This window comes from Taudactylus pleione, unplaced genomic scaffold (assembly GCF_031769625.1).
Source record: "Taudactylus pleione unplaced genomic scaffold, aTauple2 ptg000472l, whole genome shotgun sequence".
NCBI classification, from domain to species: Eukaryota; Metazoa; Chordata; class Amphibia; order Anura; family Myobatrachidae; genus Taudactylus; species Taudactylus pleione.
In genome coordinates, this window is record NW_028284874.1 from 2,491,276 (window position 1) to 2,779,633 (window position 288,358).

The following is a 288,358-nucleotide window of genomic DNA, read 5'->3' on the forward strand; positions in this document are numbered from 1 at the left end:
GTCACCGATGTAATCCTCCACCATTCTGTCAATGGTGACAGTATCATATGCAGTGACAGTAGACATGTCAGAAATTGTTGCCAGGTCCTTCAGTCCGGACCAGATGTCCAAACTTGGTCCTGCCTGCCCTGCATCACCGCCAGCGGGTTGCTTAGGATACCTAAGTTTTTTCCTGGCAGCCCCAGTTGCAGGAGAAAATGAAGAAGGAGCCGTTGACGTGTCACGTTCCGCTTCAGCTGACAGTGTGTTCACCAGCAGGTCTTTGCACCTCTGCAGGCTTGTGTCGGCCGGAAAGAGAGACACCACATAGGCTTTAAACCTAGGATCGAGCACGGTGGCCAAAACGTAGTGGTCTGATTTCAACAGATTGACCACCCTGGAATCCTGGCAAAGCGAATGAAGGGCTTCATCCACAAGTCCCACATGCCGAGCGGAATCGCTCCGTCTTAGCTCCTCCTTCACTTTCTCCAGCTGCTTCTGCAAAAGCCTGATGAGGGGAATGACCTGACTCAAGCTGGCAGTGTCTGAACTGACTTCACGTGTGGCAAGTTCGAAGGGCTGGAGAACCTTGCACAACACGGAAATCATTCTCCACTGCGCTTGAGTCAGGTGCATACCCCCTCCTTTGCCTATGTCATAGGTGGATGTATAGGCTTGTATGGCCTTTTGCTGCTCCTCCATCCTCTGAAGCATATAGAGGGTTGAGTTCCACCGCGTCACAACCTCTTGCTTCAGGTGATGGCGGGGCAGGTTCAAGAGTGTTTGCTGGCGCTCCAGTCTTCGGCACGCAGTCGCTGAATGGCGAAAGTGGCCAGAAATTTTTCGGGCCACCCAAAGCGTCTCCTGCACGCCCCTGTCGCTTTTCAGAAAATTCTGCACCACCAAGTTATTGTGTGAGCAAAACATGGGACGTGCTGGAATTTGCCCAGATGTAATGCCCGCACAATATTGGTGGCGTTGTCAGATATCACAAATCCCCAGGAGAGTCTAAGTGGGGTAAGCCACTGGGCGATGATTTCCCTCAGTTTCTCTAAGAGGTTGTCGGCGGTGTGCCTCTTACTGAAACCGGTGATACACAGCGTAGCCTGCCTTGTAACGAGCTGGCATTTCTGAGATGCTGCTACTGGTGACGCTGCTGCTGTTGCTGCGTAAGGTGATACATCTACCCAGTGGGCTGTCACAGTCATATAGTCCTTAGTCTGCCCTGTTCCACTTGTCCACATGTCCGTGGTTAAGTGGACATTGTGTACAACGGCATTTTTCAGGACACTGAGGACACTTTTTCTGACGTTTCTGTACAGTCTCGGTATCGCCTGCCTAGTGAAGTGGAATCTAGACGGGATTTGGAACCGGGGACACACTACCTCCATCAATTGTCTAAATCCCACTGCACTAATGGCGGATACCGGACGCACGTCTAACACCAACATAGCAGTCAAGGCCTCAGTTATACGTTTTGCTTCAGGATGACTGCTGTCGTACTTCATCCTCCTCGCTAAGGACTGTTGGAGGGTCAATTGTTTAGTAAAAGTAGTGGTGTTCCTACTTCCTCTCTGGGATGATGAACGACTCCCAGCAGCAGCAACAGCAGCAGCGGCAGCAGTAGGCGTAGCAATGCAGGATCCTCCAGAGGAATCCCGGATAGGAGAGTCAGTCATGCCAGTGACATGGCCTGCAGGACTACTTCCGATCCTGACTAAGGAGGAAATTGACGAGGAGGGAGTTGACGGTGTGGTTTGCAGGCGCTTGGATACAACAGGACAACGGGATTTAGGTGTCCCTGGACTGCTTACGGTCTTAGCCAAAGTTTCTGAACTTGACAGTAACTTTTTATGAACGCGCTGCAGGTGCCGTATAAGGGAGGATGTTCCTAGGTGGTTGACGTCCCTACCCCTACTTATTTCACCTTTACATATGGTACATATGGCAAGACAGTTGTTGTCCGGATTTGGATAGAAATATTGCCAGACCAAAGAGGTGGAATGTTTGGTCTTCTGCCCAGGCATGACCGTGATGGGCTTTTTCATCCCACGGACAACAACTGTCTCCCCCGGAGCCTGATTTAAACAAACCACATCACCATCAGAATCCTCCTCGCCAACTTCCTCCTCAGCGCCAGCTACACCAGTATCCTCATCCTGTTGTACTTCAACAGTGACATCTTCAATTTGCATATCAGCAAGTGGACTGTGGGTGCTCCTTTCAGCACTTGCAGGGGGCGTGCAAATGGTGGAAAGAGCCACCTCTTCCCGTCCAGTGCTGGGAAGGTCAGGCATCGCAGCCACCACCACACTTGGACTCTCCTTGGGGATTTGTGATATCTTCTTAGAAAGCACAGTTCTTCGCTGTGCTTTTGCCAGCTTAACTCTTTTGATTTTTTTAGTGGGAGGAGGGCTTCCATCGTCATGTGAAGCTGAACCACTAGTCATGAACATACTAGGGATCAACCTTAGCCGTTCCTTGCCACTCCGTGTCGTAAATGGCATATTGGCAAGTTTACGTTTCTCTTCAGCTGATTTAAATGTCTTTTTCAAGGTCATTTTCCTGAACTTTGCCATTTGGGATTGTATGTGCCCTCTACTATGACATTGGGCATCGGCCTTGGCAGACGACGTTGATGGCATGTTATCGTCTATGTCATGACTAGTGGCAGCAGCTTCAGCACTAGGAGGAAGTGGTTCTTGATCTTTCTCTATTTTATTTTTATCAGAGAAAGTTTGGTCCTCCATTTATGTTATATATCGATTTGATATATACGTGCGGCTAAACACAGAAAATAATTTTTTTTTTGGTTTGGACTGGAGTGTACTTTGTGGGTTACAGCACCCTTTAACGGTCAAGCCAGCCGGCCCTTTACTTATGACACAGGCGCACGCTTGGCACTACTTTGTTGATGCACGTGCGGCTACTGCGCACACAATTCACAAACACAGAAAATAATTTTTTTTTGGTTTGGACTGGAGTGTACTTTCGGGGGTTACAGCACCCTTTAATGGTCAAGCCAGCCGGCCCTTTACTTATGACACAGGCGCACGCTTGGCACTACTTTGTTGATGCACGTGCGGCTACTGCGCACACAATTCACAAACACAGAAAATAATTTTTTTTTTGGTTTGGACTGGAGTGTACTTTCGGGGGTTACAGCACCCTTAACGGTCAAGCCAGCCGGCCCTTTACTTATGACACAGGCGCACGCTTGGCACTACTTTGTTGATGCACGTGCGGCTACTGCGCACACAATTCACAAACACAGAAAATAATTTTTTTTTGGTTTGGACTGGAGTGTACTTTCGGGGGTTACAGCACCCTTTAACGGTCAAGCCAGCCGGCCCTTTACTTATGACACAGGCGCACGCTTGGCACTACTTTGTTGATGCACGTGCGGCTACTGCGCACACAATTCACAAACACAGAAAATAATTTTTTTTTGGTTTGGACTGGAGTGTACTTTCGGGGGTTACAGCACCCTTTAATGGTCAAGCCAGCCGGCCCTTTACTTATGACACAGGCGCACGCTTGGCACTACTTTGTTGATGCACGTGCGGCTACTGCGCACACAATTCACAAACACAGAAAATAATTTTTTTTTGGTTTGGACTGGAGTGTACTTTCGGGGGTTACAGCACCCTTTAACGGTCAAGCCAGCCGGCCCTTTACTTATGACACAGGCGCACGCTTGGCACTACTTTGTTGATGCACGTGCGGCTACTGCGCACACAATTCACAAACACAGAAAATAATTTTTTTTTTGGTTTGGACTGGAGTGTACTTTGGGGGTTACAGCACCCTTTAACGGTCAAGCCAGCCGGCCCTTTACTTATGACACAGGCGCACGCTTGGCACTACTTTGTTGATGCACGTGCGGCTACTGCGCACACAATTTACAAACACAGAAAATAATTTTTTTTTTGGTTTGGACTGGAGTGTACTTTCGGGGGTTACAGCACCCTTAACGGTCAAGCCAGCCGGCCCTTTACTTATGACACAGGTGCACGCTTGGCACTACTTTGTTGATGCACGTGCGGCTACTGCGCACACAATTCACAAACACAGAAAATAATTTTTTTTTGGTTTGGACTGGAGTGTACTTTCGGGGGTTACAGCACCCTTTAACGGTCAAGCCAGCCGGCCCTTTACTTATGACACAGGCGCACGCTTGGCACTACTTTGTTGATGCACGTGCGGCTACTGCGCACACAATTCACAAACACAGAAAATAATTTTTTTTTTGGTTTGGACTGGAGTGTACTTTCGGGGGTTACAGCACCCTTAACGGTCAAGCCAGCCGGCCCTTTACTTATGACACAGGCGCACGCTTGGCACTACTTTGTTGATGCACGTGCGGCTACTGCGCACACAATTCACAAACACAGAAAATAATTTTTTTTTTGGTTTGGACTGGAGTGTACTTTCGGGGGTTACAGCACCCTTAACGGTCAAGCCAGCCGGCCCTTTACTTATGACACAGGCGCACGCTTGGCACTACTTTGTTGATGCACGTGCGGCTACTGCGCACACAATTCACAAACACAGAAAATATTTTTTTATTTGGTTTGGAGTGTACTTTGGGGGTTACAGCACCCTTTAATGGTCATGCCAGCCGACCCTTTACTTAAGACACAGGCGCACGCTTGGCACTACTTTGTTGATGCACGTGCGGCTACTGCGCACACAGTTCACAAACACAGAAAATATTTTTTTATTTTGTTTGGAGTGTACTTTGGGGGTTACAGCACCCTTTAACGGTCAAGCCAGCCGGCCCTTTACTTATGACACAGGCGCACGCTTGGCACTACTTTGTTGATGCACGTGCGGCTACTGCGCACACAATTCACAAACACAGAAAATATTTTTTTATTTGGTTTGGACTGGAGTGTACTTTGGGGGTTACAGCACCCTTTAAAGGTCAAGCCAGCCGGCCCTTTACTTATGACACAGGTGCACGCTTGGCACTACTTTGTTGATGCACGTGCGGCCACTGCGCACACAATTCACAAACACAGAAAATATTTTTTTATTTGGTTTGGACTGGAGTGTACTTTCGGGGGTTACAGCACCCTTTAACGGTCAAGCCAGCCGGCCCTTTACTTATGACACAGGCGCACGCTTGGCACTACTTTGTTGATGCACGTGCGGCTACTGCGCACACAATTCACAAACACAGAAAATAATTTTTTTTTGGTTTGGACTGGAGTGTACTTTCGGGTGGGGGTTACAGCACCCTTTAACGGTCAAGCCAGCCGGCCCTTTACTTATGACACAGGCGCACGCTTGGCACTACTTTGTTGATGCACGTGCGGCTACTGCGCACACAATTCACAAACACAGAAAATAATTTTTTTTTTGGTTTGGACTGGAGTGTACTTTCGGGGGTTACAGCACCCTTTAACGGTCAAGCCAGCCGGCCCTTTACTTATGACACAGGCGCACGCTTGGCACTACTTTGTTGATGCACGTGCGGCTACTGCGCACACAATTCACAAACACAGAAAATAATTTTTTTTTTGGTTTGGACTGGAGTGTACTTTCGGGGGTTACAGCACCCTTAACGGTCAAGCCAGCCGGCCCTTTACTTATGACACAGGCGCACGCTTGGCACTACTTTGTTGATGCACGTGCTGCTACTGCGCACACAATTCACAAACACAGAAAATAATTTTTTTTTGGTTTGGACTGGAGTGTACTTTCGGGGGTTACAGCACCCTTAACGGTCAAGCCAGCCGGCCCTTTACTTATGACACAGGCGCACGCTTGGCACTACTTTGTTGATGCACGTGCGGCTACTGCGCACACAATTCACAAACACAGAAAATAATTTTTTTTTGGTTTGGACTGGAGTGTACTTTCGGGGGTTACAGCACCCTTAACGGTCAAGCCAGCCGGCCCTTTACTTATGACACAGGCGCACGCTTGGCACTACTTTGTTGATGCACGTGCGGCTACTGCGCACACAATTCACAAACACAGAAAATAATTTTTTTTTTGGTTTGGACTGGAGTGTACTTTCGGGGGTTACAGCACCCTTAACGGTCAAGCCAGCCGGCCCTTTACTTATGACACAGGCGCACGCTTGGCACTACTTTGTTGATGCACGTGCGGCTACTGCGCACACAATTCACAAACACAGAAAATAATTTTTATTTTGGTTTGACTGGAGTGTACTTTCGGGGGTTACAGCACCCTTAACGGTCAAGCCAGCCGGCCCTTTACTTATGACACAGGCGCACGCTTGGCACTACTTTGTTGATGCACGTGCGGCTACTGCGCACACAATTCACAAACACAGAAAATAATTTTTTTGGGGGTTTTGACTGGAGTGTACTTTCGGGGGTTACAGCACCCTTAACGGTCAAGCCAGCCGGCCCTTTACTTATGACACAGGCGCACGCTTGGCACTACTTTGTTGATGCACGTGCGGCTACTGCGCACACAATTCACAAACACAGAAAATATTTTTTTTTGGGTTTGGACTGGAGTGTACTTTCGGGGGTTACAGCACCCTTAACGGTCAAGCCAGCCGGCCCTTTACTTATGACACAGGCGCACGCTTGGCACTACTTTGTTGATGCACGTGCGGCTACTGCGCACACAATTCACAAACACAGAAAATTTTTTTTTTTTTGGTTTGGACTGGAGTGTACTTTCGGGGGTTACAGCACCCTTAACGGTCAAGCCAGCCGGCCCTTTACTTATGACACAGGCGCACGCTTGGCACTACTTTGTTGATGCACGTGCGGCTACTGCGCACACAATTCACAAACACAGAAAATTATTTTTTTTTTGGTTTGGACTGGAGTGTACTTTCGGGGGTTACAGCACCCTTAACGGTCAAGCCAGCCGGCCCTTTACTTATGACACAGGCGCACGCTTGGCACTACTTTGTTGATGCACGTGCGGCTACTGCGCACACAATTCACAAACACAGAAAATAATTTTTTTTTGGTTTGGACTGGAGTGTACTTTCGGGGGTTACAGCACCCTTAACGGTCAAGCCAGCCGGCCCTTTACTTATGACACAGGCGCACGCTTGGCACTACTTTGTTGATGCACGTGCGGCTACTGCGCACACAATTCACAAACACAGAAAATATATTATTTTTTTAGCACTTGGGGGAGCACCCCTGATGGACAGAGCACCCCCTGGACAACACTGCAGCACTCCTTTAGGACTGGGACACTGCACAGGACTTTGGAGTGGACACAGCCCCTATGGAGAACTGACTGCACAACACAGTCCAGCCAGCCCCTATGGACTTTGAAGTAGTGGACACAGCCCCTATTAACAACAGCAGCACAGCACAACACAGCCAGCCCCTATGGACTTTGAAGTAGTGGACAACAGCAGCACTACACTACACTACACTACACAGCCCTAACTCCCACCCTCCCTCTTCACTGTCCACAGCCGAGTGAGAAAATGGCGCCGACGTGGGTACCTTATATAGGATCCAAAACCCGCGAGACTCGGAAGGCGGGATGATGACGTTTTGCCTCGATTTCAGATCCGAGTCAGGCGGGAAAAGTCGAGCCTGATTCGGATCGGACTCGGATCGGGGGGGCTCGGGGGGGTTCGGATTTCAGAAATCCGAACCCACTCACCCCTAATATATATATATACAGTCAGGTGCATAAATATTGGGACATTGACAGAATTTTCATATTTTGGCCTCTATTCACCACCACAATGGCTTTGAAATGAAACAATACAAGATATGCTTTAACTGCAGACTTTCAGATTTCATTTGAGGGTAATTACATCCAAATCAGGTGAACGGTGTAGGAATTACAACGGTTTCTATATGTGACTTCCACTTTTTAAGGGGCCAAAAGTAATGGGACTATCAACTCAAAAGCTGTTTCATGGACAGGTGTGGGCTATTCCCTCATTATTTCATTATCAATTAAGCAGGTAAAAGGTCTGGAGTTGATTATAGGTGTGACATTTGCATTTGGAATCAGTTGCTGTCGACTCTCAATATGAGATCCAAAGAGCTGTCACTATCAGTGAAGCAAGCCATCATTAGGCTGAAAAATCAAAACAAACCCATCAGAGAGAAAGCAAAAACATTAGGTGTGGCCAAATCAACTGTTTGGAACATACTTAAAAAGAAAGAACGCACCGAAGAGCTCAGCAACACCAAAAGACCCGGAAGACAACGGAAAATAACTGTGGTGGATGACAGAAGAATTATTTCCCTGGTGAAGGAAAACCCCTTCACTACAGTTGGCCAAATCAAGAACACTATCCAGGAGGTAGGTGTATATGTGTCAAAGTCAACAATCAAGAGAAGACTTCACAACAGTGAATATAGAGGGTTCACCACAAGATGTAAACCATTGGTGAGCCTCAAAAACAGGAAGACCAGATTAGAGTTTGCCACACAACATCTAAAAAAGCCATTACAGTGGAACAACATCCTATGGACAGATGAGACAAAGATCAACTTGTACCAGAGTGATGGGAAGAGAAGAGTATGGAGAAGAAAAGGAACTGCTCATGATCCAAAACATACCACCTCATCATTGAAGCATGGTGGTGGTAGTATCATGGCGTGGTCATGTATGGCTGCGAAAGGAACTGGTTCCCTTGTATTTATTGATGATGTGACTGCTGACAAAAGCAGTAGAATGATTTCTGAAGTGTTTCTGGAAATATATGCTCATATTCAGTCAAATGCTTCAGAACTCATTGGATGGTGCTTCACAGTGCAGAGGGACAATGACCTGAAGCATACTGCAAAAGCAACCAAAGAGTTTTTTAAGACTAAAAGGTGGAATATGCAAAGGCCAAGTCAATCCCCTGACCTGAATCCGATTGAGCATGCATTTCACTTGATGAAGACAAAACTGAAGGGAAAATGCCCCAAGAACAAGCAGGAACTGAAGACATTTGCAGTAGAGGCCTGGCAGAGCATCACCAGGGATGAAACCCAGCATCTGGTGATGTCTATGCGTTCCAGACTTCAGGCTGTAATTGCCTGCAAAGGATTGGCAACAAAGTATTAAAAAGTGAAAGTTAGATTTAGGATTGTTTAGTTTGTCCCATTACTTTTGGCCCCTTAAAAAGTGGGAGGAACATATAGAAACCATTGTAATTCCTACACCGTTCACCTGATTTGGATGTAATTACCCTTAAATTAAGTCTGAAAGTCTGCAGTTAAAGCACAACTTGTTTGTTTCATTTCAAAGCCATTGTGGTGGTGAATAGAGGCCAAAATATGAAAATTCTGACATTGTCCCAATATTTATGCACCTGACTGTATATTTATATAAATTGTTCATGCAAACTGAATTATTTAATAATGTTAATTCTGCCCAATGAATGAATTTCCTGCATATCTTTTGGCAAAACCATAATTATTGGGTCATTACATGGTATGCACTCCAACTGAAAATGATAATGGAAATTATGATTGATTGATTGATTGATTGACTGATAAATTGATTGGTTGTCATATAGGTCACCTATGACTGTACCTGGCATACATCATTGTGCTTTATATGATCATGGTACTCCTTTGTGACTTATGCTATTCTTGTAATGTACGGTAGGTAACGATACATTCCATATATCATTTCTTATCAGGAATGCTAGGAAAACTGCACAGTACAACTTCTAGTGTTCTCTATACTGGATGTCTCTCTAATTTTCACATTTTCATACCTATGCCTGATTTAATGAAGTAAATATTTTCAAGAATATAATTATCTGGTGATCATAATAAAATTGTCCATTTTCAATGTTTATTTTTAACAGTTTTTATACAGTTCTAACATATTACACAGCACATTACAGTGAATCTGCAATCAATCAATCACTCATATCAGTCCCTGCCCCAGACTTACAGTCGGTAGAGTCAATTTATGGGTTTGTAGTTATGAGACCGGCGGATGCATGGCCGCTGGTCTCAATACCGACAGTGTAATCCTAGCAAGGGTTCTAACATAGGCGTCGAAATACCGACGCCTATGTTAATCCCGACACTGGAACTCCGACAAGACGCCAGACCGATCGTCCAATGCCGGGGGTAAGTATCCACGTAGCCAGGGATAGGGGGGTCAGGTTTAGGGACCCCCCAGAGGAACTTAGGTTTAGGCACCCCCCCTGGGAGGGTTAAGGTTAGGCTAGGGGAAGGGGGGTTAGGTTTAAGCACTAAGGGGGGAGATTAGCGCTTGACACCCCCCCCCAGGAGGGTTAGCTTTAGAGTGCGGTGAGCGGGGGTTAGGTTTAGGCACTAAGGGAGGAGGTTAGGGTTAGGCACCCCTAAAGGTGGGTTAGGGTTAGGGGGAGAAAGGGTTAGAAATAGTAAACTTACCTCCGCTGTCGGGTTCTCCTCCATCGTGCTGCTGGCGTCGGGGTTTGAATTGCCGAGCTCACATCCGGCCGTCAAACATACTGATTCCCTATTTATGAATTGTCAAAAATTCCTAAATCCTGGGAAAATGGGATGAAAGCAACATTTGAGGGGTGGAGTTGTTCATGTCTACATGTATTTCCTAGAGATGTGCTGGTCCATATTTCTGATATCCAAACACACAAATTTTTGGGTTCCGAGTAGAAAGGGATCAAGTTTCGGATTAACTTTTGTGACCTGGTTCCAACCGAGTGCTGGTGTGGATCTGTTGCCGGTTCGGAACTCGGATTTAAAAACTGAACTCGGATTTTTATTGGTTTTGTATGAAACCAAAACACTTGAGGGTTATTTTACAAAACCAAAACACGAAGATGAATCCAGATCTAAAACCAAAACATGGTGGTCCGTGTATGGCTCTAGCATTTAGTATGGGCATACTGTACTTTGTTTAGTATTATTGTAATACTTATAAATATGCCACTGGTATTTATTTACCATTACTTACCTGTCCGGCAACGTCTAGCAATCTCCCCCTCCTCTGTAGTGCCCAGTGACGGACTACTGGCTAATCTGCATGTGCATTGACCGTCTGCTCATGCACACCAGCAACGGGGACTGGACCACTTATGCCATCTATACTGTACATGGCATAAGTGGTACAGTCATAAACAGCAGTAAAATGAGATTACCCCTGTTTGCTAAAAACTAAATTAATTTCTTAACCCCTTTTAACGTCAATAACGAGTGCTTAAGACGTTAAGGATTAAATGGAGCCCTATGTAGTTTGCATACTAATTTTGGAGAAAATACATTTACAAGATCATACAAGTCTGTGTCTTTACTTCTGTTTACCATCTTAAAATATTAATAATTATTAGCCTTTTTTATCCTATGTTTATGAGAAAACTATAATAAAATGGGATTTACCTTCTTTACTTTCTGCTTCATGTCATTATTATTATTATTATTATTATTATTATTATTATAAACCCCTCAATGAACAACACTACACAATATAGTATGTTGGCACTTTATAAAAAAAAAAGACAATAAATAATAAATATTAATAATCATAATAATCAATACTAATTATTATTATTATTATTATTATTATTATTATTATTATTATTATTATTATTATTATTATGATGATATGATGATGATGTAGGTTGTTCAACAATTCAATTTTCCACAAGAGAGATATATTAATTAAAATTTTCATATTTGTATTTTAACCAAATACATTTCCCATCATAGAATATTATTATATTAAAAGTTGATAACATCTCTAATTTGTTCCACCTCACTAGGTTTACATACATGGGGGATCCAGGGCATATATTTAAATTCTCTTCCTACTAAACAATCTGAAATAATAAATAAAATAATGATGTTCCCTCAAGGACATTCTTGCATTTGGCTGATTAGATCAACACAATAAAGGCAGTGCTGATTTTAGCACATCCCTGCAAATATGAAATTAATTCCGGATATGGCATTTAGCTGGCCCAGAGGGGGCATTCTCAAAGTCTAGTCCCTTTAGTCTTTTATTCTTTTTACATAAAATATGGTAATAGTAATCTAATCTCTGCTCCCCTCTCATTACACGCAGTGCAAATCAGTCTCACCATGATAAAAGGCAGAGGCTCACAATTCACAATGTTTTTAAGTTGTAAAAATAGATTACATAGATGTAAGTAAAATAATGACAAATAAAGGCAGACATAAAATAAAAGAGGGAAGATAGTAACCACTTTTACACATGTTTTAATTTAAATATATTTTTTTACATCATCCACTTTGTTTATATTGAAAAGGCATAGGCAAACGCAGGGGGGGGTTCCGGTTGCCTGGAAACCCCCCATCCAAGCCCACACCATGACCACAATAGAAATAGTAATATAGTAGAATATTACTAATGCTGCATGATCTTCTAAGTATCACAAATGAAATAATTAACACAACCTGTGGATCTTTTAACATGTGTTAGCCAGTAACAAATACACCTGTGCATCAACTAGGAGTTCTCGAAAACATGTACTGTTAGGGGTGCATTGCTATAGACCATCAACAGGCTTAATTATTAATAACATATAATAATACACTATCCAGTGCATAACGAGACCAATATGTACATACAGTATATGTCCAGGGCAGTGCTAGGTTCTTCTGTTGCTTCTCCCCCAGACTCCAGGATTTGCTCCCATACTCTGGAATGGAGCCCACATCTGAATCAAAAACATTCAGCTCAGGCAGGATGGTCCAACTGCTGCATTTATTGGCTTAGTGTGATCACTGATCCTGTATATGCTGGAGTTATGACACTCAAAAGTTCAAAACACTTTGTATGATGCATATTAAAGCTGGATAAGTGCTAATTATATCCTCTTCATGGACTGGCCACACTCGTAAAATTAAGCATTTGGAAACCCCCCTTTAGAAATCCTGCGTTTGCCACTGAAAGGGTTGGCAGATCCCCATCCCTTACACACACTCACTCCTCTATGTCCCCCTCTCTCTTTTCCCCTTTCTAGACCCCTATCTGCCTCCCCCCCCTCTCTCCTCCTAAATTTTGCACATTTCAAATCAGGACAAAAGAGCCCTGCCCCCAATCCATCCAAAATGTACCCCGCAATCCACCCTGACATGAAAATTTATTAATAAAACCCTGTCCCATCTACGGCCCACAGAATCAGGTCTGTCTCATAAAGAATATGACAAATGAAGGGTATTCTTTCTCTCTTCCTCTCTTTCCGCCTCTCTCTCTCTATTTATTTCTCCTTCTCTCTCTCTTTCTCACTATGGGGCTTATTCATCATAATGCCCCCGGTGATGAAGTATTCACCTCCCCACGAGGGATACTTACTGTATTTGACACTGCAGCAATTCATCATTGCTCCTGTGCGGGGACAGTTGCTCCAGAAATCAGCTGTCCTCGCGATTAGAAACATAGAATTTGACGGCAGATAAGAACCACTTGGCCCATCTAGTCTGCCCCATTTTTAAACATATTATTACCTCAACCCTTATTGATCCTTACTATTGATCCCATGCATGTTTAATTTGCTCTACTGTCTTAGCCTCTACCACCTCTGATGGGAGGATATTCCACTTGTCCACTATCTTTTCTGTGAAGTAATTTTTCTTCAAATTTCCCCTGAACCTACCACCCTCCAGTTTTAGAACATGTCCTCTTGTTCTAATACTTCTCTTTACCTTGTTAAAACCCTTTATATATTTGAACGTTTCTATCATGTTCCCCCTTTCCCTTCTCTACTCCAAACTATACATATTAAGATCTTTTAGTCTTTCCTGGTACGTTTTGTGGTGTAGACCTTGCAACATTTTAGTTGCCCTTCTTTGTACAGTCCCTAATGTATTAATATCCTTCTGGAGATATGGCCTCCAGAATTGAACACAGTATTCGAGATGAGGACGTACCAATGACCTATACAGTGGTATTATCACTTATTTCTCTCTGCTACTGATCCCTCTCCCTATGCAACCAAGCATCTGACCTCCCTTCTCATTGCTTTGTTACAATGTTTGCTTGCCTTTAAGTCACCTGAAATAGTGATTCCTAGATCCCTTTACTCTTCAGTAGTTTCCAGTATAGTGTCATTAATACTATATTTAGCCTTTGGATTTTTGAGACCCAAGTACATGACCTTGCATTTTTTGGCGTTAAACTGTAGTTGCCACGTTCTTGACCATTCCTCTAGTCTACCTAAACCATCAATCATTTGTTTTACCCCTCCTGGTGTGTCTACCCTGTTGCATACCTTTGTGTCATCTGCAAAAAGGCATAGTTTCCCTTCAATATATGACAAATAAAGTTACAGAAGCAGCTGCATTACTTACTTGTCCCCGTGGCCTGCTTCCGAGCATGCATGACCTTGTATTGTATTGTATTTATTGTTGTCATCAGCAAAACAAGTCTGGCAGACGAAATTACATTGCACTTATTAAAAAAAAACAGTGAATAGCCATCCATGGTAAAGGTTATCACAAACAATTTCACGAAAATAATAAAATTAAATTAACTAAAGAGATACATTCATAGCATTCAGCATGCGCACAGCAGATGGAAGAAAACTAACCCTCAAGCGACTCGTACGTGCCCGAAGTACTCTGAACCGTTTTAAAGATGGGAGCTTATCAAAAAATTCATGAAATGAATGGCTTGGATCCGATATGATACCTTTGGTTCTCTTTAGAACCCTAAGCCCATAAACATCATGAATAGTTGGCAACTGCACGCCAATGATTTTGCTGGCGGTCCTAACAACCCGTTCCAGTGCACTTCTTTCACTCGCTGTGCAGTTGCCATACCAGATAATGATACCAAACGTCAGAATGCTCTCAATTGAGCATCTGTAAAAGTTTAGCATAGTTACTTTGCTAACTCCCGAGGCCCTCAAACGTCTTAGGAAAAACAAACGCTGTTGCGCCTTTTTAATTAGGGACAGTGTATTTAAAGACCATGTCAAATCTGCCGCAACCTGGATACCCAGAAATTTAAAAGACTCGACTGTATCAACATCCTGGTTGTTAATAGACACTGGCAATTTCTGCTCTAAACATCTCCTGCGAAAATCAATTACCAGTTCTTTTGTCTTGTCGCCATTTAGGAGCAAGTGATTATCACCACTCCAAGAAACCAAATTTTTGATCTCTTTCCTATAATGGGACTCATCGTTCCCGCTAATTAACCCAACGACTGCAATATCATCAGCAAATTTGATGATTTTCACAGAATCAGAAGTCGACACGCAGTCGTGGGTAAATAGCGAGTATAATAGGGGGCTGAGAACACAACCCTGGGGAACACCAGTCTTAATCAACACTTCCCCCGACACAGCACCTCCAATTCTAACTACTTGTGGTCTATCAGTTAAAAAGTTTAAAACCCAGTTACAAATAGACCCACTTAACCCCAAGTCAAACAACTTAGATGTTAGTGAGACGGGAATGACCGTATTAAAAGCAGAACTAAAATCAACAAAGAGTATCCGAACATAAGAATCCCTCACTTCCAAATGAGCTAAAATAAAGTGAAGTGCTGCAAGTACCGCATCATCAGTGCAACGACTTTTCCTATATGCAAACTGAAAAGGATCAAAATCTGCTGGGAAAAAAGATTGAATATGTCCTAATACCAGCCTTTCAAAGCATTTCATTATCAATGAAGTTAGTGCAATTGGGCGATAATCATTAAGGCATTTTACTACCCCCTTTTTTGGAACTGGAACAATGGCCCTCATTCAGAGCCACTCGCAAACAGCAGTACGCTCGTTGCGTTCCGATGTTGACTAACCACGCATGCGTCGGTGTTACACTGCGCATGTGCGTACGGCAGATTGCGAGCTTTTTATCTGTCGTTCCTAAAATAGCGTACAGGAAGTGACATGTCAAATGTGATTGACAGAACAGGGCGTTTTTGGGTGTTGACGGGGGTGGAGATGGAAAAACGCAGGCGTGGCGAGGCGTTTTTGGGGCGTACATACATTAGCAGATGCGAACGTCAAATGTGTTCGGACCGTCACATACGTCACTGGAACATCCTCTTTCCCTTCAAAATGCTCGCACAGTTTCGGGTCTGGATTACTCGACCACATTGGCGATGGCCTTCTCCTCCGTCCCGGGACTCCACGATGTTGCAGCGATTAATCGCGGGTGGTCACAAAAGCAATTAGTGTTGTATTGAAAACCGGCTTGGTATGTGTTTGGAAAGCAGTTTATTGGGATAGCACAAAACCGTACGCAGGTGGAAATCATACCTGCTAATGTCAGGATTACACAATCAATTGGCGTACATTTTTTGGGGTTTTTTTTGGCCTCAATTTGTTGTTTATGGCCTATTGTGACAATAATGTCATCATGTTTTAATTAGCTCCCCTTTTTTTTTTTAATGTGCAATTTGCATCGTTATGTGTTTTTTTAAACGTTCCTTCAAGAGGCCTTTTTTTTATACAAATAAAATGGTTTTTGGTGTCCTTTTTTGCCTTTAGGGCCAGGATTAAATGTAACCCATTTGTACAATAATGTCACAATACAATGTCATATTTTTTTCATAAATTTATTGTTTAAACACAAACCAATTGGCCTAATATTTTTTTTTAGTTTTTCTGCCAAAGATACTTTTTTTCAAAAATAAATAATCAATAACTGATAACATAAACGTACAAAAATAACTTAAAAACATTTCACAAGAAAGGAGAGGGAAGTTTTGACCAGAAAGGAATATGAGCCAAGCACAGAAGGAGTGTGGGAAAAGTCGCCATTGCTGTCACCGTTTTTTCGCCCGTTTGGATGGGGGAGGGTGGGCACCAGACTGGGTCCGGGATGCCATCGGGCTGGCCTGTCCAGAGGCAGATGTTGTGGCCTCTGGACTAGGCACAGGGCTAGGCACATTTGGAGGATTGGCTGATGTTGTGCCAGAGGTGGAGGATCCTGATGTTCCGGCAGGAAGGGAGGTCGGCTCCACCATGTGCTGGCGAACGAGCTGCTCCAGGGCATCGGCGATGCGGATGTTGGCCCTGGTATTTTCCGCCAGGGCCTGACCAATGGTCACGTTGGCCGCAGCATTTTGCTCCAGGGCCTCAGCCACCCGTAGCAGACTGGCGTCCATCCTCTGCAGAATCTCCGTATGGAAATCCGATTTGAAATTGAGTTCTGTGAGGAGGCCCACTGCCTGCGAGGGGGCACGCCCTGGACTGGCTTCTGCAGGGTCCTCAGCCGGATGTACTGGTTCCTCCCCTGCAGAGCCAGCAGAAATTCTGTGGCCAAGGCTTCCCTCTGGAGCAGACTCATCCGCCTGTGTCTCTGTTGGAAAAATGAGAAAAGACTCACATTAGAATCTACATATTGGCACAATAGCATTTCAGAGTTGGTGACATCACAATACTTACCTGGGCCAACATGAGGAGCCGAAAAGTCTGGCATGTCCGTATCCATGTTGGACACGCCAAACACCTCCACAGGCTGCACACACCCCTGTGCCAGCTCTTCTAAATCCGTCAACTCCAATGACACAGGGGTGGGACCCCCACCTGTCCCCCTTGCATGCCTAGCCCTGTCCGCGAGTTTTTGCTTTAGGCGATATTTGAAGTCGCCCCATCTGTGGGGAAAAATGGAAGCCATTATCCTTTGGTTTAAAATGGTGTTTGTTTTTAGGGGGGGCAAGGGTTTACTTACCGCCGTTTGACATCCCGGGCTAGACGGACATAATCACCCACCGTATTGACAGCAACGGCTACCTCTTCCCACATTCTCCACTTCTGGCTTAGACTCATATTCCTGTCTGCCTGTGGCAGGATGTCCACACACTTCTGGATCAAAACCTCCATCTCCTTTCTTGTGAAATGTGGCTGCCTTTTTTTTTTGGCCGCTTTGGCTGGAATATTGGGCCCAGCAGCCTCTTCCATGTCATCCTCCTCACCTATTTGTGTAAATTTACAGAATTCACAAAATCACAACTTGCCTCATCTTATGTTTCAAATTAATCGTTGATAGAAAATGCATGAAAGACTTACCGCCTGACTCTTGGGCATTTTTTCCCTGGTCTGTCGCCATGTCTGCGGTCCAAACAAGAAATACACCAGAATTTGAATGTGTTTTCGTGACGTATTTATACATGCGTCCTTATTTTGCGGCCGCATCATTGATTGTGCGGCCCTATGATCCCTCCTTAATTTGTGCGGGAAACGAAACACTATTTATGGCTTGGTGTGTCTCGAGTCGAGGTGGCGTTTTTGGATTGTTGGAGGTTATCTTGGCTGGAGTTTATTGATTGTGTAGAAAGGAGTTGGAGGTTGGAGAATCGTTTGTTGTTTAGATTTGCGTTTTTTTTTCCGTTATCTTTGTTGGTTTATATTTTTGGGACCTCGTTTGTTGATTTGGTAAGTTTTGTGAAGTCTAACTTTTGTTCAATTGTTGTTTCATTATGTTTTGTATATTTTGTAATTTTTGGATACCTAATTTATTCTATTTTAGATTTTGTTTATTTTCGACCCCAAAGACCTTTTGATTTTGCATCTTAGATATTTGCTCTTGGTAAGTCCATTTTTTATCTTGTATTAGCGAACTAATTAGCGCATTTTTAGTAGTTACTCTTGTGACTTGTATTAGCAAACTAATTAGTGCATTTTTAGTAGTTACTCTTGTGACTTGTATTAGCGAACTAATTAGCGCATTTTTAGTAGTTACTCTTGTGACTTGTATTAGCGAACTAATTAGCGCATTTTTAGTAGTTACTCTTGTGACTTGTATTAGCGAACTAATTAGCGCATTTTTAGTAGTTACTCTTGTGACTTGTATTAGCGAACTAATTAGCGCATTTTTAGTAGTTACTCTTGTGACTTGTATTAGCGAACTAATTAGCGCATTTTTAGTAGTTACTCTTGTGACTTGTATTAGCGAACTAATTAGCGCATTTTAAACAGCTTAATAATCATTCTAACTTTTTGATGGTTTAGCTTTCGCTTTTTGAGCCAACATTTCGACCCGTTTTGATGTACTGTGTTAAATGTCGCTTTGCGGTTTTGCTAAATGGGTGTTTGGCATATTTGAACTTTGGTCTAGCACAAAATGTATCCACAAAAATGCACAGAGTGAAATGTGTCAAGTAATTTTGTTGTTTATTTTCAGTTTGGACGTATCATGACAATACCCCGGCATGTAAGCAGCAATGGATGGTATCATCAAGCTAAGTTGTTTTAATATAGTTTGGGGGTGGGTCAAAAGCCTTACTTTTAAATTTTGGAATTTCAGGTTGATCTGGGGAGGATTGTTCTGGCCATGCTCCCGGAGGCCGACCAACCTCAATCTCATCCCAGGCGTAGGCATCGTAGGCATGCAAGGCCCCAGATATTTCGAACACGTGTCACCCTTTTTGGAATGCCCGATGATGAGGTTTTAAGACGCTACCGTCTACCTCCCAAAATCATCATAGACACTCTCTCATTAATAGAAAGTGATCTTGAGCGGCAAATTAACAGTCCAACAGCAATACCACCACTGACGCAATTTATGGCGGTGTTACATTTCTGTGCCTCAGGATCGTTTCAAACAACGGTGGGAATAGTGGTGGGCATCTCCCAATCCTCCTTTTCCCGGATCCTGAGGGCAGTGATGGAGGCACTTTTCAAGCACCTCCATCATTTTATTCAAATGCCTTTGGATATGGGTGCCCTTAGTGTGGCCAAGGCCAATTTTTACCAAATAGCTGGCTTCCCACACATCATAGGGGTTGTGGATGGTACTCACATACCACTTCAGCCTCCAGCACGGCTGGAGGCAATATTTCGAAATAGGAAACACTATCACTCCCTGAATGTAATGGTGGTATGTGATGCCTCCCTCCAGATCCTGTCCCTGAATGCTAAGTTACCAGGAAGTGCACATGACTCCTTCGTCATCCGGCAATCAGGGTTATGGCAGAAATTAACCAACCTACAAGCTGGTGATGCGTGGCTTCTGGGTAAGTGGAGACCTTTAGTACATAACAATGTTAAGCTTGATACACAGTGTTCCTGATGTTGTCTCTTATTTTTCACAGGAGACAGTGGATACCCTTGCATGTCCTGGCTGCTCACTGCTTATTTGGCTCCCACACCAGGCCCACAAAGTGAGTATAATTCCGCACTTACAGCCACCAGGCAAGTGGTGGAGTGCTGTATCGGCCTTTTAAAAGGCCGATTCAGATGCCTCCACCGCTCTGGTGGCGAGCTCATGTATTTGCCGGATATGGTGTCGAAAATTGTGGTCCTGTGTGGGATATTTCACAACATCGCCATAAGGAGTGGTGTCCCAATGCAGCCAGAGGATGCCTTACCTGAGGATGGCCCCCCCGAGGTTGGTCGGAGGTCAGTATGTGGGGGGGCCATACGCGATGATGTGGTGGCCAGATTTTTTAGGTAAGTTTGACCCAAACTACAGTGTTTATACCTAATGTGTTTGTGTTTGTTTGCGAACATCTAATTTATTTTTATTTTTTCACCATCTTCTGTTTGTTCACATAATCTTTGCCACTCCAACGCTCACTACTTCCTGCTACCCTTACCAAACCTGGATCTGGTGATTTTGGCCATATATTCTGGAACCCATATCGCAACGCCATGTTTGTGGAATCATGTTGGCATGGTCCTTCGTCAACCAGTTCTTGATTGTTTTTTTTAATTAAATATTTTATTTGTATGTGTTGTATTTGAGATTATCACTGTTTTTTTGTTTTGGGACTGACCACTTTGATTTCTCATTTATGTTGTGAATAAATGTTTGGAGAGTGAAATGGTCTTCCTTTTTTTGGACGTTAACAGCAAGTGGAACCAGGTTAACACACCTTACAATTGACTAAGGGGTAATCCAGTACTGACACCAGTTGATGTAAACTGAAATATGTTTGCAGGTTCCCAACCCACACCAAAAGGAAGCCTGTCCAAACCTTTGGATTTTGAAGATTGGCCTAAGCAGCTTGCACACCAACTAGGAACCTGTAAAATGGCGAAATATCTAATTGACACTACACCCAAAAAGGGAAATGACATTGTTACTGTTATGTGTTTCTTGTGGCTGTTTAACATACAAATACAAAATACAATCTAACTTTTAAAAAATGGAAATCCGTGCAGGAACAGTCTACTTATGTCAGGGAAAACTATTTGTGTTTTAGAAAAAAAGAATGAGCCAGAACGTATATTAGAACTACAAAATTTATTTACAAAACGAAAAAAAAAAAAAAAAACTACTGGCGAAGGATGCCAGACAGCCGGTCAAGGGCCACAAGAAGGTCAATTACATGTTGGCGCATCTGGCCAACACAATCCTCCACCTCTTGACGACGCCTCTGTTCCTCTGTGGGTGAGAAAAGTGTGTGGATTAATAAAACAATAGGGAATCCACAATAAAAAAACAAAAACACAACGAAATCACTCCTAAACCGAAAAAAAAAAAAAAAAAAAAAAAAAGGGGGTGCTGGCAAAAATACAAGGCCTATGTACAAATTCACACAGGTGTGATATGTGTATGTTGAAATCAGCAGGAAGAGGTAAAGGCAAACTGCTAAATCACCAAAAGTAAACCAAACAAGCACGAATAAAGGCACGACACATGATTACATACAAACAGTTTGTGGTTAAAAAAAATTAGAAATAAAAACATACCGGGAGCCAAAACGGGAGCTCCGGAAGTCCCTCCATGTTCCTCCTCGGAGGAGCCTTCATTCCCCAAAGAACGGGGAGGGGTAATGATGGACTCCGGGGAGGGGGTAATTGGAAGAGGGGTGGGTGGAGGAGAGGGGGAAGTGGGACGGAGGGGAAGGAGGCCCGACAGTTCCGGGAGAGGGTCTGGGAAGGCTGGGGAGGAGTGGGGTATAGGGGAAATATTTGGGGTGGAGTGTTGGCTGGGGGTTGGGGATAGTGGCCGGGAACGCCGTCTGGCCGGACGGTGATGGCGTAGTCTTGGCTGTCCTCCTAAAATATGTCAAACAAATTGAGGTTAGTTTCTGGGCAAATCCGGGGCCCAAATTAAAAAAAAAAAACCAGCAACAAAAAACATGCAAAAAGGAGTAGAATGAAAAAAACAGAAATAGAGGGAAAACAAGCACACGCTGATATGAGGACAAATAATTAATAGGACAGACAGGAAAACATGCACACGCAGATATGAGGACAAATAATTAATAGGACAGACAGGAAAACAAGCACACGCTGATATGAGGACAAATAATTAATAGGACAGACAGGAAAACATGCACATGCAGATATGAGGACAAATAATTAATAGGACAGACAGGAAAACATGCACACGCAGATATGAGGACAAATAATTAATAGGACAGACAGGAAAACATGCACACGCAGATATGAGGACAAATAATTAATAGGACAGACAGGAAAACATGCACACGCAGTTTGCCCCACAAACACAAACATGAAAACCACAATACATAACACTTACTTTCAACGATCTGCATGCGAAAGCATGCCAGCAAGCGGGGCGTTCGCCGTTGCAGGTCTGACCACCTGCGCTCAAGTTGCCCGATGTTGCGGCGTGAACCCATCGACCGCAGGCGGGACCGTGCCTCCGCATACGCGGAGCGCTTCTGCCGGTTGGTGATGGGTGGAGGCTGGCTGGTGATCCGCCTATCCATCACCTCCGTAAGCACCAGCAGCTCGCGCCTGGTGAATGTGGAGGCTCTCATGATGGCAATGGAGTTTTTCATACAAAACAGTTTTGATAAAGTGTGGCCAAAATTTCTGATTGGCTAATGTATTTTGGAAATTAACAGGAGCAATTTTATTGGTTAGTGTATGAGTCATGTGTTCAACAGGGCCAGAAATCTCTGGAGAGTTATGATAGGCTTGATGCAGTGACATGCGTTTGCAAATTTAAATAAAGAAATGAACCCCAGAAAATATGCGGGGATCCACAGCAATAGAACAATTGTTTAATTGTGGTTCACATGTTTTTTGAACAATAAAAGCGAATGTTCCATCCGTACGTATTCTGCGGGTAAACACAAACACGGACAAGAGTAAAGTTTCTTGCATTGTGTTGAAAAAAAAAAACCAATTAAGCTAATTGATACATTGATTGGCATGATACGATTGAGGGAGGTAGGCAGAATAAAGGAGCAGGTAATCGACATCTGACAAGGCCACTTCCGGTTTCACTTGTGCGTGCGTTCCCTTCAAGCCATTTCGGGGATGTACGCTCGCTATTTCGCACGCTCGTTAGTTAGAGGAGGGGTCGCCTGAGTTTAGGGAGGAATTTTAGATGCGAACGAAAATACGAGCGAGCCATTGAATTTAAATATTTTTGTACGTACGCCTAACGTACGTGCGCCCGCTTGCGAGTGGGTCTGAATGAGGGCCAATATTTGCCTTCTTAAAACATCTTGGCACTACACAATTAAAAAGGGACAAATTAAATAAGACCGTTAATATCCAACTTAACTGGTCTACACACCCCTTGAGGACTTTACCGCTAATCCCATCCGGGCCGGCTGATTTACACAAATCAACCCGACGTAGACATTTAATCACATCATACTCCTCCAACATAAGAGGAGACTCCCCCACCCGGGGAATTTGGGGCGTAACAGAAAAACTATTCTCTTGATCAAACCTAGAGTAGAACAGGTTCAAATCTTCAGCTAATAGATTATTGTCATTGCTAATCACATCCTTTTTTATTTTACAACCAGTAATATCCTGGATCATCTGCCACAGGCTTCTCGGATTCCTGTTTTCATAACTTCTAGCTTCAATCTTTGCGGAGTAACTAATTTTAGCCCTCCTAATACCTTTCCGCAATTCACACCTGGAAGATTTCAACATTTCTAAATCACCAGATTTAAACGCTCTATCACGAGCCTTGAGTAGAGATCGAACTTCCCCGTTCAACCAAGGCTTCACGTTGGGAAATATTTTAATACTCTTTGTTACTGTAACACTATCCGTACAGCAACCGATGTAACCTAATACCAATGATGCTAGAGAGTCAATATCTATATCGCCATTTACCCTACTCTCATCAATAAACAAATCCCAGTTTGTGAATTCCAACATATCCTGTAATCTAATCAGTGCATCCTCCGGCCATATAGTTACCAGACGTCTGACAGGTCGCACTCTCCTAACTAATGACCTGTAAACAGGTATGAGAAACAGGGACATATGATCGGATCTGCCAATATGGGGGCAAACAACAGTTTCATAGGCTGACTTGAGATTTGTATACACCTGGTCCAAGGTACGCATGCCCCTAGTTGGAGCCGATACATTTTTATATAACTTAGGCAATACTTTCCTCAGGTCAGCTTGGTTGAAATCACCTGCTATAATAAAAACTGCCTCAACATACACAGATTGTAATTTCGCAATTTCCTCATAAAGAATTCCCAGGGCAATTGTCACATTAGCCTGAGGGGGAATATAAACGGCAATGATAATTGCCACCGAAACTTCTCTGGGCAAATAAAAGGGTCTACATTTGACAGACAGATATTCAATATCCACTGAGCAATGATTACCAATACAGATAGCATCAATACACCAGGTACACAGCCCCCCACCCCTACTTTTCCCTGATGAAGAAGTTCTGTCTGCTCTAAACAGAATCCTGTTTCCAAAAGAGACCGCAGTATCCAGTACTAAGTCATTTAGCCAAGTCTCGGTAAAAATTAATACAGAGCAGGACTCCAGATGCTTCATGTATGAAAGAACTACATGTAATTCGTCCAGTTTACTAGTCAGGGACTGAACATTTGCTAGAAATAAGCTAGGCAAAGGGGGTTTGATAAAACATAAATTGAGCCTGGCTCTAGTACCAGCTCGTTTACCCCTTTTTTGCCTCCTCTCCCTCCTCCGATGCCTCTTCCAACCCTGCCTGCGTCTCCAGGGATAACCGAGTCTCCAGAAATGCCCCCCTCCAGAGCGCTGCCCACCCCCATAATCTCTACTTCCATTGCCGTGCACATAGCTCTTCTCACAACTCCAGTCTCCAGACCAGCCACCACTCACCACCCCAGCTGCGACAGACCCATCCAGGGCCGCTACGCTTGCAGGCACAGTAACTCCAGGGGCAGCAGACACACAGGCTCCAGAAGCGGCAGCAATCCCAGCCACCCCCGCTCCACCCACAATGCCTGTGGCTGAGGGGTTACTCGGGGCTGTCCCTCCCTCAGAAACCTGCACAGCCTCTGCGCCGGACCCAACAGCTCCCGCAAGCGGCTCCACTCCACCAGCTCCGGAACCTGCCACTCCGCTCCAAATTCCAGTCAGGCGGAGACCAAGAAGCACCTCGCGGGGGTATGTGATCCCACACCGGCCGCCGTCACCACACAGGACTCCGACAAGCAGGAACAGGAACAACCACACCACATCCAGAGCGCGCAACACACGGATACCCGGACCATAGGAATCGCCATCACCGGCACCAACGGTAAGTGCAGCCGCAGCGTATACACGCGCCGCCATGTTGGAGATGAGGTCATGTTGACATGTTGACCTGAGGTCACGCATGTGCAAAGGTGCCGGGGAGTCAGTGAGGAGGCGGCGGAGGGATCCACTCGGATCCCTCTTCACATCCCCGGGGCTACGAGAAGAAGCGCCATCTGAAGATCGGATGCAGTGACCACGCAGACCCATCGCAGAGTGATTCACAGGAAGTGCCGTTTGTGGGAGGTGACGGGGGGGAGTTGGTCGGCAAAACGCAAGTGTGCCAGGGTGTTTGAACGCCGTTGCAGGGGCGTGCATAAATTATCTATTGCGATGCCTTATGCAGCTTAAGTACTCATAGCGTGCGATGAGGTTAGCAATTTCTGAGTAAGGTCAGAGCTTGTGCAAGTGGGCGTGAGGCTGCCATGGTACTTGATGTTACCCATGGTATCGCAGTCTTGCTAAGGATTACGGATGTGTGTAAAATAAAGTGGGCGTCCTTATGTAGTGCTGTGATGGCATAGCTATGGCAATGGATTAGCATACTATAGCAGTGGTCCTGCGTGAGTAATCGCTGTTGCAATCGCAGTTGAGATCCGTAATGAATCAGGCGCACTATAAGGAAGAGCAGTGTGAATTTGATGCTTTTCAGTTTACAAGGAACTGTTCATGACAATTTTCAATTCATTATTATGTATTATTTGGTGATCGAGCACTTTGCCTTCAGGATAACATTTTATTACATTTTTGATTGCATGTTTTTTTTAATATCATCCTTAGAACAAAGATTTGAGGACTATCACATCCACTTCTGACGCCTATAAAGTCGAGCATTTTACCTTCCCTTCTGATGTTAAATTTGCATTTCATCTGGTAAGGAGCATTATTGAATTGGAAAGACTGTAATATTTATTATTAAATAGGTGTAAGGTGATAATTACAAAACTAATTTTAACCTGCAATTTCCAATTATTACCTTGGGATTTCTATCTTCTGAACTGGTCATCATCTGTGGTCTAAGGTCCTGGTTTAGATGTGAACGATATTGCACAGACGTGAGAGAGCGGCCGTGCAATACAGTCCAGCAAATATTTAATACTGCAGGAGGCGTCTACAGGAAGCAGAAACCTATGGGAAGCTCCTTCTCAGATATGCTCCAACTTCACAAATATACATTGCACCTATAGTAATGTGAGTACTACTAATCATGTCATGTTCTGTCTACATCATTATTATTATTTCAGGTCTCCTAACACAGTATTTTTTAAAAGACCTTTCAAATAACACTGTGTGGTCATGCCTGGGAACACCTCCATTACTTTACATAGCAAAGCAGTGACTCTTTTTAAACTCATACTTGCCAATAAGAAAAGGAGAGGGGTGGTGACAGAAGCCAATAAGAAAGGAGAGGGGAGGGGCAAAGAGTCTATCAGAGAGGGGTGGTGACAGAAGCCAATAAGAAAGGAGAGGGGAGGGGCAAAGAGCCAATCATAGGGTAGAGAGGGGAGGGAATTAACGAGGTGAGAAGTGAATGTAATCACTGTGACAGGAAAGGGGAGGTGACAGAAGATGATGACAGAGTAGGGAGGGCCGGAGGGGAGACAATCTTGGCAGCTTGAGGGAGCATGAAATGTAGAAACGGATCTCAGATTCGTAACTTATTTAGGATATAGAGCAAACACACCGAGATAAAACTAACAGGCGGCAGTCATATTGTGCAACACCCCAGGAATTCCGGAAACCTAAATGGCGCCCTCTGTCCATTTTGGTGTCCGGAGCTCATGCTCCACTGGAACCACCCTCACTACTCCCCTGCATAGAGCTGATTTGGTTCCCCAACTCAGAGCAAAGCAGGAGCTGGGGAACCCGAGCAATAGACTCAGGATCTAGATTTCACCAACAAATCCTCAATATTTTTGTCCCAAGCACTATCAAAACTTGAAATGAACTATGCTGGTGTTCAGAAAAAGAAAAGAATTTAGGAAAAAATAGGAAAGCAAACTGGATAACTTTACATTTTCCTAAATGAATGCCCCTTTTTTGATGTTAAAAATAAGTAAACAACAATGCACACTAAAAATATCATAAATTCTAATACATAAATTTATACATATTAGGGGTCAATCCAATTAGGTGCGAGGTGCAAGAGGCTATTTTCTCTTTTCGAATTCGCATAGCAAATAAATTTTGCAATCCAATTAGTAACTTGCACTGAATCAGTCAGACTGGATTCGCATTCGATTGTAGTGTGATATTACCGAGTGAATTCGCATTGCGAATTCAGGCAATATCACAGGGATTTACTATAAATCCCTTGCAGGGACAGAGCTTGCGATAAAGCTCTGTCCCTGCGGATCCCATCCGCACTCTAGTCGCGGTATTTTCGGAAAAAATACCGCGACTAAGAGCCCGCAAATGCGCCGACCCACCGTCGCTGCTACCCCCACCGACGCTAAGCCCCGCCCCCTGGCGCTAAGCCCCACGATCGCGGCCCCCCGCGACCCCCACCTCCCTTCATTACACTTACCTGCATCCTCCTGGCCTCCGGTGATCTTCTCCGGGCTTCCCGATCTGGTGATCTCCCATACTGCACTGGGGCCCGATCACCTGATGACCGGGCAGCAGTGCACTGTGGGAGACCAGCTGACCGGAGAGGAGCCATCACCGGAGGCCCGATCACCGGTCCCTGGATTCAGGTAAGTAAAAAAAAAATGTTTCATCTTTTTTTTACTTTTTATTACAGCAATCAGCTTGCGGTCTGTTTAGACCACATAGCTGATTACTGGTACCGGCTCCCGCCTCTGCAGTCCCCGTTAGAACAGAGTGGGAGCCCGGTAACTGGGGGAGACCCTGGATAACACCACCTCCAGGTGGTGTTATTATCACAGGGCTTCCCCCGGTATTTTTTTACAATTTATTTTTAGTAACTATGGTCGGATCACATTTCCCATTACAATTATGGGAAGTGCGATCTGCTTTACTAAAAATAAGTGATAATTAGGGGTTGGAGTAGAATTTTACTAATTCTACTCCAATTGCCCTATAGTAACTACAGGTGAAACTAAAATAATGTGAAAAGGGTGTGAAAACACCCTTTTTTCGCTTTATTTTAGTAAAAATAATGTTAATAAATAGAGCCCTGAGAGTGAGAGATGGAAAGGGAAATCTTTATCTTAAGGTTAAAATGTCGGGACACTGTGATGAACCCCTTGGACACCCTCCGTCTAATGTCTAATTAGACATTTGGAAGTTTCCAATTAGCTTAATTAGTCCAATAATTACATGTCATTTTTTGGGGTAAAAAAAATTACCCCAAAATCAACTTTTTTGTTAGTTTAGTCACCTCAAATTTAATGACAATATTTTTTAGTTTGAAAAATAATTCGTTTTTATAAAAAAAAATTCAAGGTGCCCTTAAAGTACCCCAAACTCATTTTTTTCCTACTTTTTTTCGTTTAAATAGTTTGAGATTAAATGAAAAAAGTAAGTTTTTTATAATTTTCTTGCATTCTTAAAAAAAAGCACTAATCAGCCATTTGGCACCATTTAAAAACCTACAGTACCTTCCTAATGCCCACAAACAGCCTTCTATATGGTCCTGCTAACGAAATTATTCATTTTGGGGGATCCAGGATGGTCTCCCCACCAGGGGCGTATCTATAATGGGTGTGCAGGGTGCGCAGGGCACACGGACCCCCGGGTCCAGGCGGGCCCATACCGCACACCCTGCACCCATAAGTAATTATACTTACCTCTCCACCGATTCCTGAAGTGCTGCCCCGCAGCGCCGGACCAGCGCTGTAGAGCAGCAAACACTCACTGGGAAAATGGCGGCGGCCATTTTCCCAGTAATCTGCGCATGCGCAGAAAGGATGTCCCCGGGAAAGTAGGCAGAGGCGCCATTTTCCCGGAGACCCGCACATGTGCTGTAGATTCTGGCATGAAGCCAGAATCTACAGAGCTCAGTGCCACTGAGCCGCCATCAGAGAGGAGGGGCCCAAACGGAGGCTGCAGAAGGGCCCCCTCATCTCTTAAAACGCCCCTGCTCCCCACTTTTTCATGCACTTCTCTCAAATCTCACTTGCCAGTCAATTTCGCACCCCTACGTTGCGAGAAGTGCGAATAGGCATTTTTAATTGGATTGGAGAATTCTCGGGAGCGCGCATCAATGTGCATTCTGCGAGTTTTAAGAAACTAACTCGCAATTTGCACCTAATTGGATTGACCCCTTAATGTATGTTTATGTATAAATATTATTATTATTATTATTATTATTATTATTATTATTATTATGTTGTTGTTGTTGTTGTAAGCCAAGAGTCACAGTGCTCTGCAGCGCCAACCAGTGGTGAAAAGAGGAAATACATTATTTCATAGAATCATTTACCTTAAGGGTTATCTGAGCTGTATTAAAAATGTATAAAATACAATTAGACTTCAAATTGTTTTGAATACTTGAAGGAGTTTCCACTGGCATTGACATTATGTAGTTGAATATCAACACATAAAGCACATTTATACATTTACCCCTCAAGGCACTGCGTTCATAAATATGCCATAGCAAGATTACCTGCAAATAACCATTATTCATAGATTTGTGAATATTTAGATATTAAAGTTTATTCTATCAGTTAAGGAGCTTCGGGACATGTACAAAAGCAGCATTGGTGCTAATGAAGTGTCTGCCATCTATATCTAGTTATCATTAGTAACAACGTCAGCTCACATGCATTCATCACGTGTGCTCTCAGACCATGCTAGTACAGACAGTTGTGTTACATACATGATAATATGATGTTGCCTGTATTTGGTAGGGGATGCACAGATGATAATGTTTCTATGTGTTGTCATGTCACCAGGGCCAGCTCGAGGCCCATTCCATCAAAGTGGCCGCACAAGGGTTCCACCAACCCATAGTGGGCACAGTGCGGCCGCTGCCGCCTGAACACGCTGTCCTGCATCTGATGTCTCGCTGCCTTGTCCTAACCTGGCCCGGGCAGCGCTGGCCTGTTCCAGATCACTCAGAGAGACGGCCAGGGTCAGGAGTGACTTTACAGATGGCGTGGCATCATTGGTCACGTAGCCACGCATGCCATCCTTGCCCACACACAGTGCCAGTGATTCAGTGCGTAAGTGACTGTTACTGACACGATGGCAAGGGAGGTCAGGGAGTGATGCTGACTCTGGCGTTTGGCTGTGGTGAGCCTGAAGAGACAAGACGGCTTTGCAAACGATGCAATATCATCAGACAAAACGATCTAGTGCACACACACTGTGCAATCTAACAATCTAACAAACTATATGTCTTGCATCATTTGGTGGTTAGATCGTTAACTATATAATGTAACCATTTTGTCCGGTCGTTCGGTAGTGCGTACACACTGCGCAATCTCAGGAGAAACGTTAACGAGATTGACAGATCTTCCTGCATGTAGAGAAGATCTGAAGATGTGACGGAGTGAGCACATGGACATCTTAGCAGATCCTAGGTATAATCCTCAGCGCGTCACTCGCCGCTGCACCTGGTGTCTGACTGCTCTAGAGATCAGGGGAAGCCAGCGCTGAGGGGAGTAACGGCCGATCCTAGGCCGCAACCTGACACAGCCAAATCTTTCAAAATATCGTCTAGTGTGTTCCTAGCTTAAGGTGAACACTTGGTCTGGCTGCAGTGGTGCTCCGGGGCTCAGGTGAGCAGGTGATAATGACTCGGGCTGGGGTATGGAGGAGTGCTGAGGAGTGATCAGGTGCTGATGGGGGCAGGTGAGAGCACTTCTGGGGAGGGCAATGAAAATTAATTCATGTGTGTTTTAATTTTTGCATGTGGGGGCCAAAGTTTCTGTTTCTGTCATTGGATTGGTGTGGGGGGGGGTGGGCACACCAAAATCTCTCGCCCAGGGTGCTAGTAAACCTTGGGCCTGCCCTGCACATCACCCATCTTGTTTTGTGTATTGATATTCTGACCTAAATAAATGACTTTGACCTATTAAAGGGAACGATTGCACTGTGAGTGGATGGTTGCATTATCTGCTCAGATTGCCCTCAGGGTGGGCAGCAGATTAGGGTCAGTTAGTATATTACAATTGTGGGAATCTGGTGGGTTTTCTGATCTTTCTCTTCACTAGTCCTTGCACTAATAACTCATTTACTGGATCTTTCATCCCATCTCCCCTGAATACAGTCAAGCGCTCCACCGTCTAGATTTTGCTATGCACAGCAATGATATAAGGGTTAATGAATGGTCTTTTGTCCCCAGAGATTAAATATAGACAAAACAGTGACAACTCTTTGAATAGATAACAACAATTATCATCCAAAATTGTAGAAATATAGGGGGAAGTTTATCAAAGCTTGGAGAGAGATAAAGGAGATGTAGTAAGCTCTGAAAATTGATAAATTAGACAGTTATAAACGGAATGCAATCGGGAGGCCGGCTGACATTATACTGACAGCCGGCTTCCCGACTGTCATAACCCGGCGAGGGTGAAATGCCCGGTGTCTGGATGTAGACGCCGCTCATTTCACCGACGCCGGGCGCTGCGATCAGACAGCCGCGTGGGGGGGGAGGATTAGGTTTAGCGCACTCGGGGGGGACTTAGGGTTAGGCACCCCCGGGAGGTTAGGCTAGGGGGAGGGAGGGTTAGGGTTAGGTACCCCCCAGTGGACTTAGCGTTATGCACCCCCCAGGGTACTTAGGTTTAGGCAGCGGGGAAGGGGGGTTAAGGGTTAGGCACTTACAGGGGGGGATTAGGGTTAGGCACTTGGGGGGGAGGTTAGGGTTAAGCACCCCTAAGGAGGGTTAGGGTCAGGAGGGTTAGGCTAGTCATTACTTACCTTACGACGATCGGGATTTCCAGCACTGTCAGGCTGCTGCTGCCGGGATCTGTTCCAGTGTCGGGCTGCTGCTGCCGGGAATCGAACCATGCAGCCAGCGGTATTTCATACTGATTCCGTGATAAACTACCAGCCACTCAACTCCTAACTGTCATTCTACAGGCTGTATTTGAAAAATGACAGTTAGGAGCTGATTGGTTCTGTGATTTTTCAAGCACAGTCTGTACAATGAGAGGAGCTGACTGGTTGGTTTTTTTCTCTATGTCCAAGCTTTGATAAATCTCCCCCATAAACTCTGAAAAGCACACAATTACTTGAAATGGCATAGGAACAATAATAGAAATCAAAATATATTATCAGCAGTAAACAAGATATACTGGAATAGAATAGGATAGACAAATAGTAAAACATGAATAGATCGGTAAGGGTCGATGTGTAATACTAATAATATAGGAAACCACTATCAGTGGGAATTGTTGATAAGGAATGCATAATATGAACTTTTGGCATGAATCTTCACAAAATAGCATTGATGACAGCAATAGAAGACACTTAATGACTATAATAGTAGATATAGAGGGTATAATAGAGACAAAAAAAAATACAAGAGTGAAGAAATAATACTGATCAAAGGAAACGCCACAGTAATCAATACACACTCCACTCTAATTTACTCCTTTCACTTTGGGAACTGTAATGCAACCTCTATAGAACCAGACTACTAGGAGATGGTAATTACTTTACTAATAGCTCTCTATACACCAATAATCAGCCAAAACATCCATATCTAATAATACCTAATTACATATACATACAAAAAACACAACCATGAACTCTCTTGTACTCTCACACATGCAGCGTAAAGAATGAAACTCAGAGGGGTCTATTTACTAAGCCTTGGAAGGAGATAAAGTGCATGGAGAGGGTGCTATCCAATTAGCCAAGATTGGTGAAAAACAGGGATTTTTTGCCGTTTTTCGACAATGTTTTATTCCCCTTATCCTATTATTTCAGATGAAATAATAATATATTTCTCCCGAAAACATATAGGATCCGTGATAAGCTCACGGACCTATGTGTTTTCGCCATTTCAGCAGTGAAAAAACTCACATCAGGTCCCGATAAATATCCATGATAAGTGCCGGCGTCGGGCAGCACTTCGGGGCTAATTGGATAACCCCGTCGCGATCCATTGGCAGCGCCTGTAAAAATTTGTTTGATGAAGGGCAGTGTACAACCCCTGTAAAATTTACTTTGATGAAGGGCAGTGTATAACCCACAGGTCAGCCCCTGTAAAAATTAGTTTGATGAAGGGCAGCGTACAAACCCTGTATAAAATTATTTTGATGAAGGGCAGTGTACAACACATAGGACAGCCCCTGTAAAAATTAGTTTGATGATGAAGGGCAGCGTACAACACACAGGACAGCCCCTGTAAAAATTACTTTGATGAAGGGCAGCGTACAACCCACAGGACAGCCCCTGTAAAAAATATTTTGAAGAAGGTCAGCGTACACCACACAGGAGAGCCCCTGTAAAAATTATTTTGATGAAGGGCGGCTTTTCATACTGGGGGTGGGTGAAGAGAGCATCCCTGTAGGACAGAGCACCCTTGGAACAACACAACACTGCAGCCAGCCAGCCAGCCCCTATGGACAGGACATCAGCCAGCCCCTATATGGACAAGGACAACATTAGCCAGCTAGCCCCTATGTAATTGTATATGGACAACAGTAGCCAGCCAGCCCCTATGGACAGGACAACAGCCAGCTCCTATGGACAGGACAACAGCCAGCCCCTATATGGACAAGGACAACAGTAGCCAGCCAGCCCCTATGTAATTGTATATGGACAACAGTAGCCAGCCAGCCCCTATGGACAGGACAACAGCCAGCTCCTATGAACAGGACAACAGCCAGCTCCAATGGACAGGACAACAGCCAGCCCCTATATGGACAAGGACAACAGTAGCCAGCCAGCCCCTATGTAATTGTATATGGACAACAGTAGCCAGTCAGCCCCTATGGACAGGACAACAGCCAGCTCCTATGGACAGGACAACAGCCAGCACCTATATGGACAAGGACAACAGTAGCCAACCAGCCCTATGTAATTGTATATGGACAACAGTAGCCAGCCAGCCCCTATGGACTGGACAACAGCCAGCTCCTATGGACAGGGCAACAGCAAGCCCCTATATGGACAAGGACAACAGTAGCCAGCCAGCCCTATGTAATTGTATATGGACAACAGTAGTCAGCCAGCCAGCCCCTATGGACAGGACAACAGCCATCCCCTATATGGATAAGGACAACAGTAGCCAGCCAGCCCCTATGGTCAGCATCAGCAACAGCTCCCAGCTCCATCTCTCTTCACAGTAGCCAGCCAGCAGTACTTTATTATTTAACTAGTAACACACAACACTGAGTGACAACCAACAGCTCCCAGCTCCATAACTCTGCACACTCCACAGTCAGAATGAAAAATGGTGGCGATCATGGGACCTCCAAGAATCCGACAGCGGGATGATGACGTTTTGCCTCGTTACAGGAACCAAGTCTGGCGGGAAAACCCGAGTCGGACTCGGTTCCTAGCTCAGAACGGGGGGGCTCGGGGGGGGTTCGGATTTCGCAAATTTTTAATTTACACCCCATGATCCATTTGCGATCCCTGCACTGCGACCAAGGTCACAGGCTGGGATAATCATCGTAACCATCGGTCGCAATGGTGGACGGCGCCGAACCACCAGCCAACTGAGTAAGCCTCAGCTTATTCAGGATGGCCAGCTTGCGAGGCCAGGAAACTACATCTGTGGACACGACCCATGGCCTTGCCACTCCCGGAAATCAGGGTGGACACGCCCTCTTTTCCAGGAACGCTGGCCACACCGCCCCCTAAATGTCTCTGCCTTTCAATCAGGCAGAGGCATAGCAGGGGCTGCGTGCGATCACACAGGACTCATTCTGCCCATTCGCAGAGCGGGTCCTGCCCACGCGCAGATTCCCGATAATCTGTGTTCAGCATTGCACGCAAGCTCCTTAATCTGCTGCTTTTGCACCCTGAATGCACTTTATCTGGATAATTGGCTTTTCTACACTATATAATACAATAAATCTGTAACTTTTGTCTCCAAAGAAACAGTTGACTACAGGTTGAGTCTCCCATATCCAAAATGCTTGGAACCAGGGGTATTTTGGATATCGGAATATTTGCATACCATAATGACATATCTTGGGAATGAGACCCAAATCTAAACACAGAATGCATTTATGTTTCATATACACCTTATACACACAGCCTGCAGATCATTTTATACAATATATTCAATAATTTGTGCCTTAAACAAGGTTTGTGTACATTGAACCATCAAAAAGCAATATTGTAAAGTCACTTATTTACAAAGAACTCAAGATACAGGGCCTGATTCAGCAAGGATCGCAATTTCGCTATGGTGGACGGCGCCGGGCCAGCGGCCGGCTGAGTAAGCCTCAGCATACTCAGGCTGGCTGGCTTTCGAGCCCAGGACACTGCGTTGATCAACGCAGATCCTAAACTGGCCACTCACGGAAAAAGGGGTGGACCCGCCCCATGTCCAGGAATGCTGGCCGCCCCCGCCTCGCCACTTCCCGTTAAATGCATCTGCCTGTCAATCAGGCAGAGGCATTCAAGGGTCTGCGTACGACTACGTAGGACCCATCTGCACACTCACAGAATGGGTCCTGCGCACGCGCAGATTTTCGATTCAAGGGCTGTTTTGAAGGCAAAGGGTGGACACACCAAATATTGATTTGATTTAGATTTCTCTTCTGTTCATTCACTTTGCATTTTGCCAATTCATAAAAATAAACTATTAACACTTCTATTTTTGAAAGCATTCTTACAGTACTTTGCAGCATTTTTTCCACACCTGCCTAAAACCTTTGCACAGTACTGTAGGTAATAGTCACCCCTTTCTTGCTTGAAGAAACCTGCTACAGTATGTCATTCCCCCATTCAGGGACTAGCTTGAAAATGCCTAGCTATGTAAGTACTGGCCTGGCACTCCCAAGGGGTCAGAGTCAGCTGCAAACTGCTCTTTGCACCTCTAGTGCCCAGTCTGCTCCTTACTCCAGCCAGTTCTCTAGCTGCACAGGGACGATCTGCCCTGTCTCTTAGCTCCTCAGCAGTACAGTAGTGCTCCAGCAGCCATGCGCCCAGAAAGGTGTGACTGCAACTGACCAGTCAGCCTCCTGGTTCCACGCTCTCTCTGTGGACTCTCGGAAAAGCCATTTAGCACCAAACCAGCCCCTGTTATGGGCTCTGCTTCCCCATTTCCAGCCAGGTCTATACTGCACACTCTCCGCCCCTGATTGCATCACTCAGCTGCAGGTATCTCCCTGATGGAGCTGAATGTCCTCTAGTAGCTTAGTGGCGGCCATCTTGGTGTAGTCCACACAGTGAGCCGCTATTTTGGGTGGGTCTTAGCGTATATAGACCCTGCGGTCACTAAGGGCCAGGAGGGGCTACAAAATCTAATATCTAAAATACACATTGTGACCTCCTTCAGAAGACTTCATTCCAATGAATGAGGTCACCTTGTTTTTGCAGATGGGCATAACAGATTGATCAAAATAAAAGCCTCATGTTTATTCCAGATATTGTATAGCAAGCAATATTACAGAGTCTAACGAACAAATGTTTCTGATTGTGATTAGTATGTCTTTAATATCCAGCGTGTGCGCGCATTCTTTTCCTGCATCATCGCCAAGAGATAACTTACAGCAGGACGCCTACGTTAAATCTACACGTCAGTCATAAACACACATCAGAAACAATTACGTCTTAGCATGATATTTGCTGTGCAAACTGGCTCTTTGCTGCAATCCACACGCGGCTTGCACCTTTTAAATCTGATACGCAGTACCGCGGATTGATAAATCATGTGGTTGTGTATGTTGGAAAACCGTGTCTGATGGTGTTTATAAAACCGTATAATAAACCGCACTTTGATGCCTCTGCCTCTCAGCTCCGCTGGCTGGTAGACCACGACGCCTCCAGCTGACTTCCTGCTCAGTTCTGTATTACGATTTAGATGTTTTTTATTTCTGCTGCATTAAGAGCAACAAGTTCACTAGGCTTGTGCCTGCAGTGAGAATAACGCGCAACATATGGTATCCTTTAAAATTAGTATATGTACTGTGATAAGTCACGCCCACTGATTTGCATAGCCACTCCCTTCTATAATTCTGTGACGTGCTTTGCCCACTGTTCCAAGTCAATCTCACTGCTACTTGGCTGCTCTCCAAACCTTGCGTCCTTCATCGCTTTACCATCTTATAGATTTGTCCTCTGCATCGACAAATCTCCGAACGCAATGCATTTCCTCAGCTATGCATATTAATCTTAATTTCCAATATTTATAGCTTTTTATTTTCACACACGTACCGTGCAGACTTTATTGAGTTCTTCCTCAAAAGAAGAAAAAAAACTAAAGTACATAAAAGATCCCCCGTAGAATGTAAAAGGCTTCCCCATAAACAAAAAACCCTCATACATGACATATGTAAACAAACATGACCTTCTATACTTAAGTACTGCTCACGAGAGGTCAAAAACACGGATGTGGCCTTCAGTTGTACAATATGCTATAGCGTGAGAAATATGTTGAAACTAGATAAAGACTTTTTAGACCTAGAGACTTGCAAATATTTGCATTCTGTGCGACTGACCAAAAGAATTTCATACAGGGTTTAATATCCACGAGCTCGGACAGACGCAGTTAACCCATTGGTGTTTATCCCACGGTTATATTAGAATAAAAATATATATAATAAGGAATTGGCTAACTTTCAAACTTCAGACTGTGTATACAAAGCTGTAAGGAGACATTTACCAGCGCTCATTGGATTTGCGCCTTGAAGGAAATGTTTTTCTACAGTAAATATGTCAGCGTTTCAGCAGTGACAGATTTAAAAAGTGTTATTTATACAAATACCGTACATTTTTGTTTGATATTTCAATGTCTTAAGCCGTAGAAATGTAAGAGGCATTTTGCCAAATAACTTGGCATATTTCCACTTTGTACGGTAATAAGGTTCTGTAATATAAAATATACACTCAGTGGCCACACCTTTCTAGTCCTGGGTACCATCTACCATTGCCTCTTGAATTCTTCATGGCATGAATTACAAAAGATACTGGAAACATTCCTTAGAGACTTTGGTCCATGGTGACATAGAGTTCCTGCAGATATGTTGGCTGCAGGGCCGTTGAGAGCTAAATGGGGCCTGGATACTGGAGGGCGTGGCTAAATCAGGGAGGCGTGACCACTCCCCCTCCTGTTTCTGAGTTGCACGCAAAGCGTCTGTATTTGCGGGCAGCTGCATTAGTCTGATTTACCACCTTATACTGATGCAAGAATCCGTTCCACTAATGCGGAGGATCGTGCATGTGCTAGCGTAATCCTGTGCATCAATCCCATGCTAGGTGCAAGAAACACGTCAGATACACGCTCCCTTCCCTGTACGCACCATTCAGAATCACACTGAACTTTTGGTCCACTCCTATGACACTCTCACAAGTCAGGGTGGTGACATGCAATTGCAATGTCACCTCCCAGCTTACGCCCCACAATGCCCTATTTCACGGGAAGACCGATCTGGCCCAGTTGCGTCTGACTCAGAATAGGATGGACATATTCACATCTATACAGACGCTGTATGCAAAAACTCACCAAATGCCTCCATTAAGGGAGATCCTGAGACTCAGAATTACCCTTCAGTCTGTGAATCTCCCGTTCCACCACATCGCAAACGTGCTCTATTGTACTGAGAGCTGGTAACTGTGGAGACCATTGGAGTTGCTGTCATGGAACCAACTTGAAATGATCTGTGCGTATCCTGGTGGAAGTAGCTATTAGGAGATGGGTAGAGTGTTGCTGTGCAGGGAAGCATGGACAGTAACAGACTCAGATTGGCACAGGTATTAAAATGGTGCTCAGTTGCCATAATACCACTACCCTCAGCCTGAACCATTAACACAAAGCAGGATGGATCCATGACACCAAATTCTGCCCCTACCATCTGCGTATCACAGCAGAAATCCAGACTTGCCAGATCAGGCAAATTTTGTCACGTCTTCAACTACCCAATTTTGGTGTGCCTGTGCCCATAGTAGCCTCAGTTCTGGTCCTTAGCTGACAAGAGCGGAAAAGAGTGTGATCTCCTTGTAGCTTATGCATTGCAAGTTCAACGTGCTGTACGATCAGAGATGCCTTTCTGCATATCGCAGTAGTATAACGAATGGTTGTTTGAGAAGTGCTCTTCATTGGATGTTTCCTTTTTTCCTGCATCATTCCTGGACTGTAGAGCAAGAGATCAGCAGTTTCGTAGCTGCTCAAACCACTCAGTCTGGCTCCAACAAGCTTACCACTGTCAAAGTCGTTTAAGACACCTTTCTTCCCCATTCTGGTGTTCAGTCTGATAAATAACTGAACCTCTTGACCATGTGTGCATGATTTTATGAATGGAGTAGCTGTCACATGATTGGCTGAATAGATATTCAGGTGTACAGTGATACCTAAAAAAGTGGGCACTGAGTATTATGCTTCCTAGTGAAGTTGGCAGAATGCGGAGAATTTCCACGTCGATCACGGGTCCCTGTGTAGGGGGCGGGGCTTAATGACGCGACCCGTCAGGCCCCACCCCATCACAGCCCACCTGCTTCTCCTCTCAAGGCTTCTCCCGGGGAGGAGAAGCCAAAGGTAGGCAACTATGAAATGAAGTAGAGATGAGCAAAATAACAGCAAAATTTGGTGCAAACTGAGTTTAGTAAGAACATTTAGTTTTGCCAAAGTTCCATCAATATAATTTTAGTCCTTGTTTTGCTTCACATAAATATGGTGTAATTAATTACCTCCGTATGCATAGCTAAATTGATGCATATGTCACTGGATAGGAGTGGTATGTGCCATGTTTACAGCAGGCATAGTTACACTAAAACCAGGGCCAGCTCGAGGAATGTTCGACCAGTGCGGTCGAACAGGAGTGCCACTCCATAGGGGGCGCACCCCTCCCAGCCATTCCAGATTTCAGCGGGATAGTCCTGTTTTTCGGGCACTGTCCCGCTGAAGTGTTCCACAGGCAGTCGGGAGGTTGGGCACTGTGTGGCGGTGCCAGCCCTGGAGAAGAGGAATAGATGCGCGCAGCATTCTTTCAGTGCAGGAAGAGGGCTGGGGACAGCCCAGCTACTGACGTAGTGCTGGACTCGCCCCCAGCATGATGTTAACGGGAGGCGTGCCATATGGGCATGCCCCCAAATAATGTAATTTAGGGGGCGTGATCTATGGTAACTAGGCCGCGCCCCCAGCGACGTGCTGCCGTCCTGCACAGTGCGCGGCTCCCCTTGGAGCCGCCCCTGACTAAAACCAACACAGAATGCAAACAAACGTATATCTTAATTGAAGCGCAAAATCTAATAAACCCTCCTTGCAATTACCAATTAATCCTTGTTTTACGAATTCGGCATTTTTATATTGTACACTCACATCTCCATAACTTTAATTATGTGCTTCAATGATTTCAGATGTACTTACTTATTGAGAACAGATTTATTAATGTTTTCATGCATCAACATTGACTACAGCATATGTTACTACACCAGCATCTATTTACTTGGATCCTCATTAACCACTAATATGTAATCCTGTACAGCGAGGAGCACTACAATTATAATGGTGTGACTGGTTATTAAATTACAAGCCTAACAAATTATGATGCAAATGTATTACATACAAAACATGAGCAGTGTGTAGTGCATGAGGTCTGCAGTTCAGATACGCTGCCTTAGGGCGATTCAAGGTTATTGGGAATCTGCGCGTGCGCAGGACTCATTCCGTGAGTGTGCAGAATCGGTCCTGCATAGTCGCACGCAAACCATTGAATGCCTCTGCCTGACTGACAGGCAGATACATTTACGGGGCAGTGTTGGCCGCCGTTTTCCGGGAGTGGCCAGACCAGGATCTGTGTTGTTCAACGCAGTGTCCTGGACTTGCAAGCCAGCCAGCCTGAGTAAGCTGAGGCTTACTCAGCTGGCCGGAGACACGGCGCCATCCACCATCATGACCAGCGATGGTCGCGATGGTGAGCCCAGCCTGTGACTTCTGTCACAGTGCTGGGATCGCAAATGCAGCAGGGGGTGCTGCATTTGCATTATTGCAAGGTTCGCAATTTCAGAGCTACCTGCGTGCATACATCATATATCTATAGCCTGTGTGCATACATCATATCTATAGCCTGCGTGCATACATCATATCTATAGCCTGTGTGCATACATCATATCTATAGCCTGCGTGCATACATCATATCTATAGCCTGCGTGCAGCTTTGCAATTGCAATCCTTGCTGAATCAGGCCTGTAATCCACAGTTATATACACTGCTAATTAGTTACAAAGCAACACACAAATGTAGGGAGTCAATATATCTTTTTCTTCTTTTTTAAAATCTTTACATCTATCCTTAAAGGGAACCAGATAGCACAGTTTGGCGTGGCACAGACTTTGCAACATAGCTGCCCCATGCAAAACATACAGTATGCATCTTAATCTGTGACTGTATAACACTTCCTTTACAACAAAAATACTAAGGGCTCTATTTACTACAATCCGCATATTGAATGCAGATTGTAGTGTGATATTATCGACTGAATTCACATTGCGAATTCAGGCAATATCACAGGGATGTACTACAAATCCCTTGCAGGGACAGAGCTTGCGAAAAAGCTCGGTCCCTGCGAATCCCCTCCGCACACTAGTCACGGTATTTTCGCAAAAAATACTGTGACAAAGTGCCTGCGCATGAGCCGACCGTCCGCAGCTGCTACCCCCCGGCGCTAAGCTCCACCCCCTGGTGCTAAGCCCCGCCCCCCACAATCGCGGACCCCCGCGACCCCCCCTCTCCCTTAATTACACTTACCTGCATGATCCGGGCCTCCGGTGATGTCCTCCATGCCTCCGATCAGGTGATCTCCCATACTGCACTGGAACCCAATCACCTGATGACCGGGCCGCAGTGCACTATGGGAGACCAGCTGACCGGAGGGGAGACATCACCGGAGGCCCGATCACTGGTCCCTGGAGTCAGGTAAGTAAAAAAAAATTTTTACAATTTTTTTTTTTTTAACACTAATCAGCTTGCGGTCTGCTTAGACCACACAGCTGATTACTGGGACCGACTCCCGGCTCTGCTCTCCCCGTTAGAGCAGAGTAGGAGGCCGGTAACGGGGGGAGACCCTGTATAATGCCACCTCCAGGTGACGTTATTATCACAGGACTTTCCGCTGTATTTTTTTACAATTTATTTTTAGTAACTTTGGTCGGATCACATTTCCCATTACAGTTATGGGAAATGCGATCTGATTACTAAAAATAAGTGATACTTGGGGGTTGGAATAGAATTTTACGAATTCTACTCCAATTGCCCTGTAATAACTATAGGTGATACTAAAATAATGTGAAAAGGGTGTGAAAACACCCTTTTTCACTTTATTTTAGTAAAAATAATGTTAATAAATAGAGCCCATAGGCTCTATTCATCATCAAGGGCTGTTGATTAAGTATCCATCTTGCCGCTAGGGTACTTATCACTGGAGCAATTCAGCACTGCTCTGGTGCAGGGACAGCTGTTCCAAAAAGTACCAGTCCCTGCAATCAGCAACACGGCTACTTCTGTGGCAGCATTACTTACCTGTCCCGTTTCCGGCTTCTGCGTATGTGTGACCTGAGCCTAGGTCACGACTGTGCAAAGCTGCTGGGGAGGCATCGAGGAGGCAGCGAGAAGGCAGCGGAAGGGATCCGCATGGATCCCTCTTCACATCCCCGGAACTCCTTCCCACTGCACACCCTGCACCCATTATAGATACGCCCCTGCCTAGGACACTATGGGGGCGATTAAATTGTTAGCAGCTACAGGTGCTGGGCGCCCGACTGAGCAATTCAATTGTTGCTCTCTACGGGAGCGTATAGCCGCGGGAGCAGACATTTCAGCTCGCAGCCCACGAGGCTGCGAGCAAAAATGTGCGATAAGTAGGCACTTTGGGCACCCAAAGCAGGACTTTAGATGGGTTTAGCCGCTTTGCGCAGCTAAACCCTGTCTGTTTGGGCGCAACATGCATGGGCGTGCGAACTCAATTGAATATCGCACCCTGATCTCCCGTCACTTTAGACAGGAGATAGGGTGTGATAAAACAATTGAATCACCCCCCTATAAGCAATATGTATGCTCAAAATTCAGGAGAAAGTAAGCAAGCATGGGAATCGCTAACCCGGTCTGAGCATCAAAGTCGCGCCAGGCAGCGTGCGCCATATGGCCCAGAAAGGACAGGTGTATAAGGACACATTTGTAATTCATCCTCAGCAGAAGCTCGGGAAGAGGCTTAAGTTACGATCAAACATAACATCATATACACTACATACAACAATCTTCTAATTGGTGGTTTGTTGTTTATTTATCGGCTACTCTTTGGTATTTTACAAACAACAATTACAGGATTGTGCAGTACACAAATATTACATAGAGCCAACTGACCTAACTGTCATTTTTCAAACACAGCCTGTAACATGACAGTTAGGAGGCGAGTGGCTGGTACTTATCACTTTCCAATTGATCACTCTCCAGAGCTTAGTACATCTCCCCCACAGTGCAGACTTACACCGACCCCCCCGCCCCCCCAACACACACACACAGACAAAAAAAACATGGTTGGCAAACAAGAGAAAGTTTCTACCCTTAGACAAAACAGCAAATCCTTCTTTGGGACCTCCAGCTTCCACTCCACCTACAGAAGCATCTCCAACTGCCAGGTGCACCCTGCTGCCTCTCCTAATTCTATCCAACAGAACTGGGCCAGCTACAACAAGGTAACTTGCTGCACCCAATCAAGTGCCTCTTTCTTAACCAACTCTAAAACACTCTTCCAGGCTTTCCACTGCTCCAAAGACTTATCTCTGGACCCAGGAGAAGGAACCACTTTTGATATCGGCTGAAAGCATTGATTAGTTGTCCTAGTCTAGGAAGATGCTCAGATGGAGTTCCCTGTGAATCAGCTTGTGGCAGGGAAGCCTCATCCATGTTCATCTCCTGGAGAGGCTCTTCAGAATAGACGACTCATTTTCTTGTATTGATGTAATACAAGGATTCTGGGAACTGCTTCCTGGGATATGGAATCTCAGCATGGTCAGGCAGTTACCACCATTCTGTGAACAGCAGGCACAGCAGGATTCTGCCATCTTTATAGGAGATGTGACACTTCCCTTTACTATGGTACCTGCTAATGTCAGTGGAGCTAGCACTCACTCCGATTATTACTAGAGATGAGCGGTTCGGATTCTGTGGAATCCGAACCGCTCCGAACATTGGGGATCCGAGTCCACCCGAACCCTGTTTGGGTGTTCACCGCCTGACTCGGATCCCCGTTCGGGGCCGAACGGCGGCCGCCTGATGTCGGATTCTCACTAGAGAATCCGACATCAGGTCTCCTCGCGTGTAGGGCAGAGCGCAGTGATAGCGCTCTGCCCTACACAGACACAGACACACAGCCGCCAGCGGCAGCTGTGTGTTTGTTACAGCAGCCAATGAGAGTCACACAGACTCTCATTGGCTGCTGCACGGAGGGAGCCGGCTGGAGCTCACACATGAGCTCCGTCTTCCGGCTCCCTCCTCAGCGTGTGACAGAGCGGACGGCGCGGGAGCGGGGATACAGGTAAGTTTTATTTTTTTTATTTTTTTACTTGTCAAAGGTCCGGGGGCGCTACTGGGGGGGGGGGTCTGCACTACTGGGGGGGTCTGCTACTGGGGGGGGGCTATACTACTGGGGGGGCCATACTACAGAGGGGCCTGCTACTGGGGGGGCTATACTACTGGGGGGGGGTCTGCACTACTGGGGGGGGTCTGCTACTGGGGGAGGCAATACTACTGGGGGGGCCATACTACAGAGGGGCCTGCTACTGGGGGGGCTATACTACTGGGGGGGTCTGCTACTGGGGGGGCCATACTACTGGGGGGGATCTGCACTATTGGGGGGCCATACTACAGAGGGGCCTGCTACTGGGGGGGGGCTATACTACTGGGGGGGTCTGCACTACTGGGGGGGGTCTGCTACTGGGCAGGGCTATACTACTGGGGGGCCATACTACAGAGGGGCCTGCTACTGGGGGGGGCTATACTACTGGGGGGGGTCTGCTACTGGGGGGGCCATACTACTGAGGGGCCTGCTACTGGGGGGGGCCATACTACTGGGGGGGCCTACTACAGGGGGGGCCATACTACAGGGGGGGCCCATACTACAGGGGGGGCTACTACTGGAGCAGCCTACTACTGGGGGGGCCTGCTACTGGGGGAGCCATACTACTGGGGGAGCCATACTACTGGGGGGGCATACTACTGGGTGGCATGCTAATGGGGGGCATACTACTGGGGGGGCCTGCTAATGGGGGACATACTACTGGGGGGGCCTGCTAATGGGGGGCATACTACTGGGGAGCATTCAACTGGGGGCACTGCATAGTGGACCGTACTACTAAGGGGACTGCATAGGGGGCACCACTGCTGGGGGACATTGTGTAAGGGACACCGCTACTGTGGGCATTGTGTAAAAGGGTCACTACTGTGGGCATTGTGTAAAAGGGGCACTACTGTGTGTCGTAACATAAATAAGAGACACTACTTTATGGTGTAATGTGAATCAGGCCCTATGTGCGGTGTAATGCTAATAAGATTGTGCACTGTGACTCCTAGGGCCGTAGCCCACTTTGTAAACAAGTACTGTGACTCTGCTGGCCGTACCCCACTGGGTGGGTGCACTACTTTTCATTTCTGCCACTGCTGTGTGGCAATGTGTCATAGATGTGCTTTATACTGTGGTGTCTGTGTCGTTGTGCCGCTGCTTTGTCGCTTAGTAACCAGTCAGCTCACTGCAACCTTTGGCCAATAATGTTGAAAACAATATTATAAGCTGTGATATGGTCTAAATTGACTGGAAATTAATGTTATTGAGGTTAATAATACTCTAGGAAGAAAAAAAAGACCAATTTATGTGATTTTAGCTTTTTTTGTCAATTTTTGTAAAAAAATCCAAATCCAAATCCAAATCCAAAGCCAGTCACCGCAGTTTGGCAAATCCAAATCCAAATCCAAAGCCGGACGACGAATTAGAACCAAATCCAAATCCAAATCCGGCAAAAATGGTCCGGCGCACATCCCTAATTATTACCCACTATTGATTTTCTATGAGGTTGGGATCCATTACTTTCTCTCTGTTTCCGGGGTGCTCTGTCCTTTGGCGAGGCATCACCCACTTGACTTATCAGGACTTATCAAGATCACCATACCGAAGTCATCCACTGTTAGGATACTGCTCAAAATTCTGCACCAATGGAAGCAGTAACTCAGACTTCACCAAGCAAGTTCCGAGGTGGATCTTACCTCCATTCAGGGTCTCCGCATAGGTATCACCTTGGATTCCAATTCACTTCTCGGATTGTGGACACACAGGCTCCCACCACCCAACACTTTTAGGCACTGTAGCCCTAGTCTAATGCCAATATCCTTGCTAGGACCCTCTGCAATCACTGTGGAGCTGTGATCCACCATTGATACTTCCCCTCATTTAATCACAGTAATTCTAGCACTTACACAAAGTCGGTGCATGTGCTAAGCTCGCGATACTATTTAACTTAAGAATTAGATATGTCTGTATTAAGACTTAAGATGCACCTAAGCATAATTCAGATGTATTTGACTTGGTCCATGCATATTTGAGAGGGTCAGGAATGACAAGAAGCAGCAAAGCAGCAAAGACGTTTTGGAATAAAAAACCAATATAAAAATATGTGAAACAGATGGACAGATCTCGGTCAGGAAAAAAGGTGCATTTTTGTGGATACAAAGCCAGTGATGAGAAAATCCCAGACTAGTTATGAGAGTTGTGGAGACAGGAAGTGGTGGTGGTGGTGGGACAGGGGAGGATTACTGTATGTGGATGAGAGAGTCTATTCCCACTGCCCCTTGAGCCATTTGAACATGTTGAGCAGATGCATTTGTGGCTCACAAAATGATTTGTCCGTCAAACATCTAAAATAATTACTTTTCATATATCATTAAGAAAATATTATCGCTAAACATTTTTTAAATAACTTAAATTCTGTATTAATACATCAGGCAGTGCTGCGATGAAAATATTTTCACCATGGATCGTTTCACTAAAATAATTAATGTACGCTACCAGTTATCACTGTTCACTGGTCTGGTATGTAACACATTGCTGTAAAATTCATGTTACTTACCTGCCCTTTCCTGACCACTCTTCTCTGTCATCCTTGTCTCCGGGCTAAAGCTCAACATGTCTACAACTGAGGTCATGGTCTTCCTTCTTCCCAGTGTCACTACCCTCTCCATTTTGTCTTCCTCATGGTTCACGTTTCAATCCCCCATTCCATTGGTGTCATCTTCAACTATACTCTGTATAACCAGTCCCTTGCACTGTCCATTGAAACATTGGGGAAGAAGTGGACAAGTAGAGAAGTTACCCATAGCAACCAATCAGCCTATAGCTAGCATTTATCATGCATGTACTACCAGCTGCATTCCCAAATCCCAATATGAGCCCTGCAAGTTCTGCTATATCAATATTGTCCTCATCCTTTAGTAAACTAACAGGAGAAATGCTCTATCTACCCTCTGTCTCGCGTGTGGACCTCTTCACCAACCTTCTGATTACTGGTTCTGCTTATGTGTGATTTGCATTTTACATGGTTTATTATACCGACTGCCCAGCTCTGCAGCGTTTTATACCAGATTATATGTATATAAATTAGGGGTGTGCACCGGCCACTTTTCGTGTTTTGTGTTTTGGTTTTGGATCTGGATCTTTCTTCGTGTTTTGGATCTGGATTGGTTTTGCCAAAACCACCCTTCCGTGTTTTGGGTTCTGGGTTTTGTGTTTTGGATCTGTATTTTTTTTTTAAAAAGCATAAAAACAGCTAAAATCACAGAATTTGTTGGTTTCTCTGCTCCTATGCTATTATTAACCTCAATAACCTTAATTTCCACTCATTTCCAGTCTATTCTGAACACCTCACACCTCACAATAGTGTTTTCATGTCCAAAAGGTTGCACCGAGGTAGCTGGATGACTATGCTAAGCGACACGAGTGGGCGGCACAAACACGTGACCCATCTAGGAGTGACACTGCAGTGGCAGACAGGATGGCAGTTAGAAAAACTAGGCCCCAAACTGTACATAATGCAAAGAAAAAAAAGAAGTGCAAGATGGAATTGTCCTTGGGCCCTCCCACCCACCCTTATGTTGTATAAACAGGACATGCACACTTTAACAAATCAATCATTTCAGCGCCAGGGTCTGCCACACAACTGTGGCTGAAATGATTGGTTCGTTTGGGCCCCCACAAAACAAGCTGGCAATTAATGTGTCCCTGCACAAACTGGCTCTACGGAGGCAAGATGTCATCCTCATCCTCCTCATCCACCGATTCCTCACCCTCTTCAGTGTGTACATCCTCATCCTCACAAAGTATTAACTCGTCCCCACTTGAATCCACCACCACAGGTCCCTCTGTACCTTCTGGAGGCTGGTCTCCCTGGAAGAGCTGATAATTCATTTTGATGAACATCATCTTCTCCACATTCTGTGGAAGCAACCTCCTACGCCTTTCGCTGACAAGGTTCCCGGCTGCACTAAACACTCTTTCGGAGTACACACTGGAGGGGGGGCAACTCAGGTAAAATAGAGCCAGCTTGTACAGGGGCCTCCAAATTGCCTCTTTTTCCTGCCAGTACAGGTATGGACTGTCTGACATGCCTACTTGGATGCTGTCACCGATGTAATCCTCCACCATTCTGTCAATGGTGACAGTATCATATGCAGTGACATTAGACATGTCAGAAATTGTTGCCAGGTCCTTCAGTCCGGACCAGATGTCCAAACTTGGTCCTGCCTGCCCTGCATCACCGCCAGCGGGTTGCTTAGGATACCTAAGTTTTTTCCTGGCAGCCCCAGTTGCGGGAGAAAATGAAGAAGGAGCCGTTGACGTGTCACGTTCCGCTTCAGCTGACAGTGTGTTCACCAGCAGGTCTTTGCACCTCTGCAGGCTTGTGTCGGCCGGAAAGAGAGACACCACATAGGCTTTAAACCTAGGATCAAGCACGGTGGCCAAAATGTAGTGGTCTGATTTCAACAGATTGACCACCCTGGAATCCTGGCAAAGCGAATGAAGGGCTTCATCCACAAGTCCCACATGCTGAGCGGAATCGCTCCGTCTTAGCTCCTCCTTCACTTTCTCCAGCTGCTTCTGCAAAAGCCTGATGAGGGGAATGACCTGACTCAAGCTGGCTGTGTCTGAACTGACTTCACGTGTGGCAAGTTCGAAGGGCTGGAGAACCTTGCACAACACGGAAATCATTCTCCACTGCGCTTGAGTCAGGTGCATACCCCCTCCTTTGCCTATGTCATAGGTGGATGTATAGGCTTGTATGGCCTTTTGCTGCTTCTCCATCCTCTGAAGCATATAGAGGGTTGAGTTCCACCGCGTCACAACCTCTTGCTTCAGGTGATGGCGGGGCAGGTTCAAGAGTGTTTGCTGGCGCTCCAGTCTTCGGCACGCAGTCGCTGAATGGCGAAAGTGGCCAGAAATTTTTCGGGCCACCCAAAGCGTCTCCTGCACGCCCCTGTCGCTTTTCAGAAAATTCTGCACCACCAAGTTTATTGTGTGAGCAAAACATGGGACGTGCTGGAATTTGCCCAGATGTAATGCCCGCACAATATTGGTGGCGTTGTCAGATATCACAAATCCCCAGGAGAGTCTAAGTGGGGTAAGCCACTGGGCGATGATTTCCCTCAGTTTCTCTAAGAGGTTGTCGGCGGTGTGCCTCTTACTGAAACCGGTGATACACAGCGTAGCCTGCCTTGTAACGAGCTGGCGTTTCTGAGATGCTGCTACTGGTGACGCTGCTGCTGTTGCTGCGTAAGGTGATACATCTACCCAGTGGGCTGTCACAGTCATATAGTCCTTAGTCTGCCCTGTTCCACTTGTCCACATGTCCGTGGTTAAGTGGACATTGTGTACAACGGCATTTTTCAGGACACTGAGGACACTTTTTCTGACGTTTCTGTACAGTCTCGGTATTGCCTGCCTAGTGAAGTGGAATCTAGACGGGATTTGGAACCGGGGACACACTACCTCCATCAATTGTCTAAATCCCACTGCACTAATGGCGGATACCGGACGCACGTCTAACACCAACATAGCAGTCAAGGCCTCAGTTATACGTTTTGCTTCAGGATGACTGCTGTCGTACTTCATCCTCCTCGCTAAGGACTGTTGGAGGGTCAATTGTTTAGTAAAAGTAGTGGTGTTCCTACTTCCTCTCTGGGATGATGAACGACTCCCAGCAGCAGCAACAGCAGCAGCGGCAGCAGTAGGCGTAGCAATGCAGGATCCTCCAGAGGAATCCCGGATAGGAGAGTCAGTCATGCCAGTGACATGGCCTGCAGGACTACTTCCGATCCTGACTAAGGAGGAAATTGATGAGGAGGGAGTTGACGGTGTGGTTTGCAGGCGCTTGGATACAACAGGACAACGGGATTTAGGTGTCCCTGGACTGCTTACGGTCTTAGCCAAAGTTTCTGAACTTGACAGTAACTTTTTATGAACGCACTGCAGGTGCCGTATAAGGGAGGATGTTCCTAGGTGGTTGACGTCCCTACCCCTACTTATTTCACCTTTACATATGGTACATATGGCAAGACAGTTGTTGTCCGGATTTGGATAGAAATATTGCCAGACCAAAGAGGTGGAATGTTTGGTCTTCTGCCCAGGCATGACCGTGATGGGCTTTTTCATCCCACGGACAACAACTGTCTCCCCCGGAGCCTGATTTAAACAAACCACATCACCATCAGAATCCTCCTCGCCAACTTCCTCCTCAGCGCCAGCTACACCAGTATCCTTATCCTGTTGTACTTCAACAGTGACATCTTCAATTTGCATATCAGCAAGTGGACTGTGGGTGCTACTTTCAGCACTTGCAGGGGGCGTGCAAATGGTGGAAAGAGCCACCTCTTCCCGTCCAGTGCTGGGAAGGTCAGGCATCGCAACCACCACCACACTTGGACTCTCCTTGGGGATTTGTGATATCTTCTTAGAAAGCACAGTTCTTCGCTGTGCTTTTGCCAGCTTAACTCTTTTGATTTTTTTAGTGGGAGGAGGGCTTCCATCGTCATGTGAAGCTGAACCACTAGTCATGAACATACTAGGGATCGACCATAGCCGTTCCTTGCCACTCCGTGTCGTAAATGGCATATTGGCAAGTTTACGTTTCTCTTCAGCTGATTTAAATGTCTTTTTCAAGGTCATTTTCCTGAACTTTGCCATTTGGGATTGTATGTGCCCTCTACTATGACATTGGGCATCGGCCTTGGCAGACGACGTTGATGGCATGTTATCGTCTATGTCATGACTAGTGGCAGCAGCTTCAGCACTAGGAGGAAGTGGTTCTTGATCTTTCTCTATTTTATTTTTATCGGAGAAAGTTTGGTCCTCCATTTATGTTATATCGATTTGATATATACGTGCGGCTAAACACAGAAAATAATTTTTTTTTTGGTTTGGACTGGAGTGTACTTTGTGGGTTACAGCACCCTTTAACGGTCAAGCCAGCCGGCCCTTTACTTATGACACAGGCGCACTCTTGGCACTACTTTGTTGATGCACGTGCGGCTACTGCGCACACAATTCACAAACACAGAAAATATTTTTTTTTTGGTTTGGACTGGAGTGTACTTTCGGGGGTTACAGCACCCTTAACGGTCAAGCCAGCCGGCCTTTTACTTATGACACAGGCGCACGCTTGGCACTACTTTGTTGATGCACGTGCGGCTACTGCGCACACAATTCACAAACACAGAAAATAATTTTTTTTTGGTTTGGACTGGAGTGTACTTTCGGGGGTTACAGCACCCTTTAACGGTCAAGCCAGCCGGCCCTTTACTTATGACACAGGCGCACGCTTGGCACTACTTTGTTGATGCACGTGCGGCTACTGCGCACACAATTCACAAACACAGAAAATAATTTTTTTTTGGTTTGGACTGGAGTGTACTTTCGGGGGTTACAGCACCCTTTAACGGTCAAGCCAGCCGGCCCTTTACTTATGACACAGGCGCACGCTTGGCACTACTTTGTTGATGCACGTGCAGCTACTGCGCACACAATTCACAAACACAGAAAATATATATTTTTTTGGTTTGGACTGGAGTGTACTTTGGGGGTTACAGCACCCTTTAATGGTCAAGCCAGCCGGCCCTTTACTTATGACACAGGCGCACGCTTGGCACTACTTTGTTGATGCACGTGCGGCTACTGCGCACACAATTCACAAACACAGAAAATAATTTTTTTTTGGTTTGGACTGGAGTGTACTTTCGGGGGTTACAGCACCCTTTAACGGTCAAGCCAGCCAGCCCTTTACTTATGACACAGGCGCACGCTTGGCACTACTTTGTTGATGCACGTGCGGCTACTGCGCACACAATTCACAAACACAGAAAATAATTTTTTTTGGTTTGGACTGGAGTGTACTTTCGGGGGTTACAGCACCCTTTAACGGTCAAGCCAGCCGGCCCTTTACTTATGACACAGGCGCACGCTTGGCACTACTTTGTTGATGCACGTGCGGCTACTGCGCACACAATTCACAAACACAGAAAATAATTTTTTTTTTGGTTTGGACTGGAGTGTACTTTGGGGGTTACAGCACCCTTTAACGGTCAAGCCAGCTGGCCCTTTACTTATGACACAGGCGCACGCTTGGCACTACTTTGTTGATGCACGTGCAGCTACTGCGCACACAATTCACAAACACAAAAAATAATTTTTTTTTTGGTTTAGACTGGAGTGTACTTTCGGGGGTTACAGCACCCTTAATGGTCAAGCCAGCCGGCCCTTTACTTATGACACAGGTGCACGCTTGGCACTACTTTGTTGATGCACGTGCGGCTACTGCGCACACAATTCACAAACACAGAAAATAATTTTTTTTTTGGTTTGGACTGGAGTGTACTTTTGGGGGTTACAGCACCCTTAACGGTCAAGCCAGCCGGCCCTTTACTTATGACACAGGCGCACGCTTGGCACTACTTTGTTGATGCACGTGCGGCTACTGCGCACACAATTCACAAACACAGAAAATAATTTTTTTTTTGGTTTGGACTGGAGTGTACTTTCGGGGGTTACAGCACCCTTAACGGTCAAGCCAGCCGGCCCTTTACTTATGACACAGGCGCACGCTTGGCACTACTTTGTTGATGCACGTGCGGCTACTGCGCACACAATTCACAAACACAGAAAATAATTTTTTTTTGGTTTGGACTGGAGTGTACTTTCGGGGGTTACAGCACCCTTTAACGGTCAAGCCAGCCGGCCCTTTACTTATGACACAGGCGCACGCTTGGCACTACTTTGTTGATGCACGTGCGGCTACTGCGCATACAATTCACAAACACAGAAAATATATTATTTTTTTAGCACTTGGGGGGAGCACCCCTGATGGACAGAGCACCCCCTGGACAACACTACAGCACTCCTTTAGGACTGGGACACTGCACAGGACTTTGGAGTGGACACAGCCCCTATGGAGAACTGACTGCACAACACAGTCCAGCCAGCCCCTATGGACTTTGAAGTAGTGGACACAGCCCCTATTAACAACAGCAGCACAGCACAACACAGCCAGCCCCTATGGACTTTGAAGTAGTGGACAACAGCAGCACTACACTACACTACACTACACAGCCCTAACTCCCACCCTCCCTCTTCACTGTCCACAGCCGAGTGAGAAAATGGCGCCGACGCGGGTACCTTATATAGGATCCAAAACCCGCGAGACTCGGAAGGCGGGATGATGACGTTTTGCCTCGATTTCAGATCCGAGTCAGGCGGGAAAAGTCGAGCCTGACTCGGATCGGACTCGGATCGGGGGGGCTCGGGGGGGTTCGGATTTCAGAAATCCGAACCCGCTCACCCCTAATATAAATAAATGATGACATTGTTTGAATAAAAATATTATTGATACAGTAGTTGGTTGCTTCTTGCACTCAGAAAGACGGCAAACTTGCACCCAGTACACGCGTGTGGCTATGATCAGAGACACGGCATGCACTTTTCTCATATGCTCTGTCTACAGTACTGTGAGCGTGTATTGGCTTCTTTATTTGGTCTTTAGTCCTTCATAGGGGAAGAATCATTTATCGGCGATGTGCCACCATGATCTTTTACCGCACACACCGCACCTCTTTTTATGGTCATCAAATATCACAAATTTTCCTGTACACCTCTCTATGGGGCGTGAGGAAACACTAGAGATGTTGTTGGGTGCAAAGTGCCTTTGCCCAGGAGACACTTTGTGGCCACCACAGAGAATTGTGTCTGCCCCACTGGAGATGGTGACATTTATTTTTAAACTGCTCCATGGAATACTCACCTCGTCCCGCCTTTGGCCATAAAAGTTTGTCCTGTGTTGCAAGTACGACCCAGAACTGCACAATATAGCAGAAAGATTTGCCCACTATTGGACCTGTTTCAGAGTTGCACGCAAACCCGATGGTTTACCTACATTTCCGATGATTGGAGATCTCCGTATGCATACCTCCCAACTGTCCCGCATTCAGCAGTACAGTGCCATTTTTCTGGGACTGTCTCGCTGTCCCACCTGTGGGCTGCAGTGTCCCGTGGTGGGGAGGAAGTTGGGGGAAGCATACAAGCATATACCGCTGCTCTGCATAGTGCTATAAACTGGGGGGTGCCACAAGGCTCCGTCCCATTTCCTCGATGCTCCGCCCCTTTTGCAGTAACCTGTTCCTCCTTGCAAAACGAGAATGTTGGGAGGTATGTCGCATGTGCAGGTCTCTTCCTGCGACTACAGTAGCAGCGCCCATAAGCCACAGCTTGATTGACCTGCTGCTGCCATGTGGGGGCACATAATGGGTGGTGTCGGTCAGTGTTTATGTAAAAGGGGGCATGTCGACCCGGTTTTTGGGAGTGGAGAAGCCAGTGTCTATGTCTTCCGACACAGATTTACTCTCCGCGGTTATGGCACTGAAATGACCATTCTGAGTATTCATGGGCTCGCTCAGATGGCCGATACTGCAACCGATGGTCATGATGGATGCAGCATCGGCATATGAATAAATTTGCATTGCGCAGCAGCGATGCAAATGGCATCCATCTCTGAATCAGGCCCATTGTCCACACACGCACAAATGGCGTAGCAGGGCATTATGGGATAGGCAGCCTTGGAGGGTGCTTACGGGTTAAAGCGTGGCTGAGGAAACTGATGTTAAGATATTAGGTGATGGGAAAAGCAGATAAAACGGAAGAGTAACATCTGCAGATAGATGAAGATGTTTGAGAGTTCCCGGAGGAGCCTTTAAATTCTTCTGTGCTGATATTCCTAATAGGCTAATGGCTGATCATAAGTTACAGTCAGCAGGAAAACAGGCGTCTCTGAAATTCGTTAAGCCATATGCTCTTTAAAGTGTATAAATGAATATAACGTTTATACATGAATATAAAAGTGCTACGCTACATGTACTACAGTATTTCAGCGTTAGCTCAGCACAACTTAAACCAGTAAAACATTTACCAGTTTGTGAAGGAATAATGGCCCTGATTCAGAGCCGGACGCAAGTGGCTGCTCGTTTGCTCCGAGCGATGTTTGCCCAACTGCGCATGCATACGGATCGTTATACGCATGCGCGAACCACTCAGTGCGGCCGAAATTCATGTGCTCGCAAAATAGCGAATGCCTGATAATTTGAGTGACAGAAAGAGGCGTATGTGGGTGGTAACAGGGGAAGGTGCTTGAAAACGGGGAGTGGAGATCCGATCGCAGGCGTGCTTAAAGATCAAAACGGGCGTTTTATGGGTGTGCATAGTTAAAACAGCAGCGTCATTGACCACGTCACTGGGTTATTTTATAGCCAGAACTGCTCGCAAAATTGTGGTAGCAAAAACCAACCACAAGAATAGCGAGCAGTTCATACCCTGGTCGATGTACTCGATTAATCTAATAAATAGCGGACATGACGTAGGATGCGAGCGGCCAGGGGGCGTATTTTTCCAAAAAACGAACGCAAGTTTTGTTCGCTCGTTCAGACCTAGAGGCGGGAACAGACCGCAAACAGCGAACGGTTCATTTGAATAGCCACCCCTTGTTTTAGAACGAACGACCGCAAATAGCGAGTGGCTCTGAATGAGGGCCAATGTCTGAGATTCTTTAACTAAAAACAAGTCCACCATAAAAATCTATCAATAATACTTATATGCCCATGTCTAGCTGTAACATTGCCCCGTTCTAAAAATACAATACAAATTTTGTATGTGAAATTCTTAAAATTCTAATTAGATTTCAAATTTCCTTATTTGATCACAAATAACTGCTTTCAGTTTGAGCCAGGGATTAAAGATTTCATAAGCAAAAGAGTGTGCCTTATCTTTAGTAACCAAATTCTGGTGATCTACACGTTTATACAGGGATTTCTGTGTTCCCCAGAGCCTGGAGAGGAACTTCTAACACAGGACCTCATTCAGAGCCGGACGCTATCAGTCATTCGCTCGTACGCATTCGATTGTTTTAAACCACGCATGCGTCCGGTTCTCATTGTGCATGTGCGGCCGGATCATTGCGGTCATTTCTCGTTCGCTCGTATACACAGCGAACAGAAAGTGGCCTATGTCATTTGATTGACAGAATGTTCCGTTTATGGGTGGTAACGGGGGTGGAGATGAGAAAACGCAGGCGTGGCAAGGCGTTTTTTGGGCGTACATGTATTATCTTGTGCGAACATCCAATGTGGACGCTATTTTGTACACGTCACTGTGTGATCCAATTTCCATTAAGACTGCTCGCTCAGCTTGGGGTCTGGTATAGTCTACCGCAATGACGATGGTCTCCTCGTACTTCCCCGGACTCATCGATGGTGTTGCGATTAATCAAGTGAGGCAACAAAAACAATTAACTTTTAATTGCTAAACAGCTTCTAAGGTGTTTCGCAAATAGACCTTTTTTAGTAGCTAAAAACCGAACGCAGGTGAACTACTCAGCTGCTAATTTCTGGGGCATACAATCAATTAGCTAACAAATGTTTGGGTTTTTTGAGTGCTTTTTACATATTTGTAAAGCTGCATACACACACAATGATTTTTTTAATGATTATCGTTAAACGATATCGTTTAACGATAATTGATGGCAAAAATCGTTCACTTTCTGAGTCAAACGATGAACGATTATCGTTCATGCGCGTTCACGTTTGTAGTTTGTCGTTTGTAGTTTGTCGTTCAGTCAGACTTGTCAACTCAACGATTTTCATTAAGGGAATATGCAAAAATCGTTTGTAGTTCATAAAAATCGTTCATGACATTTAGTAAATGAACAACTTTAGTAAACGATTTTAGTAAATTTTTTCAAGGGAAAAAATCGTTTACTCAAATCGTTCATTAAAAAAATCGTTGTGTGTGTATGCAGCTTAAGTGTTTATTTTGTAGACAAACAATATTGTACGCATGTTTATTTTTTTTTTTTGGACTAAGAAACCAATCGTCGTTTTTTTTTGTATAATTGTTAATTAAAACTCATAAATTGATTTTAACCCTTATTTTTTAGGCAAAATATGAAATGTTTCTATTTCTGTTGTACTGTTTGTAAGTATGTTAACCAGTTTGTGAATAAATCAAGAATAGATTTTTGCAATTTTTTTCCAAAGTGTAATAAAAAATTTTTTTTTGTTTCAAGTTCTAATTAAAGTAAACATATTTTTTTTCATGGAACAAAATCGAGAAATCATTTTGCCCACACACCCACAAAATAAGTGGCATTTGTACTGAAATAAAACAAATAAAAAGAATTCACAAGAAAGGAGAGGGAGGTTTTTGCCATGCAGGAATATGGGCAAACACAGAGATGGATTGTGTGGAAATTAGCCAGTGCTGTCATCGCCTTTTAGGCCGTTTGGCCGGGGATTGGAGGGAGCCTGAACGGGTCCGGGAAGTCCTTCGGCTGGCCTGGCCAGAGGCAGATGTTGTGGCCTCTGGACTAGGCATAGGGCTAGGCACATTTGGAGGGATGGCTGTTGTTGTGCCAGAGGTGGAGGGTCCTGATGTCCTGGCAGGAAAGGAAGCCGGCTCCACCATGTGCTGGCGAACGAGCTGCTCTAGGGCATTTGCTATTCGCACGTTGGCCCCAGTATATTCCGCAAGGGCCTTAGCAATGGTCACGTTGGCCGCAGCACTTTGCTCCAGGGCGTCCGCCACCCGTAGCAGATTGGCGTCCATCCTCTGCAGAATCTCGGTGTGCTGATCCGTTTTAACATTGACATCAGTGAGGAGGGCCACTGCCTGCGAGGGGGAATGCCCTGGACTGTCTGCCACAGGGTCCCCAGACGGATCTACTGCTTCCTCCCCTGCAGAGCTAGAAGAAATTCTGCGGTCAAAGCTCACCTCTGGAGCAGACTCATCCGCCTGTGTCTCTGTAAGAAAAAAGAGAAAAGAGTAAAATTATAATCTAGACATTGTCAAAAACACATATCTGATTTGGTAACATTACAACATTTACCTGGGACAACATGAGGAGCCGCAAAGTCTGACATGTCGGTATCCATGTTCGACACGCCAAACACCTCCTCATCCTGCACACAGCCCTGGACCAGCTCCTCCAAATCTGTGAGCTCAAGTGACACAGGGGTGGGACCCCCACCTGTCCCCCCTGCATGCCTAGCCCTATCAGCCAGTTTTTGTTGAAGCCGATATTTGAAGTCGCTCCATCTGTTGGTTTAAAATTTGGCATTATTCCTGCAGTATTTTGACCTGTAAACACTTTTTAATTAAATGTAGTTTTACGTACCGGCGTTTGACCTCCCGGGTTGAACTTTCAAACTCACCCACACCATTGACACCACTGGCTATGTCGTCCCACAGTTTCCATCTCTGGGTTGCACCCATATTCCTTGGTGCCTGTGCCAGGTTGTCTTTGCACATTTGCACCAAAACCTCCATCTCCTTCCTTGTGAATTGTGGCTGCCTTTTTTTTTTGGCCCTAGTTTGCCTACTAGGTCCAGCAGCCTCTTCCATGGCATCCTCCACACCTTTTTTTTTAAATGTTAAAAAAGATTTTTAGTAAAATGTTTTAAAATGTAATGTTAAACATACGCATTTTCCCCTCAAAAAAATAAACACTTACATGGTGCCTGTTGGCTAGTACTTTGCTGCTCTGTACTCATTGTTTTTTGGCAATGTAGCAGACCGATTTTGGCCTTCAGTGATGTTTTTATACATGCGTCAGCATTATTCGGCCGCATCATTCCTTGTGCGCTCCTACTGTCCGTCCTTAATTTGAGTGGGAAAATAAAGCCTATTTATGGCTTGGTGTGACTCGAGTCGAGGTGGCATGTTATGATTGTTGGAGGTTTTGCGTTGGAGTGGTTTGTTGGCTGATTGTTCAGTAGAAGGAGGACTAGTTTTTTGGGATCTTTTGTTTTTTTTCTTACTTCTTTCTTTTTCATTCGCATTTTTTTTATTGTTTGGCTATTTTTATTTGAATTTTAAAAAACCACCGTAAAAAATAATAGTAAATAGTTTACAATTTTTTTTAATATATTTTTTTTTTTTACAGTTATTTTGGCAGTGACCCAGTGACGTTTTTGAACTTTGGGATATTTGTCTGTTTTTGGTAAGTGTTTTTGGTTTCATGAATTTGTAAATTCGATGTGTTGGTCTTAGCATATGTTTTGCTAAGTAATGTTGTTTATTTTCTGGGAACAGTCATGTCTTACCACTAAATGTAGCGTACTATTTAGCGAACTAATGTGCCCTTATTTAACTGTAAAAGTAGCGTACTATTTAGCGAACTAATGTGCCCTTATTTAACTGTAAAAGTAGCGTACTATTTAGCGAACTAATGTGCCCTTATTTAACTGTAAAAGTAGCATACTATTTAGCTAACTAATGTTTTTTTTTATTTTAAATGTAAAATTAACGTACTATTTTGCGTAATAATGTGTTTTCAATTTTTCTGTGTAAAATAATTTCTTACCACTAAATGTAGAGTACTATTTTGAGAACTAATGTGTGCTCCCTTCTCTATTTTTTAGAAAACTAAATTTGTTTTCAATCATAGTTTTTTCAATTAATATCTTAAAAATTTTCTACATTTGAAATGTAGGTTGATTAGCACATGACACGTCCCAGGCCTGTAAGCATCTTTGGTTTTCTTGGAAAAGATAAGTATATTTTTCTTAACACATTTGTCTAAACCAATAACTACCTAGCTTAACATTTCAGGTTGATGTTGGTCGTATTATATTGGCCATGGTTCCAGAACCCGACCAACCTCAACTTCGTCCCAGGCATAGGCCTCGTAGGCATGCAAGGCCCCAGATATATAGAACACGTGTCACCCTTTTTGGAATGCCAGATGATGAGGTGTTAAGGCGCTACCGTCTTCCGCCACAACTCATCATAGACACTCTCTCACTAATAGAGAGTGATCTTGAACGGCAAATTGACAGTCCTACAGCAATACCACCACTTACGCAATTAATGTCGGTGTTACATTTTTGTTCCTCAGGATCCTTTCAAACCACTGTGGGAATAGTCGCTGGAATGTCCCAATCCTCCTTTTCAAGGATCCTGAGGGCAGTGATGGAGGCCCTTTTTAAACACTTCCATCATTTTATTAAAATGCCATTGGACATGGGTTCCCTTAATGTGGCAAAGGCTAATTTTTACCAAATAGCTGGCTTCCCACACATCATAGGGGTTGTGGATGGCACTCACATACCACTTCAGCCTCCAGCAATGCTGGAGGCTATATTTAGGAACCGAAAGCACTTTCACTCGATGAATGTAATGGTGGTATGTGATGCCTCCCTCCAGATCTTGTCCCTGAATGCAAAATTCCCCGGCAGTGCACATGATTCCTTCGTCATCCGGCAATCAGGGATTTGGCACAAATTAAACAACCTACAAGCTGGTGATGCGTGGCTTCTGGGTAAGTTGATACCTTCTGTTGAAACCAATGCAAAGCTTGTTACACAATGGTCCTGATGTTTTTTTTTTTTTTTTCACAGGAGACAGTGGTTACCCTTGCACGCCCTGGCTGCTCACTCCTTATTTGGCTCCCACACCAGGGCCACAAAGTCAGTAGAATTCCACACTTACAGCCACCAGGCAGGTGGTGCAGCGCTGTATCGGCCTTTCAAAAGGCCGATTCAGATGCCTCCACCGCTCTGGTGGCGACCTCATGTATTTGCCGGCTATGGTTTCGAAAATAGTGGTCCTGTGTGGGATATTTCACAACATCGCCATAAGGAGTGGTGTCCCAATGCAGCCAGAGGATGCCTTGCCTGAGGACGGTCCCCCCGAGGTTGGTTGGAGGTCAGTATGTGGGGGGGCCATACACGATGAAGTTGTGGCCAGATTTTTTAGGTAATTATTTCCTCATAATGTTTACAATGGTAGACATGTAATATTTTAATGTACACTTTTAACTGTTTTTTTTTTGTTTTGTTTTTAATCCCTAAAATTACCATAAAAATCCATGCCTAATACCTGATCAACACAAATGACTTTATGTGGACACATTGGATATAACTTCGGGAACAATGATTTCTTCTCCTCATTTGTGGATTCATGTTGGCATACTACTTCTTCAAACAGTTCCTGATTGTGTTTTTTGGGGGGTTTTGGTGTGTTTTTCACTTGGTGTTTATTATTTGTGTGCATTAAAATTTAATTTTATGTTCACCAACCATTTCCATCGTAAATTACTACCAAGTGTAACCTGTTTCTAAAAATGCAAAGTTGCTTAATGCCTAATACTGTAATTTCTTATTTGGAAAAGTTTAGTACCCTGCTTTGTTGCTAAAAACAAACACCAAAGGTATTATGGTGAATCAGTATGCTTGCAATTGTAGGCCTAAGCAGGTAGCTTTAAATTTAACATTACCCACACCAAAAAAAATATCACATTTTGAGGTTACTTCTCCAAACCTATTGGTATTGTTATGTGTTTAATGTGCAAGCTTGCCCACTTACTTGAGCTTTCGAAAAACATTTTCATTTCTTTAAAAATCATGGACAAATAGTAGAATTATATAAGGTTCAACAATCTAAGATTTACACACAAGGAATGAGACTTAAATAAATCAAAATAAATGTTATTTTTAACAACATTTTTTGAGCAAAAAAAAAAAAAAATTAGTGGCGCAGGCGCGCCAAAATCTGGTCCAAGGCCACAAGCATGGCAACGACATGGCCCCTCAAGATCTGTAAGCAAGCATAAATTTCAGCGTTACGCCTCTGGTCCTCTGTGTGTAAAAAAAATGTGCGGATTACTAAAATGACACCTTAATTTATATTTTACAAAACAAGTAAAAAATCAGACTATACAAAAAAAGGTGAAAAAAAACATCTCCAAAACAAAAGGAATGCCAAACGAAAAGATTGTTTAAAAAAAGACAAAAAATATTCTTAAAAAGAAACACAAAAGAGAGTTACAACTACGCAAAAATACAACATTTGTTGGTACCGTAAACAAGAAAGACACAAGTATGAGTGTTTGGACATGTGTCATATGTGTAAGGGGAAAACATTCTAGACATTGTTTCACAAAGATATATATCAAAAACATTAGAAATACTTTACAATTTTGAACTGCACAGTCAAAAGGACAACATCAACCAAAAACAAAATAATGAAAAAACAACCATTGTTTAAAAGGGAAACATACCGGTCACAATGCTGACTGGGCCTGGAGCCCCAAAATCATCCTCATCAGAGGTGGGCCAGTGCAGCACATATGGAGGAGGGGTTATTTGGGAGGAAGTTGAGGGTGAGGAAAAGAGAGGGGAGGTGGAGGGGAGTGTGAATTTGGAGGGATGGGAATGTGAGGAGAGGGAGGGGCCTCACGGTCGGCCAGGTCTGGGTTGGAGGGGGAATTTGGGGAAGAGTGGGGCGAGGATGTTTGGGTTGGAGTGGGGGATAGGGGACGTCGTTGGCGTTGGAGTCTGCGTTTCAGCCCCTAAATGATGTAGAAAAATTTATATTATTACATATTTCATTTTTTGGGGAAAAAATGTACACACCAAAAAAAAACTAACAAAAAACCAGGGCTATACGGTAAACATGCACACGCAGGTATGGCCAAAATAAAGAAACAGGGCTATACGGTAAACATGCACACGCAGGTATGTCCAAAATAAAGAAACAGGGCTATACGGTAAACATGCACACGCAGGTATGTACAAAATAAAGAAACAGGGCTATACGGTAAACATGCACATGCAGGTATGTACAAAATAAAGAAACAGGGCTATACGGTAAACATGCACACGCAGGTATGTACAAAATAAAGAAACAGGGCTATACGGTAAACATGCACATGCAGGTATGCCCAAAATAAAGAAACAGGGTTATACGGGAAACATGCACACACAGGTATGTCCAAAATAAAGAAACAGGGCTATATGGTAAACATGCACACGCAGGTATGTCCAAAATAAAGAAACAGGGCTATACGGTAAACATGCACACGCAGGTATGTACAAAATAAAGAAACAGGGCTATACGGTAAACATGCACATGCAGGTATGTCCAAAATAAAGAAACAGGGCTATACGGTAAACATGCACACGCAGGTATGTCCAAAATAAAGAAACAGGGCTATACGGTAAACATGGACACGCAGGTATGCCCAAAATAAAGAAACAGGGCTATACGGTAAACATGCACACGCAGGTATGTCCAAAATAAAGAAACGGGGCTATACGGTAAACATGCACACGCAGGTATGTACAAAATAAAGAAACAGGGCTATACGGTAAACATGCACATGCAGGTATGTCCAAAATAAAGAAACAGGGCTATACGGTAAACATGCACACGCAGGTATGTACAAAATAAAGAAACAGGGCTATACGGTAAACATGCACATGCAGGTATGTCCAAAATAAAGAAACAGGGCTATACGGTAAACATGCACACGCAGGTATGTCCAAAATAAAGAAACAGGGCTATACGGTAAACATGGACACGCAGGTATGCCCAAAATAAAGAAACAGGGCTATACGGTAAACATGCACACGCAGGTATGTCCAAAATAAAGAAACGGGGCTATACGGTAAACATGCACACGCAGGTATGTACAAAATAAAGAAACAGGGCTATACGGTAAACATGCACACGCAGGTATGCTTACATTTTAAATAAAATAAAAAAAAACACTTTCCTGGATCTGCTGCCGCAAATTGGCCAACAGGCGAGGGGATCTGCGCCTCAGATTGGACCACCTTCTTTCAAGTTGGCCGATATTTCTGCGGTAGCCGATCGCACGCAGGCGGCGCCGCACCTCTGCGTAGGCCAGCCGCTTGCGGAGGTTAGTGATGGGGCGCGTGTAATTGGTGATTCTCTGGTCCATCACTTCAGTGAGGACCAGGAGTTCACGGCGACAAAAAGCGTCGGCTCTCATGATGGCAATGATTTTTTTTACACAAAACAGTTTTAATAAAGGTCCTAGAAAAAATTTGATTGGCTAATGTACTTTGTAAATTAACAGAAACAATTCTATTGGTTATTGTATGAGTCATGTGACCTACACCCTCACAAATATAATGTGAGTTATGATAGGCTTGATGCAGTGACATGCGTAAGCTAATTTAAATATTAAAAAAACAGTTGATAAATCGGCCTATAAAAAAAACTCAAAACAATAGTAGCATTCAAACCAACTTTTAATTTTGAAGAACCATCCCCTTGGTACAACCGTACGTATTCTGCGGAAGCAATGACACACACTAACGATAATAAAGTTTATTGACATTGAAAAAAAAAAGGATTGCAAACATGTGATTAACAATTAAGCTAATTAATATAGTGATTGCCATTAATCGATTCAAGTATGTTTGCTGAATGAAATAGCAGGCAATCAAAAACTGACAGGGCCACTTCTGGAATTGACTTGTGCGAGCGCTCCCTGCAACCAAAGAAGAGACGGGCGGTCGCTATTTAGAACGTTCGCTAGCTAGAGGAGGGGTTGGGAGACTATGGGGCGGAAAATTAGCTGCGAACGAACATACGAGCGAGCGCTGGAATTTTATTATGTCCGCTCGTACCCCGCTAGAAAGTCACTGAGCTCTTCAGAACGATACATTTTGTATCACAAATGTTTGCAAATGGAGACTGCACGGCTGTGTGCTTGATTTTATACACCTGTGACAACGGGTCTGATTGGAACACCTCAATTTAATAATTAACAGGTGTGGCCAAATACCTTTGGCCATTTCGGGCCATATTCGGTTACAGGTGAAAAGTCTGAGGTTGGACTTTTCGCCATCATCACGGTTTTTGCAGGGGATAAAGTATTGCGCGTTGCCACTTATCCCCGTATTCAATTAGGAATCACGAAAACAGGACCCGGCGGAAAGGTAAGTATCGTAAAGTCCTGTCACTTTTGGGGGAAATCAGCCTATCACCCCCCAAAATATGATCTGACATGGGGAATCACTATGGGTACGCTCGATTGGCCTGCTAAAGGTAAGTGGGGTTTTTAAATAGCAACGGCAGGTGCATTAATGCGTCTTCGAAGAAGTGGTGAAGAATAGCATTTAGCTTTATTTATTTATTTATTTTATTTGGGGTACATGAAAATGGGTGCAAGCATATTTTTTAAGTACCTAAAATGATTTTTAAAAATTCTTCAAAAATCCACCTGCTGCAACCACCCGCATTCTAGAAAACACCTGCCGCATACTTGGGAACTCCCCCCCCCCCCCCCGAGACAATTTGGCTAGTTTTTAAGTTTGTCCCCCATTTTTTTCTTTACCCCAAAACGAAACCACTTTTTTTGACACAGATTGCATTAAGGGGACATTCTAAAGGCTGCAGGGTACTTTTATTAACTCTACAGCCCAATACCCCAATTCTGCCCTTTTTTTCGCCACCTAAGCAGTGGTGAAAACTTATCCCCATTTTTTTACAAAGACTTTTCGCACCTGTGAAAAGTATTTGAAATTGAAGATGGGGATAAGTGAAAATGGCGATAACGGACTTTACGCTCCAAATTGAACATGGCCCATAGTGTATATGTGTTACCACTAGGTATTTTGTATCTGTTTTTGTTCATTGTGAAATGCACCCTGCTCATTTTGTAATTGATGATTTGCGCCCCGCCTTTTCCACAGCAGACATACACACTGTGGGACAAGTGGAACAAAGGGAGCTGCTCAACCCAGGGCTTCCACTACATGTCTCCAGCAGCCCAATTCGCACAAGCTGGAGAGGGACACCCAAACGTACAGCTTCCCCTGTGACTGCAAGACACCAGAGTCAGGACAGCACATGACTTTACCTGAAGGATATGGAGCAGGCTGAATGCTTTGGGCTAGTATCCGGCAGGACAGACATTACTAGATGCTACATGCACAAGCTGCTGGTCATTTTGTAATTGTTAGTGAGAGGATTGAGCAGAGGCGAGGCGGACCAGCGGATAGACACAGGGGGACGGTAGTGGCCTCAGCTGGATAACACCTCACCATGAAAAGGCCCCTATCTCAACTGTGACCCTAGTGCAAACTAAGCTTTTTTTTTTTTTTAAATCTGCCCACTATAATAAACAGCCAGGGGTTAAAGTGGACCAGAATGGGGCTATTTGTCGACAGAACCAGTTCCGCCTCCTTCGGGCCAGCCCAGCGCCACAGGGAGGCTTCATTTGCCGGCGCCAACAGAGATTTTGTTACCAGTTGGAGTCCGAGTCCTTCCTCACAGCGCCAGTGGTAGCAGGAGGCTGGAGCTCACTCCTGAGCTTCGGCTTCTGGCTCCCGCAGTGTGCACTATGGGAGAGACTTCACAAGTGGGCACCACTACTGTGGGCTCTGCATAAGGGGCACTACCACTGTGGGCACTGCATAAGAGGCACTACTACTGGGGGCACTGTATAAGGAGCACCACTCCTGGAGGCACTGCATAAGGGACACCTCCACTGTGGGCACTGCATAAGGATTGCTGCCACTACTGGGGGCACTGCATAAGGGGCACAACTACTAGGGGCATTGCATAAGGGGCATCACTACAGTGGGAATTGCAGAAGATGGAAGGTGCACTACTGCTGTGGGCATTGTATATGGGGCATCACTACTATCGGCATTAACTGTATTAGGGGCATTACTACTGTTGGCATTGTGTATAAGGGGCACTACTGTGTGTCATAACATGAATAAGGGACACTACTACTGTATGTGGAATAATGTGAATCAGGGGCAGTATGTTGCGGCGTATTGAGGATAAGATTGTGCTACTGTGTGGCGTCAAGTGAACTGGGAATACTATTGTGTGACCACGCCCCTTTCTTTTCAGGGTACAACATCCCTCTATTGAAAAAGCGCTGAGGGGGGGCAGGGGCATTTTAAGAGAGGGCCTGTGTGCAGCCTTCACTTGGGCCCCCTCCTCTCTTTTGGCGCAATGAGCGCGGGAGATTCTGGCTTCATAAACAAATAAAAAGAAGGAAGCAGAGGACTCTGGCCCTGATTCAGAGACGGACGCTCGCTCGCTCTGAATCTGGGCGTTTTTTTTTTTCTTTGTGTGGCCTCCTGGCCGCTCGCATAGCTGTGGGTGACCACCCACAGCTATAGCGAGCGGCCAGGATGATGGTCGCGATGGTCAAGACCATCGCGACCATCAGGCTTGTGACGAGACCCTTGTGGTAGGGTCTCGTGGCCACAAGCCCCAGATAGCTTTCGGCTCTAACAGAGCCGGAAGCTCTCCCACTGACATCACTGGTGATGTCAGTGGGGTCACCCACAAACGGCATGCGTTCGCTTGGGAACGCCTCCGTTTGTGAAGCCACCCCCCTGCCACGCCTACAAAAGGGGTCGAGCTGTCGATCAACATCGACAGCCACCCCTTTTGTAGTGAGTCCTGGAGCGAGTGCTTTTTGTGCTCGCTCCAGGGCTCGCGTGCGCACTGGCCCACCATGACCCAGTTGCAAGCGCACAGCGCTTGCGACCGGGTCTGAATCAGGCCCTGAGTACACATGCTGCGTATGGCATCGCAGTGGCTAATTTATGCACGCCCCTGTAACGGTGTTCAAACACACTGGCACGCCTGCGTTTCTCCGACCACCCCCAAACGGTCACTTACTGTCAATCACTCTGCAATGGGTCTCCGTAGTCACTGCAATCGCAGTGGAGTCTTCACGAACTACGATGCATACGCAAGCGCAGGATGCAACAATTGTCCGATTGCGTGCGTAATTGTAGTTTTGGTAATGAATCAGGACCATAGTACACATTTAAACTACTTACAACAGCCAATAACAAATTTACCTATGCAATGTAATGCTGCTATGCTATAATGTAATACTGCTATGCTATAATGTAATGCTGCTATGCTATAATGTAATGTTGCTATGCTATAATGTAATGCTGCTATGCTATAAAAACATAGGCCCTCATTCAGAGCCGTTCGCTATTTGCGGTCGTTCGTTCAAAAACAAGGGGTGGCTATTCAAATGATCCGTTCGCAAATTGCAGTCTGTTCACACCTCTAAGTCTGAACAAGCGAGCAAAACATACGCTCGTTTATTTGTTAAAAACGCCCCCTGGCCGCTCGCACCATACGTCATGTCCGCTATTTATTAGATTAATCGAGTACATCGACCAGCGTATGAACTGCTCGCTATTCTTGTGGTTGGTGTTTGCTACCACAAATTTGCGAGCAGTTCTGGCTATAAAATAACCCAGTGACGTGGTCAATGACGCTGCTGTATTAATTATGCACACCCATAATACGCCCGTTTTGACCTTTAAGCACGCCTGCGTTCGGATCTCCACTCCCCATTTTCAAGCACCTTCCCCTGTTACCACCCACATACGCCTCATTCTGTCACTCAAAATAGCAGGCACTCGCTATATAGCGTACAAACGATTTTTGGCCGCACTGACTGGTTCGCGCATGCGTACTAAAAACCGTACGCATGCGCAGATGTGCAAACATCGCTCGGAACGAGCGTACTGCCGCTAACGAGCGGCTCTGAATGAGGGCCATAGATCAGTAGAATCTGATGGGATTAGTCACTGATCAATTAATCAATTTCTATATCAATATCGGGCTTGCGATGAGACCCTTGTGGTAGGGTCTCGTGGCCGCAAGCCCCAGAGAGCTTCTGGCTCTAATAGAGCCAGAAGCTCTCCCACTGACTTCACTGGTGATGTCAGTGGGGCCGCCCCCTTCGGGAACGCCTCCGTTTGGCCAGCCACCCCCCCTGCCCGCCTACCAAACGGTGCGCATATGCCTAGTGGGTAAACATCGACCCGGTTTGCGAGCTCTCAGTGCTTGCGACCGAGTCTGAATCAGGCCCTCTGTGTGGGGGCACTCTTGTAGGCTTACAGTAATTGGATGGTTTAGTGTACCATAAAACTTAACTTTTTATGTTTTCTAACAAAAATATGAGCAAAGTTAAACATACAGTATAGCATCTACATATTTGTCTCAAAAATATCTTCTCCAATGAGACAGAAAAAGTTAAAATCTAGGCGAAATATTTTCAATCAATTGAGGATAATGCGGTGTATATCTACCATCTGTCATAACAGTCACCGACTCACTGGCAGGCTTAGGAACATATGTTTACCAGAAAAGCAAATAGCCATACATATGAATTAGGGGTGAGCGGGTTCGGATTTCTGAAATCCGAACCCCCCCGAGCCCCCCCGATCCGAGTCCGATCCGAGTCAGGCTCGACTTTTCCCGCCTGACTCGGATCTGAAATCGAGGCAAAACGTCATCATCCCGCCTTCCGAGTCTCGCGGGTTTTGGATCCTATATAAGGTACCCGCGTCGGCGCCATTTTCTCACTCGGCTGTGGACAGTGAAGAGGGAGGGTGGGAGTTAGGGCTGTGTAGTGTAGTGTAGTGTAGTGCTGCTGTTGTCCACTACTTCAAAGTCCATAGGGGCTGGCTGTGTTGTGCTGTGCTGCTGTTGTTAATAGGGGCTGTGTCCACTACTTCAAAGTGCATAGGGGCTGGCTGGACTGTGTTGTGCAGTCAGTTCTCCATAGGGGCTGTGTCCACTCCAAAGTCCTGTGCAGTGTCCCAGTCCTAAAGGAGTGCTGTAGTGTTGTCCAGGGGGTGCTCTGTCCATCAGGGGTGCTCCCCCCAAGTGCTAAAAAAATAATATATTTTCTGTGTTTGTGAATTGTGTGCTCAGTAGCCGCACGTGCATCAACAAAGTAGTGCCAAGCGTGCGCCTGTGTCATAAGTAAAGGGCCGGCTGGCTTGACCGTTAAGGGTGCTGTAACCCCCGAAAGTACACTCCAGTCCAAACCAAAAAAAAAATTATTTTCTGTGTTTGTGAATTGTGTGCGCAGTAGCTGCACGTGCATCAACAAAGTAGTGCCAAGCGTGCGCCTGTGTCATAAGTAAAGGGCCGGCTGGCTTGACCGTTAAAGGGTGCTGTAACCCCCAAAGTACACTCCAGTCCAAACCAAAAAAAAAATTATTTTCTGTGTTTGTGAATTGTGTGCGCAGTAGCCGCACGTGCATCAACAAAGTAGTGCCAAGCGTGCGCCTGTGTCATGAGTAAAGGGCCGGCTGGCTTGACCGTTAAGGGTGCTGTAACCCCCGAAAGTACACTCCAGTCCAAACCTAAAAAAAAATTATTTTCTGTGTTTGTGAATTGTGTGCGCAGTAGCCGCACGTGCATCAACAAAGTAGTGCCAAGCGTGCGCCTGTGTCATAAGTAAAGGGCCGGCTGGCTTGACCGTTAAAGGGTGCTGTAACCCCCGAAAGTACACTCCAGTCCAAACCAAAAAAAAAATTATTTTCTGTGTTTGTGAATTGTGTGCGCAGTAGCCGCACGTGCATCAACAAAGTAGTGCCAAACGTGCGCCTGTGTCATAAGTAAAGGGCCGGCTGGCTTGACCGTTAAGGGTGCTGTAACCCCCGAAAGTACACTCCAGTCCAAACCAAAAAAAAAATTATTTTCTGTGTTTGTGAATTGTGTGCGCAGTAGCCGCACGTGCATCAACAAAGTAGTGCCAAGCGTGCGCCTGTGTCATAAGTAAAGGGCCGGCTGGCTTGACCGTTAAGGGTGCTGTAACCCCCGAAAGTACACTCCAGTCCAAACCAAAAAAAAATTATTTTCTGTGTTTGTGAATTGTGTGCGCAGTAGCCGCACGTGCATCAACAAAGTAGTGCCAAGCGTGCGCCTGTGTCATAAGTAAAGGGCCGGCTGGCTTGACTGTTAAGGGTGCTGTAACCCCCGAAAGTACACTCCAGTCCAAACCTAAAAAAAAATTATTTTCTGTGTTTGTGAATTGTGTGCGCAGTAGCCGCACGTGCATCAACAAAGTAGTGCCAAGCGTGCGCCTGTGTCATAAGTAAAGGGCCGGCTGGCTTGACCGTTAAGGGTGCTGTAACCCCCGAAAGTACACTCCAGTCCAAACCAAAAAAAAAAATATTTTCTGTGTTTGTGAATTGTGTGCACTGTGGCTGCACGTGCATCAACAAAGGAGCAGCGCCAAGCGTGCGCCTGTGTCCCATAAGTAAAGAGCCAGCTGGCTCATTTCTTAAAGGGTGGTGTAACCCACAAAGTGCACTACTCTCCAGCAAAAATAAAATAATATTTTCTGTGTTTGTGTGCGCTTTAGCCGCACGTATATATATCAATATAACATAAATGGAGGACCAAACTTTCTCCGATAAAAATAAAATAGGGAAAGATCAAGAACCTCTTCCTCCTAGTGCTGTTGCTGCTGCTGGGAGTTGTTCATCATCCCAGAGAGGAAGTAGGAACATCACTACTTTTACTAAACAATTGACCCTCCAACAGTCCCTAGCGATGAGGATGAAGTACGACAGCAGTCATCCTGAAGCAAAATGTATAACTGAGGCCTTGACTGCTATGTTGGTGTTAGACGTGCGTCCGGTATCCGACATTAGTGCAGTGGGATTTAGACAATTGATGGAGGTAGTGTGTCCTCGGTTCCAAATCCCGTCTAGATTCCACCTGCATCCTCAAAGCAGCAGCGACAAGCGTGCGTCTGTCTGTTAAAGGGTGGTGACACCCTCAAAGTGTGCTACACAAACAAATAAAATATTGTTCTTTTTTTTTCTGTCTTTGTGAATTGTGTGGGCTGTAGCCGCACCTGCATCCTTAAAGCAGCAGCGACAAGCGTGCTTCTGTCTGTTAAAGGGTGGTGACACCCTCAAAGTGTGCTACACAAACAATTAAAATATTGTTCTTTTTTCTGTCTTTGTGAATTGTGTGGGCTGTAGCCGCACCTGCATCCTTAAAGTAGCAGCGACAAGCGTGCGTCTGTCTGTTAAAGGGTGGTGACACCCTCAAAGTGTGCTACACAAACAATTAAAATATTGTTCTTTTTTCTGTCTTTGTGAATTGTGTGGGCTGTAGCCGCACCTGCATCCTTAAAGCAGCAGCGACAAGCGTGCGTCTGTCTGTTAAAGGGTGGTGACACCCTCAAAGTGTGCTACACAAACAATTAAAATATTGTTCTTTTTTTTTTGGTCTTTGTGAAATGTGTGGGCTGTAGCCGCACCTGCATCCTTAAAGCAGCAGCGACAAGCGTGCGTCTGTCTGTTAAAGGGTGGTGACACCCTCAAAGTGTTCTACACAAACAATTAAAATATTGTTCTTTTTTTTTCGGTCTTTGTGAAATGTGTGGGCTGTAGCCGCACCTGCATCCTTAAAGCAGCAGCGACAAGCGTGCGTCTGTCTGTTAAAGGGTGGTGTAACTCTCAAAGTGTTCCAAAAAATAAAAAACTATTTTTTTAATGTGTTTGTGACTTGTGTGCGATGTAGCCACACTTGCATCCTCAAAGCAGCAGCGACAAGCGTGCGTCTGTCTGTTAAAGGGTGGTGACACCCTCAAAGTGTGCTACACAAACAATTAAAATATTGTTCTTTTTTTTTTTGGTCTTTGTGAAATGTGTGGGCTGTAGCCGCACCTGCATCCTTAAAGCAGCAGCGACAAGCGTGCGTCTGTCTGTTAAAGGGTGGTGTAACTCTCAAAGTGCTCCAAAAAATAAAAAACTATTTTTTTAATGTGTTTGTGACTTGTGTGCGATGTAGCCGCACCTGCATCCTTAAAGCAGCAGCGACAAGCGTGCGTCTGTCTGTTAAAGGGTGGTGACACCCTCAAAGTGTGCTACACAAACAATAAAAATATTCTTCTTCTTTTTTCTGTCTATGTGAAATGTGTGGGCTGTAGCCGCACCTGCATCCTTAAAGCAGCAGCGACAAGCGTGCGTCTGTCTGTTAAAGGGTGGTGACACCCTCAAAGTGTTCTACACAAACAATTAAAATATTGTTCTTTTTTTTTCGGTCTTTGTGAAATGTGTGGGCTGTAGCCGCACCTGCATCCTTAAAGCAGCAGCGACAAGCGTGCGTCTGTCTGTTAAAGGGTGGTGTAACTCTCAAAGTGTTCCAAAAAATAAAAAACGATTTTTTTAATGTGTTTGTGACTTGTGTGCGATGTAGCCACACTTGCATCCTCAAAGCAGCAGTGACAAGCGTGCGTCTGTCTGTTAAAGGGTGGTGACACCCTCAAAGTGTGCTACAGAAACAATTAAAATATTGTTCTTTTTTTTCTGTCTATGTGAATTGTGTGGGCTGTAGCCGCACCTGCATCCTTAAAGCAGCAGCGACAAGCATGCGTCTGTCTGTTAAAGGGTGGTGACACCTCAAAGTGTTCTACACAAACAATTAAAATATTCTTCTTTTTTCTGTCTTTGTGAATTGTGTGGGCTGTAGCCGCACTTGCATCCTCAAAGCAGCAGCGACAAGCGTGCGTCTGTCTGTTAAAGGGTGGTGTAACCCTCAAAGTGTGCTCCACAAACAATAAAAATATTCTTTTTTTTTTCTGTCTTTGTGAATTGTGTGGGCTGTAGCCGCACTTGAATCCTCAAAGCAGCAGCGACAAGCGTGCGTCTGTCTGTTAAAGGATTACATCGGTGACAGCATCCAAGTAGGCATGTCAGACAGTCCGTACCTGTACTGGCAGGAAAAAGAAGCAATTTGGAGGTCCCTGTACAAACTGGCTCTATTTTACCTGAGTTGCCCCCCCTCCAGTGTGTACTCCGAAAGAGTGTTTAGTGCAGCCGGGAACCTTGTCAGCGAAAGGCGTAGGAGGTTGCTTCCACAAAATGTGGAGAAGATGATGTTCATAAAATGAATTATCAACTCTTCCAGGGAGACCAGCCTCCAGAACGTACAGAGGGACCTGTGGTTCCAGCAGGGACTAATTAATACTCTGTGAGGATGAGGATGTACACACTGAAGAGGGTGAGGAATCGGTGGATGAGGAGGATGAGGATGACATCTTGCCTCCGTAGAGCCAGTTTGTGCAGGGACACATTAATTGCCAGCTTGTTTTGTGGGGGCCCAAACGAACCAATCATTTCAGCCACAGTTGTGTGGCAGACCCTGGCGCTGAAATGATTGATTTGTTAAAGTGTGCATGTCCTGTTTATACAACATAAGGGTGGGTGGGAGGGCCCAAGGACAATTCCATCTTGCACTTCTTTTTTTTCTTTGCATTATGTACAGTTTGGGGCCTAGTTTTTCTAACTGCCATCCTGTCTGCCACTGCAGTGTCACTCCTAGATGGGTCACGTGTTTGTGCCGCCCACTCGTGTCGCTTAGCATAGTCATCCAGCTACCTCGGTGCAACCTTTTGGACATGAAAACACTATTGTGAGGTGTGAGGTGTTCAGAATAGACTGGAAATGAGTGGAAATTAAGGTTATTGAGGTTAATAATAGCATAGGAGCAGAGAAACCAACAAATTCTGTGATTTTAGCTGTTTTTATGCTTTTTTAAAAAAAATACAGATCCAAAACACAAAACCCAGAACCCAAAACACGGAAGGGTGGTTTTGGCAAAACCAATCCAGATCCAAAACACGAAGAAAGATCCAGATCCAAAACCAAAACACAAAACACGAAAAGTGGCCGGTGCACACCCCTAATATGAATATAATTGTATTCATCTTACATGAACATGCAAATAAAGCAATTTCATTAAATCAATTTACATAGGGATATAACTGAAATTATCTAAAAAATGAACAAGCAAGTGAAAAAACCCATAAAAATACATATATGCACAATAAATTCAAAGCCAGTCAGCACAAATGTTATTAGGATTTTCCAATATAGAGGTTCACTTGTTTGAAGAAATAGCAATCATCCCAAATGCATTAAAGGTAAATTGCGATGCGAAAAACATATGTACTGTAGTCAATCTTTATCAGTTAATTGACTCAGGGCCTGATTCAGACCCGCTCGCGAGCACACAGTGCTCGCAAGCGGGTCGATGGTCCCCCACTGCGCATGCGCACGCCGGAGCCGGCTACAGCGTGCGTATGCGCTCTCCCCGGCCAGCGACGGGCGCTCCTTCGCTACGGGTCTCGCACCAAAGCGGGGCAGCTGTCGATTGTGATTGACAGCTTGCCCCGTTTTGAGGCGGGCAGGGGGGGTGGCTGGCCAAACGGAGGCGTTTCCGAAGGAACGCCTGCCACTTGGGGGCGGCCCCACTGACATCATGAGTGATGTCAGTGGGTGAGCTTCCGGCTCTATTAGAGCCGAAAGATCACTGGAGCTTGCGGGAACGAGACCCTACCACAAGGGTCTTGTTGCAAGCCCTGATGGTCGCGATGGTCGTGACCATCGCGACCATCACCTGGCCACTCGCTAAAGCTGTGGGTGGTCACCCACAGCTATGCGAGCGGCCAGGAGGCCGTCTTTAAAAAAAAACAGGGACGCCCTGATTCAGAGCGAGCGCTCTCAAAGAGTGTCCGGCTCTGAATCAGGCCCTCGGTTCATAAGTATATAAGCTTGAATTGCTTTCATCATCTTAATATACAACTGGTAAGATACATACATTCTGCCATGTGTGCACCCTTAACATTAAATTGTACAAATACAAATTGACCACACTTTTAGCAATAATTACATGTATTGTCACATTTCCCAGTTATTAATAATTGATAATGAGAAGAGAAGTTCAACAATTGTCTCATGTGCTGAGTGTGTTTCTCTGCTGGTGTTATCAGTTAGACCCAGCGTTTGTGGGATAGAGATTCTAGCAAGAAGCCAGCAGGTGAATGAGAAAACTAGGAGAGAAATACATCAAGCTGTGTGGGTGAGTGGCCGTCTGCACTGATGCGCTGGGCACTGCAGTGGGTATCCGCCACCTACCTGTTCCAGCAATACAGCTCCGGATGTTGGAGAAAGTGTGTGGCAGTCAAGGTAATGGATGCAGGATTCTGCGTGAGATCGGTAAGCCTGGATCCCCTGTGCGCATCAACAAAAAGGGGGTGTGACCTTGCGGGCAGGGGGTATGGCCTCACGGACCGGGGGCGTGGCCTTGTGGCCTGGTGAAGGGGACTGCCAGAGGTGCGGACTGCCCTGTGTGCAGTGCCGGCTCCCTCACTGTGTCAGGAGCCGAGTGCTGCACATGGCTCCTGTCATTGAGGTGGAGTCTGCACCTTGGTGTCACCCCTCAGCAGGTGACACCCGAGTGCAGCCTGCACCCTCCGCAACCCCCTTGTGATGGCACTGACTGTAAGGGGGTTCTGCTGGTCTCCCGTACACATAGCCAGACTTGCCGATATATCTGTAAGATATATTGGCATCAGCTGTGGTGCGGGGCAGATGCGATATGTCTGTGAATGACATAATTCATAAACAAATCATTTGTACACACTAACCGATTATGCACTACAAATATATCACTACAGTATATATCTATCAGTGTGTACCAGGCATTAGTCAGATGGGGCTGGTATGTGATATATGTATTTATAGCTCTTTGTTATAACAATTTTTCATATTTCATTTGCTATTTAAAATTTTAAACCATACCCACATTACACAAACCACACCCCCAACATTATTGCCACGCCCATTTTTAAAATTGCATTCGCTGATAGAAAAGCTGGGCCACTTGCTTGTGTTTGCACCCCAGGCTGAAAGTTGCCAGCCAGCCCTTGCACACCATTGTGTCTTCGTCTGGTGAAATCTAACATATGCATTAAGGGCCTGATTCAGCAAGGAATGAAGTTGCTTATATGCGCACAATTGGCCGATTGTTAAGTTCTGCGCATGCAAATGCATTGCAGTGCGCATGCGGAAACTAGCCACTGCGATCGGTACTGCGAATGCAGACGATACGCAGACCCATGGCAAAGTGATTGACAGGAAGTGCCGTTTATGAATATTGATGGGGGGGGGTGGCCGGGAGAACGCAGGCGTTGCAGGGGCGTGCATAAATTATCCACTGCAATACCATACGCAGCATGAAGCCTCATAACGTGCGCTGAAGTCAGCAATTCCTGAGTAAGGTCTGACCTGCCTTACCGGGCGTATGGGTCCGATGTTACTCAATGTTACCGATTGTTTCGCTATGTTGGCCAAGTGTACGGATGTAAGGGGAAGTGGGCGTCCTTATGTCAGGCTGCGATCGCATTGTGAATGCAAACATTTACATATGAACGCTGATATTAGCAACTGCGTTGCGTGCGTATAAGCAGAATAGCGATCCGTAGTGAATCAGGCCCTAAGCCTCATCCCAGAACTAGTACTGGCAGAAATACTTCATCTACTAGTAAAGGTCAGACTGGGCCCTCCAAAAATGTTCGATGAACCTTGCCAAAACAATAGACAATTAATGGTAAGAATAATGCAGCCACAGAACCCAGAGATATTGAACAGAATTGGCTGCAACCAAGCCCAGAACTAGTGTTATAACGATCAATTAAATGTAGGTTCTCCACCAAGACGGCTTCTTTTTCGAGTCACTGTTCCTGCAGTTTATTGTTAAATTGGTAACAGCGGTCATCTCTTATCGCTGTAAATAATGTCAGAGATGACACTCGTCTGAATGTCCGATTCTTGATATATGGGCTACTGCAAGTGTAATATAGGGCCTGATTCACTAAGTATCGCAATTCTAACCTACGCACGCAACGCAGTTGCTAATATCAGCGGTGATATGTAAATGTTTGCATTCGCATTGCGATCGCAGCCTAACATAAGGACGCCCACTTCCCCTTACATCCGTATACTTGGGCAACATAGCGAAACAATCGGTAACATCCAGTAACATCGGACCCATACGTCTGGTAAGGCAGGTCAGACCTCACTCAGGAATTGCTGACTTCAGTGCACGCTATGAGGCCTCAGGCTGGGTATGGCATTGCAGTGGATAATTTATGCATGCCCCGCAACAGCGTCCCAACGCACTGGCACACTTGCGTTCACCATACCACCCCCCCATCACCACCCACAAACGGCACTTCCTGTCAGTCACTCTGCCATGTGTCTGCGTACACACTACGTTCTCATTCCCGAAAGCAGTGGCTAGTCTGCGCACACGCACTGATGCACAGTCCGCAACAATCGGCCTATTGCGTGAGTCTTAGCACTTGAGATCCTTGCTGAATCAGGCCCGCAGTTGTCACATTCCTGTAGCTACACCATTGCTCTATACTGCAATCAACAGAACTCAAAATAGATCAAGTATTAAATTATCGCAATGTCATTAGTTAGCAGTTGAAACAAAATACTGTAACAGCTTCCGGCAGCCAATTCTTTGTCACCATTCAAATATGATTTTACACTAATGGCCAGAATCATTCAAACAGCTTCGTATCGGGTGACCCATAATTAAATTGGAAAACAAAGAGTAAGTATTTTGCATAAAAACACAGACGTGTCAGCTGTTGTGTAGTATGAAACTGATGTGTCACACAGCTGCAGAGATTGGCGGGTGCTTAATGGGTCCAATGCTCTCCTCATGCTCCTGCTCTCTCCAGTCTATGTGCCTGCTGACCACCTTCTTGCTCTTTCTGATAGGGATGGACACATGGCTCCTGCAGGGCTTTTCCTCATGCTCTCATGAGACCACTGACATCACCACAGCACCAACTGAATATCAAGGCAGCGTATCTGAACTCCACACCGAGGGCCTGATTCAGAGCCGCTCGTAAGCGGCCGCTCGCTCCGAGCGATGTTCGCACATCTGCGCATGCGTATGGGTCGTAATGCGCATGCGCCAACCAGTCATTGCGGTCGGAAATCGTGCGCTCGTAAAACAGCGAGGGGCTGCTAATTTGATTGACAGAATGAGGCGTTTGTGGGTGGTAACAGGGGAAGGTGCTTGAAAACGGGGAGTGGTGATCCGAACGCAGGCGTGCCTAAAGGTCAAAACGGGCGTTTAATGGGAGTGCATAATTAGTAAAGGAGCGTCATCGACCACGTCACTTGGTTGTCTTTTAGCGTGAACTGCTCGCAGTGATAGCGGTAAGAAAAACCTACCACAAGCACTGCGAGCAGTTCAGACTCCTTTCGATGTTCCCGATTAATCTAATAAATAGCGGAGATGACGTACGATGCGAACGGCCAGGGGGCGTCTTTACAAAATCTTGAGCGCATGTTTCGTTCACTCGCTCAGACATAGAGGCGTCAACAGACCGCTCAATTTAAATAGCCGGCCCCTTTTTCTGAACGACCGTTCGCAAATAGCGTCCGGCTCTGAATCAGGCCCCGAATCCTGTTAGCGACCAGAGTATTAGGCAAGTTGCAAATTCCTGAATGTAATAGATAAAAGAATGGAGCTTTGACCGTGACAAACGCCTGATGTTTGTGTCAAGTCACAACTTGCTGAGTGTTTCTGTACAGCGCCATTTTGTGCTAGGTGAATCGCAGCGTAGTGTGCTTGCTGTCAATGTAATGCTTGTGCGAAAATGTGAACGTTACATCATTGCGCAATCTCCTAATCCCTTCTAAAATCATGCTAAATGCTAGTTTACAATGACAAATAGAAAAACCAAACTTGAAGTTTGCACTGAAGGTAATTCCTCTGTCAGACGGACTCTCTTACTGTGGGGTCTATTTACTAAGCAGTGTTAGGAGAAGTGAAGAGTGAAAAGTGATAAGGTGCCAGCCAATCAGCTCCCAACTGTCATTTTTCAAACACAGCCTGTGAGATGACAGTTGGGAGCTGATTGGCTGGCACCTTATCACTTTCACTCTTCACTTTTCACCTCTCCTAACACTGCTTAGTAAATAGACCCCCTAATTCATCCACAATTTCACTGCGCGTTTGCGTCTTTTCCCCCAGATCCAGAAACAGTGGTCCTGGTTCAGATGTGAACTCTATGCCGATATTTATGCAGACGGAGCGATTGTTTGCCATTGCACATGTGTGTAAGGCGCGCTGCGCACACTCAGCGATTGAATTGTGATTACATTGACACAGAGGAATCACTCGCAAAGTGAGTGACAGGTAGTCAGCATTTGAGGGAAGTAACGGGGGTGGTTAGAGAAACGCGGGACTGTCGGACCATTTGAACACTTTTCTGGGCGTCCATAAAATAGCCACTGCGTCCTTGCTGGCAGCAGGAGAGCCCTCTGCGTGTCTGGAGACCCCGCTGTGTCTGCGGCATGTTAGACTCACTCAGAAGGCTGATGGCCGCCTGATCTGCGTTCAATGTTTTCGATGTTTCCGGTTTTGTGCGTGATCGGCGGATGTGAGATGCTGTCATTGGGCGTCTGTAAGCACTAGGCGGCGAGTGAGTCATCAGTGTATTTTCGCAATCACAAATCTGGGAGAGAACTCAGCTGCGATGGCATTTGCGTCCGCCACTGCTCAGTATTGCAGTTGATACTTACTATTTCTATATCGCATTACATTTCTGTTAGCCATTAAAAAAGTATTTTACGGATGCAATTTTTGTTGCTAAATTTATCCAGTTGTTTCTTTTGTGTGTGTGTAAATGGTAAAATAAATAAATAAAAAAAACTCACAACCTGCTCCAGATCTAGGATTATGGGGCCTATTCATTAAACCTAAAAATTCTCTAGAGATAATTAGCTTTAGAACTCTCATGGAGTTCTACCTAATTATAGGTGGAATTCATCATTCCTCCTCTCCATAAGTATCTATTCCGAAAAGCTGTCATTTTTGCAATGACAGCTTTTCGGGAAATAGATACTTTTCCCTGTCTACACTACCTTATCGCATCTGGAAACAGTGCTGCGCATGCGCTGTTACATCTGTAAAACCAGCGCATGCGCAGCACTGCCTACAGATGCGTTAAGTTTGTGTACCCTCCCCACTCCCCTCCCCCCTCCGCTCACCTCCCCCCCCCCGACTTACCTGTCCGCGCAGCAGCCTCCGGCTCCGTCCTGCTGGTCTGTCATGTGGTTTCCCAGCAGACCACATGACAGATTAGAAAAAAAAAAAACTTTTTTTTTTTTCAAAACTTTCTTGTGCTCTGCTGGGGAGCACACATGTCCGACCAGCCTCCGGAGCCTGAGGACGGAGCAGAGCGCCGGAGGGACTCGTCGAGGGACCTGCACACATGGATACAGGTAAGTCGATTCTGCTATTCGCCACCTCACAGTGGCGAATAGTAACTGCATCAAATTCCGAAAATTCATAATTCACAATTTCCACATCCCCATACTAATGTACTAATGTACTAATGTATGGGGAGTGTGGAAATTAACGCAGGGGAACTTAGCAAGGAGATATCTGTGATATCTCCTGTGCTAAGTCTGTTCATGAATACCAAAATAACGTTATTTAAGGAAAATGTCCTTAAAAACGTTATTTTAGTGTTGATGAATAGGCCCCTATGACAGATTTTTATCAAGTTTCAAAAACAAAATAATTTTGTATATTTTCTATACTTGTGAAATGCATGAGCAATTGGAGGACTTTTAGCACCTATTTACATTTTAGTGCCAATTACTTTACTATATTTAATACAAATGTAATGATATAATGATGAAAATAACATATCTGCAATATTCTGCTGGGTCACATAATGAGATGAGTGACAGTTGCTTGTAGCTCTTTAAGTACTGTAGTTATCTGTGTAGTAACAATTGTTTTTAATAGATAATAATAAAAAATAATAATGTAAAAGAGAAAAGATGGAAAACAGGCACTGGGAATTGTATAATATTCATTTTAAAGCCTACATAACATAGTACATGGCAATCATAATAACTATTACAAATTGTAATACGAAAGAAACAGCATGATAACAATTCATAGGAATTCATCTTAACATGAAAATGTATTGAAATAGGCACCATAAAATCTGGATTCCTAGCTAGGCCATAGGCTAAATCGGTGCTGTGGGATTGCTATCATGTCTGTTACAATTAACTTCTCCATCCTGTAGAGTTCCTCTGTTCTTTATTTCATGCAGACAGCATGTATACTGTAGTTGAGTATTTTAAAATACCAGGCCAAATTAAAAGCAAACCTCTAACCTGAACAGTATTATTTACTAAAGCACGCAGCCTGATTGCACATCGTTAGACTGACTCTACTGAGTCTTGGCAAAGGATGTAGTCTGGAGGCCGACGGTCTAAATGCCGACCGCTCACTTCCAGACTCTCTAATCCCGGCGTGGTACTAAAGACAGGCGTGGAAAACTCAACGCCTGTCATCAACCATACGCTGGAAGACCGAACAAAGGTAAGCCGGGTGCCGGGCGCGGACAGCCGCGGGGGTGGGGGAGGGTTAGGTTTAGGGCTCCCGGGGGGGACTTAGGGTTAGGCACCACCTCAGGAGGGTTAGGTTTAGGCTAGAGGAAGGGGGGGTTAGGGTTAGGCTCCCCCGGGGGGAGGTTAGGGTTAGGCACCCCCCCGGGGGACAGGTTTAGGCAGCGGGGAAGGGGGGTTAGGTTTAGGCACTTAGAGGGGGAATTAGGGTTAGGCACTTGGGGGGGTGGGGAGGGTTAGGCACCTCTAAGGGGGAGTTAGAGTTATGGGGTAGAATTAGGTTAGCGATACTTACCTTAGGGACGATTGGGATCTTCACCCTTGCCGGGATGCCGCTGTCGGGGTTTGAATACCTACTACACCCCTTGGCAACTATAATATGAAAAAATCTCCTACTGCTGTACAAACCACTTTCTTCAAAAAATAAACTAGTCTCTATTTTTTTTTTTATACTGCTCATGCCTAATTCAATCAGTACTCCTGTGCCAAATACCATGTTATCATTGTGTCTGATTGGTAAGAGGAGGGGCTTACACAGAGCTAGGGTCAAATACAAGAAAACCTGTAAATAGCAATTTGCGCCAGCAACAAACCATGGATTGCACCTCGTTCTCTAGGGAGTCTATCTATGAGCCCAATTTCAGGTCAATCATGTTTACCTCAACCTCTGGGTTTGGTAGCGCAGTCCTTCTATCCAGTTCTAAAGTTTCAATAAACTCTAATTCGACTGATGAGGAGGAGCTGAAGACATCCACAATCTAAGTGTTTTTTTTTTGCTGTGTTGGCTATCACTGCCAGTATATGGGATATAAAGAAGTGCGGAAAATTAAGGTAAGAGTGCCTCTGCAGTTTCAGACGGGATGCGGTCAGGATACCGGCGGACGCTATTCCGCCCGCCGATATCCCAACACTTACAACCCGACATGGGACTAAAGATAGGTGTCGAAATACTCACGCCTATCATTAGCCCCACTGCTAAATCCTGACACCCGGCATAACGAACGAAGGTAAGCTGGGTGTCTTAGCATCCAGCCGCGGGGGGGAGGGTTAGCTTAGTCCCTGGGGGGACTTAGGGCGAGGCACCCCCCCCGGGAGGGTTAAAGTAGGGAAAGGGAGGATTACGGTTGGGCACCACTAGGGGGGGTTAGGCTTAGGCACAACCCCCGGAGGGTTAGGTTTAGGGTGCGAGGAAGGGGGGTTAGGGTTAGGCACTAACAGGGGGAGGTTAGGGTTAGGTACCACTAAAGGAGGGTTAGGGTAGGGAGAGGGTTAGAGTACTTACCGGCTGTAGTCGGGATTTCAACCCATCGGGCTGCCGCTGTTGGTATCACATACCGATTCCGTTTCAGTCTCTTGTTAATGAAATCTACAAGTTTGCACCAGATTTTGGGAATTTCTCTATAGTTCCATAGATTGCGGACGCAAGCAGCATTGCAATTCCGTCCATGCAATAATGGTAATGCAGCAAGAGGCATCACGCCTCCTGTGCATTACTTATCCGAGCTGCGTTGTACAACACAGCATCGTTTAATCTGTGAGAACATCGGCCAGCTAAGTGACCCATGCATCACTTAGCGGCGACACGACTCTGTTTCGGGAAACGGCGCCATCGCCTCCCCCGCCCCGCCCACAAATGGCAGCAGACTGTCAATTACTGACAGTCTGCTGCCAGTCTGCATGCGATCACGCAGGACCCATACTGTACATGCGTAGAGCAGATCCGGTGCCTGCGCAGATTCCCGACCATCAGGAATCTGCGTTCAGCAGTGCACATTTGTGCACTGCTGAATAAGGCCCTAAGTGGGTTTGGTGAGCCGGCATTTCGGATGTGTCCCCCTCCCCATCTCATCCTCAGGTATGTTTACAATGAAATTGGCAGATATACGCCCTACCTCCAGCATTGCGCCAAAATCAGATAATATTGTCTCGATAGCAATAAGAGTCGGATTATCTGTTTGCTAAGCTGTCACTTTTTTGCCAAGCTGACCACACACACACAGACTTATGCTGGTAATGGATATGGTCATCATTTAGATATCTGATTCTAAATGTATTTGTATGTTACAAATGAAACTGGGAGTCAAAGAGGTCTGGATCCTGTTTAGAAATAAACAGGATGTGAAAGCCCTCTACAGGCGGATGTACTAAGCTCTGGGAAGTGATAAATTGGACAGTGACAAACTACCAATCAATTAACTCCTAACTGTCATTTTTGACAGTTAGGACCTGATTGGTTGGTAGTTTATCACTTTCCACAGCTTAGAGCATCTCCTCTATCCCACTGTCTCTCTATATTGTGACCTGGATATTTCCCAAACTAATATAGTTTGGCTTCCCCCATTGAGGAATATAGATAGGGAAGATGAAAGCCTTGGAAAGAGGTAAAGTGGAATAGTTGCCCAAAGCAACCAATCAGCTTGTAACTGCCATTTCAAAACCTGTGCTAGATAAATGACAGATAGAAGCTGATTGGTTGCTCCACTTTCTCTCTCTCTGAGGCTTGATATGTCTGTATGTCTGGCAAGTTGAAAGTTTCTTTTATATAATTTTGTTGATGTTGCTCTAAGCCTGGTATGTATTATGGAAAAGTATGTTATGCAAATGCTGTTTTGGTATTAAGGACTGGATGTTTGAGTGAAGCCAGCATAGAGAGAAAAGTTTCCATTTTAAGGGGTCTAGTTACTAAGCAGTGTTAGGAGACAGAGTGAAAAGTGATAAGGTGCCAGCCAATCAGCTCCCAACTGTCATTTTTCAAACACAGCCTGTGAGATGACAGTTGGGAGCTGATTGGCTGACACCTTATCACTTTCTTATCACTTTTCACTCTGTCTCCTAACACTGCTTAGTAAATAGACCCCTTAATGTATACACTTACAATTCATGAACCAACCTCTCTTTGACTGTTCTTGGAAGTGTGTAAACAGTTGTGCGCATGGGATGTAGTTTCAATCAGTGGTGGGGGTAGGTTAAGCACTAAGGAGAGGTTAGGTTTAGGCCCTGGGGGGGATAAGTTTAGTTTAAGTTGTGGGAGGGAGGGTTAGGGTTAGAGGTTGGGTTAGAATAGTTACCGACAGATGTTCGGTATCCTAACCATGTCGGGATGTCGGCGTCGGGATTCTCACCACCGGTAACCATGCACACAGGTGCACATCTACGTACAGTAGTTTAGTCCATCAGAGTGGTAGCATTTGGATTAGGGACAGCCATCACAAAGTGATCACTTGCAACCATGTTTCCCATCCAATGGAGATGGTTTTCCCATTGAATGGCGGGAATGCAATGCTTCTCGCCAATGGCTGCTCCGTACACCAGGAAAGAGAATGCTCATACTATAGCTGTCCATGGCACGTGCACACTAGCATATCATGGATGGGTAAACCATGGAAGGTTTAACATGAGGAGTACATGTTGCAATGGCAGCAAGCCGTAACAATTCAATGGCGCTCTTGTGATGGCCATCCCTAATTTAGATGGGTCATAAGTTTAGGAAATACCACACTATGTAGAATTGCATTTGTCCCCAACAGCAAAAAGGTTCAAATGTTTCCAGTCTTTCAAAAATGTTTCAATATTTGTTTTATTAATGTATTAACTGTATAAATTGTATCTGGACAGGAATATATACTCCCAAGAATAACAAAAGAGATATCTTGATCTGAGAGAGAAAATTTCAAGATATGCGATTGCAATCTTCCTAGTTAGGGGTATTAATATAGATTTGCCAATATTCCATTATTAATTTCAGAAATAAATGCTACTGATGGTAGGCCTGACGCCAGTTGAACTCCAAGGCTGTAAGAGTTTTATGGTTGTCTCATTTTATAATTATTGGTTAGATGCAGTTGTTTTTTAACCCTTTGTGCGTAGGGGTGGGGTTTACAGCTATTAGGGATTGCTGGATAGCAGCACTTCCTCTTATTTTCTTGAATTTCCCTCCTGTCCACCCATTTATTCTTAATTTTGTATTATTATTTTTATTATTATTATTATAATAATAATAATATTTCTTAATAATAATAATAATAATAATATTAATAATAATAAAAATAATAATAATAAATTATTATTATTTATTATTATTATTTTTTTTTATTCTTGAAATAATGATTACCTAGTTTTATACTGTTTATATTAGTTATGGGTGTGTTTTCCTCATCATTTAATGTTAGGCCTATTGTCCTTGCTGGGGAATTGTGACACCACCCATCTGGGGGTGTTATGTATATATTTAGGTCATTAGGGAGGGTTGAATACCAATGTTTAATTTACTGGACACATATTAGTCTTGTCTGTTGTCGGTGCTTTAGTACACCACCGTAGTAACAGCAATAATTATTCTGATGTCAATAAAAGTTGAACTAATAGGAAATGCCAACTCTTCTTGACGTGTTTTATTTGATAGTTAAGATATAGCTGTGTTTGAGGCACAATGAGACTTCAACCTGTTTGTTTGAAAGCCCTGATTAAAAAAAAAATAATAATGTTCTACAGGTTACGGTGTTCAAAAGGTAGTGTTGCCAATGTCAGCCAATCAGATTATTGCTTTCACTTTCTAAGCTGTGCTAGAAAAGAATGACAATGACTGATTGGCTGATTTTGACACCACCTGTTCTACCACTTCCACGACCACAGCAGTTTAGAAGTGACCGTAGAGATGGATGATTTGTCACACAATGGGAATCCACTAAGCGTGTTGCAGTCAAGGGAGTTTTTCTTTTTAGGACACTGTATTTTCAAGTACCCACAGGAGTTATTAATATTATCCTTAGTCATAGCTTGTTTTGCTGTTAACAAAAGTTTGTCGGCAAACTTCAATACTGCACTAATTACAGTGTCTGATGAATTGCTTCAAGATGATCTAGACATGATTTCATGAGGTAAACAAGATAGACTAATTTTTGCTACATAAGAGAATGCTATTTGATCCTCTTAAATATTTAATCTCTTGCATATGCACTTTCTGCACACATACACACGACAGCTTTGAAGTGTTTTAGTTTATTTTAATTCACAGTAGCACTGCATAGGATGTTGGTTGTTGATCATATTCAATAAAATATATTATTAAGGGGACAGAGGGGGGAATTCAATTCAATACGATGATGAATACCCGCGGGAGGGAGCTCCCGCAGCTATTCAATACACCACGCTGTTGCCTGTTCAGGAATTGGCTAAGTCAGATAATGACGGTTCTCACGACTTAACCTGGATGTTTAGTCGCGAGAACCGGTATTCTCTGACTAAAGTGCTGGCCGCGCAGCAGTTAGCGCCACGCTACGCCGGCAAACAGCCACGCGGCCGGCACTTTTGTTGGATCCTTTAGCCGTCCAAACAGCGCGTTGAATTGAATAGTTTCGGGAGATTCCTCCCGCAGCTATTCATCATTGCATTGAATTGAATTCCCCCCTATTTACTAAGCCTTGGAGAGAGATGAAGTTGACTGAGATAAAGGGGTCTATTTACTAAGCAGTGTTAGGAGACAGAGTGAAAAGTGATAAGGTGCCAGCCAATCAGTTCCTAACTGTCATTTTTCAAACACAGCCTGTGAGATGACAGTTGGGAGCTGATTACCTGGCACCTTATCACTTTCTTATCACTTTTCAGACCCCAAAGTATCAATCAATCAAATCCTAACTGCCATGTTACAGGCTGTTTGAAAAATGACAGTTAGGAGCTGAGTGGTTGGTACTTGGGCACAATCTGGTCCTGAAACTTGAACCAAGACATACATTGCAGCCACGTGGAACCATAGTATTTATGCTTTTCATGCACAGCATCTATTGGCTGCAAGGAAGGAAGAAGTTTGCCCGAATGTGGCTTCTAAAATCCCTATATCTCTATCCCTGTTGTCTACATACTGGCTGAGTCAGCTTGATGCAAACTCCTTCCAATTATTCACCATAACCTATATAATAATCTTCTAAAGTATTACTCATCTCTAGCATGCATGCGCAGCAGGAACCAAAAGCGCTCACCCCCCAATGGCTCATACTGCTACAGCGACGCAACAAACCCTAACCTAGCCAGAGAGGAGGAAGAAGCACCGGGAATGGGAAAATATGCAGCTGCTGGAGGAAGGAGGCGGGATGGAACATCAGGCCTTCCAATTGAACAGAGCTGGACAGAGCTGCTGCCTGAGAGGAATATATATCAAGCAGTGAAAATCTTATAGAAGTGGACCAGTGGAGAGGTTGCCCATGACAACCAATCAGCTTTGAAGTAACATTTATCAAGTACAGTCTATAAAATAATAAGTAGGAGCGAATTGGTTGCTATGGGCAACTTCTCCACTGGTTCACGTCTCCACACTTTCACTGCTTGATAAATAAACCTCCGAGAGCAGGCATGGAGGCAGTGTGGGCGGAGCAGCGGACAGACAGGGCAGTGTGGGGGTCGGGAGCTGGCGGAGCAGTGGGCCAAGTGATGTCACCTGGCCATGTGAAGAGTTATGATAAAGAAGGCCACACCGCCCATTTATCCAAATTCAATTGGGAAGATCCTGAAATGATACCTACTTTGTATAGAGTAAAGGAAAGACAGAAGGAAATGGAAATTACAGAGAGGATGGAGATATGTTAGGATCTAAAAACAATCTAGTCAGAACTGTCAGAAGATAATAGGGATGCCCCGGAGCAAGGAACTATTTTCTTTTTCCTTACAATCGAATACTCAAAAGACATATCTGGATATTTACAGCGTACAAAAGTATCCAGCTGCAACACATTAGCTTACTGCAGCTGGATTGTAATTCTACCCCATGGGGAGCCTTCCAAAAATAGCCAGTCTGTGACTTTACTCTAATAAGAACCATTCCCTTGAAGGAAGCTAAAGCTGCAATAAGCTGTATATAAAGATTAGCGAAAGCGCTGAAAAATTCACTGAGAATCAAGAGTGGTGGGGGAAACGAGCCAAGGTGTGAAATGCCAGCACAATAATCCACAACTTCAGCATAGGCTCGGTCACTCCACAGAATACCAGATTGCACGCCATTTGCAAATTCACATTTTGCAGAATATAGTAACTAGTATTAGAGCTGGGATAGCCCAGGGCGCTAGGCCGAGGTGGCGGTAACAGAGCTGCCCCAGTGGCATCCATCTTGAGTTTATGGGATGTCTTGAATGGCAACATTAGGACACGCCTGTGATCCATCTACCTGTCTGCTCCCGACCCAGCCCCCTTTTTGTGATATCATGATGTCACATGTTCTGGGGAGGAGGTCCGGAGCTAAACAGGGCGCAGAAGTGCCTTGCTTCATCCCTGGCTACATATGCATTTTTGTTAACACATTAAATACACAGTAAAAGATTGTAGGAGAAGCTTTATTGTGAACAGCACATGTACAGCTTCATAACATAACATGGAAGATACACAGGAAGCAATAATAATAGAGAATAGTATCATACGCAGAGAAACTACACAGTAATAACCTATAACACAGCGCCATCTACCGCCTCCCCAGTATATCCTCCAAAGCAATACTCAGCCTTCGCTTGGTGCTTTATTCCACCAGAAAGATAAAAAGTCCAAAAGGAGAATTTTAGGATCTGAGTTTGTTGTGGACCCAGGGTGGAAATAGGAGCAGACATCTGAACAGATTTAAATTGAAAAGTGGGTCTTTTAATGGGAGACTATTAAGAAGAGGGCGATGATTAGAAACTGTAGTGAAGTATGTATAGGTAATGTCCAGGTAGTGGCAGAACAAATAAAAGTCTTTGTAATCCAAATGGTCACTGCAAGGCCGCAGATAGGATAACAGTACTGATTGAAACTGGTGAGGTGAAAGCCGGAGAGGTAATGGAGTAATTAGAATAGCAGCAGCTGGTTAATTAAGTGGAAAGTTTGTACTGAGATGGCTCAGTGTGGAAAACAGAGAGCTAGGTAAATGGAGGCAGTGTAGGTTCAGGGTTAACTGTACACACAGGTCCTTTGGCAGGGAAAGGGTAAATAGAAGGTTCAGGATAGCTCCAGCAGGAGACTGGGAGCAGGCAGAGCGGTGCAGGCTACTTGGAACCTGGGATCCAGCAGGAGCACAGACGAGCACTCAAAAAGGCAGGTATACAGGAGCACAGGAACTCTCTCACAGCATACACTGTGAACACATTGCACTGGCAACCATGGGAAGCTCTGAACTCCCTTAAGTACCCAGTGCAGAATCGTGATAGGTCAGCGAGAGCATATGACACACTAGGACTGGAGCAGCTAAGTCAGATGATCAGAGGCATGATGGCGGTGTCCATACCAGAGCGGAATGGAAACACCACCAGGCCTACCCCAGCCAGAATGACACAGTGCCTGCGGAACACTTCGCATAGCCAATGCCCGCCGCCAGACACCAGCTCCTCCACCCTCACAGATAATACCCGTCGTCCCCTATGCTGAGAAACCCTGGTCGTGACAGAGAATATTTTGCAGCACACATTTGAAAACTGTTCTCATGTCTAACTATAAACAACAATGAGAATTGTCTCTTGGATCAGTTTCCGAAGTATCCTGTCAAATTCTGTGTAAACATTCTAAGTGCTTGAACAAAAAATATGTTTTATATAGAGAGGAAAAACAATTTTAAAAATCCAAAGTTTGCAGTTTTACAAGACATAGAAACTCATTCATGAATTAACAGTACAGCAAGCCCGTGATGTTACCATAGTGTATTTATAAGTCATGTGCTGATTTCTATTGCACATGATTTGTGTAGGAAATTTTTAAAAAACTTTTGTAATGAATTCATTTTATTTATTATTTATATATATTTGTTATATTATTTATATAGCACCAACATATTTTGCTTACAATTGGGGAAAAAACAGAGATAAAATGATAATGGGTAATAACTAGAGATGTACGGTTCAGTTCTCCAGAGATCCGAAATCCACCCGAATTTAGTGAATCCGGGTAAATCCGAGTTGCGGTTCTGATGTGATTTTAAATCTGAATTTCATGTTTTGGATTGTATAAATTACATGATTTTAGCTGTTTTTAAAAACTTTTTATCTATTTTTTTTTTAATTCCAGATCCAAAACCAAACCATGTGAGGGTGGTTTTGCAAATCCAAAACACGAAGATGAATCCAGATCCAAAACCAAAACACGGGGGTCAGCGCACGTCTCTAGTAATAACAGACAGACAGAGAGGTAAGAGGGTCCTGCTCGCAAGCTTGCAGTCTGTAGAGAAATAAAATGTTGATAGAGGAGGATAAGTGTTACATATTGCTAATGTCTTGGTGGACTGTATGATCCAGTCACACAGCAATGTTGGTCTGGGGTCAGTGGGTTGTGTGAGTGTAGGGAGAGGGGATAAGTAAAGTTATGTGTGGACTGTATAGAGGGGATATAATTGGGTAGCATAATCTACAGTATGGAGCTTATGTGAGTGCACATCTTTAGGCACCATGGCAGACCACGTCAGACCCGCAACACGCCCGCGAATGTTACCACCCAGAAACGGTCACACAGAAAATGTAATCTCTCTGTGTGCAATATTGTATTGATTTGCACCTCGGGGCCTGAATCAGCAAGGAACGCAGTTGCTTATATGCACGCAATCGGCCGATTGTTGCGTACTGCGCATGCATTGCAGTGGGATGGGATGCTACGCAGACCCATCCAAGAGTGATTGACAGGAAGTGCCGTTTGTGGGTGGTGACGGGGAGGGGGTGGTTGGGGCGAACGCAGGCATGCCAGTGCGTTGGGATGGTGTTGCGGGGGCGTGCATAAATTATCCACTGCGATACCATACACAGCCTGAGGCCTCATAGCGTGCGCTGAAGAAAGCAATTTCTTAGTGAGGTCTGACCTGCCTTACCTGTGCGTATGGGTCCGATGTTACTCGATGTTACCGATTGTTTCGCTATGTTGCCAAAGTATACGGATGTGAGTAAGGGGAAGTGGGTGTCCTTATGTCAGGCTGCGATCACAATGCGAATGCAAACATTTACATATCACCGCCGATATTAACAACTATGTTGTGTGCATATACAGTAAGCAGAATCGCGATCCTTGCTGAATCAGGCCCTCAGAGCGGTAACCATCGGGATGCAGGTGGAGACTGAAGACATTGTTCGCTTGCGTGCAGCATCGACACTACATGCACTTCTGAACCAGGCCCACAGTCCTTATTTAATCACTTAATATAAAATTTGTTTTAATGAAAGTTATCTCAAAATTCATAAAGTCCTTTGAAGACACTACATGCGTGAATGTGAGTTTTTGCTCATTAAAGGATTCTACAAAGGTTTCTCTGTACATAATTATAACCTGGAGACCTTTGCGTGCCTTAGAGCTGATCATTTATCGGAGCTTCTCTTAATTACTTATTTGAAGGGAAAAAGAAAAAAGTACTTTGTCTCATTCTCTATGGAAGGGCTGTTCAATAAATGCTAAAAGCTTATATTGTGGCTCCCAGCTTTCTTTGAAAGTTGCATAAACTCCATTTGGTAACAAATTAAAAAAAATAAATAAATTCATTTGGCTCGTCAACACTTTCTTATAACAGAGATGTGGCCTTTTCATGTGAATACAACCCGGCTTCAGGGGACTCACTTAGCCTGCCATGTGAAACGCACGTGAAATAAAAAAGATACATTGTAATCACGTTATTTAAAATGGTGTGTATACGAATATAGACGCTGAGAAAAAACAAATTTTATATTTTATTTAAATGGAATCATTTTTTTTTTTTTAAATTGAAGTGACATTGATTTTCTATCCAGTTAGAGGAGACTTTTTCAACTTTCTCAAAACGCATCTAATTCTGTAGCAGTGGCGTATTCTCCGGGTCGACGTCAGACATATACTGTATAACACTGATATACCTACACACAACCAGGTCAAAACACACACAAAATGTTTTTTATTTTTATTTGTTTTGATAGCGAAAAATTCATTTGCTATTAGATATAAAGATATAAAGCTGCCAGCACCAATGGAGATAAAGGACCTTATTCAGACCCGCTCGCAAGCGCTGAGAGCTCGCAAGCGGGTCGATGTTTAGGTCCTGCACACACGCAGCGGCCGCACTGTGCGTGCGCAAGCCCTGGAGCGAGAGAGGATTTTTTTCGCTCCAGGGCTCGCTACCAACGGGGCAGCTGTCGATGTTGATCGACAGCTCGCCCCGTATAGTAGGCGGGGAGTAGGGGTGGTTTCACAAACGGAGGCGTTCCTTAAGGAACGCATGCCGTTTTGTGGGCGGCCGCACTGACATCAGCAGTGATGTCAGCGGGGAGCTTCCTGCTCGATCAGAGCAGGAAGCTCCCTGGGGCTTGCAGTTACCGAGACCCAACCTTAGGGTCTCGTCGCAAGCCCCGATGATGACGATGGTCTTGACCATCGCGACCATCAACCTGGTCGGTCGCTAAAGCTGTGGGTGGTAACCCACAGCTTAGCTAGCGACCAGGAGGCCGCACTTCAAAACACAAGCGGCCGCCCACATTCAGAGCAACCGCTCGCATTTTGCGAGCGCCTCTGAATGAGGGTCAAAGAGCTTTTTCTACACACAGCAATATCGCGGCTTGGCTGTGAGTCGCTACAAACCTTTGGAGCCCTGCATATAGAGGGGCCGTTATATTTAACCCGCTTATGACAGGACTGGGTGAGACTCTAAAATGTGGAGAGTATATTTGTACAGTAACTTTGTCCTATTAAGGGTTTGGACGTGGACCTTAATCGTCATATATGTTCATCCAAGCATATTTTATATGTATTTGTTGATTCTAATAATTGCTGCTATATTAATGTTACTGTATCATTTTTATATTACATTATAAATAATATTGTAACATAATTTGGCGTTTTGATCCATTCTATTCTGCCATATCCAATATATTTGGTTAAATTCACATTTTACAAACTAGCGCTGGACTTTTTCTTTGTTTGGGCTTATTACTATAGGAAAGAGAATCATCGCCATCAAAACCACAATAACTATATAAAATATAATATAGAGGACTCAAGGTAGGATGATAATGGAAATAATGTAGTATACTGTACAAAAGCTGAAATGTCAAAGTTTGTTACGTTACAAAAGTGCAATAGTACATAAATACTGTGTCACTTTTACACGCTGCGTCATAGAACAGAGAGTATTCCTTTCTCAAAGAATCTATACACCTTCTCAAATCCATTTTCCTTTACGTTATCTTTTTCTAGACTAACCCATGTTAAGATTGTACCAATGATTCATACAGGTCACAAAAAATCAGAGGTGTCTTCAGATATCTGAAATAATTAGAAAAGGGGACAGTTTTTGTTTTCTAAATAGCGACTAAACTGAAGGACTAGAAGTGGTGACATCAGAACTCACTGCTCATGCAGGAATTGTTTACAGGCATATATACAGTATCTATATTAGCATCATTTAGAATAATATTGTTATTTTAATACATGTGTTTACATTAGAGATGTGCGCCGACCCCCGTGTTTTTGTTTCAGGTCCGGATTCATCTTCGTGTTTTGATTTTGGATCTGTATTTAAAAAAAAAAACCCATAATAATAATAATAATAATAAAAACAGCTAAAATTACTTAATTCTTACCTGTTAGCATATAACCCATAACTTGAGTTCAGTTTTTAAATCGAGATCTGATTTGCGTGAAGATCAGAAATGGGACTCTGTTCGACTCAGTGCCCCAAAGTGATTCTGAACTCGGACTCATATTGGAACTCCTAAACTTGATTGTTGTCAGTTCTCTGAGAACTGGACCCGCACATCTCTAGTTTACATCTATATAATAATTAATAGAACGTCTCCTCAATGTGTGTGCAGTGGAAGCCTGTACACACTTCCCAAACAGCAGAGGAGTACCAGCCGCTTGGGAAAGTATGGGAGCGGGAAGAATGAAGCAACAGGGGAGAGCCGCTATGAAGCCGGAGGGGGGCGGGGGAGCCAGAGAGAGGGCATGGGCGGGTGAGGATGTTAAGTGAGGTGACCTGTCTTATGCCGGGTCCTTTATACTAGTGGTGTAATATAGGCTTCATTGTTATTTCACAGCATTTCATTAAACGCCCTACTGACTAATGGCAGCTTCTTCTCCAATTGCATAATGAATAACCATTAGATCTAAACATTATATAAATACAATATATTAATGCAAATAAAATAATGAGATGAGACACAAGTGGCGTGAAGTTGGTGTCAGCTTTGTTGTCTAAATAAAACAGCATGGTAGCGGAAGAAAGAATGACCAGCTGATCAATGGAGCCACTTTACTTAATGCAAACTCACTTTGGACAACATCTGCAGGGGCCAATTGCCCTATCAACAATGGCAGAGTAGTGAGAGGTTTCTAACTCCCATTCCAATAATACATACAAGGCCAACCTAACCAGGCGGGGCTGCTGACCCTAGTAGGGGGAAATCAGCCTGCCCAGTGTACTGAAGGGGATTGCACCTCACCAGAGCAGCAAGATGGCTACTGGACTGCCCTTCTTTCACGCCAACCACTCACAAAACAGACAAGGTGACTTATCAAAATGGGGAGAGAGGGAAATTCAGGTAACAAAGAGGCAGATCACAAGCTAACTACCCACTATAACACTAAACACACCCAGACTCTGCCCCCACACAGCCATAGGCTAATCAATCTGACATCACACCACAATAATCAAAATGGAGACCACAAAGTAAATGACATTTTATACAAAACCTGTCCCAGCCTAGGGGTTTATATAGGCCATCATGCTTACTTCAACACTATTTAAATGCTCTTACACCTGTGTAGAATAGATTTTAAAACTTCATGGAAATCAAGGCAAAAGTGTGGGGCTCATCCTTTGTTACAAGAGCACTTATGTCAGCAGCAGTAATTATGTGATACTTAATAAATATTTTATTATGTTTATTTAATTTCAATATTATTTAATCTAAATTACACTAATCAAAGGCATCAATGGGGTGAATAGCCACAGTTAACACATGATGCAAGAGCATGTATGTGCACAGACATATTAAATACATATAAGCAGCTGGATATGCAAGCAGATGAAGAAACACACATTAAATGTGCCCATGTAAGTAGATTACAGTACATTCGGTGGCAGAATCACTTCATAGAGCAGCTTTTGTTCTTATAAAATTGTCGCAGATACGATCAGTGTAAGTCCGAGTCTCAGAAAATTTACAATCTCTATTGCCAAGTGGTGTTCTTGTAAAGACCTTTTGACCATCATTTAAATGGTCCATTCATTTAAATTGGGATGTGCACTACATGCAGAAACCCCAATGACATTAACAGGCCACTGAAATGACTGGGTCATTGACACGAAGGCGACACACTACTGTCAATTGCTTTTTTTCACATCATTAGAGATATAGAGATATACTATATTCCACAGAATCCGAACCGCTCATCTCTAGTTTATATCAGCCAGTGTCTATCTATGACACAGTCACAGTCTGCACAGTTGGTGTCTCGGCCTAACATTATATTTGATTTTGGTTATATTCTTGTTTTTATCTTGATTTGTATTTATTTTTTGTAAAGTTTTTTAAGCATGTTAAACACTCTTCATGTGTTTATGCTAAACAGGCTAATCTATATTAGCTAAGAAACCTTCATTAAAGCACAAATCCAGTAATGACAGAAACATTACAAGAAAACTGGATCAATTTATTGAGTTCTCTTTTCTTTCTTAAGAACATGTAACTAATTAAAATTGAGGACGTAAGCCCGTGAGACAGCTGCAGATGGCTGAAGAGTGAGTAACGGGATGCTTGGCTGCACTTCTCTTGGTGAAGCCTGAAGAAAAGACAGACTATCCCAGAGAAGATACATCTCTAGAGATCCCAATGGTAATCTCCATATGAGCATCCGGTCTCTGGAATACTAATTCTCTGTCCTGAGACAGAACAGCGCCTGTCCCTCCATCCGATGCATCTGTCTGTACAACAAATTGCATTTTAAAGTCAGGTGTCATTAAGGGGTCTATTTACTAAGCAGTGTTAGGAGACAGAGTGAAAAGTGATAAGAAAGTGATAAGGTGCCAGCCAATCAGCCCCCAACTGTCATTTTTCAAACACAGCCTGTGAGAGGACAGTTGGGAGCTGATTGGCTGGCACCTTATCACTTTCTTATCACTTTTCACTCTGTCTCCTAACACTGCTTAGTAAATAGACCCCTAAAACTGGTAAATCTGCCTTTAATGCATGAAAAGCCTTTTCTGCCTCAGGATTCCACTTAATCATTGCTGAGTGTTTACCTTTGGTAAGGTCAGTCAATGAGACAGCAATGGTGGCAAAATTGGGCAGAAACCTTCTGTGATTCCTAAGAAAACTCTCACCTGCTTCTTCTTTAGGGGTTGTGGACAATTTTGATATTGCCGCAATTTTATTAAGTTGGAGCTTTATCAAACATCTGCCTATGGTGTATCCAAGGTACAGTACTTCACCTCTTGCATCCCCAAGGAACACTTTTTTGGGTTGAATGCAGGGTCGGCACTGCCATTAGGCAGCTGCCTAGGGTGCCAGGCCCTGGAGGGCGCTGTTTGGTCTGTTTAACACTAAAATGAATTTTTGTAAATCCTTTATTTACATGATGCTGGTGCCGCGATGGCCGTGGATGCTATAATGAGCAGCTACCACTATTCCCCTGGTCTCTCGGCTGGCCACAGCAGCGGGACTGTCTGACGTGTCCTGTGTTATCACTGTGCAGCCAGCCTGGCTCTGAGTCCTGACTCTGCTATCTCCTTCCCTCCTTACCGGCCAGGCTCAGAGAGCGGCTCCACCTTCCAGATTAGACGAGGAGCTGGCCAGGGCAGGGACTGGGAACAACATGCTGTGAGTGGGAGACAGCCTGGGCTCCTATTACTGGTGAGTGCTGTGCCTGTCAGATGCTAGCTAAAACATACAGTGCCCCTGACTGCTCCCTACTCCTCCCTGTTGAGCCCTGTGGTCCCTAACAGACACATGGGGGTAGGTAGGGATGAAGACAGTGGAGAGAATGGAGCACATATAGGTTCCAGCACCAGTTGCATAACTAGGGCAGGGCGAGCGGGGTGCGAGCCCTGGGCGCCGTGGGACCGGCGGTGCGGGGGGCGCCACCGGCCATGGTACCGGCCCACCCGCCCTAGTTAGCCAGTGTAGCGCCGACCGCAATGAGTGCAGTCAGCGCTACACATTTACACAGGACCGGTGCTAGGCTTCCAGCGCCGGTCCTGTGCTGCACAGCTGAGCTCGTTCCCTCCCCCTGAGCGCTTGCCCAATAGCGCTAGGAGGCGGGCTCAGGCTGTGCATAACATTTGCATCGCCGCCAGCGCTGGCGGTGATGCGTGTGTTAAACAGCAGCCAATGAGAGTCAGATAGACTCTCATTGACTGCTGCAACACCCACTGCAAGAGCCGGACTTCCGTCCGGCTCCTGCAGTGGGTAATGGGACAGATGTCATGACATCATGACGTTTCTCCCATAATGCTGAGCACGCCAGCCTGGGAGGACTGGCGGGTGGCGGCGGCGGGAGCGGTGTCGCGGACTGGAGCAGCAGCAGCAGCAGCAGCGTGGATTCAGGTAAGTATATTTTTATTAGGGGTGTGCACCGGCCACTTTTCGTGTTTTGTGTTTTGGTTTTGGATCTGGATCTTTCTTCGTGTTTTGGATCTGGATTGGTTTTGCCAAAACCACCCTTCCGTGTTTTGGGTTCTGGGTTTTGTGTTTTGGATCTGTATTTTTTTTTAAAAAAGCATAAAAACAGCTAAAATCACAGAATTTGTAGGTTTTTCTGCTCCTATGCTATTACTAACCTCAATAACCTTAATTTCCACTCATTTCCAGTCTATTCTGAACACCTCACACCTCACAATAGTGTTTTTATGTCCAAAAGGTTGCACCGAGGTAGCTGGATGACTATGCTAAGCGACACGAGTGGGCGGCACATACACGTGACCCATCTAGGAGTGACACTGCAGTGGCAGACAGGATGGCAGTTAGAAAAACTAGGCCCCAAACTGTACATAATGCAAAGAAAAAAAAGAGGTGCAAGATGGAATTGTCCTTGGGCCCTCCCACCCACCCTTATGTTGTATAAACAGGACATGCACACTTTAACAAACCAATCATTTCAGCGCCAGGGTCTGCCACACAACTGTGGCTGAAATGATTGGTTCGTTTGGGCCCCAACAAAACAAGCTGGCAATTAATGTGTCCCTGCACAAACTGGCTCTACGGAGGCAAGATGTCATCCTCATCCTCCTCATCCACCGATTCCTCACCCTCTTCAGTGTGTACATCCTCATCCTCACAAAGTATTAACTCGTCCCCACTTGAATCCACCACCACAGGTCCCTCTGTACCTTCTGGAGGCTGGTCTCCCTGGAAGAGCTGATAATTCATCTTCTCCACATTCTGTGGAAGCAACCTCCTACGCCTTTCGCTGACAAGGTTCCCGGCTGCACTAAACACTCTTTCGGAGTACACACTGGAGGGGGGGCAACTCAGGTAAAATAGAGCCAGTTTGTACAGGGGCCTCCAAATTGCCTCTTTTTCCTGCCAGTACAGGTATGGACTGTCTGACATGCCTACTTGGATGCTGTCACCGATGTAATCCTCCACCATTCTGTCAATGGTGACAGTATCATATGCAGTGACAGTAGACATGTCAGAAATTGTTGCCAGGTCCTTCAGTCCGGACCAGATGTCCAAACTTGGTCCTGCCTGCCCTGCATCACCGCCAGCGGGTTGCTTAGGATACCTAAGTTTTTTCCTGGCAGCCCCAGTTGCGGGAGAAAATGAAGAAGGAGCCGTTGACGTGTCACGTTCTGCTTCAGCTGACAGTGTGTTCACCAGCAGGTCTTTGCACCTCTGCAGGCTTGTGTCGGCCGGAAAGAGAGACACCACATAGGCTTTAAACCTAGGATCGAGCACGGTGGCCAAAATGTAGTGGTCTGATTTCAACAGATTGACCACCCTGGAATCCTCGCAAAGCGAATGAAGGGCTTCATCCACAAGTCCCACATGCCGAGTGGAATCGCTCCGTCTTAGCTCCTCCTTCACTTTCTCCAGCTGCTTCTGCAAAAGCCTGATGAGGGGAATGACCTGACTCAAGCTGGCAGTGTCTGAACTGACTTCACGTGTGGCAAGTTCGAAGGGCTGGAGAACCTTGCACAACACGGAAATCATTCTCCACTGCGCTTGAGTCAGGTGCATACCCCCTCCTTTGCCTATGTCATAGGTGGATGTATAGGCTTGTATGGCCTTTTGCTGCTCCTCCATCCTCTGAAGCATATAGAGGGTTGAGTTCCACCGCGTCACAACCTCTTGCTTCAGGTGATGGCGGGGCAGGTTCAAGAGTGTTTGCTGGTGCTCCAGTCTTCGGCACGCAGTCGCTGAATGGCGAAAGTGGGCAGAAATTTTTCGGGCCACCCAAAGCGTCTCCTGCACGCTCCTGTCGCTTTTCAGAAAATTCTGCACCACCAAGTTTATTGTGTGAGCAAAACATGGGACGTGCTGGAATTTGCCCAGATGTAATGCCCGCACAATATTGGTGGCGTTGTCAGATATCACAAATCCCCAGGAGAGTCTAAGTGGGGTAAGCCACTGGGCGATGATTTCCCTCAGTTTCTCTAAGAGGTTTGTCGGCGGTGTGCGTCTTACTGAAACCGGTGATACACAGCTTAGCCTGCCTTGTAACGAGCTGGCGTTTCTGAGATGCTGCTACTGGTGACGCTGCTGCTGTTGCTGCGTAAGGTGATACATCTACCCAGTGGGCTGTCACAGTCATATAGTCCTTAGTCTGCCCTGTTCCACTTGTCCACATGTCCGTGGTTAAGTGGACATTGTGTACAACGGCATTTTTCAGGACACTGAGGACACTTTTTCTGACGTTTCTGTACAGTCTCGGTATCGCCTGCCTAGTGAAGTGGAATCTAGACGGGATTTGGAACCGGGGACACACTACCTCCATCAATGGTCTAAATCCCACTGCACTAATGGCGGATACCGGACGCACGTCTAACACCAACATAGCAGTCAAGGCCTCAGTTATACGTTTTGCTTCAGGATGACTGCTGCCATACTTTATCCTCCTCGCTAAGGACTGTTGGAGGGTCAATTGTTTAGTAAAAGTAGTGGTGTTCCTACTTCCTCTCTGGGATGATGAACGACTCCCAGCAGCAGCAACAGCAGCAGCGGCAGCAGTAGGCGTAGCAATGCAGGATCCTCCGGAGGAATCCCGGATAGGAGAGTCAGTCATGCCAGTGCCATGGCCTGCAGGACTACTTCCGATCCTGACTAAGGAGGAAATTGACGATGAGGGAGTTGACGGTGTGGTTTGCAGGCGCTTGGATACAACAGGACAACGGGATTTAGGTGTCCCTGGACTGCTTACGGTCTTAGCCAAAGTTTCTGAACTTGACAGTAACTTTTTATGAACGCGCTGCAGGTGCCATATAAGGGAGGATGTTCCTAGGTGGTTGACGTCCCTACCCCTACTTATTTCACCTTTACATATGGTACATATGGCAAGACAGTTGTTGTCAGGATTTGGATAGAAATATTGCCAGATCAAAGAGGTGGAATGTTTGGTCTTCTGCCCAGGCATGACCGTGATGGGCTTTTTCATCCCACGGACAACAACTGTCTCCCCCGGAGCCTGATTTAAACAACCACATCACCATCAGAATCCTCCTCGCCACCTTCCTCCTCAGCGCCAGCTACACCAGTATCCTCATCCTGTTGTACTTCAACAGTGACATCTTCAATTTGCATATCAGCAAGTGGACTGTGGGTGCTCCTTTCAGCACTTGCAGGGGGCGTGCAAATGGTGGAAAGAGCCACCTCTTCCCGTCCAGTGCTGGGAAGGTCAGGCATCGCAACCACCACCACACTTGGACTCTCCTTGGGGATTTGTGATATCTTCTTAGAAAGCACAGTTCTTCGCTGTGCTTTTGCCAGCTTAACTCTTTTGATTTTTTTAGTGGGAGGAGGGCTTCCATCGTCATGTGAAGCTGAACCACTAGTCATGAACATACTAGGGATCGTCCTTAGCCGTTCCTTGCCACTCCGTGTCGTAAATGGCATATTGGCAAGTTTACGTTTCTCTTCAGCTGATTTAAATGTTTTTTTCAAGGTCATTTTCCTGAACTTTGTCATTTGGGATTGTATGTGCCCTCTAATATGACATTGGGCATCGGCCTTGGCAGACGACGTTGATGGCATGTTATCGTCTATGTCATGACTAGTGGCAACAGCTTCAGCACTAGGAGGAAGTGGTTCTTGATCTTTCTCTATTTTATTTTTATCGGAGAAAGTTTGGTTCTCCATTTATGTTATATCGATTTGATATATACGTGCGGCTAAACACAGAAAATAATTTTTTTTTTGGTTTGGACTGGAGTGTACTTTGGGGGTTACAGCACCCTTTAACGGTCAAGCCAGCTGGCCCTTTACTTATGACACAGGCGCACGCTTGGCACTACTTTGTTGATGCACGTGCGGCTACTGCGCACACAATTCACAAACACAGAAAATAATTATTTTTTTTGGTTTGGACTGGAGTGTATTTTCGGGGGTTACAGCACCCTTAACGGTCAAGCCAGCCGGCCCTTTACTTATGACACAGGCGCACGCTTGGCACTACTTTGTTGATGCACGTGCGGCTACTGCGCACACAATTCACAAACACAGAAAATAATTTTTTTTTTGGTTTGGACTGGAGTGTACTTTGGGGGTTACAGCACCCTTTAACGGTCAAGCCAGCCGGCCCTTTACTTATGACACAGGCGCACGCTTGGCACTACTTTGTTGATGCACGTGCGGCTACTGCGCACACAATTCACAAACACAGAAAATATTTTTTTTTTTGGTTTGGACTGGAGTGTACTTTCGGGGGTTACAGCACCCTTTAACGGTCAAGCCAGCCGGCCCTTTACTTATGACACAGGCGCACGCTTGGCACTACTTTGTTGATGCACGTGCGGCTACTGCGCACACAATTCACAAACACAGAAAATAATTTTTTTTTTGGTTTGAACTGGAGTGTACTTTGGGGGTTACAGCACCCTTTAACGGTCAAGCCAGCCTGCCCTTTACTTATGACACAGGCGCACGCTTGGCACTACTTTGTTGATGCACGTGCGGCTACTGCGCACACAATTCACAAACACAGAAAATAATTTTTTTTTTGGTTTGGACTGGAGTGTACTTTCGGGGGATACAGCACCCTTAACGGTCAAGCCAGCCGGCCCTTTACTTATGACACAGGCGCACGCTTGGCACTACTTTGTTGATGTACGTGCTGCTACTGCGCACACAATTCACAAACACAGAAAATATTTTTTTTTTGGTTTGGACTGGAGTCTACTTTCGGGGGTTACAGCACCCTTTAACGGTCAAGCCAGCCGGCCCTTTACTTATGACACAGGCGCACGCTTGGCACTACTTTGTTGATGCACGTGCGGCTACTGCGCACACAATTCACAAACACAGAAAATAATTTTTTTTTTGGTTTGGACTGGAGTGTACTTTGGGGGTTACAGCACCCTTTAACGGTCAAGCCAGCCGGCCCTTTACTTATGACACAGACGCACGCTTGGCACTACTTTGTTGATGCACGTGCGGCTACTGCGCACACAATTCACAAACACAGAAAATAATTTTTTTTTTGGTTTGGACTGGAGTGTACTTCGGGGGTTACAGCACCCTTTAACGGTCAAGCCAGCCGGCCCTTTACTTATGACACAGGCGCACGCTTGGCACTACTTTGTTGATGCACGTGCGGCTTCTGCGCACACAATTCACAAACACAGAAAATAATTTTTTTTTGGTTTGGACTGGAGTGTACTTTCGGGGGTTACAGCACCCTTTAACGGTCAAGCCAGCTGGCCCTTTACTTATGACACAGGCGCACGCTTGGCACTACTTTGTTGATGCACGTGCTGCTACTGCGCACACAATTCACAAACACAGAAAATAATTTTTTTTTTGGTTTGGACTGGATTGTACTTTGGGGGTTACAGCACCCTTTAACGGTCAAGCCAGCCGGCCCTTTACTTATGACACAGGCGCACGCTTGGCACTACTTTGTTGATGCACGTGCGGCTACTGCGCACACAATTCACAAACACAGAAAATAATTTTTTTTTTGGTTTGGACTGGAGTGTACTTTCGGTGGTTACAGCACCCTTAACGGTCAAGCCAGCCGACCCTTTACTTATGACACAGGCGCACGCTTGGCACTACTTTGTTGATGCACGTGCGGCTACTGCGCACACAATTCACAAACATAGAAAATAATTTTTTTTTTGGTTTGGACTGGAGTGTACTTTCGGGGGTTACAGCACCCTTTAACGGTCAAGCCAGCCGGCCCTTTACTTATGACACAGGCGCACGCTTGGCACTACTTTGTTGATGCACGTGCGGCTACTGCGCACACAATTCACAAACACAGAAAATAATTTTTTTTTTGGTTTGGACTGGAGTGTACTTTGGGGGTTACAGCACCCTTTAACTGTCAAGCCAGCCGGCCCTTTACTTATGACACAGGCGCACGCTTGGCACTACTTTGTTGATGCACGTGCGGCTACTGCGCACACAATTCACAAACACAGAAAATAATTATTTTTTTGGTTTGGACTGGAGTGTACTTTCGGGGGTTACAGCACCCTTTAACGGTCAAGCCAGCCGGCCCTTTACTTATGACACAGGCGCACGCTTGGCACTACTTTGTTGATGCACGTGCGGCTTCTGCGCACACAATTCACAAACACAGAAAATAATTTTTTTTGGGTTTGGACTGGAGTGTACTTTCGGGGGTTACAGCACCCTTTAACGGTCAAGCCAGCCGGCCCTTTACTTATGACACAGGCGCACGCTTGGCACTACTTTGTTGATGCACGTGCGGCTACTGCGCACACAATTCACAAACACAGAAAATAATTTTTTTTTTGGTTTGGACTGGAGTGTACTTTCGGGGGTTACAGCACCCTTTAACGGTCAAGCCAGCCGGCCCTTTACTTATGACACAGGCGCACGCTTGGCACTACTTTGTTGATGCACGTGCGGCTACTGCGCACACAATTCACAAACACAGAAAATATTTAATTTTTTTAGCACTTGGGGGGAGCACCCCTGATGGACAGAGCACCCCCTGGACAACACTACAGCACCCCTTTAGGACTGGGACACTGCACAGGACTTAGGAGTGGACACAGCCCCTATGGAGAACTGACTGCACAACACAGTCCAGCCAGCCCCTATGGACTTTGAAGTAGTGGACACATCCCCTATTAACAACAGCAGCACAGCACAACACAGCCAGCCCCTATGGACTTTGAAGTAGTGGACAACAGCAGCACTACACTACACTACACTACACTACACAGCCCTAACTCCCACCCTCCCTCTTCACTGTCCACAGCCGAGTGAGAAAATGGCGCCGACGCGGGTACCTTATATAGGATCCAAAACCCGCGAGACTCGGAAGGCGGGATGATGACGTTTTGCCTCGATTTCAGATCCGAGTCAGGCGGGAAAAGTCGAGCCTGACTCGGATCGGACTCGGATCGGGGGGGCTCGGGGGGGTTCGGATTTCAGAAATCCGAACCCGCTCACCCCTAATTTTTATATATATATTTTTTAAACCTATCTGCACTACTGGGGGCACAACGGGGGAGGGGGATGGCTACTATTGGGGGGACCTCTACTGGTGGTGGGGGCACAATGGGGGAGGGGTGGCTACTACTGGGGCACCATTATTGGGAGGACCTCTACTGGGGGGGGGCTACTACTGGCGGCACTTAATTGGGAGGGGGAACTTCTACTGGGGACTACTACTTGGGGGGGGACTACCAGTGGGGGCATTATAAAAGGGGCCTACTACTAGAGGCACTGCACTGGGGGGACCACTACTGGGGGCAATAATAGGAAGGGCCACTACAAGGGGCACTGGATAGGGGGGAATCACTACTGGGTGCCTGCATAAGGGGGACCACTACTGGGAAAACTGCATGGGGGGGACTACTGCTGGAGGCACTATATAAAGGGCACTGCATTAGGGGGGGACTACTACTGGGGGCACTATATAAAGGGCACTGCATAGGGAAGGGGAGGGACTACTACTGGGGGCACTATATAAAGGGCACTGCATAAGGGGATACCGCTACTGGGCACACTGCATTGTGGGGATGGCTACTGTGGGCACTGCATAAGGGGGAACATTACATGGGGCACTGCATTTGGGCGGCCACTACTGGGGGTACTGAGTAAGGGGAACTAATTGGGGGCTGTATAAGGGGGACCACTACTGGGGATACTGTATAAGGGGCACTACTATGGCCCTTCATAAGAGGGACAACAACTGCATACTGGGGGTACTGTATAAGGGGTACTACTGGGTTAAGGTGCATATGGTTAGGAATGTTCAGTGTGAAAATAAAGGGGTGTATCATGTTGACACGCCCCATTTTTAAGTGACCACGCCCATTTTTTTGCCGCGCGTGCCGAAGGGGGGGGGTGCTCCCTTTTCAAATTTGCCGTGGGCTCCAAATACCCTAGTTACGCCACTGCCCAGCACTGTCTCCGAATCTTTCCTGTTAGCCTAGACCTGTGTATCTTCATCCTATAGCCATAGAAAGTGTTATTTGTGGGATGTAATCAATATACCAGAGAGGGAGGGTTAGGGTTAGGCACTAAGCAGGGAGGTTTAGGCATTAGGGGGGGATGCAATCGGGAAACCGGCTGTCCTAATCCCGACAGCCGGCTTCCCGACTGCTTTATCCCGGCGAGGGTTAAATGACAGGCGCCTATATCTAGACGCCTGTCATTTTCCCGACACTGGGAGACCGGCGCCCGGCATCCCAATCGAAGGGATGCCGGGCGCCGTGAGTGGACAGCCGTGGGGGGTAGGGTTAGGTTTAGGGCACCTGAGGGGGGCTTAGGGTTAGGCACCCCCCCGGGAGGGTTACGGTTAGTCTAGGGGGAGGGAGGGTTAGGGTTAGGCACCTCCGGGGGGGACTTAGGGTTAGGCACCCCCCCGGGGGACTTAGGTTTAGGAAGCGGGGAAGGGGGAGGTTAGGGTTAGGCACTTAGAGGGGGGACTTAGGGTTAGGCACCCCCGGGGGGACTTAGGGTTAGGCACCCCCCCAGGGGACTTAGGTTTAGGAAGCGGGGAAGGGGGAGGTTAGGGTTAGGCACTTAGAGGGGGGATTAGGGTTAGGCACTTGGGGGGGAGGTTAGGGTTAGGAACCCCTGAGGAGGGTTAGGGTTAGGGGGTTAGGTTAGGTTAGTTTTTACTTACCTTTAGGACAATCAGGATTTCCAGCACTGTCGGGGATCCCTGCGTCTGTCGGCCTGCCGCTCCCAGTATTCGAACTGCCGGCCAGAGGGCCGGCGGTATTTCATACCGATCCCATTAGGGGGAGGTAAGGATTAGAGTGCAGGGACAGAGGATTAGGGGTAGGGTTAGCGGTTAGGGTAGGCTCATTTACCTCTAGGTATCAGGATTATAACCTAGTCGGGATGCTGGGGTCGGGATTTTGATCGCTGGGGTCCCGAGACTGGCATCCCGTACCCTGCCCCCGGCTCAAGGGATACTGCGCTCTCCCCTTTATGTATATACCTGACAATCAGGTGTGTATGATATTTGTGACTGCAACAAAGACACTTTACCAGTAATCATTAAATTGCAATACCTCTTTGGAGCGGAGACACCCATTGGATGGACTGTTCTATCATTTATATGAAAAAGTTTATTACCTATTATACATGAAAGTGAGGCTTTTATCTTGTATTGTGTTTATTGATGTGCTATATTTATATGTATAACTGAATATATATTTATATAATAAATATATAAATTAGCAGATTGATCTTTGTGCACCCTTTGGTGATAATTTGTTATCATCTAGAATATAACGGCATCAATTTTGGCAGTGCAGACTTGCTAGCCGGGGTGCTACAATTCAATTATTCAATCTTGTCTGTTCCCTGATTATTGGTGACAGTAAATGTGCCTGGTTATATATGTCTCTTTACTATACTTCCTGTTCTTACAGTGGCGTCAGGAGGAGGGTGTGGAGGGTGAGGGCTGCACCCGACTGTCACCCCCCACGTTCTCTTGCTGCACCTGGCTCCTGTCATAGAAGAGGATATGACAGTGCTGACAGCCCAGTCTCTGGGGGCAGCGGAGCATCTCAGGTGATGCTGGGCTGCCCCCAGGGCGATGTTATCGGGATCTCTGGGAGGCCACGATCCTTTATTTAGGCCACACCCATTTTCATCCAGCCATGCCTACGGCGCGCAGGGGGCTATCCAGAGTGCATACCGTGTGCCACCAGACCCGGTGACACCTCTGCGTTCCCAGGGCTGTCTTAACAGCAGTGTGGGCCCTTGGCAAACCAATGCACTGGGGCCCTACCCCCCATTGTGCCCCCAGTAGTAAGCCCCTTATATAGTGCCCCCAGTAGTAGCCCCCCCAATTCAGTTTCCCCAGTAATGGTACCCCCTATGCAATGCCCCATACAGTATATAGTGCCCCCAGCAGTAGACCCCCCATGCAGTGTCCCCTATAGTGGTACCCCTTATGCAGTGCCCTTTAAATAGTGGCCCCAGTTGTAGTCCCCCAAATGCAGCACCCACAGTATTGCCCTTTATATAGAGCCCCTAGTAGTGGTCCCCCCTATGCAGTGCCCTTAGTACTAGTCCCCTACCCTTGTATTGCCCCCAGTAGTAGTCCCCCCCTTGTATTGCCCCAGTAGTAGTCCCCCCCTTGTATTGCCCCAGTAGTAGTCCCCCCCTTGTATTGCCCCCAGTAGTAGTCCCCCCTTGTATTGCCCCCAGTAGTAGTCCCCACCTTGTATTGCCCCCAGTAGTAGTCCCCCCCTTGTATTGCCCCCAGTAGTAGTCCCCCCTTGTATTGCCCCCAGTAGTAGTCCCCCCTTGTATTGCCCCCAGTAGTAGTTCCCCATTGTATTGCCCCCAGTAGTAGTCCCCCCTTGTATTGCCCCCAGTAGTAGTCCCCCCCTTGTATTGCCCCCAGTAGTAGTTCCCCCCTTGTATTGCCCCCAGTAGTAGGCCCCCCCTTGCATTGCCCCCAGTAGTAGTCCCCCCCTTGCATTGCCCCCAGTAGTAGTCCCCCCCTTGCATTGCCCCCAGTAGTAGTCCCCCCCTTGCATTGCCCCCAGCAGTCCCCCCCTTGCATTGCCCCCAGTAGTAGTCCCCCATATGCATTGCCCCCAGTAGTAGTTCCCCCCTTGCATTGCCCCCAGTAGTTGTTCCCCCCTTGTATTGCCCCCAGTAGTAGTCCCCCCCTTGTATTGCCCCCAGTAGTAGTTCCCCCCTTGTATTGCCCCCAGTAGTAGTCCCCCCCTTGTATTGCCCCCAGTAGTCCCCCCTTCTATTGCCCCCAGTAGTTGTTCCCCCCTTGTATTGCCCCCAGTAGTAGTCCCCCCCTTGCATTGCCCCCAGTGGTCCCCCCTTCTATTGCCCCCAGTAGTAGTCCCCCCCTTGCATTGCCCCCAGTAGTTGTTCCCCCCTTGCATTGCCCCCAGTAGTTGTTCCCCCCTTGTATTGCCCCCAGTAGTTGTTTCCCCCTTGCATTGCCCCCAGTAGACACACACATAATACAAATAAAAAATAAACACTTACCTGAATCCCCGCCGCCGCCATCTGCTCCTCCGTCCATCCTCCCGGGCCGGGCCGCTCTGCATTAAGGGAGAGACGTCATGACATCTCTCCCATTACCCACTGTGGGAGCCGGAAGATGCCCAGCTCCGGCAGTGGGAGCAGCAGCCAATGAGAGTCTGTGTGACCCGCATCAGCTGCTAAAATAAACACACAGCTGCCGGCGCCGGCGGCTGCGTGTTTGTCACTGTGTAGCGCTGACCGAACTCCATCCGGTCAGTGCTACATACGCGGTGCAGCTGTGTCACAAAGACACAGACAGCCTGCGGCTGCGTACCGGAGGGGGGGGGGGTCGCTCGTCACGGGGGGACGGGGGGGAGGAAAGGTGACAAACTAGTGCTTAGAAAGAAAAAAATTATTACTAACAAGCAGCGGCTGCAGGGGGCTGGAGGGCCCCTTGAAGCTTTGGGCCCTTGGGCAACTGCCCTATAAGCCCAATGGAAGAGATGGCCCTGCATATCCCCCCTGGAGGGGTCACTGGTGAAGACCACCAGTGAGTTAGACCCCGGTCAGGTCTCGCCAATACCCAGAATTAAAAGATGAGGAAGTCTTATATCCTTCCTCCTCATTTCCTGCTGTCTACTCCCATAGTTACCTTGACTCTCAGTTCTCCGAATGAAGTTCTCAAGGGCCAGGTTGTGACAATACCACCTTTGCAATAAGACGATTCGTGAAATTTTATCCCTGCTGGCAGGGCCGTTTCTAGGGGCGGGCGACCCGTGCAATCGCACGGGGCGCTCCGCCTGACCCCTTTAACATAGGCAAAACTGCCTCTGCTGCAATTTCGCATTATCTATAAATTATAGAATAATGCATTTAATGGCCGGCATCAGGGCGGCTGTAACGCCACTCAGACTGGCCGGGAGGACCTTCCCCTGTCTAAGCTCCGCCTCCCCTAGGTAAGCACCAATCGGAATCAACCATTTGGTTGCACGAGCGCACGGTAACGACATGACGTCGGACCGTGCGCGCTAGCGTGTCAGTGAGGAGCGGAGCTCTGAAAAGGCTGGCCTCGAGTCTGCAGTGTGCCGCAGCTGACTGCCCGCCCTTCCATCCTGCATGTGCCGGGAGCTGTCTCCTTACAGAAGGACTCTGCAGCATCAAAGCTGCATAGTCCAGCCTTGTGGCTCGGCACCCCCGCCCACTCGCATGTGCCGAAAGTCCGCCTGCCGCTCGGTGTCAGGTGAGAGAGGGGTCTGGAGGTGTCTGGTTAGGGAGGGGCCTGGAATTGTCTGGTGAGGGAGGAGGCCAGGGGTGTCTGGTGAGGGAGGGGGCCAGGGGTGTCTGGTGAAGGAGGGGTCCGGGGGTGTCTGGTGTAGACCCGTGACCATGCCCATTTTCTGGAGTGCGCCTTCGGCGCGTGCGCACATTAATTCTCTATGCCCCCACTTGAAATATCCACTTCCACCAATATATATATATATATATATATATATATATATATATATACAAATACACACATTATATTTAAACAATTTTCACAAAATCAAATCACACAGAAATTTTTGTGAAAATATTATAACGGGGGGGGGGGGGGGGCGCATTTTGAATGCACGCACTGGGAGCCAGATTGTCTAGAAACTGCCCTGCCTGCTGGATATTCCACGGTCAATTGTAAGTGATATTATTAGAAAGTGGAAATGTTTAGGAAAGATCCCTTATCTCCAGTGAATGGCAATCTTAATGCTTCAGCATACCAAGACATTTTGGACAATGTTATGCTTCCAACTATGGGGGGTATTCAATTAGGTGCGAAAAGTCAGTTTCTGTGGAAAAGTTTTGCCGGTGACGTCATTTCGCCAGGCGAAAACTTTTCCCTGTATTCCATTCCCAAGACTTTTCGCAGGTGTGGAAAGTCAATGCATTGGAATAGGCGAAAAAGATTCGCCTATGAAACCTGTCGAAAAAAGTGCAGAATTGGGGTTTTGGGGTGCAAACTTGCGGGAACCACCCAGTACCCTTGGGACAGTCCCCTAAAAGTAAACTGTGTCAAAAAAAGTTAAACCCCCCCTTAAGAACACCCCAAAAGATGATTTTGAAAAAGTACAAAGTTGGGGGACAAACTTAAAAACTAGCGAAATAGACACCAGGGGGGTCCCCAATATGCCCCAGGTGTTTTTAAGATTGCAGGTGTTTGTGGCAGGTGGATTTTTAAAATTTTTTAAAACTTCACTTTAGCAACTTCAAAATATGCTAACATCCATTTTCATATACCTCAAATTTGCTGGTACAACTTATTTTCTACCAAAAAACTGCTTAATGCTATTCTTCACCACTTCTGCAAAGACGTTAATTAGCAGATATTGAAATCATTTGAGTACCCCAAATACCTTCAGCAGGCCTATTCGGGGGTATCTATAGTTATCCCCAATGTCAGTGCATTTTTTGGGGGGGTGTCAGGCTGATTTCCCCAAATATGACAGGAGTTTTCGCCAGGTTTGAATTCACTGGGTTTCATTTTCGCCGTTTTCAAATTGAATATGGGGATAAGTGGGGACGAGCACGCTACTTTTCTGCATGCAAAACCAGCGATGACGGCGGAAACTCCGGCATGCAAAAAGTCCGGGACATTTCACACCTAATTGAATATGCCCCTTAGTGGCAACAGTTTGGGGAAGGCCCTCTTCTATTCCAACATGACTGTGCCCCAGTGCCCAAAGCAAGGACTATAAAAACATGGTTTGATGAGTTCATTGCCAAAGAACCGCACAGAGGGCCTGATTCAGACCTGCTCGCGAGTGCTATGCGCTCGCAAGCGGGTCGATGGGGGCCCAGTGCGCATATGCGTACGACGGAGCCAGTTCCATCGTGCGCATGCGCAAGACCCAGATAGCAATGGGCAATCCATCGCTCCGGGTCTCGTACCAAAGGGGGCGTGCTGTTGATGTTGAGTGACAGCACGCCCCCTTGGGTGGGCGGTCCAGGGGAGTTCACAAGTGATGTCAGTGGGAGTGCTTTTGGCTCTGTTAGAGCCGAAAGCACTCTAGGGCTTGCGGCAATGAGACCCTACCACAAGCGACCATCATCATGGCCGCTCGCTATAGCTGTGGCTCGTCACCCACAGCTATGCGAGCGGCCAGGAGGCCGCTCTAAAAAACCAGAGGATCGGCCCTGATTCAGAGCGAGCGCTCTGTCAGAGCGTCCGGCTCTGAATCAGGGCCCGAGCCCTGACCTCAACCCCATCGAGCACCTTTGGGATGAACTGGAATGGACATTGCAAGCCAGGCCTTCTTGTCCAACATCAGTGCCTGACCTCATAAATGGTCTACAGAATGAATGGGCAAAATTACCACAGAAACACTCCAAAATCTTTTGGAAATCATTCCAAGAAGAGTGGAAGCCGTTATAGCTGCAAAAGGGGGACCAACTCCATATTAAAGTATAATATATGCAATTGAATACAATGTCATTACAGTCCCAGTTGGTATAATGGTCAGATGTCCAAATGCTTTTGTCCATATAGTGTATATATGGAGTGGAGAAGACAGGAAGCAGGCTCTCCTCCACTCTGAGGAACCCCTCACCTCTGCTCTCTCTGACTCTCTCCTCCATGGGTGCCATAAAAAAATATTTTCAGCACCTCCTCTTCCCACTCCCCAGATAAGCCACGCTCCCTTTTTGCCATTCTCCAGCCTCTTGGGTTTCTGGGTAGGGAAACCTGGCTTCACAATGGTTGACAGCGGCCATCTTTTTATAGACTGATATGGGGCAGCCATATTCTTTTAGCCTCTGCTATTTGAGTCGCATCTCTCTCTATCTGGGCAGCGGTAAGGGAGCAGGAGCACCATTTGGTGCATCTGTTGACGTTACCATAACTCACATCATGAAAACTTGCACCAGCCCCACTCTGTGAGAGTATGGCTCCAATGTGGACGATAATACTGAGTTCACAATGCACTTGCAACACTCTCATAAAACACAACATCTTCGTGCTGCGCTTAGCTGTCATCTCCCAGTCTTCTGCCCTGGAATGCCCAATATATATTCAAGACCTTTCTTAAGCCGTTCCTCTCAGTCGCAACTGCGAATCTGGACAGGCGCAAGCTCAGTAGAAAAAATTTGTTCAAGTGTGTGCGACATCAACATTCCGTCCTACTCATTATCAGACCCCATGTGCTACTCTCCTACCCACCTTTGGCCATTTGATGCACGGTTACATCTACATGATTTGAAATCAGCCATAACTGTCTCCAACAATCTCATTTTGATTTGTCGCTGATACACTCACAATATTGTTTAATATCATGATTGATCTTCAACTTTATAATGTAATAATTAAAAATAATAGTTTAACTAATTGTCTTATTAATTGAAAATCTTTTTTTGGATCACTATTTTTGTTTGTTTTTTCAGTATGCACGCTTACTTTATACAGTGTTTTGAGCTTGTACTCTCTTTTTGTATGTTGTTCTCCTGCTGACAGATCAGTGTGATGTCTTACCTGGCATCTGATTTTTCTTTGCCCTGGCAGTCTATTTGTAGGAAACCGGGATATTGCTCTTCCTCTTCTGGGAATTCACATCTCTGCAGTAATTTCAGCACTCAGGGGGCTTGCTCTGAAGGAGTTTTCTGATTGGTCAGTAGCTGATTAAACAGCATGGTGTGCAGAGGCTCTATGCTGCTGATGGTATCCTTGCTATCTCGCTCACTACAAGCATTGCATTGCATCTGCTGCACCTGCTCCGTCAGCTACATTACTGGAACTGCCTGTTTTCTACCTGACCAGACCTACTGTAAGCTATCTTTCTGCTTCCTGTCCTATCCTCAGCTCACTGGTACTGGTATCCACTGTATCCACTGTCTATGACCTGCCATGACCTCTGTTTTACATTATTAGTATCCTCTGTCTGCTGCCTGTCCTTATCCTCTGTCTGCTGCCTGTCCTTATCTTGGCAATGTTACTGGATAATCACTGCTGCCTGCCCTGTCCTTGGTTATATTACTGTATATCCGCTGTCTGCTGCCTGTCTTGATGCCTGGCTATGTTTTAATGAGATATGTTTATTTCCCAACTGCTTAACCTCCTGCTAGTGCCCATATTCTAAATTTCCACTTAGCAGTAAATTTACTAAAGTGAGAGTTTTTAGAAGTTCGTTTTAAAAATTATATTGCCCATAGCAACCAATCAGATTCTACTGAGCATTTAACTAGCGCCTTCTAGACGATAATAGCTAGAATATGATTGGTTGCTATTGGCAACATAACTTTTAAAACTCACTTCTGAAAACTCTCACTTTAGTACATTTACCACTTAGAATAGTCCCTAGTAATATGATACTGAAGTCCTGGGGTATTTGAGGCCTGTGAACATAACAATTTCTATGGGATATGTGATTTACTTAACCTCAAATAATTAACTTCTAGGGATTAATAGTGTTCAGTGTAAGCTAGCTCACCAACTTTCTGACACTTCTGTATCACAATATTGATTTGTGCAATTTCACACTTTGCCAATGAATAGAGGCCCTCATTCAGAGCCGCTCGTTAGCAGCAGTACGCTCGTTGCGTTCCGATGTTGAGAAACCGCGCATGCGTCGGTGTAACACTGCGCATGTGCGTACGGCAGTTTGCGAGCTTTTTTTCACTCGTTCAGCAAATTGCGAGTAGGAAGTGACATGTCAAATGTGATTGACAGAACAGGCCGTTTTTCGGCGTTGACGGGGGTGGAGATGGGATAACGCAGGCGTGGCGAGGCGTTTTTTGGGCGTACATAAATTAGCTCATGCGAATGTCAAATGTGTTCGTACCAAGTCATATGTCACTGGCTGATCCTCTTTCCGTTCAAACTGCTCGCACAGCTTGGGGTCTGGATTACTCGACCACAATGGCGATGGCCTTGTCCTCTGGTCCGGGCCTCCTCGATGTTTCATCGATTTATCACGGCTTCTCAGAAAAACAATCAACTTTGGATTGCAAACCAGCTTGTAATGTGTTTTTTTTTTTTTTCTTTGGGATAGCACAAAACCATACGCAGCTGAAAATCTCAGCTGCTAATTTCAGGATTACACAATCAATCAGCGTTTTTTTGAAGGAATGTTTTTTACAATTTTGTTAGTGTTTTGTGATATTGTAAAAATATTGTCATCATGTTTGTGTGTATTGTAACCTTTTGCATTGGGCTGGAGATTTTTTTTTTTTTTTTCTTAGCAAAGTGTTCCTTAAAGAAACATTTTTTTTTAACCCTTTTTTGGGGGGGGGGTTTTTAAAGCTAAGATTTAGTTTTTGCCTTGTGGTACAGGATTAACTATAAACCATTTTTCAAATAATGTCACAATACAGTTGAGAACATTTTTTTTATTTTTATTTTCTCAACACATTTTTGAACAAATGTGCATTTTGCCTTAAAAGTTTGGGGTCATTGTTACCCACTAATATTTTGTACATTTGTCTTTTAAAAAAAAACAATTTTGGACCAAAAATAAAACAAAAAAAAAAACAATTCACAAGAAAGGAGAAGGAAGTTTTGGCCCTTAAGGAATATGGGGCAAGCACAGAAGGAGTGTGGGAAAAGTAGCCAGTGCTGTCATCGTTTCTTTCCCCGTTTGGCTGGGGTAGGGTGGGCGCCAGACCGGGTCTGGGATGTCCTCTGGCTGGCCTGTCCAGAGGCAGATGTTGTGGCCTCTGGACTAGGCACAGGGCTAGGCACATTTGGAGGAATGGCTGTTGTTGTGCCAGAGGTGGAGGATCCAGATGTTCCATCAGGAAGGGAGGTCGGCTCCACCATGTGCTGGCGAACAAGCTGCTCCAGGGCATTGGCGATTCGGATGTTGGCCCTGGTATTTTCAGCCAGGGCCTGACCAATGGTAACGTTGGCCGCAGCATTTTGCTCCAGGGCCTCAGCCACCCATGGCAGACTGGCGTCCATCCTCTGCAGATTCTCCATATGGGAATCCGATTTAAAATTGAGTTCTGTGAGGAGTGCCACTGCCTGCGAGGGCGATTGCCCCGGACTGGCTTCTGCAGGGTCCTCAGCCGGATGTACTGGTTCCTCCCCTGCAGAGCCAGCAGAAACTCTGCGGCCAAGGCTCCCCTCTGGAGCAGACTCATCCGCCTGTGTCTCTGTGAGAAAAAAGAGAAAAGAGAAACATTACAATCTACATATTGTCACAATAACATTTCAGAGTTGGTTACATCACAACATTTACAAATATATAGGTGCACCCTGCGCAGAAAACTCAATAGGGAATGAATTTAAAAAACAAATGTTGTTCAATTGATGATACAAAATTAATTGTTGATATCCCCACCAGATGCAAAATTCTTGAATCGGTTTTTTAGAGTGAAATAAATGAATAAATAGAGAAAAAAATAAAATAAATGTATAAGTCCAATGTCACCATAAATTAATAAATCCAATTAAAAAAGTTTCTTCATAATAATATGGTAAAACGACTTTCTTCTTCTAGTACACTGGTCTGCCCAAAGTCACATAAGCCACTCAATTTCCTCTTCAAACACTATGGTACCTCTTGTTCCTCAAATATAAAAACAAGGGAAAATCGCAATAGTGTGATACAGTAATTTTATTTAGAGTGACAATTTAAAAGTGATTAAGAGGCTGCGTACCAGACACAAGGGTGTATAAAAACACCATCAAGCATTCGTAGAAACCATAGGGTACCTCCTGGGATCAAGAATCCACCCACTGTGCTTTTTGGTCTGGATCAGCTCCTCCTCTACCATCCACCAACGCGTTTAAGCTTCAAAGAAAGCCTTTATCAAGGCTTTCATTTATTTCACTCTAAAAAACCGATTCAAGAATTTTGCATCTGGTGGGGATATCAACAATTAATTTTGTATCATCAATTGAACAACATTTGTTTTTTAAATTCATTCCCTATTGAATTTTCTGCGCAGGGTGCACCTATATATTTGTCTGTGTCTATTTGGAGTGTCTTTGTGGGTGAACACTCAGCACCTTTGCAGCATTATTCTCATATTCGTGAAGCGCTTGGAGTATTAACATTTGTTTTGTGTACATCACAACATTTACCTGTGCCAACATGAGGAGCCGCAAAGTCTGGCATGTCCGTATCCATGTTGGACACGCCAAACACCTCCACATCCTGCACACACCCCTGTGCCAGCTCTTCCAAATCATTAAACTCCAATGACACAGGGGTGGGACCCCCACCTGTCCCTCTTGCATGCCTAGCCCTGTCAGCCATTTTTTGCTTCAGGCGATATTTGAAGTCTTGCCATCTGTGGGTGAAAAAGTAGGAATTATTCCTGCATTATTTGACCCTTTTTATTTGTGTTGGTCAAGTTTTTACTTACCGGCGTTTGACATCCCGGGCTAGACGGACATAATCACCCACCCTATTGACAGCACTGGCTATCTCCTCCCACATTCTCCACTTCTGGCTTACACCCATATTCCTGTCTGCCTGTGGCAGGATGTCCACACACTTCTGAACCAAAACATCCATCTCCTTTCTTGTGAATTGTGGCTGCCTTTTCTTTTTGCCAGCTTTGGCCGGAGTACTGGGCCCAGCAGCCTCTTCCATGTCATCCTCAACACCTATTTACATTAAATTATTGTTAAGTTAGATGTCAATCTTTCACTATATTCTGCTTCTAAATAAGCCTTGATTTGAAATGTGAGAAATACTTACCAGCCGCCTCTTGGCCATTGTTTGGCTGGTCTGTAGCCATTTTTCAAGCCAAAACAAGAACTACACCAGACCGTTTGTTTTTTGTCGTGACGTATTTATACATGCGTCCTTATTATTCGGCCGCATCATTGATTGTGCGTTCCTATGATCCATCCTTAATTTGAGCGGGAAAAGAAACACTATTTATGGCTTTTGGCGACTCGAGTCGAGGTGGCGGGTGTTGTTTGTTGGAGGTTACGTTGGTCGGAGTGGATTGTTGGCAGGAGTTGTATTTGGAGGTGTTTTGGAATTTGTTAGAGGCGTTTTTTTTGGGTTTAACTTTCCGTTCACATTTTTTGGTGTGGTTCTTTTAGTTGTGGTGTATTTTTTGGGTAAGTTTTTTCCCGTCATCCTTTTGTAAAATATGGCTCTCCTTTTTGTTTGGTTTTGGTCCAAAAATTATTTTTTTCTTTTTTTTCTTTTGTAGTTTTATTTTGGCTCTGCCCCAACGACCTTTTTGTTCTGTGACTTCTATATCGTGTATTGGTAAGTTTGGATTTTAACTTGTTTGTTAAATGTTCATGACTTGTTTTTCGCATCTTTTGGGGACATTACAGATTTCTTCTGGGTTTTTGGGGATGTGAAAACTGCAAACTATTTAGCGCACTTTTGTAGACTTGATTTCTCTTGTTAAAATGCGAACTATTTAGCGCACTTTTGAAGGCTTGATTTCTCTTGTAAAAATGCGAACTATTTAGCGCACTTTTGTAGGCTTGATTTCTCTTGTTAAAATGCGAACTATTTAGCGTTCACAATCTGGGTTGTTTTTTGGGGGCCAAATTGGGGAAGTCGTCGCAATGTCGGTTTGCTCTTTGTAGAAATGTGTGTTTACCCCCTTTATTTTTGTGCCTTTTCAAAAATCAAGCTTACAAAATGGACACCCCAAAATCTGTCCTTTTTATGGTCTGTTGAAATGTAGGTTTTGGAAATCATGACAATACCCCGGCATGTAAGCATCTTTGGATTGTATCGTAAAAATAAGTATTTTTCAGTCTTTTTTTGGGGCAACATACCTTAACTTCAATTCTTACCATTTCAGGTTGATGTTGGTCGTATTATTCTGGCCATGCTACCGGAAGCCGACCAACCTCAATCTCGTCCCAGGCATAGGCATCGTAGGCATGCAAGGCCCCAGATATATAGAACACGTGTCACCCTTTTTGGAATGCCCGATGATGAGGTGTTAAGGCGATACCGTCTTCCGCCCCAAATCATCATAGACACTCTCTCATTAATAGAGAGTGATCTGGAGTGGCAAATTGACAGTCCTACAGCAATACCACCACTTACGCAATTTATGGCGGTGTTACATTTCTGTGCCTCAGGATCCTTTCAAACCACGGTGGGAATAGTTGCGGGAATCTCCCAATCCTCTTTTTCAAGGATCCTGAGGGCAGTGATGGAGGCCCTTTTCAAGCACCTCCATCATTTTATTAAAATGCCTTTGGATATGGGTTCCCTTAGTGTGGCCAAGGCCAATTTTTACCAAATAGCTGGCTTCCCACACATCATAGGGGTTGTGGATGGTACTCACATACCACTTCAGCCTCCAGCACGGCTGGAGGCCATTTTTAGGAACCAAAAACACTATCACTCACTGAATGTAATGGTGGTATGTGATGCCTCCCTCCAGATCCTGTCCCTGAATGCAAAATTACCCGGGAGTGCACATGACTCATTCGTCATCCGGCAATCAGGGATTTGGCAAAAATTAAACAACCTACAAGCTGGTGATGCGTGGCTTCTGGGTAAGTGGAGACCTTTAGTAGATACCAATGCAAAGCTTGATACACAGTGATCCTGATGTTGTCACTTCTTTTTCACAGGAGACAGTGGCTACCCTTGCACGCCCTGGCTGCTCACTCCATATTTGGCTCCCACACCAGGCCCACAAAGTGATTTTAATTCCGTACTTACAGCCACCAGGCAAGTGGTGGAGTGCTGTATCAGCCTTTTAAAAGGCCGATTCAGATGCCTCCACCGCTCTGGTGGCGAGCTCATGTATTTGCCAGATATGGTTTCGAAAATTGTGGTCCTGTGTGGGATATTTCACAACATCGCCATAAGGAGTGGTGTCCCAATGCAGCCAGAGGATGCCTTGCCTGAGGATGGCCCCCCCGAGGTTGGTCAGAGGTCAGTATGTGGGGGGGCCATATGCGATGATGTGGTGGCCAGATTCTTTAGGTAATTATTGACACAAATTAAGTTATTTGACACAATGTAGAAGGTTATTATTTTGAAATCAAATTAATCGGTTTTTAATTTCCCATCTTGTTTTTTTTTTTTAAATATTTTGGAATGAAACGATGACTACTTCCTGTTCCCAAAAAATGACTTCATGTGGCCACATTGGATATATCTTCTGGACCCAATTTTGCAACACCACATTTGTGGAATCATGTTGGCATGCTTATTCGTCAACCAGTTCTTGATTGTTTTTTTTCTTTTTTATTATGGTGTAGGCTGGATTTTTGAGTTTGTTATCACTGTGTGTATTGATTGTGACCCAACACTTTGTGTTTATTATTTATATTTAATAAATTGTTGGTTATTTTAAAAACATCATTTCTTTTCGACATTACAAGCAAGTGTAAGCTGGTTCACCCAAGGAAAAGTTGCTTAATGGCTAATCCTGTAATGTGTCAAATTGCTCATTATTTTACTATGCTTTGTGGGTTAAAACCAACACCAAAGGTATTATGTAGAATCAGTATGTTTTAGAATCGCGGCCTCAGCAGGTTTAAAAAAATATTTACAAAACCAAAAAAAAAAAAAAAACCCAAATGCTGGTAACTCTACAAACCTATTGTTAGTGTTAGGTGTTTCACGTGCCTGCTTAAAAAAATCAGCTTTACACAATCTTAGTTACATTAGTTTCAAATACTTGCTGCAATAGTCTACTTATGTAAGTTTAAACAATCTAAGATTTTCAGACAAGGAATGAGACTGTATGCAAAATTTTAATGTTTATTGTTAAAAATATTTTGAAAAAAAAAAATAATAAAAAAAATTAGTGGCGCAGGATCCCCGTCATTCTATCCAGGACCACCAGCAGGCCGATCACATGCCCCCTCAACATTTGGACACACCCGGCTAGCTCCGCCAAACGCCTCTGGTCCTCTGTGGGTTATAAAATTGTGGTGCTTACTAAAATTAATCCTTAATTTATGATTCTAAAAAACTTCAAAAGCAAAATCGACTTAGCAAAAAGTGACAATTGTTTTACAAAATCCAAAAAAACCCCAATTCATTTTTCAAACCAAAAACTAAAAAAAAAAACCCCAAAAATAATAATAAAAAAAAAACATTCTTTTGACATGTGTGATATGTGTATGGGGAAATCATCTGAGAAATTTACAAACAAAGAGATATATAACCAACTTTTTAAAATACTAAAAAAAGGAAAAGGCACAGACAAAGGATTACATCAACACATTAAAAAAAAAAAAAAAAAAAAAAAAGGATAAAAGGGAAACATACCGTTCAGAATGACGCCTGGACCAGGAACCACACCATCGTCCTCCTCGGAGGTGGGACAACTTCCTAAGGAGGTCGGCGGGGTGATTTCTGACTGTGGTGATGGGGTGGTCAAGAGAGGGGTGGGTTGAGGGGAGGGGGAATTTGGATGGATGGAAAATCTCCAAGAGGGAGGGGCGTCAGGGTCTGGGCAGGCTGGGGTGGAGGGGGAATTTTGGGAATTTTGGGGAGAGGAGGTTTTGCTCGGAGTTGGGGAGAGGGGACGAGGGCGACGTCTTCGCAGGCGATGACGCCATAGTCTTCGCTCGGCCCCTAAATGATGGATAACAAATTGAGGTTAGTTTTGAACATCACCTTTCTAAACGCTAATTGGTTAACAAACAAAAAGGAAAACATGCACACGCAGATATGTGTGAAAAAAAGAAACAGGCCAAACAAGAAAACATGCACACGCAGATAGGGCCGCAAATAAAAACATGAAAACCAAACAAAACATAACTTACTTTCCGCTATACGCTGGCGAAAACATGCCAGCAAGCGAGGGGGTCCGCCGTTGAAGGTCAGACCACCAGTGCTCCAGCTGGCCGATCTGTCGGCGTGAGCCGAAGGAATGCAGGTGGCGGCGAACCTCCGCATAGGCGGCATGCTTTTCCCGATTGCTGATGGGGGGAGGCTGGCTGGTGATATGCCGGTCCATCACCTCTGTCAGGACAATAAGCTCCCGCTTGGTGAATGCAGAGGCTCTCATGATGGCAATGGTGTATTTTTAATAAAACAGTTTTAATAAAGACCAGAAAAAACTTTTGATTGGCTAATGTAGTTGGGAAATTAACAGGAAACATTCTATTGGTTAGTGTATGAGTCATGTGTTCTACAGGCCAAAAAATCTATTGTGAGTTATGATAGGCTTGATGCAGTGACATGCGTAAGCTAATTTAAATAAAGAAATTAAACCAGTAAAATATGCATGGGTAAAAACACGGAAAACAATTTGATAATTGGATCAAACATGTATTTTGGAAAAAGAAAACCATTGTTTAAACCGTACGTATTCTGCGGGTAAACAAAAACACGGACAAGAGTAAAGTTTATTGAAAAAGAAAAAAAAAACGTTTGGAAAACATGTGAAGAGCAATTAACCTAATTGATATATTGATTGGCATGATACGATTGAAGTAGGTAGGCAGAATGAACGAGCAGGTAATCGAAATCTAAAAAGGCCCACTTCCGGTTTGTACTTTTTTTCCCCTGTATTTCCAGGACCAGGACCGGTTCAGAGCCCAGTGCTGGTTGCGCTAAATACAGGGGACCTCTACGTCTTCTGTATTTTGGCAACCAGGACTGGCTTTGATTAGTCTGGTGTTGGTTGTGCTTAATGCAGGGGGCCCCTACATCATTTGTCCACTGTATTTTGCACAACCAGCACTGGGTCTCCAAAGCCAGGTGCTGATTGTTCTTTTTTTGGGGGGGAAGAGGGGCACGTTATTTTTTTTAAATGATACACAGGTTTTCATTTTTTTAATCACAGCAGCACAGATCCCCTCTGTGCATCTGTGTTTATTTTGTTTACAATCAGATGCATGTATCACGGATCTCCCAAATCTCTAATGAATATGTAAATCATTAGATCGTGAACGAAAGATCTGGTGTACACCGTGCAGCTTTTGCTGCACATCGTTCACTGGAGCTGCCGAGGATCATTCAAGGGAGATCGCAAACGAGATTGGATCGTTTACAAATCGTACCGTCTCTAGGCCCCTTCAAATAGTCACTAATGACATCCTAAAATCTGATTATTCTTACTAACGCTATGTACCTTCAGTATTATTATTATCGTTTGTTTATATGGCGCCACAAGTGTTCCGCAGCGCCTTACAAAGTACATAAACAAATAGGTTGACCAGTGACTTACAGTACAATACAGAACATGAATAATATACAATGCTACATTCTCGACCATAACACCCAGATAAGCAACAGAGCAAAGCAACAAAGTGTTAGGTGCCCTAATGCGAAGTAAGAAGTAGGTGAAAGTAGAGAATGGAGAAGCACAAGAGGGTAGAGGGCCCTGCTCGCATGAGCTTACATTCTAAAGGGAAGGGGCAGACAAACAGGTGTGACACATACAGGGGCATAGAGAGCCCTGCCGGACCCAGGTAAAGATGGGGGCGTGGCCTAATCATGGGAGGCGTGGCCATGCCCCCTTAAGCAAAAAAACCCAAAACATATTCAGCGCCTCAAAGCGGCGCTGCGTGCTGGGGAGGGGGGCGCTGTGCCTCCCTCAGCCCGGTGCAAAGCCAGGGGGGGGGCACGTTCAGTGTGATCGCTCCCCCTCACAGGCATTGGAACTGCTGTGGCTGCTGCTCAGCAGCCACGAGCAGTCTCCCACTGCAGCTCAGCACATGCTGTGTGCTGGGCTGCTGAAGGAGGGGGGGCAGCACCGGACCCGTGCCCCCGCCGGGCCCCTCAGGAAGCCTGGGCCCGGGTAAATAGTACCCACTCGCCCCCCCTCTCGGTGCCCCTGGACACAGATGGGGTAGACAGGGAGGAAGGAGCATGTAGCAGCAAGTTAGGATGAGAGCCAGAAGGCTTTGATGAAGTAGTGGGTGTTGAGAGCCTGTTTGAAGGATTGTAGAGAGGCGGAGAGTCTGATGTGGAGAGGGAGAGAGTTCCAAAGGTGGGGCCTGAATCTTGGAGGCGGGAGTGGGAGGAAGTAATCAATTGGCATGAGGGGCGGCGTGCATTTGTTGAACGAAGAGGGCGGGCTGGAGAGTGAAGGGAGACGAGGTCCGAGTTGTAAGTGGGAGAGGAATGGGTGAGGGCTTTGTAAGTGAGTGTGAGAACATTAAATTGGGTCCTGAAAGGGAAGGGGAGCCAGTGGAGGGCTTGTAGGAGAGGGGAAGCAGATGCAGAGCATTTTGAGAGGAAGTATGCAGTAGACCATTCCCTTGTTCAGCCCAGACAGTACAGTCTTCTTCTGTACCCTGCAAGGCAGAAAGAGGGGCTGATCTGCAACTTCGTGCTTCCAGTCTATAGGGCTGAGAATCAAATTAATTTAATTAATATTTCATAATATTAGTAATATTCCTATTATTACTTTATTTTTTTAATAAAGACCACAATTATTGATTTAGTGATAATTGTAAGTGTAAATAAAAAAAAAAATCCTCGCATGGTACACGTTGTAACCATTGCCTTTTTGCTACAGACGTGTCCTTATGCACCTATCCTTGGTGAGCCTTTATCATTATTTATTATTACTATCATTTATTTATATGGCGCCACAAGTGTTCCGCAGCGCCTTACAAGGTACATAACCAAAAACTGACTTACAGTAAAATACAATACAATGAAGGACAAGGACATGGATAATATACATTGATACATAGGTGGCCATAACACCCACATAAGCCTTACGGCGTGAGATGCCTGACTTGACTTAGCTCTCCGACGTGGGTAGCGATTCCTATACTTTAGGTACCTTTTCCGGAATTTAGCATCATATTCACATTGTAGCCACGCACAAATTTGCTTATGGGACCTGATTCTGAACTGCACTGGGATGTGGCTGGAAATGCACGAAAAAATGGTCCTGGGCGTGTTATGGGCATGTCAGTGAAACTGTGCACACAGGCGCTCAAACTCTCATAGGAGGCCATACACAGAAGTAGAACCTGCACCTGTCATAGGGTTTGGTGCAAGTTTCAGTGATGCGACCGATGGTGGCACTGGCCTCTAAGGATGCACCAATCAGTATTACTGTGTGAAAGGACGCTGGCAGTGGGGGCATCTCAGTCCTTGCACATCCGGCCGCATGGATGTCCACAAGGGGAGGAGTTTATATCGGCATTTGCATAAAGACGCAGATGGGCCAATAGTCACTGCTGCATGCACACTGCTTCCTTCTCTGAATGAGGCCCATAGTGTCCAAGGTACTTAGGATCAGTATTTTGGCTCAAAGGAATTGGTATAAAGTTGCAGATTAAGCGCAATACGTAGCGCGAACCACCCATATGGGACCTCCATGTTTTCACTTTTTACCCAGGTTAGTGTCTGAGCTGCACATAGAAGGTGTATAAAATGGATGTAGTTATGAGACCAGCGGCCGCATGACTGCCGGTCTCAATCCCAACAGCGTAAAACCAGCAAGGGATTTAACATAGGTGTCGAAATACTGACGCCTATGTTATTCCCGACGCTGGAACGCCAAGGACGCTGGACCGATTGTCCTCTCTGCCGGGTAAGTATACACTTAGCCCAGAGATGGGGGGGTTAGGTTTAGGGACCCCCGGGGGGACTTTGAGTTAGGCACCCACCGGGGAAGGTTAGGTTTAGGCTAGGGCAAGGGAGGGTTAGGGTTAGGCACTAGCGGGGGAGTTTAGGGTTAGGCACCCCCACGGGAAGTTTAGGGTGTGGGGAGGGGGTGTTAGCTTTAGGGTACGGGGAGGGGGTGTTAGGTTTAGGCACCCATGAGGGGGAGGTTAGGGTTAGGCACTAGGGGGGGAGTTTAGGGTTAGGCACCCCCTGGGAGGTTTAGGGTGCAGGGAGGGGGTGTTAAGTTTAGGAACCTATGGGGGGAGGTTAGGGTTAGGCACTGAGGGGGGAGGTTAGGGTTAGGCACTAGGGGGGGAGGTTTGGGATAGGCAACCCTAAGGGAGTGTTAGGGGGGGAGAGGGGAGAGTTAGTATACTTACCACCGGCCATAGGGATCTTCACCTGTCGGCCTGTCACTGTTGGGATCTTGAGCCGCCGGTATTTCAATCCCAATCCGTATGAAATTCCAGTGTCAGTACCCAGGGCACCCGTGCATTGTATTTTTGTTGCATTAGTGATGCAGATAAGAGTGAAAAAGTCTCTGGCGGGACAAACAAGGCTATTGGGTTATTAGAGAGACGATTGTGGTAGTGCCTAGAGCCAAACAAAGTGCAGGAGGAATTTCTCCGGAGGGGCTAAGGGTGGGGGTTACTAGCCGTTTCTCATAGATGTATAGCAATGGCCGCACTATCTTCCAGTCCCTGCCTGTTGTGCTATTTATAGTCTATAAATACAATTATTATGACAATGTCAGTTGCTTATGATCTGTGGTATAAGGCGAAATTCTGCTAAATAAACATACAGAACTCTGCGGTCAAATGCGGAATGGGGCAACCGGTCTTGAAGATATATCTTTCTTTATTCATAATACAGCTTTAATTATTATAAGTACTGTATGACTTACTCAAGATTGTTGAAGTCATGAAAGGGAACATCTAAAATGATGTTTTAATAAAGGAATTTGAATTTAATTTAATCCATGTAGCTATTGGGACTTGGCATGCACGCATTAATCATATAATACGCATTTACTACTCAATGTCAGTATTGCGGCTTTGATATGACAGAATGTCTCTTTAGTTTAGCCAGGGGTGCACTGAGAGAAGTACAGTATGTCCATTATGATTTAATGCAGACTTTAACATTGCTACTAGACTACAAAGTAAGAGATGTTATTCCAAAGTCATTATCGGTCATTTCTGTTAGCAGAATATCTAGAAATCAGCCATTGACAGACATAAGAAAGTCAGAGCAACGTGTTACCTAATCCATATATTAATGGATTCATTACTTGGTGGTTTAATGAGAGCAAAAGGCAATCGATGACTGCTGCTATATTTCACAATTACTAAATAATTAACAATAATTGTTTTTAAAATCAGCAACTGGCATCAGTATTCACCTTTGAGTCCTTTGTTGTCAGTGTTTCTAAAGTCACGCAAAAGCCATTCTTAGAATATTCAGCATATTAGTGTAATTACAATAACATATATGTAAAGAAGCCAATTAGCAAGCACCAAGAAATATGACAATGCACGAGCTAATATAAGGAGCTAAGAGTCGGTCTGCATTCATCCGCGCAGAATTATTCTGCTGCTTTTTGTGTTCTCATTGGGGGCTTGTGATGCAGGCTGGGACTTACCAGTGACCGGGCACCTTGCTATTCTAAGCTGTATCTTTACTTCTGTTCTGTGGACCTGATTCAGAGCCGCTCGCAAAAAGCGAGCGCTCATTCTGAATCAGGGCGGCCGCATGTTTTTTTTTGTTCGGCCTCCTGGCCGCTCGCTAAACTGTGGGTGACCACCCACAGCTTTAGCGAGCGGCCAGATGATGGTCGCGATGGTCGCGACCATTACGACCATTGGGCTTGCGACGAGACCCTTGTGATAGGGTCTAATCCGTTGCAAGCCCCAGTGAGCTTCCGGCTCTAATAGAGTCAGAAGCTCACCACTGACATCACTCGTGATGTTAGTGGGGCCTTCCCCAAATGGCAGGCGTTCCTCCGTTTGGCCAGCCACCCCCCTCGCCACGCCTACCAAACGGGTCGAGCTGTCGATCAACATCGACAGCCGCCCCTTTTGGATGCAAACGCCGGAGCGAGTGATTTCTCGCTCGCTCCGGGGCTCACGCATGCGCAGTGCGCACGCCACACATGCACACTGCCCTGCCATCGACCCGCTTGCGAGCGGATCTGAATCAAGCCCTGTGCACTTTTGGTACATAGTAGTGTTACCGAATTTGCCTGCTGAGTCCATATCTTCACAACCTCCATTTTGTTTATATCAGTACTATAATAAATCCAAAATTCATTGTTCCTATACTGGTACTGCGGAACACTTGTGGCGCAATATAAATAAAGGATAATAATAATAATAAAACCCATATAGGAGTTCTGTTGCCCATGCAATAGATGGCTTTTTATTTCATCTGGCGTATCTGCTGTATTTTCTTCCGTACTTGCCATTTTTGCTATTAGTTACTAAGGACATGATGCAGCGGTAAGCCTGTGTGCAGAGCCTATACTTGCGCGTTTCGCACTGGGCATGCTCCGAAACTGAGCGTGTGCAAATATGGGTGACGCATTTCAGGCGCCTCTCCGTCTGTGACTGAAGGACTGTAACTATGCTGTAATGGGGTGTTATCACATAGGGGCCCATTTATCTAAGGGAATTTGAGGTAAATTCCCCTGTTTTCAGGGGTTTACCTCAAATACTAAGTATCCCCAGGATGTATCCCCAGGATGTATGAAGGAGGGACCGGAGCAGGTACGATACCTGCTGCGATCCCTCCATTGCCGCTGGCAGCCACCTCCCCCATAGGTTTCTATGGGGGATGCGATGCTGCCAAATGTACCAATATCGGCCCCAGCAGCTAACGCCATCTGAAGAATGCGCTAGCCGCTGTAGCCTATGGGGACTTACCACATAGCCGGCGGAGGGATCTCCAAGATCCCTCCGCCGGCAATTGGCGCCGCTCATGTGCAGTCCGCGGGACAGAGCATGCGCAGCAGCCTCCGGCTTCATCGCAGGAACGGGCTCCTTTCAGAGCCCATCACCCTGCAGGTGCCGGATAATACATTTGGCCGATATGATCGCATTTTGCAATGCGATCATGGGCGGTACTGCATGCCCTGATCGCATTGCAAAATGCGATCATTAATAAATGGGCCCCTTAGTTATTTGTATAGCGAGGACGTGTTTGTGGAATTGCGGTAAGCAGAGTTGTGTGTATGGGTAATTGTGCCTATTTGCAGATGTATCTGTGCACCCATAGAGGGTGGGAGAAGTGCGCACTGGTGATGAAGGCAAATATCAAGCTAAGCATGGGGATAGCAGCGGTCAACTCACAAAGTTGCGTACAATTATGCATATGCGCAAATATACCCAATAAGTTCCATGTACGCTATGCGTACCACTGTGCCACCGGGTCACAATCCTCAGAAACTTGAATGCTGTAGACACTGAGCAACAGATTTGTTTTGAAGACAGAGCATACATGTATATGATGCAAAGAACTAAATATTATTGACCTAATTATAAATCAGGTAATCTAGTACACAGACAGTCGCTATGGAGTTGCAGTACAGTACAGTATGTCATGTTACTGTATATCAGGAAATATCTCATCACCAATAGTATTATTTACTGTACGTTTCTCACACCCATGTTTCAATTAATTCATTTCAAACTGAAGTGGAGGACCCAGCTGAAACTGCTCTAGACAACAATGCATCATGTTCAGAGTTCTACTAACAAGCACCATTTCACATGTTCCTCCTTTGGGCGCATGAAACAAACATGCAAAGTTAATTGATACAGTAGCACCACTATTCTCCATGTAGTGTCACAATTATGCAGCAAACTGTTACTGTATGCAGCTCAGGGGCTCTGCAGAGATTCATAAAGTGCACTATGGAAAAATAAGAGCTATTCATCAAAATACAGTGACGGGTTCCTGTGCTTAAAAACAGTAATTTTTCACATTTAAATACTTTATTTGTTCATCATTCACATGTGATATCAAAGCAGCAAGGGATTATGGGCCTGATTCAGAGGCAGTTGCAAGAAGTGATCGCTCTCTCTGAATGAGGACGGCCGCTTCTTTTTTTTTAGTGCGGCCTCCTGGTCGCTAGCTAAGCTTAGCGACCGACCAGGGTGATGGTCGCGATAGTCAAGACCATCGTGACCATCGGGGCTTGCGACGAGACCCTAAGGTTGGGTCTCGGTAAGCGCAAGCCCCAGGGAGCTTCCTGCTCTGATAGAGCCGGAAGCTCCCCACTGACATCATTGCTGACGTCGCTAGCCCGGTCTCGCACATGCGCACACTGCACCTACGATATGGCCTATCCCTAACCCTCACCCTAATATTTAACCCTAACCCTCCACTCCCTCAACCTAACCCTAACCTTCCACTCCCGCAGCCTAACCTTAATCCTAACCCTCCACTGCTGCAGCGTAACCCTCCCCTCCCACAGCCTAACCCTTACCCTCCCCCTAATGTCTAACCATAACCCTCCGCTCCCACAGCCTAACCCTCCGCCTAATGTCTAATCCTAATCCTCCGCTCCTGCAGCCTATCCCTAATCTCCCCTCCCACAGTCTAACCCTAACCATCTGCTCCCACAGCCTAACCCTAACCCTCCGCTCACTCAACCTAACCTTCCACTCCCGAAGCCTAACCCTAACCTTCCACTGCTACAGCCTAACCCTCCCCTATCACAGCCTAACCCTCCCCTTAATGTCTAACCCTCCCCTCCCACAGTCTAACCCTAACCCTCCGCTCCCACAGCCTAACCCTCCACTGCTGCAGCCTAACCATAACCATCTGCTCCCACAGCCTAACCCTAATCCTCCGCTGCTGCAGCATAACCCTAACCCTCCCCTCCCACAGCCTAACCCTAACGTCCCCTCCCACAGCCTAACCCTAACCCTCTCCTCCCACAGCCTAACCCTAACCCTCCGCTCTGTACAGAGGGTCGACATTTCACATGTCGACATTGTAAACATATTGACATTCTGCAGATGTCGATGCTTAACTTTCGATATTATGGTGTCGTCATTATGGTTGCCAACATATTGAATCTCGACCTAGTGACTGCATGCCATTTAAACTGGTAGTCCTACAGTACCACTCACATTATATTATGTAATCCATTTTTTCTCCCTGATTGACATGGTTCTTACCTTATTATAAAGTACTATCTGCACAATATGTTGGAAAACCATGGTTCTAGCTGTCTATGGGAGTCTTACTAGTCCCTCCCTGGTCTAGTACTAAAATACAAATTAAATGGTATGAGGATCCCGGCCCCCTCACCATGTAACTTACCCCATTATATAACCAGCATTCTTTAACTAGTAAAAGAGATAAGACCGCAAGCAGATGTAGTTATGAGACTGGAGGCTGCAGTTCCATCGGGGCAAGTCCGACAAGGGACTTAAGCTAGGCATCGAAATACTGACGCCTATTTTAATACCGACACTGGAATACATAAGGAGCAGGGTAAGGTTTTTGGGGGGGTTAGGGTTAGGCACCCCTAGGGGGGAGGGTTTGGGATAGGCACCACTGGGGGGGTGTTAGGGTTAGGCACTAAAGGGAGGAGAGTTAGGGTGAGGCACGAAGGGGGGAGACTTAGGTTTAGGCACTTACGGGGAGGGTTAGGATTAGGGTGCGGGGTGGGGAGGGTTAGGATACAAAAAGGGAGGGTTAGGGGGAAAAGGGGGAGGGTAATTATACTTACCCGACCCCTGTTGGGATACCAACCACCGGGATGCTGCTATTGTGACAGGAGGCATCCCGACAGCCAGCATTACATACCGATTCTGACAGCGAGCCTCGGGGAAATGCCTGTATGGTCCCTTACCCCAGACTGGTATTCAAATAATTTCATGTTCTAAGTTTTCATGTGAAATCTTCACACATAGGAGCTGGGCAGTATGTGCTGCTGAATATTAATGATTATACGTGTAAGACTTAGCTGCACTGTACATCTGCTCTGCTAATCTACATTCTGTAGAACTGAAGATAACCGATGTTTACCCTGGATAGACCCTGAATACTCTCACAGGAATAGATTTACTTTAGCTTACTAGTTTATGTATGAGCACAACATATCAAAGTTTTACTGTCAGTATGTCTCAGCATAGGCTAAAAATAAATCTAAACTAAGCTTAAATGCACTCTGACCTCAAACAACTAACTTTGATTAAATGTGCTTAGTGCAGGGGAAATTAGTTGTTAGAGGTACAGGACCTCATTTAGCATTTGACATAAGACCAATGCTATGTTGCAAAACGTTCTGCAGCTTAAAAGTAGTAAAAAAAACAAGGAAATTAAATTTTCATGTGAGCCCTTACCCTGGAGAGGTGAAACAGGGGTGTGCACAATGCAATTCACATACAGAAGCGCTTTGCAGTTTGCACAAATAAGTTTGACATAGCCCCTGAGAAAGCCGAATTTCCATTTACACCTGCTGCCGGGGGCGCCGAGAGGGGGGGGAGCGGGTACAGATTACCGGGGCCCGGTCTTCCTGAGGGGCTCGGCGGGGGCCCGGGTCCGGCGCCGCTCCCCCTCCCTCACAGCAGCGTGTGCTGAGCTGCAGTGGAGACTGCTCGTGGCTGCTGAGCAGCAGCCACAGCAATCTCCTATGCCTGTGGGGGGGAGCGATCACACTGATCGCGCCCCCCCTGGCTTTGAGCAGGGCTGAGGGGGCACAGAGCGCCCCCCTCCCCAACGCGCAGCGACGCTTCGCGGCGCTGCAAATCTTTATTTCTTTATTTTTTTCCCGGGAAAGGGGCGTGGCCACGCCTCCCGCGATTAGGCCACGCCCCCTATTACCCGGGTCTGCCTGGTGCAAAGATACATGGTGATGATAATGCATCTTTGCAGCAATAAAAATGTTAAATAAAAAAAACCCTCGTTGCCTGATATGATTATAGCTTATAAACTAAATCTGGGTTAATAATCTTCCCACTGGTCCACAAAGGTTGATTGCATAAATGGGCCTATCCATTAGATGACTGTCTGAGCGTTCAGAAAGTCGTCTAATGGATAGCCGACAAGGACCATCGATGAGCGTGCACCCTGGGTCCTTGCCGACCCCGACTATCTACGGAACACGATCGTCAGGTTCCCCATGTTCCGAGATAGGAGGTCGGTCTCCTGCACTGAATGACGTTCAATAAACGCCGTTCAGTGCGGGCACCACAGCCGGCGACCTGAAGGCCTGAGCGCTAGACGATCAGTTTTTCAGGTCACCTAACGGATAGGACCCCTTAACAGCTCAATTTTTCACCCGCAATCTCAGATGATGAGATCAGCGTATCGCAAGAACTGTAGCGCTCAGAATAAGAAAATGGATCTCAGACTGCACACTCTGGACATATATATATATAATTGGAGGTACAACCTGTGGAGACCATTGATATATACACAAAGAAGAAGTACAGCTAAACCTGCACTTGTGGATTTGAGCCCTAGTATGTTAGGGACCTAACATACTAATTTGGCGCTCAGAATAAGCCCAGCTTTTATCCCAATATCTCGCACATCAGCTGCAACCCCATGAGGACAGATCAGCGCAACAGTACTGCAGAGCGCTTCCCCTGCACACTGCCACGCAAGCGAAATACTCATCAGGAAATCCAAGGCCACGAAATAGATATAGAAACAAAAAATGCACAAAGATGTATTTAATTGCAATGCTTAAATGCAAAAAGTTTAACTTTGCACTTAAAAACAAGTTCCCAGGTACTATATGTCATACTATTTGTGATTACTTATATTGTTTCAGCACAATTGCAATTTTTTAAGTATTACCAACAGATATTCCACTTGTCAGAATTACATTTTAGCTGTTTTTATTTAAGTTGCTTTCCAGGTCTTGTACTTGTCATGACTTTAACAAATCTATTTCATCCTGATGTACGGAAAGTACATGCTATAATTAGCAGAAATGCTTCCAGGCTTGCAGTACTGAATGGATTTGAACTTAAACTCAAGAAAACTTTGAATAAGAAAAATATACTGTATACATATTTTATGTTGTTACCCAAAGTTTATGCTATATGGAAAGAGTAAATTAGTCTTTTCTATGTTTAGCCCGGTATTATGAAGATATATGCAATACATGAGGTGTAAGGCTCCCTGGATAGGCATAATACCAAATTTAGACACTTTTTCAACAGAAAATGAGATCCCTGGGGAACGAAGATATTATAGCTAACAGCCAGTTATATATTGCGTGCATTAAACATGTATACGGTTAATTTTGCATGCACATTTATAGGAAACCATTTACGAAGTCTAGGCTATTATGTGGGGGAGATGCCTTGGCCAAGGTGCAACATCACCCTCGTAGTTCAGTGTCAAGAGAGTCGCCCAGATGCTCCCTCTCCAGCCAACGCACAGTGTTAGGTCAGTTCCCAACATATTTTCTGTTAACCAGACCTATATCATGTTTTATTGCAACAGGAAAACAGAGATTTTAAAAAGTATTTTGTTAGAAATGAAAAACTTTGTTTTTTTTATTTAAAACATTTTTGAGAAAAACTGATGACAAAACATTTCCCTAAGCCGCATGAGTGAGATCGCTTCCGAACACAAATAGGTTGCGTTCTGATCCACAGAGGATGTGTCTCCCAATGGCTTCTAGACAATGGAGGACATCTGCTTTGTGTACACTTTAAAAGGCAAAAATGTTGTACGCTTGATGTAAAATTAGATCTACAGTACCAGTGGCTGTGGTATATGAGGTCGACATTCAGAATGACTACATTTTGAACATGTGAACATTTTGGGCAAAATTTACTAAGCGGCGGTTTGACTGCGGTTTCTATTCTATTCTAAACCCCGGCAGTTTGCTGGCGGTTTCTATTCTATTCTAAACCCCGGGGTTTGGTGGCGGTTTTGCAGTGGTTTCTAAATGACAGCCCTGTTCTATTCTATTCTAAAATGTGTTTTGACTGTGGTTTGGCGGCGGTTTTACTTTCTGCAGATTTACTAAGTCCAAAACCGCTGCAAAACTGCCATCAAAACACATTTTTAGAATAGAATAGAACAGGGCTGTCATTTAGAAACCGCTGCAAAACCGCCACCAAACCCCCTGGGTTTAGAATAGAATAGAAACCACCACCAAACCGCCGGGGTTTAGAAATGAATAGAAACCACCGTCAAAACGCCGCTTAGTAAATTTTGGCCTTTGTCAAGGTCGACGTTGCTTGTCGATATCATCAACATGTTGACATTCTGGACAAAATGAACACTGCAGTTTGACATGGAGATGAAGTACCAGCCAATCAGCTCCTAACTGCCATGAAAACTGACAGTTAATCTTATTATTATCGTTTATTTATATGGCACCACAAGTGATCCGCAGCGCCTTACAAAGTACATATACAAAACAGTGACTAACAGTACAATACAATACAGGACCAGGACATGGATAATATAAATTGCTACATTAGCGACCATAACACCCAGATAAGCAACAGAACATAAGCAACCAAGTGTTAGGTGCCCTAGTGGGGAGTAAAAGGTGGATGAAAATAAAGTAAGGAGAAACACAAGAGGGTAGAGGGCCCTGCTCGTTAGACCTTACATTCTAAGGTGGTTGGCTGGTACTTTATCTCTACCCACTTTATCTACATCCAAGGCTTAGTAATTAGACCCCAATGTGCCTACATACCTTATATGTGAAAAATAATGAATTAAGGGACTGATTCAGACCTGCTCACTAGCAAGCGATCGCTCGGAGCGATCGATGTTTTGCAATGTGCATCGCATTGCGCGTGTGCAAACTAGTACGAGCGATGGGGAAGCACTTGCTCACCCAGCAGAGACAGCTCAGCTGAATGAGTGACAGGAGAGGCCGTTTGTGGGTGGTGACAGGGACAGGCTACTGGAAACGGGGGAGTGGAGGTGCAAACGCAGGCGTGCCTGAGAATCTTAACGCCGTTTCAGAGGCATGCATAATTAACAGCCAGTGTCATAGGACACATCACTTGGTTGAACTATACACTGAAGTGATCGCAGTGTTTGCGGCAGGGTATAGTCAACCTCAAGTGCTGCGATCGCATCCGATGGTGCTTGATGATCTAATGGTTTCATGCACTTCCGGGAGATGACGTACACAAGTGGGCGTCTTATAAATGGCTGGTGGGCATCTGCATACACAAAGTGATCGCACGCCAAGACATAGTGGGCGTGTTTATGCCTTGCCGTGCAATCGCCTCACTGGACGTCACTTAGCCAAATTTGCATACGCTGGGAGCGGTGTGTCCGCATCTTGTGAACGGGTCTGAATCAGGCCCTAAGTGTGTCTGTGTTAATTTCCACACTTCCCATACATTAGTACATTAGTATGGGGATGTAGAAATTAGGCTATTCGTCAAATTCCGAAAATTATGTGTTACTTACTATACGCTAGGGTCGGCTCTAGGGGTGTTCGACCAGTGCGGATGCACAGGGGTGCCACCCGTTGAAGGCGCACCCCTCCCCAGCATCCCAATTTCAGCGGGACAGTACCGCTCTTCCACCCGTGAGCCAAAGTGGCCTGCGGGTGGTCAGATCGGGACCCCTGGAGTGTGAATGGATGCCGCACGTGGCATCCATTCACTGACAGGAGAGGGCTGGGGGAAACCCAGCCAGTGATGGAGGTCTGGGCTTTAACCCCAGCCTGATGTTATTTGGAGATGTGCCATGCGGGCACGCCTCCAAATATCGTCAACTAGGGGGCGTGGCCTATGGTAATTAGGCCACTCCCCCAATTTCGGTTGCGCGCGATGTAAGGGCGCCTTACATCGCGCATGAGCAGGTTCTCCTCGGCTCCCTCCGTAACTCCCTGGTCCCTCCTCTGGCTCCGGCTGCTGCTTTGGCACAGTAAAGTTTAAAAAACAAAATAAACAATAAAGTTTTAAAAAGAAAAAATCTTCAGATGGGAGGTCAGGGGTCCGCGGCTGCAGCCCGTGTACCAGGTGGCCAGGTAGGTTGGAGAGGAGACGGGAGTGGAGGGGGGTTGGGGGTGTAGGACGGACACAGAATTACCGCAGCTATAATCAGTGCTGCACATGCACCGCTTTTGTAAACGTAACGGCGCATGCGCAGCACTGATTCCAGCTGCAGTAAGTTAGAGCAGGCAGGGAAAAGTATCTATTTGTGCAAAAACTGTCATCGCAAAAATGACGGCTTTTCGGAATAGATAGTTATGGAGAGGAGGAATGATGAACTCCTCCGGTAATTAGGTAAAACTCCATGCGAGTTCTAAACTTAATTACCTCTATTGATTTTTTAGTTATGATGAATAGGCCCCATTGAGATAGAGAGAAGGGGGAAGAGGGGTCACGCAGCCGGTCGCCGCAGATGTGAGGAAGAAGCCAGAAAATCTCTGTCAGCCAACGGAGAACCTGGCTTCTTCCCTTCCCCCCAACGGCGACGACACCCCTCCATTTCAGGAAACGGAGGCCATCGCCGCCCCCTCCCCGCCCACAAACGTCAGCAGACTCTCAATCACTGACAGTCTGCTGCCAGTCCACGTGCGGGATTGCAGCCTCGCTCTGCACATGCGCAGAATGGGTCATGCGCCTGCGCAGATTCTCGATCATCAGAAATCTGCGTTCAGCGGTGCACTGCTGAATGAGGCCCATAGACTCCATTAACACTCATCTCTGGTTGCAGCTTTAACTCTCGGGTCTGATGAAGTTTCTGTCCCTGGGAGAAACGTGCCCCAGTTCTACCCAGACACACTTTTTTCACTTTTTCTCACACTCCCTGAAAATGCGGGTTTGACCTCATTTCTCATATGCACTAATTCCCGGAATGCACTCCGGGTCTTGGTTGACGTGGGTACCGCCATCTTCCTGATGGTGTTACCCTATAGAAGCCTAAGGGGCTTCTATCGGGAGAGTGAATAGGTGAGAAGGAGACCCAGAAGTCCCTCCATGGCAAAGGGCCGCTCTTACAGAGAGAGCGGACCTCTGCGGTGCTCATCATGCATCCCGCCCACTGATTGTACATGATTTCTGAGAATTCTTTACCCCAGAGGTCTCCTCCTGACCCCTCAGTGATCTGCTCTAACCATCTGCAGAGGCCTCATGCATCTCTCCAGCGCATACATCCAGCTTCATCCGATGTCTCCGCTTTAATAAAGGCAGGCAATGTCCATTCCTTTAGTCACAGAAGATGTAGATGGATAAAGATTTACCTTAAAAAAGCATAAACTACCATAATATATACTGCAAAATACTAAATAACATTGAAAGGTAAATTTTTGTAAATAACACAACAAACAACATATCAAGACCGGTGACTGAATGACTTGGTAAATTAAATATCTCAAGGGCAAAATTAATTGAATGTTTAGTTTAGTTCAGAAATACTCTGTATTCTCTAACAAATGTAACTTTCCCACATTTGTAGTTCAGACCTCCGTGACGGTGATATTATTCCCACTAATACAAAAATAGAAATTGACTGTGATTAGTTACCAAACTGTGTTACAGTGGCTTTAGTTTCACACTGTCCCATTTGTAGCTTTTGGAAAGGTCTGAGTTAGGAACTTGTGGCTTCCACAGCCCAGAGGCCCTAACTTCCGTGTGACAGCACACACACATGGATCTCAGGGTCAGCGGAAGTCACACAATCAAAACCCCCTGTGGGTAAATTGAATATTAATATCTCCCATTGGTCTCTATATTCTCAGCCATCCACTTCAATGGAGCATGATCCGTAATCAATCTAAATCTCCCCACCCCCTAAAGGTATTACCTTAGTGTTTCTAATTTCCACTTAATTTCCAATGCTTTTTTTTTTTCAAGAGTGGCATCATTTCTCTTATGTATATTTCATTTCCTACTTAAATAATTAAGAGGATGCTCTTCACCATCTTTGATTTGAAACAGCACTGGACCTATCACTACATCTGTCTGCATGGACAAATTCAATTTTAACGTCGGGTGTCATCAAAACTAGTTGGGCGCTACCTTCAACGCCTGAAAAGCCTTTTCTGCCTTATGATTTCACTTAACCAACCTGACTGTTTACCCTTGGTAAGGGCAGTCAAAGGGACAGCAATGGTGGCAAAATTGGGTATAAATCTTCTATAACACCCTGTGATTCCTAAGAAAGCTCTCACCTGCTTTTTATTTAGGGGTCGTGGGAAATTTTGCATTGCCTCAATTGTATTAAGTTGGACCTTTATCAAACCTTTGTCTAAATTTTACCTCCTCTCTTCCTAAGCAACACTGTTTTGGGTTGGCTGTAAATCCTACCTCACGGATGGAGTCCACTTGCACTCTGGGTAAATGACACTGCCAATTTGGACTATAGATGGCTACATCATTAAGAAATATAAGCAGCAGCATACTGTCTGTAGGGTCTTAGAATTTATCCATCATCCTCTGAAAGGTGGTAGTGCCCCATGTAACCCAAATGGCAACAATTTATATTGGAACAGACCCTCTGCTACACAAAAAGCTGTCTTTTATTTGACATTATCTGTCAACGGCATTTGCCCGTAACCTTCGGTTAAACCTACAGTACCGTGCTCTTCCTAGCTTTCAATAAGTTTATCCACACAAGGCTTTGGGTAGGCATCAAACTTAGACACTATTCAATATACTGAAATCATTGCAGAAGTGTTATCTCCCATCCAGTTTCGGAATGAGCACAATGGGACTTTAGTATTCATTAAGTTACTCTTCAATTATATCGAATTCCAACATTTTTCATTTCTTTAGACACCGATTCCTGTTGGCCTTTTGGTATTCGATAAGGCTTTAGGTTAACCTTAACCCCTGGTTCAGTGATTATGTCATGTTTTACCAGGTATGTCAGTAAAAAAATCTCTATTTCGTACGAAAAATAGTTTAACCCATGGTGTTAAATAGATGAGAGGATTTTGGCTAATGTTACTTCAGAAAGCAATGGTAGTGTGGTTACTGTAGGGACCAGGGTGGCCGACAGAGCTACTCTATCCTAGGGTTTTATAAGATTTACATAGTAGATCTATTCTGGCTTTATTTTACCAGGCTGGCACACCTTTCTACTGTGGGTCCCTAAATAATCACTTTGTCCCCAGTAGCAAAGGTGCGTAATTGGGCATTATGATTGAACACCCTTTGTTGGGCCTGTTCCAAGTGCTCTCTAACTATTGGCTCCAGGACAGCTATTCTTTCCTGCATCTGAGAAACATACCCTCCTATGTCTCTTTTGTAATGTCCAGCAATCTTTTTGGTTGTCTCCCATACAGCAAACCAAAAGGTGAAAACCCTGTGAAAGACTCTGAGACCTCTCTAATGGCGAGCAATAAATAATGTAACAAATCTTTACCATCTTTAGCCACCACTTTCTTTAGCATATTCTTTAACATTTTATTAAACTTCTCAACTAAACCATCATAGAGGTCTCTCCAATCAAGTGTAGCTCATGAAGCAGCTATTGCATTGTGGTTGGACCCTTAAGGCCGTAGTGGGCAGGTACTTTCCGCATTAAATAATATTTACTTGAAAACCTCAAGTGCTGGCAAGTGCAATTTTATTACAATGAAACATAAAATAACTTGCAGGTCTTGTATATATTATATGCTAAAATACCGTGTAATAGTTGTTTATTACAGTAATACCACTGGCCAAAGTCATGATTGCATTGAACTTAAGACCTGAGACTTTGTGCAAATAGGAAAAGAATACTTACATTAACATTATATTTTTGTGCTATGTATTTAAAGGTCACAAACTGAAGCTGATAGACACAAACAAGATCACTTTAGCGCATATATACAGGCGCTCTTACCTTACTGAATAAGAAGTACTGTAGACGCAACACATTTCCAACGTGGAAAACAATTACAATTAAGTAAGAAATAATGTAACCATTTCATTATGGAAACTAGGGAACTAAACAAAACTAAATAAAATACTGCAACATTGGGGTATAATTTTATTTTATCCCAGAGTAAGCTCTAACTGTGGGCCTGATTCAGCAAGGAACGCACAGGAGAAAACGCACGCACTTGGCCGATGTTTCAGCTCTGCGCATGCATATGCATCGCAGGGCACGTTCGCGAACTAGCTATTGCGATGAGTACTGCGTATGCAGAGGTAATGCAGAACCAGAGAAAAGTGATTGACAGGAAGTGCCGTTTTGTGGGGGTGGACGGGCAGACGCAGGCGTGTCTGTGCGTTTGGACAGCATTTTAGGGGTATGCATATTGAAGCCCTTACGGCGACGTCCGTAACCTGAGGTCTAGTTGCACGCAGGAAGGGGCACATATCCTGCGTGGAGTCAGGTCAACCACTAATATTCTAATGTGTTCGATGGTTCTCGATGCTACCGATGTTTCCGATGTCTTGCATGGTATAACAGGACGCACATTAAGGGAAGTGGGAGGTATCGTGTTTTGCTAGGCGTCTGCTTCTTCTGCGTGCGTGTGCATTTATTAGCATATGCTCGCAGCGGACGGGTAAGTGCGTCTGCATCCGTGTGTTCCTTGCTGAATCAGGTCCTGTGTACGCTGGTTCAGGTTAACGTATGAAGAAAATAGGGGAGAAATAAGTTACCAATGATCTATTCTCTATCTTTTCTTCAAGCCATTGTTTTAGTTGTTGTGATCATAATATCATATGGTACAAGTAGTAAAGAATTGGTTGGTTAAGTCAAATATTAATTGTAATCAATATAGAGCATTTTAAGCTGGGTACACACTTGTCATATCATTAGTTTGATCGACGAGCGATATATATCGCGAGTGCATCGCGACTGTGTACAACAGATATGTCTGTAAATTACGTTGTTCACAGACATATCAGGTCAGCCCTGCAGCACAGTCGATAAAGATATATCTTGCAGATATATCGGTATGCAGGGCTGCCAACAGAAATTGTGGGGCCCGAAGCTGACAAAATAGGAAGGCCCCCCCTCTGGGGGCGGAGCTGTGGATAATGTGGGTGGAGCTACAATGGGGGTGGGGCATCAATTGGTGCGTAAACCAGTTTAGAAAAAAAAATTCAACAATTTGGCTGTCGGGGTGGGTGTTATTATAACCTGTCAGTCTATAATATAGCATATGATACCCTAGACCTAGCCCTGCCTCAGCCACCCTACCCTCATGGCAGCTCCCACACACATGCCTGCCTGCCTCCGCCACCCTACCCTCATGGCAACTCCCACACACATATACTCCAACCACCTCCCTCTCACACACATATACCCAGCCGTGCCCCAGCCACCTACCCATACATGCTTACTCTCCCGGGATGATCGGGAGCCTCCCAAAAATCGTGTGGTGCTTCCGTCCCCTCGGAAGAGTGGGCAAGTCTCCCAGCCTGCGTCAACCACCCGGCCCCCCCCCGTCGTTCGGTCCCCCTTGTATTTGGCTGATCCGGGGGAGCCGATGACGCGATTTGCGCTAAATTGCGTCATTGTGGCTGGCTGTACAATGCCTGTAATCTCGGCACTGTGTAGCGGGGGCATGACCGCGATGATGTGATTTTACTGCCAACTGTATAACCCTGATATATATTTTAATTTTGCTTAAAAGTTTTGCTCATCTGTAGCCAGGGGCATTTTAAGAGATCAGGGAGCCCTGTATGCAGCCTCTCTCCTCTCCGGCTGCTCAGTAGACTCTACTGCAGGTCTCCGGGAAAATGGTGAGCGTGCTGTGTTCCTGAGACATCTCTAGTGGGCAAATCACCCAAAAAATGTCCGCCGCACCATTTTCCCAGTGATTATAGTCTGCAGAACTGACCGATGCAGGACTCCGGAGAGGTAAGTATACTAATTGTATGGGTGCAGGGTGTGCGGTGGGCCACCCTGGACTCAGGGGCCCTGTGTGCACTGCACACCCTGCAGCCATTATAGACACACCAGTGTCTGTAGCTCTTTCTAACACCAGGAGAACAACTGGAGAAGGAATATGATGAGTATCTTGCTGAAAAATATAATGACAGTATTTTCGGAAATATGTTTAAATGAAATGGAAATTTTTACCTGAAGTAGCGATTATTGTAGCTAATTGGTATTATTTCATATATTATAGATAACGGGAATATAACATGCACAGGGATAAGTTATTTTCCTGGAAATTAATGAGCACTGTTCCAGCTACATTTTGCCTGCAAACCATTTACTTATTTTTAGATAAATTACCCAATTATCTGTGCGGATGGTTAACCCTATGCTGCAAAATGCTTAGAATGAAAAGACTTTGTAAACCTTTTAGTCTAAGTCCCTACTTCTAGTCAAGTGTCCATTTCCGATATCAGCAATTACCTTTATGTGCAACAGTCACATCGTACCTCCTGACATTCTGAAATAGAAGCTGGGACACGGACACGTGGCCTTGGCTTACAGGGGGTGGTGGCTGTGTCACAGTGGGCGTGGCCATGGCATGCAGGGGATGATGGACGTGGCCACACCACTCTGCGCATTATCACATCATCGATGGGATTGTGCAGGACTTCTATAGTTCTATACCGTCCTCAACTTCCCTCCACTCCTCCTAGACAGTTTTAGAACATACCCATTTGCCCATGTACCTGTACTTGCACACATGGCCGTTTATTTGAGTGGCAATATGGCATCTTTAGCATGGATTTTCTTAGCTGAGTCTGATGAATGGAACTGTGTATCATGAAGGCTGCTTATAATTGCAGTCTTGTTGCCTCATTAAAAAAGCCAGAATCAGAAATTCCGGTCTATAGCTTGTCGAAGCTGGATGATTGGCTGAGATCAGATCTTTGAAAATATCTGAAGACGCCATGTTTGCGTTGTCTGCACGATGCAATCTAGTGTAGTCAGTATAATATCATTGTGTACGGCGCTATTTTAGCGTTGTGTACATCTGCCGTGTTACTGCACACTGTTAAAGTCTTTACATAATAAATGTGCACGGGTACACATAGATATTTAAAGACTTTATATATATTTAAGAATGCAAGGGTTGGTCAGTGCTGGGAGACAAGTCTTGTGGACATGTCTGTGACTAGTAATTGAAAAACACACACATACTGTGAGGTGCAGATGAGTGTTTTGAATGAACCATTGTCTTTAAGTCTGACTATCATTGTATGCCTAAAGGAACTAGCATTTACATTCCAAATAGGCTGGAGAGGCCTTTGATTACATTATGATTCCATCAAGTATCTGCTGGCCATCTCTGATCAGAACAACTCCATTGTCTGTCATTTTTGAACTTAGGGTCTAATTCAGACCTGCTCGCAAGCAGGTGAGCGCTCGCAAACGGGTCGATTTTGGGCTTTGCACATGCGCAGCAGCTGCACTGCGTGTGCGCAAGCCCCGGCGCGAGAGAGAAGTTCTCTCGCGCCGGAGCTCACTACAAAAGGGGCGGCTGTCGATGTTGATCGACAGCTTGCCCCATTTTGTAATCGTGGCGGGGGGGTGGCTTCACAAACGGAGGCTCTATTAGAGCCAGAAGCTCTCTGGGGTTTGCGGCAGATGAGACCCTACCACTTGGGTCTTGTCGCAAGCCCCGCTGGTCGCGATGGTCTTGACCATCACTACCATCACCCTGCCCGCTCGTTAAATCTGTGGGTGGTATCCCACAGCCTAGCAAGTGGCCAGGAGGCCGGATCATTTTTTAGATTGCGGCCGCCCTCATTCAGAGCAAGCGCTTGCATTTTACGAGTGGCTCTGAATGAGGTCCTTAGTTCAGACAGAAGTAATATCAATAATACCAGTTACTGGATAAAGCTATATATATATATATAAATCCATGACACTGATGCACATTTGCACACATATATACAGTAGCTATATATATATATTTATATATATATATATACATACACTTAAACGATCGCATATGTATCCACAATGCGTGCACACATATACACAGTTGCTATTGTAAATATAAACAAACACAAAGCGCATGTTTGCGCTGTACACAACCCCTGCACACAGCGCACCTTTTACGCTGCATGTAGACGCACAACGCATACTTACATATAATCATAAATATACACTCACTCATAAAAGGTTCCTTCACATTAAACGTAATATTGGAGGTTTTAGTAGCATATAATTATGTTGTGAAATGTATGTATATGATATTTAAGGTATACATCATGGTAGACTTGGCATGTTTGGTATTATACTGACACACTGTTTATTTTCAGATATCCGACTCTATCAGTGAGGGAGTCGCATCTTGAGTTCGATGGTTATGGATTATAGGAAATTATTGGTTAGAATGTATACTCTGTAATGTAGTGATTTTAGCTAGTTTAAAACCAATTAAAGAAAGACAATGTCATCTCAAGAGACTATGGAGAATTGGGACATACCCCTAGTGAACTGTCCTATGAACTACAGCGTACTACAAAGACCAAGAGCCAGAACCAATGGAATTATGGTTGTCTGTCTACATTGTTGTTATCATGATCTGTTAGGGTATATAGCCTGTGTCCCGGTCCCAGTCAGTAGCCATTCTTCTTGGATGACCACAGGCTTCTGGAGTGACGACTGTTTACTGGGACCAGTATGCATGCGTATGTATCAAGCTGTACCTTTTGTATTTAATTGTTTTTGCGCTAATTGTGATGGATCAAAGCTTGTAACTAACATTTTATTGCAATAAGAACTTTTTGTGCTTTGGAAACACATTTTGGGCTGGAAAGCAATTATTTCTTATGCGACAGGTAAAGCTAAATAGCGTCTTGCGATTATTTAGGGGTAATGACAATACGGTATTCATAAGCTGCATACACACACAACGATTTTGTTACCAACGATTTTATGAACGATTTTCTGTCAGATTATCTGTCAGATTTTTAAAAGTGTAATGAACGCTTTTTTGAACTACAAACGATTTTTGTAACTTCCCTTAATGAAAATCGTTCAGTTGGTCAGTCAGAATGAACTACAAACTACAAACGGGAACGCGCATGAACGATAATCGTTCGTTGCTATAACTCAGAAACTGAACAATTTTTTCAACGATTGAATGATAACGACGTCGTTATAGTTAAATCGTTCAAAAAATCATTACGTGTGTAACTATGCACCTTAGCTCTTTCCTCCCTTTTCTCTTCAGATCCCCACTGCTTTTTTCTTTTCTCCTCTCTCTCTCTTCCCCCTCACCTGTATGTTTCTACTTTTACCTCTGACACTTTCCCCTCTTTCTCTCCCCTATTCTCTCTTTCATTTCCGTTATCCTGCCCCTCACTTGCCTCCTCTCTTCACCACTCCGCTATCTTGCTCTCCCCCTCGCACTCCTGCCCCTCTGTGTCTGCATCTCTTTTTCTCTCCTGCCTTCCTGTGGGGTCTATGTACTAAGCCTTGGACAGAGATAAGGTTGACAGAAATAAAGTACCAACCAATCAGCTCTTAACTGACATTTTTAAAACACGGGGGTCTATTTACTAAGCCTTGGATGGAGAGAAAGTGGACGGAGAGAAGGTACCAGCCAACCAGGTCCTGTCATTTTTCAAGCACAGCCTGTGACATGGCAGTTAGGAGCTGATTGGCTGGTACTTTATCTCCATTTAGTTTTTCTCCATCCAAGTCTTAGTAAATAGACCCCCTCCGCAGTCTGTAAAGTGACAGGAGCTGATCTCCATCCAATTTATCTCTCCCCAATGTGTCTTGTTTTTTTTCTGCTCCCTCTCTCTATTTTCTTTTTTAGACTTCGGTACATACACTCCCCTGGGCCAGTTTCAGTTGTACCAGTTCTTGTCACGCTGACCTTTTCTCCTCTACACAATGTTTTTTTCTTCTCTGTAAGTGGCCTGTGCAGCCCTGTGTGCCTTTTTCCTCTCCCCTGTACTGTTGTACATGTTTGGTTGTGGATAATTTTGTGATGTTGTTATTGGGTGATTATCAGCTGTGTCTGAGTAAGCCACCTCGTACAGTAGCTTTGTTATTGCATCAATCCTTTATATTAATGAACCACTAACTTAACCACTACAAAATGTCCAATTTATAAGTAATAAATAACGACTCGGGCACAGAAATATTTCGAAAGAGATCACAGCCTTGTCACGATCCTGACTCATTTTTCTCATATTCTCCTATGTTCTACCTCTGCGGTGTTGTTCCAGCTATTGCTGAGGTCTGCTCGCGCTGTGACCGTACATCACTCCTGGGTGACGCAGAGTTCCGCCTGCACTGCACATCGCATCCAGCTGGCTATGAGGTCTGTCCACACTGTTCCTGCTGTGTGCTCTCAGCATGCTAGCACTCAGGCCAGTGGCGGAACTAGTGGCGGTGCAGCCGGTGCCTTGCATCGGGGCCCGCTGTGGTGGAGGGGCCCATAGCCGCCTGCATCCAACAGCGCCGCTGCACCCACCGCCAGTGTCCCCCAGGCCCCACTGTATTTAAGTGAAGTGCGGACCGCAGTGAGAGCAGTCCGCACTACACAGTAACAAACACACCGCCGCCAGTGGCGGCTGTGTGTTTGTTATAGCAGCCAATGAGAGTCAGACAGACTCTCATTGGCTGCTGCATCCATGGAGGGAGCCGGGCTGGAGCTCACTCATGAGCTCTGCCTTCTGGCTCCCGCAGTGGGTGATGGGAGAGACGTCATGATGTCTCTTCAATCATGCAGAGCGGGAGGACAGAGGAGCGGCGAGCGCATTAGCGGGTATTCAGGTAAGTGTGTTTTTGTCTTTTTTGTGTGTGTGTTTGTCTTATATATGTAGGGGGTCCACTACTGGGGGCACTGTATAAGGGCACTGCATAGGGGGACCACTACTGGGGGCACTGTATAAGGGGCACTACTGGGGGCACTGTATAAGGGCACTGCATAGGGGGACCACTACTGGGGGCACTGTATAAGGTGCACTGCATAAGGGGGACCACTAATGGGGCACTGCATAGGGGGGACTACTACTGGGGGCAGTGCATAGGGGGGACTACTACTGGGGGGGCACTGCATAGAGGGACCACTTCTGGGGGCACTGCATAAGGGGGACTGCTGCTGGTTGGACTGCATAGGGGGACCACTACTGGGGGCACTGTATATGGGGCACTACTGAGGGCACTGTATAAGGGGCACTACTGGGTGCACTGCATAGGGGGACCACTACTACGGGCACTGCATAGGTGGGCCCAAAGCATATTCTTGCACCTGGGCCCACCACTCTCTAGTTCCGCCACTGATTCAGGCTGCACACCTGAGTTCCCTCCACAACTCAGTATGGGTGCAGACATGTTGGATTTAGTCACCTGACTCTCTTCCACCACTCAGAGTGCTACTCCCAGACCAGCTAATTGCAGCATCCAATCCCTGGAGATCCACCCCTATAAATTAAATTTCCTGACTGGCCTCCATTGCCAGGTCAACGTCGCTTCTGTGCTGAGTTCCCAGGTACTCTGTAACTGAACAATTCCAGTCCGTGTGATTCCAGTTCCAAGTCTGGTTGCAAGTCTCCATTCCTTCTGTGCTCCAGTCTGGGTTGTCCACTATGAATTGTCCCTAACTCCAGCCATCGGTCCCAGACGATATCTCCAACCATCGGTCCCAGCCGATATCTCCAACCATCGGTTCCAGCCAATATCTACAACCATCAGTCCCAGCCGATATCTCCAACCATTGGTCAAAGCCAATATCTCTAACCATTAGTCCCAACCGAGATCTCCAACCATTGGTCCAAGCCGATATCTCCAACCATCGGTCCCAACTGATATCTCCAACTATCAATCCCAGATGATACCTTCAACCATTGGTCCCAACTGATCAAGTTCATCAATTCATTAATATCAGACATATCAATTAAGTTCTTCAAATCATCAACATCGATCTCAAACCGATCCAGCTAGCAATCCAGCATCTTCGGTCCTAATCCGATTCTGCTCATTCATTCAGTATTATCACCTCCAGTTCTCAATCCAACCTGCTGTGTATTAAAGACATTTCATTTCTGTCCTCGTCTTCGGGCCCACCATCCACTCACTCATCTCTGATCTCCCCTTCAGCCTCCCACGCCTGTTCCAACTCAAAACAAACCCTCAGGCATGACAAGGCTCAATTTATCAAAGTGAATTGAATTTTGTAGAGTGTTAGAAAAATCAGTGTAACCTCGGCCACAGCCAGTTAAGATAAATAAATTGGGAGGGCACCTACCTCGGCACAAAGAGGATTGGGTAGTACCACTACCCTTCAATTGGCATATCAGTGGCTCCATCCTGAGATGGAGACCCGGGGGTAAATTTACTAAAAGTCTATTTGGTTCCATTTAAAATCAACCGAAATAGAACCAATATCCCCACAACATCGACCACAGTGTTTCTATTCATAATAGATAATTTACTAACAGTAAATTTTGGGTTCCATTCTGATTTTGATGGTGCATTGACTTCTCTTGGAAATTCTATTTGAAGTTCTAAATGTCTTCTCACCCTCAATAGAACCCAAAATCAACCCAAACTAGACCCAAAATTATACAAAAACATTTCTATTGGCCAAAACATGTCACATGCACAGTATTACCCAAACACCTTCACCCTAGTGCTAAGTTGCATAACCACAATTTTTTAAGTGAATGCTATGCCTTTACATGCCTGATTTATACAGCCAGAGGGCCCCACATGCTTCCCCCCCATGTTTATTTCATCATATTGAGTTTTCAGACAATACTACATGATTTAAAATAGGGTTGAGAGGGTTCGTATTTCTGAAATCCGAAGCCCCCTGAGCCCCCCCGATCCGAGGCCGATCCGAGTCAGGCTCGACTTTTCCCGCCTGACTCGGATCTGAAATCAAGGCAAAACGTCATCATCCTGCCTTCCGGGTCTCGCGGGTTTTGGATTCTATATAAGGTACCCGCGTCGGCGCCATTTTCTCACTCGGCTGTGGACAGTGAAGAGGGAGGGTGGGAGTTAGGGCTGGCTGGGCTGTGTAGTGTAGGGAAGGGTTGTGCTGTGCTGTGCTGCGCTGTGCTGCTGTTGTCCATAGGGGCTGTGTCCACTACTCCAAAGTCCATAGGGGCTGGCTGTGTTGTGCTGTGCTGCTGTTGTCTATAGGGGCTGTGTCCACTCCTCCAAAGTCCATAGGGACTGGCTGTGTTGTGCTGTGCTGCTGTTGTCCATAGGGGCAGTGTCCACTCCTCCAAAGTCCATAGGGGCTGGCTGGACTGTGTTGTGCAGTCAGTTGTCCGTAGGGGCTGTGTCCACTCCAAAGTCCTGTGCAGTGTCCCAGTCCTAAAGGGGTGCTGTAGTGTTGTCCAGGGGGTGCTCTGTCCATCAGGGGTACTCCCCCCAAGTGCAAAAATAAATAAATATTTTTTCTGTGTTTGTGAATTGTTTGCGCAGTAGTCACACGTGCATCAACAAAGTAGTGCCAAGCGTGCGTCTGTGTCATAAGTAAAGGGCCAGCTGGCTTGACCGTTAAAGGGTGCTGTAACCCCCAAAGGGCACTCCAAACAAAATAAAAAAATATTTTCTGTGTTTGTGAATTGTGTGCACTGTGGCTGCACGTGCATCAACAAAGTAGCGCCAAGCGTGTGCCTGTGTCCCATAAGTAAAGGGCCAGCTGGCTTGTCTGTTAAAGGGTGCTGTAACCCCCAAAGGGCACTCCAAACAAAATAAAAAAATATATTTTTTTGTGTTTGTGAATTGTGTGCGCAGTAGCCGCACGTGCATCAACAAAGTAGCGCCAAGCGTGCGCCTGTGTCCCATAAGTAAAGAGCCGGCTGGCTTGTCCATTAAAGGGTGCTGTAACCCCCAAAGGGCACTCCAAACAAAATAAAAAAATATTTTCTTTTTGTGAATTGTGGGCCTGATTTAGAGCCGAACGCTCTGACCAGAGCACTCGCTCTGAATCAGGGCCCTCCTCCCTAAAAATGGAGCGGCCTCCTGGCCACTCGTATAGCTGTGGGTGACCACCCACAGCTAAAGCGAGCGGCCATGATGATGGTCGCGATGGTCTTCGCTGCCGCAAGCCCAGGAGTCATTTTGGCTCTATCAGAGCCAAAATCACTCCCACTGACATAATTACTGATGTCAGTGGGGCCGGGCTCAGACGGTAGGCGTTCCCATGGGAGCACCCACAGTCCACTTGCTGATATGCAAATTGAAGATGTCACTGTTGAAGTACAACAGGATGAGCATACTGGTGTAGCTGGTGCTGAGAAGGAAGTTGGCGAGGAGGATTCTGATGGTGATGTGGTTTGTTTAAATCAGGCTCTCCGGGGGAGAAAGTTGTTGTCTGTGGGATGAAAAAGCCCATCATGGTCATGTCTGGGCAGAAGACCAAACATTCCACCTCTTTGATCTGGCAATATTTCTATCCAAATCCTGACAACAACTGTCTTGCCATATGTACCATATGTAAAGGTGAAATAAGTAGGGGTAGGGACGTCAACCACCTAGGAACATCCTCCCTTATACGGCACCTGCAGCGCGTTCATAAAAAGTTTCTGTCAAGTTCAGAAACTTTGGCTAAGACCGTAAGCAGTCCAGGGACACCTAAATCCCGTTGTCCTGTTGTATCCAAGCGCCTGCAAACCACACCGTCAACTCCCTCCTCGTCAATTTCCTCCTTAGTCAGGATCGGAAGTAGTCCTGCAGGCCATGTCACTGGCATGACTGACTCTCCTATCCGGGATTCCTCCGGAGGATCCTGCATTGCTACGCCTACTGCTGCCGCTGCTGCTGTTGCTGCTGCTGGGAGTCGTTCATCATCCCAGAGAGGAAGTAGGAACACCACTACTTTTACTAAACAATTGACCCTCCAACAGTCCTTAGCGAGGAGGATGAAGTACGACAGCAGTCATCCTGAAGCAAAACGTATAACTGAGGCCTTGACTGCTATGTTGGTGTTAGACGTGCGTCCGGTATCCGCCATTAGTGCAGTGGGATTAAAACAATTGATGGAGGTAGTGTGTCCCCGGTTCCAAATCCCATCTAGATTCCACTTCACTAGGCAGGCGATACCGAGACTGTACAGAAATGTCAGAAAAAGTGTCCTCAGTGTACTGAAAAATGCAGTTGTACCCAATGTCCACTTAACCACGGACATGTGGACAAGTGGAACAGGGCAGACTAAGGACTACATGACTGTGACAGCCCACTGGCTAGATGTATCACCTTACGCAGCAACAACAGCAGTGTCACCAGTAGCAGCATCTCAGAAACACCAGCTCGTTCCAAGGCAGGCTACGCTGTGTATCACCGGTTTCAGTAGGAGGCACACCGCCGACAACCTCTTAGAGAAACTGAGGGAAATCATCGCCCAGTGGCTTACCCTACTTAGACTCTCCTGGGGATTTGTGATATCTGACAACGCCACCAATATTGTGCGGGCATTACATCTGGGCAAATTCCAGCACGTTCCATATTTTGCTCACACAATAAACTTGGTGGTGCAGAATTTTCTGAAAAGCGACAGGGGCGTGCAGGAGACGCTTTGGGTGGCCCGAAAAATTTCTGGCTACTTTCGCCATTAAGCAACTGCGTGCCGAAGACTGGAGCGCCAGCAAATACTCTTGAACCTGCCCCGCCATCACCTGAAGCAAGAGGTTGTGACGCGGTGGAACTCAACCCCCTATATGCTTCAGAGGAAGGAAGAGCAGCAAAAGGCCATTCAAGCTTATACATCCACCTATGACATAGGCAAAGGAGGGGATATGCACCTGACTCAAGCGCAGTGGAGAATGATTTCTGTGTTGTGCAAGGTTCTCCAGCCCTTCGAACTTGCCACACGTGAAGTCAGTTCAGACACTGCCAGCTTGAGTCAGGTCATTCCCCTCATCAGGCTTTTGCAGAAGCAGCTGGAGAAAGTGAAGGAGGAGCTAAGACGGAGCGATTCCGCTCGGCATGTGGGACTTGTGGATGAAGCCCTTCATTCGCTTTGCCAGGATTCCAGGGTGGTCAATCTGTTGAAATCAGACCACTACATTATGGCCACCGTGCTCGATCCTAGGTTTAAGCCTATGTGGTGTCTCTCTTTCCAGCTGACACAAGCCTGCAGAGGTGCAAAGACCTGCTGGTGAAAACACTGTCAGCTGAAGCGGAACGTGACACATCAACAGCTCCTTCTTCATTTACTTTCCACAACTGGGGCTGCCAGGAAAAAACAGGTATCCTAAGCAACCCACTGGCGGTGATGCAGGGCAGGCAGGACCAAGTTTGGACATCTGGTCCGGACTGAAGGACCTGGCAACAATTTCTGACATGTCTACTGTCACTGCATATGAAACTGTCACCATTGACAGAATGGTGGAGGATTACATCGGTGACAGCATCCAAGTAGGCATGTCGGACAGTCCGTACCTGTACTGGCAGGAAAAAGAGGCAATTTGGAGGCCCCTGTACAAACTGGCTCTATTTTACCTGAGTTGACCCCCCTTCAGTGTGTACTCCGAAAGAGTGTTTAGTGTAGCCGGGAACCTTGTCAGCGAAAGGCGTAGGAGGTTGCTTCCACAAAATGTGGAGAAGATGATGTTCATAAAAATTAATTATCAACTCTTCCAGGGAGACCAACTTCCAGAACGTACAGAGGGACCTGTGGTGGTGGATTCCAGCGGGGACGAATTAATACTCTGTGAGGATGAGGATGTACACAACACTGAAGAGGGTGAGGAATCGGTGGATGAGGAGGATGAGGACGACATCTTGCCTCCGTAGAGCCAGTTTGTGCAGGGACAGATTAATTGCCAGCTTGTTTTGTGTGGGCCCAAACGAACCAATCATTTCAGCCACAGTTGTGTGGCAGACCCTGGCGCTGAAATGATTGGTTTGTTAAAGTGTGCATGTCCTGTTTATACAACATAAGGGTGGGTGGGAGGACCCAAGGACAATTCCATCTTGCACCTCTTTTTTTTCTTTGCATTATGTACTGTTTGGGGCCCAGTTTTCAAACTGCCATCCTGTCTGCCACTGCAGTGCCACTCCTAGATGGGCCACATGTTTGTGCTGCCCACTCGTATCGCTAGCATAGTCATCTAGCTACCTCGGTGCAACCTTTTGGACATAAAAACACTATTGTGAAGTGTGAGGTGTTCAGAGTAGACTGGAAATTAGTGGAAATTAATGTTACTGAGGTTAATAATAGCATAGGAGCAGAAAACCCCACAAATTCTGTGATTTTAGCTGTTTTTATGCTTTTTTTCAAAAAATACAGATCCAAAACACAAAACCTAGAACCCAAATCACGGAAAAGTGGTTTTGGCAAAACCAATCCAGATCCAAAACACAAAGAAAGATCTAGATCCAAAACCAAAACACGAAAAGTGGCCGATGCACACCCTAATTTAAAATCAAATAAAACTGGGTCGATTTTTTCAAATAGACTGTTAGTAAATAAGCTTTTTCTACTGATGGCTGTGGGAAGTATCAATGGTCTATATGAAGTTCTATTCGTGTGTGAAGTCGAATTTCTGGGGATTTTGAGTCAGTTTTGTTTTTAGTAAATACCTGATTGTTAAAATCACCACCAATTCGCCACAGAATACTATAGAATGGAACTGAAAATCGACCCTTAGTAAATTTTACCTTCAGGTCCACCAATTATTATTATTATCGTTTATATGGCACAACAAGTGTTCCGCAGCGCCTTACAAAGTACATAACCTAAAAAGTGGCTTACAATACAATACAATTGTATGCAGGACAAGGACATAGATAATATACTACATTGATACATTGGTGGCCATAACACCCAAATAAGCAGCAGAGCATAAGCACCAAGTGTTAGGTGTCCTAGTGGTGAGTAAGAAATAGATGAAAATAAAGTAAGGAGAAGCACAAGAGGGTAGAGGGCCCTGCTCGCAATAGCTTACATTCTCAAAGGGAGGGGCAAACAGACAGGCATGATACAGATGGGGAAGGCAGGGAGGAGGGAGCATGTAGCAGCAAGTTAGGATGAGAGCTGGAAAGCATTGATGAAGCATTGACCCATGAGGTAAAGAGAAAACTCACTGCTCTCAGGGCTTGTTTCAGAGATGGATGGACTTGCAGATCCACACACAAGTCGCTGGGCAATTCTTTCCATCTCAGATGCAAATGCAGAAGGAGGTGTCAGACGCCTCCCTGCTGCATTTGCAAGCCCAGCACTGCAGGCTGGGATCACCATCGCAACTATCGAGACCGATGGTTGCAGTGGTTGCTCCTTTGCTCAGGCTGCATAAACTAAAGCTTCCCGCAGCCTGAACGGATACTGGTCTTGTTAAGAGGCCAGGAATCTGCGTCCGCCGACGCATACCCTGGCCTCATCGCTCCCAGGAAATGGGGATGATGCCGACGTTTTCAGGAACGTTGCCCAGCCACACCCTTCCACCCCCAAACGGTGCAGTATGTCATACATGCTGCGACTTGGGGGGGGGGGGGGTATGCGAGAAAATGGAAATAAGAAAATGGCTCTTCTGCTAGTTCTCTTAAGGAACCTGAGCCCTTCCACTAAAATCCCTTTGGTTTACTGAAAATGACTTCTAAACTGGTGATCCTAATCTACTAACATTCCCTAGCCAATGAATTGACTACATGAAAAAAAACACCCAGGTGCTTTCCTCACACTTTTTTAAGTATTTGGATCCTATTTTTATGAGGTGATACGAGTATATGATGAGTAAGTATAGCAAAATAACAGAAGTGTGTGGAGACTGTAGATGTGTGTTATGCCAGAGCTCTCTGGAAGTGACATCACTGACATAGGTGGGAGTGTCAGAGTTCTTTCCAACATGATGACATCATTTTTTTTTATCAGCAGTTAATTATAACAGTTGCAGATACTCATTTATCAATAAATATTTGTGGCTTATTCACCAAAAACACCCATTTTTTGGGTGCAACCAAAAATATTTAGTATCCCCTGAATGTATGACAGACGGACCGCAGAAGATATCTCTGATACCTGCTACAATCCATCAATTCCCGCTGGCAGCCGCAACCCCCATAGATTTCTATGAGGGATAAGATGCTGCCATATTTACCAACTTCCGTGATGAGATGCATTTCAGAGATGGGCCTCCGCAGCTACCACCATCTTCAGAGTGCCAGCCTATGGGCTACACATTGCAGATTTAGCCGACGGAGGGTGCTCCCTGGCAATGACAGCCACACGTGCAGTCAGTGGGACTGTGCATGCGTAGTAGCCCCGGTAGCACTCAGAGCACAGCGCAGGGATGGGCTCCTCCCTGCCGAGTTCCTTCAAAAACTGTGTGCAAGGGTACCTAGAAGAATTGATGCTGGGCCAAAGGTGTTCACACCAAATATTGATTTGAATTAGATTTCTCTTTTCTATTCATTCACTTTACATTTTGTTAATAGACAAAAAAAATAAACTGTTAACACTTCTGTTTTTGAAATCTTTCTTACTTTACAGCATTTTTTCCATGAAAGATGATGTTGGTCCATGAAAGATGACAGTTTGGCATTTTCTGAGACCCGAAATTTGTCGGGAAAAAAAAACTGAATTTGGCGGGAAAAAAAATAAATCAGAATTTGCCGGGAAAATCAGAACTAATCCGAGCTTGCACATCTCTAATATATATATTTATTTATCTAAACATGCATACTATAAGGAGTGTGATTCAGTGGTCAGTTTGTGGCTGATATTGATATTGGATTACATGCAGCATCTGTATTCATTCTTTTTAAACAGCACCTAAGATTACAGTATGTTGTAGAAAATATAAAACCCACGCTTCTCTGTGCCCGTGATACTGTCATACTGTACACACTCATACTTGGCACATACAGTATTACTAAACATGCATACAATTACATGCATCTGACATCGACGTGGTGTTTGAAAGTGAATATTGAATAAGTTACATGAGTGTCAGATTGGATTATTTCTAAGCTGTGTAGCGATTGTGTGTATGCAGCTGTTTTCTGTGCATATTTATGTCATTTAGGAGCCCTTTTATGAACAAGTTTTATCATACACAATGAGTTTAAAAACTCGTTGCGTATGATAAACGGTGCTCCAGCCAATCAGCTCCCAACTGTAATTTTTTTCAAATAGATGACAGTTGGGAGCTGATTGGCTGGCGCACCATTAGCATACATAATGAGTTTTACAACTTGTTGCATATGATAAATGGTGCTCCAGCCAATCAGCTCCCAACTGTCATTTTTCAAACAGATGACCGTTGGGAGCTGATTGGCTGGAGCACCATTATCTTACGTAATGAGTTTTAAAACTTGTTGCATATAATAAAACTCGTTGATAAATTGGCCCCAATATCTGTACAAACTGATCCAGTTCTCACTGAGCACCAGCTTTTGGACCTTGAAGCAGAGCTTAGGCTCAGTGTGGGTATCTCCTCACTTTGCTGTCCATCCCCAGCCTCATAATTGTGAACACTAAAGTCAACAAGATTATCAGCCAATATAACAGTATCAGACTCTGAAACACCAGTCAACATACAACCAGGGTTGGAACTACTGTAGCTTTGATAGCTTTGGAACTATCTGTTTGTTTGACCCTCACTTTTAGGATCTAAAAACCGGATATCACATATAAGTCTCTCCCCTGTGATTTCAGGTGCTGTGAGGTGGTCAAAATTGAGTGGAAAAGACTGGAACATATGTTATTGATGTTAATAATACTATAGGGACAAAAACAGGTCAAAGATGCATGATATTAGATGCTTTTATCAATTTTAAAGAAATCCAAAACCAAAATCTAACCAAAACACTTGAGCATGGTTTTACCAAAACCAAAGCAAAACGATGATTTAGAACCAAAATATGACGATGATTTAGTACCAAAACATGGGGGTCTGTGCACATCTCTACCTCTCACCTCATGTCACCATAGTAGTACTACACCCAGCACCCACTATAGTTAATTTTCTGCATTCAACTCATGGAAATCTTAAGACTATAATCAGTATTACATGGAGAGACAATTGGTTATTCTTCAGTCTTGTGATTTTTATAGGTCCATGCTTTGGACATGACCAGCTAGAAGGTAACACATAATAAGGACTTACAGCTTGAAGGTAAGACATAAGAAGGACTTACTGCTTGAAGGTAAGACATAATAAGGACTTACTGCTTGAAGGTAAGACATACGAAGGACTTACAGCTTGAAGGTAAGACATAAGAAGGACTTACAGCTTGGACTACTGTAACCTACTCCTATTTGGCCTCCCAGACTCCCACCTCTCTCCATTCCAATTTGTCCTCAATGATGCTGCTCAGCTCATCTGCCTCCACAAATTCTCTACATTGGCCTCCACTCTCCTTCAAGCCCTACACTGGCTCCCCTTCCCCTTCAGAACCCAGTTCAAGGTTCTTGAACTCATTTACAAAGCCCTCACCCAAACCTCTCCCATTTACATCTCTGACTTCATCTCCCTTCACACTCCCACCTGTCCACTTTGCTCAACAAATGCATGCCATCTCTCCTGCCAACTGATTACTTCTTCCCACTGCCACCTCCAAGAATTTTCCCATGCAGCTCCCTACCCCTGGAAATCTCTCTACAAATCTTCAAATGGGCTCTCAAGACCCACTACTTCATCAAGGCATTCCAGCTCTCATCCTAACCTGCTACTACATGCTCTTTTCTCCCTGTGTACCCCATCTGTGTCACACCTCTTTGTCTGCCCCTCCCTTTTAGAATGTAAGTTCTAATGAGCAGGGCCCTCTTCCCTCATGTGCTTCTCCTTACTTATACTTTCTTCTCCTTACTCCCCACAAGGGCCCTTAACACTTGATTGCTGACTCCCTGCTACTTATTTTGAGTGTTATAATTGCTAATGCAGCAATGTGTATAAACCGTGTCCTTGTCCTGTATTGTCTTGTACTGTAAGTCACTGGTTTCTTGTTGACTTATTTGTTTATGTACTATGTAAGGCTCTGTGGAACACTTGTGGCGCCATATAAATAAAGGATAATAATAAGAAGAAGTTACACAAGAAGAGAATACTGCCCATACTCACTTCCAGTATGGGCAGCATCAGACCCAGCATCAGACCCAGTACTAGTGTCCATGGTCTCAGTCTCACAGTCCTTTTTGGATGCTGTGACCACTGTACTGAGGTGCTCTTACTTCATAGGTTGATTTATGAAAACAGCCATGAATCAAGCGCATCGCGATACTCCCACAAAAGGGCAGGTTGGGGAAGGTCACCATAGCAACCAACCAGCTTCTAGCTAACATTTTATAGAATTCACTAGATAGATGACAGCTGGAAGCTGATTGGTTGCTCTGGGTAACACCTCCACCTTTTCTCCTTAGAAGGTTTGATACATCTTCCCTTAGGCGTGCGCACAGTGTGGTAGGGAAATATGGAATTACAGAATTGTGTTGTTTGAAGATCAGCCACTGCCCAGTAACACCTCACACTATTACTTATCTGGCACTCTCAAAACTTGTCTACGAGTAGCACACATTTACTTTAGAGAACTTTGCTGGTTGATCTTGTGCCCTGCCGATTGCTCCCTACCTGTCGCCCTCTCACCCACTTATGCCACACTTTATCGATTTGATCACTTTACTACACTTTATCGATTTGATCAGCTCAACATATTTGCAATTAAACATACTAAAATCAGCAATAACTTATGTGCATTACCACTGATACACACACACAGTATAGTGTAATATTGTGAGACGATTTGCAACTTAATAATAATAGTATTCAGTAATAGTTTAACTAGTAGCTTTCTTCTTTCCATCAAGTCTTCTTGACGTAAATGTTTCTTTTGACCTCCGACAACTTTTTACAGTTCCACTGAAGAGTTTCTTCAGCTTCCTGAACACTTTCTTACCTGCTCGTCAACACAAGAGTACACTCGCCACATAGATGGAGCAGTATATATATTATACACACAGCACAGTTTCTGTTTTGTGATGGTTTTCCTCTGAGGCAAAATGGGAAATCCTGAGATGAACGGGAAGCTTCTAGTCAATAAACGTGAGCCTCTACTTGGATTGGTAAAACTCGTAATTGTTGTATTTACTAGAAAACGACTCATTGAACTCAGGGCCGGATTGAGGGCCACATGGGCCAGGAGCTGAAAATGATTAAGGGCCTATTTTGAAAGTGTGACCAGTGATGTGTGGTGTGGCCAGAGCCACATGGGCATATACACCCGCTATAATCTCAACACCAATGTCTCCGTAAATTCTATTTTGTGAGGTAACTAGAAATACAATTTTACTACTTATGATTTATGGCTGACCATGTGGAAAGCAGATGGTCAGTCAACATCATGCTGTCATGATGATGGGCCTATTTTTATTTGGAGGCCTTGAGCTATAGCTCCATCTGCCCCATTGTTAATCTGGCCCTTATTGAACTAGTCATCTCTAATATATACTGTATATCATACAAAAACATTTTACAATTTTTGAGTGGAGTTACTTTGTAATTAGTTGTCGTATTTGCTTCATGATGCAAGTTTATGAACTGAAATAAAACAAATTTTCCCAAACATTTTCCACACTCAGATGTGTGCACAATTTATAAGGCAAAATGGCTCCAGTGAGGCTCACAAAATTGTTGCTAAATAGTGAGTAATGCTAACTCCATTATCTCGTAGAAGGTATTTTGTATCTAATTAAAATCGTCCTTGACTCTTATATTTAGTTAATCGTTATAAATGTTCTCAGCATCTGACTCATGAGAGCACAAGAGATGCGAAGTGATAAACAGAATATATGACACAAGTAAATGATATTGTTTGTATACTTTAGGCTGCGGGAACAAAATGAAAGATTGACTTCCATGTAGAAAATTGACATTAGATGAAGAAATATTAGATGTGACTCATTCTCTCAGTCAGCCAATGTTAGCCTACACCGTTATAGCAGATTATTATCTTTATTGATACACTATTGCCATATTCTAGTATTTCGATGGTGGGAGCACTTCAAAAAGGGCAACGCAAGAGTGTCTGACAAAGCCTGTTCTGGGAGACCGTCCACCACGGTTACAGATCTCAGCATTGCCAAAGCTGCAGAGATGTTACAAAATGACAGAAGGTTAACTTTACGGAAATTTTCATCTTCACTTGGCCTCTCGTTCCAATGGGTTCAGTATATTGTGACACATGAATTGAGAGCAGATGTGACGACGAGTTGAATAACACAAGAACACCGTTCCAATGTCTGAGAGGATACCCGATTTTCTGACATCGATTGTGACGTGTGGCGAATCGTGGATTCGTCATTATGATTTGGAATCCAAGCAACAGTCCAGTGTATGAAAACATTTCTGCTTTTTCAAAGTTTAACATAAAGTTCAATCACACATCTCTGACGTAATCTTGCAGACACGTATCCCATATCTGTCCCATATCTATCTATCTATCTATCTATCTATCTATCTATATATCTATCTATCTATCTATCTATCCCATATCTATCTATCTTATCTATCCCATATCTATCTATCTATCTATCTATCTATCTATCTATCTATCTATCTATCGCATATCTATCTAACTATCTATCTTTCATATATGAAAGCCGTGACTCCTGGAATGCATAAAGTGCAAACAATCTATAAAATCAGATAACAAAAAAGACTAAACATGTATCTATTAAACAACATGTCAATCTTTGGACAGTTGTATGCCAGAAGCAGCTCACTTATTTTAGCAACGTTCTGTATAAAAAGGAAGAGCTACTATAACAAAGTTTGCTTTCTGTCCATTAATACACAGTTCCTCTGTTCTCAACCGGTACTCAGTCTATTACAATTTAGCTGTCATCTACAGTTTTCAATGTACGTACACAGTCCTCGGACAACACAGTAATGACAGGTATCTGACAATAATTGCTGCAATAAAAATTCACAAAAAGCATAGAATTAGGAATCTTTTTTTGACAAGGTTCAATAATGGGAAAAAATAAACCTTTTAAGATAATACTTCTCTCACATGCCGTATAGAGAGTACATATGTACCTAGAACAGAATTTATATTCAAAAGTTTAAAAGCAACTGTCAGAACAACAGTTCTGGCAAAAGAAAGGGAAAATAAATCTAATTTAATGTTACAATAATAAGCTAACACAAAGATCCTCTTCCGCCAGGCTTTTCTGTGTACAGTACCAGCCTAAACTGCCTTTAGCTCTTTCAGTTTGGCAGAAAGATTTTATATTTCTGTGTATATAGAACAGAAACAGCCCAGGCACCAACAGAATACAATCTGGAAATAAGTGCCCATAAAAGGAGAGCAATGAATCAAGAATCCAATTCTTAATTTACTTAAAGAACTTAAATTAATAATAAAGTCCTTTGACTTTCGACCAAACCAAGATTATTTGCCAATGACCAAGTCAGTCTTTCGTAGTAGATACAAAAATCAAACAAGCAGATTAAAGAATGTATTTTATTAAACAATGGGACCCTCTGATGTGTTGGTAGATAACTGCATATCTTGCAATTCAAAACAGGAGAGTATATCCGGCACTGAGAAGGGTACTTCCACTATGCAAAACTAGTCTCTCATAAATGGGAGACAAAGCAAAATATAGGTAGTGTCAGCACTTTTGAGACAGGTGATCAAACACCCTCTTACCCAAACATGAAATATAGGCTGCAACTGGCAAATAAGGGATGACCCAACAAAAAATAGATGATCAATAATTAAATGATTTATTAGTTAGATTAATGACATAATAATACAACTCACTATTATCATGGATAAACAACATTTAAAAATAAAATCATTTTCACTATTGTAGACAATAATAGTTATAAGAATAATTAAAAAAGAATATTTAAAACATAGTATCACTCACACACAGCATAAAAGAAAAATGTAATTCTCACTTTAAATTGCAACGCGTTTCACAGCACATGGCTGTTTCCTCGGGCAGTGTCCATGTTTGGGTAAGGGGGGGGGGGTTTGACCACTTATATCTTAAGTAATGAAGTGCTGACACTTTCTTTCTCATGGTCCTATAGTGACCAGCTCCCATTTATGGAGAGTAAGGGACTAGATTTGCATAGCAGAAGTGTCACAATGCAGTTTTGATCTATAAAGTTCCTTCCTCAGCACCAGAGTTACTGTCCTGTTTTCAATTCTATTCCCTTTGGGTTAAGTTGGGAAACCCACTAGTTCTTCGGTTGCAGAGATTGGGCACCCATTGGTGCCGCCTCTACATTCATTTTACATATCTTGCAATCGCCCTGTTTTGGCCAGGACTGTCCTGGTTCTTACATCTCATATAGGGTGTAAACAATCTAAAGTGGTTTTGTATAACTGTAGGCTGGGATGAGTGCTATGGTGCTATGGTCGGTATAGAAATGAAATACTCTTTGAGGAGGGATTTGATTTTGCAAGATGTTATTATTTAAATAAGTTGGTGGAGATAGAGACAAATTAGGGGGTTTGTTTAGTTTATATCTAGGCACAAAACTTTCACCACCTTGCGAAAGTACTGTATGTGAATTGTGCTAAAAAAAATCAATCTTAATGTGATGCAAGAGCATTCTAGCTCACTTCCACATGAAGTTTATTAGAATACTAGAAACAAGGCAGAGGCTTCTAAGACACTTGGCTCCTTGTGCTGCACCATCATTAGAGATAATATTTGATATTAGTACTAACCTCCCTCTGGCCAGGCTGAGTAGAATCTATCCAATATAGCTGATTTTACATAATTTTTAAGAACCTAGTAACCTGGCAGACACTGGGATTGCCTAGAGGTGCAACAATTTTATTTGAGAGTAACTTAGTAAATTTGAGTAACTTAGTTAGGGACATCTCTCCATTCACCACTGACCTGAACTGTTTGTTGGTCATGGTTTGTTAGGGTTTGTTGGCCATGGTTTGTTAGGGTTTGTTGGCCATGGTTTGTTAGGGTTTGTTGACCACGGTTTATTAGGGTTTGTTGGCCATGGTTTGTTTGGGTTTGTTGGCCATGGTTTGTTAGGGTTTGTTGGCCATGGTTTGTTAGGGTTTGTTGACCACGGTTTGTTAGGGTTTGTTGTCCATGGTTTGTTTGGGTTTGTTGGCCACGGTTTGTTAGGGTTTGTTGGCTATGGTTTGTTAGGGTTTGTTGGCCATGGTTTGTTAGGGTTTATTGTCTAAGGTTTGTTAGGGTGTGTTGACCACGGTTTGTTAGGGTTTGTTGGCCATGGTTTGTTTGGGTTTGTTGGTCATGGTTTGTTAGGGTGTGTTGACCACGGTTTGTTAGGGTTTGTTGGCCATGGTTTGTTTGGGTTTGTTGGTCATGGTTTGTTAGGGTTTGTTGACCACGGTTTGTTAGGGTTTGTTGTCCATGGTTTGTTTGGGTTTGTTGGCCACGGTTTGTTAGGGTTTGTTGGCCATGGTTTGTTAGGGTTTGTTGGCCATGGTTTGTTAGGGTTTGTTGGCCATGTCAATGTGGACTAAGGTCAATGTGGTCAAATGGTCAACAGGGTCAAAGGTCAACACATAGCTGGTCAAAACAGAAGAAGTCCACACAGAGGCCCTGATTCAGAGGTGCTCTGAATCAGGGTAGGCTTTTTTTTTTTTACCCCTGCCTCCAGGCCGCTCGCTAAGCTGTGGGTGACCACCCACAGCTTTAGCGGGTGGCCTGGCGATGGTCATGATTATCGCAACCATCGGGCTTGCAACGAGACCCTTGTGGTAGGGTATATGGGAAAGATTCCTGGACTGCACAACCTGAATATATATAATGGGAGGGGGATGTAGTCTGAAACCCGACGGTCTAAATGCTGACCGAAGGCTTCCAGACTGCTTTATCCCAACTAGGGACAAATGACAGGTATCTAAATGTAGACGCTTGTAATTTCCCGACATCAGGACACCGACGCCCGGCATCCCGATCGAGCGGATGCCGGGCGCCGCAGCGGACAGCCACGGAGTGGAGGGTTAGGTTTAGGGCTCCATGGGGGACTTAGGGTTAGGTACACCCCCGGGAGGTTAGGGTTAGGCTAGGGGGAGGGAGGGTTAGGGTTAGGCACCCCCGGGGGGGGGTTAGGGCTAGGCACCCCCCGGTGGGACTGAGGGCTAGGCAGCAGGGAAGGGAGGTTAGGTTAGGCACTTAGAGGGGAGGGTTAGGGTTTTTTCACCAAATATTGAATCTTAGTAACATTGTAGCTGCATAGAGAGCCGCATGAAATGTACTGTATCATAGACGTTAGGCTGCGACTTTTGTTGCAGAGTAGTTGGCACAACCTATGTACAATGTTGCAGATTCAGAAGGTGAAAAATAGCCGCTCATATTGGAAACATTTTTTACACCGATTTGAAACTTAGGGCTCATTCGGCAGTGCACGGTTATCGGGCATCTGCTCATGCTCAGGACCCGTTTTGCGCATGTGCAGAACAGGTCCGTTGTGATCATACGCACTGCGGAAGCAAACTGTCAGTGATTGACAATTTGCTGCTGTTTATTGGGGGTGGGGAGGGGGTGGTGACAGGCCTACGTTTCCCCAAACGGTCGCTGCCTTTGGGGGGGAGGGAAGAGGCCAGGATCTTTGTTGGCTGTTGGAGATTTCCTGGCCTTTTTCCCTCATCTGCGACAGCTGGCTTGCGTGGCCCCATGGTCCCTCAGCCGGCCGAGGATCATGCAGATGCTCCGATGCTGCATCTAAGGACACAGCTCGGATCATTAATGCATGTAGGAGGCGTGACGCCTCCTTCTGAATTACCATATTAGCAAGGACATTAGAGCAAAGCTGCTGAATGAGGCCCTTAGTTGCACACATCTGTACAAGTACCGCAGGACCCAGTGGTCAGTATAATGCTGGCAATATAGTTTTGTTGCTTCTTGTCATTGTAGTGGTGCGAATAAGGCGCTAGTTTTGCAAAAAAAAAGATTTTCAGCAGTTAAAGCGCAAGGACCCTGGTTCGCCAAGTGGGGCTATATGGCTTGCCTAGAGCAACGGTCTATGATGACACATCTGTATTTGTTCCTTTAGTGGTGGATGCAGAAGCGGACTCTGCTACTTTATTGGCAGTCAATTCTGCGCCTTAATTCAAATGCCGTTACAAGGCCCTTCCATGGTGTACATCCATGTGCAAGCCTTAGATTTCCATTAAGAGTGTCTGTAGATGCTGTAGTACCGCCTGGTGCATCTTTAGATGCCACCTCAGCCATGTTATCGAAACTTCCACCAGTCCTATGGTAGGTGGAGAGTATGGGCTCCAATGTGAGTGATTGAACGTCTGTGTATGCAAACACTTTAGGATCACACTACCATCAGAACATTATGTGTGTGTCTACTTACCTATCATTGGTGACAGTAGAGTCTTACAAGATATCTTTGCATTATTTTGTGATCATAAACCCATAAGAACACAGTGGGTGATGCTTAAGGAGTCTATTTTTCAAGCAGTGAAAAGTGTGGAGAAGTGAATCAGTGGAGAAGTTGTCCATAGCAACTAGAGATGACCTGGTCCGGTTCTCATAGAACCGGACTCACCAGTACTTCCAGATCCAAGGCAAGAACTGAGCTCGGCTTGGGTTTCCCCACCTGACTCGGATCTCAAAACGATCGGATTCTCGCAGGTTTTGGATTCTCTAAAGGTCCCGGTGATTGGCGCCATTTTCCTACCGGCTGTGGAGAGTGAAGCTAGCAGACGTGTGTAGTCAGTGTCACTGGTGTAGTTAGTTACTTACAACTTGTCAACTTACTGTGTTGTCCTGTCAGGGTCTGGGGATGAAGGCTGCTGCTGTGTTGTCCATAAAGGGTCTTGGGCTGCAGTATATAAAGGGCAGCTTCAGTGGGTGCTGCAGCTGCAGTGTCACTTGTCCTGTTGTTCTCCTGTCCATCAAGGGGCTAGGGCTGCAGTCCATAAATGGGTGCTGTGTTGTCCAAGGGGGGGGGGTGCTCTGTCAATCAGGGGTGCTCTTTCCCAGTGTAAAAAAATAAGAGTACTTTTTTATTTTGTTTTGTGTGTGTGCGTTAGCAACTTAGCTGCGCTAATATTGTTTGGTGACACTGCCGGCCAGACAGCAGTTTATTTTCCACGTATTTGTGACTCTGCACTGCAGGTGGTCTGTCCGCACTCAGCATCAGCAGGGGTGCTTTGTTGTCCATAAAAAAAGTGGTGCTGTCTGTGTTTTTCATCAAGGGGCTGCTGTCGAACCCAGTGTAGTTATTCTTGTTGTTATTCTTTTCTTATTCTGTAAGTGATAGCGAAGTGTATTATTCATAAAAACACGTGAGACACTAAGTGGTAGCGCAGTGTTATTCTTTTCTTATTCAAAAAAAATATTGTGACACTGTAGGTCATTGATACCGCAGTTAAATATTTAAAATTGGTACAAAATGATGTTTGTGCTGTACTCCACTTAATTCGTATTTGTTGATATGGAGATTAGTTGAGAGTAGAACATACAAGTGTTGGAGTTTCTGCCAGTGCCACCAGTCATGACGATACTAGTCCGTCTACATCATCTACTAAAGCCAATGCCCAAGGGCAGACAAGGCTTAAGTCAGAGCATCTAAAATCAAGAACCAATATTTTACAATGGTAAAGAAAAAAACATCAAAAAGAAAGTTAGCTGAAGAAATACATGAAATTGGCAAAGAAAGGCTAAGGCCTTGGCCTTTATTTATGACTGGTGGTTTTGCCTCTTATGATGATGAAAGCACAAGTGAACATGCTGACATAGAAATCGAGGATGCTTCTGTGGAAGGCCACCAAGATGAGCAGGATATTTGTGTAGCTGACACTAATAAGGATGTTGATGATGAGGATGTTAATGATGAGGATGTTGTTTGTGTAAATCAGGCACCAGTGGAAGAAACAGGTGTTGCCCATGATAAGGAAAAGACCATTGTCATGCCTGGGCACAAGACAAAATAATCCACTTCTTATCTGTGGAATTATTTCTACCCAAATCCAGAAAACAATTGTCAAGCCATCTGTACCCTTTGTAAAGCCATAGTAAGTAGAGGTAGGAACCTTAACCATCTAGGAACCCCCTCCTTGTTATGTCATCTGCAGCGCATCCATCCAAAAAGTTGTTTCAAAATTCAGAAACGTTGGCTAAAAAAATTACCAACAAGTGTCCAGCATCAGCTATCTCCCTTCTCTCTGCTAAATCCAAGCATCTGCCATCTTCACCACCAACACCTTCATCAACAATATCAATCATGAAGCAATTACAAGCTACCAATTGGCAGCTGACATTGCTGGCAATGATCTCTATGTGTACAAACTGGCTTTACAGAGGCAAGATGTTGTCACCATCATAATCCTATTCCTCACTTTCATCAGTGTGTACATCATCTTCACACAATATTAATTCATCCCCACTGGAATCCACCATTACAGGTGCCACTGTAATTTTGTAATGTAATTGGCATAGAATTTGTTGTTCATTTTTATGGACATCATCTTTTCCACACTTTGAGGAAGTAGCCTCCTACGCCGATTGCTGCCAAGGTTCCTGGCTGTCCTGAAAACTCATTCTGAGTACACACTTAATGGTGGGCAGCTCAAGTAAAGCAAAGTAAGTTTGTGCAAGGGCCTCCAAATTGTTTTTTTTTCCTGCCAGTAGTCAAACGGACTGTCTAACATGCCTATTTGTATGCTATCATTAAAAAATGTAAAATAGTCCTCAACCATTTTTTGAATGGTGACCGTATCAGATGAGGTCATGGTAGAGGTCTCATTAATTGTAGGCAATTCTTTTATATCCGTCAAGATGTCAAAACTTGGTTGTGTTGATTCATCTGCATCACCAGTTGGTCTTTTGGGAACATTTATTTTTTTCTCAGCAGATGCACTTGCTGGAGAAACTGAAGGAGAAGCCATCACTGCATCATGTGCCACTTGAGCTGACAATTTGTATACCAACAGCCATTTGCATCTCTTCAGATCTGTGTCCGTTGGGAAGAAAGACACAACTATGACAAACCTTAAATCTTAAATCTTGCATTTGCTTTGTTCAGCTTATCCACATATCTATGGTTAAGTGGACAGGTGGTACAACATCATTTTGGAGGCCACTAATTAAGTATATTTAATGTCCCTGTACAGGTTGGGAATTGCTTTTCTAGTGAAGTGGAATTTAAATGGGATTTGGTAGCGGGGACACAGGACCTCAGCTAACTTTCTAAAACCCACTGAATTATTGGCAGATATTGGAGGCACATCTAATACCAGCATAGAAGTTATGGTGTCAGTGATCCGCTGTTCAACTGGGTGACTACTGTCATACTTGCTCCCCCTTGCAAAGGATTGTTTAACAGTCAATTGTTTTTTAAAGTACTACTAGTAGTCTTCCTGGTCCCCTTCTGGGATGAAAATCTACTCGCAGCAGCAGGCATAGTGCTCAAGGCTTCTTCTGGGGCAAGGACTGATGTGAACGATTTAAATATTTTTTGTAAATGCCTCCCCTCCTCCCTCATAAATTTGCTTTGGAATCAAAAAATTAAATTAAATTTACTAATTATCAAAACTTTCTTTCCCTGCCTTCAACTACAGTACATGTATACTTCAACTCCTTCAGCCCTCTTGAATAATAAAAAAACATTTGTTTCCTGATGTGCCATGTTGGATGTTGAACTGCCACAGCTGCTGTAATCTTTGACATGCAGTTGCTGAATGGCAAAAATGTCCAGAATTGTTTATGGCCACATACAACATCTCCTGCATGCCCCTTTAATTTAAAAAAATATTCTGAACTACCAAGTTGATTTTGTGGGCAAAACATGGGACTTATTGTTCACACATGCTCTCCCCTCCTCCCTCATAAATTTGCTTTGAAATAAAAAAATGTAATTAAATTTACTACCAATCAACCCTTCCTGTCCCTGCCTTCCATACATACTGCATCTTTCTCAGGCCTCTTGATTAATTAAAACATATTATTATTATTATTATCATTATTTATTTATATGGCGCCACAAGTGTTCCACAGCGCCTTACAAAGTACATAAACAAATAGATGACCAGTGACTTACAGAACAATACGATACAGGACAAGGACATGAATAATATACATAGCTACATTAGCAACCATAACACCCACATAAGCAGCTGAGCATAAGCAACCAAGTGTTAGGTGCCCTAGTGGTGAGTAAAAATTAGATGAAAGTAAAGTAGGGAGAAGCACAAGAGGGTAGAACATATGTTTCCTTATGTGCCATGTTGGAAAGTGAACTGCCACGTGTTTGTGCCGCCCACTGCTGCCGCTTAGCTTAGTCAGCCAGCTAGCTTAGTGCAAATGTTGGGCCTAAACCAGATGAAAACAATATTGCGACCTGTGAGGTGGTGAAAATTGACTGGAAACAAGTGGAAATTAATTAGAGATGTGCGCCGACCCCCGAGTTTTGGTTTTGGATCTGGATCTCCCCTGGTTTTGGATAGAGATGAGCGGGTTCGTTTCTCAGAGGCAAAATCATAGAGACGGAAATCTTGCGGTTTGCGAGCTTTTGTCTCTATGATCAATGTAGTATATAGGTACCATGCGACAGACGCTATTTCACTCCGGCTGTGGAGACTGAACAGGGAGGGTGGGTAGTGTAGGGCTGGGAGAGGTGCTGGTGCTATCTGCTGTGTCCTGGGCTGGTGCTGATCCATTCTGGCCTCTGGTCACGGTGCTGTCACTGTCACTGTTCTGTCTGGTGATCCATCTGGGCTGTCTGCTGTGTCCTGGGCATGTGCTGTGTCCATCTCTGAGCCCAAGTTCTGGACTCCAAAAAAAGAGTGAAAAATTGTTTTTTTTATATTTTTCTGTGTGTGCATGCGCCGTTAACAGGCTTAACTACAGTAGCGCAGAAGAGCCAGCAGCGCACGTTGCAACCTTGTGCTACCCGACTACAGTCATTCTTAAAAAAAAAAACAATAAAAGTGTAATATTTTTTTTCTTGTTTGTGTGGGTAGTTCTTTGCCTTAACCGCAGTACTGCACAAGAGCCGGCCAGTAACGTACGTTGCAACCTTGTGCAGCCTGACTCCAGTCGTTCTAAAAAAAATAAAATAATAAAAGTGTCATATTTTTTTCTTGTTTGTGTGGGTGGGTTTTCGCCTTAAATGCAGTAGTGCACAAGAGCCGGCCAGCAACGCAAGTTGCAACCTTGTGCTGCCCGACTACAGTCGTGATCAATCGTTACTCTGGGGCCAAGTTCTTCTGGAGTTGACAAAAAAATAAATCATTTGTTGTTTTTTCTAATATTTTTTGTGTGGGCACACGACTACACGTGTGTGAATTTTGTAACCACACCTTGGCTACACTATTGGTGATTGTGACTGCAGAAAAAATATGGAGGGCTGTCACATGACAGGAGAGTAAGGCCAAGAACCACATGTTTTAGCTGCCACCAGCAGTGCAAGGCCGTCAACTTCCTCGACCTCTAGGAAGGCCCATGCCCCAGGGCTTAAGTCACACCAACGATATAGTAAAGCAGGTTTTACTGAAATTAAGAAAAAAAAATGTAAAGGATATTTGACTTTAGATAAACAAAAAAATGGCAATATGCCATTCACTACACGAAGTGGCAAGGAAAGGATAAGGCCTTAGCCTTCTTACTTTATGAAGAAGACTGCTGATTCTGATAGACCTTATGCTTGTAGTAGTAGTGGTGGTGGTCCAATTAAAAATGTGAAAGTTGTTAAGACAGCTCCGGGAAAACCAACTGTGTGCCCTGAGAAATCGAAATAACAAATCACCGAGGAGAGTGCAAATGTGTCCGTGGTTGCCATGTGTGAGCCCGACCTAAATACTAGTGTATTGGAGGATCCTCCAAGTTCCAACATTTGTGTGCCCTCTGTAAATGTGGGGAAGGGCAGTCAATATCTTGCACACGTAGTCATTGAGGATGCTTCTGTGGAATTGCACATGGAGGAGGAGGATATTTTGGTGGATGAAGGCACTAAGGATGATGAGGATGTTGATGATGAAGACGTTGGTGTTGGGGATGTTGATGCCGAGGACGTCCTTTGTGTAAGTAAAGCAACAGCTATTGCCCATGGTTTGAAAAAGCCAAAGCCCATTGTTGTCATGCCGGGACAAAAGAAAAAAGAATCTACTTCTCAAGTGTGGAATAATTTCCATCCCGATCAGGACAACAATTGTCAAGCCATATGTGCCTGTTGCCATGCAAGAGTGAGTAGAGGGAGGGACCTAAACCACCTAGGAACCTCCTCCTTGTTGCGTCACTTGGAGTGCATTCATCAAATATCAAAGTGTACGTCGCCAAGTTCCAAAACTCAAAACGTAACAAGTCCATTGTCACCTACCTGCTCCATCTCTGTGGGATCCAAGCGCCTTCGATCTCCAACATCTACACCAGCATCATCATCTACACCCTCATTCGTGATTGGAAGTAATTTAAAAAAACAATTGACTATTAAACAGTCCTTTGATAGAGGAAGTAAGTATAACAGCTGTCACCCAGTTTCACAGCCGATCACTGACGCCATGACGGCTGTGCTAGTATTAGATGATGAAATAATAGAAAATGAGGATGATAGTGTGGAGGAAGTGCAAAAGGAGGATGAGGGGGAAATTTGTGTCCTATCTGACGCTAATGTGGGTGTTGATGATAAGGATGTGGTTTGCGTAAATCAGCCACCAGTGGCAGCAGTTATTGCTAATGATAAAAAGAAAGCCAGAAAAGCAACGTCTTGGGTGTGGAATTATTTGAAGGCATCTGTTCCATTTGTAAAGCCAAAGTTAGCAGAGGAAGGGACATTAACCATCTAGGCACCTCCTCCCTGTTACGTCATTTACAGCGAGTTCATGCAATTTATTTAACAAAATTATAATTTGTAAATTAATAACAAGCAGTCCAGTTGTAGCTACCAGCAGTTTGGATCATAACATGCAATCTCTACCACCAACACCCTCATCATCAACCTCCCCCTTAATAATTGAAGGTAGTCCTTCCAAAAAATGTTTTGTGGGGCCCAAACAAACCAAGGAGTTCAGCCACGAAAGTATCAGTCCTAGTGGCTAAAGTGCTTGGTTTTTTAAACTGTGCATGTCCTTTTTAATATCCCACATAAGAGTGGATGGGAGGGACAATTCCATCTTGCACCTCTTTTCTTTACATTTGGCACAATTTGGGGCATTGCCAACTGACATTATTATAGTTTATTAAACTGCCATCCTGTCTGCCACTGCTGTGTGGCAATGTTTCATAGATGTCTGATATATTTTTAAATTGCCGTGCATTTGTGCCGCTGCTCTGTTGCTTACTTTAGCCAGCCAGCTCGCTGCAGCCTTTGGCCTATATTGGTGAAAAATAGTGAAATCAATATTGTGAGCTGTGAGGTGGTTAAACATGCCTAGAAAAGCCTGAAAATCATTGTTATTAAGGCTAATAATACTATAGGAACAAAACAGGCCCAAATTATGAGGTTTTAGCTGTTTTTATAATTTTTTGCAAAAAATCCAGATACAAAACCAAAACACCAAAACAAAACACGTAGGAAAAAAATCCAAAACCAGATTCAGATACAAAACCAAAACCAAAACACGGGGGTCGGCGCACATCTCTAGTTTTGGATCTGGATTGGTTTTGCCAAAACCTCACCTCCGTGTTTTTGTTTTGTTTTGTATTTTGGTTTTGGTTTTGGATCTGAATTCTTTCTTAAAAAATAAAAAAACAGCTAAAATCACATAAAATTAGCCTTTTTTTTGTTCCTACAGTATTAATAACCTCAATAACATTTATTACCACTCGTTTCCAGTCAATTTTGACCACCTCACAGCTCAAAATATTGATTTGTTCATCTAGTTTAGACCCAAAATTTGCACCAAGATAGCTGGCTGACTAAGCTAAACTGCAGCAGTGGGCAGCACAAACACATGGCAGTTCAACTTCAAACATGGCACATCAGGAAACACTTTTATTATTCAAGAGAGGCCTGAGGGAGTTGGAGTATGTATGTAGTCAAAGGTAGGGCGGGGACAGGAAGGGTTGATTGGTAGTAAATTTTATTTTGTTTTTTGATTCAAAAGAAAATTTATGAGGGAAAAGGGGAGGGGAGGAGGCATTTACACAAAAAGTGTGATACAGTACATCAGTCCTTGCCACAGCAGAATCCTTGAGCATGGCTGCTGCTGCTGGGAGTTGATTTTCTCATCCCAGATGGGGACCAGGAAGAGTGCTTTCCAAAAAAAACAAAACAATTGACTTAAATAATGGTTTGCAAACTATCTATAAAGGCATTTCCCAACCTGTACAGGGACATAAAAAAACCATACTTAGTTAGTGGCCTCAAAGTGCCACTTAACCAGCATAGACATGTGGACAAGCGTAAGATCTATGATTTAAGGGCAGGGGTAGCCAACCCTGGTCCTCGAGAGCTCCCAACAGTGCATGTTTTCCAGGTCTCCTCACAGAATCAAAACTATAATAATTAACTCCACCTGTGGTTCTTTCTAAATGTTTTGGTGAGTAATGAATACATCTGTGCACCAGCTCAGTAATCTGGAAAATGTGAGCTCTCGAGGACCTACCCCTGATTTAAGGCCGTACGTTGTGCCTGCTTCTACAGCTAGGAGTGGATTTTCATCCTAGAAGGGGACCATGAAGAGTGCTTCCAAAAAACAATTGACTTAAATAATCCTTTGCAAACCTTCTGTAAAGCCATTTCCCAACCTGTACAGGGACATTAAAAAAACCAGAGTTAGTTAGTGGCCTTCAACCCGTTGTTCCCACTGTCCACTTAACCATATGAGATATGTGAACAAGCGGAACAGAGCATTAAATGCAGCATTTCAGATTTAAGGTTTAAGTCTTAGGTTGTGTCCATCTTGGGAATTCTTTCTTAAGCGCCATGCCTGCTTGCTGGGAGTGGATTTTTTTCATCCCAGAAGGGGACAAGGAAGCGTGCTTTCCAAAAATAAATAAACAATTGACTTAAATAATCCTTTGCAAACCTTCTGTTCTGTAATGGAATTTTCCAACTTGTACAGGGACATTAAAAAACACAGAGTTACTTAGTGGCCTTCAAATTGCGATTGTTCCCACTCTCCACTTCTTAGATATATTAATATGATGTTAGAATGTAGAAGGCCAAAAATTGGGTGGACCACACATGGCTGATTGATCAAACATGGTGACTGGATTAGTGTCATAAGGAAGAGGAGGCTGCAAACTGCGTGTCATGTTATGAGTTGGCCATATGGGGTATGTTGCTGTTAAGGGATCAGGCTGGTTATCATTATAATTTATCAGTAGACACATTATTATTAATTATTATTAACTTATTATTATAGTTGTTGTTATTTTGGGTTGCCATCTCCTGAAGGGTGTTTACCAACAGACAGAGACTACCTACCTATCAGCTCAGGCATAGACACTTCCTGAGGAACAGAGCTCTGTTCTCTGGAGGGAAGCCAAATAGGTGAGAGCCCCTGTTCCAACATCTGAAGCTCTTATCTCTCCACATCTTCTATTATAGATGACAAATTATGTCATCGGGGACATCTAGCGCCTCTTTCTGTACCCTGCTCACCCTTTTTGGACAGGAAGTCCAGGATGGATGGTTTGGAAGAAGAAGGCCTAGCAAAAGATGGGGATGGTCATTATCAAGACCTGGTCCCCCCAGTGGGTGTAGTCTGGGAGGTATTGGTTGGCATTCAGGCAGCATAATAACGAAGGCCTCCATGTTGTCTGTGCTTACTATTCCATATTTCAGTTTGCGATTCAGGTAGGAATAAAGTCGACTACAGAACACAGTGACAGAATCACTGGATGTCTTAGGGCATTCAGGCCAAATACGATCCATGAATTCCCAGACAGATTCCGGACAGATGAATCCTTTACTTGTAATAATCTTTGGTAATTCATGGCAAAGGTGGGTGTTATAGCCAGACACTTTGAAGGCTGTAACTTTTGAACTGCTTTATAGAAAACATGTGAATGAAACCTTTCCACACTGCAGAACATGATGGAGAAATCCCTTGAAGTTCAGCACCTAGAGCATCTTTTTTTCATGTTCTCTGAGGCCTCTCCTTACTGTGAAGAAAGTTTCTCCACTGTAGTCTTCCATTGTGACTTTTTAATGGTGATTTCAATGTTGTCCACTGGCTGAGATCCATCTCATCTGAGGGTTGGGTTTTCCCCATGCAAATGAGACAATTCACATCCAGACGGTGACTCTTAGCTGTGGTGTCAGTCTCTCTTTTGGCAGAATTTGCACAATCTTGGTCTTGGGGTCACCATGATGAATCAGACAGATCCTCCAGGGTAAACATCTGATCTGGTGTTGTATCTATTGCTATTAAACCTTTGTGTGTGAGTTTAGTCATCTGCCGTTTGTGGTGGAGCTCTTTTTCCACTTTCGAAATGATCTCCAGACACAACGTAAAAGTTAAACCTTAAAATTAAATGTTGCATTTAATGCTCTGTTACGCTTGTTCTAATAACACACTATAACACACTAGACTTATAATCTTTGCTTTTGTTTATGTCTTTGAATAGAACAGTTTTAGAATTTAGGATGTCTACTCTATATAGGTTTATAAATAAATATAGACTTTAGTTTTTTAGAGCATATAACTTTATAAGCTATTAGGATAACATTTCTGCTATGTTTAAGATTAAAAAAAAAACTTTTTGTAACCCAATAACTTCAAAAAAAAGTTTTCATTGCAATATTCATGCAGCCCCTTGACAGACAGCAGCACAGCACCCCTGCGCAGCTATGCCGATGACAGGGGTGGCTAACATGCACACAATAAAAATTGTTTATTTATTATTTTGGCAGCAGCCCCTCGACAGACAGGAGCACAGCACCCCTGCGCACCTACGCCGATGACAGTGACAGCCAGGTGTGGCTGACACACACACAATAAAAATGATTTATTTTTTTGGGCAGCAGCCCCTCGACAGACAGGAGCACAGCACCCCTGCGCACCTACACCGATGACAGTGACAGCCAGGTGTGGCTGACACGCACACAAAATTTTTATTACAAAAAAAAGACAATATATATTTTTTTATTTTCAGCTCCAGAACTTGGGCCCAGAGCACAGATTTATCACAACTGGAGTCAGGCAGCACAAGGTTGCAACTTGCATTGCTGACTGGATCTTGTGCGGTTAAGCTTAACATGCACACACACAGACAGTAAATGATAAAAGAAAAACAATTGATTTTTATTTATTTTATGCTCCAGGACTTGGGCCCAGAACAGCGAATGATCTCGACTGGAGTGGTGCAGCACTAGATTGCAAATTGCGTTGCTGGCTGGATACATGCACACACACAGACAGTAAACGATAAAAGAAAAACAATTGATTTTTATTTTTTTATGCTCCAGGACTTGGGCCCAGAGCACCGATTGATTACGACTGGAGTCGGGCAGCACTAGGTTGCTAGTTGCGTTAATGGCTGGATACACGCACACACACAGACTCTAGAAGATAAAAAAAAAAGACAATTTATCTTTATTTTTTTTATGCTCCATAACTTGGAACCAGAGCAGCGATTTATCACGACTGGAGTGGGGCAGCACTAGGTTGCAAGTTGCATTGCTGGCTGGATGTTTTGCGGTTAAGCCTAACACGCACACACACAGAAAAATATTACACTAAAAGACACCTTTTTTTTTTTTACAATATATATATATATATATATATATATATATGTATATATATATATATTAGGGGTGTGCAACGGCCACTTTTCGTGTTTTGTGTTTTGGTTTTGGATCTGGATCTTTCTTCGTGTTTTGGATCTGGATTGGTTTTGCCAAAACCACCCTTCCGTGGTTTGGGTTCTGGGTTTTGTGATTTGGATCTGTATTTTTTTGAAAAAAAGCATAAAAACAGCTAAAATCACAGAATTTGTGGGTTTTTATGCTCCTATTCAATTATTAACCTCAATAACCTTCATTTCCACTCATTTCCAGTCTATTCTGAACACCTCACACCTCACAATATTGTTTTTATGGCCAAAAGGTTGCACCGAGGTAGCTGGATGAATATGCTAAGCGACACGAGTGGGCGGCACAAACACGTGGCCCATCTAGGAGTGACACTGCAGTTGCAGACAGGATGGCAGTTTGAAAAACTAGGCCCCAAACAGTACATACTGCAAAGAAAAAAAAGAGGTGCAAGATGGAATTGTCCTTGGGCCCTCCCACCCACCCTTATGTTGTATAAACAGGACATGCACACTTTAACAAACCAATCATTTCAGCGCCAGGGTCTGTCCCTGCACAAACTGGCTCTATGGAGGCAAGATGTCGTCCTCATCCTCCTCATCCACCGATTCCTCACCCTCTTCAGTGTTGTGTACATCCTCATCCTCACAGAGTATTAACTCGTCCCCGCTGGAATCCACCACCACAGGTCCCTCTGTACGTTCTGGAGGCTGGTCTCCCTGGAAGAGTTGATAATTCATTTTTATGAACATCATCTTCTCCACCCACCCTTATGGTTGTATAAATAGGACATGCACACTTTAACAAACCAATCATTTCAGCGCCAGTGTCTGCCACATGACTGTGGCTGAAATGATTGGTTCGTTTGGGCCCCCACAAAACAAGCTGGCAATTAATCTGTCCCTGCACAAACTGGCTCTACGGAGGCAAGATGTCGTCCTCATCCTCCTCATCCACCGATTCCTTGGATAAAACAGGAAAAAGGGATTTAGGTGTCCCTGTACTGCTTACGGTCTTAGCCAAAGTTTCTGAACTTGACAGTAACTTTTTATGAACGCGCTGCAGGTGCCGTATAAGGGAGGATGTTCCTAGGTGGTTAACGTCCTTACCCCTACTTATTTCACCTTTACATATGGTACATATGGCAAGACAGTTGTTGTCCGGATTTGGATAGAAATATTGCAAGACCAAAGAGGTGGAATGTTTGGTCTTCTGCCCAGGCATGACCGTGATGGGCTTTTTCATCCCACAGACAACAACTGTCTCCCCCGGAGCCTGATTTAAACAAACCACATCACCATCAGAATCCTCCTCGCCAACTTCCTGCTCAGCGCCAGCTACACCAGTATCCTCATTCTGTTGTACTTCAACAGTGATATCTTCAATTTGCATATCAGCAAGTGGACTGTGGGTGCTCCTTTCAGCACTTACAGGGGGCGTGCAAATGGTGGAAAGAGCCACCTCTTCCCGTCCAGTGCTGGGAAGGTCAGGCATCGCAACCACCACCACACTTGGACTCTCCTTGGGGATTTGTGATATCTTCTTAGAATGCACAGTTCTTCGCTGTGCTTTTGCCAGCTTAACTCTTTTGATTTTTTTAGTGGGAGGAAGGCTTCCATCGTCATGTGAAGCTGAACCACTAGTCATGAACATAGGGAAAGACCTTAGCCATTCCTTGCCACTCCGTGTCGTAAATGGCATATTGGCAAGTTTACGTTACTCTTCAGATGATTTAAATGTTTTTTTCAAGGTCATTTTCCTGAACTCTGCCATTTGGGATTGTATGTGCCCTCTACTATGACATTGGGCATCGGCCTCGGCAGACGACGTTGATGGCATGTTATCGTCTATGTCATGACTAGTGGCAGCAGCTTCAGCACTAGGAGGAAGAGGTTCTTGATCTTTCTCTATTTTATTTTTATCGGAGAAAGTTTGGTCCTCCATTTATGTTATATCGATTTGATATATACGTGCGGCTAAGGCGCACACAAATACAGAAAATATTTTTTTATTTTTGCTGGAGAGTAGTGCACTTTGTGGGTTACACCACCCTTTAAGAAATGAGCCAGCCGGCTCTTTACTTATGGGACACAGGCGCACGCTTGGCACTGCTCCTTTGTTGATGCACGTGTGGCTACTGCGCACACAATTCACAAACACAGAAAAAAATTTTTTATTTGGTTTGGAGTGTACTTTGGGGGTTACAGCACCCTTTAACGGTCAAGCCAGCTGGCCCTTTACTTATGACACAGGTGCACGCTTGGCACTACTTTGTTGATGCATGTGCTGCTACTGCGCACACAATTCACAACCACAGAAAATATTTTTTTATTTGGTTTGGAGTGTACTTTGGGGGTTACAGCACCCTTTAATGGTCAAGCCAGCCGGCCCTTTACTTATGACACAGGCGCACGCTTGGCACTACTTTGTTGATGCATGTGCTGCTACTGCGCACACAATTCACAACCACAGAAAATATTTTTTTATTTGGTTTGGAGTGTACTTTGGGGGTTACAGCACCCTTTAATGGTCAAGCCAGCCGGCCCTTTACTTATGACACAGGCGCACGCTTGGCACTACTTTGTTGATGCACGTGCGGCTACTGCGCACACAATTCACAAACACAGAAAATATTTTTTTATTTGGTTTGGAGTGTACTTTGGGGGTTACAGCACCCTTTAACAGTCAAGCCAGCCGGCCCTTTACTTATGACACAGGTGCACGCTTGGCACTACTTTGTTGATGCACGTGCGGCTACTGCGCACACAATTCACAAACACAGAAAAAATATTTTTTTTTTTAGCACTTGGGGCGAACACCCCTGACGGACAGAGCACCCCCTGGACAACACTACAGCACCCCTTTAGGACTGGGACACTGCACAGGACTTTGGAGTGGACACAGCCCCTATGGACAACTGACTGCACAACACAGTCCAGCCAGCCCCTATGGACTTTGAAGTAGTGGACACAGCCCCTATGGACAACAGCAGCACAGCGCAGCACAGCACAGCACAACACTACTCTGCACTACACTACACAGCCCAGCCAGCCCTAACTCCCACCCTCCCTCTTCACTGTCCACAGCCGAGTGAGAAAATGGCGCCGACGCGGGTACCTTATATAGGATCCAAAACCCGCGAGACCCAGAAGGCGGGATGATGATGTTCTGCCTCGATTTCAGATCCGAGTCAGGCGGGAAAAGTCGAGCCTGACTCGGATCGGCCTCGGATCGGGGGGGCTCGGGGGGTTCGGATTTCAGAAATCCGAAACCGCTCACCCCTAATATATATATATATATTTTTTTATTTTTTTTGGGGGGGGGGGAGTCCAGAACTTGGGCCCAGATGGACGCAGCATCAGCCCAGATGTATTCTGCACCAGCCCAGATGGACACAGCAGACAGCAGGTCACCAGCCCAGAATGGATCAGCACTGCAGCACCCCAGGACACAGCAGACAGCACCAGCCCAGAATAGATCAGCACTGCAGCACCCCAGGACACAGCAGACAGCAGAACACCAGCCCAGAATGGATCAGCACTCAGCAGCACCAGCCCAGGACACAGGACACAGCAGACACCACAGCACCTCTCTCCCAGCCCTACACTACCCACCCTCCCTGTTCAGTCTCCACAGCCAGAGTGAAATGGCATCCGCCGCGTGGTCCCTATATACTACATTGATCATAGAGACGTAGGCTCGCGAACTGCAAGATTTCTGACTCTATGGTTTTGCCTCGGCTTTTAGATCCAAGTCAGGTGGGAAACTCCGAGCCTGCTTGGATCCAACTCGGATCTGCAAAATTCGAGTGGGCTCGGTTCTCTGAGAACCAAACCCGCTCATCCCTAAAATTAATGTTATTGAGGTTAATAATATGGTAGGAACAAAAAAAGACCAAATTATGTGATTTTTGCAGTTTTTATACATTTTTAAAAAAAATACAGATCCAAAACTATCACACGTAAGGCCGGTTTTGGCAAAACCAAATCCTGATCCAAAACACGAAGGAGATACAGATCCAAAACCAAAACACGGGGGTCGGCGCACATCTCTAATAGCAACCAATCAGCTCTTGCAGTACCTATTGTTCTATAGACTGTACTTGATAAATACTACTTGAAAGCTGATTGGTTGCTATGGGCAAATTCTCCACTGGTTCACTTCTCCACACTTTTCACTGCTTGATAAATAGACCACTAAGTCTTGTGATGTCACTTTTATACGTGAATGCATCAGGCCTCATAAAGTAAATGCATTTTTATTTTATTCTGAAATAAGTGTAAAAGTTTCATAGTGCTCTATTTCATGACAGCGTAAAATATGTCTGAAAGTATTGCTCTCACAAATGGAACAAAAATAGCGAGAGCAGGTGGAAGGAAGTTCTTCAAAGCTTTCTCTGATAACTTAGAATAGATATCTCTCATCCACATCCATGCATTTCATAGAACCCATCTGCCTCACCATGAAAGTGCTTTGAGAGTGAGCATTCCATATATATATATATATATATATATATACACAAAAACATTGCCCTTTACTTGTGCTTCAAAAAAATAAAATTATACTAAAAACCTCAATTATTCCACAAGCTGCTCCCCTCACAAAATCCCCTGTTAGAAGGATTAGCTAGAACACATACAAAATATGAGAGAGGGTGCTAATAATAATCTTAGATCTCTGGATATTTTAATACAATTACAATCAGTCCTTTTTACAGTTGAAAAAATAAAGTCCCTATTTGGTGATGTATAGTGATAACCCACAGATCACGGTATCTTCTTTAAGACCAATGACTTCACGTGAACGCTTTTCACCTGAAGAGGACCATCCGAGTGAGTACATATTCTTAATAGACAATATTTGGAAATCCTCAAAGATAGGTCACTAAATTAATATTTTCCCCCCAAAGAAAGACACCCAAATAATGAATCAGTAATTCATATAAAAATGAATATATTTATTATAACATAAAAACTGCATTCAGATAAAAATCTCTCAAATATATTTTTAGGTATATAACATAGTTTTCAGTGTAATAGTATGATAGAACAAGGCATTGTTTGTGGGTCTATTGTAAGTATCTCCCCCACCTTAAATCTCTGTATTCCACATCTCAAATGTGCTAAATCAGTTCCCAACGCATTTCGTCCTTATAAGGGCTTCTTCAGGGGTAACTTTTACATATATAAAATTGCACCCACCAGGCAAATAACAGGGGATTCTCTAGAATCCAAACAACAATTTTCTAGGAAAAGTACAGATTAGACCATGGAAATACACTTTTTTCTGATAGTGTATCTTTAAAGGTATATACACGCCACTATGAGCACCTGGACCAGCAAAATCAGTCCAACAGCAATAATAAGCGGGATGTGCGCCGACCCGCGTGTTTTGGTTTTGGATCTGTATCTCCTTCAAAGTTTTGGATCTGGATTTGGTTTTGCAATTCACCCTCAAGTGTTTTGGTTTAAATAAAAAATAGATAAAAAGTTTTAAGAACAGCTAAAATCATGTAATTTATGCAATCCAAAACCCAAAATTCGGATTTAAAATCCAAATTCCGAACTCCTAAAAGATCAAAACCGCGACCCAGATTTACCCAGATCTTCTAAGGAGATCAGAACTGCGACTCGGATTTAACCAGATTCACGAAATTCAGGTGCATTCGGATTTCTGGAGAACCGAACCGCGCATCTCTAATTTTTTTTAGACTGAACGCTCCAGAACACCATCATTCAAAAATTACATAATCAGGAACAGTGTTCCGTAACTGCCTTTCAGTACAGTACGTGGAGGGCAAGCGGCATGAATTATGGTGACTTCAAGTTCCACTGCCATGCCGTCTGCAGCCATTCCCTGTCCGGGGCCCTCTTCCCGCTGGCCACTGACGTGGCAGGCCGGCCACTCAAGCATTAGTAGACTCTGGGCACTAGAGTGTGCCCAGTCTACTGCGCATGCGCAAAACGCTGGAAAAATGGCCGCAGCGGCTTTTTTTCCAGCTTTTTGTACAGCGCTGACACTCGGCGCGGGACCTCTGAGAGGCGAGTTTTAAATAATATGGGTGCAGGGTGTGTGGACCCGGGGGCCCATGTGCATCACACACCCTGCACCCATTATAGATACGCCCCTGGTCCTTCTGTCACTGTGCAGTGTCAGACAAGATGCCACCCACCAGGCAACCATCCCCAGCCCTTAAGTTTGCCCGCAGAGAGCTGGAGATGGCAGGGAGATCCTCCAGAGAGTTTGTCTGTTAGAAGAAGGTCACACAGAGCAGGCAGCTTAAAAAAGGTTAAGTAACCACCAAGCAATTAATTAGACATTCTGGCCTCTAAATACATGAGGCAGTCAAAAAATATTTAGGGGTCTAGTTACTAAGCAGTGTTAGGAGACAGAGTGAAAAGTGATAAGGTACCAGCCAATCAGCTCCCAACTGTCATCTCACAGGCTGTGTTTGAAAAATGACAGTTGGGAGCTGATTGGCTGGCACCTTATCACTCTCTTATCACTTTTCACTCTGTCTCCTAACACTGCTTAGTAACTAGACCCCTTAGTAAGGAATGGATCCTTCTTTTCTGTTTGTGGGAATTTAGTGAGGATCCAGTTTTTTAAATGTATTGTATGTGAATCCTACTGTACTTATTCAATGTAATTAGTGTGGATCATACTTTTTCAATGTATTTGATATGGATCTGGCTTTTTCCATGTATTTTGGGCCTGATTCAGCAAGGATCGTAGTTGCTAATACGCACGCAATCGGATGATCGTTTCGCACTGCACATGCGTACGCAGTGCGCGTGCACGAACCAGCCGCTGCTATGAGGGACCGTCGCAGAGTGATTGACAGGAAGTGCCGTTTGGGGCTGGCAACGGGGGTTGGTCGGGTGAGCGCAGGCATGCCAGTGCGTTTCAACAGCGTTGCAGGGGCGTGCATAAATTAGCCACTGCGATACCATACGCAGCCTGAGGCCTCATAACGTGCGCTGAAGTTAGCAGTTCCTGAGTGAGGTCTGACCTGCCTTAACTGTGCGTATGGGTCCGATGTTACTCGATGTTACCAATTATTTCACTATATTGCAAAAGTATGCGAGTAAAGCCGCCCATACACAGTGCGATATGCACCTTGCGACGCGACGGGGAGTCTGACGGCCGACATATCACACAGTGTGATCGGGTGGCCAACCACCCGAAATGCCAGCACCTCCCTCTCCCCCCGCATAGCACGGCATGGGATCACACATCGCATCCCCAGATCACCTAAACCTGCAATAAGATCTGAATGTGCGATGTACGACCCCACGGGTGCGCGCACTGTCCAATATCGATAGCAGCGATATCGTACCAATGGGCACCTTAAAGGGGGAGTGGGCGTCCTTATGTTAGGATGCGATCACAATGCGAATACAATTGTTTGCATATCACCGCTAATATTAGCAACTGCATTGCCGGCATTTTAGCAGAATAGCGATCCTTGCTGAATCAGGCCCTTTATACGAATCCAACTTTTTCATTGTATTTAATATGGATCCTGCTTTTCTTGTATATGTAGAATCGATGTGACTTTCCCCATATATTTAGTATAGATTCTATTTTTTTGTTGGTATGTGTGTGTGAGAATTTACAGCAGTTTTCTCTCCTATATTTCTGAATGTGTATAGTTTTATATATTATATGATATATTGACATGTTATAATAACATCCACACCCACAGCAAAAACATTGACTTTTTTATTTTTTAAATCGTTTTGCGCACCAATTGATGCCCCACCCCGGCTGCAGCTCCACCCACATCACCTACAGCACCGTCCACTTCTTCCCCCCCAGAACCTATTTTTCGGAAAAAAATAAATAAAAAGCACTGATTAAAATCCATCCAATTCTCTGTAGTAGATTCTGGCAGAGCTCTGAACAAGTGCGGTGTGACCCAGCTTTGAGTCAAAAGTTGAAAACCACTTTCGTAAAACAGCACAAGTGAAATATCAGTTGAATGTTATTTTAGTGAAGACCGCAGCAGAATACAAGATGCCATACATGAGCGAAAATGATAGTTGAAGTCCTATGCATTGGATATCCTGTTATTATTTTCCTAGATAAAAGCTGTTATTTGGAGACGTCTGTGAACTGCTGGGATTGCGAGAGAAACAGCTAGAGAAGTGCTGAAAGGAAAATCTGCTGTCAGCTCAGCTTTTCAGATTTAAGGGGTCTATTTACTAAGCAGTGTTAGGAGACAGAGTGAAAAGTGATAAGGTGCCAGCCAATCAGCTCCCAACTGTCATTTTTCAAACACAGCCTGTGAGATGGCAGTTAGGAGCTGATTGGCTGGCACCTTATCACTTATCACTCTGTCTCCTAACACTGCTTAGTAACTAGACCCCTTAGTGCTGTTGTCTCTACTGTGCCTGGCAATGTAATATTTTTTCTAAGCTGGCACACATGAAGTTCTGGGTAATTAATTTTGGGCACACAGAATGCCACATGGCCCAACCTTATGGTCTGTTGTTTTTTGGTGAATCATTGTTTCTTGGAAAGACAGTTATTTGGTCTAAAGCCTGTATTCAATTAGCCGCAAAAAGTCCCGGATTTTTCGCCTGTTGTACTTTCCGCTGCATTCGCCTGTTTGGGACGCAACTTTGCGGCATGCTCATCCCCGCGTTTCACCCTATTCAATTGTAGAACAGACGAAAACACAAATAGGCGAATGCATAACAGGTGGAAAGTACTGAACACATTGGGGGAATCAGTTTGTACCCCAAAATTAGTCGCACTGACACTGGAACTCATTAGATGTGTACTTTTAGCCCTAATAAACGTACTTTGTGACCTTTGTGACGCATTTTTGAAAAAGTGCTGAAAATGATAGAAAACAGTATTTTTGGTTCAAATAAATAGTACAGTCAAATTTGGGGTACTTGAAAATGGGTGCTAGTATATTTTTGTGTCTCTACAAGTACAAATGTAAAAAATTTGAAAATTCCAACTTCTGCATGCATGTGGCTGTATGCCACATCCATACAGCCCCCCAAGAAATCTATTTCGCTAGTTTTTATCCTTGTCCCCCTACTTTTTTAATTTTCATAACAAACATTACATGTCTTTTTTTTGGTGTTCTGAGGTATTTTTTTTTTTTTTTTTTTTACTTTGGCTGATTTGGCCTTTGGGGGGGTGTCCAATGGGTTCTGATTCAATTCCCCACATTTGCATCCCAAAACTTTTTCCACCTGCCATTCACTGGAAAAACTTTTCCGCCTGTTTCAGTGCATTGAGTTTCCGCCTAGAAGAAATCGTCCTGGAATTGAATTTAGAGATAAGACGCAAACAGGTGAAAACCTGTAATAGGCAAAACTTTTTTGCAGACTACGGCTTTTCGCATCTAATTGAATCTGGCAGTTTTTACTCGCTCTGTCTCTCTCTCTTTCTCTCTCTTTCTCTCTCTCGCTCTGTTCCTCACCCTACCTCTTTATAGATAGACACGAGCTACAGAACAGAAGGGGTAAAACCACTGTGTGGTTAGTTACATTTCTTTTGTCCCAAGTAAGGCTCAATAAGTGGCCAGTAGGAACAGTAGGATTAGGTGGTACACATATTCTTGCTACAGTCGCGCCAAACAATCCCTCTTGGCGCACCAGGTCCCGTGCAATTCTGCTAGCGCCGGGCATCTGTTTTGTGGCTTTTTTTCCATGCCAAGTTCCATTTTGCTTTGTATACAGACCCAGTCGCAGACAGATTTGTGCATTGTGACTAAGATGTATTTTTATGGCGAAAAAGCCATGCTCAACCCTCCTCCCGCATAAATTTGATTCGGAATCAAAAAATGTAATTAAATTTACTACCAATCAACCCTTCCTGTCCCTGCCTTTCAACTACATACATACTCCATCTTCCTCAGGCCTCTTGATTAATGAAAACATATGTTTCCTTATGTGCCATGTTGGAAGTTGAACTGCCACATGTTTGTGCCGCCCACTGCTGCCGCTTAGCTCAGTCAGCCAGCTAGTTTGGTGGAAATTTTGGGCTTAAACCAGATGAAAACAATATTGTGAGCTGCGAGATAGTCAAAATTGACTGGAAACAAGTGGAAATAAATGTTATTGAGGTTAATAATACTCTAGGACCAAAAAAAGCCCAAATTATGAGATTTTTACAGTTTTTATAAAACAAATGTAAGAATACAGATCCAAAACCAAAACACGTAAGGCCGGTTTTGGCAAAACCAAATCCAGATTCAAAACACGAAGGAGATACAGATCCAAAACCAATACACGGGGGTCGGCGCACATCTCTAATAGCAACCAATCAGCTCCTGCCTATTATTTTATAGACTGTACTTGATAAACGCTACTTGAAAGCTGATTGGCTGCTATGAGCAAATTCTACACTGGTTCACTTCTCCACACTTTTCACTGCTTGATAAATAGACCACTAAGTCTTGTGATGTCACTTTTATACGTGAATGCACCAGGCCTCATAAAGTAAATGCATTTTTATTTTATTCTGAAATAAGTATTACATTTTCATAGTGGTCTATTTCATGACAGTGTAAAATATGTCTGAAAATATTGCTCTCACATATGGAACAAAAATAGCGAGAGCAGGTGGAAGGAAGTTCTTCAAAGGTTTCTCTGATAACTTAGAATAGATATCTCTCATCCACTTCTATGCATGTCATAGAACCCATCTGCCTCTCCATGAAAGTGCTGTGAGAGTGAGAATCATGGCTATTGCATGGCTTTCAATCCAACCTGCTGTTGTTGGAACTCTTTCCGATAATAGTGGCGGTGGAATTGTGGGCTGTTAGGTTGTCTAATTGAACCATAGTTTTTTGGTGCGACAATATGGGAGGGGGGCACGCGATTAATAATCAGTGTGCCTCCTCCCCTCCAGCTATGCGGCTGTCGAGGTTTCTAGTTTTGAAGTGATTGAGGGACAATATTGCTTTTAGGACGCGCCACGTGCCGGGTATTGAGAACAGGATATCTGATGCTCCATCCCCTTTTCAAGTTGAGAAAATTTGGCAATTGGCCTCTGGAGATAATCCGATTGGGGTAACTTGTCTGTCTGCTGTCTGGCAGATTGTCGAGCCGGAATAATGGGTCTAGCTCGGAGGTCCCTGGCTTTGTTTACTTTGCGGGTTTACAAGGCTGCATGGCACGACTGGGAGGCTTATCAGGTTAGGTATCCTTCTACAGGTATGTCTCTAGATCAGTACTTGAGTTTGTGTGGGGCCATTATCAGAGGGGCTGGTCTAAGGTGGCCATGTCTTCTGCCCTGGCAGGGATTGCTTTTTTCTCTCGCATTCATGGTAGTCATGACCCCACAAAGTCGTTTGTGTTGTCTAAGGTGCCTAAGGGTTGGACCAAAGAGAGCCCCCTAGTGGGGGATTCTCGCCGCCCAATTGATGTTGCACTGCTTCAGCATTTAGTCGAGGTGGTTTCGTTAGTTACTTCTTATGACTTAGAGGTGGTTCTGTTCGAATTGGTGTTTGTGTTGGCTTTCTTTAGCGCAGTTCAGGTTAGTTAGCTTGTCGTGTCCAGCAAGAAGTCCGCTGATACCCATTTGTTACATAAACACGTGGTGCTTCAAGCTGGGGCTATCTTGTGTAAGATCTCCCTTTCTAAGACCGATCAGTTGGGGCTGGTACATTGGGTGACCATTATGTCTCATTCTAATACGGCTATTTGCCCGTTGCGCTTGGCTGGTTTGTATGCGGGGCTGCGACCATCTGGCGGCTCGCAATGGTTGTTGCATGCTGACTCCTCCCCTTTGACTAAATTAGAGTTTGTTGCAGTGTTTAAGCGATGTTTGGGGCAGTTGGGTTTGGTTGTTGCGCTATACGGCACCCATTCCTTCCGTATTGGGGCAGCTACTTGCGCTGCGGCTAGCGGGTTACCTCCATCGGCCATTCAAGTTATTGGCCAGTGGAAGTCATCTGCTTTTAAATCGTATGTTAGATGTGATAAACTTTAAGTTGTGTTTTTTTCTACCCTGAAACATTTACCCGCCAGTTTTTGAATGGCTAGCATTCAAAAATTTGGGTTGTGAAGGGATTTTTACATTTTTCCTCCGAGGGGGGCGCAGTTCAATTGGCTTATAGTTAACGGCTCACGGGAGGTTTTTTAGATTTTCTCCTTCGCCTTGATATATCTACTAACATCTGCTTCTTGGTTACCATTCTGTCCGTTCTCATATTAACAGGTTACTGCCATTTTAGTTATTTTTGTTTTTCTTGTCTTCTGAGCAAGTGTAGCTTGTTGGCCATTCATTTATTTATTGGGCTGAGAGGCATGGTCTGGCTAGGAGAGCGTCCTTGTTATTGGGTGGTCGCCAGGTTTGGTGGTTTGGGATCCAAGGCCTGCGTCGGTTGGCTCTTTTGGACCTTTTATTTCATTATGAGCATTGTTGGGGGTGCCTATCATGGTTAGTGAATCACCTTGTGGGCAATGTTGTAGGGCAGTCCAAGGGCATTGATTTGATATTGCGGATGAAGGCTGAGTTGGTCACCCTGTGGTCCCATTGGCCTCGGGTGTGCTTCGTTTGGTCGTAAATTGTCCCTCTGTATGGAGGGGTTCAAGGGACATTTTAGCCTTGTATGAAGCTTACAGAAAGATCAATAAGGCTGTATCTTGTTTTGTTTCTAAATCTGGTGGCTTGGTGGTGCGGCAACCACATTTGCACTTGAAGCACGCTTGATTTTTTTTGTCCTGATGGAGTGTATTTGTCTGATTTGGGGTTAGGTGTCTTTTTGGGTGATTTTCTCTTTTTTGGATGCGGTCTAGTGTTTTGGTTTGGGTGGCAGGTGGTTCTTTAAACCTGGCGGTGGTGGGAAGGTGCTACAAACCAGCGGCCATGTAAGGTGTGAGAAAATGTGTGGTGCCCCCATAGAAACCTGTGGAAATACAGTTGCCAGCATGCTTCTGCAGCCAGCAAGGCTGAGGTATGCTGCACACAGCCCACCTCTACAGAAATAACAGGGACAAAATGGGTTAATGCAGCTAGAGACAATACAATTTTGCAAGCTGCAAGCCTCCGTACCTTCCCTTGATTGGATGCTCTGACAGCGGGAATCCCAGGCATGGAATGTTGCCCTGGACAGAGAAAGGTGTTAAATATGGCCTGCATCTGAAGATGAGCTGAGTAGTGCAGAGAAGAGACAGTGTGAAGAGACAGTGTTGTGTTATGAGCAGAGAAGGACTGATTAAGTAAAGAGGGAGTCCCAGCGACACTTGTAACCACACAAGGGCAGAGGAGACTGCCACAGCTACAGTACATGGGAAACCCCTGCTATCAGCACTCAGGCTAATGCAGAGAGGGAAGCCCTGCCTGCACCTAAAGAGTGACCCTGCATCCTGATCCAGTAACGTATGTGAGAGACCCGGAGAACCAGCACACCGACCAGGACTGAGTGAGTACCTACCCACACCGCCCAGTATTGTGTCCTGGTCACTGGCCAGTAGTAAAGAGAGACACTAGTTTAGCTATGGAACCGCTAATTTACCTTTAATTAAAAGGAAGTAGATTCCAGTCTGTGGTGCAGAACATTGCAAACTTTTGATAAGACAGCACCTGAGTTATCCTAAGGAGAACGGTGTCCCTGTCACTCAGGATCATTCCCACTACTGTGTCTTTTGGAGGAATTAATCTTGCATTTAAGGGCTTTATGTATATGCATATATTGGGATCTCAAACCCTGAGCTCAGATGGAACTATATCCCAGGAATATTGTTACAGTGAACCGCCTTGGTGCATACTTGCCAACAATCAGCTCCAGCCTTCTGGGAGGGAGTTGATTGTCGGCTAACAGCGGCGGGCGGGGTCGGCCATTGACGTAATTTTCGGCATTGTAAAGCAGGGGGCGGGGCCACGATGACGCAATTCAGCGCGAATCGCATCACCCCACCACCCCCCCCCTGCTGCGGGGGTTTCTAGTTTTTTCTGGGGGGAGGTTGGGAGGGTCGCAGGCTTTTGGTAGGCTTGCCTGCCTTTCCGGTGGGCCGGGTGCGGCACCCGAAAATCGGGAGGTTCCCGGCCAAAACGGGAGGGTAGGCAAGCCTCCCAAAAGCCTGCGACCCTCCTGACCTTACTTACCAAGTGAATAGTGATATTGCCAATACATCGGAAAAGTAATTTCTTTCTTGAATATAATGTCTGAAAGTGATTTATACTATTGCGTATAATATTGGAAAGTCACTGATGTTATTACATGATCCATGGTGCATGTAAAAGTGATTCATAGATTGAGGACAGTACAGCATAATGATACAAAAGTGATTATTGCCAATTATTGGTGAGCTGCATATCCAGTCTTTATATTGTTTGTCATTGTGGTGCACCCGTCCTGCAGGCAGTGTTCCTTTACTCAAATTCATTATTGTAAAAAAAACGACCTCACTTAGCCCTTGCACGCCACACCAGAGACCGGTCCTGTACTTCCATAGCTCCGTCATCATTAGCGAACCTGAAGTGGAAACAACTTGGCTGAAGAATGAAGAGGTTAGTGAATTGTATACACACCGTGAATTATCCCTACCAGGGTATTACAAATGTTGTGGAGCACATACTCTTAGACTGGTTGCTAGTATGGCCTACCTCTGGTGGGAGGACTTTGGGCGTCTGTCTCTGCGGACACGCTCATACTATGCAATATTATAGGGGTTGTTAGTCTTCACAGCTCAGCTCACATGGGCCACAGGGGGGTATATCAGTCGCTGGTTAATTTCATATGGCTGGAGCTGAGTGCCGTGTCATTATTTTAGTATAAATTTGTTTATAAGTTGTTATATTGTTTATTAATTGCAATTAAGTTATGGACGCCTTATAGTTAGGGGTGAGCGGGTTCGGTTTTACTTGGTTTTACTCGGTTTTTATCGCCACTTTACCGCAAATTCGGCTCGATTTTATTCGCTATCCAAAACACGTGTTCGGTGATAGCCAATAAAAAGATCCGAGTAAAACCGAGTAAAACCGAACCCGCTCACCCCTACTTATAGTACATCTAGCCCTGGACTGGCAGATACTGGAACTTCCCTTGGCCAATCACACACGGCCAGCATTGGAAATCATAGTTGTGCCTGGGCGAATCATTTTCTTTTATGTTTACCTGTATTTTACTAGATTTTGTTATCTGATAAAAAAAATCTTTATTATGTTTAATAAATTAAATGAGGGTCACCGTATATTCTATCTAATTAAAGCACAATTATTATTTTTTTCTTTTTAATTTGATTGTGTGTAATATTTGTTTATTGTACTCTCTTGGTGTAACTGAAAGGGGTGTTAGTCCTGTCAACTATACTGGCATTGCTACCACTCCGGATGCCCTAATTAGTTACCCAAGCCACCTCCAGAGCTGCCGAGACCCTGGTATTATGGGGGTGGGGGGAGTGTTGCTTTTCTTATGAATTGCTACCTATCTATACACCCTAAATGTCGCTATTTAGCGTTATAAGTCGCACAAGAAATAATTGCTTTACAGACTTTGATTGTGGTTCCAAAGCACAAAAAGATATTATTCACCAAAAAGCAGACAGTTACACTCTGTGATCTAAGTACAATTAGCGCAAACAGATTATACAATCACTAGGTACAGTCGAATACATACGCATGCGCTCTGGATCCAGATTCCCGGCATCAACTATGAAACCTCCGTCAACAGCAAAGAAAAGATGACTGACTAGTAGATTCAGGGTGCTTGCATATAAACCCTTGCAGAGATAGGCAATACAATAGAACAAGTTGGCATAATCCCATTGGTTCTTCTTCCTGGTTCTCCTGTTACGATGCAGTTCATAGGTCAGTTTGTATTGTAATAGTTCAGCCTCCAACAGCTTCTTTGTGACCGTTTTCCCGCCAAAGAACAAGTCTAAACTGGCTAATTACATTACATGAACTGAGTACATTTCAATGCCTATCTCTCTATGATCCATAATTCCCAGACGCATGTTGCGATTTCCTTGCCGATGGAATCGGAAATCTGCAAATAAACAGTGGTTCAGAATGGCACCAAACACGGTCTGTTTATCATGTACTAAACCTGAGATCATAAATACAGTCGCTTTATTACATAATTAATAATGAATAAAACCTTGGATATTAACCTTAATGCTGGGGAACCTTTCTATGTAAGCGTGCAATGTGTAAGTATAAGGATATTAAGAAAAGACGCTACTTAGCATTGTGCGACTACGTATTTGTGGAGTACACTGTGGTACGTGTTTTGCAGGGTTGTTTTAGTAAATGTATGTATTTATATAATGAGGACTTTTAACATTGTTCTATTGCGTGAGAATCGCACGACGCTAAATAATAGCATCGCCGTATATTGTGGGATTCGCTAAAATGGCGTTGTACGGCCATTCACAAAATGGCATCTTGTTGCCATTCGCAAAATGGCGTTGTGCAGATTTTAATTTCAACAGATTCTGTCTCAGCCAATTATCCGGCTTCGACATGCTGTACTGAACTACTGTATGGGCCGAGGTGAGGTTCCATGGGTTGCATTTCCAGGCCCCTAAACAGCTACCTTTACTGTACACCTGAACCCCTCGGTGCTCCAAGCCATGCAACCCAGTTATCCGGCATGAGCCCCAATGGTAACCCGCACCCAGCCAATAACCTTTGGGAGTGCGGGGGACTCATCTACTTCGGTTATGTTATTTTCAGAAGTGCCACTTACTATTTGAAATCAAGATTGTATACAAGCTTGGCATAACTTAATGTGACTTTTGTTTACTTTTTTTTTTCTTTTTAAATGTACTTTTTACTTTTGTGCTTATGCCAATAGTATGGTTAAAGGCCAACAAGGTTTTTTTTTTTTTTAAGTGAATCGAACATTTTTAATTCATTCATTGATTACCTAAATATAAGAGAGTCTTATGGTGCATACACACGATCAGATTTTTTCTTCAGATATGGACGATAACGATTTAAAAATCGTTCAGTCGTTCATATCTGAAGGAAAATCGTTCATATCTGACATGCCTGAACGATGGACGATCAACGATGCGCGTTCCCGTTTGTCAGATAACGATATCTGACATCTGATGTGTTTGCAGTCAGACTTGGACGATTCCATTCATTTTAATGCAGTCAAAAATCGTTCAATCGTTCAAATCGTTCAAATCGTTCAAAACTTTGGTTAAATCGTTCAAATCGTTCAGATCGTTTAATCGTTCAATCGTTCATCTGACAAATCTGACAAGTCTGACAAATCTGACCGTGTGTACGCTCCATTATGGTGCATACACACGGTCAGATTTGTCAGACTTGTCAGATTTGTCAGATGAACGATTGAACGATTTGAACGATTTTACCAAAGTTTTGAACGATTTGAACGATTTGAACGATTGAACGATTTTTGACTGCATTAAAATGAATGGAATCGTCCAAGTCTGACTGCAAACACATCAGATGTCAGATATCGTTATCTGACAAACGGGAACGCGCATCGTTGATCGTCCATCGTTCAGGAATGTCAGATATGAACGATTTTCCTTCAGATATGAACGACTGAACGATTTTTAAATCGTTATCGTTCATATCTGAAGGAAAAATCTGATCGTGTGTATGCACCATTAATTGTGTCGCTAAGAAGAAAGTTTATGTGCCAGCGTTTCTCATTACCGCCCAGCTGATGTGCTTTAACTAGAATTAAAGAACTTCATTAAGTCTGTTGTTAATCAAACCGGTGGCTGAACTCTTACATATATATATAGCAAGTGCTTTATAATCACATTATTAGTGTTTTATACTTAAATCAGCCTAATTAATTAGGATAAAAATCAGGAGCTGGAACATTTTTGTTCGTTTGCTTTTTCGTTATTATTCTTAATTCCTTTAGTGCCAACATATTCCACGCTGCAATGTACAATCAGCGACTGAGCACTTTCCCTGCAGCAGTGGGGCCTACAAAAAGTTTCTAGCTGTGGGCACACAGCACCAGGGTTGCAGTAGACAGCTATCAATATAATATTAATATTAAATATAATATGCAAATTAAGGGATCAGCTCTGTCACCACTGTGATGTCCGGACAATGTATTTGGCGCCTGTATAGCACAAAAGTGGTGGAACCTAACTCAGGCATCCAAAATCTTTCAAGTGCGTACTGAATATTATAAACTCTGCGACTGTAATATGCAAATAGCCAATTAAATGTAAGCACTACATGATTCTAAAGGTTATTATTAATGATAACCCAGCATACAAAAATATATGAGCCACATACACGTGTTTGCACTAATGAACGGTGCGCTTTTGAATGTCTTTAAAAATGTCAACAGTTGATTTCGAGTAAGTTGTTAGATATTTCTGTGGTCCTGAAAAAGAGACACAGTAATTGTTTCAGGCTTCAGATTGGCACGCAGAAGAGGGGAAACAAGCACAATTTACCAAATGCTGCCTGCAGTACACTGTACAGAGGTCTTAGGCCGGCATGTACTAAGGTTGCGGTGACCATTCCGCCAGTCACCGCAACCTTACTAATCGCATATGTACGAACATATGCGATTAGTATGGCAAAGGACAGCTCTTGCGATAAGAGCTGCCCTTTGCGAAACAACAGACGCCGGGTGATGGGGTCTCCGTGGGACCCCGCCCCCTCCGAGCCCCGGGAACTTCCTGCTGGTCACCTGTGCAGGAAGCCCCTGGGCTCCTCCTCCTCCTTCCTGCTCCCGGGAGAAGATTAGGAGGAGGAGGAGCACGGGCCTGCGACCATGGACAGCAGGTGAGTGGGGGCCAGCGCTGGGCGACAGCGGGGCCGCGAGGCGACGGCGAATTGTCAGGAATCGCGTGCGGTAAGAAGCCCATAGTCTTCTGTAGGGTAACACCAGGTTTTTCTGCCGTTACCCTCTGCACCTATGAAAGTGCGGCCGGGTCTTAGTACATATGGAAATGCGGTAAAACCCCCGAAAACAGGGTTTTTACCGCATTTTTCCTTTAGTACATCCCGGCCTTAGGGCCTGATTCAGCAGTGTGCACTGCTGAATGCCGATTCCCGATGTTTGGGAATCTGTGGAGGCGGCAGACCCGTTCTGCGCATGTGCAGAACAGGTTTGCGAGTCCGCTTGCAAACAGGCAGCAGACTGTTAGTGATTGACAGTCTGCTGCCATTTGGGGGCGGGGAGGGGGCGGCGATAGCCTCCGTTACCCGAAACTGAGGCATGTTGCCGCCGTTGGGGGGGAGGGAAGAGGCCAGGATCTCCGTCGGTGATGGAGATTTCCTGGCCTCGTCCTCTAAACTGCGGCGGCCGGCTATGGGTCACCGCAGCTGGCCGACAGTATGCAGTTTGAACTTATCATTCATTTAGAGATGAGTAAACACATGCAATGTCTGGTAACATGGACACGACTTTGTTGTATACAATAATTTTATTTTAAAGTAGAGAAGGAAAGTATTTCAGCAATATGGATATTACCTCTGGTTTCTAGGTTAGTGCATTGTTTTGTGAGTCATTGGAACAATAGGGGTTAGGTGATATAACAGTCTAAGCGCCCCATTTAACAACAAACCTTAATGCCAGCAGTATACAGTATTTCATTTAGTATCGCAGTGATACTAACGAATATGCCATTGGTATTTATTAGGGGTGTGCACCGGCCACTTTTCGTGTTTTGTGTTTTGGTTTTGGATCTGGATCTTTCTTCGTGTTTTGGATCTGGATTGGTTTTGCCAAAACCACCCTTCCGTGTTTTAGGTTCTGGGTTTGTGTTTTGGATCTGTATTTTTTTTTAAAAAAGCATAAAAACAGCTAAAATCACAGAATTTGTGGGTTTTTCTGCTCCTATGCTATTATTAACCTCAATAACCTTAATTTCCACTCATTTCCAGTCTATTCTGAACATCTCACACCTCACAATAGTGATTTTATGTCCAAAAGGTTGCACCGAGGTAGCTGGATGACTATGCTAAGCGACACGAGTGGGCGGCACAAACACGTTGCCCATCTAGGAGTGACACTGCAGTGGCAGACAGGATGGCAGTTTGAAAAACTAGGCCCCAAACAGTACATAATGCAAAGAAAAAAAAGAGGTGAAAGGTGGAATTGTCCTTGGGCCCTCCCACCCACCCTTATGTTGTATAAACAGGACATGCACACTTTAACAAACCAATCATTTCAGCGCCAGGGTCTGCCACACGACTGTGGCTGAAATGATTGGTTCGTTTGGGCCCCCACAAAACAAGCTGGCAATTAATCTGTCCCTGCACAAACTGGCTCTACGGAGGCAAGATGTCGTCCTCATCCTCCTCATCTACCGATTCCTCACCCTCTTCAGTGTTGTGTACATCCTCATCCTCACAGAGTATTAATTCATCCCCGCTGGAATCCACAACCACAGGTCCCTCTGTACGTTCTGGAGGCTGGTCTCCCTGGAAGAGTTGATGATTCATTTTTATGAACATCATCTTTTCCACATTTTGTGGAAGCAACCTCCTACGCCTTTCGCTGACAAGGTTCCCGGCTGCACTAAACACTCTTTCGGAGTACACACTGGAGGGGGGGCAACTCAGGTAAAATAGAGCCAGTTTGTACAGTGGCCTCCAAATTGCCTCTTTTTCCTGCCAGCACAGGTACGGACTATCTGACATGCCTACTTGGATGCTGTCACCGATGTAATCCTTTAACAGAATTTTTTATTTTTTGTGGAGCGCACTTTGAGAGTTACACCACCCTTTAACAGACAGATGCACGCTTGTCGCTGCTGCTTTGAGGATGCAGGTGCGGCTACTGCGCATACATTTCACACACAAACACAGAAAAAAAGAAGATTATTTTATTTTGGTTGGAGCGCACTTTTGGGGTTACACCACCCTTAACAGACAGACGCACGCTTGGCGCTGCTGCTTTGAGGATGCAGGTGCGGCTTCTGCGCATACATTTCACATACAAACACAGAAAAAAAGAAGATTATTTTATTTTGTTGGAGCGCACTTTTGGGTAACACCTCCCTTTAACAGACAGATGCACGCTTGTCGGTGCTGCTTTGAGGACAGTATCATATGCAGTGACAGTAAACTTGTCAGAAATTGTTGGCACGTCCTTCAGTCCGGACCAGATGTCCAAACCGGCCCTTGACTTATGACACAGGCGCACGCTTGGCGCTGCTACTGTGTTGATGCACGTGCGGCTACATCGCACACAAGTCACAAACAGAAAAAAAATAGTTTTTTATTGTTTGGAGCACTTTGGGGGTTACACCACCCTTTAACAGACAGACGCACACTTGTCGCTGCTGCTTTGAGGATGCAGGTGCGGCTACAGCCCACACAATTCACAAAGACAGAAAAAAAAGAAGAATTTTTTTATTGTTTGTGGAGCGCACTTTGAGGGTTACACCACCCTTTAACAGACAGACGCACGCTTGTCGCTGCTGCTTTGAGGATGCAGGTGCGGCTACAGCCCACACATTTCACAAAGACAGAAAAAAAAAGAAGAATTTTTTTACTGTTTGTGGAGCGCACTTTGAGGGTTACACCACCCTTTAACAGACAGACGCACGCTTGTCGCTGCTGCTTTAAGGATGCAGGTGCGGCTACAGCCCACACATTTCACAAAGACAGAAAAAAAAAGATGAATTTTTTTATTGTTTGTGGAGCGCACTTTGAGGGTTACACCACCCTTTAACAGACAGACGGACGCTTGTCGCTGCTGCTTTGAGGATGCAGGTGCGGCTACAGCACACACATTTCACAAAGACAGGAAAAAAAAGAAGAATTTTTTATTTTGTTTGGAGTGCACTTTGGGGGTTACAGCACCCTTTAACGGACAAGCCAGTCGGCCCTTTACTTATGACACAGGCGCACGCAGTAGCTGAATGGCAAATGTGGGCAGAAATTTTTCAGGCCACCCAAAGCGTCTCCTGCACGCCCCTGTCGCTTTTCAGAAAATTCTGCACCACCAAGTTTATTGTGTGAGCAAAACATGGGACGTGCTGGAATTTGCCCAGATGTAATGCCCGCACAATATTAGTGGTGTTGTCAGATATCACAAATCCCCAGGAGAGTCTAAGTGGGGTAAGCCACTGGGCGATGATTTCCCTCAGTTTCTCTAAGAGGTTGTCGGCGGTGTGCCTCTTACTGAAACCGGTGATACACAGCGTAGCCTGCCTTGGAACGAGCTGGTGTTTCTGAGATGCTGCTACTGGTGATGCTGCTGTTGTTGCTGCGTAAGGTGATACATTCACCCAGTTGGCTGTCACAGTCATATAGTCCTTAGTCCGCCCTGTTCCACTTGTCCACATGTCTGTGGTTAAGTGGACATTGGGTACAACTGCATTTTTCAGGACACTGAGGACACTTTTTCTGACGTTTCTGTACAGTCTCGGTATCGCTTGCCTAGTGAAGTGGAATCTAGATGGGATTTGGAACCGGGAACACACTACCTCCATCAATTGTCAAAATCCCACTGCACTAATGGCGGATACCGGACGCACGTCTAACACCAACATAGCAGTCAAGGCCTCAGTTATACGTTTTGCTTCAGGATGACTGCTGTCGTACTTCATCCTCCTCGCTAAGGACTGTTGGAGGGTCAATTGTTTAGTAAAAGTAGTGGTGTTTCTACTTCCTCTCTGGGATGATAAACAACTCCCAGCAGCAGCAACAGCACTAGGAGGAAGTGGTTCTTGATCTTTCCCTATTTTATTTTTATTGGAGAAAGTTTGGTCCTCCATTTATGTTATATTGATATATACGTGCGGCTAAGGCGCACACAAACACAGAAAATAATTTTTTATTTTTGTTGGAGACTAGTGCACTTTGTGGGTTACACCACGCTTTAAGAAATGAGCCAGCTGGCCCTTTACTTATGGGACACAGGCGCACGCTTGGCGCTGCTCCTTTGTTGATGCACGTGCAGCCACAGTGCACACAATTCACAAACACAGAAAATATTTTTTTATTTGGTTTGGAGTGCACTTTGGGGGTTACAGCACCCTTTAACGGTCAAGCCAGCCGGCCCTTTACTTATGACACAGGCGCATGCTTGGCGCTACTTTGTTGATGCATGTGCGGCTACTGCGCACACAATTCACAAACACAAAAATATATATTTTTTTATTTTTTTTGGAGTGAAATTTGGGGGTTACAGCACCCTTTAATGGACAAGCTAGCTGGACCTTTACATATGGGACACATGCGCACGCTTGGCGCTGCTCCTTTGTTGATACACGTGCAGCCACAGTGCACACAATTCACAAACACAGAAAATATTTTGTTATATGCTTTGGAGTGCGCTTTGGGGGTTACAGCACCCTTTAACAGTCAAGCGAGCCGGCACTTTACTTATGACACAGACGCAAGCTTGGCGCTACTTTGTTGATGCACGTGCGGCTACTGCGCACACAATTCACAAACACAAAAAAAATATTTTTTTTTTTGCACTTGTAGAGAGCACCCCTGATGGACAGAGCACCCCCTGGACAACACTACAGCACCCCTTTAGGACTGGGACACTGCACAGGACTTTGGAGTTGACACAGCCCCTATGGACAACTGACTGCACAACACAGTCCAGCCAGCCCCTATGGACTTTGGAGGAGTGGACACAGCCCCTATGGACAATAGCTGCACAGCACAACACAGCCAGCCCCTATGGACTTTTGAGGAGTGGACACAGCCCCTATGGACAACAGCAGCACAGCACAACACAGCCAGCCCCTATGGATTTTGGAGGAGTGGACACAGCCCCTATGGACAACAGCAGCACAGCGCAGCACAACACAACACTACACTGCACTACACTACACTACACTACACAGCCCAGCCAGCCCTAACTCCCACCCTCCCTCTTCACTGTCCACAGTCGAGTGAGAAAATGGCGCCGATGCGGGTATCTTATATAGAATCCAAAACCCGCGAGACCCGGAAGGCGGGATGATAACGTTTTGCCTCGATTTCAGATCCGAGTCAGGCGGGAAAAGTCGAGCCTGACTCGGATCGGCCTCGGATCGGGGGGGCTCGGGGGGGTTTGGATTCAGAAATCCGAACCCGCTCACCCCTTTTATTTATATTACTATTTAACATTACTTACTTATCTGGCGAGGTCCAGGGATGTCTCCCTCCTCGGCAACGTCCTCCTCGCTATTGCTTGCAGCCTACGGCAGCCAGCGATGGGCTGTTGTGTCATGCGCTTGACAGTTTCACATGGGGGGGGGACTTCCGCAGTGCCTGGAAGGCTTTGCTGAAGCCTAAAAGGCTGTTGCTGGGTCCCCATTGCTGGCAATAGAGACCGAATCATTCTCGTCATATATAGATGGAGTAAGCGGTACAGTGGCAATCATCAGAAATCTTAGTTTCCTGTGGTTTGTTAAACACTGAAAGGAGGACATGATCCCTATAGGGATTGCGAAAGGGGTTATGTCTCATTGTTAGATGGGGCCTTATGATTCCCAGCATGCAAAATCATCTGTAATCTTCAGTACTAGACTTCAGTTCATTTTTACAATATTAACATTTAAAAAAATAAATCATTCTAGATGTCCACCCAAACAAAATATTTAATGACAAACCTATAATGGCTAACGGCTATATACTGTACTGCGGAAGGTACACACCAATTTTTAAAATTTATTTTCTATGTAAAACATGAAAGTGATATTTCTTTTATAGAATATGGAGCTTATTTACAGACATAATAATTTGTCATTTTAGTGGGAAGAAATGTTTGACTTTACCTCAAAACCTATTGTTGGGATGTTACACATATTGTTAGCCACACGATTAAAGTACAATACATGTAATATTAATCATATGTGTCACGTAGCTTAATCAGAATAAATGCTTTTTAATTCTTCATTCATAAACGGAACAGAACAAATGACACAGTGTAATGGTTTTATTTCCTTCATTAAGAGGCAGTTCCCTATGGAATTGTAAGCATTTCATTATTTCATAAACTCTGCGCCCTGAGAACGGTAATTGTCATTCTTCAGCTGGAAGACTTAATATATTTTTATTGACAAACCTAATAAGTGTATTTAAAGTCTTAAACGAAAATAACTTAATAAGAGTTTTGTATGTAATGTTCAACAGCATTCTTGACTAGTCCCGGATGATGTGACTCTTGACATTTTAACCCACACATAATGAAAAGCTTTCCCTTCGCTGATTAATAGACTTATTATTATACACATGATGTTTGTGTATGTATAAAATTCTGTATATTATATCTATATAAACAGTGAGTTCTTATGTAATACCATTCATCACAGGGATGACTGCTGGTATTACAGATCACTTCATGTTGAAACAGTGGCGTAATTAAAGTCTTTGGAGCCCAGAGCAAGTTGAAGAACGGCGCGCTCCCACCACACACACAAACACATAGCAAGATGCATTTGCAAGCCAAAGGCGCGCAGCAAAAAGAATGGGCGTGTTTGCATACCGAAGAGGGGGGGTCACTGAAAATGAGGCGTGCTAACATGACACGCCACCCATTTTTCGTCACTCTGGGAACATTCCTTTCCATTCCATATGCACCTTACCTATATGGTAGTTTCTCACAATGTGGAACCTCTGAAGAAATGTATCCTCCCTGGGAAGATGACATCTTTAGTCGGCATTGACTATTCATGTAGGTCACATCGTCTGGAAGATGCCTGTTTGTGTAGGAATATTAAGAAGGTCATCATCATACAACAGCGGTTCAACCAGACTCCTTCCCCCTGTGTAACTACCTTCCCCCTGCGTCTCTCAGCCACACAATCTCCCCCTGCATCTTCTCTCAGTGCACCATCATCTCCACATCGCGTCGTCTCTCAGCACACCATCACCTCCCCCCTGCATCATCTCTCAGCACACCATCACCTCCCCCCTGCATCGTCTTTCCACACACCACCTCCCCCCATGTGTCGTGTCTCAGCACTTCATACCAACCCCCCGTGTCGTCTCTTAGCCACACCATTGGCTCCCCCCCTGCTTCGTCTCAGCCACATCATCACTTCTCCCCCTGCGCTGTCTCTCAGCACACCATCGCCTCTTCCCCTGCATTGTCTTTCCACACACCATCACCTCCCATCATCTGTTGTCTCTCAGCACGTCATCCCCTCCTCCCCTGCATCATCTCTTAGCCACACCATTGGATCCTCCCCTGCTTCATCTCTCAGCACACCATCGCCTCTCCCCCTGTGTCATCTTTCAGCACACATCTCCTCCCCCCTGTTTTGTCTCTCAGCCACACCATTGCCTCCCCCCACATCGTCTCTCAGCACACCATTGCCTTCCCCCATGCGTCATCTCTCAGTACACCATTGCCTCTCCCCCTGCATCGTCTCTCAGCCACACCATCACCTCCCCCCTGTGTTATCTCTCATCCATACCATCACACACACACACTGACACAGATACACACACACTGACACATACACACTGACACAGATACACACACTGACACTGACACACACACCGACAAAAATATGCACACACGGACACACACAGTGACACAAATACACACACTGGCACAGATACACACACACACACTGACATACACACGCTGACACAGAAACACACACCCTGACACACACACAATGACACAGATACACACACACTGACACAGATACACTGACAGATATACACACACACTGACACAGACACACAATGACACAGATACACACACACTGACACAGATACACACACACTGACACAGGCACACACAATGACACAGATACACACACCTCTTTCAACCCCATGGCAGTCCGGCTTCCCCCCAGACAAAAAAGCTAATACTCGCCTGGCTGCTCTGTAGCTGAGAGCGCTGGGGAAGGAAGAGTGATCACCCAGGTAATGACTGCCTGGGAGGGGCTGTGTGGTTCTGCTGCAGTTCCCCCTACAGTCAGCACCAGCAGGCACCGTTGCCTGCTCATTACATAATTAAGACAAGTCTTCGGTCTGGGCACAATGGTGGCGGGGAGCGGGTGGTGTGGGTATGATGCCCTGGCCAGTGGCTGCCCTCTGCTGGGCCTGCCACAGCACCCAGGGCACATGCTCCGCTGGACCCCTCTAATTATACCATTGTGTTGAAGTCTAATAGAGTCCTCATTTTAAGACACTCTGGATAGAAGTATCTAGCCTCCCAAAAAGTAAAGAAGTAGACAAGTGGAGAAATTGCCCATAGAAACCAATCAGCTTCTACCTATCATTTTGTAGAATGTACTTAATAAATGCTAGCTAGAAACTGATTGGTTTAAATGAAGAAGGTGTGTTTTCACTGCCGGGATATATGTCTCCATGCAATGATGCATACTTGCCTACTTTTAATTTTTCCTCCCCGGGAGAAGCCCAGGGAGGAGTAGCAGGCGGGTGGCGATGGGGCGTGGGACATGAAGTTTTGCATCATTAAGTCCCGCCCCTCACGGTAATTTGCCCCGAATAGCGAAGAAATTCGTCATTAAGCCCCTCCTCCTACTCGGGGACCCCGATCTTCGAGAAAATTCTCCCCAGGAATGCAGGAGAAGTGCCTACACTACCAAGGGTGCGGATAGTAATCCAAAACTCTCCTGTGACTTCTAGGACAGTAGTCATGTATGCAATGTTGTCATAGATAAAAGCAGGGATTTGTGCCACGTGGTTCCATAAGCTCGGACCATCGACTATATAGTATCATTCAATTAGGATCAATGCAATGCTTGTATCACCCACAAGTTGCATCTAATTGAATTGACCTCTATATTTATCATGCTTCTGTCTCTCCTGTGTTTCATGGCAGCACCACAGATTATGTCAATTCAATATCAGTGAAGATTCCCTTATTTTATTTTATCTTACGTAGTCCTATCAGCAATTTTGTGTATTTAATATAAACCCTTTTATATTATAAGTACCAATTCATATATAGTTTTGCATTAGTCATTATAAATGCATTCATTGGTGCATGTCCCAATTTTAATACATTGAGTTGATGTATATAATGATCTGTGTGTGACATTTTGATGAACGATTACCACAAATATTTGTTATTTTGTTCTTTTCTTATATTTCTTTTTTAATTAACTGAGTGACACTTAAGAGATGTGCGCTGACCCCCGTGTTTTGGTTTTGGATTCATCTTCGTGTTTTGGTTTTGAATCTGGGTTTTTGTTTTTTAAAAATTGATAAAAATTTTTTTTAAAAAACAGCTAAAATCATGTCATTTTTGCAATCCGAAACCCGAAATTCGGACTTAAAATCCGAATTCCCATCCGCAGGAAGATCAGAATCGCAACTACTACTAGTTGTCCGAATTCATGAAATTCAGGTTGTCTGGAGAACCGCACATGTCTAGTGACACTGATTATTTGTATCATAATTTACAGATATTTTTTCTTTAAGGTATAGCTGAAATATATTCCATCACCAAAATGATGAACTTTATATGTTATCATGTTATTCTTCATGTATTAATCATATATGTCATTGACTTTGGTCAGTGAGTGTACACAGAATTGTCCTTTCTTACTCTTTCTTTAGTCGCGCCAAATGGCCCCACTCGGAGCTCCAGGTCCCGTGTGAAAGTCGTCTGCACCAAGCGTCTTTTTTTCTAAAAGATATGCATCTTATTCATGCAATTAAAACACATAGGGGAATATTCAATAGGCTGCGAGAATAGCAGAAAATCCGCACATGCAAGGTTTTTCCTGCAATTGCGGGTTTTTTGCTATTCTATTAGGTGCGTGGGTATTTTTTATTAAACACGCGTCAGGAGGTTTTTTCCACGCACCTCCTGAGCAAGCGTAACCGACACTTGCTCTGACACCCCTGCAGCGCCCCCCCTGAGGACTAATTAAGCAATTGGTAGTATCCAATTAGCTTAATTAGTCCTTGCTTACTTACCTCCAGCAGCGCTGTCTTCTGCATTTTCTTCTACATCCAGCGTCAGGAGCTGGCTCTTCTGCAGCAGCGGTGAGTATGTTAGTGTGTGTGGTGTATGTAAGTGTGTATGAGTGTGTGTATGAGTGTGTGTGTATCCCGGTGTCAGTGTGCCCCCGCAGTGCTAGTGTGGCCCCCCGGAATGGTCGCTGGGAGAACTACATCTCCCAGCAACCCTTGCTCCTCCCACCAGCCCCTGGGACTCCCAGCAGCCCCCTCTCCAGTAAGAAGAGAGAGGAGATGCCACCAGGAGCCACAGAGACCTGGGCAGGTAAATGACTTTTTTTAAAAAAATTTATGTGGCGCGTGGTTTTCAGTCATTTATGTGGCGCGTGGATTTAGCCTCACTAAACCTCGCGCCCAATTGAATATACTCCATAGAAGCGACAAAACTACATTGCTAGGGTTCACTAATCAATTTGATTTGCGTCGTTTGAACATCTTTCTGTCTGAATCTTTGTAAAATGGGCTCCGATGCGAGTGGTCGTGGATTTTCCTCACGCCCAGTTTCTTTGTGCTTCATCTGTGACTACTGTATGTACGTGTGCAATACCAATTCCTGCGCCATTAAAGTCACAGCCTGCCATATGGTACACTGTGAGCGGCTTATTGCTTCTCCCTTAGAAGCATCCCTGTCGCGCCAGCAGGGCCGGCTCTAGACATGTTCCACCTGAGCGGCCGCACAACGGCACCACCCTTTTTGGGCGCACCTTTGCCCCTCTGCTCCCAGCAGTGAGTCTGTCACAGTCACTGAGTGACAGACTCTGCCTGAATATGCCAGTGTCAGGGGGGAGAGCTGTGTGAGGAATATGGTGTGAAGGATAAGCAGTGTCAGGGGAAGAGAAGTGTGAGGGATATGGTGTGAGGGATAAGCAGTGTCAGGGGAAGAGCTGTGTGAGGAAAATGGTGTGATGGATAAGCAGTGTCAGGGGAAGAGCTGTGTGAGGGATATGGTGTGAGGGATAAGCAGTGTCAGGGGAAGAGCTGTGTGAGGAATATGGTGTGAGGGATAAGCAGTGTCAGGGGAAGAGCTGTGTGAGGAATATGGTGTGAGGGATAAGCAGTGTCAGGGGAAGAGCTGTGTGAGGGATATGGTGTGAGGGATAAGCAGTGTCAGGGGAAGAGCTGTGTGAGGGATATGGTGTGAGGGATAAGCAGTGTCAAGGGAAGAGCTGTGTGAGGAATATGGTGTGAGGGATAAGCAGTGTCAGGGGAAGAGCTGTGCGAGGAATATGGTGTGATGGATAAGCAGTGTCAGGGGAAGAGCTGTGTGAGGAATATGGTGTGATGGATAAGCAGTGTCAGGGGAAGAGCTGTGTGAGGGATATGGTGTGAGGGATAAGCAGTGTCAGTGGAAGAGCTGTGTGAGGAATATGGTGTGATGGATAAGCAGTGTCAGGGGAAGAGCTGTGTGAGGAATATGGTGTGATGGATAAGCAGTGTCTGGGGAAGAGCTGTGTGAGGGATATGGTGTGAGGGATAAGCAGTGTCAGGGGAAGAGCTGTGTGAGGGATATGGTGTGAGGGGAAGTAACAAGAAATGCAGTAGGGTTGAGTAAGGGCGCTGTCTATGCGTGAAACTAAGGGAAATACACAGGAAAATACTTATCCTAAAAATTGTTGGTCAGTGTTCTTCCTTCCGTTACAGGCGTTGTTATTGTTCATCTTCCTCAGAAGTCATCCATCAAGGTGTATTCGTTTATATAGAAATAAATGATATGAGGAGGAAAAATTGTATAGACTCTTCCAATAAATGGTAAATTACTTTTTTAATAAAATTTAAGCAATATAAATATGTTGAGGTATGTATCCCAACGTTGTTTATGTGTATGTATTCTCCAGATATTACAACTTGTTCCAGTACACATAACGGTCTATAAATACTTGCATAGTGATATGTAGCTTATATACGTACTTTAATAGTGCATCTAGGTATACTTTAAGCTGGAACTATGACACACCTCACTTACATGGGTGAGGTATGATGCAAGGCACCTATTAGTTCCTTTATAAATAGTGCTGTATTCGTCATGAACACACACCTAACTTACATGTTTTTGCAAGAGAAATCTAGTAATATACATTGAAAAGGTTTTGGCACCCACAATACTTGTAGTTCTGAGTTGCTTGTAGTAATCTTGATAACGTTAAGGACAGTGTGTTGCCGCTTGTTTATAATACTTTTACAGTGCTTCTTAGCGCTACCTTTATTAAGATGGGGCTATTTCCAGGTAAGATTACTACAAGCAACTCAGAACTACAAGTATTGCGGAGGTCGACTTCCGGTTAAGCGGCAATGGACGAGACTACAACTCCCATGACCCTTTGCGGGACCCGAGAGACTTCCGGTTTGCCGTTTATAAGTGCAATTGATTCCACGATGTGTTTATACTAGGGGTGTGCACCGGACACTTTTCGTGTTTTGTGTTTTGGTTTTGGATCTGGATCTTTCTTCGTGTTTTGGATCTGGATTGGTTTTGCCAAAACCACCCTTCCGTGTTTTGGGTTCTGGGTTTTGTGTTTTGGATCTGGATTTTTTCTTAAAAAATAAAAAAAACCCGCTAAAATCACATAAATGGGCCTTTTTTTGTTCCTACGCTATTAATAACCCCAATAACATTAATTTCCACTCATTTCCACTCTATTCTGAACACCTCACACCTCACAATATTGTTTTTAGGCCAAAAGGTTGTACCGAGGAAGCTGGATGACTATGCTAAGCGACACAAGGGGGCGGCACAAACACGTGGCCCATCTAGGAGTGGCACTGCAGTGGCAGACAGGAAGCCAATCAGCGTTATGGTGCCCATTTGCATGTAGCACGAACCCGGGAGATCCGTGCTACATGCATCTGTGTGATTGGCACAGAGCAATGACAGGTCCGTGAGACCCGTCTGTGCTGCTGTGGTAAAAAAAAAAAAAAAAACCTGTGTAAAAAAAGAAAAAAATGGCGTGCACCCCCCCAAAAAAGAGCAACCAGCCCCGGGCATTAGTAACCCAGTGCTGGGTGTGCTTAAATACAGGGGACAAACGACGTAGGGGTCCCCTGTACTTAAGCACAACCAGCACGGGGCTAGTCAGAACCAGCGCTGGTTGCCAAAATACGGGGGACAAACGACGTAGGGGTCCCCTGTATTCTGCGCAACCAGCTCTGGGCTCTGATCCGGTCCTGGTTCTGGAAATATAGGGGACAAAAAATGAGTAGGGTTCCCCTGTATGTTCCAGAACCAGCACTGGACTTTTTCTAGCGGGGGGCTGATGCCACAGCCAGGGGAGCCCTTTCACCGGGCCCCCCAGCCGCAGCATCAACCCTGACCGCTAGTCAGCCCAGGCCGGGGATCCCTGGAGAGCTGGGGACCCCCCCAATAAAGGGGTCACCCTCTCCAGGGCACCCCAGGCCCAGGCTGATAGCCCGGGGCTATCCCCGCCACCCCTGGTGGCGGTGGGTGGCGGGTTGATTGTGTGGTGTGGTGTAAATAAAGAATATCAAACATTGTCTTTACAAGTAGAACTGCAAGTCCCAGCTAGCCTGCCCCGCATGCTGGTACTTGGAGAACCACAAGTACCAGCATGCAGGGCATTAAGGGCCCACTAGTACCTGTAGTTCACCTGTAAAAAAAATGTTTAAAAAAACACAGGACACACACACCGTGACAGTATAAGTTTATTAAACATACATACACACACACACATGTACACATACTCACCTATGTAACCTGTAGCATCGGTCCACTTGTCCGGTAAAGTATCCCTAGGGGACCTGTGAAAAAAAACATACTCACCATCTCCTATGCGAGGTTCTGTCCTCTTCGTTCCAAAGTAGGCATCCCCGGACTTGGCAAAAAAAAAAAACGAAAACGCGATCCACGAACTTAGTACCGTTCTATAGAACGGTACTTCCCGAATGAGAGCTTAGCGGCGGGGTATCACCATGGAAACCCCGCTGCTAAGCGTTCATTGGCTGAGAGAGGTCATCTCCCGTCTCTCAGCCAATGAACGGCTCCCTCCATTGTAGTCAATGGTGGGAACCGCAGGGTAAACTTTAATAACCTTGCGGCTCCCAGCATTGACTACAATGGAGGGAGCCGTTCATTGGCTGAGAGAGACGGGAGATGGCCTCTCTCAGCCAATGAACGCTTAGCAGCGGGGTTTCCATGGTGATACCCCGCCGCTAAGCTCTCATTCGGGAAGTACCGTTCTATAGAACGGTACTAAGTTCGTGGATCGCGTTTTCGTTTTTTTTTTTTTGCCAAGTCCGGGGATGCCTACTTTGGAACGAAGAGGACAGAACCTCGCATAGGAGATGGTGAGTATGTTTTTTTTCACAGGTCCCCTATGGATACTTTACCGGACAAGTGGACCGATGCTACAGGGTTACATAGGTGAGTATGTGTACATGTGTGTGTGTGTGTGTGTGTGTATGTATGTTTAATAAACTTATACTGTCACGGTGTGTGTGTCCTGTGTTTTTTTTAAACATTTTTTTACAGGTGAACTACAGGTACTAGTGGGCCCTTAATGCCCTGCATGCTGGTACTTGTGGTTCTCCAAGTACCAGCATGCGGGGCAGGCTTGCTGGGACTTGCAGTTCTACTTGTAAAGACAATGTTTGATATTCTTTATTTACACCACACCACACAATCAACCCGCCACCCACCGCCACCAGGGGTGGCGGGGATAGCCCCGGGCTATCAGCCTGGGCCTGGGGTGCCCTGGAGAGGGTGACCCCTTTATTGGGGGGGTCCCCAGCTCTCCAGGGATCCCCGGCCTGGGCTGACTAGCGGTCAGGGCTGATGCTGCGGCTGGGGGGCCCGGTGAAAGGGCTCCCCTGGCTGTGGCATCAGCCCCCCGCTAGAAAAAGTCCAGTGCTGGTTCTGGAACATACAGGGGAACCCTACTCATTTTTTTCCCCTGTATTTCCAGAACCAGGACCGGATCAGAGCCCAGAGCTGGTTGCGCAGAATACGGGGGACCCCTACGTCGTTTGTCCCCCGTATTTTGGCAACCAGCTCTGGTTCTGACTAGCCCGGTGCTGGTTGTGTTTAAGTACAGGGGACCCCTATGTCGTTTGTCCCCTGTATTTAAGCACACCCAGCACTGGGTCACTAATGCCCGGGGCTGGTTGCTCTTTTTTTGGGGGGGAGGACGCCATTTTTTTCTCTTTTTACACAGGTTTTTTTTTTTTTATTTACCACAGCAGCACAGACGGGTCTCACGGACCCGTTAGTGCTCTGTGTCAATGACACAGATGCAAGTAGCACGGATCTCCTGGTCCGTGCGTGCATCTGTGTCATTGAAATACACAGCAGCACAGACGGGTCTCACTGACCCATCTGTGCTCTGTGTCACTGTCAATCACACAGATGCATGTAGCACGGATCTCACGAGTCCGTGCTACATGCAAATGAGCACCATAATGCTGATTGGCTGAGAGCCGTGACAGACGGCTCTGTCAGCCAATCAGCACTTTGCCCATTAAAGGCAAAGGCATTTTTTTTTAAATGGCCGCTCGAGGCAAAACCTCGAGATCCGACAGCAGATCTCGAGGTTTTGCCTCGGGAGAGGGATCCGGGGCAGACAGGGAGATCCGAGCTTGGGCTCGGATCGCCCCGGATCCCCGAAGTTCGGGTGGGTTCGGTTCTCAGGGAACCGAACCCGCTCATCCCTAGTTTATACACAGAAAAAAGTAATAACACCTAAGAGAAATATATGACACCAGTGTGGCCACACACTATTGTGGGTGTCAAAACCTTTTCAATGTATATTACTAGATTTCTCTTGCTAAAACGAAACCGGAAGTGATGTCATAATTTTGCTATAGACGATCACTATATAATGGAAATTAAGAGCAGCACCTCCACACCTTGATAAAGGGAGTTTTGATCCCGAAACGCGTTGGTCCTGGAGGCACTAAGGATAGGTACACTAACACTGCTATAGAGGTATGTGCTTTTATTTTTTATACCACTGCTGTGATCGTGCCGGAGCCGGCACCTGCACTACCACAGTTTTTGCACATACCTCAGAACACTGGGGGTCATTCAGACCCGCTCGCGAGCGCAGGACGCTCGCAAGTGGGTCAATGTTACCCCAATGTGCATGCGCACGATGGAGGTAGCTCCATCGTGCGCATGCGCGAGACCCGGACAGCGACAGCCAAGCTGTCGCTCCGGGTCTCGCACCAAAGGGGGCATGCTGTCGATGGTGACTGACAGCACGCCCCCTTTGGTGGGCGTGGCTGCCAGACGGAGGCGTTCCCATGGGGACGCCGACCGTCTAGGTCCGGCCCCACTGACATCACTACTGATGTCAGTGTGAGTGATTTTGGCTCTGATAGAGCCAAAATCACTCCAGGGCTTGCAGTCACCGAGACCCTACCGCAGGGTCTCGTCGCAAGCCCGATGGCCGCGATAGTCTTGACCATCGTGACCATCTTTTTGGCCGCTCACATATGCTGTGGGTGGTCACCCACAGCTATGCGAGCGGCCAGGAGGCCGCTCCATTTTCAGGTAGGAGGGCACTGATTCAGAGTGAGCGCTCTGGTCAGAGCGTCCGGCTCTGAATCAGGCCCACTGTTCTAAGCACCTATCCTATTGCACTGTGTTGCAATTTTTTAGGGGACTGGTTACCCCTTTCCTTATAAGACTACATTGACTCTTATAAATAGCTTCGATTTTTTACTTTATGCTGTGTACTTTTGAATAAAAACCCACATATTTTACTTGAGACCTTTTTGTAGACTCTTTGTGGAAAATTGAAAGATACCTTGATGGGATTTACCATACACCATAAAGTGTGAGTACGGGTACGCATCCATTTGAAATATGATGGGAGCATGAGATTTATGGATACTAGAAACTCGTTTTAAAGATACCTTTTTATGCTTCTTTCAACACTGTATACATGTAAGTTAGGTGTGTGTTCTTGACGAATACAGCACTATTTATAAAGGAACTAATAGGTGCCTTGCATCATACCTCACCCATGTAAGTGAGGTGCGTCATAGTTCCACCTTAAAGTATACCTAGATGCACTATTAAACTAGGGGTGAGCGGGTTCGGATTTCTGAAATCCGAACCCCCCCGAGCCCCCCCGATCCGAGTCCGATCCGAATCAGGCTCGACTTTTCCCGCCTGACTCGGATCTGAAATCGAGGCAAAACGTCATCATCCCGCCTTCCGAGTCTCGCGGGTTTTGGATCCTATATAAGGTACCCACGTCGGCGCCATTTTCTCACTCGGCTGTGGACAGTGAAGAGGGAGGGTGGGAGTTAGGGCTGTGTAGTGTAGTGTAGTGTAGTGCTGCTGTTGTCCACTACTTCAAAGTCCATAGGGGCTGGCTGTGTTGTGCTGTGCTGCTGTTGTTAATAGGGGCTGTGTCCACTACTTCAAAGTCCATAGGGGCTGGCTGGACTGTGTTGTGCAGTCAGTTCTCCATAGGGGCTGTGTCCACTCCAAAGTCCTGTGCAGTGTCCCAGTCCTAAAGAGGTGCTGTAGTGTTGTCCAGGGGGTGCTCTGTCCATCAGGGGTGCTCCCCCCAAGTGCTAAAAAAATAATATATTTTCTGTGTTTGTGAATTGTGTGTGCAGTAGCCGCACGGGCATCAACAAAGTTGTGCCAAGCGTGCGCCTGTGTCATAAGTAAAGGGCCGGCTGGCTTGACCGTTAAAGGGTGCTGTAACCCCCGAAAGTACACTCCAGTCCAAACCAAAAAAAAATTATTTTCTGTGTTTGTGAATTGTGTGCGCAGTAGCCGCACGTGCATCAACAAAGTAGTGCCAAGCGTGCGCCTGTGTCATATGTAAAGGACCGGCTGGCTTGACCGTTAAAGGGTGCTGTAACCCCCGAAAGTACACTCCAGTCCAAACCAAAAAAAAATTATTTTCTGTGTTTGTGAATTGTGTGCGCAGTAGCCGCACGTGCATCAACAAAGTAGTGCCAAGCGTGCGCCTGTGTCATAAGTAAAGGGCCGGCTGGCTTGACCGTTAAGGGTGCTGTAACCCCCGAAAGTACACTCCAGTCCAAACCAAAAAAAAATTATTTTCTGTGTTTGTGAATTGTGTGCGCAGTAGCCGCACGTGCATCAACAAAGTAGTGCCAAGCGTGCGCCTGTGTCATAAGTAAAGGGTCGGCTGGCTTGACAGTTAAAGGGTGCTGTAACCCCCAAAGTACACTCCAGTCCAAACCAAAAAAAAAATTATTTTCTGTGTTTGTGAATTGTGTGCGCAGTAGCCGCACGTGCATCAACAAAGTAGTGCCAAGCGTGCGCCTGTGTCATAAGTAAAGGGCCGGCTGGCTTGACCGTTAAAGGGTGCTGTAACCCCCGAAAGTACACTCCAGTCCAAACCAAAAAAAAATTATTTTCTGTGTTTGTGAATTGTGTGCGCAGTAGCCGCACGTGCATCAACAAAGTAGTGCCAAGCGTGCGCCTGTGTCATAAGTAAAGGGCCGGCTGGCTTGACCGTTAAAGGGTGCTGTAACCCCCAAAGTACACTCAAGTCCAAACCCAAAAAAAAATTATTTTCTGTGTTTGTGAATTGTGTGCGCAGTAGCCGCACGTGCATCAACAAAGTAGTGCCAAGCGTGCGCCTGTGTCATAAGTAAAGGGCCGGCTGGCTTGACCGTTAAAGGGTGCTGTAACCCCCAAAGTACACTCCAGTCCAAACCAAAAAAAAAATTATTTTCTGTGTTTGTGAATTGTGTGCGCAGTAGCCGCACGTGCATCAACAAAGTAGTGCCAAGCGTGCGCCTGTGTCATAAGTAAAGGGCCGGCTGGCTTGACCGTTAAAGGGTGCTGTAACCCCCAAAGTACACTCCAGTCCAAACCAAAAAAAAAATTATTTTCTGTGTTTGTGAATTGTGTGCGCAGTAGCCGCACGTGCATCAACAAAGTAGTGCCAAGCGTGCGCCTGTGTCATAAGTAAAGGGCCGGCTGGCTTGACCGTTAAGGGTGCTGTAACCCCCGAAAGTACACTCCAGTCCAAACCAAAAAAAATTATTTCCTGTGTTTGTGAATTGTGTGCGCAGTAGCCGCACGTGCATCAACAAAGTAGTGCCAAGCGTGCGCCTGTGTCATAAGTAAAGGGCCGGCTGGCTTGACAGTTAAAGGGTGCTGTAACCCCCAAAGTACACTCCAGTCCAAACCAAAAAAAAAATTATTTTCTGTGTTTGTGAATTGTGTGCGCAGTAGCCGCACGTGCATCAACAAAGTAGTGCCAAGCGTGCGCCTGTGTCATAAGTAAAGGGCCGGCTGGCTTGACCGTTAAAGGGTGCTGTAACCCCTGAAAGTACACTCCAGTCCAAACCAAAAAAAAATTATTTTCTGTGTTTGTGAATTGTGTGCGCAGTAGCCGCACGTGCATCAACAAAGTAGTGCCAAGCGTGCGCCTGTGTCATAAGTAAAGGGCCGGCTGGCTTGACCGTTAAAGGGTGCTGTAACCCCCAAAGTACACTCAAGTCCAAACCCAAAAAAAAATTATTTTCTGTGTTTGTGAATTGTGTGCGCAGTAGCCGCACGTGCATCAACAAAGTAGTGCCAAGCGTGCGCCTGTGTCATAAGTAAAGGGCCGGCTGGCTTGACCGTTAAAGGGTGCTGTAACCCCCAAAGTACACTCCAGTCCAAACCAAAAAAAAAATTATTTTCTGTGTTTGTGAATTGTGTGCGCAGTAGCCGCACGTGCATCAACAAAGTAGTGCCAAGCGTGCGCCTGTGTCATAAGTAAAGGGCCGGCTGGCTTGACCGTTAAAGGGTGCTGTAACCCCCAAAGTACACTCCAGTCCAAACCAAAAAAAAAATTATTTTCTGTGTTTGTGAATTGTGTGCGCAGTAGCCGCACGTGCATCAACAAAGTAGTGCCAAGCGTGCGCCTGTGTCATAAGTAAAGGGCCGGCTGGCTTGACCGTTAAAGGGTGCTGTAACCCCCAAAGTACACTCCAGTCCAAACCAAAAAAAAAATAATTTTCTGTGTTTGTGAATTGTGTGCGCAGTAGCCGCACGTGCATCAACAAAGTAGTGCCAAGCGTGCGCCTGTGTCATAAGTAAAGGGCCGGCTGGCTTGACCGTTAAGGGTGCTGTAACCCCCGAAAGTACACTCCAGTCCAAACCAAGAAAAATATTATTTTCTGTGTTTGTGAATTGTGTGCGCAGTAGCCGCACGTGCATCAACAAAGTAGTGCCAAGCGTGCGCCTGTGTCATAAGTAAAGGGCCGGCTGGCTTGACAGTTAAAGGGTGCTGTAACCCCCAAAGTACACTCCAGTCCAAACCAAAAAAAAAATTATTTTCTGTGTTTGTGAATTGTGTGCGCAGTAGCCGCACGTGCATCAACAAAGTAGTGCCAAGCGTGCGCCTGTGTCATAAGTAAAGGGCCGGCTGGCTTGACCGTTAAAGGGTGCTGTAACCCCCGAAAGTACACTCCAGTCCAAACCAAAAAAAAATTATTTTCTGTGTTTGTGAATTGTGTGCGCAGTAGCCGCACGTGCATCAACAAAGTAGTGCCAAGCGTGCCCCTGTGTCATAAGTAAAGGGCCGGCTGGCTTGACCGTTAAAGGGTGCTGTAACCCCCGAAAGTACACTCCAGTCCAAACCCAAAAAAAAATTATTTTCTGTGTTTGTGAATTGTGTGCGCAGTAGCCGCACGTGCATCAACAAAGTAGTGCCAAGCGTGCGCCTGTGTCATAAGTAAAGGGCCGGCTGGCTTGACAGTTAAAGGGTGCAGTAACCCCCAAAGTACACTCCAGTCCAAACCAAAAAAAAAATTATTTTCTGTGTTTGTGAATTGTGTGCGCAGTAGCCGCACGTGCATCAACAAAGTAGTGCCAAGCGTGCGCCTGTGTCATAAGTAAAGGGCCGGCTGGCTTGACCGTTAAAGGGTGCTGTAACCCCCGAAAGTACACTCCAGTCCAAACCAAAAAAAAATTATTTTCTGTGTTTGTGAATTGTGTGCGCAGTAGCCGCACGTGCATCAACAAAGTAGTGCCAAGCGTGCGCCTGTGTCATAAGTAAAGGGCCGGCTGGCTTGACCGTTAAAGGGTGCTGTAACCCCCAAAGTACACTCAAGTCCAAACCCAAAAAAAAATTATTTTCTGTGTTTGTGAATTGTGTGCGCAGTAGCCGCACGTGCATCAACAAAGTAGTGCCAAGCGTGCGCCTGTGTCATAAGTAAAGGGCCGGCTGGCTTGACCGTTAAAGGGTGCTGTAACCCCCAAAGTACACTCCAGTCCAAACCAAAAAAAAAATTATTTTCTGTGTTTGTGAATTGTGTGCGCAGTAGCCGCACGTGCATCAACAAAGTAGTGCCAAGCGTGCGCCTGTGTCATAAGTAAAGGGCCGGCTGGCTTGACCGTTAAAGGGTGCTGTAACCCCCAAAGTACACTCCAGTCCAAACCAAAAAAAAAATTATTTTCTGTGTTTGTGAATTGTGTGCGCAGTAGCCGCACGTGCATCAACAAAGTAGTGCCAAGCGTGCGCCTGTGTCATAAGTAAAGGGCCGGCTGGCTTGACCGTTAAGGGTGCTGTAACCCCCGAAAGTACACTCCAGTCCAAACCAAAAAAAAAATTATTTTCTGTGTTTGTGAATTGTGTGCGCAGTAGCCGCACGTGCATCAACAAAGTAGTGCCAAGCGTGCGCCTGTGTCATAAGTAAAGGGCCGGCTGGCTTGACCGTTAAAGGGTGCTGTAACCCCCAAAGTACACTCCAGTCCAAACCAAAAAAAATATTATTTTCTGTGTTTGTGAATTGTGTGCGCAGTAGCCGCACGTGCATCAACAAAGTAGTGCCAAGCGTGCGCCTGTGTCATAAGTAAAGGGCCGGCTGGCTTGACCGTTAAAGGGTGCTGTAACCCCCAAAGTACACTCCAGTCCAAACCAAAAAAAAAATTATTTTCTGTGTTTGTGAATTGTGTGCGCAGAAGCCGCACGTGCATCAACAAAGTAGTGCCAAGCGTGCGCCTGTGTCATAAGTAAAGGGCCGGCTGGCTTGACCATTAAAGGGTGCTGTAACCCTCAAAGTACACTCCAGTCCAAACCAAAAAAAATATTTTCTGTGTTTGTGAATTGTGTGCGCAGTAGCCGCACGTGCATCAACAAAGTAGTGCCAAGCGTCCGCCTGTGTCATAAGTAAAGGGCCGGCTGGCTTGACCGTTAAAGGGTGCTGTAACCCCCGAAAGTACACTCCAGTCCAAACCAAAAAAAAATTATTTTCTGTGTTTGTGAATTGTGTGCGCAGTAGCCGCACGTGCATCAACAAAGTAGTGCCAAGCGTGCGCCTGTGTCATAAGTAAAGGGCCGGCTGGCTTGACCGTTAAAGGGTGCTGTAACCCCCGAAAGTACACTCCAGTCCAAACCAAAAAAAAATTATTTTCTGTGTTTGTGAATTGTGTGCGCAGTAGCCGCACGTGCATCAACAAAGTAGTGCCAAGCGTGCGCCTGTGTCATAAGTAAAGGGCCGGCTGGCTTGACCGTTAAGGGTGCTGTAACCCCCGAAAGTACACTCCAGTCCAAACCAAAAAAAAATTATTTTCTGTGTTTGTGAATTGTGTGCGCAGTAGCCGCACGTGCATCAACAAAGTAGTGCCAAGAGTGCGCCTGTGTCATAAGTAAAGGGCCGGCTGGCTTGACCGTTAAAGGGTGCTGTAACCCACAAAGTACACTCCAGTCCAAACCAAAAAAAAAATTATTTTCTGTGTTTAGCCGCACGTATATATCAAATCGATATAACATAAATGGAGGACCAAACTTTCTCCGATAAAAATAAAATAGAGAAAGATCAAGAACCACTTCCTCCTAGTGCTGAAGCTGCTGCCACTAGTCATGACATAGACGATAACATGCCATCAACGTCGTCTGCCAAGGCCGATGCCCAATGTCATAGTAGAGGGCACATACAATCCCAAATGGCAAAGTTCAGGAAAATGACCTTGAAAAAGACATTTAAATCAGCTGAAGAGAAACGTAAACTTGCCAATATGCCATTTACGACACGGAGTGGCAAGGAACGGCTAAGGTCGATCCCTAGTATGTTCATGACTAGTGGTTCAGCTTCACATGACGATGGAAGCCCTCCTCCCACTAAAAAAATCAAAAGAGTTAAGCTGGCAAAAGCACAGCGAAGAACTGTGCTTTCTAAGAAGATATCACAAATCCCCAAGGAGAGTCCAAGTGTGGTGGTGGTTGCGATGCCTGACCTTCCCAGCACTGGACGGGAAGAGGTGGCTCTTTCCACCATTTGCACGCCCCCTGCAAGTGCTGAAAGGAGCACCCACAGTCCACTTGCTGATATGCAAATTGAAGATGTCACTGTTGAAGTACAACAGGATGAGGATACTGGTGTAGCTGGCGCTGAGGAGGAAGTTGGCGAGGAGGATTCTGATGGTGATGTGGTTTGTTTAAATCAGGCTCCGGGGGAGACAGTTGTTGTCCGTGGGATGAAAAAGCCCATCACGGTCATGCCTGGGCAGAAGACCAAACATTCCACCTCTTTGGTCTGGCAATATTTCTATCCAAATCCGGACAACAACTGTCTTGCCATATGTACCATATGTAAAGTGAAATAAGTAGGGGTAGGGACGTCAACCACCTAGGAACATCCTCCCTTATACGGCACCTGCAGCGCGTTCATAAAAAGTTACTGTCAAGTTCAGAAACTTTGGCTAAGACCGTAAGCAGTCCAGGGACACCTAAATCCCGTTGTCCTGTTGTATCCAAGCGCCTGCAAACCACACCGTCAACTCCCTCCTCGTCAATTTCCTCCTTAGTCAGGATCGGAAGTAGTCCTGCAGGCCATGTCACTGGCATGACTGACTCTCCTATCCGGGATTCCTCTGGAGGATCCTGCATTGCTACGCCTACTGCTGCCGCTGCTGCTGTTGCTGCTGCTGGGAGTCGTTCATCATCCCAGAGAGGAAGTAGGAACACCACTACTTTTACTAAACAATTGACCCTCCAACAGTCCTTTAAGTACGACAACAGTCATCCTGAAGCAAAACGTATAACTGAGGCCTTGACTGCTATGTTGGTGTTAGACATGCGTCCGGTATCCGCCATTAGTGCAGTGGGATTTAGACAATTGATGGAGGTAGTGTGTCCCCGGTTCCAAATCCCATCTAGATTCCACTTCACTAGGCAGGCAATACCCAGACTGTACAGAAACGTCAACAAAAGTGTCCTCAGTGTCCTGAAAAATGCCGTTGTACCCAATGTCCACTTAACCACGGACATGTGGACAAGTGGAACAGAGCATACTAAGGACTATTTGACTGTGACAGCCCACTGGGTAGATGTATCACCTTACGCAGCAACAGCAGCAGCGTCACCAGTAGCAGCATCTCAGAAACGACAGCTCGTTCCAAGGCAGACTACGCTGTGTATCACCGGTTTCAGTAAGAGGCACACCGCCGACAACCTCTTAGAGAAACTGAGGGAAATCATCGCCCAGTGGCTTACCCCACTTAGACTCTCCTGGGGATTTGTGATATCTGACAACGCCACCAATATTGTGCGGGCATTACATCTGGGCAAATTCCAGCACGTCCCATGTTTTGCTCACACAATAAACTTGGTGGTGCAGAATTTTCTGAAAAGCGACAGGGACGTGCAGGAGACGCTTTGGGTGTCCCGAAAAATTTCTGGCCACTTTCGCCATTCAGCGACTGCGTGCCGAAGACTGGAGCGCCAGCAAACACTCTTGAACCTGCCCCGCCATCATCTGAAGCAAGAGGTTGTGACGCGGTGGAACTCAACCCTTTATATGCTTCAGAGGATGGAGGAGCAGCAAAAGGCCATTCAAGCCTATACATCCACCTATGACATAGGCAAAGGAGGGGGTATGCACCTGACTCAAGCACAGTGGACAATGATTTCCGTATTGTGCAAGGTTCTCCAGCCCTTCGAACTTGCCACACGTGAAGTCAGTTCAGACACTGCCAGCTTGAGTCAGGTCATTCCCCTCATCAGGCTTTTGCAGAAGCAGCTGGAGAAGGTGAAGGAGGAGCTAAGACAGAGCGATTCCGCTCGGCATGTGGGACTTGTGGATGAAGCCCTTCTTTCGCTTTGCCAGGATTCCAGGGTGGTCAATCTGTTGAAATCAGACCACTACATTTTGGCCACCGTGCTCGATCCTAGGTTTAAAGCCTATGTGGTGTCTCTCTTTCCGGCCGACACAAGCCTGCAGAGGTGCAAAGACCTGCTGGTGAAAACACTGTCAGCTGAAGCGGAACGTGACACGTCAACAGCTCCTTCTTCATTTTCTCCCGCAACTGGGGCTGCCAGGAAAAAACTTAGGTATCCTAAGCAACCCGCTGGCGGTGATGCAGGGCAGGCAGGACCAAGTTTGGACATCTGGTCCGGACTGAAGGACCTGGCAACAATTTCTGACATGTCTACTGTCACTGCATATGATACTGTCACCATTGACAGAATGGTGGAGGATTACATTGGTGACAGCATCCAAGTAGGCATGTCAGACAGTCCGTACCTGTACTGGCAGGAAAAAGAGGCAATTTGGAGGCCCCTGTACAAACTGGCTCTATTTTACCTGAGTTGCCCCCCCTCCAGTGTGTACTCCGAAAGAGTGTTTAGTGCAGCCGGGAACCTTGTCAGCGAAAGGCTTAGGAGGTTGCTTCCACAAAATGTGGAGAAGATGATGTTCATAAAAATGAATTATCAACTCTTCCAGGGAGACCAGCCTCCAGAACATACAGAGGGACCTCTGGTGGTGGATTCCAGCGGGGACGAGTTAATACTCTGTGAGGATGAGGATGTACACAACACTGAAGAGGGTGAGGAATCGGTGGATGAGGATGAGGACGACATCTTGCCTCCGTAGAGCCAGTTTGTGCAGGGACAGATTAATTGCCAGCTTGTTTTGTGGGGGCCCAAACGAACCAATCATTTCAGCCACAGTCGTGTGGCAGACCCTGGCGCTGAAATGATTGGTTTGTTAAAGTGTGCATGTCCTGTTTATACAACATAAGGGTGGGTGGGAGGGCCCAAGGACAATTCCATCTTGCACCTCTTTTTTTTCTTTGAATTATGTACTGTTTGGGGCCTAGTTTTTCAAACTGCAATCCTGTCTGCCACTGCAGTGTCACTCCTAGATGGGCCACGTGTTTGTGCCGCCCACTCGTGTCGCTTAGCATAGTCATCCATCTACGTCGGTGCAACCTTTTGGACATAAAAACACTATTGTGAGGTGTGAGGTGTTCAGAATAGACTGGAAATGAGTGGAAATTAAGGTTTTTGAGGTTAATAATAGCATAGGAGCAGAAAAATCAACACATTCTGTGATTTTAGCTGTTTTTATGCTTTTTTAAAAAAAAATACAGATCCAAAACACAAAACCCAGAACCCAAAACACGGAAGGGTGGTTTTGGCAAAACCAATCCAGATCCAAAACACGAAGAAAGATCCAGATCCAAAACCAAAACACAAAACACGAAAAGTGGCCGATGCACACCCCTATATTAAACGTATATAAGCTACATATCACTACGCAAGTAATTTATAGACTGTTATGTATACTGGAACAAGTTGCAATATCTGGAGAATACATACACATAAACAACGTTGGGATACATACCTCAACATATTTATATTGCTTAAATTTTATTAAAAAAGTAATTTACCATTTATTGGAAGAGTCTATACAATTTTTCCTCCTCATATCATTTATTTCTATATAACCGAATACACCTTGATGGATGACTTCTGAGGAAGATGAACAATAACAACGCCTGTAACGCAAGGAAGAACACTGACCAACAATTTTTAATATAAGTATTTTCCTGTGTATTTCCCTTAGTTTCACGCACAGACAGCGCCCTTACTCAACCCTACTGCATTTCTTGTTATATCCATACCATTTGACCTATAGGGATAGGCCATTGGGGCGAGTAGGCAGAGGTCTGTTTGCAGCGCCATCCCCTTCATCTATCTTGTTCAGGGGAAGAGCTGTTTGAGGGATTTGGTGTGAGGTATAAGCAGTGTCAGGGGGAGAGCTGTGAGAGGGATTTGGTGTGAGGGATAAGCAGTGTCAGGGGAAGAGCTGTGTGAGGGATAAGCAGTGTCAGAGGAAGAGCTGTGTGAGGGGTAAGCAGTGTCAGGGGAAGAGCTGTGAGAGGGATTTGGTGTGATGGATAAGCAGTGTCAGGGGGAGAGCTGTGCAAGGGATATGGTATGAGGGATAAGCAGTGTCAGGGGGAGAGCTGTGTGAGGGGTAAGCAGTGTCAGGGGAAGAGCTGTGTGATGGATAAGCAGTGTCAGGGGGAGAGCTGTGCAAGGGATATGGTGTGAGGGATAAGCAGTGTCAGGGGAAGAGCTGTGTGAGGGGTAAGCAGTGTCAGGGGGAGAGCTGTGAGAGGGATTTGGTGTGAGGGATAAGCAGTGTCAGGGGAAGAGCTGTGTGAGGGGTAAGCAGTGTCAGGGGAAGAGCTGTGTGAGGGGTAAGCAGTGTCAGGGGAAGCACTGTGTGAGGGGTAAGCAGTGTCAGGGGAAGAGCTGTGTGAGGGGTAAGCAGTGTCAGGGGAAGAGCTGTGTGAGGGATAAGCAGTGTCAGAGGAAGAGCTGTGTGGGGTATATGGTGTGAGGGGGAGAGCTGCGTAAGGGATATGGTGTCAGGGCAGCAGCTAGATGCCCTTCACCGAGCGGGCATTTTGTCAGGGGGAGAGCTGTTTGAGAGAGATGGTTTGAGGAGGTGAGTTGTGTCTGGGGGGAGAGCTGTGTGAGGTATATGCTGTCAGGGTGAGAGCTCTGTGGCATAATGTGTTATAAGGGGCATTACTGTGTGTCAACGTTTATGAGTATTACTGTACTGTGTGGCAAAAAGTGAATGGGTTCTACTGTGTGATGTAATGTGACCAAGGGGCACTACTGTTCTGTACAATGGGACACTACAGTGTGACATAATTTGAATTGGGGGTACTATTGAGTGGTCACATCCCTTCCAGCGAGAACGCACCTGTTCTTTCTGCACGCACCTTTGGCGCGCTCTCTCCATTCAGTTTTGGATGCTGGCAGCAATGCTTTTTATGTACACAGGGCACAAAACTGTGTTAATAAGGCTCTGCTTTGGTGGCACAAATGTATCATCCTCTGTGCCCCTGTCCTAAAAAGTTCCTACAGTGGTCACTATCTAACCCTCTACAATTGCTAAGCTAAGACTTGGTCAATTAGGAAAATGCCTTCCCTTTTCTTGTGTGTGATGTACACCAATGTAGTGCCAGTTTTCCCTAACAGAAACCAACCAAATGTCTGACTATGGCACATGTATGAACAGGGCCGGCCCTAGCCCAATTTTTTTGGTAAGCGAAAATATTATTTGGCGCCCCAGGCACATTGTTGCGTGCACTTATGGCGCACACCCCAAAAAGATAAAGGGGTGTGGTCTCATTATTAACCACACCTACACCACATTTTTGCCACACTGGATGCATGCCCAGCACTCCTGGAGCTGCTGGGCATGCCCCTAGTCCTTCTCTCTAGTGAATAGATGCGGCACGCATGCATACGGCATTTTTTCACCGCCTTGTGTTTTTTTTTCTCTTTTTACTGAGGGTAGATATGGCTGCTATGCAGGTGTATAGAGCATGCATGCCGACATTTAGCCCCCTCCTTCCGGGAGGGAGCTGTCGGACTTACAGGGCTGGGGGCGTGACGTGGCCAAAGGGGGCGGGGCCCGGCACATGACGCGGCATTGGGGGCAGAGCATGGGGGCGTGACTGCATGAATGCGTCATCGTGGCTCCGCCCCCTCTTCACAATGCCGTGATTAATGGCATTGTGCAGCCGGGGGCGGATCCACGATGACGCGATTCAGCGCGAATCGCGTCACTGGCCCCCCTGCTGCCGGGGTTTCTACTTAAAAGTGTGGGGGGGTCCGACACATCACCGGGGCCGGGAGGATTGCCTGCCTTCCCGGGAGGTCGGGAGCGGCACCCGATTTTCGTGAGGCTCCCGACCAAATCGGGAGGGTAGGCAAGTATGGTATAGAGTCACCACACACACACACACACACACACACACACACACACACACAGCAGTCACACACTCACACAGCAGTCACACACTCACACAGCAGTCACCCATTATCACACACAGCAGTTGCCCATTGCCTCAGACACAACAGTCACCCATTGTCTATACTGTATTACCATTGGCTCCATTAGTGTATCTTAGGTGAAATTTAGGTAAATCCTTTAACTTGCACATACCAGAAGGGGCTGACTCCAGCATCCAGCCTCCGCTCCCTGTGCTACTGTATCTTCTCACTATGGCACAGCTAAATAACAGTGCATGCATTGCACATGTTCCAGCATTCCCAATCAGGAACTGGCTGGCTTCTTTCAGCTCTTCCACCAGCATACTGCAATGGAGAAATGGTTGTAACAAAAACCCCTGCAGGTGTGGTTTGTATAATGTGGGAGCAGTTATAATAGCCAACGAATTGTACTTAGTGACCTACTGTATATGTAGGCTTGCCATATTATCCCTACAATTCAGAACATACGAATTACACAGGCTTTGTGGCTGGCTGACTTCAAGTCTCCATTTCACCAGGTTGTAATCAGCCAAGGAACCTGTGATTCACATGTCCCGAATTGAAGGGATGATATGGCAAACATAATTAATTAAATATATATTACAAGAACCATTCTAATGATTGATAGTAAGCTATATTCATTACAGAGAACATTCTAGGTACCAATATACAATATAGAGGGCACTGTAATTACCGTTTTACAATGGAGAACATTTTAGTGACCCTAGATGTGGCCTGTCAGGGTCCTGTATGTACTGGTATCATTTTGCGGCTCATAAACACAAACAATTACTTGCTATGAGATTAAAGCACGCGAATGCTAGCATAAGCATGAGAGGAGATAAGCACCCTGTTTTTTATTGTAGCAGTACTGGTTAGAACTGGGTTTTTGGTCGCAGTCATGTTATTGGTATTTGTATTGAGTCAATCAGAGTTTGACAGCCTATCAGGGACCTGTTTAGGCGGGCTCTGTTTAGAGTTATCAGTGCACTGGGAGGAGTCAGCTTCCTCTTTTCCAGTTGTGATCGTCTGGATAAGTACCTCAGTGTCACTGAAGCCATATATTTTGTCTTCCTATCATATTTCCTTGCTTATTCAGCAGTATATCCCTTTTACTCTGTCTTTTCACCCTATCCTCATATCTTTATTCATTTCCCCCCCCCTCTTTTCTCTATTTTACATTCCCCCCCCCCTGCTCTTTTACAGTCCCCCCTCCTCTCTTCCCACTGTCCTTTTTTGTGTGCAGCCCCATTTTATTCAATCCCCCCTCCATTCTGCTTCTCCCCACTGGGCACATTCATTCTGCTGCCATGCCCCATCTCCGCTGTGATGCCCCCCTCCCCGTCGATTGCTGTAGGCGGTCTGGCCTCTAGCTTTGGCGGCAATCTCTCCTCACACACGCGGGGCGCGTGCACTGCACCCGCGCGTGTCCTCCGGGCCGGCGGCACCCGCCGCGCCCGGAGCGTTTGTTAGTGCACCCGCTCCCCCCAATCCAGCCGGCAGGCATGGCTGGTGCGAGCGGGTGCTGCATCTGGACCCCCCCCACTCACCAACCGCTTCAATGAGGCCGGGCAGCGCGGTGTCCTCAGACACTGCACTAAGCCCCGCCCCCACAAGTAGCGGGCGCCATTTTAGGTGCCTCAGCCCCCATAGACACAAATGTCACCGCGGGGCGCGTGCACTGCACCCGCGCGCGTGACCTCCGGGCCGGCGACACCCGCCGCGCCCAGAGCGTTGGCTAGTGCACCCGCTCCTCCCCCATCCAGCCTGCAGGCATGGCTGGTGCGAGCGGGTGCTGCATCGCCCCCCCGCCGCTTTCATGAGGCCGGGCAGCGCGGTGTCCTCAGACACTGCGCTAAGCCCCGCCCCCACAAGTAGCGGGCGCCATTTTAGGTGCCCTGAGCCCCCATAGCCACTATGTCCCCGCGGGGCGCGTGCACTGCACCCGCACGTCGCCTCCGGGCCGGTGACACCCGCCGCGCCCGGAGCATTGGTTAGTGCACCCGCTCCTTCCCCATCCAGCCTGCAGGCATGGCTGGGGCGGGCAGGTGCTGCATCGGGCCCTTCCCCGCTCACCAGCCGCTTCCATGAGGCCGGGCAGCGCGGTGTCCTCAGACACTGCGCTAAGCCCCGCCCCCACAAGTAGCGGGCGCCATTTTAGATGGCCTGAGCCCCCATAGCACTCAAATGTCACCCTCCACTGCTCCAGGAGCGGGGAGGGTTTTTGCTGCTGACACCTGACAATGGGCACCCCCTTTCCAGGGGTCAGCTACTTGCCAGCACAGCTGGGTTGAACTATTCACCAATGAGCCACACTGCCGTGGACAGCCATCATGGTGATTCAAGCCGCAATACCCCGTTAATTCAGCAGTTCTCATACCCAGGTTTAGCCCCTTTACCACCTGTTACCAGCGTTCCCATCAGCGGTTTGGCCCACCATGAATTTCAATAGGTATTGCGCGGCCCGCTGCATATTTTGGTCAGGATTTTAGCCAGCGGACACTTCCGCCTGCCCTTCCTGTCTTTTCCCAGCAATTTATTAACCCTCAATTGCCCCATGCTCTGGGCCATTATGAACCGCAGGTGCTACACCCTTCGTGTGATCAGCAGTTTCTTTCCACTTCGACCGTACATAACCCTTACCCGTAATTTATCTAGCAGGTGCTCAGGGACAGGGACATACAGTACAGCCAAATCCCACCCTATAACCCCCCTTGCCTCTGGTCCCGCCACCTGTCAGGTCTCCCACCCCTCCGCACCCCACCCAAATTCATCCACATCCCCCTCTGTCTGCCCGAGCCGAAACTCCCATCCCTGTTGTTTTTTCAGCTTCAACTTTGTACATTACTAATGTTGATGTCCCCAGTTCGCAGAGCATCGTGTCACCAGCGTCTTTGGCTCCTGCTGCCAATGTCACAGAGGACGTTCCGGCTTTATCGATTCAAGTCGTGGTGGGCACATCTCACAGCGCGGGACAGGAATCAGTTTCCACGGTCGGGGCTGCTACTCCATCGACGTCTGGAGCAGGTGAGATCACTTCACCACATAACACTGCCACGTCATCACACTCTGAAGTCTCATACGATTCATCTGGCTCAAGCGAAAAACCGCACAGGCTCACGTGTTATTTTTTTTTTAGAAGAAAAAAGGGAAGCGTAAGAGCACAAATAGATTCCGCAGTTATGCAGGCAGCTCGGTTCTGGATGCATCAGGTGATGCAGTTCATTGCTCTAATACTGCGTTTTTGCGGGGGTTAGATAGGTGTGTTAAGAGATAAAAAAAAAAAAAAGGGTTTCGTTTGCCCGTTGTTCGTCCAATTTTTTGTAAAATAGTGGTGAAAGCCAAAGGAACTTTGAGTCAGCTAGGGATTACCCAGTTGTTGTGGGGAAAAAATAGCGGCAAAAGTGGATGTAGGCCTGTTTCCCATCTCCTCCCTTAGTCTATTGGCGTTTTCCCCTTTGGGTGTTGTTCCTAAAAAGGAGGCCGGTAAATTCCGGTTGATCCAACACCTGTTCTATCCAGAGGGAGAGTCCGTTCACGACGCTCTAGATCCAGGCGAGTGCAGCGTCATTTATCGATCTTTGGAGGATGCCTCTACGGTGGGTGCACGAATTCGGTTAGGGAGCCCCATTGGCGAAGAGTGACAGAGTCCGTTTTTCAGGCTGATTCTTTCAGATACTTGGGTTTCAAAATTGATGCGTCATATTGCGTGGATAAGTGTTTGCCAATGGTATTCTCCATTTCCTGCTCCTTTTTTCGAGTGTTTCAGCTCTTTCCTACAGTGGTGCATTCAGCCAGGTTCAGGGCAGTCAAGTATAGTCCATTATTTAGATGAATTCTTATTGGTAGAGAGGGCCACAGCAGGCGTAAACAAAAAATAAATAAATAAATAAATAAAAATAGTGAACTAGTTTGAATAGTGAACTTAAGGTCAACATGCGCTTATGGGGCACTTTTTGCAGGATTTTAACGGGGTTCGGTTTTTGGTTGCCCAAGCCAGTGGGCTTTGGATTTTGGGGCCTTTTTTGAGGGTCAGTATTGCGCGGAAGCTTGGCCACAGGATTGGCGAGCTGCCAGTTTTACAAGCAATATGCTCCTCCTCTATTGGTTCCCAATTGTAGTGGCCATAGAGTTCTATATGGCGCAGCTTAGTAATCGTAGCATAATTTTCTGGTGCAACAACCTGGGGGTGTTTCAGGCCATTAACGCGTTCCGGAAGTTGAAAACGAGTTAGCGGATGCTTTATCTCGTGTCCAATGGTCAAGGTTTAGAGCATTGGCACCCACAGCTAGCGTTCATGGTTTACCCTGCCATGCGCATGTCTGGCAGAGCATCAGGTCGGCATCAGCAGACTCGCTCTGAAAGCGTTGGCGACGGGTACCCTAAGGTCCATGAACAAGGACAATGTCCGGTGCTTTGGCAATGTCCGGTGCTTTGGCAGGCACTTCATATTTTTCACAATTACGTGTCTTGGTAACTAGTAATTTATTCTTTCCAAAGCTCTGAAGGGTTGGGCGTAAGAACAGGCGCATTCAGATGATTCTCATAGGCCAGTAGGTACCAGTTTGTTAAGGAATAGCGGCCTGGCAGCGGCAGGTGCGGCCTTTAGAGATTATGAGGCGATGTTGTCAGTTTGGCATTTGTTTTGGCATTTTTCGGGGCGCTGCGTGTAGGTGAACTGGCAACTGCTAGTAAGAAGTCAGTGCTCACAGGAACTTTGTTGGAGAATGTGATTAAGATATCGGACTCGATTTTGCTGAAAATTCTGAGATCAAAGACCGACCAATTAGGTGGGGGACATTGGTAGTCAATTACTGTGCATCCGGACCCGAGCATATGCCCCATGGCCATAGCTAAGCTTTACAACCAGCGGCGTCCGCGAAGGGGGTTGCAATGGCTAGTGCATGGGGAACTTTCACCGCTCTCGCGTTTTTCAGTTCACAGCGAATTTTAAGCGTTATTTGATAGCCCTTGATTTGCCGGTGGGCATTATGGCGCACACTCATTCAGATTTGGTGCGGCAGCAGCGGGTTCTTCCAGCGAGGCAATCAAGCGATTGGGTCGGTGGAAGTCTTCCGCTTATAAAGGTTATGCTAGAGGTGATATGCTGCCTAATTAGATAGCGCTTCAATGCGAGTTTGTTTTTTGGGAAACCCAGTGCCTTAAGCTACCCGCCGCTAGGGGGGATTGGAGTTCTTTTCACCTTTTGCCCTCAATGAGGTTTTGGTGTTGTTCACCTCCATCTGGGTCACTCAAACAACTCAGTTTTCCCTCCCTGGTTGGTGGTGAAAATGCTTTGGTGTATGAGCAATACTGTTCCTTTAAAAACTTTTTCCTTACAGGTCGTGGTAGGGTACTTGATAGGGTGTGGATTGTGGGTCATTCATATGTGTATTGGGCTGGCAGGCACTCCCTTGCTCGAGAGACCCCCTGTAATGTCCGATGGATTGGGGTGCACGGAGTCAGATGGAATGGCTTTTTGACTCTTCTCTGGGATTCAGAGAAAAAATGGGGTGCCCCAGACTGCTTGGTCATCCATCTGGGAGGCAATGATTTGGGCACGTGTAGAGGTGTAGAGTTCATCATTGCTATAAAGAGAGACTTGCAAATAATTGCTCAGCATTGGTCACAGGTTCAGTTGGTTTGGTCTGAAGTCATTCCCAGTAGATTTTGGAAGAGGAGAGCAAGGAGGTGCAGCTTGTGAGAGAGTGAGGAGACAACTGAATGCTGCGGTGTCTTGTTCCGTGGAGAGTCTCGGGGCGTGCTATCGAACACCCCCGTCTCCGCTATGAAGAGGTTGACTTCTATAGATCAAATGGAGTGCATTTGGTTGGGAAAGGTTTGATCTGGTTTGTACCAGTTCTTTTGTCTGGTATTGGAAGCATTTAGCGGTCCGAGTTAGCTGGTGGCGGTACGTCGTCAGTGGACCCCATATTTGGCGGAAAGCAGTGCTCCTCGGCGGCTCAATTTAGTGCAGCTGAACTTGGCTAGCATCCCCCCTTTGAGGAGGTGAGTCGGTCGCTGCCTTAGGGGAGGACCAGGGCTCCATCTTATGGAGGGATCAGCACTTTGCTAGATTAAGGGGAGATTGTACTACTCGAGATAGCTCGCACTTGGGGGTGGAATCTCCACCCCCATCTTAGTAATACATTCCGCTTATGGGCTGTAGCCGAGTTAGCACTGTTTTTTCGCCACCATGCTCGATGCTGTTACAGATCAATTACAATCCAATTAAATAAATTTGGCTGCGACCTCTTTATTGCAAATCTATTCAGTTGTCAGTGTTGTTATTTTAGATGTTAAGTTTAAGTTAAGTAGGGTGAAAATAATAAAACTATGGGTGACTTATCAGCTGCACTACCTGCTTGATGAGTCTATTGTAAAGAACCTTCCAGGAGACATGGAAAGAGAGGAGAAAAACACTGAAGAGGAGAGAAAAAAAAAGAAATAATAGGAAAGACAGGAGAAAAAAAAACAAAGGCAACATCTGGGACACGAGGTAGTTTATTATTATGTGGAAAATCTGAATAATAAAAATTTAGCAGAGCTGGCTTAGGGGGTCATAGGAACCAGGGACAATAAGTTAGTGAACTTTGACAATTGGGGTCTGATCCCAACATCAGAATACTTAAAGTTAAGGGCTCATTCACATATAGTATATGCACTAGAAAATGATTTAAAGCCTACATTAAATGCATTTTTATTAATGCACTTTAATGTGCTTCTCATTCACTGTATTTTTTTACCAAGCTAATGGAATATATTTGTAGCACGTTAACTGTTGAGAAAGATGTATATCTACATTTTTAATTAGTGGGGGTGTATTTAAAAAATGTAAATAAATCATACCCAGATATTAAAAACCAGTAATACGACCTCACCATACGTCAGGGTTATAGGTGGTGACAGTGTAAAATTCCTCCCCCCTCCAGTCCTGCCATCTGCACCAGTCTCTGGCTCTGCTTGTTGTCTCTTGCAGTTAGCTGCACTCCGATTGGTGGATAGCTCCAGCCATCCATTAATCAGCATGTGAAGACCACAGTGATTGGTAAATGGCTAGAGCCATCCATCAATCAGCATGTGAGTAATGGCCCCCATACATCAGCAATTGATTGTGGCGATTCTGCAATCTATTGAAAAAGGGAAAGATTTTTATACACAATTGATTGCAAATTGCTGCAATCAATTGCTGATGTATGGGGGCCTTAACTGTTAATAATGTGTATGACACAGGACTCGGGAGATGAAGCCTGGCCAGACACTCAGACCAGAGTGATTATGTGACTGCACACTGTTGTACTGCATGGACAAGCTTGCTGATCAGAAGAACGGCAGAGGATCAGGGCCGGACTGGGACCAAAAATCGGCCCTGGCATTTAAAGTACACAGGCCCACCAGCTGTGGGCTCCATGCAGGATATAGTTGCATACAGGTATTGCTGGTGAAGTGTATAACACTAGGTGTTCTGCCCACATCAATCATTTCTGTTATTGTACATAATATAGTGCTAATCACCGAGGAGGTCACAGTAGTGTGCGCCGTTGTGCGTGAGCTCCAGAAATGTGAGTGTAGTCTCATGGGGAGAGACGTGGCCTTGTGAGGAATGAATGTCTGGTAGTAGGCAAATAAAACCAGCGGCTTCACAAACAGAACAGTGTTGTAGTGCTGGGTATGGAAGGGTCAGTTATGTAGGGCTAAGTGATATAGTGCAGAGGTGTAGTCTAAGATATGGAGAGGTCAGGAGAGTAACACAGAGAGACAAAGGCAGGTATGGAGGGGTCAGGTGGTAGTGCGGATACGTAGGGGCAAGTACAGTATGGAGGGATCAGGCCAGTAGTGCAGAGAGTTTGAGGCGGATATGTAGGGGTCAGGAGGGTAGTGCAGAGAGGTAGTGGTGGGCATGGAGGAGTCAGGAGGGTAGTGCAGAGAGGTAGTGGTGGGTAGAGAGGGGTTAGGGTGTTGGTGTAGGAGCTCTGCACACAGACTTGGGGGCAGGCTGTGATATGTACTTATTAGCTGCATGTACATTGTAATTAGGGGTGTGCACCGGCCACTTTTCGTGTTTTGTGTTTTGGTTTTGGATCTGGATCTTTCTTCGTGTTTTGGATCTGGATTGGTTTTGCCAAAACCACCCTTCCGTGTTTTGGGTTCTGGGTTTTGTGTTTTGGATCTGTATTTTTTTTTAAAAAAGCATAAAAACAGCTAAAATCACAGAATTTGTAGGTTTTTCTGCTCCTATGCTATTATTAACCTCAATAACCTTAATTTCCACTCATTTCCAGTCTATTCTGAACACCTCACACCTCACAATAGTGTTTTTATGTCCAAAACGTTGCACCGAGGTAGCTGGATGACTATGCTAAGCGACACGAGTGGGCGGCACAAACACGTGACCCATCTAGGCGTGAAACTGCAGTGGCAGACAGGATGGCAGTTTGAAAAACTAGGCCCCAAACTGTACATAATGCAAAGAAAAAAAAGAGGTGCAAGATGGAATTGTCCTTGGGCCCTCCCACCCACCCTTATGTTGTATAAACAGGACATGCACACTTTAACAAACCAATCATTTCAGCGCCAGGGTCTGCCACACAACTGTGGCTGAAATGATTGGTTCGTTTGGGCCCCCACAAAACAAGCTGGCAATTAATGTGTCCCTGCACAAACTGGCTCTATGGAGGCAAGATGTCATCCTCATCCTCCTCATCCACCGATTCCTCACCCTCTTCAGTGTGTACATCCTCATCCTCACAAAGTATTAACTCGTCCCCACTTGAATCCACCACCACAGGTCCCTCTGTACCTTCTGGAGGCTGGTCTCCCTGGAAGAGCTGATAATTCATTTTGATGAACATCATCTTCTCCACATTCTGTGGAAGCAACCTCCTACGCCTTTCGCTGACAAGGTTCCCGGCTGCACTAAACACTCTTTCGGAGTACACACTGGAGGGGGGGCAACTCAGATAAAATAGAGCCAGTTTGTACAGGGGCCTCCAAATTGCCTCTTTTTCCTGCCAGTACAGGTATGGACTGTCTGCCATGCCTACTTGGATGCTGTCACCGATGTAATCCTCCACCATTCTGTCAATGGTGACAGTATCATATGCAGTGACAGTAGACATGTCAGAAATTGTTGCCAGGTCCTTCAGTCCGGACCAGATGTCCAAACTTGGTCCTGCCTGCCCTGCATCACCGCCAGCGGGTTGCTTAGGATACCTAAGTTTTTTCCTGGCAGCCCCAGTTGCAGGAGAAAATGAAGAAGGAGCCGTTGACGTGTCACGTTCCGCTTCAGCTGACAGTGTGTTCACCAGCAGGTCTTTGCACCTCTGCAGGCTTGTGTCGGCCGGAAAGAGAGACACCACATAGGCTTTAAACCTAGGATCGAGCACGGTGGCCAAAACGTAGTGGTCTGATTTCAACAGATTGACCACCCTGGAATCCTGGCAAAGCGAATGAAGGGCTTCATCCACAAGTCCCACATGCCGAGCGGAATCGCTCCGTCTTAGCTCCTCCTTCACTTTCTCCAGCTGCTTCTGCAAAAGCCTGATGAGGGGAATGACCTGACTCAAGCTGGCAGTGTCTGAACTGACTTCACGTGTGGCAAGTTCGAAGGGCTGGAGAACCTTGCACAACACGGAAATCATTCTCCACTGCGCTTGAGTCAGGTGCATACCCCCTCCTTTGCCTATGTCATAGGTGGATGTATAGGCTTGTATGGCCTTTTGCTGCTCCTCCATCCTCTGAAGCATATAGAGGGTTGAGTTCCACCGCGTCACAACCTCTTGCTTCAGGTGATGGCGGGGCAGGTTCAAGAGTGTTTGCTGGCGCTCCAGTCTTCGGCACGCAGTCGCTGAATGGCGAAAGTGGCCAGAAATTTTTCGGGCCACCCAAAGCGTCTCCTGTACGCCCCTGTCGCTTTTCAGAAAATTCTGCACCACCAAGTTTATTGTGTGAGCAAAACATGGGACGTGCTGGAATTTGCCCAGATGTAATGCCCGCACAATATTGGTGGCGTTGTCAGATATCACAAATCCCCAGGAGAGTCTAAGTGGGGTAAGCCACTGGGCGATGATTTCCCTCAGTTTCTCTAAGAGGTTGTCGGCGGTGTGCCTCTTACTGAAACCGGTGATACACAGCGTAGCCTGCCTTGTAACGAGCTGGCATTTCTGAGATGCTGCTACTGGTGACGCTGCTGCTGTTGCTGCGTAAGGTGATACATCTACCCAGTGGGCTGTCACAGTCATATAGTCCTTAGTCTGCCCTGTTCCACTTGTCCACATGTCCGTGGTTAAGTGGACATTGTGTACAACGGCATTTTTCAGGACACTGAGGACACTTTTTCTGACGTTTCTGTACAGTCTCGGTATCGCCTGCCTAGTGAAGTGGAATCTGGAACCAGGGACACACTACCTCCATCAATTGTCTAAATCCCACTGCACTAATGGCGGATACCGGACGCACGTCTAACACCAACATAGCAGTCAAGGCCTCAGTTATACGTTTTGCTTCAGGATGACTGCTGTCGTACTTCATCCTCCTCGCTAAGGACTGTTGGAGGGTCAATTGTTTAGTAAAAGTAGTGGTGTTCCTACTTCCTCTCTGGGATGATGAACGATTCCCAGCAGCAGCAACAGCAGCAGCGGCAGCAGTAGGCGTAGCAATGCAGGATCCTCCAGAGGAATCCCGGATAGGAGAGTCAGTCATGCCAGTGACATGGCCTGCAGGACTACTTCCGATCCTGACTAAGGAGGAAATTGACGAGGAGGGAGTTGACGGTGTGGTTTGCAGGCGCTTGGATACAACAGGACAACGGGATTTAGGTGTCCCTGGACTGCTTACGGTCTTAGCCAAAGTTTCTGAACTTGACAGTAACTTTTTATGAACGCGCTGCAGGTGCCGTATAAGGGAGGATGTTCCTAGGTGGTTGACGTCCCTACCCCTACTTATTTCACCTTTACATATGGTACATATGGCAAGACAGTTGTTGTCCGGATTTGGATAGAAATATTGCCAGACCAAAGAGGTGGAATGTTTGGTCTTCTGCCCAGGCATGACCGTGATGGGCTTTTTCATCCCACGGACAACAACTGTCTCCCCCGGAGCCTGATTTAAACAAACCACATCACCATCAGAATCCTCCTCGCCAACTTCCTCCTCAGCGCCAGCTACACCAGTATCCTCATCCTGTTGTACTTCAACAGTGACATCTTCAATTTGCATATCAGCAAGTGGACTGTGGGTGCTCCTTTCAGCACTTGCAGGGGGCGTGCAAATGGTGGAAAGAGCCACCTCTTCCCGTCCAGTGCTGGGAAGGTCAGGCATCGCAACCACCACCACACTTGGACTCTCCTTGGGGATTTGTGATATCTTCTTAGAAAGCACAGTTCTTCGCTGTGCTTTTGCCAGCTTAACTCTTTTGATTTTTTTAGTGGGAGGAGGGCTTCCATCGTCATGTGAAGCTGAACCACTAGTCATGAACATACTAGGGATCGACCTTAGCCGTTCCTTGCCACTCCGTGTCGTAAATGGCATATTGGCAAGTTTACGTTTCTCTTCAGCTGATTTAAATGTCTTTTTCAAGGTCATTTTCCTGAACTTTGCCATTTGGGATTGTATGTGCCCTCTACTATGACATTGGGCATCGGCCTTGGCAGACGACGTTGATGGCATGTTATCGTCTATGTCATGACTAGTGGCAGCAGCTTCAGCACTAGGAGGAAGTGGTTCTTGATCTTTCTCTATTTTATTTTTATCGGAGAAAGTTTGGTCCTCCATTTATGTTATATCGATTTGATATATACGTGCGGCTAAACACAGAAAATAATTTTTTTTTTGGTTTGGACTGGAGTGTACTTTGTGGGTTACAGCACCCTTTAACGGTCAAGCCAGCCGGCCCTTTACTTATGACACAGGTGCACGCTTGGCACTACTTTGTTGATGCACGTGCGGCTACTGCGCACACAATTCACAAACACAGAAAATAATTTTTTTTTTGGTTTGGACTGGAGTGTACTTTCGGGGGTTACAGCACCCTTAACGGTCAAGCCAGCCGGCCCTTTACTTATGACACAGGTGCACGCTTGGCACTACTTTGTTGATGCACGTGCGGCTACTGCGCACACAATTCACAAACACAGAAAATAATTTTTTTTTTGGTTTGGACTGGAGTGTACTTTCGGGGGTTACAGCACCCTTTAACGGTCAAGCCAGCCGGCCCTTTACTTATGACACAGGCGCACGCTTGGCACTACTTTGTTGATGCACGTGCGGCTACTGCGCACACAATTCACAAACACAGAAAATTTTTTTTTGGTTTGGACTGGAGTGTACTTTCGGGGGTTACAGCACCCTTTAACGGTCAAGCCAGCCGGCCCTTTACTTATGACACAGGCGCACGCTTGGCACTACTTTGTTGATGCACGTGCGGCTACTGCGCACACAATTCACAAACACAGAAAATAATTTTTTTTTTGGTTTGGACTGGAGTGTACTTTGGGGGTTACAGCACCCTTTAACGGTCAAGCCAGCCGGCCCTTTACTTATGACACAGGCGCACGCTTGGCACTACTTTGTTGATGCACGTGCGGCTACTGCGCACACAATTCACAAACACAGAAAATAATTTTTTTTTTGGTTTGGACTGGAGTGTACTTTCGGGGGTTACAGCACCCTTAACGGTCAAGCCAGCCGGCCCTTTACTTATGACACAGGTGCACGCTTGGCACTACTTTGTTGATGCACGTGCGGCTACTGCGCACACAATTCACAAACACAGAAAATAATTTTTTTTTTGGTTTGCACTGGAGTGTACTTTCGGGGGTTACAGCACCCTTAACGGTCAAGCCAGCCGGCCCTTTACTTATGACACAGGCGCACGCTTGGCACTACTTTGTTGATGCACGTGCGGCTACTGCGCACACAATTCACAAACACAGAAAATAATTTTTTTTTTGGTTTGGACTGGAGTGTACTTTCGGGGGTTACAGCACCCTTAACGGTCAAGCCAGCCGGCCCTTTACTTATGACACAGGCGCACGCTTGGCACTACTTTGTTGATGCACGTGCGGCTACTGCGCACACAATTCACAAACACAGAAAATAATTTTTTTTTGGTTTGGACTGGAGTGTACTTTCGGGGGTTACAGCACCCTTTAACGGTCAAGCCAGCCGGCCCTTTACTTATGACACAGGCGCACGCTTGGCACTACTTTGTTGATGCACGTGCGGCTACTGCGCACACAATTCACAAACACAGAAAATATATTATTTTTTTAGCACTTGGGGGGAGCACCTCTGATGGACAGAGCACCCCCTGGACAACACTACAGCACTCCTTTAGGACTGGGACACTGCACAGGACTTTGGAGTGGACACAGCCCCTATGGAGAACTGACTGCACAACACAGTCCAGCCAGCCCCTATGGACTTTGAAGTAGTGGACACAGCCCCTATTAACAACAGCAGCACAGCACAGCCAGCCCCTATGGACTTTGAAGTAGTGGACAACAGCAGCACTACACTACACTACACTACACAGCCCTAACTCCCACCCTCCCTCTTCACTGTCCACAGCCGAGTGAGAAAATGGCGCCGACGCGGGTACCTTATATAGGATCCAAAACCCGCGAGACTCGGAAGGCGGGATGACGTTTTGCCTCGATTTCAGATCCGAGTCAGGCGGGAAAAGTCGAGCCTGACTCGGATCGGACTCGGATCGGGGGGGCTCGGGGGGGTTCGGATTTCAGAAATCCGAACCCGCTCACCCCTAATTGTAATATGAATGATATGATACTCTTCAGTCAGACTGACATAAGTCACAGCCAATCAGTAGCTGGCTGAGTGATGTCATGCAACTGGTCGGGGGAAGGTGGTCAGTGAGAGAACATCATGAATACTGCAGGGAGAAGACTTCAGGTACCTGGTGCTGTTCTGCAGGTGGTGACAACATCCTCCTGGTGACAGTCTGGCAGAAGGGGGTCTGATTGTGTATACATGAAGGCTACTGACTGTGCAAGCTGTGCCTCCCCATTCCCATGTACAACTACTGGGACAATCAAGTTAAAGCAGCTCCTTACCTTCTCCGTCCAGGTCAGTCACATTACTGCTCCTTCTAGAGGTCAAATATTAGCCTGTGTAGTGACAGGCAGGGAGGAGATCTATAGAGACTCCCCAGTGTGCACACTGCATGAGCCCGGACCTGTTATGTTCTGGGTTGTTTGTGGACCCGGGGTGGTAGCATGAGCGATCACAGAAGCAGATTTGAAAATAAAACTAGGATTTTTAATAAGTGCTTGAGTAGACATATAATGTGGCAGTAAATAAAAGTCCAGGAATATATAAATGTGCACAAGAGTTCTGTGGTGGGAGTAAAAGGGTTAATGTCCAAGTAGAAACAATTAGAGCTGTCCAGGTGTGCAAGTAGTGAAAATAATCAAACCAGGTATGCAGGTAGTGAACTGAAACGCAGGATGTCAGCAGGCTCAGGCACTCAGGTATGGGCAAGGGTGATGGAGGAAGCGAGGTAGTCCAGTGGGAGCTAGGAGCTGACAGGCAGACTGGCAGACAGCGAATTCACAGGAACAGGATAAGCACAGAAAACTCCCTCTCAGCTAGGCTGAGATACACGTTGCACTGGCAAAGAAGGAAGGCACTGACCCTTCCTAAATACCCCATGCCGTGCTGTTACTGGCCGGAGGGAACATGTGACTCACCAGGATTGGCCAGCCGCATCACATGGCCAGAAGGCAAGATGGCGGCGCCCGTGCCAAACGGAATGGAGAATGCCCGCACAACAACGCGCGCAGACAAAGCCCCCCACCAGACACCAGCTCCGCCACCAGACAGCCCGCGCCACAATGACCTCACAGGTAACACTCGCCTAGCGCCATGCTGAAATACCCTGGCCGTGACAGGACCTCAGTCTGTACACTGTCCCGTGCAGTAACAGATTAATCCATGCCTTGCTATAACTGGCCACTGTACACAGTAGATTTACTGATGGTTCACCTGCTCACCTCTTGCTTCAGTCTCCTCCCACTCTGCTGCTCCTCCTGCCTGCTGTGTTCTCTGTTCTCCGCGATGGCTGATGCATGTCAGAGGGGGGCGGGCTGCAGTCAGGCTTCTCCTCACCCACTTGATGTTTAGAGCAGCGCAGAGCCATTAGACGGCATCAATTCCTTCCTGGCCTCATACACTAGGGGGCGGGGCCATTTGTGTGACCGGGACCGGACCTCGGCCCTGCAGGGGATTAATATAAACACTTTCTGAGCGGTCAGGGCACATCCTTACCTGCTTCCTGGCGTCAGACATAAAGAGGGCGACTGAAGGCTGCCTGTCCACCCCAAATGCAACGTAAGAGCAGAAGGCAGCCATTCAAAAAGATAGGTCAGGGTGGGCGGAGTAGATTCTCGGCCAGGGGGGAATTCGCTCTTCGCCTTCCTCAGTTATTGCCATTTTTATTAAAGGGCCGACCTGGCGGTACCGCTCTCCCTCTGGCGGCGCCCACCTCACGGGCGGGCAGTTCAGCAGTCTCAGCCCGCAGCACGAATATGGCCACAAATCCCACTCTCCCTCACTGTGGCATCCAGCCCTCTTAGCGCCTGTGACATGTCGTCATTACGTCAGGTCGTTTCTTATAAGCGAGTGGCCGCCCATCACAAGAGCGGTGCAGCTGTGACACAGTCAGCCCGCCCCGAGCTCAGCTGCCTTATGTTGAATAATAAATTAGCATGGTCGCAGCTGAGTGAGGCGACCTCAACTATGTGGCGCCCTACTCAGCTGCGTACCATGCGTAATTATAGAACCGACCATGTGTATGAATCCCCTACAGGGTGAGCTTTTTCGTGTGTATTTTAATGCAGAGAACGATGTATACTTGTATGTTGTTCTGATATTAATTACTTTGTTAAAAGCATACACAAAGTAGGAGGAGTTAGGAATAGTAAGGGGATGAGTCTATGCCAGGAGCCAGATCCTGACGTGAGGTGGGCTTGTGTGCTTCAAATGCCAGGGCCTATTTTTAGTCCCAGTCTGACCCTGCTTGCCGACCACGATAAAGCAGCAGCAGCCGGCAGTGAGAAATCTGGACTGTCCTTCACAGCCACAGTGCACTGCAGTGAATGGCTCAGAGTCCGGTAGGCAGCGTCTGGTACCTGCGGGGGTGTTGGTGGGAGGAGGACTCGGGACAGGAGTGAACTGCGGTGCTGCTGCAGGCACAGATGGGACAGCGGTACTGGCAAAGCTGCATGAACTCCTGGAGTGGGGCTGAAATTGAATTTGATGGTGAGTTTGAAACTGAATATTATTGTATTTATTTAATTAATTTGAGCTACAGGTGCTGACACACTGCTGATTGAGGAGGGGGGCATCTGCTGAAGGGTGAGAGGAGGGGACCGGCTGCAGTGAACATTTGCTGAGGGTAGGGGAGGGCTGAACAGTGACTGTGGGGGGGCACAATATTTACATTTGGATCGAGTGCGGGGGGCACTCCACAATTTCTCACACAGGGTGCTAGTTGACCTGGAGCCGGCCCTGTGCGCCAGTCATATCGCGTCATGTTGCGTATGGACAAGTAAGTGAGAACACATTTGTATTGCCTTTATTATTTATTCATCTTATTGCTCCAGTCCTGGCTGACGTTTAGCTTTACTTTACCCGATCTATCATCTTTATCCGGTATTTTTTGTGAATTAGGATATTCAAAGTCTCCCTGTATGTCTGCGGCCCCGAATAAAAACGCTTGCCTTAAAGTCTTTTGCTTTTATAGGATATAGTCATACAGCTCCTCTGTGTTTGCTACAATCCACATAATTGATAGATTTCATGCCAGATGCACTAATCTCTGAAAAGTGATAAACTGGAGAGTGATAAACCACCAGCCAATCAGCTCCCAACTGTCAATTTTTCAAACACAGCCTGTAACATGACAGTTGGGAGCTGAGTGGCTGGTCAATTATCACTCTCCAGTTTATCACTTTTCAGAGCTGGGTACATCTCCCCCACAGTATAATTAATAAAAAAACATTCCATCAAAATGTTTTTGTATTATTTTATAAAATAAAAAAGATGGATACTAACAAAACCAATTACGTTAATTTGCGCAAGAGATGGGAGTTACTGACAGTTGGGGGCCTACTTAAAAAAACATGGATCTACTTCTTATAAAAAAAAGGACCATAAATCCCATTTGTGTTTACTTTGCAAAATTCTGAGTCATAGTTTAGTCATATTTATAGTTTGATGCAGTTTTTGGAAATGTATGCAGATTCCTTTACCCCATACTTGCTGACTCTCCCGCAATGGCCGGGACGCTCCCGAAAATCAGGTGGCGCTCCTGGCTGCCGGAAGAGAGGGCAAGTCTTCCAATCCGGCCGCCACAGAAAAATCTCTCCCACCCTCCCAGCAGCCACCCACTTAACGAGTGACAGTGGGCATTCTGGGGAGGCCGATAACATGAATTGCACTGAATTGCATCATCATAGCATGCAATGTCGGAAATCTCTGCATTGTATAGTGGCAGGCGGGGCCACGATGAGGCGATATCGCCACCACACCTCCGCACCGCACACCTTTGCAGCCGCCACGTCCCCTGCAGCGCGGACCTGGCTGCCCTCTCTGGAAAGTCGGCCTGTATGCTTTACCCATTAAAAGAGTTAAGTTATTGCAAAACATTTGGTTACCTATTAATTGCGCTCTCCTCTTAGACAGAGGTTTGGTTTTCTAGTCTGTTTTCCTTGCAATGAGTGTCAGTAAGGATCGCTCAGGGGTGTGCATGATACACTATACACAAGCAGGGGGGCAGAGGGGGAGCACAAATTGCAAGGGCCCAAGCTGGTCGAAGATGCTCTGCAGGGGCCTAGGTTTATGTAATGGGCCCAGGCCAGCTGTTCAGGGGGAAGAATGCACCCCTCCTCGGTGCGCAATGCTGCTCTACAGCCCTGTAAAATCTTTATTACAAAACAGTGATATATCTCATCAAACGCCCCTGCTGTACTGTGCTGTGTATGTCGGTTACACCACTAGAGCTGTTTAATGGAAACAAATCCACTGCATTAACTCAACCTTTGCTCTGTTACAGATCAAAGCCAGGGAGATGCTTCCAGAAACATCTGCTGTACATCTGAGAAACTCCAAAGGACGCTGCTCTTGAGAAAATGCTCTACGTTCTCTATATCCATTTGCAGTTGTTAGAGGTAGTTAATTGGGCACACTGGTCTGAATATAAATTAGTGTCATTTTGGATTTTACCTTTACAAACAGTAAAACCTTTGGGGTTAAATAATGAACACAGTATTAGCTGTTATTTTATTTTAATAAAATGTAATGTTTGCTTATAAAAATAATATCAGCACCATTGATGTTGTTTATTCTTAAACAAAACACTGGAGGTCAGTCGGGCCCTGGTATTAGGTAGTATGGCCACTGCTGGGCACCAAGAAAGGTTTGAAAACTGGTGGTGTACCTGTACACCCCCTCTGGGTACCCCTACAGCAGGGGTCAGCTTTCTATACTAGTATATTAGAAAGGGGACTATCTTATACACTAGCCGTCATAACATAGGGGTTTATTTTAACTATTAAATTAAACAGACCTGTAATCTGGTGACTAGTAAATAAAACAGACCTCTAATCTGGTGACTATTAAATTAAACAAACCTCCAATCTATTAGCTAGTAAATGAAACAGACCTCTAATCTGTTAACTAGTAAATGAAACAGACCTCTAATCTGATAACTAGTAAATGAAACAGACCTCTAATCTGGTAACTAGTAAATGAAACAGACCTCTAATCTGGTTACTAGTAAACCAAACAGATCTCCAATTTGGTAACTAGTAAACCAAACAGCTCTCTAATCTGGTAACTAGTAAATGAAACAGACTTCCAATCTGGTAACTAGTAAATGAAGCAGAAACTAAAATCTGGTAACTAGTAAATGAAACAGATCTCCAATCAAGTGACTAGTAAATCAAACAGATCTCCAATCTGGTACCTAGTAAATCAAACAGATCTCCAATCTGGTAACTAGTAAATCAAACATCTCCAATCTGGTACCTACTAGTTCAAACAGATTTCCAATCTGGTAACTAGTAAATGAAACAGACCTCCAATCAGGTGACTAGTAAACCAAACAGATCTCCAATCTGGTAACTAGTAAATGAAACAGACCTCCAATCAGGTGACTAGTGAATGAAACAGAAACTCCAATCTGGTAATTCGTACATGAAACAGACCTCTATTATGGTGACTAGTCAATGAAACAGAAACTCCAATCTGTTAACTAATAAATTAAACAGACCTGTAATCTGGTGACTAGTAAATGAAACAGACATCTAATCTGTTAACTAGTAAATGAAACAGACCTCTAATCTGTTAACTAGTAAACCAACAGATCTCCAATCTGGTAACTAGTATATAAAACAGAAACTCCAATCTGGTAACTAGTATATAAAACAGATCTCCAATCAGGTGACTAGTAAATGAAACAGAAACTCCAATCTGGTGACTAGTATATAAAACAGATCTCCAATCAGGTGACTAGTTAATGAAACAGATACTCCAATCTGTTAACTATTAAAAACTGAATCCGAAGAGATCCGAGTCACGGCTCTAATCTCCTGAGGAGATTCAGAGAAATCCGAGTCGCCGTTCATATCTTCCTGTGGTTCGGAATTTGGATTTTAAATCCAAATTTCGTTTTGGATTGTAAAAATTATATGATTTTTGAAATTTTTTATAAACTTTATTATAATTTTTTTCTTTTTAAATCCAGATCTAAAACTAAATACACTTGAGGGAGATTTTGCGAAACCAAAATCAAAACACAAAGAGGAATCCAGATCCAAAACCATAACCAAAACACGGGGGTCAGCACACATCTCTACATTTAAGTCCCAGCCTCTTGATTTCAGTTGCTGTGAGGTGGTCAAAATTGGCTGGAAATGAGTGGAAATTAATGTTATTGATGTTAATAATACTCTAGGAACAAAACAGGTCCATGTTTTAGCTGTTTTTATAAAAAAAAAATAAGAAATCCAAAACCAAAACTGAAAAGAACCAATGCACATGAAGGTGTTTTTGCCAAAACCAAAAATAAAGCCAAAACTTTTTAGGATGGGTTTGGTAACACCGAAACGAAAACGCGGGGGTCCGCACACATCTCTAGTTATAACCACTGGACATAACAGAACTGAGCTGTGTTGTACAGTATCTATGAACAATGAAAATAACACAAAAAGATAAAGCAATGCATAATACCAGAGGTAATGTTAAAAAACTAATAAATTAAAGATCTCTGCTGGTGGAAAATGTATTTAAGTCAAGTTCCAGGTTACACTTCATAACCCCAACTGTCACCTTTGGGTTAGCCCTTGGGGATCTGCAAATGGCCTTCAAACGCCTTCCCTTGTGTACATCCGTGTGGCTGACAGTGCAAGGAATAAGACGCCCACCTTTAGTGCCCGTGCAGGCTGTAATACGGATTGGTGCATCCTTATATGCCACCCTCGATCACACTATTGAAAATTTTACCAGGCCTATGGCCGGTGCAGTTTCTTTTTCTGATCGTGGGCCTCCTATGCTGGCTGCTGTGCATCTGCGAAAGCAGCTGCTTGCATTGACACTAGAGCGATTCTCCCATAATATGCCCGCTGAATGGCCTATTTTTGCATGCACTACTAACCACTGCCCAGGAACGTCCATCACTTGACTAATTTCTCTCATTTGCTATGAGTTTGTCTTGTGACTTACTTCTTTCACCAGTCCTGTGGGTCAGGATATTCTGATTTGCCTGGGAAGTCTGCTTAGCATGAAGGCTGGAAAACCTCCAGTGTGAGCATGAGACTGTGCTATTCTTTCCAGGCTGATTATTCACCTGAGAGTTCTTCTGTCCGTGAAGTCTGCAGATTCCTGATTAGAACAGTGTTTGCAGTCCAAATAATTGTGCTGAACTTGAACTGCAGAGATCATCACGATGCATTTTGCTCTCAGTGCCTGCTATTCTCTCTATACTTCCACAGCTTGCTAGTGCTCAAACTGCACACCAGAGTTCCCTCCAAAACTCAGTATGGGTGCAGCCATGTTGGACTCAGTCACCTGACTCTGCTCCACTACTGCTCTCTGGCCAGCTGACCACAGCAGCCAATCCCCAATAGTCCAGGGGTATATACGGAACTTCCTGGTAGTCTGCTGGTACCAGTGATTTGTTGTCATATCCTGCTGCAAGCTGCTGGAGTATTTTCTCCAGATTCTTTAGCACAGGGACTTCCAGCACAGTTTCCATCACCAGTGCTCCTGGCTCCTGCTGCTCCAGTTTAATCCTGGTGTCCAGTATTTCAGTTCAATCCTAGTTGAAAGCACAACCAGCCCCGGGCTTTTGTGATCCAGTACTGGTTGTGCTAAATACAGGGGACAAACGATGTAGGGGTCCCCTGTATTTAGCACAACCAGCACTGGGCTCTGATCCGGTCCTGGTTATGGAATTACAGGGGACAAAAAGCATAGGGGTCCCCTGTAATTTCCATAACCAGCACCGGACTGTTTCTAGTGGGGGGGTTAATGTCACAGCCAGGGGAACCCTTTCACCGGGTTTCCCAGCCAAAGTATTACCCCAGTATTGCGGTTCAATCCAGATGTCCAGTATACCTGTTCAATCCCAGTGCCCAGTATTCCGGTTCAATCCCGATGTCCAGTATTCGGGTTCACTCATGGCACTCAGTATTTTAGAGTCCAGTCATTGAAACTACTCTCTATGCCACTCAACTGTATGAGGAAAAGTTACATAAGAAGTCCCAGCTTCTGCCAGACCTCTCAGGCATCATTCCAGCCAAAACCCTTAGTCTGGCTCCACAACTAAACACATCCGTGACATCACCTTTCTGATACTGTCTGAATTGGTTGTAACAGCACCTTGTGCGTACACTTTGTAACACATGCGTCATTGGGGGCATTCAGAACTTTTTGCACACGCACAGTTGAAAATAATTCCTCAACTACGTGAACATTGGCATTCAATCAGGTGTAGTCATCATCATTTAGATCATCCATATTAAGTTCAACAATTTCCGAGCCTACTACCCCTAATTTTCAGTTACTCCACCACAAGGTCCAGAAGAAGGTCCAGAAGAAGTCCGAGTCAAAGGAAATTATGCAAAGATTGTGAAGAAGCTAGGTGTGTTCATGGCGAAATGCTGCGACGGTCTGACGTCCACCCTGACCTGTCAAACAACTTTTCAAAATCATCTGATAAAAATTCCTCCTGCATCCCCTGAAGATTCACCATTGCTTTAAAGCTAGTGCTTACCTACCCTTACTTTAGTGTCCTCGCACAAGAGGGAGCAAGCATTCGATACACCCAAGTCATTTAAGTCAGTGTAATAATTACACAGGTCAACCAGGGTTGTTCGTTTGTAAGTAGATCATAAACAGGGAAAGATGTATCAAGCCTTGGAGAGAGATAAAGTGAATGGAGATCAAGTAACAACCAATCAGCTTCCAACTGTCACTTTACAGGGTGTGTTTGAAAAATGGCAGGAGCTGATTGGTTGGTACTTTTTACTCTCTCCCAAGGTTTGATACATCTCTGCAGTTAGATTCATTTCCTTTAAAGTTACATTTTCATTGCAGAAAACTCCAATTATCAGCAGAAATAGTTGGATTTAAAGTCAAGCATCCAGCACTAGGTAATGACTCACGTTGGGTGATTTGAGGCTATTTAATACTTCAAACAAGGAGACAAAGTAATCTATTCACGTCAGGTAAATAAGGCTGACGGAGGAGAAACGCTGCAGAGAGTTAGCAGACATTGATTAAATAATGTAATGCCTATTGCTCGTTTACCAAATGGGAGCTGACATGTAATTCAGTAATGTTGTTAAATTAAGGTTTAGTCTTTTAGCGAAAACAGTGGATTTAGAAATGTTTTCCTCCTCATCATAAGCCCTTCTTATCTAAAATTCCTATAAATATAAATCTCGTTCAGTACGTAAAACTGTCCTCCAGGGGATGAAAATAAGTCTGTCACCAATGGATGAAAGAGCTTAATTCTTCTGGAAATAAAATAACCGCAAATACCGTAGAAGGAAACAGAATTGTTTTCACAAAAGTCAATAAATCAGCATAACAATGACAAATCTAAAGCACTTGAAAGAAGCTAAATAAAATACAAAGGAGAAAGAAGTAAAAAAATATCTATTGTAATAAATTCATGTTATCACACTCCAACTGTAGCTGGTGGATACAAAATCACTATCAACATAAAATGGTATATAGCTGAAATACTGGCATGTGGGTGCTCAGAATCCAGGGGGCCAGCATCCTGACCACCGGCATCTCAACAGTAAGTAGTGGGGTTAGGGGGAGGGTTAGGCACTAGGGGAAGGGCTAGGCACTAGGTGAAGGTTAGGCACTAGGGTTAGGGATAAGCATTAGGGGAAGGGTTAGGCACTAGGTGGAGGGTTAGGCACTAAGGGAAGGGTTAGGCACTAGGTGGAGGGTTAGGCACCAGGGGAAGGGTTAGGCACTAGGTGGATGGTTAGGCACTAGGGGAAGGGTTAGGCAGTAGATGGAGGGTCAGGGTTAGGCACTAGGGGAAGGGTTATTCACTAGGGGGAGGGTTAGGCACTATGGGGAGGGTTAGAGTTAGGCACTAGGGTTAGGCACTAGGGGGAGGGTTAGGCACTAGGGGGAAGGATAGGCACTAGGGGAGGGTTAGGCACTAGGGGGGGTGTTAGGTTTAGGCACTACAGGGGAAGGTTAAGTTTAGGGTGCAGGAAGGGAGGATTAGGGGTAGGGTTAGGGGTTAAGGTTAGACACTAGGGGGAGGGTTAGGCACTAGGGGGGAGGGTTAGGTTTAGGTACTAGAGGGCTAGGTTAAGTTTAGGCTGCAGGGAGGAAGGGTTAGGGGTAGAGTCCGAGTTTGGGCCTAGTGCCCCCGCAATAATCAGCTTCAGAGGAGGCTTCACGATCCAACATCTAACAATGAGGCCGTGACCTAACTAGCAGCACCACTGCCCACACCTGGCACAGGTGTCAAACTACAACATAGGTCTCTTCTGCCCAGCATGAGGCAGGCCATTCCAGTAAGTGTGCCAAATCACTGCACGGCCCCGGAGGATATATCCTCCTTCTATCACCTTGTTAACAGTGTAACCTGGTTATGTTTATTTGCAATTGTGTTTCCCGGGTGCCAACCTAGCGTCTTTATGTTGCAGGTAGCCCTCATAATAACAGCGTTAGTTTCAGCTGCCAGAATGTGAACCAAAGTTCTTAGCATCCAATCCCAATTTGGAAATACTTTTCCTAAACACTGAGAGGAGGTGGGCATGTTCCCTCATTGTCATGCTGCGCTAGTGTGATCAATTGACCTTTCCCCAATTGATAAGTTATGGACCTGTGAATTATACAAAGTACTCAGACTCCCTGATCATCACTTTATCATACCGCAAACCCTTGTTTGTTGGTGTATTGGACGCAGCCACTAGTTCTCCTAACTGAAAGGTGCTAATGTAGGCACAGAGAAATAAAAAAAAAAAACAACACGTGAAAAAGAGTCACCTCAAAGGTGCTGCTAGTGACCCTGCTGATTGCACCCTTCAAGTATGTTAACATTTGTGGGTATATAGGGTTTTTTTTTGTGAGTGGGTGTTTTCCTCAAATCTTCAGCAACCTTGAGTTAAGAAACCCTTGTTAATATCTTTCTTACCTTTCAAGTTCATAAAAAAAATTCCTGCCAATACACCTGGCTTGGCTGCCCCTTTAATGATCTGAAATATAGGTTCCTAAATAATCTAATATAACTTGACTGATATCACCTCTAGGAAATGAAGTCATGCCTTCCAGGTTATGCACGATACACTTAGCTGTGGCTAGGGAGTTTATTAAGAGTTCTTCGCTGTCGGCTTGTTGATCTGCCAAACTTGAGATGTACACTTTCCACCACTGTGGACGACCATTGGTGAAATTCATCGCACTTGAACCTAGACAAGCTGTCAGCTATGTGATCGTCTGCTCATGGGAAGTGTTGTGTTGTGAGTGTAATATTGATTTGAATGCCAACCAGGACTACTTGCCTGATGACCCCCATTGCCACAGGGGACGAGAGGTGCTGGTTTTTAATTGCATTCACTACCCCCAGATCGCAATTAAGAAAGTACTAGCACCAACAATTCTGTTGCCACTCATTCTCTTGGCCAAACTCATGATCTTTCAACGATGGCACCAAAACCCCTTACATCCTGCTGACTCTGTGCACTGCTGCGCTTCAGTTCAAGCGAAACACCTGTTTTGCTATCTCCGTACCCTGTTGAACTCCTGTACATACACCTGACACATTACATTTTAATATCCTCTTGGATCTCCTTTGACAGGAGTATTTGGTGATATGGAGCCTTCACTCCCACGTGTGCTCTCCCTGGGCAGCGGCAAAAATCCTGCTCATGGGTTTGACTCTGCCAACTTCAATGAGCAGACCTAAGAAGCTAGTTTTGTTCCTAAGCACTCTGCTAGCATGTCGTGGAGCTTGTGGACTTTGTATAGTGGCAGTTTACAGCCAAGAAACAAATCCACTGCAGCCAATAGAGGGGATTAACTGCATACAGTAGCTACCTAGGCTAAACTAGTTAGGAAGTTGGAAACCCATATTTTGAGGATAAGCTGGTGGAGCCCTATGTGAGGGAAAATGGATCCCACCGAAGAGCCCTAAAGTGTTGAGGAAGGGTCACAGAGGTATGTGAACTTAGTGCTCTTACCTAAATACACTTGACCTCATTACTTACCCCCATCACCTCTAATCTGTGCGAAAGCAAGGACCTTAGCTTGCGTGGGTGCTCAGAATACCAAGTTGTGTTACTGGAGCTGTTATTCTCAGACAGGCCATAACAATCCTAAGTTTAACATGGCCAAACTCACCTTCCAGGCTGTGAAATGCCCGACTGTGCAGCGCCTTTTTCGGAGTGTCAATAGCTAAGCTGACCAGGGCGCCATCTAGAACCACACACTCCTGTATGCCCAATGAGCCATGCGGTGTAGCCACCAGGTCCCTGTCGTGGAGTCCGTCAATGCTCCTGGACACCATCCTGAATCATGTCTGGGGAGTTGGAAATAGTTAGCATCTGTAGGGTAACCATATCTGTTCATGACCAGCACCTATATATATATTTAGCCCATGAAGGACTCCATTGCAAAGGATCCTCCCAGCTTTATTGCACCCTGGTATGGGCTGCATACGTATGTATACCTAATTATTTAATCCTAACACATCCTTGTGTCACTCACCTTCACATATAGAAGAAAGTACCTGTCCATACATATCCATATATATGTCTAGATGTACGCATGTATACACCTGCCAATATGAGTCCTCCCACAACGAACTGAACTATAATCATACTGGCATGTATAAACCTGTACATATAAATCCATATGCTCTCACACACGCCCGCACCCACGATGTACCAACATGCCTATACATATCAGCCCAGTATATATATATATATATATATATATATATACATTTCCATCATATATATATATATAAACTTGCACATACACACATACAGTATGTATCTCTGCATGTACACGAGCATACAAACACGTAATTGAAACTCCTTATACCTGCATGTTAACGTATAAGCACGCTTATCCGTGCATATCTCACATACCTGTGCATAAATAACACATATACAAAGCACATACGCCTATGTGCATACCTCACTATACGTCCGTGTACATACATACATAGACATATAAGCGTATCAAGATGCACATATAAATACATATTTATACGCGCACACATAACTATATATCTATAGCAAGCATATACATATATAATACACAACTACATGTTATACACGCACATACATACCTGCCCACATCCCATCACAACTATGTGTATTGAAAGGCGCATCAAAGTACCTGCGTCTACACGTATATGCATGAGCAGGGGTTGGGGGTTGGTGAGGAAGTGGGTTAGGAGAGGACTGTTTAAGCAGGGGGAGGGTGGTAGAATTCCTCTGCCCACTGAAGTTCTACAAGTGCAACATGCACAAACACTTTAGACTTGTGAGGGTTTGCTGGGACCAGAAGTGCAACAGACACAAAATACTAGTTCAACCTTTTCTTCTTGATTACTTCACAACCACTGTATCAGTCGTGTAGGAAGCCCCCTTCTACATTCAGCTTGGCGTCATTTAACTTCCGCACCGTCCTGACCAAGCTAGCGGCGACTGACCTTATGCCTGTTATAGCATAGTACCACCAGCGTTTTTTGGGGGGGACCCAATACTTTTTGCCCCCCCAGATTTTTCCACTACCTGCTTTGGCTATGGATGCGGTTGATGGCAAAATGCATTTGTACCCATTTGCTGATGTTTTGATTGGCTCGGCATACAGGTGTGAATACGCTATTATTGTGTTTGCCTTTATTTTGTGTAAGTTACACCTCTGACTCTGCAATAAACTCAATTTATGTGTAGAATAGATAATTTCCAGCCTAGTTCCATTAGCTTGATTTTGATCTGGTTGGCTTAGGATTCATCATTATTATTTCCCATATATTTCGATTTTTGGTCTGATTTAGCCTTGGACAGTGGCTAATAATTTAACATATGGGTTGGGTATGGGATGCAGGTGCTTGGGATCCCGGCGGTCAAAATCCTGATGCTGGCATGTCGACAGGGTTAGGATACCGACACTTGTCGGTCAGTATCCTAACCCTCCCCCTCTCCCTCACCCTTCGTCCCTGGTGCCTAAACCTAATCTCCCCACCTAGTGCATAACCCTAACCTCCCCGTACCTAAATCTAACCCTCCCCTCTTAGTGCCAAACCCTAAACCTCCCCCTAGTGCCTATCCCTAACCCTCCATCTCTCCCTTACTCTAACCCTCCCTCCCCAGTGCGTAACCCTAACCTCCCCACCTAGTGCCTATACCTAACCTCCCCCTCTCCTTTACCCTAACCCTCCCCGGTGCGTAACCCTAAACTCCCCACCTAGTGCCTATACCTAACCTCCCCCTCTCCTTTACCCTAACCCTCCCTGGTGCATAATCCTAACCTCCTCACCTAGTGCCTATACCTAACCTCCCCCTCTTCCTTACCATAACCCTCCCTGGTGCGTAACCCTAACCTCCCCACCTAGTGCCTAACCCTAACTCTCCCCCTTTCCCTTACCCTAACCCTCCCCGGTGCGTAACCCTAACCTCTCCACCTAGTGCCTAACCCTAACTCTCCCCCTTTCCCTTACCCTAACCCTAACCTCCCCACCTAGTGCTTATACCTAACCTCCCCCTCTCCCTAACCCTTCCCGGTGTGTAACCCTAACCTCCCCACCTAGTGCCTATCCCTAACCTCCCCCTCTCCCTTACCCTAACCCTTCCCGGTGCGTAACCCTAACCTCCCCACCTAGTGCCTAACCCTAACTCTCCCCCTCTCCCTTATCCTAACCCTCCCTCCCCACCTAGTGCCTATCCCTAACCCTCCCTCTCTCCCATACCCTAACCCTGCCTGGTGCGTAACCCTAACCTCCACACCTAGTGCCGAAACCTAACCTCCCCCTCTCCCTTACCCTAAATCTAACCCTCCCCACTTAGTGCCTAACCCTAACCCTCCCCCTAGTGCCTAACCCTAACCCCCAATCCTAACCCCAGTACTTACCGTTGGGATGCAGACGCTGGGATTCTGACAGGTGTCAGAATCCCGGCATTCTAAGCGCCGGCAACCTGACTGTCGGGATATTGACCACTTATCCCTAACTGTACACTTGCCTTTATTTTACATTGTAGACCATAATAAACTACCGTACAAGAAATAAACTAGAAATAGCAATCACTCAAAGACGGTCAAAAATATGAAGATTCCACGTTGGATTCTATCCTCTATTTTTTTTTTCTCTAATTAAGTAAAGTTGAATATCATATCTGCTAACCTTGTAGTTGCATAATATTTGTGAACCTTTTTTGTAACAATGGTCAACTTTTTTTCCACATATTTATATTTTCTTTTTGTTTTTTTTTGTTTTTTTTCAAGTAAAAATTCCTACCTACAGTATAAACAATCATTGGCTAGGTATGCATTCTTTAAACTAACTTTGTGAGGTCAGTTTACAACTGCATCGGTCAAACAGAATATGAGGAAAGATTGATGGACATTTGAAAAAAAAAAAAAAGAAGACACTATGGGCCTGATTCAGAGCCGGACGCTCTGACCAGAGCGCTCGATCTGAATCAGGGCCCTCCTCCATGAAAATGGAGCGGCCTCCTGGCCGCTCGTATAGCTGTGGGTGACCACCCACAGCATATGCGAGCGGCCAAAAAGATGGTCGCGATGGTCTTGACCATCGCGACCATCGGACTTGCGACGGAGACCCTGCGGTAGGGTCTCCCTGCCACAAGCCCTGGAGTGATTTTGGCTCTATCAGAGCCAAAATCACTCCCACTTATATCACTAGTGATGTCAGTGGGGCCGGCTTCAGACGGTAGGCGTTCCCATGGGAATGCCTCCGTCTGGCAGGCACGCACCCGGCACGCCTACCAAAGGGGGCGTGCTGTCAATCAACATCGACAGCACGCCCCCTTTGGTGCGAGACCCGGAGCGATGGAAAGCCCGTCGCTCCCCGGGTCTCGCGCATGCGCACGATGGAGCATGCGCAGTGGGGAACATCGACCCGCTTGCGAGCGTACTGCTGCTCGCGAGCGGGTCTGAATGACCCCCTATGTTTCAAACTTTCGAAGATAGTATTTTCCCTATAGAAGTAATGGGTAACGCCTGGCCTCAGCAAGTGATATTGTTCCTCTCCCCCGTGGATTCTGGGGATGAAAATAATTGTTGGTGAGAGGATAATATATTAACAGGTCGCTCCCATCTAATTGGATGCCTTCTAAACCACAAAACTTCCAAACTGCTTTAATTCTGTTCCCAATTATTCAAATTCCACTATACAGTAAGACGATGGTCTGTGATTTCTCAGTAACAGTGGGATTCCGGCAAACAGTGCTAGGTTAAATATTACTTGGGGTTGGACAATGATTTTATGGTCACAGAGGGATAAACAGATATTTTACGATCACAAATACCTCATTGATTTCTCAATTCTTTAAAAAGCTATCTCTTATCTAAAGCAAGCGTAACCTGCATTATACATACTGTACGGTATGCTCCAAAGAGTCACATCCCTTTCATTGGCACAAAATGAATTGGGCACACTCGGGGGTAGATATGCTGTGTCGAGTGACATTTCCATAACATAAGAATCTTAGGTATTTCAATTTAGAAGCTGCCGCTTTTATTTTTTACATTGAACGCTTTCTACAGTCACAAATTCTTTGCCAAACACACAGTATAATCCGTCCAATGTAAGATGGTCCTTTAACCTCTTTTAATTGTTAGGAAAATGAATTCACATCATTGCGAGTAATATACTGGTGACTCATGCGGTTATAGTGATCACGCACCAGATTCATATATTCTGCATTAATGTGCTTGTCAAAGGGTTTCCCACTAAACTTTACCAGACATGGGCCCTCATTCAGAGCCGTACGCTCTGAGCAGAGCGCACGCTCTGAATGAGGGCCGCCCTCCATAATTCTGGAGCATCCTCCTGGACGCTCATATAGCTGTGGGTCACCACCCACAGCCTATACGAGCGTGCAGTTTGATGGCCGCGATGGTCGTGACCATCGCGACCATCGAAACTGCGAGCCGGAGCCTGCGGTTGAGGTTTTCAACCGCAAGGCCCGCAGTGATTTTGGCTCTATCAGAGCCAAAATCACTCCCACTGACATCACTAGTGATGTCAGTGGGCCGGCTTCTGACGGTAGGCGTTCCCTTGGGAACGCCCCCGTCAGGGAGGCACGCCCCCGGCACGCCCACCAAAGGGGGCGTGCTGTCAATCAACATCGACAGCACGCCCCCTTTGATCAGACACAACGAGCGAAGGAAAGTCCTTCGCTCGTCGCGTCTGGCGCATGCGCACGACGGAGCTCCCTCCGTCGTGCGCATTCTCAGTGCAGACCATCGACCCACTTGCGAGCGGACAACCGCTTGCGAGTGGGTCTGAATCAGGGCCATTGTTTTTTCCCCATGTCTACAGCAGAATACATTTCTGTGTTCTAGACCTCTGCTCCCTGGTCCAGCTCTGGGCAGCAGCAATGTACTATTGTGTCACAGGGCCAAATGCACCACTATGGTACAGTAAATATGGAAGAATACTGGTGTAATATGATTGGTAAGGAACTAGGGGGCAATAGTAAGAACATTACCGAGCAGCATTATTTAATTTCAGCACAGTTCATGTTGCTCTACCCCGGGTCCAAACTAAAGCTGCGTACACGCGTTCAGATAAAGTAAACGATTTAAACGATAAGGATCTTATCGTTATCGTTGAAATCGTTAACTTTATTGCCCCTGCAAATGACCAAACGATGGTCGTTGCGCGGGCACGAATGGTCGTTATCGACCATCGTCCGTCGCCCAGGCAAACCGGTATACATGGTCGATTTCGATCATGTTAGCCTGTTTACTATAGGGAGCCGTTGTTATAGGTTAATAATGCATGGGTTGGATGTTCGAGAATGATTATCCAACAAACGCAGAATGATCAGATAACGACATTATTGTTATATGATCGTCGCTGTGTCTGACCGTGTGTACGCACCTTAAGCCCCGTCGGCTAATGCTCGCCATCCACTAGCCGATGGGGAAACGAGAGCACGATTACGACATTGTAATCGTGCTGTCGTTTCTCCGTCTGTGATGAGCCTACACTGAGCGAGCAGACGTTCAGTGCAGGCTCATTAATCATCTGCAAACATGCTGAACCTGACGATATCGTCAGGTTGTCCAGCATGTTTGCCCGATGATAGATGTCGGAAACGACAAGCGGGTACGCGCATCGCATCGCGCAGCGGGCACACGCATCGCTGGTCGTTTCCAACTTTAAAGTGCCCGATTTGCGGACGATTTGCAAACGATTGCACGATAACGATGTGGTTATCGTGCAATCGCCTGTCAAAATCGTCAAGTGGATGGGCACCTTAACCCTCTAACACCAGGCGCAAACATTTCTAATTATGACTCACCTAAAAACAAGTGGCAAAACATTACAAACATTATATTGAATTAGCTGACATATTGCTGGTTAGCCTGGAAGGAAACCTCGTTCGTTTTCGCAAATAAAAAAGGAGCAAGGATTTCATGCCCTAATGACCTGCAATGTGCGCCATAATTGGCGACACGTCCGATTTGTCGGCAGTAATGCTGTCGACAGTCAAAATGCAACCTCACTTTGTAGACGGGACAATGCAGATGTGGTTGTAATATTATTTAAAGCACTTTAACCGTGTCGGCATTGTAACTTGATACATGACAGTAAAACATCTTGTTTAAATTATAATGACGACGTGGTTAAAATGTTTTAATTAGTGTTAAAATTGCGGCTGCATTGTCTCGTCAATATAATGCTATCAACATTTTGACATTTAACCCTTATATGACAGGTTAAAATATTAGGGCCCCCATTTATCAACGGAAGTAAACACCAGCGGAATTTTTAGTTTAGTATCACTGGGATACAAACAAAAAAATCCACTGGTATTTACCAACACTTATCCCTCCAGCAAGGTCCAGCAAAGTCCTCCTCGTCTGCAAGGGCCTCTGATAGGCTGTCAGCGACGGGGGTCTTGTGAAATGCGCATGTGTGACCGTTCGTCTGCGCATGTGCACGCCATGGGGACCCAGCAGTGCCTGGAAGGCTTCGCTTAAGCAGGAAAGGCAGCGCCTTGTCCCCATTGCCGGCTGTTTGTTAAATCCTGAAAGGAAGTCATAACCCCTTTAGCTTGCGCTAAAGGGATAATGCTTCATTGATAAATGGAGCCCTAGGTTTTTTGTAGTACCACAATACGTATTTGTGTTACAAAAGTCACCCTAAAACCAGATGGGTGGATAATGACTATTTTAACACAGTGGTATGTATTCGTAAATGAGGGAAGTTTTCACCACCTGCCTACCCAAAGAGAGTCCATTTATTAAAGTGGAGTGCAATAACAGGAAGCTCTCTATAATCTCCCTATATGCTAGATCACAGGTTCTCTAACTCGGTCCTCAGGACCCCAAACAGTGCATGTTTTCCAGGTCTCCTCACAGAATCACATGTGAAATAATTAGCTCCACCTGCGGACCTTTTAAAATGTGTCAATGTGTAATGACTACACCTGTGCTCCTGTTGAGTGACCTGAAAAACATGTCCTGTTTGTTGTCCTGAGGGTCGAGTTTGAGAACCTCTGTGCTCAGAGACTCTGACTAGGATACGGCTATATATTCCTTTGGCTATGCACTAATATATTTGTAGCTATTAATGCGGTTAGTGTCTTGTATGTACATTCTACTGTACATCTCTGCAGCACTCCAGGAGACAAAACCTAATCAAAGTCACTCAGTTTCCGTAATGGCATGTGATAATATATTCTCACATCCAATGTTGTATTATAGCACATTAGCAATACTTGCCTAGTAATGTCCTTTCTGGGAGAAGCCCCGTCCCCTGTGGCAATTATGCATCAAATAACGGATGGGGCCTAATGATATGACTACCATAGAACTGCGCCATTAGGTCCCGGTAAGATTCGCCCCACTCTGCCCATTTCACTAGGAAGTGAGTGGGATGTGGGAGGAGTACCTACTCTTCTTGGGGTGCGGGGGGCTACCCGAGAAATCAGGGGCCTCCAGCAGGTACCTTGAGAGTCGGCAGGTATGACATTAGCCCATGTTATTGTAAAAAGAAAACAGTTGTTCACCTTTAGGGATAGAAACAATGAAGAGAAATAAGTGGTAAAAATAACAAAAATAAAATAGATAACATAATATATACAAAAAAACTAAAAGTTATTCTTGATGAAAGTGATGCAGAATCAAGTCATCGCCTCCTGAGTGAGTACATCGGCACCAACTTTGATAAGGAAACAAAATATTTTAAAAGGCTTTTATCTTTGGCATCTCTGGTACAGTAAGTAGCCCTAACTTGTGGGTGTGACTTGGGCACTGACTGGCACTTTTAGTGTTGATTCCATCTGACCTGGTTCCTATCAGCACCAGGCAATTTTATATTAAGCAACCTGGTTTTGCCTGCATTATACTTATTGTGCCAACTAATTTAAAATATGTTCTCCTTTTACCATGAACTTTTTATTTACTGTATGCCCTTACTTGTTTTAGATTTATACACCTATTACTGTATACTATACTGTGAGTGTGTCTCTTCCATGCATTACTGTTTAGTTTTTGGTTCTTTTTTTACATTTAGAACATAGTGGACCAAAACTAGTTGCTCTGTACTTTTTTGTTTTGTCTTTCTCTTACCATGACTTTTGGATCCATACTATCCCTCCCTCCTTCTGCTTCCCTCTCCCCCATTTGTATGTTCCTTGTTGCTTTCCTTTTCCTTTTGTATACAGTAGCTATAATTGTGGCATTTCAAATAAAAATTATTTCTGCTCTGTACCCAACATGATTGGTTTATAATTTTCTTTTTTAAATGTGTTACAATGTATTTAATTGTTTTCAATGTTTTACCATTGAACTGATATTGTCGTACTTTGTTATTTGATTTGCCTTAATAAAGTGTCTATTATAAAAAAAAAACCTGCTACATCGCTGAAATCCCACCGCTGCCTGCAATGCGCAAGCCGTTACATTTGGGCCTTATTTTTTAATATTTATTTCTCTAATTCTTATAACTTTTTCTGTCTGTTCTCCGTAGGGATAAACAGTGGCTTGCAAAAGTATTCGACCCCCTAAAAAACAACACGTTTCTCTATATTAAAAATGACGCTTACACAGATTGTTCCAGACAGTATATTTGTTGCAAAATTATTCTGAAAGAATATTTCCATCTCTGAAATAAGGAATTGTAAAAACTTTCATTAGATTCTAAAATGTAAAGGGGCCCATTTATTGAAAAAAAAATATAAATGCCGCCGAAAACTAGGGATGTGCAGGCTCGGATAGGTTCGAGTTTGCACGTGGAGTTCGGATTTTTCCCTCCAAAAAAACGGAACTCAGAACGAGGCAAAACGTCATCTTACATGGACGAACATCATCATTCCTGGTCTTTTGTCCAGGAATGATGATGTTCGTCCATGTAAGATGACGTTTTGCCTCGTTCTGAGTTCCGTTTTTTTGGAGGGAAAAATCCGAACTCCACGTGCAAACTCGAACCTATCCGAGCCTGCACATCCCTACCGAAAACGTGTGTCCCTTATCGCCGTAATTCGCGGCACAATGAATAGCGCATCAGGACTTCACTAATATTTTTTCTGCTCTTATTCCTCCCTTCCTGATTCCGACAGTAGACTGTTTTGTGGCCATGGAAATAGGCAGTTAGGCTGATAACTGTGCGAGAGAGCTTTCGCCAGTATATACTGAGTGCTTTTATGATCTTCAGAATGGTACATATTATTTATTTCCTTTGTAACATCCAGCAAAAATAATAATCATTTTGCCAATAAGGAATATCTCTTTCTGTGCCCATAGATGGAGAGGAATGTGAGCTACAGCTGCCGCTCCATTTTCAGGTTTTTTTCTCAGAAAACGTGAACATTTTGATTTAAAGTCAGGAAATTGTGCTGCTGAAAACTGGATACAAATGGCCTGAAGAAACATACATTAATAATTGTTCCTTAAGAGTTGGGAAGTGGGAAAAAAACCCCACAGATTGGATATAAATCAAAAACAGTCCTTAATAAATTGTGTCTATATCAGTACATAAACCAAGGGCAATTATGACACTCTCGACATGAGAGACCATTCTTATGGCCATCAAAGTGTCTTGCATTTGTCACTGGGATTCAGCGTGCTTATGCACCTTTGGGAGATCAGGTCTAAGAACTCCCTACTGTACACTGTCTTCCTCAGAGGGGGCTTCAGGGGTTCCAGGTAACAACCTATAGTTCAAAAAGAGAGTATGGAATTCCGTATACTGGAAAAGATTTAAAACTCAATTGTACCATGATGTAGGTCAGTGATTTTCAACATTTTTCAACTTGCAGCACATCGAACAAGATTTTAAAATTTCTAAAGCACACCATCAGTCCCCCACAGAAAGAAAACACACATACAGTATTGGCCCCGAAAGGAAAAAACACTCACAAATTGGACCCCACAGAAAAAAGAACAGACATTGGCCCCCGCAGAAAACAACCATACACATTTCCCCCCACAGAAAAAAGAACAGACATTGTCCCCCGCAGAAAACAAACACACACATTACCCCCCCCCCCGCTGAAAAAATGAAAACACACTGGCCCCCACAGAAAAAAAATATAACAAAATGGTCTGGATCTGGATCTGGATTCATCTTGTGTTTTGGTTTTGGATCTGGGTTTTTTTCTTAAACAAATTTTACAAAAAGTTTTTAAAAACAGCGGGAATCATGTAATTTTTAAAATCCTAAACCAGATATTCGGATTGAAAATCCAAATCCTGAACCGCAGGAAGATCACAACCTCAATTTGGATATGTCCGGATTCACGAAATTCAGGTAATTTCTGTCTTTCGAGAACCGTACCGCACATCTCTAGTAAACACCAAGTACCCAGAAAGAACTGGGCAACTACACATCCAAAAGTCCAGTAAAAAATAAATTGAGTATAGACAAAAATATATGGAAAGGATGCACAGCCTGACATTGGGTCTGATTCAGAGCTACAGTACATGTGAGTCCGTTTTGCGGACAAATTCTGTTACTTCTCGCACTGCGCATGTCCAGCAGCTGAGCGTACATCATTTTGAGCAACTACTGGTGATTGTAAGCCATATGCATCTTGCGGGTAAGTGGGCGTAACTGAGCGGCAAGGGGGTATGCACATAGTACATAAGTGTTCCGTGGGCTTGCAGACGGGATTTGTGAGCTTTTCAGAAGTAAACACCTGGTTTCCGACCATCTGGACAGGGGCCCTAGGTCTGCATTTATAAATGAGCATGCAATATACCTACTAATATGTTTTTGGAGTGTGGGAGGATACCGGAACACCCCCATGCTAACCAGTGGAGAACATGCAAACTCCACACATATAGGGTCCAGGTGGGAATGGAACCCAAAACCTCAGTGCTCTGAGGCAGCAATGCTGACCACTACATCAACTGTGCTGTCCACATATCTGTCGATAGGTAGTTCCTAATATGAGGGATTTGTGACAGACCTTGGCCTTTTAGTGGTACTGTAATCCCCCTCGAACATGACAAGAACCATAGATAGGCAGTTTCATGCCTCGTCAAGGTGATGTCTATGGCCTGATGCCTCAACCACTTTTACCACATTCATCATTGCTTCAGCAGTCACATGGTAAAAAGTTACACCGACAAAAGAAAAGCTAGCATGGAAATTACAAAACATAACAAATAAACTACCCTAAATTAACTAAAAAATATCAGCAAATGAATAATATTTAAATAAAAAAAAAAATTCAATGTCTTGTGAGACTAGGGGTATATTGACTAAAGTGAGAGTTTTTAGAAGTGGAGATGTTGCCCATAGCAACCAATCAGATTCTACTGTACTTAACATTTAATTAGCGCCTTTTAGAAGATAATAGATAGAATCTAATTGGTTGCTATGGGCAACATGTCCACTTCTAAAACTCTCACTTTAGTACACTAAATATACCCCTAAGTGTCTTGGGCCCCCATTCCCTGGCCATGTGCAAATCACAAAGAAAAACAATTCTCTTTGAAGAAAGAAAAATGCTCAGCGACCAATCACAGCCAGGGAAAATGTTTCTTTTCCACCCCTTGAATCACAGTTCAATAATCTTGCCTTGCAAAAACAAATAGCTTTGCAAGAATCTATTTGCCTGTCAGCGCTGAGTTTTTTTGGTGAAGGTAGCAAAATATGGGATTTGTGTAGTTAGGAACTCTTGTCTAAAAAGGTAAAATAAAACATATAGTGCCCAAGATTAGCCCCATATTGATTAATAGAGTACTCAACATATTCCAAATCGCTGTGAAATGCGGCCTTAATGAATATTGATTTTTCTGGGCAATATCGAGACTATTAATAAATAGGCCGCAAAGGATATAATAAAGATAAAGTGACATAATTTAAAATGAGCACTTTACTGTAGGTTTTTTTCTCAGGGTGGTGAATTAATTGCTTTGCTGAAAAAATAGGTTACATTAATTTATTCTTTTAAGTATATTACAGATTATGTAACCACTTTAGAAATATATCATTTACCAGCTTGTGCACTTCAAATTTTCACTTATCCAGAAGAATTTTCAACACACATCCTACAGTATTTGAAATCTTATACTCTGCATATTAATATAAATTATTTTAGGATAAATGTGGTGAATATTTATTAACTCACATTAAGCAAACTTTTTTTTTCTTTTTAATTAAGCAAACTTTTAAGCGTTACAAACCACTGGCTCTTTCCAATGGAATTTTGTTTTTTACCATAGCAAAAAAAAACACTGTACAACAAGATACTAATTGAGATGTATTGGCTGCTCATTAAATGATAAATCATTGAGAACATAAATAGTTATTTCCAGTAATACATTTTCATTTTGTAATATTCAAATCAGAGTGAACATTAAGATTCTGTTCCGCTAATCAGAAAATAACTTAAATATTGAGCTTAGTAATTATAAAAATGAGTTTAGTTAAAGAATTAGCCTGCGGTACTATACACAGACTGAGAATGCACCTATAATTTATTAAGTGTCATTTATTTTGGCACAATACACAGTATTAATATAGTCTATAGTGTTTTGTTCCAAAAACTTGAATGGGTTTTTTGGTCTTGAGATGACTAATGACTAATTTATTCACTTGTACACGATCTCTTGCAAATTTTCCTAAATATGTAGCTGTTACTTTCCATGATTTTATATCAGCAGGCAGGGTTATTTATTTGTGTTGCTCTGGAATATGACATAAATGTACTTTCTGGATATAATTCTGCCCAATACTGCCAGTTTAGCAGAGCTCTGTCATACCACAACTTAGTGTGATGACAATAAGTCATAAATAAAACTCAAATGTGAAAGCTTTGAGGTATAAAAACAGCAAGAGAGTGCATTCACAGACCAGTTATTTAATAAAGTTGTCTGAAAGTGAAAAGCATTTCAGTTTAACTCTAAATTTAGGATATAAATAATAATAATAATTATTATTAATATTATTATTATTTCAATAAAAACAGCAGGAGTGAATGCACAGGTCAGCAAAATAATAAAGTTGTCTGAAGGTGAAAAGCATTTAGGATATCAATTGTAATAAAAATAATATAATAATAATAATAATTATTATTATTATTATTAATAATAATAATATTATGTCAATAAAAATAGCAGGAGTGCATGTACAGGCCAGTAAATTAATAAAGTTGTCTGAAGGTGAAAAGCATTTCAATTTAACTCTAAATTTAGGAAATAAATTCTAATAATAATAATAATAACAGTAATAATAATCATACTAATAACAAATAATAATAATCGTTACTCACTGTTTAGTAATGCACGGGAAACTCCAAATTAGAGGGAGACTATAGATGTATACTGTATGTGGATTGCATCCCTTACTTCTGCTCTTGACTCTGTTGCTCCGGCAATAACTACTCACCCTCACAGATGCACACCACAACCCTGGCATTCCAAATGCACAGGTACCTGCAAAAGTGTTCAAGAATTGCCGAGCGTCAGTGGAGAATATCACGCTCTAAGGCTGACTTCCTCCATTTAAAATTTATTCTCTCATCCTACAGTGCTGCCCTGTTCCTCTCCAAACAAACATATTTCAAGAACCTCATCTCCTCCCAGTCCTCAAACCCCTGGCATCTCTTTGCCACTTTCAACTTCCTCCTTTGCCCTTCCACTCCTCGCCTCCCCTCCTCGCTCTCTGCCCTTGACTTTGCCACATACTTTACATCTAAAATTGACTCCATACATGAGGACATCATATCTCATCAGAGCACTCCTCCCCCTCCTTTCCCTGACCACCCCACCCCTTCTGTTTCACCAACTCTGACATCCTTCTCCCCTGTTTCTGGAGAGGAAGTCATGGCCCTCATCCAGTCCTCTCCTCCTTCCACCTCCCCTCTTGACCCTATCCCTTCCCGTCTCCTCTGTTACCTGTTTCCTTCTACCTGTTCCAATCTTGCTCACCTCCTTAATCTCTCCCTATCATCTGGCACTGTCCCTTCTGTATTCAAACATGCCCTAGTCTCCCCCATTCTTAAAAAACATACCCTTGATCCTAACATACTTTCCAACCATCGACCCATCTTTCTTCTCCCTTTTCCTTCCAAACTCCTTGAGCGTATTGTCTACAACCGCCTTACCACCTTTCTTTCCTCCTTGACTCATTTCAATCTGGCTTCCATTCTCTCCACTCCACTGAAACTGCCCTCACGAAAGTCAGCAATGACCTCCTTGCTGCCAAATCCAAGGGCCACTACTCTCTGCTCATTCTCCTTGACCTCTCTGCTGTAGTTGACAATGTAGACCACCCTCTCCTCCTGAAAATCCTTCACTCTCTTGGTTTACATGGCCCTGCCCTCTCCTGGCTTTCCTCCTACCTCTCTGATCGTTCCTTCTCTGTGTCCTCTCATGACTCCTCTTCCCCCCCACTTCCACTAACAGTAGGAGTTCCCCACGGTTCTGTTCTTGGACCTCTCCTTTTCTCCCTATATACGTCCTCTTTAGGTGAACTCATAAACTCCTTTGACCTCCAATATCATCTCTATGCTGATGATACTCAAATTTACCTTTCCACCCCTGAGCTCTCCCCCTCACTCCTTACCCGTATCTCCAACTGTCTCTCTGCTGTCTATTCATGGATGTCCCAGCGCTTTCTTAAGCTAAACATGTCTAAGACTGAGCTGATCATCTTCCCACCCTTTTCCACTACCTCACTTCCCACAATGTAATTATCTATTGATGGCACAACTATCTCCTCTTGCCCCAAAGTGTGCTGTCTTGGAGTTATCCTAGACCCCTCCCTCTCCTTTAAACCACACATTCAGCACCTCTCGCAGTCCTGCCATTTCCACCTAAAACATATCTCCAGGATTAGACCCTTCCTCAGCCAGGATGCCATTAAAACCCTCATTCACTCACTGATCATCTCCAGATTGGACTACTGTAACCTTCTCCTAGCTGGCCTCCCAGCCTCTCACCTCTCTCCACTACAATCGGTTCTCAATGCTGCTGCTCAGCTCATCTTCCTCTCCAGACGTTCTACATCTGCTTCCCCTCTCCTTCAAGCCCAACACTGGCTCCCCTTACCCTTCAGATGCCAATTCCAGGTTCTTACACTTGCCTACAAAGCCCTCACCAAATCCTCTCCCACATACATTTTTGACCTTCTCTCCCTTCACACTCCCACCCGTCCACTTCGCTCAACAAATGCATGCCGCCTCTCTTGCCAACTGATTACTTCCTCCCACTCCCGCATCCAAGATTTTGCCCGTGCTGCTCCCTACCTTTGGAATGCTCTCCCTCTCCCTGTCAGACTGTCCACCTCTCTACAAATCTTCAAACGGGCTCTCAAGACCCACTACTTCATCAAGGCCTTCCAGCTCTCATCCTAACCCACTTCATGCTCTTTACTCCCTATCTTCCACTTCTGTGTCACACCTGTCTGTCTGCCCCTCCCCTTTAGAATGTAAGCTCTCACGAGCAGGGACCTCTTCCCTCATGTGGTTCTCTTTACATTTTCTTCTACTCCTTACTCCCCATTAGGGCACCTAACATGTGACTGCCAACTCCCGGCTGCTTATTGTGAGTGTTTTAATCACTATTGCAGCAATGTATATAAATCGTGTCCTGGTCCTGCACTGTGATGTACTGTAAGTTACTTGTTCACGTATTAGTTCTATGTACTAAGTAAGGCGCTGCGGAACACTTGTGGCGCCATATAAATAAAGGATAATAATAATAATAATAATTGGTTTCCACTTTTCATACAGCAAGTGTTTGTTATACAGGAAGTGCGGCTGCAGACATTCTTCAGCATGACTTGCAGGTAGTAAAGATACACTTCTGCTGCTCTCCAGAGTCCTGTGGTGATTTGCACACAGACCACTTTATAAAGACCACCCAGACTAACGCTAGTAAATATATAATCAGTGGCAAACGCAGGATTTCTAGAGGGGGGTTTCCAAATGCTTGATTTTAGAGTGAGTGTGGCCAGTCCATGAAGAGGGCAGAATTAGTACTTATCCAGCTTTATTATGTTACATACAAAGTATATTGTGTTGCATAATTCCAGCATATACAGGTCCAGCGATCACAGTAAGCCATTAGATGCGGCAGAAGGTCCATCCTGTCTGAGCAGAATGTTTTTCTTCACATGTGGGCATCATTCCAGAATATTAGAGCAAGTTCGGGAGTCTGGGGGAGCGGCAGAAGAACCTAACACTGCCCTGGACATATATGTACATATTGGTCTCCTTATGTGCTGGATAGTGTATTCTAATTAGGGATGTGCAGGCTCGGATAGGTTCGAGTTTGCACGTTGAGTTCGGATTTTTCCCTCCAAAAAAACGGAACTCAGAAAGAGGCAAAACGTCAACTTGCATGGACGAACAACATCATTCCTGGACTTTTGTCCAGGAATGATGATGTTCGTCCATGCAAGATGACGTTTTGCCTCTTTCTGAGTTCCGTTTTTTTGGAGGGAAAAATCCGAACTCAACGTGCAAACTCGAACCTATCCGAGCCTGCACATCCCTAATTCTAATACAGTATTAATAATTAACCCTATTGATGGTCTATAACAGTGCACGCCTAACAATGCATGTTTTCCACATCTCCTAGTTGGTGCACAGGTATATTTATTACTAGCTGACACATTTTAAAAGATCCACAGGTGGTGCTAATCATTTAATTTGTGATACTGAGAAGAACATGCAGCGCTAGTAACATTGTATTATATTACTATTTCTATTGTGGTCATGGTGTGTGCTGGGGAGGGGGGTTTCCAGGCAGACGGAAACCCCCCTGTGTTTGCCTATGATAATAACAAAACTCTCCTCTTTCACACTTGTAATTTAATACCGTGTGCTTTGTAGAAATAATATGAATAATATGATCTCATATCTGAATATACATAAAGCAGGAATTTTTGAGGGGAAGCAATTTTACGTTGCACACTTTCTGAGCTTGTCTTCCACCCTATAGCTACACACAGAGGCCCTGATTTAGAGGCGGACGCTCTGACAGAGCGCTCGCTCTGAATCAGGGCCGTCCCTCCTACCTTTTGGAGCGGCCTCCTGGCCGCTCGCATAGCTGTGGGTGACCACCCACAGCTATAGCGAGCGGCCAAAATGATGGTCGCGATGGTCAAGACCATCGTGACCATTGGGCTTGCGACGAGACCCATGCGGTAGGGTCTCGCTGCCGCAAGCCCTGGAGTGCTTTTGGCTCTATCAGAGCCAAAAGCACTCCCACTGACATCACTAGTGATGTCAGTGGGGCCGACCCCAGACGGTAGGCGTTCCCATGATGTCAATCACCATCGGCAGCACGCCCCCTTTGGTGCGAGACCCATAATGACGGCTTGGGCGTCGTTATTCGGGTCTCGCGCATGCGCACGACGGAGCCGGCTCCCTCGTGCGCATGCGCACTTGGGCAACATCGACCCGCTTGCGAGCGCTCAGCGCTCGCGAGCGGGTCTGAATTAGGCCCAGAGGCCCTGATTCAGAGCCAGACGCTCTGACAGAGCGCTCGCTCTGAATCAGGGCCGTCCCTCTTAATTTTTAGAGCGGCTTCCTGGACGCTCGTATAGCTGTGGGTGACCACCCACAGCTATAGCGAGTGACCAGGAAGATTGTCGCAATGGTCAAGACCATCACGACCATCGGGCTTGCGACGAGACCCTTGTGGTAGGGTCTCATTGCCGCAAGCCCTGGAGTGCTTCCGGCTCTATCAGAGCCGAGAACACTCCCACTGACATCACTTGTGATGTCAGTGGGGCCGGCCCCAGACGGTAGGCGTTCCCATGGGAACGCCTCCGTCTGGGCAGCCACGCCCCCAGCACGCCCACCAAAGGGGGCGTGCTGTCACTCACCATCGACAGCACGCCCCCTTTGTAGCGAGCGACGGCTTGTCCGTCGCTATCCGGGTCTCGTGCATGCGCACGACGGAGACGCCTCCGTTGTGCGCATGCGCACTGGGCCAACATCGACCCGCTTGCTAGCGCTCAGCGCTCGCAAGCGGGTCTGAATTAGGCTCAGAGCTCCATTCATACTTTTAGCCCTTATAAGACACACAGTTTGCAGCTACAATTGCTTAAAATCAATGCAAATCACTGAGAAATGTATGTCTTATTTTAGACATATTTTGCTATTTTCAGATATAGAGGTTGAGTCTCCCATATGCAAAATGCTTGGGACAAGGGATATTTTGGATATCGCAATATTCCTTATATTGGAATATTTGCATACCATGATAAAATATCTTGGGAATGGGACCCAAAACTAAACACAGAATGCATTTATGTGTTATATACACCTTATACACATAGAATGAAGGTAATTTTATACAATATCTTTAATAATTTTGTGCCTTAAACAAAGTTTGTGTACATTGAACCATCAGAAAAGAAAGGTGTCACTATCTCAGTCGTGCTAGAAAAAAATCTGTATTTCGGAATATTTAGATATGGGAGACTCAACCGGTATTTATAAATGTATACAGCGGCAAGGGAAAGTATGTGAACCCCTTGGAATTAAATGGATTTCTGAATAAATTGGACAGAAATTGTGGGCTTATCTTCATCTAAGTCACAAGAAGTAACAGACACAGGTCCTTAAACTAAAAACAATGAACGCACGCACACACGCACAAACACACACTACAGTACTTTTCCTGACCATAGTGAATACATCTTTTTACTAGTTAACGTATAAGCTAAATGGCATAAGGAGTTACGTAGCTAACCTGTCCAATCAATGAGACAAGGTTGGAGCAGGGTTGCCGACATTTGGCTCCCTCCTTCCTACCTACCGGGTAACCCCCTGCGTGTAGCGATGAATAGGGGGCATGGCCTGGAGCATAACGCGTCATTGGGTGCGGGGCATAGGGCGTGACAGTGTGATCACATCATTGTGGCCCCGCCCCCTCATCACAGTGCCGAGATTAATGACATTGTGAAGCAGGGGGTGTGGCTATGATGACGCGATTCAGCGCGAATCACATCACTGGGGTTTATACAGCCGGCTCACTGGGGCCGGGAGGCTTGCCTGCCTTTCCGGGGGGCCGGGGGCAGCACCCAATTTTCGGGAGGCTCCTGGCTGAATCGGGAGGGTAGGCAAGTATGGGTTGGAGGTGTTAGATAGATTTTCTCTGCCCTATAAAAAAACACTTACAAATTTTGAGTTTGCTATTCATGGGAAGCACTGCCTAATGTGGCTCATGCCTCCAAAATATTAGATCTCAGAAGACTTAATATCAATTATTGTTGACTTGCGAGTAGCTGGAAAGGGATTTAGAAGTATATATAATAGCCTTGATGTTCATCGGTCCATAGGGTATGCAGTCAGGAGGCCGGCGTACCTAATCCCGACAGCCGGCTTCCCGACTGTCATATCCCGGCAAGGGTCTAAAGACAGGCGTCGATAAGCCGACGCCTGTAATTAGACATACGCCGGGAGCCCGACGCCCGGCATCCTGATCGAAGAGACGCCGGACGCCGAGCGCAGATAGCTGCGGGGGGGGGAGGGTTAGGTTTAGGCACCCCCCCGGGAGGTTAGGTTTAGGCTAGGGGAAGGGGGTTAGGCACCCCCGGGGTACGTTAGGGTTAGGCACCCCCTCCGGAGGACTTAGGTGTAGGCAGCGGGGAAGGGGGGTTAGGTTTAGGCACTTAGAGGGGAGATTAGGGTTAGGTACTGGGGGGGAGGTTAGGGTTAGGCACCCCTTACCTGAGGATGATCGGGATTTCCACTGCTGCCGGGATGCTGGTGTCGGGTAAATCATACTGGTCCGTCCATAGTGAGATAAAGGGCCAAATGTAATAGGGTGAGAGTTTAGAAAATGTGAGAGTTTAGCAGTAAACTCTCACATTGGTTGAGCTTTATCTTCAAAATGGGAAAACATCTGAATGAGATTTTAAATCGTGAGAGTTTTTTAAGTCTGAAAAAACATTCAAGTTCGCTCTGTTACTTTGTTTTTGGACTCTAATACATTTGAAAAGTTTAAAAAGTGTCAGAAACTCTCACTTTTCTAAACTCTCACCCTATTACATTTGGCCCAAAGTGTCTGTAAATGGAGGATGTTCAGCAGTGTTGCCACTCTCCCTAGGAGTGGCCTTCCTGGAAAGATGACTGCAAGTGCACAGTGCAGAGTGCTCAAAGACAATATACATTATATATATATATATATATATATATATACACACACACAGTTTTTTATATATACATACATATATACAGGGATTGTCTCTGGGGTTTGACCCTGAAGCATTTGGGTGTGGACATGTGACATGGGGGTGTGCTACAAGTCACAGGATTGGCCTCATGGCAGCCCCCCATCTCAGCATGCTGGCCGAGCGCTCAGAGGCAGAGCTGCTATGCCTTTAGGCGCCGTACCGGCTCATCCTGCCATTGGCCATCAGGCCTTCTGGTATTTCTCCTAAGTGCCAGATGGCCAGAGGATAGAAATGCTACATAAGAGAGACCACTCATTTATGCATGATCTCAATATTCCAAATACATTATATATGTTTTATATACACTCAGCATTTGTATTTATTTCTCAGTTGGCCTTATACTTACCACCATACACACAGAGGATTATATGGAGTGCATCCTAGGCTTTTTACCTATAGACTAGATACAGTCTTGTTAGTGGTCTTTTCTCCATGTATACTGTCTGTGTCTCTTCTTTGCAGGCTGTATATAAGTGTCATTATGTATGTCCCACAGGCTGTATATAAGTGTCATTATGTATGTCCCACAGGCTGTATATAAGTGTCATTATGTATGTCCCACAGGCTGTATATAAGTGTCATTATGTATGTCCCACAGGCTGTATATAAGTGTCATTATGTATGTCCCACAGGCTGTATATAAGTGTCATTATGTATGTCCCACAGGCTGTATCTGCCAAGCAGAATGTTTCCTAGCGTGTACCAGTAAGAAGGTACAATCTGTTGGGCAGGATTTGATTTTAACAGAACATATGCTCATTTTTCACATGATTTTATTACTGAGTATTCTTGGGGCTGTGTTGCAGGTGGGATATTTAATTTAAGATTATGTGACTTGATTTCATCTTTTAAAAAGAACAATGTTACAGCAAGGCAAAAAGCCTGTGAAAAGGAGTGTTGTCATCTAATAATTATATACTATCTAACTATCTATCTATCTATCTATCTGTCTGTCTGTCTGTCTGTCTGTCTGTCTGTCTGTCTGTCTGTCTGTCTATCTATCTATCTATCTGTAACCAGTGGGTTAAATAGTTAATTTCTACATAGGCATATAAGTTACAAACACATATACCCCTTGCTAGGCCTCTTTGAGGTTTGAAATGAGATTGTCTTAATACAGTGCAGTCTTTCCATAGAATGGTCAAATGACCTTTTGGGGTCAAAGAAGACATAAATTGAGGCCTAGCTCTACCTGTCATTTCTATTGCAACTAGAAGTATAATGAGCCATTCATAGCCTACATGTTCTTATCAGTAGTAGCTACATTCCATTGGAATGACCATCATAAGCTGTGTAGAGATGCTAAGCATTATGTGTAACAGTGATGTCCATACTCTACACACAAAGGAGCTTTGAAAGTGTTAATCTCCAAACATACTATGATACGTCATTAGTATCTCTTTGTCTGAATATCTTAGTGCTTACAGAGCATGTGCAAGAGAGATGTTTGGTCAATGCTACGCTGGACCAATGAGTGCTTGATACCTAGCACTGTATGTAATTAATATGGGCTTAATATCCAGAAAGCCAACACCCCAGACTAGGGTATATAAATCAGAGGTACACAAAGGTTCTTGGCTCGTGGTAGACCTGAGACTGCAGTAGGGTGCTGCCAATGTATATTGACTGAATCAGGCGTTGAAGAAATGAGGGCTCCCTGGTACCATACCCCAAGAAGAAGATAAGATGAACTACATCTTATGTTGCTGATGATGAATTACCGGTGTCATCTGAATAAATAGACAAAAGTTGAGTATACAGTATACTTTGTATGTTGCTTGTTTATTGTTTGTTTGTTACTTGTAAATAAAATGTGTTCATTTGTACTCACTCATATTGGTCACATGGGTACTATTTCATTTCGATCAGAACGAAACCCACCGTTATGCACCGTTATCTCATATCTATCTATCTATCTATCTATCTATCTCATTATCTATCTATCTATCTATCTATCTATCTATCTGTCTATCTATATATCTATCTCATATCTATCTATCTATCCCATATCTATCCATCTATCTATCTATCTATCTATCTATCTATCTCATAATATATCTATCTCATATATATCTATCTACAGTGACATAATTAATGGGGTCCAGTTAATTATATTCTATCTATCTATCTATCTATCTATCTATCTATCTATCTATCTATCCCATACTATCTATCTATCTATCTATCTATCTATCTCATATTTATCTATCTATCTATTCCATATCTATCTGTCTGTCTATCTATTTATCTATCTATCTATCTATCTCATATCTATCTATGTATCTATCTCATAATATATCTATCTCATATCTATCTATCTATCTATCTATCTATCTATCTACAATGACGTAATTAAGGGGGTCAAGTTAATTATACTCTATCTATCTATCTCATATCTTTCTATCTATCTGTCTATCTCATATCTATCTATCTATCTGTCTATCTATCTATCTATCTATCTATCTCATATCTATCTATCTATCTCATTATCTATCTATCTATCTATCTATCTATCTGTCTGTCTGTCTATCTATATATCTATATCTATCTATCTATCTCATAATATATCTATCTCATATCTATCTATCTGTATATCTATCTATCTATCTATCTCATAATATATCTATCTCATATCTATCTGTATATCTATCTATCTATCTATCTATCTATCTATCTATCTCATATCTATCTATCTCATATCTATTTATCTATCTATCTCATTATCTATCTATCTATCTATCTATCTATCTGTCTGTCTATCTATCTCTATCTATCTATCTCATAATATATCTATCTCATATCTATCTATCTACAGTGACATAATTAATGGGGTCCAGTTAATTATATTCTATCTCACATCTATCTATCTATCTATCTATCTATCTATCTATCTATCTATCCCATATCTATCTATCTATCTATCTCATATCTATCTATCTATCTATTCCATATCTATCTGTCTATCTATCTATTTATCTATCTATCTATCTCATAATATATCTATCTCATATCTATCTATCTACAGTAACGTAATTAAGGGGGTCAAGTTAATTATACTCTATCTATCTATATATCTATCTATCTATCTATCTCATATCTTTCTATCTGTCTGTCTCATATCTATCTATCTATCTATCTATCTATCTATCTATCTATCTATCTCATATCTATCCATCTATCTATCTATCTGTCTGTCTGTCTCTATCTGTCTGTCTGTCTGACTATCTATCTATTGTATCTGTCTTAAAAGTGATTGAGTACTAGGCTAACATTTTGTTGCAATAATTGGTTAATTTATTTAAGTTCCTTGAAGTTAAAATCCACAGTCATATATTCAGTCGATGAATATGCTGATCAGAGGTTTTACATAGTAATTTGTTAAACTAATTATGCTTGCTTTATACTGTGTACTTGTTCTTTGTTTTTCAGGCGTGACCAACCAGAGACGGTTTTCACTTTTTGTTTTCCTACTTTTACTAAGGGCCATTAAGTATTCCTATAACTTACATGGACTACTGTTCACCCCTTTGAAATCGAGCCATTAAAATGTACAGATTGTTGAAATTACTGCCCTATTAAGGGACATACTTAATAAACCCTTTTTCCCCTGTAATTTATGTGGCAGAGGCAGTTTCTAGATATATATTGCTATATATGACCTGCGTTCTTCTCCAATTTATCAAGTGCCACAAAGCTAACACCATCTTCAGACGACATCAGCAGCTCTTCTCTATGGAGTTATCTGAGGGCCTGATTTAGCAAGTAAGGCAAAGGAGAGAACGCACGCACCCGTTGCGAGGATATGCTAATCGATGCATACGCACGGAGACCGCCCAGCCCTATATTAATCCGCCCATCTCTCTTTACTCAAAGCCTGATCAGTACGCAAGATAGTGTAAACATTGGTAACATCGAGAACCATCGCTCACATTCGCATAATAGTGGTTGACCAGACCTCGCGCAGGATCTTGGCAACTTCCTGTGTGCACGGAGTCTCATCACTGCGTCCGTCACAAAAATACTACTAGTGGAAAAATACTACAGCCCCAATTATCAATGATCGATTTTGCAACGCATTCAGGGTATGCCAGTAACGCCCCTGATCAATATGCGATTATACCAGCCAGATGTATCATACGGGTCATGCAGGGACTCGGACTCCGAAAGGTGCCCATCCCTGCGATGTCTCTGGAGAGGCACATTCGCAGTCCTGTGCATATCATGTACCTAATCAGGAGCTGCTCGTTTTCCTTTTTGATAATTATTTCCTTATTCATTTTACTAAGTGGAACTGAAAACCCAGCCTTGTGCATGCTGCAGGATTAGGGAGGCAAAGCAGTCAATTTGCCTGTCAGGGTCACTACTGATGAGGCAGCTAAGCAATATTGTTAATAAACAGATTACATATTTTTAGTAGATATCTGCGCCGATCCCCATGTTTTGGGTTTTGGTTCTAATTCGCTATGAGCAGTGGCCGGGATGTACTAAGGTTCCGGTGACCATTCTGCCAGTCATCGCAACCTTACTAATCGCATATGTACTAACATATGTGATTAGTATCGCAAACGACAACTCTTGCGATAAGAGCTGTCATTTGTGATGCAGCCGACGTCGGGTGACGGGGTCTCCGTGGGACCCCGCCCTCTCCGAGCCCCGGGAGCTTCCTGTTGGTCACCTGTGCAGGAAGCCCCGGGCTCCTCCTCCTCATCCCTGACCCAGAAGAAGGTTAGGAGGAGGACCCAGGAGGAGCACGGGACGGCTTCATGGAGAGCAGGTGAGTGGGGGCCAGCGCTGGGTGACGGCAGGGCGGCGCGTCGGTGGCAAATCGTCGGGAGCCGGGTGCGGTAAGAAGCCTATAGGCTTCTATAGGCTAATGCCAGGTTTTTCTGGTGTTACCCTCTGCCCTGATAAAAGTGCAGCGGGGTCTTCTTAGTACATATGGAAATGCGGTAAAGCCCCCGAAAACAGGGTTTTGTATTATTGGTATTGTTATTGTAGATATGTATCCTGCTAGGACCCAGCAGGATGAGACTTCCCATGGGGCTATGCATGCTGGGAGGGAGTTCCTGTTTGTGCTCAGTTCAGTTACTGATGTTATTTGAAGTAAATGTGTTTTGCTGCACTCCTGAGTCCATGATTCTAATCTGATATACAACAAATCTACAGGTATGCATTAAAATGGGAAATAAACACAGACACACAGAAAAGCCTTATAAATATCCTCCTTGGATCCAAGGAGGATAATTCAAATGGTTTTTCTGTGTGTCTGTGTTTATTTCTCATTTTAATGCATACCTAATAAAAATACTACCCTATATACTGCCATACACTAACCGCTCCACTCACCCTCCTAGGACATACACTTCCCACTCTACCCCGCCCCCCGGTACATACCCTACTCATGTTGGCAGCGGTCAGTTCTGTTCTATCCTCCCCTTAGCTGGCTCCCAGGGAAATAGCAGTGTCGCTTTAAATCTAAGATGGCTAATGTGAAACAGCTTTACTCCAATACAGCATTTTCAAATTGTCCATCTTGGATTCAAAAAGAGGCTATCTCTTCCCTGAGAGCCGGCTGAGATGCGGGAGGAGGTGCTTTAGGTCGGGGTTGGGGCTGCCTAAGGGGGTGGGCAGGTGCAGACCCGCACACCTCGTGCGCACGCCTACTGTATGTGTATGCTGTAGTGTCACTTGGACTTCTGGGTGGTTGTTATACTATAAACCAGTCACCAGAGAACAGTGAAAGATAGGCTTGATTTAATCATTTATAGATGATTGTACTGTCACCACCCAGTAGTCTAATTGACACACAGTTTTTATTATTACATATCGTGACAAAGCAAAAACATCTACCACCAGATCCAGGAATCGCCAGGACCTATCCCCAAACCATAGTATCATTTTAGACTATTGGGGCTCAGGCATACCTGCCGACTTTCTGGCTGCTCCTTCCGGGAGGGAGCAGCCAGATCGGCAGGACAGGGAGGGGCGTGGCCGGTACATGGGGGAGTTGCCGGCCGGGTGATATCACTTGAAGGCGGGGGCGGGGTCACACGATCACGTCAGTTTGGCCCCGCCCCCGCTATGCAATGCCGATAAAATAGGCATTGTGTAGCAGGGGGCGGGGCCAAAATGACGCGAAATGCGTCACCGCCCCCCTGGTGCGGGGGTTGCAGGGGTCATTGCGGGGGGGATAGGAGGGTTGGGCAGCAGCCGGGAGAATTGCTGCCTTCCCGGGAGGTCGGAAGCGGCACCCGATTTTCGGGAGGCTCCCGACCAAATTGGGAGGGTAGGCAAGTATGGGCTCAGGGCCTGATTCAGACACGGACGCTAACCCACGATCACTCGCTATGGGCGATTGTCACCCGTATGCACATGCATATGCATCAATATACACATGCGCAAGTCACTCACTGTGCTCTGGAATTGTGCCCTCGTAGTACACAGACTGGATGCTACTTTGAGTGACAGATAGCGCCGTTTGTGGGTGGTAACAAGGGAAGGCGCTTGTGAACGGGGGAGTGGTGCTGCGAACGCAGGCGTGTCTGGAAGTCAAAACTGTGTTTTATGGGGTGTGCATAATTAGCATGGAAGCGTCATTGTACATGTCACCTGGTTAGATTTCAGCCTGCAGTGATCGCGTCTACCACAAGCGCTGCGTGCTGCTCCTATGGCTCTCGATGGTACTGATTAATCACACACTTGATGGAGATGACGTGTGCTAAAAAAAAGGAAAGTGGGCATCTACACCGGCGTGCGTTCACTCTGCCGTCGCTCTCTAAGACATAGGGGGCGTCCTTATGCCAGGCGTTGTGCGATCGCGGAATTTGCATACCAGACCCATGACGGCAGTGAAAGTGCGCTGCGTTGCGTCCAGGTCTGAATCGCCCCCTCAGTGTGCAGCCGGGCCAGGAAGCTCTTTGGAGTGACTGTGGGGACACAGAAAACGTATCCTCAGCCTGGAGTTATGTAAATCTTGTATCTTTAAAGAACCATTAAGTGAAAATAAACCAATCGTACTTATAAATAGATATATATGTCTCGCCAAAATAAATATGTTTGTATTTCTATGCAGTTAATTGTATTATTTTTTTTTTGTATTTGCTGTTTGGTGTTTGGTTTGTTGATCATCATTTTTTGTGGTTCCCAAGAGGAAGTTAATATCGAGTTTACATCTGTTCCAATTTGTGACTGGTGAAAGGAACATGACACTGAGTTTTGTCTTCTGAACCCTCATTTACAGTTCCCACCGCCTCACTGAACGTCCCATGCAAGTCTGGGCTGTTTGACACCGCACACACACATCTCCCAATTCCCCACATATCACTAAAATACATTTAAAAATAAAAAGTAAAACTGTGCAAGTTCATGACTTTTGCATTTATGTATTCTTCCTATTATCTTAAGTACGATGCGTAATTATAGAAAATAATTCCTTAGTGAACATCTGGGCCCACATCTGCTGTGTTACTTTAAAAAAAAATGTGTTCCCAAGACTGGGAGTTTTTTTTCTACAGATTCCAATTACTTATAGGATTGAGGCTCTTTAGATCATGTTAATATTTAATGGAAAGTTTGTGTTTCATTATAAAAATGAATGCTTGAAGAAGTATTCATTAATGATAAATTCATCAAGTATTGAGTATTGGGCTCTACACGTTATCAGCGGTTCAGCAGCTGCGGGATGCAGAGCCGTAACTAGACTTTTAGTGCCCTGTGCCAAAAAGAGCATTGGCGCCCCCTTATTTTTTAAATAAGGATATGACGCAGCCAAAAAAGGATAATGACCTCATGGGGAAGGGCCAGGGAAGAGATAGGGGAGGCCAGAAGATGCTGGGGATAATATAAGAGGAAGTTACAAATGAAAATGATAATAAAAAGAAAATTGACAGGCCCAAACAGTGCCCCCTGCCTTGCGGTGCCCTGTGTCACAGCACAGGCCGCACTACCCTATTTACGGCCCTGGCGGGATGTATTGCTGCAGATCGCAACGATACACTGCAGTTGCATCATTAGTTCACAGGACAACAAAGCAAGAAGTGGAACCATTTATTTTGCAGGGGTTTATAATATGTGTGCCCCAGAATTCAGAGTGGGAGCCACATCCTACATTGGACGACCAGACTTTAGGCAGGTATCCACTATCAGATTAAACAGAGCGATTGAATGATAACGACATCGTTATTGTTCTATCGCTTGTTAATCGGGCACAAATCCGGCATCTTAATGTCAAAAACAACCAGCGATGTGCGCTCCCGCTGGCCGTTTTTTACATCTATCATCACCCGAACATGCTGGTCGATCTGCCGATAATGACAGATTGACCATGTTCGGGGATGAGGGAGGGTGCCTGCACTGAATGACTGATCATTCAGTGTAGGCACTGAAGCGGATGGGAAACGATGGTACGACATACATGCCTATCCTCCCGGTTTTCGCGGAAGGCTCACGATTTTTCGAGTAACCCCCCACACCCCCGGAAGGGTAGGCACTTCTCACGCATTAGGAAGTGGGCAGAATGGGGAGAATTTCTGCAGCGATCGTGGGTCCCCGTGAAGGGGGCAGGGCTTAATGACACAATTCTCCACGAATCACGTCATTTAGCCCCACCCCCTATTTTAATGTAAGTCAATCATGGCAATTTACCCATCAGGCCCCGCCCCCGTCACAGCCCACCTGCTTGTCCTCCCCAGGCTTCTCCCGGGGAGGACAAGTTAAAGGTAGGCAAGTATGCGGTACGATTACAATGTCGTAATCGTGCAGTCGTTTCACAGTCTGCTAGTGGATAGGCACCTTAAGGGGTATATTTAATAAAGTGCGAGCCTTTAGAAGTGGAGATGTTGCCCAACCTACTAGCTATTATCTTCGAGAGTGGGATGTCAGGGCCACTGTTCCTGTGATATGATCCGGTGCTACTCTGTTGATATACTGACATGTTCTTGTGCAAGTATGAGATGATGTGAACCCGTACTGCTGTAACATATGCTGTTTGGAGAACTGGCAAATAACCCCTGAACTGCCAGTCTGCTGTATGAAGCTGTAACCTGCCTGTGCTGGTAATAAAGAGTGTTGGGCTTTCATCCTGTTTACCGTATGTGATTTCTTGTCACTATATATATATATATATATATATATATATATATATATACGGAAGACAGAGGAACGGCACTCCGCTGGTCTAATGCAGACAAAAATAAATGCACTCAAGCAGCCAATAATTCAACATTTCAGGCTTTATTCGCCCTTTTTCAAGAGTAGAAAAAGAGGCCTCGAGTCAGTATCTGTGAGTGCTGCGTCTCAAGACGAAGTGACATATTACCATCACAACCATCGGTAGACGATCATCTGAGAAAGCTTAAGCTTACTAATACCCCTTTTACACCAGAGCAAAAACCTGGGTTTTTGCTGGGTCTACCCGGGTCGCAGCTCAGTGTAAAAGGGTCCCTGAAAAATAACCCAGGTCAAGTGACCCAGCAATCCAACCCAGATAGCTACCAGGGTTGGACCCAGGATGGACCCGGGTAATGCTGCAGTGTAAACGGTGCTACCCGGGTTATCTGACCTGGGTCATGCCTAAAATGAGCTGATTGGTGGTTGTGGGGCATTCACCTCCCACTTTTTATGACCTCACAGGTTTAGCAGGGCAGACCTGAGTTCAGTGTGAACAGGGCTGACCTGGGAGTTACCCAGATCGAAAGTGCAGTGTAAATGGGCCTGACCTGGGTCTGACCAGGGTTGGAACCATGTCCAAAATCCCAGGTCGGACCTGGGTTTTTGGTGGAAAAGAGGTATTAGAATGGACTATGGTACTGCTCAGCTGGAGAACACACACCCTGGCCCCAGCACTCCTGGAAAACATGGGCGATACGCGTTTCCGGGAATACAGGCCAGCTCCAGCCATTCCCCACCCCAAACTAAGCAACAGTCTGTCAATCAGGCTGAGGCTTTGGGGAACTGCAAGATGTCTGGCAGTAGAAGACCGGCGCATGTGTAATACAGATCCTGCACATTCATTTATCATCTTACATCACTGAATGAGGCATAACATAGTTACAGTAATGTTACCTACAGAGTCCATGGAAAACTGAACAGAAAGTAGAATTTGTACAGAAGCCTAATTCTCAAAACTTATAAGCGGAATATTCCCCTTATTCTACGCTGGTGATATTAGACTTTGCGGGCCTGATTCAGAGATAGTCGATGCAGCAGCGAATTTGTGCGCAATGGCTGTGCGAAAATATGCAAAGGTGGCAACCGCAGGGATTTATATTGAGACGCCCACCGGTGGTTTCGCAAATCCAAGCATCTGCATACAAAGATGCAGATCACCGATAATCGCTCAACTGCAAAAACATCGGCTCTGAGTCCAGGGTGTCATCTGTAGAATGGGATGTAGTTGTGATGCCAGTGGACCGGATGCCGGCCGTCAAAATACCGATGCCGATATCCAGAAGGGGATCAGCGTCCCAGAATGCCGAAAATCCAGGGCCGGGTAAGCATTAGCTGCTTCCCCCGGACGAGAAATTAGGGTTAGGCACCCCCCCCGGGAGTGTTAGAGTGCGGGGAGGGGGGGTTAGGGTTAGGCACCCACCACGGGAAAATTAGGTTTAGGGTGCGTGGAGGAGGGGATGGGTTAAACACCACCGAGGAGGGGAGGTTAGGGTTAGGCACCAAAAAGGGAGAGTTAGGGTTGGGGGGAGAGAGGGGAGGGATAGGGGAATTACCTGTCCACGTCGGGATCCTGAACTGTAGGGCTTCCGGTGTCCCGGACTCCCATGACAATGGTAGGTTGTACCTAAAGTCATGAAGCGTTTTCCTGGATCATGCCCCTCCCACATTGCGTAATATCATCACACAATTCACAAACTCACGCTGCAGTGCATGGATTATGAACTCTTCAACCGCCGGTATTTCGTACCCATTCCGTGTAGAATTCCAGCTGTCATTTTTGTTTTACGCTGATTTATCAGCCCCTTGTGCTATATGATCATACTGTATATTACAATTCTGGCTGTGAATGGGGGGAGTCCCCACAACCTCACATTGATCATTTAGTGGTGGTCAGGGCTAGTGCGAGCGAGCGTCTGTTCCAGTCATTTTTCCATTTAAATTGATCAAGAAAAAAAAAATATGAAACAATTGTTTTTCATTTAATACAGCGGTGAACAAGGGTTTCGGTAAATCATTTTTCTAATTAGAATGCATTTGTAGTAATTGGCCCGCAGCAGTTAACAGAAAATTTGGACTTACACTACGCTGCCATAGTTCCGTATGCTGGCCGCAATGGGAAGTCTAATGCAAGCATCTGCCCTTATTCACACAGATCTCTGAGACTGCCCCCCTTCCGCAAGACCTCCCTCCGCTGCAGCAGCCAATGCCACTATTATCAGCACTTCCCCCATGATAGGAATGAAGATAAGGGGAGACTGCTTCTTGAGGAAATGGCAAGTGCTGAGAAACACGTTAAGAATAAAACCCCCGTTTGCTGATTCTGCACAGCTGAACCCCACGTGGGCTAATTTAATCTACACCGCAGCCTGACTGGAGTTTCCGGACACACGCTGCAGTTAAAACTGTCCCGCTGACCAGCTAAAGAGCTCCGACATACATTAATAAGTGGCCACAAGTGCTCTCTGAAAGGATATATCCTGGATGGCCGGATGCTGTGGAACCCGCTAAGTGGACATTGAGGTACCATATCATTTTCCACAGCGGTCTAATCAAGACCATCGCGACCATCGGGCTTGCGACGAGACCCTTGTGGTAGGGTCTCATTGCCGCAAGCCTCAGAGTGCTTTCGGCTCTAACAGAGCCGAAAGCACTCCCACTGACATCACTTGTGATTTCAGTGGGGCTGGCCCCAGACGGTAGGCATTCCCATGGGAACGCCTCCGTCTGGGCAGCCACGCCGCCGGCCTGCCAACCAAAGGGGGCGTGCTGTCACTCAACATCGACAGCACGCCCCCTTTGGTACGAGACCCGGAGCGACGGTTTGCCCGTCGCTATCCAGGTCTCGTGCATGCGCACAACGGAGTCGGCTCCGTCATGCGCATGCGCACTGGGCCATCATCGACCCGCTTGCGAGCCCATAGTGTTCGCGAGCGGGTCTGAATCAGGCCCTTAATCCCTAATAGGGATTACATCAGCGGTGCTTTATAGGGATTCTGGCCCTGATTCAGAGCCGGTCGATCTGACAGAGTCATGGCCGGTCTTTTTTTTTTTTAGAACGGCCTCCTGGCCGCTCGCATAGCTGTGGGTGACCACCCACAGCTATAGCGAGCGGCCAGGAAGATGGTCGCGATGTTCAAGACCATCGCAGCCATCAGGCTTGCGACGAGACCCTTGTGGTAGGGTCTTGTTGCCGCAAGCCCCAGAGAGATTTCAGCTCTAACAGAGCTGAAATCTCTCCCACTGACATCAGTCGTGATGTCAGTGGGGCCGGCCCCACACGGATGCGTTCACATGGGAACGCCTCCGTTTGGGCAGCCACTCCCCCGGCCCGCCCACCAAAGGGGGCGTGCTGTCACGCAACATCGACAGCACGCCCCCTTTGGTACGAGACCCGGAGTGACGGATTGCCTGTCGCTATCCGGGTCTCGCGCATGCGCACGATGGAGACGGCTCCGTCGTGCGCATGCGCTCTGTGCCACCATCGACCCGGTTGCGAGCGCTCAGCACTTGCGACTGGGTCTGAATCAGGCCCTGTGTCTTAAATCCCGGTTTCATTACATGTGCATTAGGTGTATACCTGTTTAGGTGTATACCTGTTTTTTACAACCCCTTCACTACTGGTGGCTACTACAGCAACTTGCCAAATACGGCTATCAAAACATATTGAATACTTTAAAAGTGCTTGGCAATTTAGTTGCTGCCAAAGGCAGATGTTTCAAGTTTCAACCTGGGTTACAGGTTCATCCCCTAAGCTAAATCCAGCAAGCAATTGTTCCATAAATTTACTACACCATCAAATAGGTGGTTCTAAGCCAATTGATGTTTATTACTATCATTATTGTACTTTATGTGTATTTTATTCTCATTTGGATTTTAAGCTTTAATTTTTAAGTTTATTCTTTCTGTGTTTTTAATTTATTTTTATTTATTACTTTTGGTTCTTATATTTTTCTTCTTATATAAAGTTTTTTACTGATTTGCCTATGGAATTGTCTATTAATTACCAGCTCATTTAAACTTCTATTGTGTTAATTAAACACTGATTTAGTTTATAATATCAAACCCTATCTTCAGGGATAGCGCTCCCATTCTGTGTTTTTTTCTAGGTATAATAGATACGACTGACATCAGCATCCCTTGGCATACACACAACTCAGAATATGGTGTAACGCTGGCTACACACATACAACACACCCAGGAGACAATTATCTTACGCTCCAATGTCAAGCTGACCTCCAGTTGACACCCAGTAATGCCCTTTTGCCGGATGGAGAGAAACGTCCAAGATACGTCTCACTCAGAATAAATGTGTTGCCTACAACGCATGCGCAGACTGAAAAAAAATGGTAGATGCGGTTGAATTCCATCTTGCACGCGAATCAGGGCCTTTATTGGGTCACACATGTGCATGGTAGTAACTAGGGGTGTGTCGCACGGGACGCAGAGCCATGGGGGGCGGCACCATGGCTGCCCCACTGCACCTGCATGAGGCTTGCTGGGTGCCTAGAATGGCACTCTGCAGTCAGTAGCGCTACTGAAAAGCAGCCTGGTGCGACCAAGTGATGTAGAGCTGCTCACAGCGTCTTTAATATGCTTTGGGCAGTACCCTACATTCCATAGCCGGTGACCCCTCCTCCTAAGCATGACATCATGTTGTCAAAGGTCTAGGGGCGGGGCCAGCACCGGCCTCATGGCCGTCCTGTTATGGAGCTGCACACATGTACTTCTCTGGAAGCCCAAGCTCAGGATTCCAACGCAGATTCCAGATAATAAAAAATAAATATGTATTTAATAATACCAAGAATGCTGTATTTTAATAATCAATGATTTTTTCCAGCATTGCCTGTACGTAGCTTCCCTTAATTAATATATAGAAACAAGTCCTGACGTAGGACTTTTAGGTGCATAATTAATACAGTAGATTTTTCAATATCTGCAATGTTGTAGCTTTGCAATACAGCCTGATTCAGAGGTGGACGCCAAAGTTTGTGCATGCACGAAAAGTCCTGAAAACCTAGAGTGTATACAGAGTCCACTGTTGCGTACTGAGGCGCTGAAATTAGAACCAGCGAGGCAAAATCATGGGCGTTCCGAACTTCCTGGAAGGTGGCCTGAAGTGAGAGCAAAAAAATGCCATGTTTAGAGCAATTTAAGAATGTGACACTACGCCAGCAGCCATAACCTGGTGCAAGTACCAGTGGTGAACGCAATGGTGCATTGATGGTGGAATGTTGGGAACCAGCGGTGGATTTGCACTGAACGTCCCAGGGTTAGCACTGTTCATCACACACTAGTACACAAGGGGAAAGCTGAAACTAGCATGTGCATATTACCGCCAACATCAAATGCTCCTGTATTACTGCTCCTGCGTCCACATCTGAGTGTAGGTGGAAATTCTGCCTCAGCACCACCCAATGTCATGTTCTAAATACCCAGATGGCAGGGCATTAATTATACTGTAAGAACCATCATGCCAAAGGATCTTCCAAGGAGACTGATCTCCTAGAAAGGTGCCACCATGGATCCACAAAATAAACACTGTAATAACAAAAAAACTGAGCTACAGATGGAAGAGGGCACAAGATGTGATTTGGGATGCGGTCAATATTCCAACCACGGGGATTCTGGCACTCAGAATTCCGTCACCGGAATCCTGACACCTGTCAGTATCCCAGCACCGGCATCATGACTGCCGTAATCCTGAAGGTAAGTCGTGGGGTTATGGGTTGGGCTCTAGGGGTAGGGGGAGGGTTAGGTTTAGAGTGCAGGAGGGGGAGGTTAGGATTAGGCACTTAGGGGGAAGAGTTAGGTTTAGACACTAGGGGGGAGGTTAGGGTAGGGAGAGGGAAAAAGTTAGGATACCTACCGACAGGTATCAGTATCCTAACACTGTCAGGATGTCGGCGTCAGAATTCTGACCTCCGGGATCCTGAGCGCCAGCATCCTGAACCCATCCCTGTGATTCAATATAACATCATACATTAGATTGAAGGACAAGAATTCATTTGGTAGCAGATACAGTAATTCCTAGTGATACACGCTGATTATGTGACCAGATACACAGCTGAATGACTGGCCGGTTTTGTAATGGTTCTGATGTGACCATTATTGGAGACAAAGAGAAATCAAGAACAATTTTCCTGAACGCTGGAACCCATTTAGCCGGTGAAAAACCACTATATGGCATGTTGATGATACAATGTACAATGTAAGCCCCCCTGAGGGTCACAGCCAGGCTGCAAATCAGTGTCATCTTAACATGATAAGAATACTGGGGGCAATGCTGATTTAAAAGGCAGATGTTATATCCCTCATTTACTGTTCTTTGTTCTGTGGAATCACCAACCAACCATCTCTATGAAAGGTATATGCATGGAACAAATTATATACTGTACTCTATGAGACAATGAAAATAAGAAAATGAAGATGACCACAATATATAAGCAGGCTGCATTTTCTCTTTAAAGGTATTCTCAATCCAAAGACAAATACATGTGATTATGGGGCAAATGTATCAAACCTTAGAGAGATAAAAAAATGGAGAAGTTGCCTATAGCAACCAATCAGCTTCTGTCAATTCAAAAACTGTGCTTGATAAATTACAGTTAGAAACTGATTGGTTGCTTTGGGAACTGATCCATTTTAGCTCTCTCCAAGGCTTG